Raw genomic sequence first — 216,560 nt, forward strand, 5'->3', positions numbered from 1 at the left:
TGCAGTTTGAAGAATAAAAATAGATATGATTGTCTCAAGACAATATGCACCGTCTGGAATCGAGACGTTTTTGCCTGGTTGCTGGAGACAACGATATCTTTAATGAAAATGTGTCTGTCTATTTTCCCCTTTCTTCCGGACCTCCGATATTCATATTACCTCTAGGGGTACTCGAATGCCGATATATGTATTCCAAATAGTTTTGTTTTGGAATCCGATTACGGAGCGTGTGATTTTTACACTTTCACTTGGACATTTAAATACTTTCTACGAATGCAATGAATATTTCCCCCGGAAATTAATGTATCTAGTAAAATTGATACTCGCAATCACCTTTTTCACGATATTTGCACTTCAAGCATGTTTAAGTATATGAACAAATATAGAGTTCCAAAGACAACCAAAGATTTCTGTTTTGTCCAGTTCTAAATTGTTTGGGGAATATTGATCAATGACTACAAGTGAGTGAGTGAGTATGGTTTTCGTCCGCCTTTAGCAATTCTCCAGCTGTATCACATCAGGGGACACCACAAATTGGCTTCCAACATTGGGAATCACGTGGGAATCGAACTCGGGCCTTCGGTATGACGATCGAACGCCTTAACCACTGGACTTCCCAACCGCGCCTCAATCAAGCAACATCGAACGAAGTAGGTGAGTTGAGGTGAGATGGCACTTAACGTTCCGGTCAAGATTATTGCACTTAATGTGTGTGTGTGTGTGTGTGTGTGTGTGTGTGTGTGTGTGTGTGTGTGTGTGTGTGTGTGTGTGTGTGTGTGTGTGTGTGTGTGTGTGTGTTAGTCTCTGTCTGTGTCGACCTTCCGCTCTACAGGCAGACGCTCTACTAATAGATCACGGAGGCCGGACAAAACACTTGCTATTACCAACAGCCTTATTGACGTTTCCACATTACAGGTGAATGTGGGTCCTTCTTATGTACACTTGACGTCCTCTGGTTTCAGTGCATCCACCTCGGCACACTGGACTCGGTCAACGGGGTTCTCCCTGTTTTTCGGGTCACCGCAGTACATGTCCTTGAAACGCTGAAGACAGGAGGAGAGTGAGTAAGTGAAATGGACATCTAGCGCTATTTGGGTAGTTTGGTGTGATATCACTTCAGTCAGTGTTTAATGTGTGATCAAATCTGAAAGTAACGCAGCCTTTCGACGTTTATTCAGGGATTCGAACCACGACTAACGGGATCAGGCAGAGTGAGTGATTGCTGTGTTATGCCGCTTTCACAATATTCATGTCAAATCAGGCACCTATTGTTGGTACCTGTTTAGTTGGACTTCAGGTGCATGCGTTTATTTTTAATACGTAATGTTGCAGGTTGGGCGACATGAATCAAACTGTTTCACAAATCATTTCGGACACTAGTTTTACTTGGGCACTAACACAATGTGACGTTTTCATGATGTTCTCTATCAGTTTAGTTCGTCATTCAGACGTTGAAAGACAGGAACACTGCGATCCACTTAGCCTGTTCTGGACGGAAATGTTACTGTTATAGATATTCCATGATTCATTAACTCGTTAGACGTTACACTGAATGCCGCCCACTGAAACCACAAGCGAAAGGACACAAATCTTCAAAATATATCTTACTGAATATCATTAAGTCGTATGCGTTCGCAAGACCATCTTAGTTTTGGTCGAAGTTTTTGTACATGAATCGGCCGTATCGCTCGGAGAAACCGTACCTCCCACTCTTGTATGATGCAAAGGTCATCTGTAGGTCAAATTGCAAAATACCACGATTTTCTCAAATATCGTACTTCACAATCATAGCCATATTGTTACCAAACACAACATGTAAAGGTAAGGCTAAAATATGTGAAAAAACACCTTGTTTTAGACGTTTTCAGGAAACGATTTTCTGATATTTCAACATGAGCACGGGTTTGACCTAATATGATATTCTTAGAAGCATAAGGCAAGCGGGAACAAAGAAATTGTAAGACATCCTCATTGTTAGGTTGCAGCAATAGATGGCGGAGCCTTCTTTACTTTTTCTACGGTACTTGATCATCTAAAAATGCAATAACACACAAGACCGACCGGTAAATTAATTCGCCCTTTACGACAAGAATAGATTTATGGGGATCTGTTCTAACGGATCCCCAGGGATGTTTGGTATTATGAGATATAATCGTAGCAATTGTAGTATGATAAGAGTATATTTAGAATATTTTTCAAATCAGGTGTTACAGTTTGGGTGAATGTCTTGATATACCTGGAGAAACCACAGGTCCCACAGAAGAGGAGGGCGAACACGGTGAGTCGGAGGGCAAGCATTCTGTGAAATAAAACACAGGCAAGTAATAACGTTTCTATTTGACAGGATCTGTGCAGTGTCTTTGCGTATTTGCTGAGTGGCAAAGTATTGGTCGATAACACGAACATAAGTCAAACCATTGGAGTACACAGTTCATCAACCTAGATGCTTTTTCAGTTGTCACACAGGATTGTTGTTGTTGAAACCAGCAACCACATCAAACCTGATCAAAGCGGCCTCAAGAAGGGACACTCCTTGATCATATATTAAGACCCGAAAATGAAATAAAAAAGCTCAATTAAACAGGCAATACACAGTCGCAGTATTTCTGGACTTCAGCAAAGCCTTCGACATGGTATGGCATGACGGAGTCCTCACAAAACTAGCACGAAATAGAGTTGAAGTAAACATGGCAAACTTCACAGACAGCTTCCAGCATAACAGGTCACTATCAGTTAAAATAGGGACCAATCAATCTGATCCTATGTCACTGGACAATGGCAGCATTACACCCCTAACCCTGTTTACCATCATGATGAAAGATCTAACATCTAAATCCGCTGATGACGGAGTAATATGAGTAAAACACAGAGATATTTCCCAAATCCGAAAGAAACTCTGAGTTGGATTTAACGCCGCTTTTAACAGTGTTCCAGTTATATCACGGCCTGTCAGCTTAATGTGGGAGGAAAGCCCGAAGTGATGCGAACTCAGACGTTTACCACTTCGGTGAAACCCACGAGCACGGGTATGGTGTTGACAAACCTAGAAACATAATCAGGGCGAACTTGGATTCGAACCCACGGTCATAGGTTTCTGGCGTGCACAGCGAATTGCAGCGCCTTAGACGACTGAACCACTCGTGCTCCCTAAACACTTAAAACAGCAACATTATCACGCAGGGGTTTAGGAAACAATTTATCCACGATATGTGAGAGGAAAACCCCATTAATTATAGTCGTTGTAACAGTAGTTATACTCTCCGTGTGATATTGTCAAACTATATTATACAAGCGGGAATGCAAAAGTAAATTACAGTAAACTACGTTTATAACGAACACGCTTATAACGAACTGACGGATATAACGAACTTACTTTTTTGTCCCGACTATTTACTGTAGTTATGCTGTATATATGCTTATAACGAACTACGGTTATAACGAACTAACGAATTAGTGGTCCCGTTGAGTTCGTTATAACCGTAGTTTACTGTACATCTATCCAAGATTATCGTTAAACTGTGTTGCTAATTACAGTTAAAACATACTGTACAAATAATTCCAGTATCAACGAAGTGTATCAATAGTTACAGCATAAACTAACTCTATCAACAGTTACAGAATAAACTAACTGCATCAATAGTTACAATGTAAACTGATTGTATTAATAGTTATAGTATAAACTAACTGGGGGCACGGGTGGCCCAGTCGTCAGAGGTGCCGCTATTTGCTGTGCGGACTTGCGTCCATTGGGCACGCCAGAAACCTATGATTGTGGGTTCGAATCCCGATTATGTTTCTAGGTTTGTCAGCACCATACCCGGGTTTCACCGAACTGGTAAACGTCTAAGACCTGCATCACTTCGGGCTTTCCTCCCACATTAAGCTGACACGCCACGATATAACTGGAATACTGTTAAAAGCGGCGTTAAACCTCACTCACTCACTATAAACTAACTGTATTAATAGTTGCAGCATAAAATTACTGTACATATAATTACAGTATACCTAATTGTACTAATAGTTACATTATAAACAAGAAAGAAGTGAGCAAAGGTCACCATACCCCTGTTATCCCCGCTGGTCAACAACAAATAGTAAATAGTTTGTTAATTAATGAAATATACCTGTTGCTTTAAGTCAGAGGAACTGCCCTTTCCTTTGTAACCCCATGAGGACGATTATGTTTGAAATGAACACATGTTTTTGCAAATATATTTCAATCTAGTGTGGGATAATCAATGCTTAGCACAACATACATTCTTGGAATCCTTTGATACTGGAAATTAACTACAAAGCATGACGCATACTTATTATACATTAAATGAAAAAGAGCAAAAGAGAATTACCGTAGTTCCTCTATCAAAAATCTGTCTCCAATAAATGTTGGGTGATTACAGAGTTTCAATGAAAATCTCAATCCCCCATCACATTCTGATCTCTACTGCTGTATCACGGTCTGCCATAATTAGTGAAAGCCGGGCATATGAGGAAATACAGTATTTGTAAAATGACTCCCAAAACTAACTACCTGATTTGTTAAGACTGCTAGTTTCTTATATTGAACTTGACTAGTACTGCACTATGGTCAGAGTAGTAGACTGGGACAACTCTTTGACCTGCAGTTGAGCTTGATCTCAGGTAAGCATGGTCGATGCAAGATCCAGCAATGTGTGTGGGTCCTAGATCAAGTGATCTATACTGGTATGAGTCAAACAGTTCAACAAGCTGTCTATGTTTAGATGGAGAAGCAACCTAAGAAATGTTAAAATCTCCAACAACTAATGATTGCTGAAACACGGGTAGGCCTACAAGCACAGTGTTCATTCAATCTGTCAATGAAATCTGAGAATGAGATGAATGGAGGACTATATGTCACACACAACAGAGTATCAGCATCTACAGAGCTTCCGACAGAGAGAGTGAGATATTCTATCTCCATCGTCTCATTGTTAGAATGTGTTGACACAAACCAGCTTGAGGATACATACTGCAGCACACCTCCTCTTGTCAATAGTGACTGTTTCAGCTTCTTGTAACAACTGTGTCTATCACTTCTGTACAGGGAAAATCCAGGCAAATCATATTGTGATGAATTGTGTTTTCGTGTTAGCCATGATTCAGTGAGGGCAAGAATGTCTGTCGACAGTTTACAATCATGTATGATGTCCACATGGTGTGCATTAAGTGAATTCACTTTCAGACATGTCACAATTATGTATATCTGTTTTGTTCCATGGAAACGGCAAAAATTTAAAAGTTCAGAATCTTTAAACTAGCAAAAGGCACAAGTACTCATTGTGGTAAATGTGTGTAGCAAGTTTGGTGAAGCTAGGGTGCATAGTTAAAAAGTTATGGGCCGTACAAAAGCTCGGACGGAAGGACGGGCGGACGGAAGGACGGCAGACGGAACGCTATATATCCCCGATTTTTTTCATAAACGGGGGTATAACTAACTGTATTAATACTAATTGCAGTGAGGATGGCAACTTTATATGTCGTACGATTGAAAATGAAAAGAGTCACTCAGTAGTACCAATGAGAAAAGCTAAAGTAAGGTACTTTAGTAAAATACGAAAAAGTACGAACCTGTCTGAATGCACTCGACCTCGAGCTTTGGCCAGATCCGTTTGAGACTATTCAGGCTGTATGCAAGCTCCGTCCCCGATGGAGGCAGATTCTTTGAACTTTGGCAGGTGAGGGTCCAGAGGAGGGGCGTCCACGTTTCCGTTTGTGGACAGAAGTGATATTGCTTGAGTAGTTTTCGGACAACAGACGGGTAACCCTAAACAGAACTATATCTGTCAATTTACTGTTACTTACTGTCACAGTCAGGTCGCTATATGGCTGAAAAAATGCCGTTGCGACGTTAAATTTTAACTCACTCACTCACTCGGAAAATATAAAAATAACTCAAGATAACTAACAAGATAATATGTGTGCGAGATATATATATATATATATATGTATGTATATATATATATATATATATATATATATATATATATAGTATACGGAAGGCGTCAATCGTTGGAGAGAGAGAGATTTGATATATCCATGTAAGCAATACTATTGCTAATTTTACAGTGAAAAAAGTCTCCTTTCATCAGAATGATATAATCTCAACAAATCCCGAGGTGTCTAGAAACAAAACATTCAGCCATTTCCCCTCACAAATGCACAAAAGAAATATTTCCATCCTCAACACTCGAAAATCGGAGAAGAGACTGAAATACTTGATTTTTATTACCTTAAAAATAAATTTTTAAATCAAATATTTTCTATTCATACATGAAAATGTACTTGCATGTTTCTATTTTTGTTTGCAGAACGACGTGGATCTGTGTTAATGAATCAAGGTAAGAGTAATTCGATTAAAGTGAACACCAAAGGCGCTTTCAGACACGTTCTACATAATTGCCATTTTTCGTCCACCCCTATACAAACCAGACCCAGTAAAGCCTGTACTTAGACACGCCGGATAGGGTGCCTGCATACGAAGAAACCTTTGGATTTTGAACTACACACACGAAGTAGACCTTTCATTGCCTTTGATGTTACCTGAGTTATTTTGAGGTAATATAGATGCATTGAATTGTTATGTTTTTGGATAGATTAACTAATCAACATAATCAAACACTTTTCACTTTCGTTATGAGTGAACATTGCAAAAAATATATTTTTAGTTCAAGTGTCACTTACGAAAGTCGAAGACAAGACATCAGAAGTAGATGGTATCAGAAGTTTATTCCAGCAGCTTGTGGAGGTAGATATCTATGTGCAGGATAGGCTAAAGAGAAATTGAGACTGGATTTCTTGGCGCTGCCTCGACAAAGAATGTGGATCGACTGTTTCCACATCAGATGCAATCGTCAAAATGGTTAGCAATGACCACAATCAACGCTTGTTCAGAATGACATGAAGGTAAGTGTTGTTCATAAAATAAGATACACTGTTAAAAATATAACCACCATAACACAAATAATAACACAAACTGTAATAATTTGCTAATACTTTTATTGGATGGTATTTTATAAGATATAAAAAAAATCCAGAGTGGATAAGAAATAAAACATTTAGCCATTTGTTCTTATTGAAGATGTTTATTGAATTTAAATGTCGTGTGAACCATGGTTCAGTAACACATAGTAATACTAATAATGTGTTATGGAAACTATTTCTAGGACTTTTGTTATTATTATAATATTTATTCATTTAAGGTGAGGCAGACTCTCGCGAGCATCCACATCTTAGCCAAAGTTATCTCTAGATCCAGTGCCATCTATGTTGGATGAAGAGGCCATCAAACTGCAACTCATGTAGTCTCCCAGATGCCAACATTTAAAACGTGTCGCACAAGAAGATCCGTTCTTCCGAAGTGACCGACCATCAGACAAGGCCTGTTCATAGCAGATCGATTTTTTACTTCGAACAGTTCCTGCTGAAGGGTTACTGAGTGGACAACAAAATGCTGATCTTCGCCACTGACAGCATCTGTCTTCATCTTATCTATGCCATCAATGTAATGTTTATAATGTAAATGTATATAAATTATTGTATCCATTGTATCGAATATAATATTGTATACATAAATCATGAAATGTATTGCCAATAAATAAACTGAAAGAAGACAAAAAACATTTTATTTTTTATCAAATTGACAAAATAGTCGAAGACGGTATGTGTAATTATATAAATTCACACACAGTTGAACATATGTGTAGTCACACACCTTAACGGGATAAGCTGGGTACGAAATCTGTATTGACTGGCAAGATGAACATGGTTGAACCTACATGTATATAGTGTAATAGCCTAATTAGCCAAATGCACAATGTCGACCTGTTTCACCACACCCAACTCAGAAGGTATGCTTCGTGTGCTCTAACCCCGGTATGTCGACTGAAGAGCTCTGTGATGACTACACTGAAGGGGTATTCTATTGTACAGCTGGACAGACTTATACTTGTCACAAGTCGCTTTGACCTGGACACAGTGAATTCCGAAAACAGGGCATTTGTACTTGGCGGCAGATTATTGATGACATTGTTATGACTGCTTGTATTCCTGCATGATATAAATGAATGCTTGTCCGTTTGACTGCATGGTTATCCGTGTGACTGCATGGTGTCCTGCATGACTTCAGCACGCTTTCCTGTATGACTGAAAGGTTTCTGTATGTTGGTTGTTGGTTAGTTTGTTGTTTAACGCCGCACTCAGCAATATTCCAGATATATGACGGCTGTCTGTATATAGTCGAGTCTGCACCAGACAATCCAGTGATTGAAATCAAGAGCATCGATCCACGCAATTGGGATACGATGACATGCATCAACCAAGTCAGCGAGCCTGACCACCCGTTCCCGTTAGCCGCCTCTTACGATAAGCATAGTCGCCTGTTACGGCAAGCATAGTTACTGTATGACTGAATGGTTTCTGTATGCATACATGGTGTCTGTGTGACGCACGGTGTCTGTATGCCTACATGGTCTCTGTGTGACGCATGGTGTCTGTGTGACGCGTGGTGTCTGTATGCCTACATGGTGTCTGTGTGACACATGGTTGTCTGTATGCCTACATGGTGTCTGTGTGACGCATGGTGTCTGTATGCCTACATGGTCTCTGTGTGACGCATGGTGTCTGTGTGACGCGTGGTGTCTGTATGCCTACATGGTGTCTGTGTGACGCATGGTTGTCTGTATGCCTACATGGTGTCTGTGTGACGCAAGGTGTCTGTATGCCTACATGGTGTCTGTGTGACGCATGGTTGTCTGTATGCCTACATGGTGCCTGTATGACGCATGGTTGTATGTATGCCTACATGGTGTGTGTGGCGCATGGTTGTCTGTATGCCTACATGATGTCTGTGTGACGTATGGTTGTCTGTATGCCTACATGGTGTGTGTGACGCATGGTGTCTGTATGCCTACATGGTGTATGTGTGACACATGGTTGTCTGTATACCTACATGGTGTCTGTGTGACGCATTGTGTCTGTATGCCTACATGGTGTCTGTGTGACACATGGTGTCTGTATGCCTACATGGTGTCTGTGTGACGCATGGTTCTCTGTGTGCCTACATGGTGTCTGTGTGACGCATGGTTGTCTGTATGCCTACATGGTGTGTGTGACGCATGGTGTCTGTATGCCTACATGGTGTCTGTGTGACGCATGGTTGTCTGTATGCCTACATGGTGTGTGTGACGCATGGTGTCTGTATGCCTACATGGTGTATGTGTGACACATGGTGTCTGTATGCCTACATGGTGTCTGTGTGACGCATTGTGTCTGTATGCCTACATGGTGTCTGTGTGACACATGGTGTCTGTATGCCTACATGGTGTCTGTGTGACGCATGCTTGTCTGTACGACTGTACGATTTCTTGTATGACTGCATGGTTGTCTGTATGATGCATAATTTCCTGTATGACTGCATGATTTCTTGTAAGACTGCGTGGTTGTCTGTGCGACTGCACGATTTCTTGTATGACTGCATGGTTGTCTGTACGACTGTATGATTTATTGTATGACTGCATGATGTCTTGTATGACTGCATGATTTCATTTTCGATTGCACAATTTCTTGTATGACTGCATGATTTCTTGTATGGTTGCGTGGTTGTCTGTACGACTGCATTATTTCCTGTATGACTGCATGATGTCTTGTATGACTGCATGATTTCATGTACGATTGCACAATTTCTTGTATGACTGCTAGATTTCTTGTAAGACTGCGTGGTTGTCTGTACGACTGCATTATTTACCTGTATGACTTCATGATTTCTTGTATGACTGCATGGTTGTCTGTATGCTGCATGATTTCCTGTATGATTGCACGATTCCTTGTAAGACTGCATGGTTGTCTGTACGACTGCACTATTTCATTTATGACTGCATGGTTGTCTGTATGCACCATGATTTCCTGTATGACTGCATGATTACTTGTACGACTGCATGATTTCTTGTACGACTGCATGATTTCTTGTATGACTGCATGATTTCCTGTATGACTGCATGATTTCCTGTATGACTGTATGGCTGTACGATGACTGCATGATTTCTTGTACGACTGCATGATTTCTTGTATGACTGTATGGCTGTACGATGACTGCATGATTTCTTGTACGACTGCATGATTTCTTGTATGACTGCATGATTTCTTGTATGACTGCATGATTTCTTGTATGAATTCTTGACTGCATTGGTTCTATCTATATAATATGTATTGTCTGTGACTGCACTCTGCGCATGGTTGTGTGCTTAAAGTGTGTAGTTCACACTTTATGCTTCATATTTGATTTATTAACTAAGAGTGCATGGCAGTCAACAATATGTTGTCACATATAGAGATGCCTGACTGTGTGTACTTCTACAGTGATTCTTATATTTTCCATACATGGTAATGCATGATGCACGTATAGAGATCACAAGCTGCACCAATCTGCATCGTCACTGTGCATCACGACACACACGCATACCCCTCCTAGAAAACACACATGCGACCACATTTCATATTAACTTGCAGTACCTTAAGTATACAAATATTTACGTTGATAGCGTCTGGCGCTCTAAATGACTTGCAGCTTCTAGAATTAGGGGGTGAAGGGGGAAGGGGTGTGGGGGTCAGGATAAAGTATCCCTAGTGTACATAATATCCAGATTAAAAGCTGTTCACGTCTCAAGGGTTAAGATAACGAAACAGTATCGCCTGCGCCGTTGGAGTAGATGAATGGGCTGTTCACTGGCCAAAGTCGCCCTGAATGCGTACAGAATGCGATGTCTGGGTTCGGATATCCGAGGTTCGCCCCGATTACGATTCTTGGACTGTCAGCGCCAAACCTGTGTGTTCGTATGTTTGTTGTTTTACGCCGCATTCAACAATAATCCAGCTATATGATGGCGGTCTGTAAATAATCGAGTCTAGAAAAGACAATCCAGTGATTGACATCATGAGCATCGATCTACGCAAGAGAGAAAGAGAGAGGTTGCTTGGTAGTTAAAATGGCAAAAGATTTCATTGTTTTAACACTACTTTTGTAGCCGTCCGTGAATCCCATTCTTGCAAAAAAACCGGAATAGTGCTGAAGGCGGTGCAAAACCCTTCTCACCCTCAATGTAACGGTTGCATGCACACACTCAATTAAACCCCAGATTCTTATTTTCTTGTCTGATTCCCGAACAAAAGGTCACCACGACCGACGGTACACTAAACGAATATCAGTGTTTAGTTTAGATGTAGAAGGCACTGCCGGGCCAACACGGCAAATGATCCCAGCACTAATCCAGGATAGAATATAGCAACCCATGCTTGCCGTACAAGGCGACTATGCTGGTCGTAAGAGGTGACAAACGGGATCGGGTGGTCAGGCTCGCTGACTTGGTTGATGCATGTCATCGACCTCAGTTGCCTGAGATTGTCTGGTCCAGACTCGATTATTTACAGACCGCCATGATATAACTGGAATACTGTTAAAAATGGCGTTAAACCCAACTCACACATTTGAGTTTCTATGTTATATTATGCTTTATGCGTGTTTCACATCCAATCACATGGTCGACTCCCTGAAGCGACCTTGACCTTTCTATTTTTTATCTCTTTTTTTTTTACGGTAAACGCGCGGTAAAAGCAAATGTTATAACGCATGGTACATGGAACATGAAACTAAGGATAAAGAAGGAAGTTCAAAGTCCAGACGTTTTTGTGTTTACACACAGGTTGATTTAAATGATACCGCTTTGGGATGATGACAAGAACATCTCCCGAGTGAAGGGTAAGTGATTGAGTGATGTTATACGCCGCTTTTGGCAAAATCATGGCGTGGGTAGCGTTGCATCATGGGAAATGGGTCTGGCGTATTGTACCTAAGTAAGTAATCGAACCAGAATCTTCAACGAGACGAACCAGGCAACGCTTTATCCACTATGCGTCACCACCGCCCTTCAGTCGTTCAAGTTTATTGGACATAACTTGTATTGTGACGGTCATCTACTTGATATGTGGTAATTAAAGTGACCATTTCGAAAACAATAACATGGTGGAGATCAAACTTTCTGAAAGGTTCAGGTGCTTCACTGTGTTGCAAGTAGTTTTCACATTTAAAAGATAAGATGAAACGCGAAGGTAGGTATTTTGTGGTTTATGATTGTTGAGTTCAGAACAGGGAACGAGATCGGTTTAAGGCCGCTTTTGTACATTATTCTATCGTATCACGGCGTGCGAGCTCGATCAGAGGGAGGAAGTCTAAAGTGATGCAGGGCTGAAGCCACGAACATGGCCATTGTGTTTATCAGCCCCAAATTAGGGACAATCTGGGACTCCCGTCATAGGTTCCTGGTACGCATAGGAAAGCACCTTTGTAAAGCGAATAGCGGCGACTTTGATGACTGAGCCATATACATGTATGCGTATGTACATCAAGGCAATAGGACAAGTCCAAGCAACAGATGAGTATGTATCACTTTATTAACAAAGCATTACATTTATCGTCCTTGCGGTCACATGTCCGTCGGCCCCTTTGTTGCCATGACGAACATTGCGGATTAGGATGTGGGTGGGGGTTTCCTGTACTTGTAGGCGATGTTGCTATACTTCAGCTGTGGAAACAGAAATAGTGGGCTTTCCAGTAAATCTCGTTTTCGTTTGCTAATTGTATACAACACTTACAGAGATAATTGTAAGGTCGTGCTTTTTCTTAAGTTTATTGAAGCATGACTAGGTCCAGGGCTAAAAGTTAGATGGGAAATAGTAGCTATGTATTGCGCCGCTTTACTACCCGACATCTACTGATCGCTAAAACACTCGTAGCTAGGATTCACGCCTTCATCACGTTCTACTGAAGTCTGATGCTGTATTTTGTACCGACATCTACAAGCTCTTTCCAGAATGCAAACTTCATAGAATCGTGGACATGTTATACCCCATGTGTAACCAAACCATTTACCTTTGAACCTGATGAAAACGTCAGTCCTAGTTACGTATTAGGTATCATCGGATGCGGGATAGTAAATGCGGAGCAGTACAAACTACAATGTCGCAGCAAAGGTTAAATATTGCTGACGCGTCATGAAATACCTCCGTGGTGTAGACCTTGTTTTCCAAATCCTCCAGGCTGGCCATGAATCCCTTGAAGGCTTCACACACAGACACTTGGCCATCACCTGCAGGCAAACAAATACACTTTATTGCGTGCTGACTTCTCATCAATCTTGCATTTACACATTTCTTATCTGCTTGCTGGATGTTTGTGTCGAGCTGGAGGAGCTGGCGGTGTTATGTGTGTTTCTGGTTGGGTTTTCCGTCAAATGGCTTGCGAAAACTGAAGGCCACAAACAAACGCCAGTATAACCTACTAATATGAATTATATATTTATGTATTCCATTTTAAAGAAAATTCAAAGAGCAAATAAATACGTTTTGTTGTTTCGTTATGTTCGAAGTTCAAAACACTGTTGATGCTTTTGGATGAAATCAAGGAGCACAGGTAAGCTAAGAATCTGGGATTCAAACCAATGATCATGTAATTCTTGCATGCCAACGAGATGCAAGTCTATTCAGTGAACTTCGTCGCATCAGGCGACTGAGTCATCCGTGCCCTTAAACAATGTGACTGTAAAATGTAGAGAGTGGATGTCCATGTGAAGATTTTGTACATCAATATTTGCCAAGTTATCGTGAACCCACCATCCTTATCCAACAATTTGAAGGCAGCCGCGTCCTGGTCCGCTACGGTTATCATGAGGTCATTGTTGGAGTCCTGAAGGTCGAAGAGGCGGGCTGCGACACCTGTGCTGATGTCATATCGCTTCTTCGCCATCATCACGAAGGTGCAACGATCGACTCCAGCGGTAACTGCACACGACAAAAAACATACGAAATGTAGGTGTTACAATCGACCAAAGCATTAGCTGCTCAGGAGAACAACATACGAAATGTAGGTGTTACAATCGACCAAAGCATTAGCTGCTCAGGAGAACAACATACGAAACGTATGTGTTACAATAGATCAAAGCATTAGCTGCTCAGGAAAACAACATACGAAATGTAGGTGTTACAGTCGATCAAAGCATTAGCTGCTCAGGAGAACAACATACGAAACGTAGGTGTTACAATCGATCAAAGCATTAGCTGCTCAGGAGAACAACATACGAAATGTAGGTGTTACAATCGACCAAAGCATTAGCTGCTCAGAAGAAAAACATACGAAACGTAGGTGTTACGATTGATCAAAGCATTAGCTGCTCAGGAGAACAACACACGAAACGTAGGTGTTACGATTGATCAAAGCGTTAGCTGCTCAGGAGAACAACATACGAAATGTAGGTGTTACAATCGATCAAAGCATTAGCTGCTCAGGAGAACAACATACGAAATGTAGGTGTTACAATCGACCAAAGCATTAGCTGCTCAGGAGAACAACATAAGAAATGTAGGTGTTAAAATCGATCAAAGCATTAGCTGCTCAGGAGAACAACATAAGAAATGTAGGTGTTAAAATCGATCAAAGCGTTAACCACGAGCTTTAACTACGAGGTGTGGTGTAACGATAAACCAAAGGCTCAGCTGCTCAAGACAAGAACATAAGAAATGCAGGTGTTACGAACGACCAAAGTGTTGGCTGCTCATGGGCAGAACATACAAATGCAGGTGCAACGATCGACCAAACCGATAACTGTAAACGACAAGAACATTCGAAATATTTGTGTTACGATCGACTGTAGCGTCAGCTGTTGAAGACAAGAACTACGAAATGTAGGTGCAACGATCGACCGCAGCGTTAACTGCTAAAGACAAGAACATACGATATCGTCAGAGTTAAACATTTATTTTCTTCAAAAGTTATCAGTACATTGTCGCAGACACATCACCGGCCCAAGAAAAATATAAATAGACAAAAGAAATACATATCCATATATAATTGTATCGTTCTACGTAAATATTCGTCTATGATTGTATTTGTATTGTAAAAGCTCATCTGGTTTCAGCTGCCAGAACTCGCAGAGCAGACTTGTGCCCCTTTGCTGTGCAAGGATCCGTCGCTCGTGGGTATACGTTTCATATTTTCTACAAATCAATTCGACCTACCCTTTTTTATAATTCGTTGTTCTGATTTACTGACACGTGTTATGTGGGCCAGCGTATTTGTCAATCCCTGACGACGTTCTAATAGTCGCTACAATACAATTATCTAAAAATGTTCCTTTATTATTTTCATTACAAATCCGCCGAACACACATTTTGCAATTAACACATTAAACAAATGTGAACAGATTTCAATGTTAACAATGTCTCTAATCAACCGATATACGAACGGAGGTAAATCAATTATAGAATATACCAGACAGGAGACGCGTGAAGATCCGGGGTAAAATAGGTCTTCAACAACCCATGCTTGCCGTAAAAGGCGACTATGCTTGTCGTCAGAGGCGACTAACGGGATCGGGTGGTCAGGCTCGCTGACTTAGTTTATGCATGTCATCCATCCCGATTGCGTGGACCCAATTGCGTGGATCGATGCTCATGATATCAATCACTGGATTGTCTTGTCCAGACTCGTCTATTTACAGACCGCCGTCATATAGCTGGAATATTGCTGAGTGCGGCGTTAAACAATAAACCAACCAACCAACCAATTGCGTGGATCGATGCTCATGATATTAATCACTGGATTGTCTGGTCCAGACTCGATTATTTACAGACCGCCGTCATATAGCTGGAATATTGCTGAGTGCGGCGTTAAACGACAGACCAAACCAAACCAAATCCAGACAGGACGTTATTAAAGATATGGGGCAATTTCATATTATTGAGAACACCGCGGTTTTCAAAAAAAAGACCGTCGACAAACCGAATGAGGCGCTCTTAAAATCAGTACTACGGGGCCTCCTGAAAGACTGATTGTATACCTCAGGTATAGAATGTATTCACATCGTTATGTAAATAACGTGTTATGATTTATCGTCACATCAGCGAAACCTGAGTCAGGTAACAACAACAAAAACATTCACCAATAAAATGCTCATTATAATAAAAAGGTATCGTCAATATCAGGATTTCATACAGAGCAAACCATTATCTGTGGTTATTCCTAGTGTGACATTATTCGGTTGATGTTCCATGACATCGATATTTGGATATATTATGGTATATGAAAGAGAAAGAATTTGAGGAAGTGCTTGACCTGTACTTTATACATAGTCATGCACCGCAGATGAATGTATCATCCTTGTGCACCTCATTGTAGCATGTTAGGTGAGTAAGTTGGTTTTAACTTCATGTCATATGACGGCGTGTAACATTTATGTCATGCAGGCTGTACATGTCCATCACTCACATTAATACACAAACGGATTTATTGCTGACTCATCATCAGAGTGAATGCGGAATGTAAAAGAACGATCGGCTGATCCTTGCACAGCAAAGGGGACTAACTCTGCACTGTGAGTTATGGCAGGCGAGCCCACAAGATCTTTGCTATTTGGGGATTGGAAAAATTACGTATAACGCTTCTTGAGTAGCTCCAGGGGCTGCAATGTGTTCCCACTATACCGTCGGGTAAGATGTCAGGCCAATGTAGCAAAAGTAGTGATCAGGCAAGGTCGTAATGTGATTCTGAATAACCTTTTTTTGAACAAATACTTACGGTTAAGGTCACTGTCGAAGGTAGCTGCAACAGTTGGGTCCCTCGTTTCGGCGGAAGTGACGTAGCCATCTTTGTTGGTGTCGAAAGCTTTGATGTCAGCCAGAAGTTGACGCGTGTCAACATCAGTCATGGGTTTGCTGGAGAGCCTGCGAGAATACAAAATGATGGAGTCAGGCGTCACATTAAATAACATTGAACCACCCGACCTAAAATAAACAATATCCCACATATACAAGAAAAATGACTTGATGTAACCAAGATTTAGTCTTGAGGCAGAAACCGTGTTTCTCTGCTAAAATATTTTCACTCTGACAAAATTCTTTTTCAACTGATTTGTTTTCTGTGCATATTATGGGTACTGCAACTCTGACAGCATGGGGACCCTAGGTACCAGAATGTTCCCAGTAGCTCATGGTTGTCAGGGGCGACTCAAAGCACGACTCCCACTACATAATAAGCATGCGTTCCTAAATTACTATCACGTGTGACGAGACCAGGTGTTCGCGAAACGATGATCATATCCTACCCACCAGTGGCACCGTCACAAATACATGCAAAGGCAAGTAAATTGTTCATTTGAACAAAATAAGAGAAGATAAATTCTGATTACCTTAAGAGAAATGCCCCAAGTGACGCAGGCCGGAGGCTATAACTATTTTGCTGAATTCCACGAGCACGAAGATGGTGCTGACAAACCAAAGATCAAAATCTGATCACCACCAGCGTATCCTGGTACGGTTATGGAACCAAACCGTTGCCCATCCGGTAGTATTTCTTTGGATAATCACCCGTGGCGGTAAAATAAAACTTTAGTTAAACTTCGCCAAAGCCAGGTCGCTTCTATTAAAATATCATGACGTTATAAATGTACAATTACATCAACGCAAGACCAGCGCACGAGTGGCTCAGTTGTCTAAGATATGCAGATGTGTGTCTCATATTTTGTGCCGGGGACCCTAGGTACCAGAATGTTCCCAGTAGCTCATGGTTGTCAGGGGCGACTCAAAGCACGACTCCCACTACATAATAAGCATGCGTTCCTAAATTACTATCACGTGTGACGAGACCAGGTGTTCGCGAAACGATGATCATATCCTACCCACCAGTGGCACCGTCACAAATACATGCAAAGGCAAGTAAATTGTTCATTTGAACAAAATAAGAGAAGATAAATTCTGATTACCTTAAGAGAAATGCCCCAAGTGACGCAGGCCGGAGGCTATAACTATTTTGCTGAATTCCACGAGCACGAAGATGGTGCTGACAAACCAAAGATCAAAATCTGATCACCACCAGCGTATCCTGGTACGGTTATGGAACCAAACCGTTGCCCATCCGGTAGTATTTCTTTGGATAATCACCCGTGGCGGTAAAATAAAACTTTAGTTAAACTTCGCCAAAGCCAGGTCGCTTCTATTAAAATATCATGACGTTATAAATGTACAATTACATCAACGCAAGACCAGCGCACGAGTGGCTCAGTTGTCTAAGATATGCAGATGTGTGTCTCATATTTTGTGCCGGGACCGTATTATCGTGGGTTCGAATCCCACATTCCTTCTAACTATCACCCATGGTTTGGTAGCACCATACCAGTGCTCGCGGGTTTCTCAAGAGTGGTAAGCGTCTAACACGTGCATCACTTCATTATTTTCTCCCACAGCAGATTGACACACAAGGCGGTCTGGTACTTACAAGCTGTAGTTATTATAAATGTACGACTATTGATTGAAATACTAATCTGTAGTTCCCACCTGCCCTTGGTTTGGATTTGGAAGTCGCCGCATTCTGTCATCTTGTTGTTGCTGAACCAGCTTTCCATGGCAGATACAGAACCCACGACTAGGGCCAGACACAACAACGCTCGGTACATCATCTGTGTTGGGTTTACAAGATCTTAGTTTTTTACTCCAAAGGCATATTGTTATTCAGCAGCACAACAAAACAATGAAGAATACCCAAAACATATATTTACATTAATTCTGCAACACGTTAAAACGTTATTTATTGAATACATTACGTTGGTGATATTGATAAATTATTTTAACGAATGATAATGAGTGATATACATACTTACATCAGAACTCAATTTTCCTGAACATGCACAAAAAGGTCTTAAAGCATTCTTGAATAGCACATTCTAACTGAACAGAATTAAAGTCAACCACATGGCAACAGACATCAACAGCAAAACAATGGACATTCTATATAACTCACACTGATTAGGATTTCTATGTTAATAATACTTAACAAAGCTTTAAAACGAAGTGGATGCCCAGTTCATTTCGAGCTCACCTTCATTCTCGACCCTTCTAGCGAGCAACTGCAGAGCCAGGCCTGGTGGGTTTGTTTCTTGGAGCAGACCCCTGCTTTGCTTGTTAGTCAGCAAACTCAACCTATCAATCAAAGTGGGGCTCTAGACAGGACGCACATCCGTACGTATTTGCAATATTTAGTGCTGGGATAATTTGCCGTGTTGGTCCGGCAGTGCCTTCTACATCTGCACAAACTACTGATATTCGTTTAGTGTACCGTCGGTCGTGGTGACCTTTTGTTCGGGAATCAGACAAGAAAATAAGAATCTGGGGTTTAATTGAATGTGTGCACGCAACCGTTACATTGAGGGTGAGAAGGGTTTTGCACCGCCTTTAGCACTATTCAGGCCATTTTGCAAGAATGGGATTCACGGACGTCTGAAAAAACAGTGTTAAATCAATTAAATCTTTTGCCATTTTTTACTATCAAGCATCCTCCCTCTCTTATTTACTTAACCTTTTACTGACATTTACTTCATATAAGCGACAAAACGCGTTCCATATTTTCTCTCTATCTCTCTCTCTCTCTCTCTCTCTCTCTCTCTCTCTCTCTCTCTCTCTCTCTCTCTCTCTCTCTCTCTCTCTCTCTCTCTCTCTCTCGCTCTCGTATGAGATGTCATTTACAAAATCCCAATCTCAATTGCGTAGATCGCTGCTCATGTTGTCAATCATTCATGTTGTCAATCGGGGCGAAACTCGGATCCGAACCCAGACATCGCATTCTGTACGCATTCAGGGCGACTTTGGCCAGTGTACAACCCATTCACCTACTCCAACGGCGCAGGAAATACTGTTTCTTTATCTTAACCCTTCAGACGTGAACAGTTTTTAATCTGGATATTTTGTACACTGTGGATACTGTGTCTTGACCCTCCCCCTTCCCCCTTAATTCTACAAACTGCAAGTCATTTAGAGCGCAGAAAACTGAACCTGTGTTTCTATCAACGTAAATATTTATACACTTAAGGTACTGTGAGTAAATATGAAAAATGATTAGATGTGTGTTTCCCAGGAGGGCATGCGTGTATGTCGTTGATGCACAGTGACGGTGCAGATTGGTGCAGCTTGTGATCTCTACACGTGCATCATGCATTACCATGTATGGAAAATATGAATCAATGTAGAAGTACTCACAGTCAGGCATCACTATGTGTGGCAAACTTTTAAACGTACTTTTTGGATAAGGTAGGGACCGCCATGAGTGTTTCGGAATTGCCTAATTGTTTGTTGACTGCCATGCACTCTTAGTTATCATATCAAATATGAAGCATGAAGTCAGAAATACACACTGTAAGCACTCAACCATTCGCTGAGTGCAGTCACAAACAACAAATATCATATAGATAGTACCAATGCAGTCTCACATATTCACAACGGTCATATAGACACAAATGCACTCAAACAAATCCATGCAGATAACCCTGTAGTTAAAGTGGCAACTACACATTCATTCAGACACCCAAGGAAATCATGCAGTCGTACAGGAAACCATGCAGTCGTAAAGACAGCCATGCAGTCGTAACGACAACCATGCAGTCATACAATAAATTGTAGAAATTGTAGAAATCATGTAGTCGTACAGGAAATCATGCGTCACACTGACAACCGTGCGTCACACAAACACCATGTAGGCATACAGACAACCATGCAGTCACACAGACACCATGTAGGCATACAGACAACCATGCAGTCACACAGACACCATGTAGGCACACAGAGAACCATGTGTCACACAGACACCATGTAGGCATACAGACAATCATGCGTCACACAGACACCATGTAGGCATACAGACACAACCATGCGTCACACAATCAACATTTAGGCATACAGACAACCAAGCGTCACACAAACACCATGTAGGCATACAGACAACCATGCGTCACACAAACACCATGTAGGCATACAGACAACCATGCGTCACACAAACATCATGTAGGCATACAGACAACCAAGCGTCACACAAGCACCATGTAGGCATACAGACAACCATGCGTCACACAAACATCATGTAGGCATAGAGACAACCAAGCGTCACACAAGCACCATGTAGGCATACAGACAACCATGCGTCACACAAACATCATGTAGGCATACAGACAACCGTGCGTCACACAAACACCATGTAGGCATACAGACAACCATGCGTCACACAAACACCATGTGGGCATAGAGACAACCATGCGTCACACAGACACTATGTAGGCATACAGACAACCATGCGTCACACAGACACTATGTAGGCATACAGACAACCATGCGTCACACAAACACCATTTAGGAATACAGACAACCAAGCGTCACACAGACACCATGTAGGGATACAAAAAGCATTCAGTCATACAGAAAAGCGTGCTCAAGTCACACCATGCAGTCACACGGATAACCATGCGCTCACACGGACAAGCATTCATTTATACCACGCAGGAATACATGCAGTCATAAAGACGAACATGCAATCATAAAGTCAGACATGGTGGCACATCGATAACAATGTCCTTTAGATATCCACTCTGTCGTGCAGACATGATCTAGTTGTCATTCATTTCAATAACGAGATTCGGATGTTTGGTGAACGTTTATAGCACGAGGCTGCCGGACGTTGTGAAGTCACCAAGTACAAATGCCCTGTGTTCGGAAGTCACTGTGTCCAGGTCAAAGCGACGTATGACAAGTATAAGTCTGTCCAGCTGTACAATAGAATACCCCTTCAGTGTAGTCATCACAGAACTCTTCAGTCGACCTGTCCGGGGTTAATGCACACCCAAACAGGTCCACATTGTGCATTTGACTATTTAGGCTATTACACTAGATAGGTTCAACCATGTTAATCTTGCCAGTTAATACAGATTTCGTACCCAGCTGATCCGGTTTTAGGTGTGTCGCTACACATATGGTCAACTGTGTGTGAATTTATCAATACATACCGTCTCCGACCATTTTGTCAATTTGATAAAATATAAAACTTTTTTTTTACTTCTTTCACTTCATTTATTGGCAATTCATTTCATGATTTATGTATACTATATTTATATTCTGTACAATAAAACATGTATATACATTTACATAATTAACATTACATTGATGGCATAGATAGGATGAAGACAGATGCAACAAGTGCTGTCAGTGGCGAAGATCAGCATTCTGTTGTCCACTGAGTCATCCTTCAGCAGGAACTGTTCGAAGTAAAAATCTATCTGCTGTGAACAGGCCCTGTCTGATGGTCGGTCACTTCGGAAGAACGGATCTTCTTGTGCGACGCGTTTTAAATGTTGGCATCTGGGAGCTCCAGTTTGATGGCCTCTTCATCCAACATAGATGGCATGGGATCTAGAGATAACTTTGGCTAAGATGTGAATGCTCGCGAGAGTCTGCCTCACCTGAAATGAATAAATATTATAATAATAACAACACTCCTTGAAATTGTTCCCATAATAACACATTATTAGTATTACTATGTGTTACTGAACCATGGTTCACATGACATTTCAAATCAATAAACATCTTCAATAAAAACAAATGGCTGAATGTTTTATTTCTTATCCACGCATATTTTATATATGCATCTAATAAAATAAAATCCAATAAAAGTATTAGTAAACTTGTTACTGTTTGTTTATTATTTGTGTTAGACCGCCTCCGTGGTCTAGTGGTAGAGCGTCCGCCCGGAGAGCGGAAGATGGTACTTGTTGTTACCCTGTCTGGCGCTCGGCATTAAGGGGCTAAAACAAGGACTGGTCGGCTCGGAGTCAGTATACTGTGTCTGAGTGGGGTATTCATGTTAAACTGCGGCATGGTATCTCAGTGAGCTAGCACTATATATCGGCATCAGTCCGGACTAGTACAAGCAGCCACACAAACACACACACGTACATGCACGTCGCTATATAAGTGCAATAATCTTGGACGCGACGTTAAACCCCATTTCACCTCACCTCACCTTATTTGTGTTATTGTGGTAATATATTATTAACAGGGTATTTAATTTATGAACGACACTTACCTTCATGTCATTCTGAACAAGCGTTGATTGTGGTCATTGCTAACCATTGTGACGATGTCGTCTGATGTGGAAGCAGTCGATACAGTCTTTGTCAAAGCAGCGCCAGGAAATCCAGTCTCGATTTCTTCTATAGCGTCTGAAAATAACCCCTCCTGCACATAGATATCTATCCCCACAAGCTGCTGGAATAAACTTCTGATACCATCCACTTCTGATGTCTCTTCTTCGACTTTCGTAACTGACACTTGAACTAAAAAATATATTTTGCAATGATCATGTTTGATGTTGATTAGTTAATCTATCAAAAACAATAACAAATCAATGGGATGCATCTATGATGCCTCAAAACAACTCAGGTAACACCAAAGGCAATGAAAGGTCTACTTCGTGTGTGTAGTTCAAAATCCAAAGGTTTCTTCGTATGCAGACACCCTATCCGGCGTGTCTAAGTACAGGCTTTATTGGGTCTGGTTTGTATTAGGGTGGACGAAAAATGGCAATTATGTAGAACGTGTCTGGAAGTACCTTTGATGTTTACTTTAATCCAGTTACTCTTACCTTGATTCATTAACACAGATCCACGTCGGTCTGCAAACAAAAACAGAAACATGCAAGTACATTTTCCTATTTAATAAATAGATAGAAAATATTTGACTTAAAAATTTATTTTTTGATGTCATAAAAATCAAATATTTCAGTCTCTTCTCCTATTTTCGAGTGTTGAGGATGGAAATATTTCTCTTGCACATTTGTGAGGAGAAATGGCTAAATGTTTTGTTTCTTGTCAGCTCGGGATTTATTGAGATTATATAATTCGGATGAACTTTTTTCACTGTAAAATTAGCAATAGTATTGCTTACATGGATGTATCCAATTCCAGCTGATTGTTTAAATACACTCAAGTCCAAAGAACGAACTTTTTAGGCCCTTGTGAGAACCTCGATGTACATGCGACTCGGCAAGCACTGCAGTAAAACGAATGTTGGAAGGATACTATGTCAAGGCATAAATTGACCCATAACTCGAATACCCACGGGAAAGAGCCTTTTACTTGATGTTTGTTTCTGTGTTGATTAACGTCGCACTTGAAGCGGTTGCCTGTAAATAATAAGTCTTGGCCAGATGCCCGAATGATTGCTATTGTTACTAACGATTGACGCCTTCCGTATATTTCTCTCTCGCTCTCTCTGATTTTGTAGTCATTTAGTCATCCGTTTTGTTTATCTCTCTCTCTCTCTCTCTCTCTCTCTCTCTCTCTCTCTCTCTCTCTCTCTCTCTCTCTCTCTCTCTCTCTCTCTCTCTCTCTCTCTCTTTTATATTTTTTCCGACTGTTGAAAGTGACATATATTACAGAAAAATGATATTGACAGATATGGTTCCCTTTAGCGTAAACGGACACGATTCTCAGCTGAAGTTAGCATAACGTGGACACCCCTCCTCTGGACCCTCACCTGGCAAAGCTCCAAGCGCCTGCCTCCAATTGGGGCGGAGCTAGCTGCAGTGTGAATAGTCTAAAACGGATCTGGCCAAAGCTAGAGTTGTTATCCAGTGCATTCAGACAGGTTCGTACTTTTCGTATTTTACTAAAATACCTTACAACACAGTTCAATGATAGTCTTGTATAGATGTAATTAACTTTTGCATTCCCTCTTGTATAATATAGTTTGACAATATCACATAGAGAGTATAACTACTGATACAACGACTATAATTAATGGGTTTCCCTCTAACACATCGTGGAAAGATTGTTTCCGAAACCCCTGCTTGATTATGTTGCTGTTTTAAGTGTTTAGGGGGCACGGGTGTCCCAGTCGTCTATTTGTGAAATATCTCTGTCTGTGATCCATATTACTCCGTCATCAGCGAATTTAGAAGTTGGGGTAGATGAGTTGACATTATCATATAGATCATTGATCATGATGTTAAAGAGGGTTAGGGGTATAATGCTGCCATTGTCCAGTGACATAGGATCAGATTGATTGGTCCCTATTTTAACTGATAGTGACCTGTTATGCAGGAAGCTGTCTGTGAAGTTTGCCATGTTTACTTCAACTCCATTTCGTGCTAGTTTTGTGAGGACTCCGTCATGCCATACCATGTCGAAGGCTTTGCCGAAGTCCAGAAATACTGCGACTGTGTATTTCCTGTTTAATTGAGCTTTTTTATTTCATTTTCGGGTCTTAATATATGATCAATGAGTGTCCCTTCTTGAAGCAGCTTTGATCAGGTTTGATGTGGTTGCCGGTTTCAACAACAACAATCCTGTGTGACAACTGAGAAAACATCCAGGTTGATGAACTGTGTACTTCAATGGTTTGACTTATGTTCGTGTTACCGACCAATACTTTGCTACTCAGCTCATACGCAATGACACTGCACGGGTCCTGTCCAATAGAAACGTTATTACTTGCCTGTGTTTTATTTCACAGAATGCTTGCCCTCCGACTCACCGTGTTTGCCCTCCTCTTCTGTGGGACCTGTGGTTTCTCCAGGTATATCAAGACATTCACCCAAACTGTAACACCTGATTTGAAAAATATTGTAAATAAGCTCTTATCATACTACAATTGCTACGATTACATCTCATAATACCAAACATCCCGTTAGAACAGATCCCCATAAATCTATTCTTGTCGTAAAGGGCGAATTAATTTACCAGGTGGTCTTGATCGGTAACTGTGGTCTCTCACTCACTCACTCACTTTTGAAGGTTTTGGTTTAACCTGTTTAACCACTGCAACCCTCCCGAGCAGCTTGTAGGGAAGTTCTGTGCTGCTTTGCTTGACAACGACGTCAACGGTGACGGCAGAGTGGACGGCAGTGACATCGGCAAAGACGTCCTGTATTACAACTACGACGGTAAGTTCTGTTTAGTAAGGTCGGGTGTGTGTGTGTGTGTGTGTGTGTGTGTGTGTGTGTGTGTGTGTGTGTGTGTGTGTGTGTGTGTGTGTGTGTGTGTGTGTGTGTGTGTTATTGCATTTATGACATGATCAAGTACCGTAGAAAAAGTAAAAAAGACTCCACCATCTGAGGCTGCAATCTAACAATGAGGATGTTTTGCCATTTCTTTGTTCCCGCTTTCCTTATTCTTCTAAGAACATCATATGAGGTCAAACCCGTGCTCATTTTGAAATATCAGAAAAAAAAATCCTGAAAACTTCTAGAATCAGTTTTTTGACATATTTTAGCCTCACTTCTACATTTTGTGTTCGGTAACAATATGGCTTTGATTGTGGAGCACGATATTTGAGAAGAAACTTGGTATTTTATAATTTGACCTTACAGATGACCTTTGCATCATGCAAGAGTGGGAGGTCGTGGCCAGATGGACGTGTAGGTATGGCTTCTCCGACCAATACGGCCGATTCATGTACAAATTATTCGACGCCAACCAAGATGGCCTTGCGACCGCAAACGACTTCAAGACATTCAGTAAGTAAGATATATTTTGAAGATTTGTGTCCTTTCGCTGGCGGTTTCAGCGGGCGACATTCCGTGTAACGTCTAACGATTTAATGAATCATGGAATATCTATAACAGTAACATTTCCGTCCAGAATAGGCTAAGTGGATCGCAATGTCCCTGTCTTACAGCGTCGGAATGACGAACTAAACTGATAGAGAACATCATGAAAACGTCACGTTGTGTTAGTGCCAAAGTAAAACTAGTGTCCGAAATGATTTGTGAAACAGTTTGATTCATGTCGCCCAACCTGCAACATTACGTATTAAAAATAAACGCATGCACCTGAAGTCCAACTAAACAGGTACCAACAATAGGTGCCTGAAACATCGTGTATTTCGAAAGAGCCGCATAGGGTCAAATGGAAACAATTTGGGACCTGTCTGACCATGTGTCACCGTACCCGACGACGTGAGTCGCTGCTGATGGAGTTAATCCCGTGTTAACAATGGTTATTAACAGACAGTCGCGATTTAGCTGGAATTAAAGCGACGTAAAGCAACATTTCACTTACTTTTTTATCTATTTTTTCAGATTTTACCAATGCCGACTTCTTAGCGACGCAATACACTGTAAGTAAATCAACAGTCCGGTTATAAAGAGTAATAATTCGCAAACAAACCAAGTCATTATTTTCAAGGAGTGTTAACCATTGTTTTCTTCATATACTTAATTAAGATATAGTTATAACGGAGTTATATATTAAGTCCCTTTAAATCCGGAGTTACACACACCACTCTCCGATATCAGTATTGTAATTTCATGACATGTGATAATGTCACTGGTTTAGTAATATAAACTTTCATTTCGAATACCTTCCCATATGCCCAAAGACCAGATGCTCAATCGTTCACTCGTCACGTCGGTTCACTTCATTTGTAGGAAGCCCATTGTTGGTGTACCCTGTCCAGATTTGACATAAATATTGTGAAAGCAGCATAACACAGCAATCATTCACTCTACTTATTCCGTTAGTCGTGGGTTCGAATTAAACGTTGATAGCCTGTGTTACTTTCATATTTGATCACACATTACACAATGACCGAAGTAGTATCATGTACTACCCAAAGAGCGATAGGTATCCATTTCACTCACTCACTCTCCTCCTGTCTTCAGCGTTTCAAGAACATGTACTGCGGTGACCCTAAGAACAGGGAGGACCCCGTTGACCGAGTCCAGTGTGCCGAGGTGAATGCACTGAAACCAGAGGACGTCAAGTGCACATAAGAAGGACCCACATTCACCTGTAATGTAGAAACGTCAATAAAGCTGTTGGTAATAGCAAGTGTTTTGTCCTCCCTTGGGAAATTGTCAATGATGCCGTGTGTATGTTACTTTGTAAGAGAAGGCCTCCGTGGTCTAGTGGTAGAGCGTCTGCCTGTAGAGCTGAAGGTCGGGGGCTCGATCCCCGCCGCGTCATACCAAAAGGTGTTAAAAGATAGTACTTGGTGTTTCACTGCCAGGCGCTCGGCATTAAGGGCTGGTGGGCTCGGAGTTAGTATACTGTGTCTGAGTGAGGTATTCGTGTTAAAAGGTGGCATTTGTATCCGGGTGTGCTAGCACGCACGCACGCACGCACGCACGCACGCACGCACGCACACACGCACACACGCACACACACATACACACATACTCACACACACATACTCACACACTCACTCTTGCACGTCGCTACTTAAGTGCAATAATCTTGACCGGAACGTTAAATCTCACCTCACCTCACCTACTTTGTTCGATGGTGCTTGTAGAGATTGTAGTGATTGAGGGGCGGTGGGGTAGTCCAGAGCTTAAGGCGTTCGATCGTCACACCGAAGGCCCGGGTTCGATTCCCACGTGGGTACAATGTTGGAAGCCAATTTGTGGTGTCCCCTGATGTGATGCAGCTGGAGTATTTCTAAAGGCGGGCAAAAACCATACTCACATACTCACATACTCACTTGTAGTCATTGATGGGGGCGGTCGGATAGCCTAGTGGTTAAAGCGTTCGCTCGTCACGCCGAAGACCCGGGTTCGAATCCCGACATGGGTACAATGTGTGAAGCCCATTTCTGGTGTCCCCCGCCGTGATATTGCTGGAATATTGCTAAAACCATACTCACTCACTCACTCACTCACTCACTCACTGTAGTCATTGATTCCACAAACAAATTTAGAACTGGACAAAACAGAAATCTTTGGATGTCTTTGGAGCTCTATATTTGTTCATATACTTAAACATGCTTAAATTGCAAATATCGTGAAAGGTGATTGCGAATATCAATTTTACTAAATACATTAATTCAATTCCCGAGAGAAAATTCATTGCATTCGTAGAAAGTATTTAAATGTCCAAGTGAAAGTGTAAACATCACACGCTCCGTAAACGGATTAAAAAATCCTATTTGGAATACATATATCGGCATTCACGTACCCCTAGAGGTAATATAAATATCGGAGGAAGAAAGGGGAAAATAGACACATTTTCATTAAGTTATCGTTCTTGTCTCCAGAAAAACGTCTCGATTTCAGATGGTGCATATTGTCTTTAGACAATCATATCTATTGTTAATTATAATTTTATGCGTGTGTGTAATACCGATGGATAAAACACTTTGAAAATAAATCAATATGAAATGTGATCTGGTCTTATAGAATCAATAAGGATTATTTTGTTCATGAAATTCTTCAATAGTCCAACAGTCAACTCTCGTCGAGCAATATTCCTGCAGCTCCAGCATTTTGAGGTACAATCGAGCGTGCTCTTTCTACCAATATTTCAAAGAGCGCCTCACAACTCTTGCTCAGAAGTTGATCAAGGTTACAACATTCAAGCTCTCATGATCATGATATTGTCGGAATCGTACAATCAACTCTGTTTTTGGCAGAGAGTTTTAATGAATATGGACCTGGTTTTGTCGCTTATAATAGAGAGGCTGCTTGACAGTAAAAATGGCAAAAGATTTAATTGTTTTAACGCTGTTGTTTTAGCCGTCCGAGAGAGAGAGAGAGAGAGAGAGAGAGAGAGAGAGAGAATACAGAACTGAGCAAAACAGATGACTACAAAATGACTACAAAATCAGGGTGAGAGAGTATACGGAAGGCGTCAATTGTGTGACGCATCGTTGTCTGTATGCCTACATGGTGCCTGTGTGACGCATGGTTGTCTGTATGCCTACATGGTCACGGTTTGTGTGACACATGGTTGTCTGTATGCCAACATGGTGTCTGCGTGACGCATGGTTGTCTGTATGTCTTCATGGTGTCTGTATGACGCATGGTTGTCTGTATGCCTACATGGTGTCTGTGTGTCTGTGTGACGCATGGTTGTCTGTATGCCTACATGGTGTCTGTGTGTCTGGGTGACACATGGTTGTCTGTATGCCTACATGGTGCCTGTGTGACGCATGGTTGTCTGTATGCCTACATGGTGTCTGTGTGTCTGTGTGACACATGGTTGTCTGTATGCCTACCTGGTGTCTGTGTGACACATGGTTGTCTGTATGCCTACATGGTGTCTGTGTGTCTGTGTGACACATGGTTGTCTGTATGCCTACATGGTGCCTGTGTGATGCATGGTTGTCTGTATGCCTACACGGTCACGGTTTGTGTGACACATGGTTGTCTGTATGCCAACATGGTGTTTGTGTGAAACATGGTTGTCTGTATGCCTACATGGTGTCTGTGTGACGCATGGTTGTCTGTATGCCTACATGATGTCTGTGTGACACATGGTTGTCTGTATGCCTACATGGTGTCTGTGTGTCTGTGTGACACATGGTTGTCTGTATGCCTACATGGTGCCTGTGTGACGCATGGTTGTCTGTATGCCTACACGGTCACGGTTTGTGTGACACATGGTTGTCTGTATGCCAACATGGTGTTTGTGTGAAACATGGTTGTTTGTATGCCTACACGATGTTTGTTTGACGCATGGTTGTCTGTATGACTGCACTATTTCCTGTACGACTGCACGAATACAAAACGAAACAAAACGGGTTGCCTGATAGTGGCTGGTTCTGCAGTACCATACCTGTCACTAAGAAGGTCGTGGCATTGCAAGGGGATATACGAACGTAATCTTTTCTAAACGTTTGCTGACGTATGCGTCTCAGTTATCAAACATAGTTGGGGTCATGTTGGCCTGTTGAGGAATGTTCTCAGGTCGAGGCAAATATATACCCCTCAACTGTTTTCACACAGGGTTACGCTGAAGAAATTATAAGGCACTATGCTGGTACTTGCCACTGAACCAAACTATACTTTCTATGGGCAGTAAGACGTGGAATGGAGTTTTACTTGTTCACAGTACGACCAGGTAGGAGGATTTTTCTTTTTCCAAGTTAGACCTCATTCTTTCTATGAAGTTTTCCTTGTGAGATTAAATTTGGACTTGTTTCAAACGTCAACTCGAAGACAAGAACTGAAACCTCTCATTATGGATGACGGGAAATAGACCAACAACCTCCTGATCAGTGGTTAGGCACTCTAACCATTAGACCACAGAACTGGTTAAAATTGGTGGTTCATTTGAAAGTACCACCGAAGGAGCTATTCAAAATATTGTCACGTCATCTTAAACCTTGAAACCCTTGATCCAGCTTTTAACCCGGATATCCTGACATAGCACTTTGGCCTGTCCTTTACTTCTTGAAACTGCAAGTCATATAGAGCACCTGCAGATTAGACCTGTCTTTCTATCAACGTAAATATGTATTTACTTTATACTTAGTAGATGACACCTATATATTTCAACACGGGCAAAAATGTTGATTCCTCAGTAGAGTAGATCACAAATGCACAATGCATCAGCTGAGTCAATAAGTGACCTGGCGAAATGTGTGTCAGCGGGACCCAGGACCCAGGACCCAGGACCCGAGGGTATTAAACGCTTATCATGTATTTTTAGCCACTGGGGAAAATGGCCCAGACTCGATTATTTAAAGGCTGCATTTACAGAGTTCAATCATTCACGCACTACTTGACTCTGAGTTACCTCAATATGAACATTAAGAACATCAGAGCGTCGTGTCCAAAGTTGACTCTAAATCAGCTTCATTTTACCATATCTGTGACAACCCCAGCCACAGCATTCAGTGGGCCCCGTGAAGGTCCGGGGTAGAATAGGTCTTCAACAAAACCATGCTTGCCGTAAAAGGCGACTATTGATGTCGTAAAAGGCGACTAACGGGATCGGGTGGTCAGGCTCGTTGATTTAGTTGATGCATGTCATCGTATCCGAATTGCGTTGATAGATGCTCACGGTGTCGATCACTAGGTTGTCTGGTCCAGACACGATTATTTATATACCGCCTCATATAGCTGGAATATTGCTGAGTACGGCGTTAAACAACAAACAACAAACAAACAAAGCATACAGTGGGACAACATCAAAACCCTTACAACCAGCCTCAAAGACTTCAAGATTAGGAATTCAAAAGAGCAATCCACGTCAAAAACGCCAACCATCAATCAACCGTGATCAAGTCACCATCTGCGCACCATCAACTCATCAAAGATTCTAATCAGCCGTAATACCCAGTAGTCGTGTACCCGCCGGTGTTCATAACCTGCTTCTCCACAATAACACCTCAAAATGTTTGATACAATCCGATCACTAAAGCGTAATGCTGTATATCTGAACATGTAAATGCCCATTTTAAAAGGGAAATTCGTAGACGGAAAATGCTATATATATATAACTCAATAATAATTAGAAATCCCTCGAGATAATGTGTTCGACTTGGCCCCTAGCAACCGACAGCGTAAATCGATGTTTACAATGTCAATCACTGATTGTTTGGTCAAGACTCGGTAATGTATAGGCACGATGTATTGCTAAAGCGGCATAAAACCAGAAACAATAATAATAACAATAATAATAATGTAAAGGCTGGGTGTTTGTGTTCTCAACAAACACACAAAGCACACTCACACGTGCGCGCGCACGCACGCACGCACGCACGCACGCACGCACACACACACACACAAACACAAACACAAACACACACACACACACACATGTACGCGCGCAGACACACACACCGTCAAATTCACGAAACGTATGCCATGATCAAATGAAGATAGATTCCAATCGTACATTATGATCCTTGATTTGTCAGTGGTCGTGCTAGTGGGTTTCGTCAACCTGCTTCACAACCTAATCTGCAATTACTTCGGGCTCCCCTAACTGAACTGGACTGAACTTTATTTCCACTTAGGCATCAGAGGTACAAAATTATTTCAACAACATTATACATATACATATAAACATAGAATATATACAAAAACATCTTTGCTGAGCATGCATTCATATTGGGTAACAACATATGTGCAATTCAATGAGGGCGGGGGGGGGGGGGGGGGGGGGGCGGGGGGGTGGGGGGGGTACTCTTTAAGGTTGAGTCCCGTCCGGGATTCGAACCCACACTGCCAGAGTGAGGCAATCAGTTTCACTCAGTGTAATTTAAATCGGAGCATTGACGCATCGGTGTATGTATTGTGAGGTATTGACACGTACCTAAGTGACAGTAGTTGCTGGTGTTATAGTGTAGAGTCCCGGAACTGACCGGTCAACCTTATAATAACGTAAGGAGGAAGGAAGTACCTCCGATAGGTGTCAGCAGTGGTATCTCCATGTGAATGTGGACGTCATACAGCATCCCTCTGCGGAAGTACGTTACGTTGGATGGACAGAGACGTGGCATCCTTGTAAACAGGCATCCTCAGCTCTTGAAATAGTTTCCATGACAACACATTATTAGTATTACTATGTGTTACTGAACCATGGTTCACATTGCATTTAAATTCAATAAACATCTTCAGTTAAAACAAATGGCTGAATGGTTTATTTCTTATCCACTCTGGATTAATTGACATCATATAATTCTGATGAAATGAGATTTCTTTCATTGTAAAATAAGCAATAACACGGTCGATGTTTGCTGACATGGGTATATGTAAAACAAGCTGAGTTTCTTAAAATCCTCTCAAGTCCAGCAAACGTACAGTTCAGGCGCTCGTGACAACATGGATGTACATGCAACTCGGCAAGCATTGTTGTCAGCCTCGATTCTAAAATGCAGTTTGCAAAATGTGGACACCCCTCCTCTGGACCCTCACATGTCAAAGCTCCCTGCGTCTGCCTCCAATTGGGGCGGAGCTAGCACACAGGCTGAACAGTCGAAAACGGATCTGGCCAAAGCTAGAGTCGTTATCCAGTACATTCAGACACGTTCGTACTTTTCGTATTTTACTTAAATACTTTACTTTATCTTTATTCATTTGTACTGATGAATGACTCGTTTCATTTTCAGTCGTACGACATAGCAAGTTGCCACCCTCAGTGTCCGCTGAATATGTATTACTGAAGTTGCTATAATACTGTCTGTGATGTTATATACTGTCTGTCATGTTATATACTGTCTGTGTTGTTATATGCTGTCTGTGTTGCTATTGTATTACTACTCAAAAACAATCATCGTGTCAACAGCATTAATCGTGTTATAGTTTATACTGTAACTATTGCTACAGTTAGTTCATACTGTCACTATTGATAAGTTAGTTTATACTGTCACTATTGCTATAGTTAGTGTATACTGTCACGATTGATATAGCCAGTTTATACTGTCACTATTGAAACAGCTAGTTTATACTGTAACTATTGCTACAGTTAGTTTATACTGTAACTATTGCTACAGCTAGTTTATACTGTAACTATTGCTACAGTTAGTTTATACTGTTACTATTGATACATTTGACTGATGTTCGTGTTATCGACCACTACTTTGCTGGTTAGGACATGTGCAACAACACCCCGCAGGCCCAGATCAATAATTTGACAAACTCATAACAATTGAAACGCCATTACCTCTATGAGTTTGCTTGCAGAATGCTTGCCCTCCGACTCACCGTGTCCGCCCTCCTCTTCTGTGGGACCTGTGGTTTCTCCAGGTATATCAAGACATTCACTAAATAAGCTCTTATCACAACTACAATTCCTACAATTTTATCTTAGAATGTCAAACATCTCCAGAATCGAACCCCGGTGGCTTGGGTCTTGGCACTCACTGTCACTCACTATATCACCCAACTCACTCACTCACTCACTATATCTCCCAACTCACTCACTCACTATATCTCCCAACTCACTCACTCACTCTATCACCCAACAAACTCACTCACTCACTATATCTCCCAACTCACACACTCACTATATCACCCAACAAATTCACTCACTCACTATATCACCCAACTCACTCACTCACGAAATCTCACAACAAACTCACTCACTCACTATATCACCCAACAAACTCACTCACTCACTATATCACCCAACTAACTCACTCACTCACTAAATCTCCCAACAAACTCACTCACTCACTCATGTTTCTTGAAGGTACTGGTTTAACCAGCTTAACAACTGCAACCCTCCTGAGCAACTGGTGGGGAAGTTCTGTGCTGTTGTGGTGGACAACGACGTCGACGATGACGGCATAGTGGACTTCAGAGACGTTCAAAAACAAATCCTGTATTTTGACTACGACGGTAAGGACTGTTTAGCGAGCAACCATTTGATAACCTGGAAGGGGGACTGGAATGTCCTTACAAAGTACGTTTACTGAGGGAAATAGTTGCCGAAAACATATGACAGGCACAACTTACAGAGATCATAGAAGGGACAGGATGGGTAAGGGCACTTGTTAACCCTCTGGAAAGAGAAAAAAATAACATTGCGGAAAATATCTAATGAAGACAGTGATATGAACTATGTATTCATGTGTATTCAATTATCTTTATTCAGGTGTATGTATTCAGGCTGCAGTGTTTGGCAGTCTTCACATTCTCCGAAAAGTTATGGATTGGTTTGAGAGTTAGCTTTCTGGGAGAAGTCACATTCGCTGTCTGGGCTGCGTGTAGAGGGGGCAAGGGCCCTGAGCTGATGATGAGCCTAACAGGCATGAGTGTGCCAGGATCACCCGAACCCTCTTTGATGCATTTTTTATTTTAATCTATGAATAATAATAATAATAATAATAGGGAGGTAGAAGAGGGAGGGTCAGCCAGTATACTTGGAGGAGTGATTGACCTCTCGTAAAAGGTCGGAATTATACGAACTTTTGAATGCAGGTTAGGGACAAACTCCAAAATGCCCATATCAAGGACAAACAAATTTAAACTCAAGAAAATATGGAGTTCAGAGCTGAACGCTCGCAATAAAGTTAAAGCCACCAATACTTATGCTGTATCCGTCCTTTCCTAGTCTTTTGGTGCTGTTAAATGGACGAAACAAGAAATTCAGGGTATTGACACCCTCACACGAAGAATCATGTCAATAGATCCCACCACCCTCACTCATCCCTCAATCGCCAATCATAATGGGAGGGCGTGGATTTATTAACGTGGAGGCTCTTCATGATAGAATAATTTGTATTCTGCGCATTTATTTGTCTGATGATCCTCTTGGGTAGCATGTCAAGACTCCAGATGAAAACAAGGCATTCCGCAGTTTTCTTAAACAAGCCAAGTATGTGGGACATAATCTCAATGCCAGTGTTGATTTTGTTGATGGTTCTGTACTGCTGGACGGTACAGAAATGAGTGTCAACCAAGCGAAGTGCCATTATCAAGTCGGCCCAGACTCAGGTGTTCAAGGAGAGGCTAACTGGACAAATTATGTGCAGTGTGTTTAGAAGATCAGCAACCCTTATACCTTTTAATGATGACCCAAACAACTATGGTATTTGTGAAAAACATTGTATTTCTCAATCTAACCTACAGATGACCCTTGCAGCTTGCAGCAGTGGGAGGTCGTGACCAGGTGGACTTGTAGGTACGGCTACTCCGAGGACTACGCCCGATTCATGTACACGCTCTGGGACCCCAACAAAGATGGCGTTGTGAACGCAAATGACTTCACTGGATTCAGTAAGATATATTTTCAAGATATGTGTCCATCAGCTGTTTTAGCGGACGACTTTTGGTGTTTAGTTTAAATAATTCAAGAATCATGGAATATATATTACAGTAACCTTTTTATACAGAATAGACTGAGCGCACCACAATGTCTTACAACGTCGGAATGAGAACTAAACTGAACGAAACATTGAAAACGTCACATTGTTCAAGTGTCTTTGTGAATCTCGTGTCCGAAATGATTTGGGGAAATATTGATTTGATTTAAGATTCCCGACCTGTAACATTACATGTAAACGCATGTATCTGAAGGTCATCACAACATCAGATGATACTGGTTCAGTCAGTTGCAGTCCTTGTTTGTCAGATTCAGCCGACGCACCCCTGCTCCCTGTTCCCAGCGTGAGTCGATGCTCATGGTGTGAATCCCGTGTGTACTGATGGTTAATCACAGGCAACCGTGATGATATATAGCTGGAACTAAAGCAACGTAAAGCAACATTCACTTACTTTTTTATCTTTTTTTCAGATTTTTCCACTATCGACTTCTTATCGATTCAATATATTGTAAGTAAATATACAGTCAATATTTGTCTGTTTAATCCCATGTCACGAACACATTTTATTTCAACATCACTCTCCAATGTCAGTATTGTATTTTCATGGCATGTTATTATGTCACTGGTTTGAATTATACAAACGCTTATATCGAATACTTTCCCATATAGCCACAGACCAGAAGCTGAAGCGTTCACTCGTCACGTAGGTTCAATTCATTTGTAGGAAGCCCATTTGAGATGAAATCAATCACTCTGTCTTATTCCGTTAGTCGTGAGTTCGAATCCCTGATTAAAAGTCGAAACCCTGCGTTACTTTCAGAGTTCATCACACATTAAACACTGACTGAAGTGACATCACACATTAACTACCCAAACAACGCTTGATATCACTTTCACTCACTCACTCACTCTTCTCCTGTCTTCAGCGTTTCAAGGACATGTACTGCGGTGACCCGAAAAACAGGGAGAACCCCGTTGACCGAGTCCAGTGTGCCGAGGTGGATGCACTTAAGCCAGATGACATCAAGTGCACATAAGGATGACCCACAATCACCTGCAACGGACCTGTCATTTAATGCTTGAAAAAAATTATTATGCTTTAGACCGTTGAAAAAAAGAAACTGACACCAAAAATGCCTCTTTGCCACGTTTAGTTTAAAACATATCTGGAGTTGCAGTTGTTACTGAAACATATCCAGTTTCCCTCCAAAATCCCAGCAGATTATCGGAAACTAATGTAGACACGTCAATAAAGCTGTTGGAAATAACAATATTTTTGTACTCCCTGGGGAAGTTGTCAGTGGTTACCATCAACGCCGGGTGAGTGAGGGGCGGTGGGGTAGCCTGGAGGTTAAGGCGTTCGATTGTCACACTGAAGGCCCGGGTTCGATTCCCCACATGAGGACAATGTGTGAAGCCCATTTCCGGTGTCCTCCACTGTGATATTGCTGGGATATTGATAAAAGCTGGGTAAAACCATATTCACTCACCTGAAGTGATTTATCATAATCCCTCAAACAAATGGACTGGACAAAACAGATTAAATGCAGATTCACACTCATGTACTCATACCACAAGGTGTTAAGACATCTGTATTTATTGATAACCTAAACATGCTAAAAGGGCTAGTCTCATGGGTAGGTACAACTTTGCAGAACTGGATAGATCAGAACATCGTTAATGCAAATGTCGTATTCAAACATCGAAAACTACATAAGGTCAATTTGCGCTTTAGCAATTTCAAAGACTGAAACGAAAATACAGCGAGGGCAGACACTTTATACGTGGAGTCTCCATATATGGTTACTATTGCAGGAGGAATCCTCAAAAATCACAGCCACCAATCCCTCTGGTGTGTTCTGGCTGTAATGTTATAGAGGTAGGGCAGTCAAAGGAATTATCAAACAAAAGTTATCATTACATCATAGCCACAATTCCTGCAGTTTGGCTAATATCACACTGAAAAATGCCAACAGACGTCCACTTCACTGTCACCATCCCAGCCAGTTGTGAGATAAACCGTACCTCGTGCAAAACCCTGTGCACATGGCTGGAATCGTCATCTCTTTACAACCACTACATCCACTAGATGCAGATTTATTGGGGAGGTCAGAGGGACTACTCCCTGTGGTAGTATTCTAAGAAACATAGTTAATGGGAGATTGGCGGGATCTAGCATATAGTAATCCATGACAGCTTTTGAAAATACCTTGATACCTTGATAAAATACCGTCATATGTGACATCTTAATTACGTCACTTCCGGTCTTATGACGTCGCCTCTGATTCTTGTGACATCACTTCTGACTGATGACGTCACTTCCGTTTCTATGAGTGTTCTCCTTCCGTTGTCACATCCTCCTACGGCGTCACCCCCGGTTGCTTTGACGTGACATAAGTGTAAACTGTCGTCACTTCCGTAGAGCAGTGGATCACATCCAGAATAGATTGAACCCCAGTGATTACCAAGATCTGTCCCGCCCTATGCCAACTTACTTTGTTTGGTGTCAAATCCTGGATTTCTCATCCCGGCCAATCACCTTCACTCCCTATAGAAAAAGGGCGAAAGGTTCCTGGGATACTATAGCATGGGCGGCCACCAAAGTCCACAAGCATAATATAGACCCCTAAATCTGGGTACATGTCACTCAAGTAGAAGTTGGTAAATGCATTTTGGGACCTCCACTGACAACTCGCTACAACTTGTTCTGAAGCTGATGGCCAAGAAGCTAGCGAAGTTCATAATGCTCTGACCTCATGAGCCATGATGTAGGCTTTTCAATAGTGAGTGAGTGAGTTGGGTTTTAACGCCCCTTTTAACAGTATTTCAGTTATACCGCGGCGTGTCAGCTTAATGTGGGAGGAAAGCCCGAAGTGATGCAGGTCTCAGACATTTACCACTTCGGTGAAACCCACGAGCACGGGTATGATGATGACATCGGGGCCAACCGGGATTCGAACCCACAATCATAGGTTTCTGGCGTGTCCAATGGACGCAACTCTGCACAGCGAATCGCGGCGCCTTAGACGACTGGGCAACCCGTGCCCCCTGCTTTTCAATACCATTGCTATAATTACAAATACTTGATTTAGGTACTCAAGTTAATCGATAGTGTACCCTATTATTATGTACGAAAAACATTACACAAATCAGGATATTCTGCACGTACTGGCAAGAATGCAAAGACGTTTACACGTGGGTTTAATATAGGTAATTCCATTTGGGTAATGTAAAGGCGAAGAAGTACACAGGTTGTTTTAACTGATACCGCTTTGGTATGAAGAACATCTCCTGGGTGAAGGGTGAGTGAGTGAGTAATGTTTCACTCCACTTTAGCAAGAACTCTGCAATATCATGATGGGGATGGCGTGAAGCTGTCAGAAATAGGTTTGACACATTGTAACCATGTAAGTAATCTAACCAGAATCTTCCACGCGAACCACGCTTTAACAAGTATACAGCCCCACCAGCCATTTGTTTAAGTGTCATGGACATAACTGAACATCTAATAGAACTGTGTTAATTAAAGGGTCCATTTCGAAAACAATAACATGGAGGGGATCAAACTTTCTGAAATGTTCAGGTGCTTCACTGAGTGGGTAAAAGTTTATTTATCACCGTGTTAGAGGTGAGGTGAGGTGAGGTGAAATGGGGTTTAACGTCGCATCCATGCGTGCGTGCGTGCGTGCGTGTGTGTGTGTGTGTGGCTGCTTGTACTAGACAGGGCGCCAGACAGGTTAACAACAAGTACCATCTTTTAACGTCTTTTGGTATGGCGCGGCCGGGGATCCCGTGTTAGAATAGGATATAAAGCGAGGGTAGCTGTTTTGTGATTTGTGACAGCTGAATCAGAACAGTGAATAAGTGAGGTGGGTAAAAGGCCGCTTTTGAACAGCTTTCTCTCATAAACACGATGTGCCGTCTTGGTCAGTGAGAGGAAGTCTAAAACAATGCAGGCTTTACCACGAGCACGGCATAGTGTTGATAAATCTAAAATTTGGGTCAATCTGGGATTCCAACCCACAATCATGCCCGTGAAATATACATCTAGGCAATGTGACATGACCAAACGACAGATGAGTATGTATCACTTTATTAACACAGGATTACGTTTATCGTCCTTGTGGTCACGTGACCGACGCCCCCTCCGTTGCCATGACAAACATGATGGTTTAGGAGGACCATATGGGTGAGGGTTTCCTGTACTTGTAGACGATGTTCGTATACTTCAGCTGAAAAAAAAACAGACAAAGAGTGGGCTTTCAGTTTTACCAAATCCACATATTCTTGTTTTCGTTTACTGATTTAATATAACTGAGGATTTCTGGGTGTACCAAGTTATTTTTGTGTCAGATGTGTACATGTTAACCTCAAATTACATTACACCTTTCTGCTTTTGCATGGTACACACAAACACGCACGCACGCACACACACACACACGCACGCACGCACACATACACACACATAGACACTTTGGAAGCAAGGTAATAAACGTTTCTATGATATTCCCGAATTACACTCTGGCGGAGATCAGCATCAGAGATGAGAAGACATGAATCCTAGCTGTATCTAAGCGATCAATGGATGTGGGATAGTAAATGCGGAGCAGTACAAAGCTACGATTTAGCAGCAATCTGCCGACGCGTCATGAAATACCTCTGCAAGGTAGACCTTGTTTTCCAAATCTGCGAGCGTGAACATGAGACCCTGGAAGGCTTCACACACAGACACTCGGCCATCACCTGCCGGCAAATAAAATTCATTGTCTGGTGACTTCTCATCGTTTTGTTTGTTTGTTCTTTAACGCCACACACTCGTCCATCTACATGGCGGTGGTCAGTACTAAATTGAGCCCAGACCAGACAATCCAGTGATTGACATCATTAGATCGATCAACGCAAATGGGATACGATGACATGCATCAACCAAGTCAGCGAGCCTGACCACAAGATCCCGTAAGTTGCCTCATGCGGCTGGCATAGGTTTGGTAACTGAAGATCCATTCTAATCCGATCTTAACGTTTGACTCATCAATCCTGCATTCAACATATGGCTTATTTGATTGCTGGGTGTTCGTGTTCGTAACTATGTCAAGGTATCGTATACAATTGATTCACTACCCACCATCTTTATCGAGCATGTTGAAGTTGCCCTGGTCCGCAGTGGAGAACCTGAGGTCACTGTTGACGTCCTCAATGTCGAAGAGGCGACCTGCGACCCCCGTGCTGATTCCATACCGCTTCTTATAAATCATTACGAAGGTGCAACGATCGACTCCAGCGGCAACTGCATAGGAAAAGAGTGAGTGAGTGAGTATGGTTTTACGCCGCTTTTAGCAATATTCCAGCAATATCACGGCGGGGGACACCAGAAATGGGCTTCACACATTGTACACATGTCGGGAATCGAACCCGGGTCTTCGGCGTGACGCGCGAATGCTTTACCACTAGGCTACCCGACCGCCCCGCATAGGAAAAGAACATTCGAAACGTAACCTGCTCAAGACAGGCCAGCGGGACAAACTTTTGTTGTTGTTATTCCTTGTTCTGATTTACTGACATATTTCATGTGAGCTAGTGTATTTGTCAATCGCTACGTTCTAATACTCGCTCGTGCATTTATCTGACAAATTCCCTCAATATTTGGTTCTCTAATCCGCCGACCCCACATTTTTCCAGAAACACATAAACCCAAATGCAAACAGGTTTCAATGCTATAAATATTTGAAATAAACCGAAAAGAGGACGGAGGTAAATCATGCATAGAAGTATTCCAGCCAGGACGTTATAAATGATTTGGGGCAATTTCTTGAGAACACCGACCCTGTCGTTTTCAGAATGAAGACCCTCGACAAACCAGTTAGTGCACGCAAGGCGTAGAGCGTTAGATATAAAGTGATTGAGGTGCTCTTAATTTTATTACTACGATGCCTCTCGAAAGACTGATTATATACTCCAGGTATACAAACTGAATGCATTTCAATGGTTATGCAAATAACGTGTTATAATTTAGCGTCAAGTCGGCTAAACTCAGCCTGGTAACAACGACAAAAATATATTCAATAGAATGCTCATAACGTGGACAAAACAATGTCAATATCAAGATTTCATACAAACCAAACTATGATCTGTGGGTATTCCGCTCCATTATGTTCCATGACATCGATATTTGGATTTAAAGATATTGATGAAGGTGAGGTGAGGTGAAATGGGGTTTAACGTAGCGTCCAAGATTACTGCACTTATATAGCGACGTGCATGTACGTGTGTGTGTGGCTGCTTGTACTAGTCCGGACTGATGCCGATTTATAGTGCTAACACAGTGAGATACCATACCGCAGTTTAACATGAATACTCCACTCAGACACAGTATACTGACTCTGAGCCGACCAGTCCTTGTTTTAGCCCCTTAATGCCGAGTGCCAGACAGGGTAACAACAAGTACCATTTTTTAACGTCTTTTGGTATGACGCGGTCGGGGATCGAACCCCGGACCATCCGCTCTCCGGGCGGACGCTCTACCTCTAGACCACGGAGGCGGTCTATATTGATGAAGTAATTCATGGGTACAATATGCATAGCCCTGCACCACAGAGGAATGATTCAGTCCCTTGCACTTTATTGAAGCATTTTAGGAAAGTGAGTGAGTGTCCTGGGGTTTTAATTCGGTTTTGAACACCATTTCATATTACATCGTGTAAAAGTCTTGCAGGTGGTGACTCGTCATCAGAGTTTGGATGATCCTTGCACAGCAAAGGGGTGCAACTCTGCATTGCCACTTGTGGCAGCAGAGACGACAATACCTTTTCCTATTTGGAGATGGGAATCATTGCTATAATGCTTTAGTGTAGCTCCCGGTACTGTTATTTGTATTCACTATAACGTCGGGTAAGATGTCAAGCCAATGTAGCATAAGTAGATGTACAAGGTGATTCTGAATAACCTTTGTATCAATAATAAAACAATTACTTACGGTTAAAAGCACTGTCGATGGTGGCTGCAACAGTAGAATTCCTAGTTTCGACTGAAGTGACGTAACCATCATTGTTGGTGTCGAACGATTTGAGATCTTCCAGAAATTGACGCGTGTCGATATCAGTCATGGAATTGTTGGAGAGTCTGCGAGAATACAGAATTATGGAGTCAAGCGTCACATTTAATAATGTTTATGAACTACGCACATTAAACAATCCGAGAACAAAACTACAACATATACAAGAAAAACGACTTGATGCAACCAAGCCTTAGTCTTGAGGCAAGACAACCCGTTGTTCTATGCTAAAACAACGTTTCTCAACGTTGCAGGATATTGCCACTCTGTCCAACAAATCCCCCTCAACGTGATTCGTCTACTGTGTATTGCGGGTACTGCAATTCAGCACTGCCAACATAAGGACCCGAGGACACAAAATGGTCCCAGCAGGTCATGCATGTGGTCAGAGACGACTCAAGAGGGGATCACGTGGCAAATTATCTGTTGACGTATCCTGAATGATCGCTGCTTTTGTTATCAGCCAATGGCTTGTCTAGTCTCTATTCTATTTCTCGGTAATACTTGTAGTATTGCTCACCACAGTCTTTAACCACTCGTGACACATGGGTGTATATAAATGCGAGAAAACCCTTTCCATAACCATGACATATATCTGCTGAAGCACAATCTATAATTGTACGATTAGGGGCGTTCGGTAGCCTAGTGGTTAAAGCGTTCGCTCGTCACGCCGGAGACCCGAGTTCGATTCCCGACATCGGTACAATGTGTGAAGCCCATTTCTTGTGTCCCCAGCCGTGATATTGCTGGAATATTGCTAAGAGCGGCGTAAAACCATACTCACTAACTATTGTGGGATTCTGACATCATAAGCATGCGTTTATATGCGTGGTGATACCAGGTGATCGCGAAAAGATGAGCGTATCCTACCCTACCTGTGGTACCCGTCATTTATAAATGCACAGGTAAGTCAATTGTTCACCTGAACAAAATACGATAACATAAGCCGTATAGTATAGTATTGAATAGAATCTTAGTTATGTATTCAGATAACCGTTAGAGGAACTCCCCAAGTGACACAGGTCGTAGGCGATAACTACTTTGCAGAATTACATACACGCGAGACCGGAGCATGAATAGCTCAGTTGGCTAAGATATGCAGATGTGTGTCTCATATTTTGTGCCGTGACCGTATTGTCGTGGGTTCGAATCCCACATTCCTTCTAACTATCACCCATGGTTTGGTAGCACCATACCAGTGCTCGCGGGTTTCTCAAGAGTGGTAAGCGTGTAACACGTGCATCACCTCGTTCCCTTCTCCCACAGCAGGCTGACACACAAGGCGTTCTGGTACTTACAAGCTGTAGTTATTATAAATGTACGACTGATGTAAGACATGTCGAAATTTAAACATTGAAATACTATATTTGTAGTTCCTACCTGCCCTTGCTTTGGATTTGGAAGGAGCCGCATTCTGTCATCTTGTTGTTGCTGAACCAGCTTCCCGAGGCAGATACAGAACCCACGAATAGGACCAGACACAACAACGCTCGGTACATCATCTGTATGGAAAGATGTGAATGGGTTTACAAGAGCTTGGTTTATTTACTCCAAAGGCTTTTTTTATTCAGCAGCACAACAAAACAATGAAGAAACACACACAAAATATTTACATTAATTCTACAAAACAATAAAATCACGGAAATATTTTTTGAATACTTTTGTATTTTTGTCAACACCATCAGTACATAATTTTCCCAAACATGCACAAAAAGGTCCTAAACTATTTACAAATAGCACATTCTAACTTAACAGAATATAAGTTAACTACATGACAACAAACATCAACAGCAAAACATTGGACATTCTGTATACCTCACACTGATTTGGATTTTTATGTTTAAGAATACTTAATAAAGTTTTAAATCGAGGTGTATACTTAGCTACGTTTCGACTACCGCAAACCAAACAGCTTACCTTCGTTCTTGACCCTTCTACAGGGCAACTACAGAGCTAGGCTAGGTGAGTTTCATTTTTGGAGCAGAATGTTTCTTTGCTTGGAGAACCGTTAGTAAGCAAAATCACCCTGTCAATCAAGTTGGGGCTCTGTACCGGACGCACATCCGAAAGTATTTGCAACATTTAATGCTGGGGTTATTTATTATTTATTATTATATTGACATTCGTTTAGCTTACCATTCGTCCTGGTGACCCTTTGTTCGGGAATCAGACAAGAAAATAGGAGGTTGAGGTTAATTCAGACAAGAAAATAGGAGGTTGAGGTTAAATGGAATGAGCTAATCCAACCGTTACATCGTGTGTCAGAAGGGTTTTGCACCGCATTTAGCAATATTCCGGCCATTTTGCAGGGGGACACTAGAACGAGAATCTCCGTGAATATTCCAAGTACAGATTCCAGTTGTGTTACTCAAATCGTCGGCTTGAATTTTCCTGGCGGAAACACCTGTTTCCTACTGATACTCTGTGGAAATTTAACAAGGTAAGCCAACAGTTAATTAGCCATGACATGTGATTAGCAATGGACAAATGGATGCCGGAGTTAAATTATCACTGATTGGAATAAGCAATGAACAAAAATAAAAGGAAGTCATTGGGTTAATTAGCGCCTCTCTCTCTCCGTCATCCGTTTTGTTTTGTTTCTCTCTCTCTCTCTCTCTCTCTCTCTCTCTCTCTCTCTCTCTCTCTCTCTCTCTCTCTCTCTCTCTCTCTCTCTCTCTCTCCCATATATTTCGTGCACGGAAAAACATCTATTTGTATCCAGTGTTGATCTGTGGGAACATTGTCGTGATGATCATATAGAGATTTATTGTCAAGCCAGGCGCACTCTTCGTGAAAGCGGATCTTTTTCTTAGAAAAGTGCGAAAGTGCGAAGAAGCCGTCTTTCAAAATACTATCTCGTCATATCATCTCAACTCTTGAAAAGTTGACAGCTTTTTACCTGCCAGGGATATTCTGTTCTCAACACTTTGGGCAATCCCCCTTACTTATCAAACTGCAAGACGTACAGAGCAACGGAATACTGAACCTGTGTTTCTATCAACGTAAATATTTATATACTTAAGGTACTGTAAGTAAATATGAAATGTGGTCGCATGTGTGTTTCCTTGGAGGGACATGCGTGTATGTCGTGATGCACAGTGACGATGCAGATTGTTGCGGCTTGTGATCTCTATACGTGCATCATGCATTACCATGAATGGAAAATAAGAATCACTGTAGAAGTACACACAGTCAGGCATCACTACATGTGTTATGTGAACACTATTTGGATCAGGTAGGGACAGCAATGCGTGTTTCACAATTGCCCTATTGCCTAATCTTACTAATAACATCAAACATGAAGCATGAAGTCAGAAATACACACTGTGTAAAACACTCAGCCTATCACCGAGTGCAGTCATAAAAAACACATATTTCTACAGATAACACCAATGTAGTCTCACATATTCACCCTGGGCTCAAGTGCACTCATACAAATAACACAGCATCCATGAAGACAACCATGTAGTTAAAGTGACAAACACGCAGTCATACAGGAAAAACATGCCGTATACAGGAAATCAGGCAGTCATACATAAAACCTCACAATCGTACGGGAAACCTCACAGTCATGCAGGAAACCTCACAGTCATACGAGAAAACTCACAGTCATACAGGAAATCAGGCAGTCATGCATTAATCCTCACAGTCATACGGGAAATCATCATGCAGTCATACATTAATCATCACAGTCATACGGGAAATCAGGCAGTCATACATTAATCCTCACAGTCATACGGGAAATCAGGCAGTCATACATTAATCCTCAAAGTCATACGGGAAATCAGGCAGTCATACATTAATCCTCACAGTCATACGGGAAATCAGGCAGTCATACATTAATCCTCACAGTCATACGGGAAATCAGGCAGTCATACATTAATCATCACAGTAATACGGGAAATCAGGCAGTCATACATTAATCCTCACAGTCATACGGGAAATAAGGCAGTCATACATTAATCCTCACAGTCATACGGGAAATCAGGCAGTCATACGGGAAATCAGGCAGTCATACATTAATCCTCACAGTCATACAGGAAATTAGGCAGTCATGCATTAATCCTCACAGTCATACGGGAAATCAGGCAGTCATACATTAATCCTCAAAGTCATACGGGAAATCAGGCAGTCATACATTAATCCTCACAGCCATACGGGAAATCAGGCAGTCATACATTAAACATCACAGTCATACGGGAAATCAGGCAGTCATTCATTAATCCTCACAGTCATACGGAAAATCATGCAGTCATACATTAATCTTCACAGTCATACGGGAAATCAGGCAGTCATACGGGAAATCAGGCAGTCATACATTAATCCTCACAGTCATACGGGAAATCAGGCAGTCATGCATTAATCCTCACAGTCATACGGGAAATCAGGCAGTCATACATTAATCCTCACAGTCATACAGGAAATCAGGCAGTCATACGGGAAATCAGGCAGTCATATGGGAAATCAGGCAGTCATACATTAATCCTCACAGTCATACGGGAAATCAGGCAGTCATACATTAAACCTCACAGTCATACGGGAAATCAGGCAGTCATACATTAATCCTCACAGTCATACGGGAAATCAGGCAGTCATACGGGAAATCAGGCAGTCATACATTTATTCTCACAGTCATACGGGAAATCATGCAGTCTTATGGGAAACCTCACAGTCATACGGGAAACCATGCTGTCTTACGGGAAACCTCGCAGTCATACGGGAAACCATGCAGTCGTACAGGAAACCTCACAGTCATACAGGAAATCGGGCAGTCATACGAGAAACCTCACAGTCATACGGGAAATCAGGTAGTCATACAGGAAACCTCACAGCCATACAGGAAATCAGGTAGTCATTCAGGAAACCTCACAGTCATACGGGAAACCATGCAGTCTTACGGGAAACCTCACAGTCATACGGGAAACCATGCAGTCGTACTGGAGACCTCACAGTCATACAGGAAATCGGGCAGTCATACGGGAAACCTCACAGTCATACAGGAAATTAGGCATTCATATGGGAAACTTCACAGTCATACGGGAAACCATGCAGTCGTACAGGAAACCATGCATCATACAGAAAACTATGACAGGCATACATTTTACTTAGTAAAAAAGCCATAGAACTGCAAGAACTATGCATGCCAATGAAGTTATTGATTATATTTATCTTAGCCGTTGGACTTTATATCAATATAAACATGTGTCATATACAATATCCAAGTTTTCATATGAAATAATTTCATTCAGATATGTTACAGTTTGACATTATGTCAGTAAAGCTTTAGGTAAACAAAGCACAAAGCAATTCCCTGTCAAACCTCATAAATATCAACATGAACTCGTCCTACAGACGTTTAATGTCCAATCACACAACAAATCATTCAATGACAATAGCATATTCCCGGATCGTGTATTCTCTTAGCACCATCGCAAAAAGATCATGTAGAGACCAATGGTCGGAAAATAAGATGGATCTGATTGATCACAACAGCACTCATATTTTCCTACAAAATCATCTCTTGAAAGGAGACAAATGTCAATGAGAATGGCAAATGATAAATGACAACTGTATTTAGTTTTTCTGCCCCCATGGTCCATTGTACTAAGTGCAATAAGACTGGGAGTAGACAACTGTATTTAGTTTTTCTGCCCCCATGGTCCATTGTACTAAGTGCAATAAGATTGAGAGTAATGTTAGCAGCAACATCACTTTAGATACGTGTAGAGCATAACAATATTTATATACATGTGCAACTAGAGAGGAAGATTTCAATTTAAATACATCCCCAGCCCTTCAATGTGTGCAACATTTGGCGAAGATAATAATTGGTACTAGATATTTCCTCTCATTGTGTAGGCATAATAGTATGTTTCAATAAACGTTTTTTGCGGGTAACTGCATAAAAAGGAGAAGCAAGTTTGAGTGAGTGAGTGGGCCTTTGAGAGTATTCCAGTTATATCACGGCGTGTCAACTTAATGTGGGAGGAAAGCCCGAAGTGATGCAGGGTTCAGACGTTTACCACTTCGGTGAAACCCACGAGCACGGGTATGATGCGGACAAACCTGGAAACATAATCGGGGCGAACCGGGATTCGAACACACAATCATATCATAGGTTTCTGGCGTACCCAAGGGACGCAACTCTGCAGTGCGAATCGCGACGCCTTAAACGAGCAAGTTTGAAGTGATATTCATCTTCTATAAGCTGCAAATTGCACCTTCTATCAATCGTGCATTAATATCCACAGTGGGACGAGAGCGACATTGTTGAATTTTCAATCTGTGTGACAAAACAACAAAATTTACAAATCTTTCGGGATCCTTTCCATCTGGAAGATGTAATACATATTTTCAGGTTAAAGAAATGTTTTATAACAAGAGTACGTATTTAAATACGTAGCTAGTATATTTGTAATGTCAAATCAGGAACTGTATATCATTACAACGTTGTACACTTTGATGAATCCAATTTTTACATTTCCACAATCTTGAGTAATCCAAACATAGGAGAACCCAGTATGTAAAACCAACATTCTAATTTTGGAGACCCAACTTATTGTACCATTTTAATCAAATACTTTCAGCATTTCATAACACGCACGTGTGTGATTAGCGGATGGGGTCAATAGATGATAAACGTTTCGCGTAGAGCTAAATTCATCACGAGTAAAGACTTTGACCAATAGGAAATCCTACAGGAAATCCACGCGTAACGCACTTGATACGCGTACAGCTGCTAGCTTTTACGCGTAACGATATTTTATATGCGTAAAGGTAGTTGTTTAGTTGTAGTTGTACTGCTGACACCAATTACAATTCAGTGTATGATTATGTGTAATGCACTTGTTAATCCTTACGCGTAAACACTTTGACCAATGGGAATTCTATGTGGTTTTACGCATATTGCCGGTAGTAATTTACCTGTAAACGTAAATTCATGGATAGGATATACGGTTTACGCGTAACAATTGTGTTACGCGTTTACCTCCATCGATTTTCATTGGTCAAAGGCTTTACGCGTTATGACTTCAGCTTTACGCGTAAAGCCTTTTAGCTTCCGCGTAAAGACATTACTAACGCACCTGTTACGTGTAAACCTACATGGATTTCCTATTGGTCGAAGGCCTTGCGCATAATGAGTAACGCTTTACGCGTAAAGTTTATTATCTTTTGACCCTATGCACTAAACATTGACGTGGATATCACTTATACCCATAAAAAAAACACTCTACACCCATACTTGATGCAGCTTGTAAAATATTCAACACACAAATAACGCCTTCCAACCTCTCCAAGCACAGTCGTATTTGAAACTGTTTTAGTTATATATTAATAACGTCTAAAAGATGAGCTTTGAACCTTTTCCATGACTTTCCTATACTCGAAACCTCAGATTTCGGAGCCATACAATAGAATAGGAGTTATCTTAGTATCAACGATAGTCACACTAGTGTTGAATGAAAATGATTGATATCTTTTAAGTAGAGAATACACAGGAAACGCTGCCTTTCTTGCCTGTCTTACTACTATATCCAGGGCATCATGCGTTCTTCGCAAGCCAATAACACATTCTTCAATTGATACTAAGATACTAATATATCATTAGCAAACAACAATGATAAGATTTCATCTATATCCCGAGAAAAAAAACACATCTCAAGCCTAGCTCCTATACTGATTGGTAAGTTTCGTTCATAAAAAAACATAGACTGAGCATACACCCTTGACGTACGCCACATGATGTACTGAATGAACCTGATTTGCAATTTTCTGCTCAAATACAACCTTTAGTTTCAGCTATACATACTACTTGCTACATAATACATTTTACCACTGACACCCCTTGAATGTAATACATTAAGACGTTTTTGTCTCTGTACCAAATCAAAGGCTTTTCGAAAATGCATAAATGCCAAATAAAACGGCGTTTTGATTTCCTTATATATTTCTGACGCGATGCCTGTTAAACGAAGATATTATCTTCTTATTCTTATTTCCAACACTAAAAAGGAGTTAAGTACATAATATACATGAGTGGCCCGCGCGTTGCACACGGGTTGAGTCACGCGTTGCTGATGTATGTAAGGGAAATCAATTTCTAGGCAGTAGTGTACCTGCGTGACATCGGTTCGTCTTCACAGATTAACTTCTATTCAAAGCGTTTTCACAAATATCCGACTATAGATGGACCCGGCTGAAATTTGGTATCCATCACTCCTTGTTCGAGACGTGCTTCATCATCTCCCTCTATATGGACATCCGTAAGTACATACAGGAGTTGCAGGATGGGAGTTAAGGCTAATTGAATTACATCTATTGTCCCTATGTTTTCTTCTTGTACTATCATATGAACAATTTCCAAAACGCAGAGCGGTCTAACGAACGAACTGTGTGACCCATCCGCTTTTTTCCCATAGGGCGAAATGCCATGTTCCGGTATCTTTATCACTTCTAGGAAATACGCTTGTTTCGGCTTTTCCTCGCACTTCAATACAAAATCTCGAGCGACAAACGTCGATTGTTCGATTTCTTATTTTGCCGAGATCCAGAGTTGCGTATTGTCAGCACAAATTGACTTGTGGTGTTACCTGTGATGGCGTGCGGCTGGCTAAAGGAACCAGGCTGATATTGGACCATAGTCGTGAGAACACTGACTGCATATATGCCGCGTCATACCCAAAGACGTTAAAAGATGATACTTGTGTTGTTTTACTCATACCAAGGTTTTGACATGAACACACAATGCCATTTTGGTTTTGACATGTGATTATTTGATGCTTGTACCAGCATTTTGTGTTTATGTGCATGTGAGCTGACAGGTCCTGTGTCATACGATGAAGAGATTCATGCTTAACAACGTTCTCCATTCTTGAACAGCCTCCGTGGCCTAGTGGTAGAGCGTCCACCCGGAGAGCGGAAGGTCCGGGGTTCGATCCCCGATGCGTCATACCAAAAGGCCGTTAAAAGATGGTACTTGTTGTTACCCTGTCTGGCGCTCGGCATGAAGGGACTAAAACAAGGACTGGTCGGCTCGGAGTCAGTATACTGAGTCTGAGTGGGGTATTCATGTTAAACTGCGGCATGGTATCTCAGTGTGCTTGCACTATGAATCGGCATCAGCCCAGACTAGTACAAGCAGCCACACATACACGTACATGCACGTCGCTATATAAGTGCAATAATCTTCGACGCTACGTCAAACCCAATTTCACCTCATCTCAACTCTTCATTCTTGATGGATCAGTGCATTATCTAGACATGTATTAGTATTCTAATAAGTATAAAATTTCTCACGGTTTCAGAAACGGGTTTATATTTAGGTTTGTCAGCGCCATACCGGCGATAGTGGCGTTCAAGTAATAAACGGCTCATGAGACCTGCATCACTTTCCTCCCACATCAAGCTGACACGCCGTGATATGACTGGAATACTGTAATGCGGTGTTAAACCCGACAAACTCACTCACTCTGATAACGGATATATTTCTCGCTGTTAGTCGGTTAGTCGCGCTGTCAACATATACGACGACTCCAACCTTGCCGCACTCAACTATTTCGACATCATCGACACCAACAGAGACAACATGCTGACAACATCTGACACGGGTTTCCCGACACTGATGGTATGTGCATGTGAATGGGGAATGAGTGAGTGAATGTTGTTATACACGTCAGTAAGCAATAATGATGACGTAATGAGCCACGTCAGGCATTGTTGACAACCGATCCTCATTTGTCGGGGCGTGGCAGCAGGTGCTTAGGTTCTAGCCTTACCCGGGATACCTGCAGGGTAGTGAAAAAACACATTAAAAAATATATATATACTCACACGCAAAAGAAACGCAAGTCGAGTATGCAGTATACATGTTATTTACTTTCAACAGTAAAGACAAGAAATACTAATAGGGCAAGATTGACAAAAAATTGACTGAAGACAGTTTAATGGATTAAAAGGCAGCTGTGCTTAGTTCATCGGCAGTTGTAGGGACTGGGCGCACATTGTGCAGACGCCTTTGAACCTCATCCCACAAGTGTTCGATGGGGTTCAGGTCAGGGCTGAGGGCTGGCCACGGTAGAATATGGATGTTGTGTTGTTGCAGAAAGGCCATGGTAGCTCTGGCAACATGGGGACGAGCGTTGTCCTGCTGGAAAATGTGTTGGTGATGTTGTGGAAAAAATGGAACAACGTGGGGTCTGATCACTTGTTCGATATACCGCTGAGCAGTGACGCCGTGTCCCCGACCTTGACCAACATTCAGAAAGCACATGGGTCCAAGTCTCGCATTAAGTCCAATCCCTGCCCATATCATGACGCTAGATCCACCCCATGGATCCCTTTCCACAACGTTTCTGTCAGCGAAACGATCACCTCCACGCCGCCAAATTCTGACTTCCGTCTGCATGGGAGACACAAAAGCGACTTTCATCAGAGAAGATGACACGCCTCCACTCACGATGACGCCAATTGTGATGACCCTGTGCCCAGTGAAGTCGTGCTTGTCGATGCCGTGGTTGGAGAACAGGACGACGTGCTGGTCGGCGACATCTCAGGTTGTTGGAACGGAGACGTCGGATCACGGTGTCCCAGCTTATGTGTCGATTATGTGTTCCTATGGTCTGCGAGCACTTTCACTTGCAGTTAGGAACGGATGTCGCTGGTGTTGACGGGTAATCTGCCGATCTTGTCGAGGTGTGGTGACCCTATAGGACGACCGCTCCGAGGAAGGTCATCCGTGGTCTGTGTTGCATTGTATCGATGCAGGAAACGGTAAATTGTTGTTATGTTAACGTTGAAATGACGGGCAACATCTTGGACAGACTCTCCAGGTTCCAAACGTCCGAAAGCCTGGTTTCTCTGAATTTGAGTTAGGCGTGGCATTGTTGACCAAGGAGTGGTAGTTCCAAGAATCGGCCACAGTTTTATACCCACTACAGTTCGTGACAGTTCGTGCATTTTTGATTTCGCGAGAAATGGGTGCATGATACCCACATATTCATTGAAATGGTGCGTTTTGGCGATTCGTTTTTTATGTTGCGTTTTTACTCGGGGCTTCCAAAATGCAACCAAAAATATTGATAACACCATCAGGCTTCACTACATGCTAAAACTCGTATCAATTTATGGTTCCGTGTTTGTTACCTATTTGCTTAAAACTACTTGCGTTTCTTTTGCGTGTGAGTATATTTACATATATATACCTGGAAATCAATTCAGCACCCCCTTCTTCTTTCGACCATGTATGTGTCTAACAACATGCTATGACTCGCTTCCAGTCTGAAATATGATGCAAAAATAAAAGCTATCTGGAAGATGAGGAACTCGACTATCGAAAACACAGATAATGACAACATTTTGTATTGCATGAATAACACAGTTCCGCGGTGCCTTGATTGAATCAAAATGCGAACCACAAGAACATTGTTATGTGGAAAGTTGCATGATCAGGTGTGAATGACCATTTCTGTCCGAAAACGTTCATTGTAATCTCATAAAAACAATCCAAATCCTTAAACTCAGGAGCCAATGAAACCGCCACGTGCCCGGATGTAATTTCTGAAGGTTGAAAAAAAATGTCAAGTAGAGTTTTGGAATGTTATTCTTCAGAAAAATCAATATAATCATTAGCAATGTCAAAATAATCTGAAATATATAACAGCCTCTTGTTGTTCATCGTTTATTTGGATTTTGAATATTTATCTTGTAATTACTTGCATGTAATGATTATTAAGTAACTTGAAATAGATAATAGTGAATATTTCAATCTATGTATGATCCGTTCTCAGCTACTGATTTATTTATTTATTTAGCTTACACACGTGGCTGGTATATGTTAGAATCTTTGTGTTAATATTTTCAGGCAATTAAAAGTGATAAAGAGATGCTAGATAAATGTTGTGATCTCTGTTGGTTGAATCTCAGTGAGCTGATTGAGAACGGGCCGATTGGCTTTGTGTTGGATGAGCCGAATATCACGTGGGGGTGAACAGAATATCACATAGCAGTGAGTCGAATATCAGGTAAGAATAAGCCGAATATTAGGCAGTGTTGAGCCGATAATCTTGTTGGGATGAGCAAAATATCAAGTTGGGAAGAGACGAATATCACGTTGGGAAGAGACGAATATCACGTTGGGAAGAGACGAATATCACGTTTGGATGATCCGAATATCACGTTGGGATGAGACGAATATCACGTTGGGATGAGACGAATATCACGTTGGGATGAGACGAATATCACGTTGGGAAGAGACGAATATCACGTTGGGATGAGACGAATATCACGTTGGGAAGAGACGAATATCACGTTGGGAAGAGACGAATATCACGTTTGGATGATCCGAATATCACGTTGGGATGAGACGAATATCACGTTGGGATGAGACGAATATCACGTTTGGATGAGCCGCATATCAAGTTGGGATGAGCCGAATATCACGTTGGGATGAGACGAATATCACGTTGGGAAGAGACGAATATCACGTTGGCATGAGAAGAATATCACGTTGGGATGAGTGGAATATCACGTTGGGAAGAGACGAATATCACGTTGGGATGAGCCGAATATCACGTTGGGATGAGAAGAATATCACGTTGGCATGAGACGAATATCACGTTGGGAAGAGACGAATATCACGTTGGGATGAGACGAAATTCACGTTGGGATGAGCCGAATATCATGTTGGGAAGAGACGAATATCAAGTTGGGATGAGCCTAATATCACGTTGGGATGAGACGAATATCACGTTGGGATGAGACGAATATCACGTTGGGAAGAGACGAATATCACGTTGGGATGAGACGAAATTCACGTTGGGATGAGCCGAATATCATGTTGGGAAGAGACGAATATCAAGTTGGGATGAGCCTAATATCACGTTGGGATGAGCCAAATATTATGTTGGGAAGAGCCGAATATCAAGTTGGGATGAGACGAATATCACGTTGGGATCAGGTGAATATCACGTTGGGATCAGCTGAATATCACGTTTGCAGCAGGTGAATATCCCGAAGGGATCAGCCGAATATCACGTTTGCATCAGGTGAATATCACGTTGGGATCAGCCGAATATCACGTTTGCATGAGGTGAATATCACGTTTGCATCAGGTGAATATCACATAGGGATCAGCCGAATATCACGTTTGCATCAGGTGAATATCACGTAGGGATGGGTAGGATGAACCAAGTATCATCAAGTTAAGTCAACGCGAGGAAACAACACAGTTCAGGTGCAGATAAGCGTACACATTCAACAATCGAAATGTGTTTTTTTTTCCATTTTGACGGGATTAAGTATTTAACTATCCGAAATTGTCAATGGAGGGGTAGGGGGAACTCCAGGATGAGATCTTGTCGTTCATGCCTTGCAGGTGGATAGTTTTCAGATCAAAAATCTGTTTTAAGCTGTTGTATGATTTGATAGTGTAGGTCTCTGGTTGAGTGTCCCACGGAATCAAAGTGTTTGGTGACAGGTTTTTCCCTTTGGTGGTTGATAACGGCAAAGTGTTCTTTGAGTATAATGCAGAAGTGTCGTTTCGTTTCTCCTACGTATTGTTTCCCACATTTGGACCAGTTTAGTAAGAAGATTACGTTTCTACTTTTACAGGTGAAAAGCTGTTGGGATTTGTATTTTTTGCCTGTTATTTGGCTACTCTTCTTATCTATCCGAAATTGTCGTTTCTATTTTGCCAGAACGGGATTGGTGTGTAGGTCATATTTTAGGTGCGCTTTGATTTCGGAGTTGTTGACTGGCAACCGGTCACGTGACTGCCGATAATGAATGGCCGCATCCTGAGCAGCGCGTTCAGTTGACTATTTGCGTTTTGTAGCTGAAAAGCGTTTCTTCGCTTAATGAACGTCTTGTTTTGCCGCAACGTTTGATATCGTTTGACAAGGTGTCATGCAGTTGTCCAAGAAACCCGTGACAAATGCCATGACTTGCACGTGAAAACTGCTTTTCAGTTTCCCAAGAAAACGAATCACACATGTGTCAAAGGCCATCGATATCAGAGACCATATGGTCTCTTTCGATATCAACTCTACACAACATGTGTGAGTGAGTGATCATGCCACCCCCGGCTCCAATCGATACTCACAATATCGACTACTGGACCACCTGGCCAATACTTGATAAGTCAAATATTTCATATTCATTCATCAAATGAGCACAATCACTGAACTCCTTAAATATACTCTTACAAAAGTGGGGCGGTGGGGTAGCCTAGTGGTTAAAGCGTTCGCTCGTCACGCCGAAGACCCGGGTCCGATTCCCGACATGGGTACAATGTGTGAAGCCCGTGATATTGCTGGAATATTGCTAAAAGCGGCGTAAAACCATACTCACTCACTCACTTACAAAAGTAGGAGATAGTCGGAAATAACTTAAAATGTCCAAATTTGTAAGAGATATTAGTTTCCAGTAATAGGTGTATGATTATAATGAACAAATTGGGAACACATTGCAACCGGTAGTGAAAAATGACAGTAGATGTTATGACCGCCAACGATCTCGAAGCACGGTTGGGGTAGGATGGGAAATTTGAAAGTTGACGTTTTTTATCAGTCGTGCGTAATACCGCACGTTTTGTCAAACATTCATATGTGTCTCCCAGTGGCGATTTGGGTGAGTCTGTCCCACTCCTCTTGCAGCATCCGGTCAAGTTCAGTCAACGTGGTCGGCGGCCTATGACGTTGACGCACACATCTCCCTATTAGTGCAGCCGTTTCGTGACAGTTATAGGGTCAATTGTGCACTATGTGATAATTTCAACTTGAATTTTAACTTTTTGGAGAATAATTTTATGTTTTTGCTGGGCAATGCATCAGTTTTTCTCCCGTGTGTCAAGTATTTTAATAACGTTATTAGTTGAATTAAGCTATAAGTTGAATATGTGCCATGGTACTTTAGACAAACGCCTCCGTGAATTTGCAAAACAAAAACATGAGTTTTGAGCAAAGGAAAATATTCTCGCCAATGGGCAAAATATTTTAACAACGCTATAAATTAGTTGAATTTAGTTAAAATAAGTTGAATTATATGTCATGATGCTTGTAGACTTAACTTTATGTATTTGCAAAACAAAACCATGATTTTTGAGAAAAGGAAAATTCTCTTGCCCATGGGCGGCAAAGTTTAAAGTTTGATTTTTGCTTAGTATGTACCCATCAAAACTGCATGTTGAAATTCGTGAATACCCTTGACCGAGACTGGCAACAGCATGGAGAGTTTCTGGACAAATGGGTTTCCGGAATTAAAATGGTACGTGTTTACAGACCGCCGTCATGTAGCTGGATATTGCTGAGTGTGGCGTTAAACAACAAACAAACAAAGCTGCAGTAAGCACTCGAGTTGTCATAAACAGAATATGTTTTGTGCGAATGACAGTGAGTGAATGTGACCTTTAATATCAGTTACGAGTATTTCAAGATTTCCAAACGGCTGAGCACTGAACTACTATTGCTTTGAAGGACATTCACTCAATATATCACTACTTCACAGTCCATGGTTTGGAATGGGAATTGGGTGGCGTTGTACAAAGCAATCTCAGCGTAACCCCCATACCTCAACATACACTTACGACAGTCGTAGCACAAAGTTATTTTGTACAACGGCACCCTGGGCAATCCGTACCAAGTTTTTTTTAGGGGGCAGACTCGTACACAAATGTTGCATGGGTGCCTTCCTAATCGACTGGCTGACTCATACCCCAAAAAAGGGAATCTGTACACAGTGAATATCTTCATGAATTAGAAGATTATTCCTTTGTATTCTTACCTGTAGCAATGACCAGGAAATATTTGAAAATCCGCTTAGAAATTCCAATCGCAAATTGGGTGAAATAATGCTTTGAAAAAATTGCTGAGAAAGTGTCTTTGAAAGTGTATGACAGAATATGTGAATTTAGTGCTGTGAATAAATGATTACGAACATATATTTTTTCCTGTCTTTTCTGGTGAAAGCAATCCGGTTTCGGACATCTTGCTTTAAGAAGTAAATGGGTACGTGTCTACCAAATCTGTGTACAAGTCAGCCCTCTGACGGGAAGTTAGGTCCGGGTTCGCCATTTTCAGTTGGTACGAATCTCATTGGGAACGAAGTCTAGTATCCTATGGTCAGTATGGAATGTATATTGGAGATATTTGAGTCGTTTGAAACAGAATTTGATGACTACATAGTTTTCAGATGGTGTCACAGAACGTGGTAAAGCGAAAGAAAGGTTATTTGACTTACGAGGCCATATCCTAACAAATGCTCTTGAACTTCAACACTAAATGAGATAAAATAAAATAACAACTGAAAGCTACAGAAGAGAACGAGGTTTTGAGCTTTTAAATTTCCAAAATCATAGTAGGAAAACTGAATTACGAGAATTCATCTGCTATTACAAAAGTTGGATAGCTGGAATACCGGAGAAATGTTAACCTTTGGTGCATCCATAAACACATTGTCCAAAACCACACTGACCACAAGAGTGTATATAAGTGAACATGAGCCATTCAAAAAAGTGGTTGGCTTCATAGTGTGCAAATTCAGGGTTAGAATAAGCTCCTAAGAGATGATCAAATGGTTCAGACTTGGTGACTTTGTTGATGGTGGGTCATCGTACCGGCACCGCATGATTCATTGCTCACAAAATCTATCACTGGATTATTTGGTTTGATTATTTACAGACCGCAATCATATAGCTTGAATGATAAGTGCACCATTATCAACAAACAAATAAAAGACAATCCATACCATCAGGCACCTTGAATACAAGGGCTCTATTCCATACAGGAACTGACCATGTTGAAGAACAAAGACAAAAACAGCACATAGTTCATGAATGAAAGAAGACTTTATTCCCCTACAAATATAATCAGATAATGTGCTTACAAGCATATGTAACTGTTGCAATGGTCGAGACATTCATACCAACAGCTCAACACTTTAGAAAACAAACATTACCCAGAAAGCATATTTTGTCAGAAATCGTCAAAATGTCTTATACTTGCAACCCATGTAAAATAACTGCATCACCAATTCAGTTGTTACACATATTTTTGGATCACCAAAAAGACACTTTTTAAACATTTTCTTTTGGTGTTGAGCTTGGTATGAAGTCACTAGATTTACACATGTTTCTAAATATTCTTCACAAAGCCTAAAATCTCAACTGTTTTCTAAATATTCTATTATTACATGAAGATAATTTGAATACTTTACTTATATTCTATATACATTTATATCTAATAGTTTGTAGTTGAAATACACATGGTAAACACCTCTCAATAGTGACTAGCTAAATTCTGCAGTGCAATATACAGTGAGTTGTATCATACAATATTGATAACATACCTGGTATATACAAGGTATTCCACTTAAAAGCATTCCTTTCCCAAAGTACAATAAAATGAATTTAAATACTTACATCTGAAAATGTATAAAATTCATTCTAAGACATGAATGAAAACATTACCTAAAATACGATTCAAAATGAAAATATAAACAACTTAAGCAAACAATGAGGAAACAAATGAAAACAAACATGAAAACACTGTTTCATGGAAATAAAATGAAAGATTTCATTTGAATAGCATGCAAGTTTATAGTATGAGTTAGTCTAAATTGACACCTTTTTGCTGGGAATAATACCTGATTATCTAGTCTATGAGGACTGGATAATCAAGGTTGTAACATGAACTATATTCCTTGAGACTTTCTTTCATTAAAACAATTCAGCATGTTCAGTTCAATTCTATCCAACCAGATTAAAAAGCAGAAAGGTTGATCAATGAATACACCTGACAACTTTTACAAATATTTATCTGCAACATCTCAAACAAAATGACATCAATATGAATTTTAGTTAATCACTGAAAAAAATAATTTATTACAAGTTGACAGTACAATTCTGACCAGTCTGATATGGAACTAAGATTAGAATTATGCTCGCAGTCTCAGTATTACTTATGAAGAATTAATAACTGAATTCTATTTGAATCATAACTGAACACATTAAAGACAGAAATAGTGGAATGATCTCTTGAAGGGTTTGTTTCAACGCATTGAGACTTACAGAGAGATCACTTCGTATCTAACTGGAGACTTTCAGGTGAACAAATTAAGGTGATGTTTCATAATAAATGAGGGAATAAACACGAAAATAAAAGTTTTGTCTATATACAATCATCTGATAAACATGCAAATACCAACAAACCCTTTAAAGCATATTAAGATAATACTTCCACAAATAATATCTACAATTACAGAGTTGAGCAATGTAAGCAATACGTTTTTACCGTTAGCAGATCTAGAGTTTTCGGACATATTGAGAGAGGATGAACACCATCAGTAAATCAGTAACAATATTTAAAGGAGATACGATTGAAAGGAAGAGACTCCTTGTATTTCATAGGGTTAATGTTCACAAGGCTCAACAGACTGATAGTTTGTTCTCATGAACAAGAAGACAGAAAGAGAAGAAAATGAAAGTACATGAACATTATTTTGACTGGAAATGGGACCCCCTCATCAAGTGGAACATGCAATACAATGCATATTATTGTATCATATGAATTTGATATCTCTAAATAATGAGTCCTTACTGAAAACCTTTTGAGGATTCTGTGTCAAAACAGGTTCCCAGTAGCCAATGCTTGTCATGAAAGCCGACTTCTGAAGATTGGGTGGTTGTGTGACAACTGTCTGATCCTTTCATTTTCTTCTTCCTCTCATAAACAAATTCTTTATCCCTCAAAGTTCATTTCATATTGCTATATTTCCATCATCAAATACTTCACTGATTTACTTTATTATTACAAACCAAATAAAAGGCTGCTGAAAAACTATTTTGACTAAAATGAACAAAATAGTCAACAAAAATAACCATTATTCTCCCAGAAAAATACTTTTAGCCAACCTTGAATCACCACAAAGCTATACATGGCATAACACACTACTACCAAATATTTCGCTAGGGTTCTATCTCAACTTGGGGAGCTGCACACACATACACAACAGTTAGGGAGTGAAAAGGTTGAAGTGGAGGAACACAAAAGCCACAGACATTTAATGCCAAATATTTCTCATTATTGCTGTCAAAAAATTGCTTCATATAACAGGGCAATTTCTTGGGCGGAACAATTTTGAAAGTATTGGCATCAAGTGCATAAGACGTGATCTATTTACATCAAGACATCCTGGTCGCTTTTACAGGTGCTATTAAAGAAATCTGTACAATACAATTATGGCATTTCTCTGGCTCTTTTGTTAATTTCTTACTGACCATAAAATTACTTTTCTCTAAAGCATAAAAAGTGTGGCTCAAGTAATTTTTACATAATTTTTAGGACCTCTCTGAATAGCATAAAAACTAACATTTGGTTTGGATGATAGGAGTCTGTTATTTCTAGTGTTAGTGCCAAAGTTGACAAGAGAGGAACTAGGGCTAATTTGACTGAAATAAATTTGATGTTTTGAAATTATATCGAACATATTACTCATGCAAACGTTCTTGTGGATAAAATGTCCCATTTGGAAATATATCCCCTTTAAATACACAGGCTAGTCAGCTTTCAAGTTAAAATCAACTAAGATGCCAAATGAGGTCTGTCTTTGCATATTAGGGTGTCTGGCTATACCCTGATAATCCAACCTGAGTTTGCAGAAGAGAAACCCAATAGGTCATCAGCACTAAGACAGCACCATCAAATGGAAGGGGACGAAAGTCCAAACAGATGCAGGTCATTGGTCTTGGTGAAACCAAATGCAAAGGTATTATCAGTGCCGACAAATATATCTTGAAATTGAGTCTGTTGTCAGTACAGCTGAACTATCAACATGTCAGACTGTAATATTTTTGTTATCAATTTTGGCGGAGCGGTCAGTTCAAATATCTAAATACACGTTGTTGTTACCACCAGGAAGACTTTCCCTGGCAGAACCTAGTGGATGGAACCAGTACTATGGAAGGGACAATAGGTACTGTGATACCAGCATGCATAACACTCACATGTCCTTCCATCCTACAACATGTACAATGCAAGCATACACAACAACACTCAACATGTGCTGTAATCCTAGCATGCACACTGATCAACATGTGCTGCAATCCCAGCATGCACACTGATCAACATGAGCTGCAATGCTAGCATGCACACTGATCAACATGTGCTTCAATCCCAGCATGCACACTGATCAAAATGTGCTGCAATCCTAGCATGCACACTGATCAACATGTGCTGCAATCCCAGCATGCACACTGATCAACATGTGCTGCAATCCCAGCATGCACACTGATCAACATGTGCTGCAATCCTAGCATGCACATCGATCAACATGTGCTGCAATCCTAGCATGCACACTGATCAACATGTGCTGCAATCCCAGCATGCACACTGATCAACATGTGCTGCAATCCCAGCATGCACACCGATCAACATGTGCTGCAATCCCAGCATGCACATTGATCAACATGTGCTGCAATCCCAGCATGCACATTGATCAACATGTGCTGCAATCCCAGCATGCACATTGATCAACATGTGCTGCAATCCCAGCATGCACAATGGTCAACATACTGGCACTGCATACTTCTAAATTGTGATGACAACAATCAAGGCTTACTCTGAATGAACAAGGGAACTTTCCTTAATTCTCATTTTTGCAATAAAACACCTTCATTAGATATTTTTCAAGTGAAATGTGAGTGGTTGAGGGAATGCTTCGTCTAGCAATAAAATCAAAATCTGCTCTATTCTTGAATATGTTTAATATGTATCTGTAGCAAAATCAGGATTGTTTTCGTAAATATGAACATGTGTTTTCTTTACAGCAAACTCACTATAAACACAGGTAAAACGACTACAACTAAAACATCACCTTTCTTTGCAATGTCAAGGAACTTATATGCAGTGACCTTATATCCCCAACATGTTTTGCTCAGTATATATCTGTAGTTGTGCTACTAGTCACCTGACCAGTTACACATTGGAGCTTGGATTGAACAATTTCTTGGTTTCCCTTTAATAATGTTTATGTATGTTCTCAGGAACAATCTTTTATTTGACATGTTAATCTAGTTTAAGCCTTGATGTGTAGTCGTATCACGTGTCAATTCTACAATATAGTACAATCTAGACTCAGCAGAGGCTCTAAACTTCTGTTAACTAATGGTGGAGAAAATACTTTACAAATATTTACAAACTTTGCAGAGAGAACTGTCATGGTGATGTGAGATTGTATTGGGGCAACCAGTGTACTCATTTCCTTCAAACTTATAACAGCACTTTCTCCACCTGCTTCAAGGCAACAAACATCATTGACTGTTCCTTTCACAAAACACAAAGCTGAACAATGTGGATACACAGGGAGAAAGTTGTTTCCTTAGGAATCTCAATGTGGTTTATGGATCAACAATCAGCAACACGTCAGTTTGTGCTCACTGGAGGTGAACTATTTCTGCTAAGGGTCTATTGTTACACAAGTGCAGCCAGGTGAAAAGTCATGTGCGTGGGGATCAATTGTGCCATGAAGTTGAGTTAACAAATCCAGCAAAAAAACAGTTTTCAGGAGTTTCAAGCATCTGAAGAACCATTTCCAAGTCATCAAAATTCTAGTGATTCCGACAGTCAGGGAGGACAAATGCAAAGTTAATGGAATGCTGACTTGAATTTACACCCAACCAGCCAGAGAGTAGGAGTCAATAAATAGACACAGATACAGCATACATCATTTGGCATTACAGTGTTTGAAGTTAAGGGGAGTCCTTGGGTCCTTGAGGTGCGCTGCTTTTGAATCTAGGGAGCCCCTAAATCTTCACATTAAAGTCATGACAAGGACCCTTGGGCTTCCCATCTTTATTTGAACACGGATTACATGTTATTTCTTACAGTGCTTGAAAGAAGGCAAGTTTGGCAGTTATGATGTACAAAGGTTGGTTGAGAAACTATCAATGGGAACATGCATATATACATATATATATATATATATGTAGGCCTCAGGTCTATTGTGGGTCTGAGGCAGATGTCTATTTTGTGCCAGAAATTAATTATCCCAGTGTCAAGGTCATGCTGAGATGATGTCATTTAGCTAAGACATCATGTTAATGTCATTGAGAAATGCTGGTTCTGTCTTGTTTCCACTTCACTATCAGGTCTCTTAGGCACCTACTGGTATTGTTACTTGGAGCTAATAGTGTTAACCACTTTGGTGCAATCAGGGCATCAGGGCCAAGGCCCAGCGAACTGGGGCGCCTTTGGCGACTGGCCCAACCGTCACCTCTTTTTATTACTTTGAAAGTTGTATTCATCTAAAACCTCTTCATTGTTTGTGGCCATCTAGAGTAATATCTACAAAGATGCCAGGGATCCATCATAGATGTGAGTCTTACACATAGCAATACATATGTGCTCACAATACGTGACAATAGGGTTCTCTCACGTGACAATAGGGTTCTCTCAAGTGACAATAGGATTCATGTATATCTACAATGAATAAATTTATCCACATATTAACTACCTCTCTGCTACTAAAACTCTATATCACCACTGCAAAAGAACATTACTAAAATATTGAGAAAATTTAACTATTTCAAGGAAAACACCTTAGACCTCCAAGGTCTTTGATCCGTATCATGTTCTGCAGAAGAGATATTTCAAAGAGGTCTGTACATTTTACCTCTGAAGTGAAGCATTTGGCCATGTAAAATTAAAAAGAATGTTTCTAATCAAATGCATATTTCCAAAACAGCCAGTCATCAGACATTTTCTTTTTTATTCTCAGTACGTAAAAAATCTACATAATCTAGGCACAAAAAAGATAACTCTTACATTAAATTCTGGACAATCTGAAATTGATAACAAATTTACTGAAACCACAAGTAGTGAAATACACAAATTGTTCAAATGGCATGTTTTAATGAGAAACCTATATTTCAAACTTTTCATGGCCTTAATAGCTGGAAATCAAGATTGACATGGTAGGTATATACTTGTATGCATATGTCTTGTCTTGATTTGCCTCAGTGAAGACTATCAGGTTTTGCATAGCAGAAAATATAGAAACATAAAACATATATATGTAAGTACTATGTACACCAGCCCATGGTTGTAGTTTATCCTTAATTCATATCATTGGCTACTAAGGGATCAATAATTTTAGACATTAAAGCAAAATAATAGACATACTTAACTCAAACAGACAACCATTTCTCAACAATAGTGTTCATGTGGTTATCCAGATTCAGAAAAACAAAGAACAACTTAAATATTATCACATGATACTTATGGAATGGAAACATTTAATTATGAATTTTTACTTTACTGACTTGTATGTGAAAATGTAGAAATGTGTTTAATTGGAAAGACTTCAGTGTGAACGACCACTTGAGACTATAGAACAATTTAAACCTTTAATCAGCAAGTGTTTGAATCCCCAACACACCTGGCAACCTTGTATTAAACATAGGGCTCTTGATCTTAACTGAAACTAGCCCTTCTGGGCTTTCTACCATGAGACAAGAGGAGTGAGCTAAATTATTAACTGTTCAATCTGAAATACATCATTACAGACATTGATGTTCACAAGCAGAGGAATCAAAGATCCTTCAACTGAGAAAACTGTATTTTCTATATGGTGAAAACTCACTATTAAGATGTACTTTGTGAATGTGCAAGTATCTTTAACGGGACTTTGCAATCCCGTGAAGAATGAGAGGCCCCTTGACAGGAAAACGTTTCAATGCATAGAGCCATCAACAGACAGATCATCAGTTTTGGAGGCCAGACCAAGCTTCAGTGTGAGGACAAGCACTCTCACTGAGTATTTCAAGAAAAACAATTGCACAAGAGGACTGTCTATTCCAACTAATTCCAAGTGTGACTAAATCAGCCTTAGTAGCCATGTTTGGATAGAAACCATGGTAGCATTAGGTATCCTTACCACTAGAATGTAACCATGGAAACACTAAGGATCCTTGTGACAAGAAGTAACCATGGAAACACTAAGGATCCTTGTTACTAGAAGTAACCATGGAAACACTAAGAATCCTTGTTACTAGAAGTAACCACAGTAATACTAAGGATCCATTACACTAGATGTAACCATGGTAGCACGAACGACCATTGTTTCTAGAAACAAACCATGGTAACACTAAGGATCCTTGTTACTAGCACGTAACCATGGTAACCCTGGTAAGTAGTAAGACTAAGATCATTATCTAAATACAGATGAAGGTAGATGTGTGTGGCCTCATCACTCCAACACCTCCAGGTATGTGACAGGCACCTTCCCTCGTTGAGAACCCCGCTCAGCCATCAGCCAATCATCGTCAAGACCGGCAACTTTGTACACCATAATTAGCTGCAAGTGGGACAAGAAAAGGTCAGTAATCATTAAACACGTAGGATTGATTAGGAACAGTTGTGGTACTTCCTTGATAACAGAATAAATATTGATGTTTCTCATAAGCCTTATTAACATTAGAATGCTCCTGCTATTTTAAGAGTGTGTGTATATGTGTGTGTTAGTTATTTACGGTCACACTTATCAATATTCCACTATTATGTCAGCAGGCAATCCAGTGACTGATATTATGAGCAGTGACCACTGACATGCAATCAGCCAAGGGACCACCTGATCCAATTAGTCACCTCATACGACAAGCAGAGGTTGCTTGGGGCGTATTCTAACCTGGAATGACCGTGGGTTTCACTTATTGGTATGTCTCCCATGACATTCCTATGTGTATAATCATATCTATAATCATCTTTAACCAGTCAGTCTCCATAATGTAACAGATACATCACAGAAGCTTGTCAAACAAACCAGTGGTCAATAATGTGAGCACACTGTTGGGCACAGTGATCCACACTTGACACTATTCTCTTCTGAAATGTTTTGTTTATTGTTTATGCAGCACTCTGCAATACATTCCAGCTATGTCCCAAAAAGGTTCTTCAGGCAAATAATACATATTGACACTATTCTCTTTAAATCTAATGAGAATATTTGAGTATTTACACATGGTGCATATAAGATCACAATGATTACTTTAAGTCAATACATGAACAGCAAAATATTGTTTTGATATTATAACTATTTAAGGCCGCACTCAGCAATATTCCAGCAACATGATGGTAGCCTGAAATAATCTTGTCTGGACCAGACAATTCATTGATTGATATTATGAGCAACTATCCACACCATTGGGTATGATGACACGCCATCAATCAAGCCACCAAGTCTGACCACCCCATCCATGAAGTTGCCTCTTACAACCAGTATAGGTTGCTGGGGACCAATTCTGACCCAGAGAGACAATACTTCGACTTTGTGGGCTGGCAATTAGGAGCCTCACTCTGGCAGTGTGGGTTTAAATCCCGGACGGGACTCAACCCAAAAAAGTACGAGAATCTGTACTTTACTAAGAAAGTGTTATCCCAAATATAACAATTGTTACAATACTTCGGCAGGTAATAAATAAAAGTATCAAACCTTACTTGGCATACACAATTTGTGTAAGTGATATACCAGTTTCTATTGAAGCATTCCTATCATTAAAAAGACAGTATGTATATAACATGTATATAAATGATTTTGTGTTTCTACATATGAAAATAATTTCTTAAGATTTTATGATTTTGCAAATAATTTCATATTCCATCATAGTTAGGAAGGGACTGGTAAATTATTGTAGGGTAGAGTAATGTTTCAGAGATTTTTTATAAGCTTCTAAAAATTTCAAGAGTGCCCTCCCCCTCATTGATAGTGTTAGGTAAATCCCCTTACATATGTGACCAGTCCCTATCTCTAAGCCTGGAAGGAAAATACAATATCAATGAAGGCAACAACCACAGAAACACCAATACAACATTTACTAACCACTGAGAAACAGAAAATGACAAAATAAATTGACATAAATGAACAGCTGCTAGATAAATATCAATAACAACAGGTGATCAACACACTGAAACTTTCATGTACACATTGTATTATTTCACTTGTGATTTGTATTTACATCTATGATCAGATTGTATTATGTATCTGCAATTCACATTGGAATATTCACTGAAAAGGTGGAATATATACTCACGAAAGCAAACATTTGACAAGAAAGCAATTCATGAATTCCAAGAAAGTTGAACATTTAAACATACTTAGAAATGATACTGAACCATGAAGAGTTATCTCCCCTTGAAAGGTAATGTTACATTTTTGAATTGTGGAGCCTTAGACTGCTGCACCCCTTTGTGTTTGCACTCAACACTCAAGACTGATGTTAAATCCACAAATTATTGTCTCCTGATACACAACATCAAGTGAAAATCTGTATTTAACATTGCCTGTTACTGCTTTCATTATCTTTCAAAACTATATTTAATCATATTCAAAACAAACAAATAAGATTATAGTGTGAAGAACATCTCTCCTAAAGTAATACACAATGACCTGCCAAATGAAACTAGGGAAGAACTTGCTCTTGTACAGGTGATGAAGAAATGAATGTACATCCTCCACCCCTTCACACAAAGCGCGCTTACTCATTGCCCAAGATGAAGATCAAGCCAAAGAACAATGTTGAGGGTACAGTGTCCCAGTTGGGGAATGCACTTTGCAAACATTGTTGGCCAAGTTCTAAGTTGCTGCTAGGTTTGGCTGTTCAACTTCTGGCTAACGTAACCTGCACAGATCCTATCAATGTTTGTGATACTTTTTCTCTAAAAATGTGTCACTAAAATATTTAAAGGTTCTCATCCACATAATGGAGAAGATTGTTTGTCTCAACCTGTTCCGTAGATGTTTTCTTTCAAGATTATCAGCCATAACTCTTTCTCATATGAATGTTCTCTCACAAGCCCATTCACTCTGTCAAGAGGAGATAACCCAAACAAGAAACTTATCCAACACACAGTCATACCTCATCGGCCAATAATGACAACTCAGTACTATCTGCCGCGTCGTAGTCATATAATACTCGGGCCTGTTTTTTCTCAGTTGGAGTGGGTGCTGTGACTTGTATTGCAGGGGGTGCAGAGGGCATCAAGGGGCTGTTGGAATTTGGGACACTGGAGGAATGCATATTAGAGGGCGCCCCACCACCCATGCTTGTGGCTGACCCAACAGAATAACTGAAAGATAGACAAAACCAAACATAACAAGCAGACCAGAGACAGGCTGATGAATGCTTCGCAGTCCCAGGAAGATGGACGATGACTGATGGTTTCGTTGTGATTTCCGCATGTTAAACAAGATGAATTTTGTTGGATTGGGTGTGTCATTCAATTTGGAGAAATATAAATTTGGTGTTAAGGAATGCACTAAAGAAACATAAACTGTGCAGTGAAAGGACCTAAAGATAGCATTGTGGTAGAAACTAATTTGGTGTAGAATGAATGAAGGGATGCAGTTTGTCAGAAGTGTGTCCCTAACTACTTCAAATGCAGAACATACGAAACAAACTGACTATGCCTCTGTGAATGTAAAATTAACACCAATGCTTTGTCTTATGTCAGGACAGCCACACTCTTCACAAATCAGAATTCTTTACTTTTTCCAAGTGACAGTCAACTGACAGTTACAAAACTTCTAAAGGAAAGTAAGGCAAATACCCCAGTACCATCTTTTGAATCCGATCTTTTAAATGGATTTTCTTGCTTTCCACAGTTGGTTCAAAACTTCTAAAGAGGATTAAGGCAAATATCCAAGAGCCATCTTTTGAATCCAGATGCTTGAAATGGACTTTCTTGCATTCTATACACTTGTTTCAAAACTTCTAAAGAAGATTAAGGCAAATATCCTAGTGCCATCTTTTGAATCCACATGCTTTAAAATGGACTTGCATTCTACAAATTTCTAAGATGTCAAGAATGCCAAAGAGAAAACCATATTCTGATTTTCAACAGTTTGACAGAAAATGTCGAACTACAATGACTTGCTGTGGTCAATTTGTACAGTACCAGCACTTTAGATTTCTTCAGGATTTCAACCTGTTTAGAGTTTTCTTTGGAAACTTCCATGCAAATTAGGAATCAATGCAGTTGAGTGCAATCAGCTTGCTATACCTTCACGTCCCTGATCCCCTTATCAAAGAAGCATGGGTGGTGTTGCTTAGAGGACTAGCAGTTGGAACGTAATGAGCAAGTTATGCAGGTTGATAAGCTACAGAAGGGTAAGTGTGCCAATGTTGTCAAAGGTAAACCAGAATTCTGATTGTAAAAAAAATAAATTTGGAAATATTATTTTAAGTTGAAAAAGGGTACAATAGAAAATGACCAAATTGGATGTCTTCATGTATTAATTACATAATTTCTCTGAAACATCAATAAATTCAAATTTGACTGTCATTTTGTGTTGTTTTTCAGAGGTATCCAAGATGCTGAGAATCAGAAACAATACGTGCACTGAAACTTCCATTCACTATATATCTTTTAAAATGAATGACACATTCAATCATTAAAAAAACTGAGTTTTTTTAACAAATTGGGCCAATGTTAGTAAGGCAGACATTATTTTCTACAGGGAAATTAAGCAGTGTGATCTAAAACTGCAATTTATGCATCTATGTGCAGAAACTGTACAATTCAAAGGGAGACAACTGCAGTGCCTCTACAGGGAAGAGTTATCCACCTTTTTTGTGCCTCTGGTTCTAACTATTTCTACAAATAAAGAAAATTATACTACACCAGAAAAGAAACTTGGACATTAAATAAAGGTGCAATAATGATGTAGATAATGTAATATATTCTACAAAAATAATAGTTCATCTTGATGGAGGAGTTGTTGTCAGAAGGAAATTTCATGTATTTTTCCAACAATGTGACATTTCATTATAACATAGAATATATAGATATTTTCTGTTACAATTATTTTTGACTCTTGAAAATTTCTCTCTGACAGTCAAATGAAAATGACATTATGATAAGTCTGACAAAGACAAATGTTCCAGATATCTTCATGCTCAAACTACAACATGTTACTTTGGGCCTCAAGGCCACCTCCGTGGACTTGTTGACAGTGTGTCTGCCCATAGAGTGGAAAGTTGATCGTGCGATCCCCAGCTGCATCATACCAAAAGACCTAAAAGAAGGTACTTGTTGTTACCCTGCCTGGGGCTTGGCAGTAAGGAAATAATAAAATATTCGTCAGCTCAGAGTCAGTGTACTGTGTCTGAGTGGGGTGTACAATTTAAACATGTTATCTCAGTGGGTTAGCACCATCAAATAGGCATTAATAGTCAAGACTAGCAGCCCCATATTAAATTATTGATGCTGATGGCTGGATATCTTTTCCAGATGTTAGCTGATTTTTCCAGAAGAAAGTTATTCCTGAGATCTGGCAATAGCTTAGTCTGGGCCAGGCAAACCTGTGGTTGACCAGATTTCACAGAACATTATTGGACAGTTTTACCAAGTTTCACACAAAAAAATTCACTTTTCAGTGCTTGGAACTTGTAAGCGTAGTTCATACTGATGAAGTATAGTTTCCGAAATGCAGCTCAGACTCCTTCAGATTGATGAAGTAGAGTTTCTTAAATGCAAGTTACCACCCCGAAAGATTTGTGAAGTATATGCAGTCTGTGCCAAAAAGTTATGTGTCTCCTAGTCTGAGGTTCGTTCTTAGCATCATTCTTAGTACGTTTAGTTTTATCATACAGATGTTTATTAGCTGAGCTTACTAGACCAAACAGCACCTTACAAAACTGGGGCTTCGGGCTGGTGCCTAAAGTCTTAGACTGTATACATTGTATAGCTCCTTAAATACAAGTTAAGATGTTTCCAGACTGATAAAGTATTGTTCCTGAAATTCAGGTTACAAATTCTACAGAATTTTGAAGCATTCTGGAACACATGTCATCAGAAATCCAACCCACTATGCAAGATGACAAGGCAGGTTTCTAATCTAGGACAACACAAGCAAGCAGACGCTGGGCCCTTGTTCAGACCTCTTAACACTGAGAAAAAAAACAAGTAAAAATTAATTAGCATAGGAGCACTGATATCAGAGAAGTCCTTCAATGGCTCAATATCACCAACCTCAACAATTCAAACACTCTTAATATTCACATGTATTAAAAAGAAAGGTAATTCACCTAGGTATTCATATTAGAGATCATCTATTTTGAATCACAGCAGCTCAGGAAAACATATAGAGTGAAAGAAATTTCTGTTGCGATAATCACGCCCTTGAAGGATGTTCTCTGTGTGCTCGAAGCTGTCCACGTTAACTGACTGATGCACTCCTACCAATAAGTTGGCAATAACACAAATGCAAAGATGTAAGTTGGCTCTGCTTACTCCATATCACCACTAGGAGGGGTGGCTGCTGACACACTGAAAACAAAGGCATGGGCAGAACATGTACAGTCACATATAGGCCAGTGCAGCACAGGCTGGGTGTCCATCGGGTAACAGAAATGAGTACATTATTGGTGAGTGGTTAGCAGTGCATTGCTTGGTGCACCACATACCCTAACACATCACTTTGTGTCATGTTCACAGATCTTGAGCGTTCTAAAACTTGATGTAACTCTTTTGCTTTCTGAGACAAATATAATCCTATTTTTCTAAATATTTTGTTGGTAAGACTTTCTTTCAAATATAGCTGGTTGACGATAATTGAAAAAAACGCATATTTTTTAAGTGATGTTCTGTAATGTGATAGGTGCTGCTTGAAATGTTTCTTTAAATGGCAAGTGTTTTGTTTGTTTGTTTGTTCTTAAACACCGCACTCAGCAATATTCCAGCCATATGACAGTGGTCTGTAAATAATCGAGTCTGGAACAGACAATCCAGTGATTGACATCATGCGCATCGTTCTACACAATTGGGATTCGATGACATGTATCAACCATGTCAGCGGGCCTGACCATCTGATCCTGTTAGTCGCCGCCTATGAAATGGCAAGTGAGTGAGTGTTTATTGCCTAATACTGAATCAGTAAGTTAGCAGCATTTTTGTTTCCATCCAATATTGATCGAACATTTGTTGAGGAGAAAAAAAGCCCAGTTGCCATTTTCTGAAAGCCTTGTGGCGCTACTACCTACTTCCCCATCATTATCTTCATAACTACCTTTTCCCCTGCTATTTGATACAAGATTTCAGAAAAGGAAGCAGACACATGGAATCTACCCTACAGCTAACACCTAGAAAAGAGGGCATGGAATTCATCCTGAAAGGTAAAAATCGGAATTATCCAAATCAGAAACCTTTTTCATAAAACCAGCACATGTATGATAGTGTTAAGAAGTGTGCACATCACACGACACACCATCCAGATCATCCTCCCCACACCACCAACAACCAGACATGTTACCATGGTTACAGTTTAGGGAAGCTATGACCTGACTTACAACTTTATTTGTTATTAGTTGGTTTACAGATAATTGTCCCAGAATTGTGAACTGTGACAGGGGTATAAAATATTAACAAGCATTTTTACTGCAATAAAAAACAAACATGGTCCTGGTGAAGCTACCGTATATAGTATTTCAAAGAATATTTAAAGGTAAGAGAGCATGTATCATTTATCTAGGTCAGACCTGGCAGTTACAAAACTAAAAAACACTCAAACATTATTTTGATTCCACGTTCCTGATTTTTAGAGTCTGCAGATCTGTAAACCAAATAATAATAAATAAAAGTAGGTCATATTGTTTGTCTCCCTTGATCCTTATCATGTTCTGCAAGAGAGGAACTTTATAGAGCTCTGTACATTTTCCCACTTACCTTGACACAAAGCACCCAAGTACAGTTTCTACAGTCCTCTCCTTATCACACACAAGCCTACTGTCTCAGTGCTACAGCTTTGGAGCCATTGGAGTCACATGGTACCCCTCTCCTTGGGTATTTATATCTTTTCTTGGGTATTTACAGTCAGAGTCTAACACATTGGAGTCTACCTGACATTACTAGACCGTACAGATTGTTACTAGATTTGGGCTTCAGGCTAGCGGCTAAACTTGCAGACTGATTAAATATATATTCACTCCCATAGGTATAGTCTACTGGGTATTCTTGCACATTCTGCTTGAGATGCTGTTTCAGGTGACTACTAATGTGCATCTGTGCATGTGCAGCCCCACTGTAAGCTCTGTGTGCTCTGACATGTCTGTCTTCTTCTCACATGGGTGGTCTGACTGCCCCAAAATGTCAAAGCTTGATTGTTAGAGAGCTATCATGTCATCTTCAGTTAACTTCTGCTATGATTGTCAGGTCATACAAATCTGGACTTGTCTTCATCAAAAGCCATTTATATTTTTGCCTTCTAATAGATCAAGACAAAGAACAAAGGGATTCTTTTGTCCCATTGGTTTTGCCAGAGTTTCAAACTGATATAATATTCCCCCTGCTACTGCCCCGATCATCTCAATGTTCCATAGAAACCACATGAGCAAGACAGTAGGCTTGTCTGTGCACTAGCAACAACACAGAGGGTGCTTGACTGCAACCTGCCCCACCCCTACGAGCCCCACCCCCAAGCAGGGAAGCCAGGATGGAAGCTGTGTGACACCTACCTCCCCAGCTGACTCTGGAGGTCCCTGATGTACTGGGAGCACTGGGCGTAGAAGTTGCCCTGGGCCTCGATGAAGTCGTTCAGACAGCGGAGGTGATGGGCCTGCACACACGAAGAAACAGTTGATGAGGCAAAAATGTACTGGTTAGACCATCATAGGGCATGCTTTTGCCAAGGGCTCTACTCCAAAAGGTGATCTAAACTCTTAAGACGATCTAGCTCCTAATCCCATACATTAACAATGACATAAAACAGTCTTAGCAGTAACATTGCTTTGCAAATGGGCAGGGCCCTGGACCTCAACAGATGCAGCGCTAAGATCGCTTTGTGGAATTTGCCCTGAACCCAGTTCCACAAAGTGATCTTAGCAGTAAGATGAATGCATGTCTATGTTCAGGTATGGGGTTACCAAAGGCATAGAACTATTCAGGTGCATAAATTAGTTTTCCCCATCCCCAACATTTCAAAGAAAATTTCAAGACAAACTGAACTAACGTCAGGCTGGTTCTGACCTTATGACCAGCTCCCTAAAGACCCAACTGGATAAATAACTGCTAATCCAGGGACCCTGCCATATCACAGCGGTCTTCAGCAGTGTATAGGTGGGTGGGTAGTAGGAGGCTGGACAACACTAAACCATCTGGAGCCTAATGGCAGCTAGGGTTGTATACTCCCCAGGGAGCTGAGAATGTTATTTGAGTGCACTCTGATCCATTGACCAATAATTGTGTAGCTTTGGGGGGATGGATGTGGCACAAAACAAATATTCATATATTATTCACTTACATGGGTGCTGTTGACTCCCTCAAGAAGAATCTTTGTGATCTCTGCTTGCCTGTCGAACTCGGACTGGGCCACACGCAGGTCAGCCTCCGCCTGAAACACACAGAAACGTCGGTCAGCTACCACTACACCAAGGTCGGTCAACTGTCCGTTGATTACTCACATGGACACAGGCTGAAAGGGTTCTTAGTGTGAACTCCCAAAGATAGACACAGTAGGAGTCCAAATGATACTCGGACCAGGAAGGGCAAGGGGCCCATTGCACAAAGCAATCTTAGCGCTAAGATGATCCCATACTTTAACATAGGCTTATGATAGTCATAGCGCTAAGATCGCTTTGTGGACCAGGGCCCAGGACGGTTTCACAAAACAATCTTAGCACTGAGACTGTTGTAAGTCTATGGCATGGTATGGGAATCGCCCATAGCACAACGATCACTTTGTAAAACAGGGATGAGAATATGGGAACAAGGACCACAGATTATAATCAATGTATTGTTGGACAGTCAAAAAGTAGACAATGAAAGAAACAGATAAGACAGGATTTTAGATACTGGACAGAAAGAGAGCAGCTGTAGCCAGTCTTTCATGTACCAAGGCACGGACAAAGTGGGCTGAAGATGAGGAACTATTCAAGTTACAGTCATCCCACATCATATCAGGACATTAGGGACTGAAGCATTTTATACTGTGGAGGGGGTGGCTGGAACTTTTGTTTAGCTCCATGAGATATATATTTTCTCTTTAAGATAAGGAGCCTATATACTCAAAATACATTATTTTTTCAGCTGTCCAGTGAATGTTAATATTCTGTTTTCTTAAATATGACAAAGACAATTCCAGGACTTTTTGGAACAGATTATTCTTCTGAACCCCCACCCCCTCCACCTTAGTATCAATCAGTTATCCTCCTATGCTACCACATAGAGACATGAAGTTCAGCTTGGCAAGACTCTGTATAGGAGCTTCAGAGTTGTCTCCCTTTGACCATCAACAACTAACACATCACAATTCAGGAGTATTCAAGAAAAAGAATGGACAGGGCCTGATAGACTTGTCATGCTTCTCTTGCTGAGATACAATAAGGTGCATGATAGCAGGGAATACATAAAATAAACCTACAGTTTATGTTGCTCACCTGGGGGTTACATTTTAATATTAGACAAATTCATATCACATGTTGATTATTTATGAATGATATAAATTAATATAACCGTAAGCTAAAATCAAGAGTACGAAAACTAACCCAGGCAATTGTCACATTAGCAGATGTTCATAAAAGCCGAATAACAGGCCCGAATTACTTGCTACATCAGAAATTGAATTGTATGATTTATCAAAATGAGATATTGTTGTTGACATGTAATGACTGATCCCGTTTACATACGCTCACAATGATGTTGGTCAGCACATCAGTTTTACAGAAATATCAGCCAACATTAAGCTTTATTATCAAAGCTGAAAATAGCTTATATATCAATTTCATAAGAGACACTTTAGTGTAATCTGTGATAAATATAGATATAGGAATTACAAAAATATAACGTTACTATAGAATACTGAGAATACTGACCAACCCAGAAATGTAACATTTAAGATTTTATTTCCATCCATGAAGCTGTAGCAGCAGACAGTAAAATGTTTACCTCACCAATTATACTACTCAACTTTTGAAAGGGATACTAAGGTATATCATACTGTCACAAAACTTACATCAGCAGCTAAAGGGACTGTTATATATTTGCTCATTATTTGTAATGATGCTGAAAATGAGTCAGTTCCAAGGCAATATTGAATGCTATTTGTATGACAACTTCTCCCAGCAATCAGAAACATTCAGTCCCTGCTTGAACACTCAGAGATCCCTATCAAAGGCTGAGCAGCATATAAGCACAAAACCCTTGTCCATGCGTCAGCATGTTTGTAGTGGCAATTAGCATTCTCCTTTTTCCCTTTCACAGAGTGAGCATGGAAAAACACTGCTTTGAACAGTATTCAGTTATATCACAACATATCAGCTTAATGTGGGAGGAAAGCCTGAAGCGATGCAGGTCTTGGACATTTACCACTATGGTGAAACCCACGAGCAGGGATATGGTGCTGACAAACCAAGATTTCATTCAAAACATACCTGATTGAGAACAACTTTCAATTAAAACAAAATTATTTTGTTCTTGTTTAACAATATATTTCTATGGATGTAGGTTACATGACAAAAAGATGATTATTCATGCTATCTCACATGCTGTATAATTTTTGAAGGGAAATCATTTTGCACTAATATGGGGTTTTCCAGAAACTCATAGCACATAATGAACAATAATGCTTTCAGTTCTTTGATTAAGACAGCTTCCCATAACTCTTAGGGTCAGTGGCTATTGAAAGACACATTGCTTTCTTTTAAACATTACAATTGTGTTGCCTCTTTAGGGTGAGCCTAAGATTATAATAGCAGAAATAAATAAACTGTTTCCGGAAATGTCAGAATAAATAGATGGAGGGTCCTGTATAGACCCCTTGGTGTATCTTGATTTAACTATGAGTAATTCTTCTGGTGACAGCTTGGAAGATTTGAGTTAGAAAAGTTTGCAACTGAAGAATTGCCTTCAGTTAAGTTGATCCAAGCAGGAGAGATATTACATATAAAAAACATTCTTGTCTTCCTACAATAGCCAGACTGGATATTGTGGTTATGCATATACAGAATATTGTAAAACATGACACCCAAACCAGACACCTGGCTAGGATGGGACAAGCAATATCATATAAAGAATGAAAAAGATTTGGTATCATCAAAAATATATGTTACCTTGGTAACAGAATCAGAAGCATGCCCATGTGACGCACATCATAACATAATTATTGATCATTGTTCATGATCTGCTACATCAAACACCAACAAGGAGAATAAGCATGATACTCTACACAGGACAAGACAAAAGTTCTCATAGCCTGGCCAATACATCGTCAACACTGAAATGACTTCTTATGTCTACACAACATCTCAAGAATGTTTCAGGAATGTCTCACGAGTTTCTCAGAAGCCTTACGTTGTCTAACTTTAAGAAAAAAAAGTTTTCTATAGATGTCTTGAGTCTGTAAAGACTGTCTCAAGAGATTTTACATTTGTGTAACACAAGTGTCTTAAATATTGCTTTTGTGTGGAATATGTCAGATGTTTATATAATGTTCATAAAATGTTCATGGAATGCTTCAAAGATGTTTCAAACAGCAAACATCACAAAGGTTGGTCTCAATATGTATTTAACAATTTCTTTTGAATAACTTATTGTATTGACATGAATTTGCATGAAGGTTTATTCCATACCTGTAAAAAGATTCGAAACACGTCTGTTTGAACTTTATCATGTTTATCAAATCATAAAACTATACTGCTCACACCAAGAAATCTGCCATGAGAACTTTTGACATGTCCCCTACAACAGAACAGAAAGTAAGAATGTCAAGGCGACATTGTCACTTACTTTGGCGATGACATCATCCTGGTTAGGCAGAGAGCAAAAAGAAATCATAGCCTGAGACAATTAGTTTGAGGCAATGTGTTACCATGGTTACCAAGGGGATTCCAGGTCACACATTAAGAAAATTAAGCTCGTAAGCTGCAGACAACATACACAATAGGTACAATACTGGCCACAACATTGTCACACTTTTACCTTTTTAAAAAAAAAGCATTTAGTGTTACTCATAATTCATCTTCAAGGTCCCTAGAGATGGAGAAATCCCATTTGAAAGTAAACAGATACTAAGTTGAAACATACTAAGTCTAAATATAATAAACTGAAACATACTTAGTTGAAACATACTAATTCAAATGCAAATTCATTCAATGCACCCCAAAAAGCATGGTCAGTAAGAATATATTGTTGTTTTGCCCGAATTGATAATTGTTTGACAGAGATCGTCAGGCCATCAGGACCATGCAAGTGGGGCCGAGAGAAAAATTGGAGGAAAAATATACGTGAACAGTCAAATTGGGTTAATGAGTGACTATTCAGTTTTGGGGACGGACAGCAATATTTACAACAGTTCTCTCCCTTTCTAACTACACGTTTTATGGGGGCCCATTCTACCAAGTTATCATATGCTAAGACGGTAGTGACTCATATGCTTCAATATGGCCATATGACAGTCATAGCACTAAGTATGCTTTGTGTAATGACCCACATTCCTCTTGCACAAAGCAATCTTAGCGCCAAGGTGTTCGCAACTTCTGCACTTTAAGATTGGCTTAAGATCCGAGCCGTAACTTGCTTTGGGGAAGTGGGGCCTGGATAAAATAAAATCAGAAGACAGAACTGATGTAAAACTGTTGGCTTTCTGGGGCCCAGGACTTCCCAAATAAAGTGCTCCCAAAGCAGGGTCATCAAATAAGCATCCCTACATGAAAGGAATTCATCAAGGCAGTTCAAGCAATAATTATTACCTTATGTGACCAAAATTTATGAGTGAATGTTGTTTAATGCCACAGTCAGCAATATTCCAGCTTCAGGACATGGGCCTGTAGGTAATCAAGTCTGGGCCAGACAAACCAGTAGTTCACACAATGAGCAATGTCCCACACACAATCAACTGTCTCTGCACCTGACCTGAGTGCTTAGGCTGGGACAAGTCACGGTATGATACTATCCAAAAGAGGAGGTCACGCGATGACATGACTCATAATTCAGAAAGAATGACAACTTCATCACATGCTCATGATGAAAGATGAAAGATTAAAGTTAAAATATTTTTTATCCATAGTTAACTTTTGGGTCAGAAATTTAAGTTCTTCGAAATTTGAATGTATGCTGATGCATCCCTACTACTATCTGATCTATCTTACTACAACAAGGCTAAAAAAATCAACTCGTCCGCTCGTATTGACGAGTGGCAGCATTTGCAGGGCAAGAAAGAAGTGAAGAAACTTTTCAATCATAACAATTCATTTCTTATCATTTTCAATCAAATATGCAGGATAATTTCGAACCTAATACTAGTATATGTTTTCATTTCTCGTACGTTTATACTGCATAATAACAAACTAGATGTCGCTTATATCATAAATAGATGGCATACTTGGCAACTATCAGTTGAAAAAATAAACAAAAAGTCCTTTTATGCAGCAGATGTCGAAACTATTTTTAACGAGAGGCACTTACATTTATTATTTTTGTTGTAAGCAACTCATTATTGATTCTAGTGAATGAAGGTAATGGCTGTTATTAATCGGGAATGGTGGGACTGATGAGAAAAAACATGATTTGATCACCAACAGGCCAAAACATGGATTTTTTTAACGAAAAAAACCCAGTACGACTGTAAAAAAATGTTCATGGTTGAAAGAATTTGAATGGGCAAAGATGAATGTAGATGGTAGTGACTGAATTATTTGACTTGTCTGTCGGAAATATCCGCAACACAAAGGTTAATTACAAAAAATAGTAATAATAACTGAGAACACAAAACTGAATAAAATTTTATAGGGCAAGTGAAAATATTGCAAATACTCGTATAAATAGGATACTGGGGATCAGTTGTCTTGAATCCCCATTTGACCAAAGTGGACTGAGGTTGCTGTTCACAACGGGGGCACCAACATTGACTAAACAGGTTTCGTTCAAAAAAATATGTCATCACTAATTAATTTATGTTTCCGCTTTGAACCTTATTTCAGTAGTTTTCACTAGGTCTACGACAATCAGGGGGTTATGTGAATCTGGGTGGGCACCTGTCTGGAATCTGGGGTGACAGTTATAGAAGCAGTCTGCTATGTCATCTATGCATGACCTGCCAATTTCAAGCAGCTGACAAGTTATTCTGGACAGTCACCATGCAGATGTAACAACTCATCTTGAGCTGCCAATGTAACTGTGTCTTGTCTAATACTTAACATTATCAAATCAAACAAAGACAGTGTTCTGGACAATTCAGAGAGGTATAAACTAATAGTAATATAAATAAAACACATACAAAATAATATCAAAAAATGTTTTTGAAATTAGTTGTTGTCTTAGCCATCTTGGCTGGGGTCCAAACTGTTGCATCAACCAACATACATTGACTGTTCTCAGTATTACCAATTGATTGGTATAGTTGATTGAAAAAAACATAATCATATATGATGGGTAAAATAGGAAAGTCATTTGGCAAACAGAAAAAATACCCCTTCACAAAATATAAGGATGTCTTGAAGCAATGAAATAAGGGGAACAAATGTAGGCTTTGGGATCCCAATAATTCCGTACTTACATCATCAGACTGATCAGTTTGCAAGAGAAAAACAAAATTCACTGGAAAACATTTGAAAACTCTCCTAACTCGGTTTAAGTTTGGCCACCCAGTGCATTTTAGCTCCCTGTGACAAGAATAGGTGGCTGGGACTTGCACCAACATGGTTTGGTTTGTTGTTTAACACTGCACTCAGCAATATTCCAGCTAGATGACAGCGGTGTGTAAATAATTGAGTCTAGACCAGACAATCCAGTGATTGACATCATGAGCATCGATCCACGCAATTTGGATTAGATGACATGCATCAACCACGTCAGCAAGCCTGACCACCCGATCCTGTTAGTCGCCTCCTACAACAAGCATAGTCGCCTTTTACGGCAAGCATGGGTTGCTGAAGACCTATTCTACCCCGGATCTTCACGGCACCAACATGGAACCCCAACAATGTAGTTTAAATAATTTCAGCAGATAGATTTGAAAACCACAAATGTATCTAAATGACAGGAAAGTGCCTTGATTGAATAAGGGATATAAAATAGAGAAATGATAAATGTTGAAAAAAGTAATTTCAGATGAGTGGTTATAACATGTAGCGGACCATCTTTAAACATAATAAAGAAGCACATCTGTGTTCAAGGAGGTATTTGAGTTCAACATGGCAAATGTGAAATTTTCAAGGATCATATCTCAATCAGTTAGCATGTTCTCTCATTTGCCTTGCAGATCCATCAAAATTTGTGAAATAAGGTAAAACAAATATTAATAATGCCTATGATTCGTGACAATAAATTTCACTTGTTTAACTTACTTCAAACTCGATCATTCGGGTAAGGGAGACAACTTGTCATTCCCCAAAACATATTTTCACTATGTCCCCTGGAATGCCATACTTTTAAGGGATCATTGGTTTTTTTAAAAAGAGATATTTGTATATAAAAAAAAAAGTTTTAAAAACTAATTCGTATATGAATAAATTAGGAAATATTATATTGTGACATCGAGCATAGTTTCAGTACAAGTCCTTCACCTAAGGAAGCTGACATAGGGAAAGGGGGTGGGATGTGTGGTGTCGGAGTCATTGAGGAGCAGGAACAGAGGGCATGCAGTCATAAATATATCTCTAATCTTGATCATGTTGAACTAGCTAGCAAATGCTAAACCTAGTCAGCAACATTCCAGCTACATCCCACCAGCCAGAAAATAATCTGGTCTGGACCAGGGCCCAGTTCCATAAAGCAATCTGAGCGCTAAGGTGATCGTCACTCCCATACTTCAACATAGGCCAACAATAGTCGTAGCGCTAAGGTGATCGTAACTCCCATATTTTAACAAAGGCTTATAATAGTTGTAGCGCAAAGGTGATCGTCACTCCCATACTTTGACAAAGGCTGACAATATTTATAGCGCTAATATAAGTAATAACCGTAACTCCCATACTTTAACATAGGCTTACAATAGTAGTAGCGCTAAGGTGATCGTCACTCCTATACTTCAACATAGGCCAACAATAGTCGTAGCTAAGGTGATCGTAACTCCTATACTTTAACATAGGCTTACAATAGGTGTAGCGCTAAGATGATCATAACTCCCATACTCTAACATAGGCTTACACTAGTCTTAGCGCTAAGATGATCATAACTCCCATACTTTAACGTAGGCTTAAAACAGTAGCGCTAAGGTGATCATAACTCCCATACTTTAACATAGGCTTACAATAGTCTTAGCGCAAAGATCGCTTAGTTGAACGGGGCCCAGGTACTTCAGTGATTGTATCCACAGGGCAACACTGACACAGGTTTGACAATGTAACCACCCCATCCTCATTTCAGGTCCTGATGACAAGCATGCTATATAGGGGTGCTATTACCCTGGAATCCCATTGGCAGAAATGTTGGAACTTTCTTATTCATGCTTAAATTAGTGATCATTTTCATTTTAAAACTTGTTCAAGAGCTGACATAATGCCATATTCTTTATAGATGAATTATCTTAAAACCATTACTGACAGGCTAATGAAGCAGACACCATAAGTAGATCTTCATTTGAAAACTAATTGTTTATATGAAAATATTTACCATTATATGTTTCATGGCAAACATCACAACAATAATCATGATAATACATAGCTGTTAGTATCTCAGAAACTTGACAAACATATATTTGTATACTACTAACACAGTGACGACTATCATGCTATTGGTGCATTACAAGGGTAGCCTCATTGTGTGGAAACCTGGCAAACTTGACATGATCTTAAATCAACTGAACTGTCCAATGATCTGCAAGTTCTGCATGTTCAATGTTCTTCCACTGAATAAAGTATACCAAAGTGCCAAATTAAGAGAAACTGAGTTTAATCGCATTTACAGCTGTCATGGAAACAGGCCTAGTGAAGGATGGTTGTTCTATGCTGCAGTCAGCAATATTTCAGCTACAGTCTGTGCTCTGTAAATAACTGAATCTGGATCCGGTAAACCAGAGGCTGAAATCATGAGCAACAGTTCATGTCACCAGGGCAACAGGACACACAAACAGCCAAATCACAAAGCCTGAACTTGATGCTGTGGCGCCGATGGTAGCACCGGACAAACCAAAAGCAACAATGCATCTTATCATATATCTTTATATGATGGTGACTGCCTAGAGGTTGTCTATCATGTTGGTCACCATCTGAGTATGATATTCATGAGCCACCATGTGACCACCTAATTCTCGTTTCAGAAAAAATTGAGACCTGTTAGATCTATTAGTTTTTGTAATGTCAACATATTAATTTCATGCATAAGGTTGTTAGCAACATACACACAGGTTACATTTTTCTCAACTTTCATTTACAAAATCAAATTTTGATTTTAATTAACAAAAATATAGACTATTTTTACCTCCAACTACATGTCACATGCACTCATTGTGATTGCCTACAAAACTGGGCCCTGTTCCACAAAGCTCTATGACTTGTAAGTCTATGTTAAAGTATAGGAGCTACGGTTATCCTAGAGCTAAGATCGCCTTGTGGAACAGGCCCTGGCGTATTTGCAACTCTAAAACAAAACAGAAACTGAATTGGCCAAATCAAAGAACTGAGATGTTCTGACTAGGATGAAATGCATGTGTCTCTAGGTTACAAAATAAAGTGCTACGATTGAGAACTAACTTAACGTGTGGCAAACACTACAGGGTTATACCCCGTAGGGCATCCATGCTGTAACTATGACAACACAAAACACGAGAATCTCAGAATTATCAAACCTCAGTCTCAAACGACTGATACGGGTTGGCCTTGTTAGCAAAAGAAAAACAGTTTCAATTTCATGATTTCTTCTCAAAAATGACAGCAGTCTCTAAATCAACAAGGCCCCGTTTCACAAAGAGGCTTTCGTAGCTCCGATGCATTAACATAGACTTACGGTATGATTGCTTTGTGAAACGTGCCCCGGATCAGTTAACAAACACTTGAGACATGGGGCTTCTTAATTGAACTTTTCCTAACAACTATACAAGACATATGTATTTGAGTACATGTACCATCTAATATCAGTGGGCCCATATCATCTATGTGAATCTTCTTCAGTGATTTTAGCAATGTTTTGAGTCACTTTTAGTGATGTTCCCCCTGAATGTCATCCCATCGATTTGATGACTTGATGATTAAGGGTCATGAAAAAAAGGGACAATGTCACAAACACACCTATACATTAGGGGGTAGCTCACAATATGAATCACTCTCCAACCTCAAAATCAGACCTTTAACTCTTTAACCCCTCAGTCATGATGGTGTGAAAATCTGACAACCCTCCACACATCACATGTCACATCAGGTGAACTCTCACTGAACTTTGACCACCTAATCTGATAGTACGTATGGGTTCTCGAGCCAATCAGATGTCAGCTTTCTAAAATGATTCGGCTTCATTACCAAAGAATACTAACACAGAACACAAATATTCCTTCATTGCCATGGCACTCAGAGTGAGTGAGTGTGGTTTTACGCCGCTTTTAGCAATATTCCAGCAATATCACAGCGGGGGACACCAGAAATGAGCTTCACACATTGTACCCATGTCGGGAATCGAATCCGGATCTTTGGCGTGATGAGCGAACGCTTACCCACTAGGCTACCTGACCGCGCCTATATGGCACTCAGAAATGATGTTTAAAATATACACAATAATATGATGGCACAGCTTTTATCAATTACAGTAGGAACTGTTTAAAGCAAAATAAGTTTGACTTGAACTGTGTTTTCAGAAATCTTAACACTGATTGGCTGATTTGAAAGTTCACCTGATGTGACCTCCTATGGAGGTGTTTTCAGAGCTTCACACACAAGGTATTGCATCAACAAAAGATCTGATTTTGATTACATTGAACCCCCTCCTACATGAACTATCAAATGCATCAAAGCAAATGCAGGGAATCAAAACATAAATGTGTGGAACTGGATAGTGTTCCATTTTTTGTTAACATGGTTGAAGACATAATTCCAATTTTGAGTCCACTGACCTTAAACACCATTTCAGGACAAGAATTATCACTGGATAATTTTCTTTTTCTTTTCAAACAATATTATGAAGATTTTGAAAAACAAAATTATGCTTGTCAAAAACAAAACTAGAATGACATGAGTCCACAGATTTTATCAGTATTGCGGATATGACTAAGAGATTTGAGCTTTTCCCGTCTCCAAGATCAGGAACAATATTGAAATATGATGAAAATGGAACAAGAAAAAAAAGCATGAAATACAGCAACTATTTACTTTTTGTATATACGCCATACCCAATAGTATTTTCTTGTTTTAACTGAATTGGAATATCTTTACACCAGAATAGAAATCTTAATTCCATAAGAAAGAAACAGTGGAAGCACATACATGTACAATGACATGCATTTAACTGGAACTGTTGCATATTCATAAATTATGCAAATTTATGCAAATTAGATGATAACTTACATAGGAAGCCTCAGGAGAAGTCTTGTAAATCAAATAATCAATTCAATGAGAGTTAAAAGTTACAATGTAGAATGTATAAATGACATTGGAAGAGCAATAAAATATCAGACTATTTCAGCAATATCACATGCTTACAATTCTGTATGAATATGAAGGAGAGAGGAGATCCAGACAGAGAGAAAGAGAGTTTTTATTACCATATATAAAGAATCTAATCTATGTTGAACAATGTTGTAGAATATACACTTGTCAACAGTATGAAACAGTATTTATTACTGCTAAACACATTACAAGTGAGACAATGTCAGACACATTAGTTCATTAATAGCATACTGCTGAACATGCTATATTGAAGATATATTAGATTTCCGGTGCATACAAAATCTATTATCTCCCCTTGGGAATATGCTCTTCCAGAAAAGACAACAATATGTTTGAAAAATGTAACTACCGTATTCGACGTAATAAGCACCCATGGCAATATTTGCTAATATATTGGCAAGGAAACAATCCCAGTTAGCACCCCTTCCGATTGATCAATATACAAAAGACTGATTTATTCGCATATTTATTTAACCACGAAATTTATTTTTCAACACTGTTTTCTTCACCAAAATAATATTCTAATAAGAGCCCCCTATTTCTAATTTTGAGAGCGCCTTGGATGCTTATTGCGTCAAATACGGTATTATTATTACCAAGATCTGACACAATTAATCACATATATATTGAAGCAAGCAACATGGATGCATAAATACTGAAAGGAATTTAGCCACATGATGCATCAAAGTGTTTGTTTTTGTTTCCTTTTTTCTGACTTCTTGAGTTTCTGTATCAGTTGTGAAGGATGCAGGGAAAACAAACATATATTTGTTCCATTTGTTTCAACAATTTTGGTTAGTCAGTAAATAAATGAAAACAAGTCTTATTTTGACGAAGTCCGTGCTCTCCCATTCCAGCAGGAAGCAAAACACTAGCAAATTTTACCCCCAAAAATATACCCCAGACATGTGTATTAAAAACACGAAAATAAGGTAACATGCAATATGCTGTAATGAATTTAATCACTGATATTGTTTTATTTCCTTCAGGGGATAGAAACCTATAAAACAAATAACAAAACTGGCCTGCCCTAATCCTTATGGACAACATCTTCAGGATTATACATTTTCTGTCAAAGTCAAAACATGGAATCATCAATTGAAACATTCCCTGATACATCATGTGACATGTCACATGACTTGGTCATGTGACAGATATACTCTCACCTGTTGCTGGGCCGTGGTAGACTTGGCTTTCCTCAGTCGACTCTTGCATGCATCAAGGTCAAGACGCTTGTTCTCCAGGAGCTTACGCTCTTTCTATAAAATACACAGTGAGTGAGTAAAACTTGCACAGAAGTCATAGACAGCGAAATATTACAACTATACAGAAGCAGCTATATCAAATGATACAGGATTTCAGACTGGTTCATTTTCCATTTTCCAATCCTACAGATCTACAGAAAGTCAATGGATCCCTTGCAGAACTCGACATGCATATCTCAGACAATAATCCTACAGATTACCAGAACCTCAATGGATCCCTTGCAGAACTCGACATGCAGATCTCAGACAGGAATCCTACAGATCACCAGAACCTCAATGGATCCCTTGCAGAACTCGACATGCAGATCTCAGACAGGAATCCTACAGATCACCAGAACCTCAATGGATCCCTTGCAGAACTCGATCTCAGACAGGAATCCTACAGATCTACAGAACCTCAAAGGATCCCTTGCAGAATTCGACATGCAGATCTCAGACAGGAATCCTACAGATCACCAGAACACCTACAGAGCTCTTACAGTGAATGAGAGTGTGAGTTGGGTTAACCGCTTTAACAGTATTCCAGTTATATCACGGCGTGTCAGCTTAATGTGGGAGGAAAGCCCCAAGTGATGCAGGGCTCAGATGTTTACCACTTCGGTGAAACCCACGAGCACAGGTATGGTGCCGACAAACCCAGAAACATAATCAGGGCGAACAGGAATTCGAACCCACAATCATAGGGTTCTGGCGTGTCCAAGGGACACAACTATGCACAGCAAAGTGCGGCACCTTAGACAACTGGGCCACCCGTGCCCCTAAGAGTGCTTACAGACTCCAGTGGATCTCAGACAGATCTACACAACTCCCACAGAGGTTTGACAGATATTCAGAGATCCTACAGATCTATAGAACATGTACAGAGCTCCTACAGATCTCCACAAGAACTCCTACCATGATGGTCTTCATGTCGCCCTCCAGGAAGTTCTTGAGTGGTGTGAGGAAGTTGTTCACTGTCGACTGGACGTACTCTCTCTCCGCATTGCCAATACGCATCTGAGCCTGGCCAGACTTGATCAAGGCGTTACCTGAGGACAAAAATATGTGACTATCAAGGATACTTTCACTACTGCAATTATATGAAGAAAGAATTGCTCTACCAATGCAGTATATACTCACAACCAAAGATAACCATACATAATTATTTATTCACCCCAAATATATCAACATTTGCACAATAATGAAAAACAAGTGTTGTATGTAAAATTCATTGTTCGTGATTCCAAAATCAAGCAATACCAGAGTACCAGGTAACAGAATTAAAAAAGTGTCAGTTGGAAGGAGCTTATTTGGTAGTGTTTCCACATCCAATAAAGTACTAATACTATAAATCATAGAAAAGAAATGTCACACAATCACTGTTTTCAGTTTTGTTTGTTTGTTGCTTAAAGCCTCACTTTGCAATATTCCAGCTATGTCTGCGGTCCGTAAACAATCGAGTCTGGACCAGACAATCCAGTGATTGATGTCAATCCACACAATTTGGAAACGATGACATGCATCAACCAATTCTACTTTTCCCCTCAACTACCAACAGGTATATTCTTGTAAAAAATCTGTAACACAAGTAAAAACAGTGTGGCCTTACATCATGTACATATTTGTAATGAATATAAATTTACCTTTGCTTAATTTTTACCCGGAGAGAGGAAGGACTGGGGTTCGATCCCCGGCCGCGTCATACCAAAAGCCGTTAAAAGACGGTACTGGTTATGACCCTGCCTGACGCTCGACATTAAGGGGCTAAAACAAGGACTCGTTAGCTCGAGTCAGTATACTGTGTATGAGTGGGGTATTCATGTTAAACTGCGGCATGGTATCTCAGTGGGCTTGCACCATAAATCGGCATCAGTCCGGACTAGTACAAGCACACACACACACGTGCATGCAATAATCTTGGATGTGACGTTAAACCTAATATCACCTCACCTGCAATTTTAGTGTTGATTAGGGTACAACTATCGCTGTTTCATAAGTACATGTACCTTCCCACGATGTCCTTGCATTACTCAACAGGACGGAAACACAAGTCCTAGATTCAGCAGATGGCCAGGAAAGTTATATCACTAATACACAAAAAAATAGATGTAGAATTAGATGTTAATAAATTGTTGGGAGTTTATGGGGTTTGTTTATATATATAAAGTGAGTGAGTATGGTTTAATACTGCTTTGCTTTAAGCAATAGTCCAGCAATATCACGGCGGGGGACACCAGAAATGGGCTTCACACATTGTACCCATGTTGGGAATTGAAACTGAGTCTTCGGCATGACGAGCGAACGCTTTAACCACTAGGCTATCCGACCGCCCCTTTTATATATATATATATATATATATATATACAGAATGCAGTGAATCTTGTTGTCATACCATTGTTGGGAATAGTACAATATGTCCATACACACACTTGCTCAGGGACACATATATACCATTATTTTCATAGTTTTCCAGGAGAGACTTTCTTGTCATTGCATTAGAGCAATTAAAACACAGTTTTGGGTTTTTTTTCATTTCTATACATATATACAACAGAAAATACTTGACTAATTATTGAATAGCAGTAAAGGAATAAAAAAATCAGAAGGAGAATGCATTTCCAGAATATTTCTTTTCTCGCTGCATCGCAAAAGCTTTTCCAACTATTATGCTGAATTGCAAAAACCTCAATCCTGACAAAAATGCCTGTTGTTAAATCCATCAAAACCCGACACTTCACAAGTACCCTTAAACCAATTCCCTCAGCCCTAAAGCTGCAAGCACCAAGCATTTCATTGATCTTATGAAATACTTAGGAAACATGTCCGTATCGATTGTGCAGCCTTTACAGTGAGCCAATTAGCTCATTAAGGACTCTTAACCCAGTTTCATGACTACCCAAAACATTACATCGGTATTTAATTAGACATAAACATCAGTGTGCCCTCACTGTCTGTGATCCCAACCTCCAGTAATTAAGCCTAGAGATAGTTATCTGGGTGAAGCTAACAAGATAGCTTGCTTATGCTTCACGACCACGCATGCTTTGATTACATAAGTAAGCATTATTTTTATTTATTCAGGGGTTTGGGCTCCAAACAATCTATACTGAGTAAGTGATTTAGGTTTAAAGCCCTTTTGATTTCTAAAATGTATTTCAGGTGTATTTTATCAAGAGGAAAACTTATAAAGGTCGTAGGTGTTCTCCACTTTGGTGGACACTTGCAAGCAGTTTATAATGGTACTGACAGATAACCATAGGTGGTGTTAGATAACCCATAGGTGGTGTTAGATAACCCATAGGTGGTGTCAAAAAACTCATAGATGGTGTTAGATAAATCATAGATGGTGTTAGATAGCCAATGGGTGGTGTCAAATAACTCAATGATAATATTGGATAACTCATAGGTGGTGTTTTGCTGTGTCACATAAACAGTGTTAGAAAACCCATAGGTGGTGTCAAATAACTCAATGATAATATTGGATAACTCATAGATGGTGTTAGATAACCCATAGGTGGTGTCAAAAAACTCATAGATGGTGTTAGATAACTCATAGATGGTGTTTTGCTGTGTCACACAGACAGTGTTAGAAAACCCTTTGGTGGTGTTAGATAACCCATAGGTGGTGTCAAAAAACTCATAGATGGTGTTAGATAACACATAGATGGTGTTAGATAGCCAATGGGTGGAGTCAAATAACTCATAGGTGGTGTTAGATAACTCATAGATGGGGTTAGATAGCCAATGGGTGGTGTCAAATAACTCAATGATAATATTTGATAACTCATAGGTGGTGTTTTGCTGTGTCGCATAGACAGTGTTAGAAAACCCATAGGTGGTGTCAAATAACTCAATGATAATATTGGATAACTCATAGATGGTGTTTTGCTGTGTCACACAGATAGTGTTAGAAAACCCATGGGTGGTGTTAACTGATCCTGTACGCAGTTCTATCTTGCTAAAGTAAACAGTCTTACTTCATTACTAAAAATTAATGAATCAATTCACCCAGCATTCATGTGAATTCTAGTTCCTTGTTCCTGTACACAATATGCTACAATGGCTTCAGTCCAGCTGTTGCATCCATATGAATAATGCTGACTTGGGGCCCACACGATGCACACACGATATGACAACTCATTTCAATATGGCTCTTTCTGGAGGGAGGGATGGAGGCAGAGAGAGTCAAGTGAATTTGACTTAAGGCCACTTTGAACAGAATACTTTAAATCATATAAGAGTATGTCTGGGAGGAAAAATAGATGTGATGCTGGTCCTAACATGCCTAAGACACAACCACTTTCGTGGAACTGTATGGTCCTGAAAAACCGAGAAACATAGTCATGCGAATCTGGGATTTGAACACACGAGCATAGGTTTCTGGCATTCCAAGAGAACGCAACTCTGCACAGTGAACCGTGACACCTCAGACGACTGGGCCACCTGACACCCTGGAGTCGTGAGCAATACACTCTTCCTTCACGTATTCTATGTCAGGACCTGTGGTCTGAAAGAGCATGACTGTCCATAGTCAGAGGTGACCTTTTCTGTTTGGGTTTCAGAAGTTGAAAAACCACACATGTATTCCTCTTTCCATGACAGCTCCATCTTTCAGAGTGAGTGAGTGAGTGAGTGAGTGAGTGAGTGAGTGAGTGAGTGAGTGAGTGAGTGAGTGAGTGAGTGAGTGAGTGAGTGAGTGAGTGAGTGAGTGAGTGAGTGAGTATTGTTTACCCCTGCATCAGCTATTGGCGGCAACATCTTAAGGGTTAAATAAACCAAAAGATTCAAAATTAAAGTATCTATTAACTTTTTAAATAACCAATAATGAAATGTATGTAACATAGTCTCTGTACATGTAACAGCTACATAAATTAACAGTTTTTAACAATCATTGAACAGGATTAACAATTGTTTTGGTTCACTAATCCGACTGACCTCAACAACATCCTTACCAATAAACAGAAATTTATTTTTATTTTTATACTGGCTCATAAAATAGCTTATGGCTAGCAAACTTCTCTAAAACTATTAATATAAAAACTTGAATGCAAAAAGATTTATAGTGTTATGTCACTTTTTTTATCAACCATGAGATGAGGGACCTTATGTGTGAAAAATAAAATACAATTCACAAGCTTCAATTCATATTTATAACAGAGATACATGACATCACATATGGCGATCTTCACTGAAGTAAGTTGACGTCAAACGTCTTTATGACATCATAGCACAATTGAATCCTAGCACCCCTAAGGTCCCTTTTCTCCTGGTGGGTCACATTTCTAGAAGATGACAAGTTATGAAGCTCAGTCACAAGTTCCAGCAGTGGAAACTAACACTCCTTGTCCCCTAGGCCTTATTATGATAACATAGAGCAATACTCTCAAAATGTCAAATTTCTACTAGCACTTATGATACCTTTACTATTGGACAGTTTGGCAAGGACTACAGGACTAGTGCCAATTTCTAACCCTGCACAAGCACCTTCTCTTGAGCCATCAAGTGAGTGGATGTTAAATAACGCTGCAGTCATCAACTTCACAGCTGCATCACAGTGGCCTGAATGTAGACAAGTCTAGACCAGGCAAACCACAGGGGTACAGATTAGCACTAGCCCACTAGCCCAAGCCAGTTTCAGTGATGTTTAAGGTATCCTGAAGGCTGTAGAATTTTGAACATATGTTATCACTATTGGGGCTAGTAGACTATTTAGGTTAATTTCTCATGAAACCACTGACTGCGTGAAGCCATTAAGAAATACACAATTCTGTGTCAGGCTATGAAGAAATACACAATTCTGTGTCAGGCTATGAAGAAATACACAATTCTGTTTAGGGACTTAAAGAAATTACATAATACTGTCTAGGGTTGTTAAGAAAAGACACAATTCTGTGTCAGGCTATCAAGAAATACACAATTCTGTGTCAGGCTATGAAGAAATACACAATTCTGTTTAGGGACTTAAAGAAATTACATAATACTGTCTAGGGTTGTTAAGAAAAGACACAATTCTGTGTCAGGCTATGAAGAAATACACAATTCTGTGAAGGGTCTTTAAGAAAAGGCACAATTCTGTGTAGGATTGAATGAAGAAATACACAATTCTGTTTAACTTTAAGGTACTTAATAAAGACACAATTCTCTGTAAGGTCGTGAAGAAAATACACATTTCTTTGTGGTACTATCTCTGACATGTGAATTTCATCATCCATTGGCAACAGTTATATGTCCAGCAATAGCCACAATTGAAAGCAAGACACTTGAGGAGTAGGATATTGATGAAAGTATACATTTGAGGAGAATCAACTTTTCCGTACATTACCATTGAAAAAAAAATATCAGCCCCATTAAAGTAGCCAAGAGGTTCCATAGAGAAAGAAAATATTGTCAGGTCACTAGGTCAAGTAATTGCAGCCATATTAAAAAAACATTTCTGCCTAATAACCCCATCAACCATGCAAACAGTTTTCTCCTTCTGATTGTAAACCAACCCAAATAGCCAGTGCATAGGAAAAGCTATTTAATTACAATCGGGACTGAGCTATCCCCAACAGGTTGTGATTAATCCACTGTGGGCATCTGCCTAGCCGTGTGTGTCTCGTGGTTGGGTCTTGCGTTGCTTTGCTCTGTGAGAAACTGTGAAACCAGCCAATCAATAAAGAGTTTTGGTTTCTGAGGCATGATCAGCGATCGCTGCCACGGCAGTCGGGTTAAATAAATTCCGACGGTGCAGGTTAAGTGGCAGATTAGGGATCATTTCTATGGCAAATTGTGCTCACTTTCGTGTAAGGCATCAGGAGCTATTTTCAACATTTTTCGCAGGAAATGGACGGAAAAAAACCTGCTTGAAATCTGAACCAAATCTATTGTTTGCTCAATTTTGTAAAAGCGAGATGTTTGAGGACATTTTGATTCAGCGAGGTTATGTTGATAACAGGATCGGAAGCAACTAATGAAGAATCTAACACACAGAAAGGATCTTCTTCAGCAATTTGTGACCAAACTATTGAATGAGAAAATAGATAACCACATATGTAGGAAATCAGCCAAATCGTATTTCAAGAGGAATAAATAGAGACTGACAGGCTTAACTGGCATAATGACATGTAATAAACTCTCAAGGCCACACTTCACATTTTTTGTTTTACAGATTTTAAAACAAAAAATAACTGCAGCAGGTTGGAAAGAAAAAAGAAAATATAACGCTTCCTACAGTGCTTTTTCAAGGGTTTTGAGATTTAATCTAGTTGGTCGGAGAAAATAAAAAGGTCTGATTTTACTGGTTCTGACCCTTTCTTTATCCTGGGTATTTCTGTGTTATCAAGAATTAAGACTGTTCATTCCTACATGTCAATAAGAAATTAAACTTATTATCAAAGTTATTATCAAAACTAATTTGACTGTAGGCAGCATTAAAAATCTTGCAATTCTGGCTGTAATCATCATAATACCTACTGATGCTTATATTTTTCAGGTCAGTGGACATGGTGGATCGGTAATGCCTCAGTGACATTTGCTCTACACCTAGGATACGGCGGCCATAGACCCCCGTAATTGAGAGATACCTGCGGCGGCCTCAAAGTTGCCTTAGGGCGTATCTTTTACAGGCCATAGAGGTCGCCCTAGGATTATAGCACAGAGTTATAATTTTTTTAATTTCTAGGTTCGCCGTAGCAATTAGACATTTAGACACGCCGTAGCCATGCCATAGAGTGGTTCCAAGGCGACCATACGACGGACCTACGGTGGCCTTGCATTTGCCGTGCAGCTGCAATGTGTAACGGTAGCGTCATTTTGGCCGCACGGTCGCTGTATGGTCCCCCTGCAGGCGCCTTGCGTCTGCCTTGGTATTTGTCAAAAACCTATGGCCGCAGTATGTGACTGTAGGAATGCGGCGGCAGCCCTATAATTGCTATTGGCCATATATTAGATATTTTAGACCCCATGGCCACTGCGGCAAATTTGACTGAGTCATAAACCAAATAAATAAAGAATAAGGCCTGATAGAAGACGGTGTAAGTGGGCTGCTGTGATACATGAGACGGGGCATTGATGATCAAGGATTTCAACTAGAATAATTCCAAATCTATAACAGATTTCCATCGTATATTTTTGGAGCTTTATTTTCATTCAGATTCATGTTTTGGTTCTGACTGGAAGATGAGCTTGGGTCAGGCTAATGACTGTAGCCAGGTCTGGTCATTGTCGTTCAGTCTCTGGACTCTTCTGCAGATTTGGGTCTTGTCTAAGGAACTAAGCATTTTGTTATGATCCATACACTGACAGAATTATTGGGAATGAATTGTTGACAATTATCATAGAACTTTTGTTGTGTGAATCCAACAAATTGTGCATAAGCAGTAACTGATTCTTACTCATGTTCAGTTTAGTTGTTGTTTTCAGTGGTGTTCTCCAAATTGAACACAAATTGTCTCTCCAGATCGAGCCCTACACAGATTGATTTAGCAATCTCTCCTGTTTGAATCCTACACTAAATGAAATAGATGTCTCGCCTGATTGAATCCTACGAAGTATGATTCAGCTGTCTATCACGACTGAATCCAACAAAGATTGATTTAGCTGTCTCTCCTGATTGAATCCTACACTATATGAATGAGATGTCTCTCCTGATTGAATCCTACACTATATGAATGAGATGTCTCTCCTGATTGAATCCTACACTATATGAATGAGATGTCTCTCCTGATTGAATCCTACACTATATGAATTAGATGTCTCTCCTGATTGAATCCTACACTATATGAATTAGATGTCTCTCATGATTGAATCCTACACAGATTAATTTAGCTGTCTCTCCTGATTGAATCCTATAAAGTATTATTCAGCTGTCCATCACGACTGAATCCTACAAAGTTTGCAACAAATGCACACACGGAAGCCTGTAGGAGACACTTTAACTATATTGACACAGACATTGCAGGTAAGTGTGAAATTGCTGACACAGCTGCCTCCGTACAGCATGTGGTTTGAGCACAGCCATTATGCAGAATTGAATACAACCGTCTATCAACACTTTCTATACGCCACGCCCAACAATGGCATGTACCATGAGAAATTTCAATTATATATGACATATGGACTTATAGTTATGACATACTCCTGCACACACTCAGCAAGCCCCATGACTGCACGTTTTGAGGCCACAATAAGAGGCTGAGTCTATGTGAGTTTAACACAGGCACTTATCCTGGTGACCACACTGGAGCAGGAACACTGGGAGTCATCCTGACATATCTCAGTCAGTGACTGGGTGGTTGGGTGGAGTGAGTGAGTGAGTGAGTGAGTGAGTGAGTGAGTGAGTGAGTGAGCGAGCGAGCGGGGTTCAAGTGAGTAAGTGAGTGAGTGAGCAAACAAGTTGTGTTTGAGTGAGCGGCTTGTGTGTTGAGGTGAAATTGGGTTTAACGTAGCGTCCAAGATTATTGCACTTATATAGCGACGTGCATGTACGTGTGTGTGTGGCTGCTTGTGCTAGTCCGGACTGATGCCGATTTATAGTGCTAGCCCACTGAGATACCATGCCGCAGTTTAACATGAATACCCCTCCGAGCCGACCCAGTCCTTGTTTTAGCCCCTTAAAGCCGAGCGCCAGACAGGGTAACAACAAGTACCGTCTTTTAACGTCTTTTGGTATGACGCAGCCGGGGATCGAACCTTCCGCGTGGACGCTCTACCACTTACTAGACCACGGAGGCGGTCTGAGCGGTTGTGTGGGTGGGTGGTGTTCGAGTGAGTAAGTGAGTGAGTGAGCGAACGAGCGGTGTTTGATTGAGCAGTTGTGTGGGTGAGTGTAGTTCGAGTGAGTGAGTCAGTGAGAGAGAGAGTAGGGCTCATGTGAATACTATGGGGGATATTTTTTAGTCGTGAAGACTGAGCACACAATTTAAAAAAAATATCCCCAAATATATTCATGATCCCTAACCTTTTTGTTCAGGATATTAAGGTGAATACAGTCATGCAAACAGTTAGTCATCCTTGTGACTTGCTAGACATGAATTAACTGAAGCGTCATGAGAAACTTCTCGGCATGACAGCTGTGATGTCATGAGCTGGCAACAAGAATGTCGTGACATGAGTATTGATTGCCCATCCAGGCTAAGATATACACCTGTAACAGCTGGTCTGCAGTACACAGAGCAGTCATCCCACACTGGGGAAAGTGATACTGTCATCATTTCAATTTTCATTCTGTGGGCAGGCTGACATTGTTTTGTACATACATCAACTGGTGAACCTCTAAATAATACATATTCGGTGTTTTAGGATCACAATTCACAGGTATAATCAAGACTCTCATAAGGCAATTATTTTTATATCTGTCACATCACAGATCCACGATCCAGTTGATCTTCAAATAAAACAAATATATTACAAATTCTCGTTTAATTTTTCCTGCTGACACGTCACACACACAAAATATAGTTTGTGATTACGCTGTCTTTAAAATGAATTCATCAACAGCACATATCTATATTACATAATGCTCAACTGACATTCATATTTCACCAAATCGATCCATCGTGGCTGATTCCTACATAATAAATGATAGAGTTCTCTCCCTTGTTCATCATAATTTGAGATCACGAGATACACTTTTGAGGCCCCCCATTTCAACAAACATCATGGCTATGATTGCATATATATTACATAGTTACAGTCATGAGATGAAACACAAAAAGTTCTGAATATTATTATTTTTACCTCAAGTCTGTGTATCTATAAGGGCTGTAACGAATACACAAAATAGCGATAAATTTCATGCATATAAGGTTATGCACATGAAAAATTATTTATGAATACTATATTTCCTGTTTTTCATACATGTATAATGCAAACCTTTTTTCACCCAGCTGTGTACAGAGCAGTGCACATTATACAAGCAGAAAAGGAATATTAATATTTTCCCCAAACCAAACATAATACCAATAGCGAGAAACACTGATATCTTAGTCAACTAATGTGTTCTGAAGAACTAAGTCCTGGTATTACACTACATTGACATAAAAATTGTTCACTGTATATCTGGACTTATGTTTCTAATCTAGTTTATTAATCTTATTCAAAATTTCATACAATATTCTTTACATTAATTTCGGCAATTATGTTTGTAAACTTTGTTTGTTAGTTTTGTTTGTTTCTTGTTTAACGCCGCATAACTGACAGGCAGATTTTCAGCAACCATGATTACCACTTCTGACTCCTTGAAGCAAACCTCAGTTGTCAGAGAATTTGTACATTTGTCATAATGCCAAAAAAAGTTTTATTTGGCATTGTGTGTCTACTACATGTTGGTATATTGTTTCATCAGCTGAAGTTACAAGACCATGGGAGGTGAGGTGAAATGGGGTTTAAAGTCACGTACAAGATTATTGCACTTATACAGCGACGTGCATGTACGTGTGTGTGTTTGTGTGGCTGCTTGTACTAGTCCGGACTGATGCCGATTTATAGTGCAAGCTCACTGAGATACCATGCCGCAGTTTAACATAAATACCCCACTCAGACACAGTATACTGACTCCGAGCCAACCAGTCCTTGTTTTAGCCCCTTAACATGCTTAATGCCGAGCGCCAGACAGGGTTACAACAAGTACCATCTTTAAACGTCTTTTGGTATGACGCGGCCAGGGATCAAACCCCGGACCTTCCGCTCTCCAGGCGGACGCTCTACCACTAGACCACGGAGGCAGTCAAACCATGGGAAACCTCCACATCATGATTGGTTGATCTCAAATGGGGACGTGTCAAATTGTTTTATATGTAAATATATCCAGCAATAAACAAAAGTGCTACATATAATTCTTATTTCAAACATATTTAGTAAAAACAGCTGCTAAAAAAGCAAGATAATAGTATGTTTTATTCCTGTTACAATATTCCTGAGATATATTTTCTTCCTGTCATTGCACTAAAATTCTTCAAGTTATTATATTGAGCATTTTGAACTGAATCCCCGGTAGAGCCAGACCAAAGTGTTTGTACAGCTGATTCCTATTTCCACCTTATACAATGAGTCATAGACGTTATAGATACAAACTTTATTTCCTTGTCATAGATGGTTGATACAACAGGTTTTTATTTAATGAATCATTATTTTGTTTTTGGGTGGATAATTCAATAATTCAATACCAAAATCAATACAAGAGTGAAAAATTTTCACTGAAGACGTGACTCATAACATCAAAGTATGTACTTGTATATAAGGCAATCATATGCCAAGATTTCTCATAATTACCCAAGTGTGAACACAATGAATAAGTAGAAATCGGGTTAAGTCAATTCTTAGGCTTAGCCATTTGAACTGACACTGAACAAGAGCTGACTATGTTAAGCACAAGGACTACCAAGGTGGACACAGCCCTGTTGTCAATGTGTTTATGCTGAAGTGCACAGAGGTTGAAGTAGAAAATCAGTTCCAAATGCTACCCCCATCCCTACTTGGGCTTATACACATGCCAATCATAATCGAACGTGATACATGGTTCACAATGCATACAGAATGTGTCCTTCCAGGACAACAGTGCCCCAGCTGCAGACCTCCATGTAATCACAGCTGCAGCTGGTGTGAGGTGCTGACCTCCATGTAGTCACAGCTGCAGCTGGTGTGAGGTGCTGACCTCCATGTAATCACAGCTGCAGCTGGTGTGAGGTGCTGACCTCCATGTAGTCACAGCTGCAGCTGGTGTGAGGTGCTGACCTCCATGTAGTCACAGCTGCAGCTGGTGTGAGGTGCTGACCTCCATGTAGTCACAGCTGCAGCTGGAGTAACATGTAGTCGCAGCTGCAGCTGGTGTGAGGTGCTGACCTCCATGTAGTCACAGCTGCAGCTGGAGTAACATGTAGTCGCAGCTGCAGCTGGTGTGAGGTGCTGACCTCCATGTAGTCACAGCTGCAGCTGGAGTAACATGTAGTCGCAGCTGCAGCTGGTGTGAGGTACTCACCTCTGTATAGTCACAGCTGCAGCTGGTGTGAGGTGCTGACCTCCATGTAGTCACAGCTGCAGCTGGAGTGACATGTAGTCGCAGCTGCAGCTGGTGTGAGGTGCTGACCTCCATGTAGTCACAGCTGCAGCTGGAGTAACATGTAGTCGCAGCTGCAGCTGGTGTGAGCACTGGTGAGGTGCTGACCTCCACGTAGTCATGGATCAGCAATTGGCTGCATCAGACTCCACAAGGCCTGGGTATATTGTTGTCAAGAAGTGCCAAGTCAGACATGTTAGAGTGTCTATGAGAGAAGAAACTGCAGTGTGGGCCTGAGGTCAGGAGGTGTTGCACCAATGTTCTGTGTTTTCAGCCCCATAATCTCTCACAGTAGGATACAACAGTGTTCAATACAGTGTTCAGTGGGTCTACCACTCACACAGAGGCAACAGCAAGTGTTCTGTATTTTGAGGTCAGAAGTCTGTCCTTGAAAAGGATCTTGATGACAGGTGGATATAATTTTGGGAAATGAAATTTCTCCAGTGATTAAACAATCAAATTGTCATGACCTAAATCCCTGGTCTTTGAAAATATTTCCCGGGCAACAGCTCTCCTCAAAACAATCACTTGTCAGGTCAACTCACCATAAGATGTTCCTGGACCAAAGTCGTTGCCGGCGTCCACCATGTGCTGGCCGAGTGACTCGCTTGACGTCATCCTGTCCTTCTTCTTCTTCTCCAGCTTCTCGTACATCATGTCCTCCATCCTCTGATCTGCAATATCACAATCCTCTCATCATCACAATCCTCCCAACATTGCAATCCTCCCTACATCGCAATCCTCTCATCATCACAATCCTCCCAACATCTCAATCCTTTCAACATCTCAATCCTCCCAACATCGCAATCCTCCCAACATTGCAATCCTCTCATCTAAACAATCCTCCCAACATCTCAATCCTCCCAACATCACAATCCTCTCATCATCACAATCCTCCCAACATCTCAATCCTCTCATCATCACAATCCTCCCAACATCACAATCCTCTCATCATCACAATCCTCCCAACATCTCAATCCTTTCAACATCTCAATCCTCCCAACATCGCAATCCTCCCAACATTGCAATCCTCTCATCTAAACAATCCTCCCAACATCTCAATCCTCCCAACATCACAATCCTCTCATCATCACAATCTTCTCATCATCACAATCCTCTCATCATCACAATCCTCCCAACATCACAATCCTCTCATCATCACAATCCTCCCAACATCTCAATCCTCTCATCATCACAATCCTCTCATCATCACAATCTTCTCATCATCACAATCCTCTCATCATCACAATCCTCCCAACATCACAATCCTCTCATCATCACAATCCTCCCAACATCTCAATCCTCTCATCATCACAATCCTCTCATCATCTCAATCCTCCCAACATCACAATCCTCTCATCACAATCCTCTCATCATCACAATCCTCCCAACATCTCAATCCTCTCATCATCACAATCCTCTCATCATCACAATCCTCCCAACATCACAATCCTACCAACATCACAATCCTACCAACATCAAAATCCTTCCAACACCACAATCCTTTCAACATCACAATCCTACCAACATCACAATCCTACTAACATCACAATCCTACCAACATCTCTTTTCATCATCACATCGCATTTTTTCAATATTGATAATTTATAATAAATAATGTCTGTATGCAGGCAGGTAACTTTGAGGATGGGCAGGCAAAATGTATGGGTCACCTGCCCGACTGTCTTGTTAAGTTCTTCAATTATTTCAAACACTGTATGTTTCAAACCATAAAGAAGCTGGTATCCATAAACATGATAAAAGTGTCATGTCTCATTCTGTGACCTTAGCCACTAGTCTAAAGCCTGAGTCTAGCAAAATTCTGATTGGTCTGGTAAGCTCAGCTAATGATAATCCATATAATAACACTAAATTCCACTGAACATTATGCACAGAGACATATTTGGGGCTACAAGTCTCAAAGTGTTTTGCACAGACTTCATGCTCTTCCAACTTCTAAATGTCAGTCAAAGACCTAATACACTGGACAATAGAAGCTGATTGTCAACTTACTTGGGTTTGGTTGTATGACACACTCTGTGCCCTTGAGGACTCTCTCTGTCCATATCCTCGTCTTGTCCGATCTCTGGAGGAGGTTCTCGAAGTGAGCATCAAGTTCTGTCTTCTCTGCAGATCCAAGTTTTTCTTCTGTGAACTGGAATGAAATAAAACTTTATTAAGCACGTAATTCAGGATGCATTCTTCCATCAGCTCATGTGTAAACTTGATCACAAATATCGTTTTCTAAGCATTTTAACAAATGATCAAGTTTTTTAGCTGAACATGCTGAATGGGCTAGCAGTTTTGCTCCTTTTCTGTATATCGCCATGATCATATGTAAACAGGCAAGGCACTCATGCTAACCAGATACATTGTGTGCCTGTGTTTGTTGTTAAACAGCATTCTCAGCAGTAAACAATGACCAAACAATCATGGGATTCATATCATGAGCAACGATCCATGCCCTCGGGGTACGAAATCACTATTGCGATAAACTATTTATATTGAAAGAAACGATTACAATAACTATTGATGTTGCAAGCAACTATTGCGATAAATATCGATAGTTTTAAGTGCATCAGTTTAGATTGATTTTAGAGTTGAATTAAACCTTGGAACTGAAGTTTCCTTTGAATGTGATAACCATAACAACAAATAAAAAGTAAAGTTTGAGATATGACTGATTTGTTTTTTCTTTACCCTAATAATTTAAGAAAAAGAAACTTCCACATTACCATGTGTGAATTACTACCACTCATGATCAAAAGAAAAACAAATTTGAACAGCATTGCATGTACAATGGAAACTATCGATATTCCTAACTGAAATCGATACTATTGTTTGTAAACTGATTAAACAATCGATTTATTGACTTTAAGTGCTTACCAATAGCAATATATCGATATTTCGATTTATCATGACAGCCCTAAAATCAACCAAGTCACCAGGACTGACCAACCTATCCATTTGGTTGCTCCTCACGAACAGCGAAGGTTGCTGTCACAGGACCAAGTCTAACCTGGAGTCCCCACAGGGCCATTCCAAATGAGCTGGATGTTACATGTGGTGTAGTCTTTAGCCAAGAAGGAAAATGTGTCTGCGTAATGAGACCTGGCTATATGAGTAACAAAACAATCTCAATGTGATGTTCATACTTTACGGTAACACTAACAAACTTTCATGCCAAGCATCAACGTATTTGGTGTAGAGATTATTAGCTAAGTGTGTTTCCATATCTTGAACATCATTAATGACATTTATAAGGAATTTTAACCATATTATAAAAGCCTTGGCAAACATATTAATACATATTTTATATTCCTGATATATGATATGATGATGCTGCAACGCCCAAGGGAAATAACGAGATAATTTCACTCCCCGGAAGTAACTTTAGAAATAGAAACTGTGTACAAATACATTGCTATAGTGGTCGGCCAATCTCATTCAAATCAGATCTTAGTTCTCGCTACCGCAAAACAAAGATCTGAGTGCATCCCATTACGGGTTCCGTCAGACTGACCTTTCACAAACTGACCGTCTAACCATGCTAACTGAATGACTGACAAGAAGTCGACAATAGCGAATCAGAGGGCAGCTTAATCGAGCTTTACAGCACGAGTTTCAAACTGGCGACGACGCTTCGAAACATATTCTGACATATACTCTATTAAAAAAATAAAAACTGGACAAAAGAACATTCTGGAATGGCTAATAGATGGTCTAGATTGTATGAATACAGACACAACGCCCATAACTGTCTTTACTGAATACCCTGTATTGTTTTGTTTTTTCAATCACATTCCAACTATCACTTTCATGATCTGATAAGCAATGCTCTGATTGGTCAGATGAAAGGTCGTTCTGACATGACCCGCAATGGAAGGTCCTCAGATCTTTGTTTGATGGTAGCGAGAACTAAGATCTGATTTGAATGAGATTGGTGGTTGCCCCACCTACAATATAGTGCCAAATGATTTGAAGCCATATTTGTATACAGAAACAAGTTGAGAAAAAAGTATCTTCACTTATTGGAAAGGTTGGGCACTAGTGTACTTAGCAAGGAGACTGCACTGATACATGGAGCTTATTAAAAGTAGTTCCTGCATGATGACCTCACTTGCATATTTATTGGACTAAAAATGTTTATGGTCACACTACAACATTTTAGACTAAGAGTAACTTGCACCTAGCGTGTAAAAGACAGTTAGTACGTAGTCATACGTCAAGCTATCATCAAATAAAACATGATTTTAACGTATCCATAGCGTATACATAACGAGGGTTTACTTAATATGTAACGCATGTCTAACGTATTAGTAGCGTATCACTGACTTATACATAACTTATGACAGCGTATAAAAGCGTATTGCCAGTGTGTGTCCGGCGTGTTCAACATATGGCCAGCGTATGCCTAGCGTATGAGTAACGTATGACTAGCGCGCTCAGTGTAGAGGAAAGGTGCCTAAAACGGGGCGTAAGGGTAACGTATATCTGGCGTATGTAAACGTATGTAGAGCGTACCTCTAACGTATGCCTAACGTATAATTCATACCTTCATACATTCCCATACACCGAAGATTTTGTGCATGCACAAAAATGTTTTTAAGCCTCGGTGTACTACAACGTATACCGGCGTGCTTTTAAGGTATACAACTTACACCTAACTTATCCATAGCGTGTTTCAGCGTTGCCGCGTATGTCGCCATACGTTACTGCTATATGATGGAGTGTGACAGGGCCATTACTGGTTTATAGAATCAATAAGACTATCCCTGCATGATGAAGCAGTTTAAGACAGGAAAAATGATCTGATTTTTTCCACTTTATCAACATTGAGTGCAAATGGTGGTGCATGAAAGCAGCTTAACATTTTTTTTCATCTGCACCAAGTTTCAGCAAATCTGATGTCAAGGTCCAAGTTTTGCAGTTTATTAGCCTTGGTAACCCTGTCTCAGATGACTTTTTCTCAGTATACATACTTTGTTATTATCAACAGAATCATGATAATAACCTTATGTTTGCAGACCTCAAATTGAAAACCACAACAATAATTATTTTAACCCAAATGATGGTTTACGCAGTTCATTTTGAATAATTTCATCATGAAGTATAGAATTGCTATTGATTCTATATTGAAAGACTTAGGGACAGTATGTATTTTACATGCATTATTACCACATAGTTAACATAACGAACATCCAATGATTACGATCAGGGCTCCCTTGCACAAAGTGATCTTAGCACTACGATTGTCATAAGTTTATATCTTAAAGAATCGGGCTCACGATTGTTTTAGCGCTAAGATCGCTTTTTGGAATTTGGCCCAGGACACCTAAACAATGTCAAAATTAAGGGTGTCTTTGACTCGTAGGTTTGCTGCTAAAGTATACTAGTGTACATTTGAGATTTGGTTGGTTGGTTGGTTGGTTTGTTGTTTAACGCCGCACTCAGCAATATTCCAGCTATATGAAGGCGGTCTGTAAATAATCGAGTCTGGACCAGACAATCCAGTGATTAATATCATGAGCATCGATCCACGCAATTGGGATCGATGACATGTATCAACCAAGTCAGCGAGCCTGACCACCCGATCCCGTTAGTCGCCCCTTACGACAAGCACAGTCACCCTGTACATTTGAGAGGGATACAAGGCCATTTCATACTGTTATGCAAAGTGAGGACAGCCACTGGGTTACTTGAATTGTTTACATACTTTTATTAACTGTACATGAAGCTGAACGTGACACCAAGTAGCTAATCACACTCATTCGGGCCCCACACTCAGAATATCCCTGTCAAAGGTTGAGCAGTATGTTGGAAGCTCATGAGTCATGACCCCCTAAATCTTGAACATTCAACATTATACTTTGTACTCCCAACAAGCAAGACAGACTGGTGACTCATTAATGTAACTAGCCCTCCTATAGTCACGTTTTTGTAAAAGCATGCTTGAAAAGATAATCACTATAATTTTTCTCAGATTAACGTTTACACTACAGCCTTGTAATCACAAAGGTAGCTCAGCTCTTAGGTAAGTGAGTCACATGTCAGTGGCAGATTCAAAAATGTGTCAATGTCGCAAAGACATTTTCTCCTAGGCAGTCAGCAGGTTGGAATAAATTACACCTATCCCGACAGAAATGTTACCAGCCACGGGACAGCGGGCAGGCAGCTATTTCAGCCACTGAACTAGGGAGAGCACCTGGGCCCCGTTCCACAAAGCGATCTTAGCGCTAAGTCGGTCGTAACTCGCATTCTTTAACACTAACTTACGACAGTCGTAGCGCTAAGATCGCTTTGTGGAATGGGTCCCAGGAAAACAGGGACCCTTAACTTACCTTGTTCATGCATTAATTTCATTTGAAGGCTTAAGACACATTAATTGACTATTACCTGCATAAAAAAGACAAAGATGGCTTTCTGATATATATATTATATATGAGTGAGTGAGTTTAACATGTTTTAACGCCGCTTGTAACAGTATTCCAGTTATTTCATAGCATGTCAGCTAAATGTGACATGAAAGCCTGAAGTGATTCAGGTCTCAGATGTTTACCACAATTCGCAAGTACAGGTATGGTGTTGACAACCTAAAACCATAATCATAAGCATGATAATGGAGGCGAGCCAGGAGTTCAACCCACAATCATAGGTCTCTGGCATTTCAGCACAGAGAATTGTGTTGCCTCAGACAACTGGGCCACCTAAATATAAATGACACTTCGACATAAATACCTGTCAAATGACGAGTTATAATGTTTTCGAATGTCCCACTCCTGATTATGCTAATGTATCAATATATCCAGTGTTTATCAGTAATTACCAGTTTCTTACCGGCAAAATTAGGCTTGGACCGGTAATTCATATGACTGCCAGTCCACAGACAAATAAGGTACCTAATGAATCTTTGTTGTTGAACAAAACATTGGCGTTAAATTGCCGTTAATACATAAAGTAGTCTTGAACCGAAGTAAAATATTCTGGGGAAAAAGAGAAAATTGTGACTGAAATTTGTGTGAATGACATGTAAATCTCAATAAGTTACTTCAGATGTGACGTAATTGATTTTGTCAGCCATAAATGAATGAGTGAGTGAATGAGTTGGGTTTAACGCCGCTTTTAACAGTATTCCAGTTTTATCATGGCGTGTCCGCTTAATGTGGGAGGAAAGCCCGATGTGATACAGGTTTCAGACGTTTACCACTTTGGTGAAATGAGCACGGGTATGGTGCTGACAAACCTAGAAACATAATTGGGGCAAACCGGGATTCGAAACCAGAACCATAGGTTTCTGGCGTGTCCAAGGGATGCAACTCTGCATAGCGAATCACGGCGCCTTAGACGATTGGGCCACCCGTGCCCCCCAGTCATAAATGTACACAGCATTGTTTATGATGTTGTAAGAAGTAAAACTAGGTTAAATTTGGGACTGACAAAAATTGGGAGGGGGACTGGTAATTTTTGAAGTTGCCAGTTCACCAGGACTGGCAGTTTTACTAAGCCAGCGGGAACACTGATTCTGTGTCATGTTGGAAGCAGAGAAAACATCACACAACAACATGATCTTGTCACGTGGTTTTCAAGGAGTAAGTTGGAGAGATGTGTAATTGTCAATTGTTTAAACATGTCACATCAGTGGCCACTTATGGGGCTGTGTAACGGGAGATGGACTCACGGTGACAACATGACACGGACACGACCTGGCACAGTGCAAGACTTTGGACATGTTAAATGGTAAATGTCCTGAGTCAACTGTATTGAAACAGAAACAACCACCCATCCGCGAAAAAGATACTCAAAAGAAGTTCAACAACACACAATTCTTTCATATTACCATAGTTAATCTGTCATTCCATGACAATACCGGATTATGCCATGACAGATTAACTGCAGTAACATGAAGGAATCAGGTGTTCTTGAACTTCTTTTGAGTAAGTAACCCCACAACAGATTAACCACAGTAATATGAAAGAATAGGTTATTCATTAACTTCTTTTAGTTTTAAGTGGTATATATTAACAGTAAACAGTATTTAGGATGCTAGACAATAGTCTATTCAGCATGTTCAGTCATATAGGCTTTATAATAGCATTGATGAACAGAGCTTATTAAAATGAGTTCCTCCTAGGGAAAACTTTTGCATATTTATCATAGTTATTATGTTTATTAGATTGTAATACTTAGTTGATCAGATTCGTTTATAGAATCAATATTATCAATAACACCATCCATTACATCATAGAATATATTAACATTAATCTACTGAAACCTGCCAAAAGACAAGTCTGGGTTAGTTGATCTAGTGGAAGACACAACTGTTTTTGACACGGTCTGTATATCCTGGGTTAAACAAGCTGGTCCAAAGTTCTACACCGAGCTTGAGTGATGATTGTTTAAGCTGACGCTTCCTGCAAAGTGTGTATAACATGCATAATGACTTTCTATTTCTCTTCAAGCACTCACTAATTAGGCCTGATGTTTATAACTAAAATAACAGATCCTGAACCAAACAGGACATCCTCAATTCAGCCTTCAACATCATCACATCCACATCATCACAACCACAACATCCCCCCATCATGCACTGTATGCAGCTGACTGTGATTATGAAATGAGACACATTATTGAGGGTCTTGATGGGGGATGTCACAAGAGTGTAGGCAGTCAAATTTGGGGCCTTTAGTCAGTAGTCAGTATTTTTTAGGCTTAGTAAAAATCCCATCTTGATTAGAGAACAAGCTGTCAAATTGATTTGAATCTAAATTGTGAATTCATGTGAATGTCGATATTCAAATCTGTTTGTAGCGAAACATTCGGACAGTTGGTTCTGTTTTCGTTACATTACCACATTCATGTTTCGCAAATACCAAATTTTGTTGTCTTGTTAGATCTTGTTACATACAAATTTTACCACATTTACAATAAACCCTAATTTTAATTGAAGCAAAACAGTATATTTTTTTACATTCCATGTACATCTTTAATGATAAACATTTGACTAATCTTATGTTTACAATAGTTTTCAGTTGTTTTACCCTAAATGGTACATGCAATCAGGACCCTCACTGCACAAGATGACAGCATCATATATTCAAGTGTCTGAGCCCCAAGTGAAGGGGGTCATGCAGTCCCTGAGGTCTTCTCCTGTGGTATTTGAATCTACAGAACCCTATACCTGGTATTAACGTTAGGGTTATGACAAGGACCCTTTGACTTTCATCCTTGATTTTAAACCTGGGGGCACATGGTCCTGTGCACAGCACACAGGTTACAGATCAGGTCAACTTAACCAATGTTGGTCACGAAGAGTCCTTGGATGGGCAACCACGTTTCGGCAATTTGGCTCCTGAATTTGACCCACACTGAAGCACATGTAACACATGTGGTGTCTCCTTGGGCAAGTGACAATGTGATTGTTAACCCTCTAGCGCCTAACAGACAGCTTGGATTGTATACTCCCCAGGGAGATGACAATGATTGTTGAGTGCACACTGATCCAGTGACCCGGGTTATAATAGCACTTTGAGCATGCCCCTGTGGGGTGTGGAAATATGTGCAATATAAATGGCCTATTATTACTATTATGAACACTGACTACTATCCATGATTGGGGCAGTGGCAATACAGCATACATTGATCAATAATAGGTTCAAGCCGTCATGGACAGCTGTGTTAATTAACCCACTGATAATTTGCTTTGATAAAACATTTATGAAGTCCATCCTCAATTTCACAAGCGAGCAGTGTAAATTTGTCACTGGACTTTGTATGTGGAAAGGACTCTAAGTGTACGTTCAGGTGCTAAAAACGAGGCAAGTCTACAATCACTGACTTTTTCCAACTGAAAATTCCAGTTTTTTAAAAATGTGTAGTAACATATGTAAAATGGAGGCCAGTCATTGCTGTCACTGACATATCATGGGAGACAATGGTGAGAATAAAGAATTGAGAAAACAGTGGTGACATGTTTGTTGGCCCCTTCAGGTTCGAGATAGAGGGAGTCTACTATACATGTATCCATATTGGAATCTGCCTCTAGTTCGAAGCAGTCAACTGAAATGTATTTCAGCATAAAGCTCAGCTAACTGACAAGTTCAGGCTGTTTGTAGACTCAAACTGTCTTGGCACAGGTGTCAGTTTTTTGTTTTTTTTGGTTTGTTTAACACCGCACTCAGCAATATTCCACCTATGTGACGGCATTCTGTAAATAATCAAGCCTGGCCCAGACAATCCATTGATTACATCATGAGCATCGATCTACGCTATTGGGATACAATGACATGCATCAGCAAAGTCAGCAAGCCTGGCGAATATGGTATCCCGACAGTGGCCTCAACAAGCATGGGTTGGTGAAGACCACTTCTGACCGGGATCTTCACCTTTTTTTAGAACAGGTGATGTTGTATCAATATGAAATGACGGGATGGACAAAAATCCCAGAGGACATAGGACATGGGACACTTGAAACAACTTTATACACCTTGGACATAGGAAACATAAATTAATAAGTGATTACTGGCTTTAAACACTGACTTTGAAGCCTTGTTTTATTAACTGGAATAAGTGCTTAGACTAGATAGTTAAGGACCTATAGTGAATGTTATCTGGACACGTCTTTCTCCCCCTGTCTCCCTGTGTCACATGGCACAGTCCACCTTACATCTACCTACACCTAGCATCCCTCAATGAGTGTCACATGGCACAGTCCACCTTACATCTACCAACACCTAGCATCCCTCAATGAGTGTCACATGGCACAGTCCACCTTACATCTACCAACACCTAGCATCCCTCAATGAGTGTTATGTTGTCCACCTGTATGGTGTCGGGGACACTTCCTGATCTGATTACACAAGAAGTTAGCAATCACTGCAATTACCTCATCAAGCTACTGTAATTGCTCTTTCAGCTGATTGGCTATTGTTCTTTTTAAAGTGAAATATCAGTTTACCTAGAAGTGAGCACCCAACAAACAGAATAGATTGGTTCATGTTATCTGATATTGGCCATCATGGCGAACATGAAAAGGTAATATTGCATACATATTGACTAAACTAGTAAATATTATTTCTTTTGACATTTTCTTAATTTCCCAAGAAAAACCAAAACTTATGAAACACAAGCGGAGTTTATCTTAGTTTCACAACTACAAGGATCAACAGCCTTATAAAGAAGTGATCAATCAACTAATTTCAGTACTTTTCGGCCTCAGGCCTTTGTGTACAAACATTACGGTACAGGCGGAATTACTGTCAACCGTACATTTCTTTCCATATGTGCATATTACAAATATTTTGTTCACTTTTTAATGAAAAAAAAGTTTTGCGATGACATCAAAATGTTAAATTCATTAATGTTTGGATGAAGATAAAACTAAGTATTAATGTATTGCTGTGTTAACTGTATGTATGATAACACACTAAAAGAAAAGGGAATTCATTTTCAAAGCAGCTAAGTTGCAAAGTTTACATTGTCTTAAATGTCAAGGTATATCAAAGTGACACCCACTCTAAATTTCAGATCATGACAACTGAAACGAAAATGAGAAAGAGCAATTTCGAATTTGCTTTGTGTTGTGAAGTTCAAATAGTTTTCACATTGAAAATAGTATCACTAATGATGACCAAACAGTATCCAATCATCAGTAAATAAGAGAAGTAGAATGTGAAATACATCTGGATGTAACCATGGTAACTGCACACCAAATGGACACTCCTTTTCCATCTCAAGAACTAATTCATTTATTAAAAGCTGAAACAGGAAGAGGCTCATAACACAGCCTTGTCTAACCCCACTGGAACAATCACATGCACCAGACATTTTAGTTATTAGACCTGACACATATTTTACATAATTATCTGCCCCCAAAACAAGTCCCTGACATAAGCTAGAAGTAAACACCTTACTAAGAATACTCAGAAGAATGATGGCTCTAGTTGTCTGGGTTAGATGAGTCGCCTTTCTTATGCAGTGGACCGATACACCCCAATGACCAGGAAAAACATCTTTTAGTACATACTACTAAATAGTATCTCCAAATAAGGAGAAATAATGCTGCATGACTGCTTCAAACATTCACCTAAAATACAACTTACCAATACAGTAGACATATCATCACTGATCATCATGATCGTGTATCACATAAAAAAGTTGGTGCAGCCTTGATAACTGATAAAACTGATGGAACCTGCTGAATTACCGTGATATATTTACAACCTGAGAGAGTGACATCAGCTAAGAAATGTAATCAAACTTTGAAATAATAATGTTTTATTCTTCAGTTACATATTGTTTTAACAAGGTCCTCTTCCAAATCTGCCAGGAACTTAAGTCAGGGGCATTATGGCTGACAAGACCTACAACCAACTAAACAACTGATAGACTGCGGGCCTTTTCCACAAAGAGATCATAGTGCTAAGGTGATTGTAACCTCCGTACTTTAACACAGACTTACGACTGTCGTAGCCCTACAATCACTTTGTGGAACAGCTGGAAGGAGCACTGTTAGAGTTCAACACCACAATTTCTATAAGCATGATAAGGTCAATCTCTGCCATAAGTCACATGCCACTAAGGGAAGCAACCAGTTTTTGTGAGACCTTCACATCGTTAGCCTGTCAGCTGACCGAATGAGCTCCATAGATCCAAACTGTTAAACTGAGTGCAAATTCACCTAGTCATGCCTGAGATGTTACGGAAATGAACGGTAGGGTCATGTTGGTGACAGACTCTTACGAAGGTTATGGACAGGCATGGTGTTTCGTGTCTTTAGTCCACGGACACTTACGAGTGGTCCCAATGATATTTGGCTCACTCACCAAATCAACAAATTACCGAGTGGTGAGGAAGGAGTTGATATTGTGCAAACTGAAAATGATGCCAGGTGTCAGACGTTGAATTCACAAGTATGCATGAATGACAGGGTATTTAATAATTTGTTTGGACATTTTATGACACTATGAAGGAGAGTCGGCTCATATATCATTTCTGAAGAAAGCGTGCGAAAGTGGCTTGGGAAGAAATTCCATGACAGTTTCCAGTAGCCAAAATATTTGCCACTAAACCATTTCATCCTGCTCTCTCAACGTTTTTGTGTGAAGAATAAATACAACTGAAAATGAAAAAGGAATAAAGTTTACTTGACTAGCGCATTTACATACATGTTTCAACACTTTGGCCATGCAGCCCCCTGTGTACTAAAATGCATGAGAAGGGGTACGGTCCCCTTAAACCTCCTGGACAGCTCTTACCCTTGTTGTCATTTCAGATCTGAGGAAGTCCCATTACGGGTCATGTCAGAAAGGCCTTTCGTAAACTTTGACCAACCACTGAAATGACTAACAAGAAGTCGACATCAGCCAATTAGAAAGCAGCTTTTTCGAGCTCTACCGCACCCGTTTCAACTTGGCGACTTCCATTTCAGACTACACTTGAAAAATTATGTTGACACAGTTCTTGTTTAAAATTTTGAAAACTGAACAACATGAACAAATGGACATTCCTGAATGTTTAATATATGGTTGAGATTAAATGGCAGTGAATCCCACGTAATGTGCAATGCCTCCTCCGTTCAAATGTTTATCCCACAGAAGCGAAAGATAGACAATAATTTTGACAGAATCAGTCGCACACTGTCGTTCGGAAAACACCGTGTTAACGTTTTTGAAGTTGCATGCTTAGAAAACACATTCCAACTGTCACTTTCCTGATCTGGAAAGCAAGGCTTTGGTTTGTCGGATGAAAGGTCGTCCTGACAGGACGCGTAATGAGATGTCCTCAGATCTTTGTTTAGCGACAGTGAGAACTAAGATCTGATTTTAATGAGATTGACATAAATCCCTGATATAAGTGTGCTTCAGAAGTAATACTTACACAATAAAGTCAAGACAATGCTTACATAGCTGGGAAGCAATAAGCCACTCTATCATAATGCTTCAGAGACACTTCAAGCAAAGGTTTATTTCTAACAGTTTGTCTACATTATGTCAGTATGGACAAAAGCACCAGCCTGACACAGTGACACTTAACCACAATGTCAAATGCATCCTGAAACCTACTGCAGTACTGGCGTGACTAATTGTACAACTGAGTATTAATGAGGAACTTTTACATTTGTTACCACAAGTGGATAATTTATTTATCAATATCAGACACCAGCATGATCAGTATATAAGGTACACACAAATGGTTTTTCTATATATCATATATGCATATTATGTACGTTTCCCATTGCAATGTTAATTTCACCATGAATGCCCTTTGATGAATAGTAACCATGTACCATGTAAGCCCGTTAATATAGTGTTATAAGCACCCCAGCACTTAGAAATTGAAAAAGGAAGGTGCTTATTTAAACAAGTTAAACAGTCTGATGTTTTGAGATCGAGTATTTGAAGACAAACTTTGCCCAAATGTTGATGAAACCAAAATTTCAATCCAAAATAAAATATTGTACAAGGTGACCGACAAGTTTGGTTGTATTTCCCCCCAAAACGAAATCAGTTTTGTCGTGTGTGATTTTCACCTCTGATAGCCTGGAAATAACAGTGACATTGACATATGTTTTACCATACTCAGTAATACTCCAGCTATATGACAGCGGACTGTAAATAATCGAGTCTAGACTAAAAAATCCAGTGATTGATATCATGAGCCTCGATCACGCAATTGGGATACGATGACATGCATCAACCAAGTCAATGAGCCTGACCACCCGATCCCATTAGTCGCTTATTTTGACAAGCATAGTCGCCCCTTACAGTAAGCATGGGCAGCTGAAGACCTATTCTCTACCCAGATCTTCACCTGTGTGTTTTACCTTTGCTGTCTAGACTACCAGGGAGACAACAAACAATGCCATATGCGATTACTTTTAGTGCCAAGACCTGTATACACACATCTGAAACTGTTACGGTACCACAATAATCCAGTCAGTCATTGTTCCGGTTGCTTACTGTGGGATTAATACAGGGGTCTTACATACACTACTTACAGGTTTCTCGGGTGTGCTTAATGGAGCAGGGTGCTTAATGATAATATGGTGAACAACAGATCTCTGATTCATGGAACCACAGGCATGATGGAAATGGAAATATTCAATCATAGTCAGGCATTTTCAAACACTTTAGGTACGGAATACCCTGCTCAAATGAATATTGGCAATCCAGTTTTGACAGTATCATTAATGACACAACAACTAGGAGAATATTACAAACTTCAGGCACTAGGCAATGCTGGGAGAGTATAAAAACTTTCCATTTTGCAATTAAGGACGGTGACATCATGTTTGTTGCTTCACTATGCAACAGATGTTGTCACAATCTAATACTATTCAATGGAGATACATAGGGCTATGTATTTGCAAGATTGTATTGCAATATATTGCAACACAGACATCTGTATTGCGATATGCATTGCCATATATAATAAATTTTGACAGTGATTGACACTGATTGTACATACTGAAAATAAATATAACTCAGCATGGTCAGTCACAGATACCATGGATACAGAGGCAATAACAACATGAGAGAAAAATCACTTCTGTGTTTCTTCAGTTTTGTCAATCAATTTCGAAGGGAAACATAATTTGTGAATGAATGTCTGTATATATCTATAGACTTTAGTTTGAACTAAACAAATGATCATGAAACTTGTTATATGTTTGTTTACCTAATATACCGAACATAGAAACATGTATCTTTTGAAAAGAGTATTATAGTATACCCATGTACCCATGTATGTGCTTTTGAACTAAGTCTTGTTAGTGTTTTCTTCAGGGTAATGTTTACATTTCTGCTTATTAAGCAGTTTTCCTTTGAGTATTACTATTAGTATTAGCATGATTGGTCTAAAGCCTCTCATTCATCATGTTGAAGAGTGCAAAGTTTTCATTATGCGATCTTTACTTCAGACAAGGAAACATAGAAATAACACAAACATTTCAGAAAAAGATGAAAAGATTGCAATAGTTGTCAATTTACTCAATGTCTCAATTATGATGATGATAATGATGACACCTATTCATGACAAAAAGGCTCTGATAGCCATGATAGCAATGCTTTCTGACCAAACAGCAGACATCAGCAGACTCAACAAATGACTCTTACATCACATCATATGTTCAAGAGATGAACATGATGAATCATGGACATAACTATCCTTGAATAAGGCTACTTCCTGATAACCAATCATCAGATCATTGGTTGATTCAGGCAAGGCAATCTGTTGGTCAGAGTCCCTCATTAAGCTTGTTAGGTAACATTACAAGAATGTAATCACACTGCTTACATTCTACAGCTCTGTAAGCATCGAAATGAAGGTCAGGAACATCTAATGGTAAAGTTCAGCCAAATATCCCATTTTGTATGCAATACACTTGCAGCTGTGCAGACCACAATTCTTTTAAATCACCCTTGATCATTCAGCGTATTATCATATCTCTATTGTAGTATGATTTACATAGCCTGGCCTCATATGCCACTAACATGATGAAGCTTCATAGATCTACGTTCAAAATAGCAGCTTTCTTTGAGCGAGCCCTCCATACATCTTCACAAAAATGGATACCATATTCGACATAATAAGCGCCCCGCGCTCTCAAAATTAGAAATAAGGGGTTCTTATTAGAATATTATTTTGGTGAAAAACAACAGAGTTGAAAGATCGTAAATTGCGTGGTTTATGCTGACAGCTTGAAATGTTTATATATGACAAAGATATTTTTCCAGAATATAATTTCCCACAATTAAGGATGCATATAACACACATATTATACACAAATAAATAAGTCTTGTGTACATTGATCAATTGGAAGGGGTGCTAATCATGCTAATTGGGATTGTTCACTAGCCAATATATTAGCAAATATTGTTGTCGGCGCTTATTACGTCAAATACGGTAATATTGTGAATCTTCCTTGAGGGCTGTAAGTCCTTATGCTACCAGGAGTTCCCAGTTGTATTTGAGACAGTATTTATTTTAATGGAACTTAGATCTGATATACATGATATATGCTGGATAACTGAGGACGCCATGAAATGGTCTAAGCAAGTGCAGGACATTGATTGATTCATAAATATATAAATCAATGGGACATATATGAATTCCATCACGTTCATCATTAATTCATCTCACACAAAAAGAAGCAAGGGTCTTGAGGGTAAAATAATTTCAATTGGCCACTGGAACTTAGCAGAGAGTCAACTGTGTAAATCTGTTTGGCCTGAGTGGAATTGATCAGTTGCCACTCAAATAGATAACTTTATTGACTTTTGTAGTTGTAACTTTTAGTTTTCTAATCTATCAGACATAAACTATTTTAACATTGACATCATGTTAATACCATTGTGTGCACATTTCAGACACAGAGTAATTTCAATGGATCAGACAACACAAAAATGTAACCAGACTTGCTATGATAATTAAATAGTGGTGTAACGAGACAGCGATACATTATTGTATTGCGATATGATGCACACTATGTTATACATTGATTTACAACCCCTGTATCTCAATACTTACAATGCATTACAAGTTATATTGGTGTAAAAACATTTAAATATTCACAGAAACTGTTCAACAACAGCTTCCACATATCCTCTTGTGTTTCCTGGTCAGCTATAAATAGCATAACATTCACAGTGCATTCTAGCCTCTATGTCTCTGACCTACAACAATACAATGTACAATGTCCCATCTTCAAATTCTGAAATTTAAAAACAAATCATTTGGTGTTGTGATTCACCTGTAAAAAGAGAGAATATCTATACGAATCATATCGAACCCAGAGTATCAGGATATGTATTGTAACGTGACCTCAGCGTATCATCACACCTCTATAAGACAAAACCATGATGTTGATTACTACCATTATAAAGAATCTTTGATGTCCAGATGCTTAAAGTAATTAATGAAATGTTACATACCAATACAGAACTATGAATATCCAGGGTTAGAAATTAAATTTTACTTTCACAAGTATGCAAAAATGATCTGCGATAGAGTTGACGTCTACATTATGGTAAAAGTGGAGTGAGTGAGTGAGTGAGTGAGTGAGTGAGTGAGTATGGTTTTACGCCGCTTTTAGCATGTTTAGCAATATTCCAGCAATATCACCGCAGGGGACACCAGAAATGGGCTTCACACACTGTACCCATGTCAGGAATCAAACCCGGATCTTCGGCGTGACGAGCGAACGCTTTAACCATGTTAACCACTAGGCTACCCGACCGCCCCGGTAAAAGTGGAAGTCCACAAGGAAGATAGTCATTGCTCATGTTGCTAGTCCTTCCTGAATTTACCAATCTCACACAAGCAGACTTATGTCAATTTCAAACACTAAGATCACGTTTTATCACTGAAATTAATATTCTGGTGCATCTGTGTATCATATTATCCAGACTTGATGATGGGCCTCAAACTTAATGAGTCATGTTTGGAGGCAAATATACCCATGGGGATTCCAGGTTAGAATAGGTCCCCAGCAACCTAGGGTGGTCATAAGAGATGATCAAATGGATTGAGTGTGTATAGGTTCTATGACTGGGTTTGATAGCATGTTCTTATACCCTGATGACATGGATCATTTTTCAAAATATCAAACACTGGTCAGCCATAGAAACTAACCAACTAACTGTTTTAGCATGTTAAGTCCACTAGTCCTAATAATGATAACAGCAAAACCCTTAAAATGGCAAATTGCTACTAGTCCTTATGACACCTTAACTATTGGGCAGTTTGACAAGGACTACAGGACTGCTGGTCTGTCTGTTACAGACTTGATTATTTACAGGTCCCTGTCGCAGAGCTGGAATATTGCTGTATGTAGCGTTAAAAACAACAAACCTAAAGGGGAATAACTTCAGTAACAAGATAGGAAATTAAGTTTGGACATTGATACTTCACAAATATAGCATTATCATTATTATAGTAGGTGTAAACATTAACACCATATATAGAAATTACATTACTAACAACATATCCAAAGCACATGAAGCATGGACAAACATTTTTGTCTAAATTAGGAACATATTTATCATATGCTAAAGTGCAAGGAAAGCACAGAAGAGCTGATGCATGATCACAAATAGCTGTCACTTTCACACACACCCTACTGTGTGGGAAACAATGCTATATATTATTTATTGGAGTTTCATGGGTAGAAGATGGAACATAACAGTTTGGGTGAATTATCCCTCATTCACACTTTGTGTGTTCTTTATCGATTCTCCAGCTGTGGCAATTCAATCAATCGCTGAGCAGAGTGCCATTCAGCAGATGTGCCGAACGAAAGTTCTGATCCATATCCTCTCCTGTCAATCGCTGATTCTGAGCAAGGCTTATCCTTATTGACTTTCTAAACGCAAAGATTCCACACCTCCTGTTTTTCTCCAATTGTGTCACGTTCACCCCACAACCCCTTGTGTTATAGTGCAGACGTATTTCCTTTATACCGAGCGAGAAATGTATGGCGAAGAAAAAGGCCAAGAAATGTGTCATTTAAATGGTGTATCGTAATGCCATATAGGCCTAATCACTCACGGAGTGGGCGGGCCAACTTTGTGGATCCACACTGATTAAACGTCAAAACAGAAACACGTAACCATCACATGTATCTCAGTATAATTACCTGTACAGCTCTGTTAATTGTTGTAGATGCAGATCCTGCAAACTTTTTAAATTTTTGGCTCATTGAACTTAAATCCATCCTGGTATATTGGCTATGTGACTCACAACATGAAACCTGTCGACGTCTCAGGCAAAGCTGTACTTCCGGGATGCCCGCACTAAATAAACCTTCGGGTACGAAAATATAATTGGTGATGTATTCAGATTCACACCAAGTACGCCTTCATGTGATCATGTTATGCGCCAACCTGCACATTTTATAGCATTATTATAATAACAACTTGATTACCGTCAGTGCGAGTCTGCTCTGATACCATGGTGATGTTTCAAAATGGCGGCCACCGTTTTCATCGTTCAGAAATAAAGGAAGAGAATTTCTCACGCTTTGCAGCTTTATGCGGATATTTCTTTGTGACATTTGTCTATTTTCAAAAACGATGATATCTTTGTTCAGGTGTGGTAACGATATTTGCACTTAGATCTAGCAATGTGTATTGTTGAACAAAATTAACTCACTCACTTTGAAAATATTGTCAACATTGATGTTTACGAAATCACGTGAAGTAGAATCACGGACATTAACTGGATTGACATTGTTAGTAAAACCCGTTGTAGAATCAATTTAAACCTCAACATGTCATTTCAACAACAAACCAACTAAGCCTATAAAAAATATGAAATACACCATAGTCCTACCAAATATTCATGCTTCACGTGAATGACAGTTAATGTACATGAAAAACATGAAATTCATCAAATGAATTTGGGTGAAAATCAAATAATCAATTGAAGCCAAATGGAGGAATGAAATTGAGTAGAACACCAAATACAGGTTGTTCACACTGATGATATACCCTGTGAACGTCTGGGTTAGCATTGGTCTTCAGCAACCCATGCTTGTCATAGGAGGTGATTACTGGGATCGGCTGGTCAGGCTTACTGACTTGGTTGATGATGTTGTCATATCCCAATTATGTAGATCAATGCTCATGATATCAATCACTAAATAGTCTGGCCCAGACTCAATTATTTACGGACTGCCAGCATATAGCTGAACTATTTCTGAGTGCACCTTTTTCAAACAACAAACAAACACACTGATATATATACATTTTATGATGTAACAATGGTGTTAAACAATTTCACTTTTACTGTCAGGCTGGTCGTGAGGTGATAAGGTGATGAGGAGAGCCTAGACAGCAATATGGGTACATTGTCGAGGATGCCAGGTCATGCTGACCTTGTTGTTGACGAGACTTCATGTGGCCCACTGTGTCAGCACCCTGCTTGCTGGGCATCCAATCAGAGACAAGAGAAGGGATTTCCAATCAAAAAGGAAAAACAACCATCAACACCTGGAAATGATCTCGGTAGGATAAAATGGAATTTTACATATGTTGAGTGCCGATCCATTGTAGGAATCAGATCCATGGGTGATTATTTCATCCATGTAACATTTATGAGTCAATTGTTGTATAATGTCATTTCAGTGATGAGGTCATTTTCGTATTGGGTTTAGAGTCGGATCTACATATAGCACCTTTTGTTCCGTGCTACTATATGGGTTTTCTTTAACAAACCAACTTACCGATAATTTCCTTTTTCAATCTTTTCAGAGTTGCCTACACAGGCAATCTACAACATTCTGGAGGACTTTGGGGAAGATCCCCATGATCGTTTCCCAGCAAAATGTAGTGGCCGGCCAGCACATGAGAGGGTGACATCTTCCCTACCAGCTCTGCCAACATCTGCCACACAAGCAAGGTAAACTTAAGATCAGGAAAGGTTACTAGTACCCATTATATGTTGTAGCAGTATGACAAGGGGTATATAGGTGGTTTTATGCATCCCACATTAGGTGTCATACCATAACCACATATACCTTATTCGACGTAATAAGCGCCCAGGCGTTCTCAAAATTAGAAATAGGGGGCTCTTATCAGAAAAAATGTTGGTGAAAGAGTTGAAAAATCATAAATTTTGTGGTTTATGCTGACAGCCTGAAATGATATAAAAGAAAAGTCTATGCGTATTATACACGACAGATATATTTTTGCATATAAGACACAGGTGCGTATTATACACGAATAAATAAGTCTTGTGTACAGTGATCAATCGGAAGGGTGCTAATTGGGATTGTTCACTGGCCAATATATAAGCAAATATCAGCGTTGATGCTTATTAGAGCGGGCTGCTTATTACGTCGACTACGGTACCTCGAGTGATACTGCTAAAAAATTCACATCTTGCCAACATATGTCAAAATTAAAAATTGACAGAAAACAGCTGTTTGAACGTGACCTTCAATGACTCGTGAACAACATTTCTCAAGATCATGTCAACCAATCAGACCTCATCATTCTAACATGAAGGTAAATTTGTAAACAAGATTTGGTTCCATGTGTATTTTAGTTCCAGCGGAACTTTTACTGCCAAATATTTGTTCCTTTGGAGGTGCATATCGCGTCAAATATTAGTTCCTGTCACACTACAATTCACCAGTATATTATTTCAGCTTGAAGACATGTGACCCAACCCCAGCCATCACCAGCAGCAGCCGTGAGTCTCTGGAGTCACAGAAGAAGTCGAGGATGCGGATGGTGGAGGTGCAAGAGGTGTTTGACGTCGACGACCTCAACAACCAGTGGGACGAGACCTTCCTCACCCGGCAGTATTATGTGTGGGTCCCAAACCCGAAAAAAGCTGGACGCAAGCAGAAGACGCTTGACCCACTTGATAAGTAAGTACTAAATGTAAAATGATGCAATCTCCCGATGTTATTGTAAATAAACTTTTGCTTATTAGCCACTTCATCAGGAGGTGATAGGGGCACGGGTGGACTATTCATCTACTGAACATTGCAGTTCGCTGTGACATGCCGCCTTTAAAGGGGAAGTGTAAACACAAAAATCGTGTTTTTTCTTATCTTAAACAAAATGCAATCTTGCAAATATACTGAACAACAAAAGTTCCTTTGACATTGAATAAGATTTAATGTAAAGTTATGTTTTTTACCAAATCTGAAACAATTTCGGATTGCATCAGATAAAAGACTCCTGTAAGTGTTCAAATGGTTTAATTTGCCATACTGACTTCAGAAAAATGCGTGATTTCATAAAAAAACATGAACATGCTAAAATGTCAATTTACAAATCAATAGCGTGTGTGTCCACCTCTGGTTGCGATGCAAGCAACACATCTTCGTCTGGAATGGACCATGCATCGCACAAAGTCCTGTGGGATATCTGTCCATATCTGCTGGAGCAAATTCCTGGTGTGTCTGTGGAACACATGGTTGACGCCGAAGGCGCCAATCGATCTCATCCCACATGTGCTCGATTGGTGAGAGATCAGGGGAGTGATCTGGCCAGGGGATGACATTCACGTTGTTTTGTTGAAGATCTTCCTGAACAAATCGAGCAATATGAGGCCGGGCGTTGTCATGTTGATAGGTAATGCCTGGGCCATGATGATGCAAAAACGGTAGATGATCTCGGAGCGCTGTCCATAGAGATTTCCCTCTACCACTATCAAAGGGGTCCTCTGTCTTGCTGTAATCCCTTCCCATACCATAACGCTGCCGCCCCCAAACCGAACTTCTTCCATGACACAATGATTGACGTAACGTTCACCTCGACTTCGGTACACTCGAATCCACCCATCGCTGTGGCTGAGGTGAAAACAAGACTCGTCAGTGAAAAGAATGTGTCCCTACTGCATGGCCGTCCAGTGTAGACGCTGTCTGCACCACTGTAGACGTGCTTGACAGTGGTTTCCTATCAAAATGGGACGTCTGGCAGGGTCTTCTGGCGACAATCCCTGCACATCTGAGGCGACGACGTACAGTTTGTGAAGATATTCGTCGAAGGCCAGGGATGCTTCTTGCAGTCACTGTTGCTGGCTGGAATCGATTTCGCAGGTGTGTTTGTTTGAATCCAGTTGTCTTGTCAATTATTGGTTATGCGTGGCCTGCCACTCTGAGGATGGTCTCTGACTGCATTCGTCTGTTGCCAACGTTGCCATAAACACCAAATGGTGTTTCTGTGGACGTTAAATTGTCTTGCAGCATCACGTTGACTCGATCCTGCTTCAAGCATTCCAATGGCTCGCAGACACTCATTTTGGGACAGGCGTGTCATTTCGTAATGTTGAATAATTGCGTAATTTTGTTGTTTTTCTGAGTGGTTGTTGTCAGCACTGTGCTGAACAATGCATATGTAATCCCGTTAACGCACATGTTTTTATACCCATTCTTGGGTAGTGAAATGCATGGGGCTTGCATAAAAGTCAACTTTTGCTTGGAATGCATGCTTTTCTGTAGCAGTTGCATTTTTGTGACTTGATTCCATATATGTACTACAATATTGAAAACCAAACTTTACTTGTTTGAAAAATAAACGAAAATATTGGTGTCACAGGAACTTTTGTTGTTGAGTATAGTTAATATCAAGATGCGGTTTTGTTGTTTTTTCTCCACTGCACCACAGACACTGGCTGCACCACATACTTTTCTAGACAAACAAAAGATCATGATCTCAGACAATCTTAGTTACTTGCTGTTTTCATGGAATTTTATGTCTTGCAAATGAAAAGATTTTGACCAAGTCCCTAAAAACATTGTTCCGATCTACCATCCAACCTGGCAACTTCCTGGCCTCACTCGACCTCCAGGATGCCTACTTACATGTCCCCATTGTTCCGGCACACCATCAGTATCTCTGGTTTATTTTCATGACCAGAGGAAAGTCCTTCTCTCCCCATCTTCCCGAGGCAAGTGAGTTAACTGACTATAAAAGTCCAGTTTCCACCCTTGCTGAACTAGGCTGGTATTATGGAGTTACATTTTGGCTGGACTAACGAGTCTATGCATAGTCCAATCAAAACCGCGCACCGAAATCGAAATCCAGTTCGTTAACTGTCATGCAGATTTCGGTCGACTGCAGGATTTGCAAAGCATGTGCACCGCTAACTCGTTGTCAACAGATATTTTCTAAATCTTTTCATGCTTTTAATCAAGGTGCTCACGTGATTTGATGCACTTCGCGACGTAAGACTCGTATTATCACAATATAGATCTTGATTATCAATCAGTTCGTCTTGACTGGGCGCCACCGTTTTGTTTGAAGCAAATGCAAGTGATACGAGAGGTTGAATCTGATTGGTCAATAGTAGAGGCATAGAAAGGACATAACTCGTAATAGCCACTGGTGGCGCTACGATCGAGCCCAGAAATTCCAGCCTAGTTCGGCAAGGTTGGAAACTGGACTTTTAAAGTCAGTTAACTCTCTTGCCTCGGGAAGATGTTCTCTCCCAGCCTTGCTTCAACCTCGCCTCCATTGATGGAGACTTGAGTCGAACGTCGAACTTCATTCCCCCTCACCACCTGTTCTTGGATGCATCGAGCGACAGGCTTCAAGATTCTGGAAGCCCCGTTTCTCCACTAGAACATCAACTGTCTGGAATTTCAAGCAGTTATACTTGCCATTCAGACGTGGGGGATGATGTTGCGTCATGATAGCGACGGACAATGTCTCGGTCACTCATTCCATTAACCAGCTGGAATCCACTCACTCACAAAGTCTCCCTGACTTCACGTTCACATTCTATTGTCTCATAGACAACATCCCCTTGGAGGTGAGAGCTCATCACATTCCAGGCATTTTCAAAATTCTCGCAGCCACCCTATCTTACCTCAGTGAGTCTGCCCCCAACGAGGTGGCATTTACACCCAGATATTTTCCAGACCTTCGGCCATGCAAATGTCGACTTGTTCAACACACATTACATCCACCAGCTTCAGACGTTTGTATCATGACTCACTCTTCATCGAGTGGGACGGCCTACACGTGTATGCGTTTCCACATCCGGTGCTCCTTCTTTGTGTTCACCAGAAGCTGTCATCCACAGGGAACAACCAGAGTTGTGGGACCTACGCGTGTGGTCCATTTGCAGAACACATTGACAGCTAGGGGTTAATCTACAGCGGCGGCTGTTGCTATTCATCAAACACACAACCTTTCTAGAGCCTTCTTGTATGATCAGAAATGGTTATCTTTTGAGGCTTATTGTTGTCAAAATGATAAGGGTCTAACTGTGGCTTCTACTCTGTTCATAGCTGATTGCTTAGTCTTTTTATGTGAGACAAAAAATTGTCAGGCAGTACCATTGCCAGTTATGTCTCATCCATTAACTTGGTCCTTGGCGCCTCCCGTCCTACTTGTATGGACACTCCTGAACTCGCCGCTATCCTACGGGGTTACAGTAAAGCAAATTAGCGATTAAAGTCTTGACCTCCGACCTGGGACTTAGGACTGGTTCTACATCACCTCCTTGTTTCTCCCTACAAACCTCTCGCCTTTTACACAGAAAACTGCCTTTCTCCTGTCCTAGGCCACTGCGGCATGTGTCAGTAAACACCACGCCCTCGACGTCACCCAAATCAAGTTTGACTACTGTCCATGTGTGGAGGTACATCTAGGCCTCATGTGGGACTTTATTGCCAAAAATCAATTGCCTGGTCAGGCAGATCCCACTTTCACTATTGCCCCTATGTCTAACATTTTGGGGTCTTGTGACACAGAGGACTTCTCATGTGCTACATGATTTTATTGACGTCACTTGTCGTTTTCGGCATCAACGTAAATGCCTTTTCCTCCTGACCACCGAAGAGGGTCGCTGGAATATCTCCAAGAATACCCTGTCATTTTGGTTACATTCCACCATTCTTCAGGTTTACACCCTGGTTTCGATCTGCCTAGAGCTTCCCATTCACATAATATTCAGGCATTGGCGTCCACAATGGCACTACACACAAACAGCTCTGTCACAGACATGGTCCGAGGTTGTTTTGGGCGAACCGACTCATCTTTCACCAACTTCTTCCTCCAAGATCTGTCCGCTGAGGATGTCGAGAGAGTCAACCAGCTGGGTCCACTCGTTTTCGCACAACAACTTGTTGCCCTTCCCTCCCCATTGACAAATAGGAACGGAGCGCCTGCCATTTTGGACACCCACACTAGTACGCCAGCATGTTTGTCCTTTCTTTCTATGGAATGATCGCATTAAACTTTGTACTGAGGGTACTACAGTTCCCGATATTTCGAGTAACTACAGTTGCATCGTAATTTCAGACCCAGCCTTATATGTAATCAGGCATAGTGCTGATGTAATACGGGACTAGTGAAGTTGAACACACCCATGGTTTGAAGACAAAGTGACAGTCTAGTCTAGTCCGTGCTGAGATATGCAGTTGATCCTAACGTCCTTACGTCCTACTGGGGGATAATTGCATACTGCTGTGGAGGGATAAGTTAAAAATTTTAGGGAATCAGAGTATTGCCCTTATTTTTATACTTATCCTGACACAACAGATTATGACTGCCCACCCATTCATCCCCTCAACATTTTTGGGGGGCACAGGTGGCCCAGTCGTCTAAGGCGCCATGACTCTCAGTGCAGAGTTGCGTCCCTTGGGCATACCAGAAACCTATGATCAAGGGTTCGAATCCAGGTTCACCCTGATTATGTTTCTAGGTTTGTCAGCACCATACCCGTGCTCGTGGGTTTCACCGAAATGGTAAACGTCTGAGACCTGCTTCACTCCGTGCTTTCCTCCCACATTAAGCTGAGACGCTGTGATATAACCGAAATACTGTTAAAAGCGGTGTTAAACGCAACTCACTCACTCACTCAACATTTAGATCAACTCGTCACCTGTTTAAGGGCGATCATTGGAAAAAGTGATCAGTAGTACAGGAGCATGCTGGGAGCGAGGTGGTCGGAGGGTGTGTTCCGGTGATTATTGTTTGACTATATTCTACACTGTTATGTGATCGTAGCAAGAAAGAATATTGCATACTGTTGTGTCAGTATATAAATAAGGGGAATACTGTGATTCCCTATTATTAGTTATATATGTTAATACATTGTAATATGAATCAGGAAATGTTTAGTTCCAAATTGGGAATTTTAATTGACATTTGCTGTAAACTTTTGGCTGAATATCGGCCTCTGAGAAGGTCTAGATAAATCCCTGTCCTACTTTAATTAATTCTACGTATTTCGATCAGGTGATGTTGATTCTTTATGTCCATATGTTTCAGTATGTCAATCAGTAAACTATCCAGTCAACCACAGCCGATTCCTTCTAAAGATGTCACTGAACAATTGATCCCAGAGCAGATGGAGAGAGAGAGAGAGGAAGCCAGAGTGGTGAGTGAGAGAGATCGAGAGACAAAATGTTCTCTGTTATTAGAAACTTTAAGTAAAGCACTAGACAAATATTTGATCAAGTCATTTTGATATTTTGAAGATAATGTGTGGTGTTAGATTTATATGTGGATAGTTAGTGATGTGATTTCTGAATATGACAATCCTTTCTTTTAATAATGTTAGCATACTGACTGTTCCAAAACTAGTTTGAGGGATTAACTGGGCATATTTTAACATACAGTATGCCTCATCTTTAACTCAGTGTTAGACTTTTAGCACTGTTCTTGTTTAGTGATTCCTGTCTTGGTGCTAGTAAATTCAGTCTGTTTCATGTAGCTCTGTAGAAATATGGTTCATCCAATAATGTTTCTAGGTTTGTCAGCACCATACCTGTGCCCTTTGGGTTTACCAAAATGGTAAACGTCTTAGACCTGCATCACTTCGGGCTTACCTCCCACATTAAGCTGACACGCCGCGATATAACTGGAATACTACTCTTAGCGGCATTAAACCAAACATACTCACTCACTGTAGAAATATTTAAACAATGGTTTACAGACTCATTTAGTGTAAGGATGAGTTTACTAGAAAATATACAAATTAAAACAAAACTGAAAGTGATATGTGTAATTGAAGAGAGGCTTTTTTTAAGTCATTTGATATTAATGTTATCTAAAGAATTTTTATTTTTTTTGGAAATTAACCACTTTTATATTATTTGAATTTCGGCACCCTGTTACAAGGAAATAGATTGATCTTGTCCTGCTCAATAATTTCCTTAAAAGGGTTATACATGATATAAGTACAGCTTCACTTTGAAATTGTAATCAATGTTTTATTTTATTCATGTTATGTAATTTAGAATGTAATATCTGATAGTTTTAGCAAAACTGTTTGATTTCTTTGTAATTTTTAATTTGTAGCCTGAAATATAAGTTGTGTTATAAAATTTTCAATATAAAAAATAATAGACAATGTCAGTACATGTATAATATAAGTTTTGCATTTAGGCGATTAATGTTTTTTTAGCTAGTTCACAGAATTATTTTTTTTGTACAATGTTCAACGTTTTCCTGTCTAATTGACTGCGCTACCAGATATGTCTTGAAAGGGCAGTAGCTCTGTCAAACTCTATGGTGAACTCATTGTTATGTATTTGGTATTTCGCAGTGAATCCTCTTTTCAACACAAACTAATCTGAAGGATATTTCATGTTAAAATATTCTTTTATCAGAAAAGTAATTTCAATTTTGTTTTTACTTTACTGTTTTTCATGTCGGCAGTTCTGTAAACCAACACAAAAGAAATAAGTTGCCTAATGTGCTGTGTGTGTAGTTAGCATGTATTATTCGGGATAGTTTGTATAGGATATTGTTTAAGAATAGACCGTGTATTGTTCTAATTTTTTACCTTCCAGTTTGATGGTTTCCCTGTTCTGAAGGTAGAGGGCACTTCAGTGTTAAACTGAAGCTCTAAGCTGCTTCTTCTCAAAAGTTCTTCTTACACTTTAGCTTCATCTATAACGACTGTCCCAAACTTACTAACGTCCTGTCATAGAGTCACGCATTGCTTCAACCAATTTTCTAGTTTCAGATGGCACACTTTCATAGTCGAGACATTTCAGATTGCACACCCAATGACATAACATTTTCTTTGCTTTTTCCCTGAAACAGTGCCCCATTGCGATCTCAGGGGAGAAGCTCCCATGAACCAGACAGTCAGGCAGGTGACCTATAGATATTGCCTGCCCATCTTCAAAGTTACCTGCCCGTATTCAGACATAATTAATATTGAATATTCCTAAAACAAGAGACAAATCGCATCTTGATTCAGTTGAAAAAATGCAAAAAATTAATTGAGATTCTATGTGGAGTAATAATAAAACTGAATGCGTAAGTACTCATAAAATTATCTGCCAGTTGGGCAGGCTGAGGACAATTTCATGCAGCCTGACAGAAATGTTGCCAGCCGTGGGCAGGCGGGCAGGCAGTTATTTCAGACAGTGCCGCTCTACCTGGTTATTGTTATTACAATTAACTCCCTGTGAGAATTGGTCCCCAGCAACTTCCGATGGTTGCAAGAGGTGGAGCAGGTGGTCAGGCTTTTTGACTTGTTGAGTGCCTCATCGTACCCTGACAACATGGATGGTCAGAGTGGACAAGCGGTCAAAAGCACCAGGCTAACAAGCACCACGTGCTGAAATCATATCCTGCTAGTGACCTGGTTGTTACAGACCGCTGCATATAGCTGGAATATTGCTGAGTGGAGTGTTAAACAAATAAACAAATAAAAAAACAAACAAACAAACAACAATGTTTACAGGTCTTTATAGTGTTGTCACTACCCCTACTGTACAATTCATTCACCCTGTGCGCTCAAAGGAACCCACTCATCTGATGGTAGATGACGAGATGGTGGAAACATGAATTACGTTCATTCACCCATAATACAAGTTTCAAAATGTATGGTGTCACCGTCAGCAATGGACTTAGTTCAAATGTCCTCTGTTCACCCAGCAGGGAATGGGTACCTGATATGTGAGATGGATGTAAAACCCAACTAGCGTCCATAGGCAGCTTGGGTTGTATAATCCCAGTGTTTGAGAATGATAACAGATCCACTAGTTGGGGAACAAATAACCATTTGAGCAGATACTAGTACCTGGATAAATGCGGTATATAAATGTATGATACAATATAATAACAATAATTGTTGCTAATGATATCAATCAGTGGATTGTCTGGACCATGTTTAGAGCTGTCATAGAGCTGGAATATTGTTTAGTGTTTTGTAAAACAACAAACATTATAGTGGACTAGTATGAGGATCTGATGGTTACAGGCTGATTGTGAATATAGGTGCTCATGATATCAACCACTGGTTTCCTTGGCTCTCAATTCTTATTCACATGACTGCTCAAATATTGTTGACTGCAGCATTAAACAACATTCATTCACTCACCATCTCATTCTACCAGGTACCCAGGCTCGTGGGGTAGCCTTGTGGATAAAGCTCGTCACATCGAAGTCCTGGGTTCGATTCCCCACTAAAGTACAATGTGTGAAGCCCATTTCTGGTGTCCACAGCTGTGATATTGCTGAAATATTGCTAAAAGCGGCGTAAAACCAAACTCACTCACTAACTACCAGGTACTGGGTGAACAGAGGCATATTTCAAACAAAGCTACTTGCTATATGTGTCCCATTGTGGGGCAGGACCAAAGTCCCTTAAACTCGCAGGAGTCAAGCTCCTGAATGCAGACAACCATCCAACTACTCTCGGCAACCAACATTAACTTCACCTGGTTTGTGGCCTGCGCGTTGTGCACAGGACCACAGGCCACCACAATAGCCTGATTTCATTAGCAAGGTTGAAGTCGCTACATATATCCCAAGTTTTCTATACCAAATGCAGCACTGGATATGTCCCAAGGCTCCTGTGTTTGTTTCCCTGTGGGGAGTTCTGGACAGAATATGTCCCAGGACTCCTGTGTTTGTTTCCCTGTGGGGAGTTCTGGACAGAATATGTCCCAGGACTCCTGTGTTTGTTTCCCTGTGGGGAGTTCTGGGCAGAATATGTCCCAAGGCTCCTGTGTTTGTTTCCCTGTGGGGAGTTTGGGGCAGAATATGTCCCAAGGCTCCTGTGTTTGTTTCCCTGTGGGGAGTTCTGGGCAGAATATGTCCCAAGGCTCCTGTGTTTGTTTCCCTGTGGGGAGTTCTGGACAGAATATGTCCCAGGACTCCTGTGTTTGTTTCCCTGTGGGGAGTTCTGGGCAGAATATGTCCCAGGACTCCTGTGTTTGTTTCCCTGTGGGGAGTTCTGGGCAGAATATGTCCCAAGGCTCCTGTGTTTGTTTCCCTGTGGGGAGTTTGGGGCAGAATATGTCCCAAGGCTCCTGTGTTTGTTTCCCTGTGGGGAGTTCTGGGCAGAATATGTCCCAGGACTCCTGTGTTTGTTTCCCTGTGGGGAATTCTGGGCAGAATATGTCCCAAGGCTCCTGTGTTTGTTTCCCTGTGGGGAGTTTGGGGCAGAATATGTCCCAAGGCTCCTGTGTTTGTTTCCCTGTGGGGAGTTCTGGGCAGAATATATCCCAGGACTCCTGTGTTTGTTTCCCTGTGGGGAGTTCTGGACAGAATATGTCCCAGGACTCCTGTGTTTGTTTCCCTGTGGGGAGTTCTGGGCAGAATATGTCCCAAGGCTCCTGTGTTTGTTTCCCTGTGGGGAGTTTGGGGCAGAACAGGTCCCAAGGATCCTGTGTTGTTTTCCGATGGGGAGTTTTGGGCAGAATGTCCCAAGTGTCCAATGTGATTGTCACACTAAATCTGAATTATTGTATGTCATCATGCCCATATGACAGGTATTGATGCTCATGCTATCAAGCACAATTTTGTTAATTATTCATATTGTTGACCGTAGCGTTCATATAATGGACGATGAACCAATTATCAATGGTGCCACCACGATGTATCCCAAACTGTTATCTACTTACATACATGCTTCCCTCTAACTGTCCTGCTCTGTAGCTGTTGTTGTTAACACATTTCATATCTTCAGCTGGAATAACCCTTTCTTGTTTGACCTTTATGCATATATAACTATATAATAATGTATCGTTGCTATTTTTGTATTTCCATATATGCTGTGTTTGTGTGATGAATGAGGTTTTTGAAAATCAGAATGAGCAGCACTTGAATATTCACATCATGATTTGAATATTATTAGGAGGTGTATTTTGAATGTTCTCATGTTGAGAGTTTGAACACCACACAGTGTTAAACAACAAACAAACCCAAGTCCTCAAATTGTATAACTGTCCTCATACAGTCCACAACACTCACTGTCCATGTAAATATGTTCAGATATTCAAGTTCCCTCCTCACAAAATCCTGTTGTAATAATAAATTCATTCCAGCAATGACTCTCCCGGGTGTACCTCTTGTCCTTGTACAAATAAAATTGACCAATGACACATGTAGCGCAGGTTTTGACGTCCCATCATGCACTCCTAAAAAACGAAACACCCCTAAATATTTTGTTCAGATCCCAGATTTGCATAATATTGTCACATGCTGTGGTATTTGATTAGCATTTGCAATTTTAACAAATGGTAGTACCAATACCAAATATGGATGTTACTAGGATATGATGTCACAGAAAATTGACCAATCAAAATCATTTACCTTTTTGACGAATTCTCGGTTCAGGTGCTATTCTTAAGATTACATACCACTTAAATTTATATTAAAATATGTGGTTTAATTTTATAAAACTGTTAGTAATCATTCTGAAAGCGTTATTTAGGATACTCTTTACGTTGGGTCCCCTTTTCATTTCTTATGCAAATTTGCGAGTACACCTTTATATACATGTGTATAACAGGTCCCTAATTAAATATGGCTATCAGGTATCCAGTGTACAGCAAGCTTACCAATAACCCCAGCTATGGTGGCTCTATGAGTGTTTTCAGAATTCTGATCTGGTTTATGAACATTGCTGCCAGTCTGTGCCAAAACCGTTCGAGACTACTTGCCCAAACTTAGCATTATATTCAGTACCAATACATTTTAGCCTTATTCTTTAGTCAAACAAACAAACAATTGTCCAGATAAACAAATCATCCAGAAGGGTCCCTGGTCCGACAGGGTTTGGAGTAATAAGATTTCACTGCTTATTGATTTCATTATATGAAGTGTATCCTGTCAGCCCTATAGGTTTCCTTTCTTAGATACAAGTTTCAGTATAAATTGCAGTTAAAGATAATATATTCCAAATGTGATACATGGTCCTAGTCCAGCATGAGTTGTCTCCCTTGATGTACCAACTGTCAGTGTGCAGTAAAATCCTTTACAAGCTGTTTTATGTTTTATATTTGTTTTATGAAATTCTTGCCACAGTTTTAACTGCTATGTAGCCTTAATAATTTTACACCAAAGTTTAAACGAAGCAAGATAATTTTGAGATATTTGTTTTTCAAATCGTCTTTACGTTCTTAAAAGTTTGAAAATTGAGGAGTCTCATATGATCTTTAATTTGAAATATTTCTGTTACAGTTTAGTCATCTTTATAGACTGTGAAAATATGTTACTTTTTTCATACAACTTAGATAAGTAACGTGACTAAAACACTTTATGACATCTGCCTCAGAAATGATGTTCTGAGACTGACTCTTGTATTTTCAGAAAAAGTATGCAAGTGCCCACTCAGGAGGCAGTCGTGGGACTGCGCTCAGTCGTGGCGGCGCCAGCAACCAGAGGTCTGCCAGACCCTATATAGATGCTGACAGGTATGTGGGCAGATTTTCTTAATGGTGTTCATTTGGTATTAGTTAACTTTGGCAGGTAATAATTAGCAGCCCTGCAGGACTGCGTTGAGGTTCTCTTGGAATTTGACCAACACTGTTAACTGCCAGTAATTTTTCTAATGACTACTGCACAAAGATTATTATTGATTTAAGAGAATATTTTTCCCATGGACATTCTTCAAAATGACCCTGTGGCAGTGTTTTGGCACCTGTCTGATAAATATAGGTCAAGGTCAAAGTCAAGGTCACAAGATAGAAATAAACTCACAAACAGTCTGTTGTTGCATTTTCTCAGAAAGTATTCATGCATTTGTCATTAAATTTGGTATATAACTTCTTTAGGATTGGGCCTTCCTTTGAATAGGTTTGATCAAGGTTAGTAAGAGGTCAAGGTCACAGTTCAGGTTTTTATAAAACATAATTATATCATTGTCAGTTTCTGAGCCATGGTGCTTCTATAGCCATGAATCTTTATAGTGGCATGTACCTTTACGCTTTCCACCACACCAAATGTTGGTGCTATGTCTGCCACAGGTCAAGGTGATCTTTGAGGTTATGGTGAAACAAGGTTGTATCATTTGTTGCCACTTACTGTTGCGCTTTTACTTGTACAGTCCTGATACTTGGCAGTTGTTAGATCTTAAGAAGTTGCCTTGATGAAGGTCAAGGCCTGAAAGTAATGTTCTTGTATTTTACAACAAGTACTTGCAAACACAACCAATGGAATGACTGGCATGAAGTTGATATTAGCAAATCAGAAGGTCGCTTTCTCATGCTTGACGGCACTTGTTTCAAACTGGTGACTATGCTTCGAAACATATTTTGACAAATTCTTGATTTTGAAAAAAACATTCTAGTCATAAAAGCAGTAACTGTTGTTTGAAATACCTTGTGTTAAATTTTTCAAGGTTGCATGATTAGAAAACACATTCAGGCTGTCACTTTCCTGATCTGGTAGGCGACTCTCTGATTGGTTGGATGAAGGGTCGTTCTGACGTGACCTGTAATGGGATGTCCTCAGATCTTTGTTTAGTGGTAGCGAGAACAGCGGTACAATCTGATTTTAATGAGATTGAGTGACAGTACTTTATCAGGATATGAAGCTACAGATGTGAGGACGAAGGGTGAGATGAAGCTGAGTCCATGGTTGTCTGCTTATTAGGAGATGAACACTGATAAATCTATTGTGTTTTCTTTGAGGCATTTTGAACGTAGATTTGATACCTGTAAATTTCAACCCGTGAAGTTCCGGGGTAGAATAGGTCTTCAGCAACCCACGCTGGCTGTAGAAGCCGATTATGCTTGTTGTAAGAGGTGACTAACGGGATCGAGTGGTCAGGCTCGCCGACTTAGTTGATGCATGTCATCATATCCCAGATTGATGCTCAAGATGTCCATCACTGGATTATCTGGTCATTTACAGACCGCCTTCATATAGCTGGAATATTGCTGAGTGCGGCGTTAGACAACAAACAAACAGACCTGTAAATTTCATTTGGAACAGATTGATCAATGTTAAGTTTATTCCTCTGAATATATCACAGTACTCTACACTTTCCACTCAAGGCCCTGAAAACCAAAGATCAGACAGCTGTGTAATTCTTGATGTACATGCAGCTCAAGTGGCACTGTTATGTAGAGTGTAGTGTAGGGCTCGGAGGAGTCCAAATTTACTATCCTGGTACCCAAGCTCCTATTAACGTACCCTACCAGGGTACCCGCTGTAGGTCTCAAGAGATGGGTACAAAATGTCCGACTGGGAATAGTTTGACTGTAGCCCTGGCAAAATGTATTTAGATGCACGTATAAAACAATCTGGGCATGCATACATGGAAGTTGCCTGAAGTTTTTTCTTTATTAAAACATATGAAAGTCAGAAAGAAATATGACTTCTTGGAGTTCTGCATAAATTTTCTCATTAAACAATATATCACGTGACTAACCACAGGCCCAGATTGTACTGTGGGTACCCAGGTCCTACTCAGGACCCACCCGCCCTGAGTACCCGAGTTTCCCGTCCCAGCGCTAGTGTAGTGGTTGGTGTACGTTATCAGGATAAGTCACACATGACCAACACCCATTGTGTCAGAGCCTTCAGCCGTGTTCTAGTTGTCAGGACTACTTTTTCCTTTGAGACATACCCATTATAACAGAAAGCTTGAATAAAGTCTTACAAAGGGAGACTACTTCTGTCTCCTTATTGCACAATCTACCACCCATCTCTATCAGGCATCTGTAATTACAGTGCTTCTCTTCGATTACAAAACTCAGGACAACGCAGGTGAACCCATGTTGACTGAGGTGTAATCTTGGTTGACCTGTAATTAGCATACATAAACTGCTTTATGTCCTACTTCCGTTGACCAAGGTTTCCTTTCCCTGCTGAAGCCTGGGGGTATGTTCTCTTGTTGGCAACCTCCAAGTGACGTCATCGTTAAGACTAATTAGTTTCATTTATTGATTCAATCATGAAGAAAAGCAGCAATAGAAACAAACAATTTTAGTCCACTAGTCCATATAATGATAACGTTAGGCAAAACCCTTAAAAAGGGCACATTTCTACTAGTCCTTATGATACCTTAACTATTGTGCAGTTTGGCAAGGACTATAGGACTAGTGCTAATTACTGTCGCTGAAAAGCATTTATAAGTATTATTAACTCTATATTGATAGTGTTATATGTATTCTGAAATGCTTCAGGGAATTTAACTTTCTTTGTTTCTTTAAATACTTTAGAATCAATAATGAAACTTTGATGATGATTTTGGATGTATGCATTTTTGGGAACTTTCTTGCCGTTTTACATGCATTGAATAGAAAAGGTACAATGTCAGCTTTGACAAGCATAGTTAACCTCTCCTAGTCGAGTGTCATAGCAATACACATGGCTGTTGTGTTTCTCCTTCTCCTGAGAGCCATTTTGTTTTATATCTAAGGTTCCAATTTATGCGTTTTATTTTGGGTACTGCCCTAAGTTAGCCTTGGTTAACACTGATGAATTCAGCTTGAATCTGGTCAACCCTAGTTGCAAGAAATGTGGTAACTTTAGTTGATTCAGGTCACTCAAATACAGCAATATATGTCTGTGTCATTAGTGATGACATGTCCAGACTTAGGCATCCCAGCGTTATAAGATGCTGAAATGTGTGGTGCAGGATTATTTTCTAAATGCCATGTTTGGCTCCATAACCGGAAAAAACAAAATAGATGTGTCCACCTGTACACACACACCTTCGGGTACTTTTTAAGTGACCCCTTAGTTGCTAAAGTACTGACCTGTTTGTTACTATAGTTACTGACCCATTAGTTGCTATAGTTACTGGCCCATTAGTTGCTATATGGTTACTAACCCCTTCTTTTCTATAGTTACTGACCCATAAGTTGCTAAAGTTACCAACCCATTAGTTGCAATAGTTACTGACCCATTCGTTGCTATATGGTTACTAACCCCTTCTTTTCTATAGTTTCTGACCCATAAGTTGCTAAAGTTACCAACCCATTAGTTGCTATAGTTACTGACCTGTTGGTTACTATAGTTACTCACCCATTAGTTGCTATAGTTACTGACCCATTCATTGCTATATATTTACTGATCCCCTTTGTTACTATAGTTACTGACACATTAGTTGCTATAGTTACCGACCCATTAGTTGCTATAGTTACTGACCCATTGGTTACTATAGTTAATGACCCATTAGTTACTATAGTCACTGACTCCATAGTGTTTACAATAGTAACTGACCCCTCAGTTGCTGTTGTTCCTGGGCCCTTAGTTACCATAGTTACTGATCACTTCCTCACACTGTTGCCATCTGTCTTGCAGCCTACAAGAACTCCTGGAGCTGCCAAGGGAAATTCTCATGACCGTTCTTGAACATGCTAAGGAAAGGTCAGTGCTTTCTTTTATTACTTTTCCTTTATTTGAAATGATTAAAATGTTTATGTTGTTGTACTGTTTTTTTCTCATGGAAGTACAGCCAGAGGAGTATCCTACGTAAGGGATGGTGGAACTTTGAGGACGAGACAGTTCTTTAAATCCTGCAGCCTCATTAATTAACTTCAGCAAGAAATTCTGCCAGCCGCAGGTTTCAATGCTTTCTCTTAAAAATGAAACACAACAACATATTTTGCACTAATAAGATGTCTCAGTATTAATTAATTCAGGCACAAATTCAGATATGTGAGCCAAAAACTATTTAACAGAAAGTTACATTGGAGTATCATATCCTGGTGAGCTGTTCTCACCCAAATGAAACAAACTGTTGTTTTACAAAAACAAAAAATATGTCTATTTAATAATTCTTACAAGAAAGTGGAATGTTGGGAAATGTCCTACTTTGAGTGGGGAATTGTCATGGCGAGCATTGTCCATGTGGGGAAATGTCCTACTTTGAGTGGGGAATTGTGATGGCAAGCATTGTCCATGTGGGGAAATGTCCGGAACCCATGGCGATATTTGCAGGTTTTGCCCGGACCTATGAAATACTATCAGTACCTGAAATAGTTTTTTCTCCCAACAAGACAGGCGGTTTGATGACTTATAAATGTAACTAGCCTTGAAAGTTGCAGTGATGGTTTTGTTTAAACATGCTAGAAAAGATCAATCGTGAACAAACAGCCCAAACCAGCAGCCTTTACATAATAAGCAATAACATCCTTCAAAAACAAACTGCAGTGACAACCACATCACCATTTTGGTAGAAGGAATTCATTGATTCTAACTCTTTTACGATTGGTTCGCACTCCAAGATCAATCAGGCGTTCATTTAATTTGTTGTAAACACAGAAGCTGATAACCAGGCATGTTAACGTGCCGTCACGTTTTGCTGTAAATATTGTTTAATAAAGTAAATCTACACTGACTGTCAAACTAAATACAGTAATAAGTGCTGAAGTTTTCTACCCGACAGTCGAACAGGTAGGAATAAATTTCATCTATCCCAACTGAAATGTTGCCAGCCATGGGGTTGCAGGCAGGCAGGCAGGCAGCTATTTCAGACACTGAATAACTTTTCTGGTTAAGGCATCCTCGATCAACCAGTGTGTTATATCTCCATTCTGTTATGATAAAAACCGTGGACCAGTTCATTTAGTGCCTGATTCTAGTAGCTCAAGGGCGGTCAGGTAGCCTAGTGGTTAAAGCGTTTGCTCGTCACGCCGAAGACCCGGGTTCGATTCCCGACATGGGTACAATGTGTGAAGCCCATTTCTGGTGTCCCCCGCCGTGATATTGCTGGAATATTGCTAAAAGCGGCGTAAAACCATACTCACTCACTCACTCTAGTAGCTCAATGATAAAAATAGCCATCCAATCAAATTACTCTCACAAGCAAAAGAAATTCTGTGTGAGATAGGGTGATGAAGGTGGTGATATCACTTCCAAGGCCAAGCTACAATAGCAGGTAGTTCCAGTGTATTTATCATAACATCTTCTTTCCTTAACTAACAATATGAACTGTAAAATTCCAGTTTCCACCCTTGTCAACTAGGCTGGAATTTCTGGGCACGATCGTAGCCACCAGTAGCTATTAAGACTTATGTCCCTACTATGTCCCTCCTTCTGACCAATCAGATTCCACCTCTCATATCACTTGCAGTTGCTTCAGAAGAAATGGTGGTGCTCAGTCAAGGCGATCTGATCAATAATCAAGATCCACATTGTTATAGATCGGGTCTTACTTCGCAAAGTGCATCAAATCACTTGAGCAACTTGAGCACCTTGATTAAATACATTTATTTATCATGGGTGTTGCTGGAGATGAGGGTTGGTTCAAGGAAGTCTGGGATGGGTCACACTAGTCAAAAACTAGTGTCCTACAGTCAAGACATGACCCTCCATCACAGCCAAGAACACCACCTTCAAAAATCCTTTTCAGACTGTGGTGGCCAATTATTCTTGTATTTTTCTTAGATTTTTTAAAAATATTTCCCATGGGTTAGTGACTGAAAAGTTGATATTGCTGTACTCCCATGGGATAGTTCTTAACAGACCATTCTAATCTAATGATGATATTATTTGAATATACCTGATGTAAACAAACTACAAAAGATGTCACTGTAGTACATTGTGAGCATACACACGCTCATGTCACCGCTCTTTTTGAGGAACTACTTTCTTCCGCGATACAGCTGTATGTTGTGTGGCCGTCTGACATTCTAATTATTATTGTGCGAATCTACATCTATCAAGGTAAAAAAACAGTGATATAAAAAATCTACTTTATTACTTCTTCATGTGTGATAAATATGACAATAGTAGACAATGTTAGAAATAACATTTACTATTTTACTCATGAATAGAATGTGGATACAATTTTCAACAGTATTGCTTCCCTAAGTAATCAAGTGGAAGTTGAATTCTGAATCTGTCCATGACTCCATCAATAAACAAAGAGTTTGAAACTAGCGTAATGGCATTTAATCAAGAAGCTAACCGTAAACTCTCCTATAACTTTAATTACAGACATACCAAAGCAGTCATTTTGCAATAACATGTCTGCTGATATTTCTGCTTATGTCATTTTTCTGGTTTACATTCATGATTCTGTAACCATGTTTGGGATTGTTTTGTTGCTGGGAAGTATCAGTATAATTAGGTAGTTGTGCTTGTTTTCAATAACCAGATTTTCTGAAATTACGTATCTTTAAACCATGTCCATCCAACAGATTCAGGTAGATATATATATATAGCATCTTGAAATGACAGGAGACGCAGGTGACCCAGTTGTCTGAGATGCCTCAATTTGCTGTCTCCCAGATTTGCCTTGATTTTTATTCTTGATTTGTCAGCATTATCCATGTGTGGGTTTCACCAAAGTGGTAACTGTCTGAGTCTGCATCACTTTGCCCTGACATTAAGCAGACATTTTGTGATATGATATTGTTCAATGTGCAGAGAAAGAAAAAGGGACAAAATAAAAAATCTTAAAAATGAGTTGTCAAATGCATCTGATGAAATCTGATGATGATGATGATGATGATGATGATGGGGAGGAGGAGGAGTTACTCTTTTCATGAAAAACAATATGTTCACATGATAGTGTTCAATGTATACAGAAAGATAAAGAAAACAAACAAAAATTAATTAGACTATCAAACCATTCATTTACATGTCCGAATAAAATCGGATATGAGTAAAGCTTTCAGAGTGGTATGACAATCAGGCACTGCATTTTAGCCTACACAAGAATGATTGCACAACAATCAATTACTTTCCACACCACTCAAACTTGATACGTGACATTAAACATAATGTCGCTGTCAGGAAAATCAATAAGCATTGTGCTGACAATAGATGCTGTCTTGCATAGTTTTAAATTTGAATGGTTCAATGTAAGTAGAGTCTCTAAATACAAAAAACAAAGTGATTATTTGTGATTTGCTTTGTTGCTCACCTTGACTGAAATTCAGGTGAGCTAACATATGTCCTGTTATGTTTGCGTAGAGAGTTGGGAATCCCTATGCCCACTAACTGTTCACAGGTAATTCAGGCCAACCTATTTACAGATCACAGGTAATTTTTGCACCCGTTTCACAATCATGGATAATTATCGTGTAAATTGGTTCATATTTCATAAAGATAAGAAATGATTCATTCTTACTTGTCAATCTGATAGTGACTTAAACCATATCTTTGTCAAGTTTATGTTTTTGCATGTATAAACTACGACTGCACCTCGTATTCTTGCAACATGTAAACTTGGTAAGGAACTTGTCAGACAGACCATCTCAGGGGTTTCTTGATACTTTTAGCCTGTTCCCCAATTTACTATATAGTATTCCCTGTATCGATATGAAAATGATAACAAATAATCACACTTCTTGGGAGAAAAAAGACGTTAAAGATATTGGGAAATTCACAATAACACGACTGTTGAGAAATAACTCATGAAAGCTAATTCTTTACTTGCAATATCGAATCACAGCAAATTAAAAGAGCCATTAACATATAACGAAATAGGTATTCCCTACCCGCTGTGTAAGTGCCCCAGGGGGAGTCGATTTTTGGGCTCTTTTGTCATATCATAAGATTTCTGTATAATGGAGTTTGAGGTTAGTGTGGATTTCAGTATTAGCTTCAGTCTGTCTTGAAAATTAAAAAAGTCCAATTGGCTGCCCTGCCTGGCATGATTTGACATTTGAACTTTACCCTCAAGCTATTTCCCCCTGATATGATCCCTTGTATATACTTGGTTGCTGTTGTTTAACGCTGCATTCAGCAATATTCCAGCTTTATGACGGCGGTCTGTAAATAATCGAGCCTGGACAAGACAATCCAGGTACTGATATCACGAGCATCGATCCATGCAATTGGGATCCATGATATGCATCAACCAAGTCAGCGAGCCTGACCACCCGATCCTGTTAGTTGCCTCTTACGACGGGCATATTCGCCTTTTACGACAAGCATTACTGTACTATACAGTGAAAAACATCAGGACCTGTATCAGGAGTTGGGTTTAACGCCGCTTTTATCAGTAGTCCAGTTATATCACGGCATGTCGGCTTAATGTGGGAGGAAAGCCCGAAGTGATGCAGGTCTCAGACATTTACCACTTTGGTGAAATCCACGAGCACAGGTATGGTGCTGACAAACCTAGAAACAGAATCAGGGCAATCCAGGATTTGAACCCACAATCATAGGTTTCTGGTGTGCCCAAGGGACGCAACTCTGCACAGCGAATCGTGGCGCCTTTAACGACTTGGCCACCCGTGCCCCCTCCCACCGTGACATGTTTATGAAACAGGTGATCTCTTCATTTGAGCCAAGCCTTGGAGTTTTTCCACTTTTATTAACTCGTGTTGATATTTTTTATATCAAAAGACAAGAGGGTGAGATTCTCTATATCTAAAACAAAACTTTGTAATTGAGTCAATAAAACTGCTCATCGACAGCGTCATCTTCTATTGCACTTCTTTTGAGATTAGAAATATCAAATAAACATCAAAATCTGTTTAGAATGATTCAAACAGCCAAACATTGTTTCTCCATTAGGTACATGTAGTGTTTATAATTTGCATCCATTATTATTGTTTATGGATAGTACACACAGCATTTTATGTCATGTAAACTCTTGATCCCTAGCTGACAAAAATGGATGCTGAAAGCTGATTTTTCTGACATTTTGAATTGTTGAACATATAACTAGGTGAGCTACAGTGCTTCAACATTAACATTAAAACATTTTTTAAGTGCATTGAAATGAAAAGAATGTATTGACAAAGTTTGTTGTAATAATGTCTCGGCTGGCGTGTAATGTTCTTGAAAAGTATGGTACATAAAAAGTTACACAAGAAGTTTTTTTGGGATACAGATTTTCTGAATACAAAAACATGAAACCAGCTGGGCATCCTACTCTCTTGCTATGTTCCTTACATATTTAAAAAGAATGTGTAATTTTTGTATATTCCAGATATTTTGGTTTGAGATTACAAGTGAATGTTTTATGCAATAGTAAACAATTCAGCTACATTTCAGTCAGTAAACAATGTCAGGGCAAGATAAACCAGTGGTCGACAGAATGAGCAACAATCAGCGCTATAGGTGTGTGATGCCCCTCAGGACCAGGGACTTTGTGTGTATATGGTAGGGGGCGAGTCCAAATTTACTACCCGGGTACCCGCCCCCCTAACCCGACCCTACCTGGGTACTCAAGTCTCAAGAGTTGGGAACAAAATGTCTGATTGGTAATTGTTTTACCGCATCCCTGGCCTAAACTATTTAGATACATGTATCAAACAATCAGATCATGCATTCACTGAAGTTGACTGAAGCTTTATCTTTACTCAAACATATACAAGTCAAAAGGAATGTGTGCATCGTCAGAAAGAAATGCGAACATTAGCGACTTGTAGTGTAAGCACTGAGCTATATTGAGTTGTTGTCATTAAACAATATATCACGTGACTAACCACGGGTCCAGGTAGTCCTGTGGATACCCAGGTCCTAATTAGGACCCACTTGATCCAAAAACCTGAGTTACCCGTCCCAGCCCTAGTATATGGAGGTATAAATGTGAAATATTATGTGCACACATGTGCATATATATATCTACTAAGTTATGCTTATTAGTAACTATGTCAACAATAACTTCATTACTTCTCATTTAGTTATTGAGAAAACTGGAGACAATAATACGAAATCAGTGACATCATTCAGTGCAGTAATGGAACACAAGCCCTCCCCACTCTTTCCACCAATCAGAAAACAGTATTCTCTTAGTGGGCATGGCCTAATAATTTGTAGGTTTATGGAAACGTAACGATGGAACAAATGCTTGGTTAGCCCATTACATGCCCCAGAATCACTTACAATTTATTCATATTTATTTATCTATTTGTGAATCCTGTGAACTCTCAGCTCTACTTTTGGAACCCGTTAAGATCTGGGTTGAGAGTAGATCTTCAGTAACCAGTAAGAGGCGACTAACGAGATCAGGTGATCAGGTTCCCTGACTTGGTTGATGCTTGTTATTGTATCCAAATTGCATAGATCGATGCTCATGATGTCAATCACTTGACTGTCTGGTCCAGACTCAATTATATACAGAACACCGTCATATGGCTGGAATATTGCTGAGTGCGGCATTAAACAAATAAACCAACAAAACAAAAAACAAGTGAAAGCAATGAATGAGACTGGGACCTACTGGCGACTCGTGATGTACAATGTATTTAACTTTAATAACATCATAACATTGCACATTCCATGTCTTCCTGCGTTAATTTATATATGGTAATTTTCTTGTTGGAAACAAAAGTCATTGCTTAAGGGAATTTAATAAGAAATGGACAGTCAGAATTCTTCTGGGAATGGAATTGTCAGTAAATATGACATGCATGCTACAAATGAATTTGTTTGATTTATTCAATCTGACATGATTTTGTTTCCATCAGACACACTTAGAGTGTAACCTACAAGCTTCTTTCCCAAGGGCATTAACTCCTTGGCAAACTGACATTAATTCACGAGAGACAGATAATCCGAGTTGTGAGTTGTGAGTTGTGAGTTGTGAGTAGGTAATTCTATAAATTACCCAGCATTTTCAATGTAGAAAATGTGGGTTTCCTGATCTGAAGTTGAGATCAACTCACTTGGCCTCATGTTGGAACAACGTCACATAAAATTGTTTGTTATGATGTGAACAACGGATGTTGTCATCTTTATTTAGTGACAGTGCATTCATATAACATCACATTGTTTTTGGCCTCTTTACAAGCAATGGAAAGGGTTGAACAACTGGAACAAACAACCCAACCCAGTATCCAAAGTGACTCCTTGCCCGTGGCTAGTAACTTTTCTGTCGGGCTCCATGAAATTTTCCTCCACCTACCCGACTGTACGTCAGATAATTTTAAGACAACTTACATGTTCAGTTTTATTCAGATTTATTTTAGCCATCATCCCGTCTGTCTGTCCGTTCATATTTCATTTCGGAAACCAGGGGACCGGGGTGATTTGTTGTTGGGGCCGGGGGGATTTGTTGTTGGGGCCGGGGGGATTTGTCATCTTCTGATGACTCTTGTCATTGTCAAGTAACTGTTTGCATTATTTCAACTGAATCAAGATGCGATTTGTCTCCTATTTCTTTGCGATTTTCAATATTTATGTCTGAATGTGGGCAGGTAACTTTGAAGATGGGCAGGCAACACTAATAGGTCACCTGCTTGACTGTCTTGTTGGGTTTTAAAATCATTTCAAACACTGAGCCGGTCAGCAAAAAACAAGAAGCAAAAATAATAATGCTCTGTGAAAATTACTGAAAATACTTGCACTGACATCCTTGTCACTGACATCCTTGTCACTTTGGTTCAAATGTCGCAATGCTTAAAATAGCCACTAATAAAGGAATTGGTCCATGTTATTTATCCTAACAGAATGTATTTTACACCGGATAATGGATGATGATGCTGTATTATTCATCCATTGGTGCTGGAAACATGGCTGCTTGGAAACTATTGAAGCCAGTGCAGCAAATGTTTGGATTGATCCGGACTAAGCAGAAATACTTTGAAAATGTCTCATTACAAATATTATTACCAGTATCCTCTTATGGAAGAGTCTTATGACCAATAAAAAAAACGATTTAGAATTTTCTAAACATGCTGAAGAGAATTTGAATGTTTTTCACCTTTTGTTTAAAATGGTTCAAAGTTCTCACAATAGGATATACATGAAGATATAAAATTCTTAACAGGTTATTTTCTTGCAAAACAATAGGTTTATATTTTCAGAATAGGATAAATGTTTTCATAAATGACTTTTAGTAAAAGTGAAAAAAAAACAATTCAGGAAAAATCTCCTCAGAAACCACAAGGTCTAGGAATCGGAAACATTGATATAATGTATAGCAGCATGAGAGGATTCAGGTTTGTCCATGCAAGTGTAATAATAAAAATGTTGAGCGCTTTTCACCCATTAAATGTCAGTGGAACGTTGTGTAAAACACTATGATTAAAAGTCTCTTTTGGGCTCCATCATCTGCAGTCATTGTTGACGATGATGCAAACATACCTTTCATCTCCAAAACTAATTTACCAAATGCAGTACTACTCTGCATGAATGTTTGCAACCATAACAATGAAATAATGAGGATATCACTCTGTGCCATCACATCAAACTGACCATGTTACATAGACAACAGTCACAACTCCTTGCGTGATGGCTAAAGATTCACAGTACACTGATTGCCCCAGATGGGTAACAGTGACATGGCGCTAGGTTTTTTTAATTCTATCTTGTGCTTAGAGAGAAACGGAGGGCCCAGTCTACGTTGCTGCTTTTTGCTGTGCAAAGTTGTTCCTGTAGAAGTGCCAGAAATATTTGATTCCCAAATTCACCCTGATTGTGTTTCTAGGTTTATTAGCACTAAATCGGGTGGGTTTCACCAAGGTGGTAAATGTCTAAGACCAGCATCACCTCAGGCTTTCCTCCCACATCAAGCTGACATAACATGATGTGACACCAGTTCTCATCAAAAAGGCATTACACCAAACTCACTCGCTCGTTTTGAGCGAAATTTCATATAGCTTTTGAGATTATGTGAGCATATGTTTCATTATTTCCAATGTAGATAACATTTCTTAAGAACATGATACCTCCTAGATGGTTTTAGAATGTATTTTTAATCTGAAACACTGACATTTTAGAATTGATTACATATACACTGCATTCTCTTGCTGCATCACATGCAAACATATACTGAACTGCAAAAGAAACATCACCATGGATAGATATATGAGAAACCTTATTTGTCCAAACACTAAACATACTTTGCGACAAATAAAAAAGATGGAACTAGGCAAAACTGATCATCAAGTTTGAAATTAAAGTGTCAAATGTTCCTGAAGTGAAACACAACACTAGTCTCTGAGAAAATGGCATCACAAGTCAGTATCTCGTGTGTCCGCCATGTGCATTGATGACTGCCGTGCGACATCGATGCATGGAATGGATGAGGTGGTTGATGAAGGCCATAGGCACTTGAGCCCACACTCTGATGAACGCCTGACGCAGTTCAGCTGCAGTTGTCGGCCTTGGTTGGACTTCATTCAGCCGTCTTTGAATCTCGTCCCACAGGTGCTCAGTGGGATTTAAATCGGGACTGAGGGCAGGCCACTGCATGGTTCTGATGCCATTCTGCAGGAGGAACTCTCTCCTTGCTCTCGCAGTATGGGCATGTGTGTTATCATGCTGAAACTCGTGGTTGCAGTGACGTGCCAAATGAGGTATGGCGTGTGATCTAAGGACTTGATCAGTGTACCGAGCTGCTGTGACACCATTGCCTCTCCCTGGACTGATGTTCTGAAAGACCACAGTGCCGACCCTCTGTGCAAGACCAATTCCACCCCACACCATGATGCCCAGACCACCCAACAAGTCTCTCTCAACAACACAAGCCTCTGAATAACGTTCCCCATGTCGTCACCTGACTCACTCACTGCCATCTGCTGTTGAGATACAGTAACGGCTCTCATCTGAGAAGAGGACTCTTCTCCACTGCGGGTGGCGCCAATGTTGGTGCTGTATTGCCCACTGAAGACAGTCCCAGCGATGACGCGGTGTCAGAATGGATCCTTGGTGTGGCCTGTGACAATAGAGGTGTCTGCTCGTCAATCGTCGACGCAAGGTGTCCACACTAATAAATGTGTCGCTGGTGTGTCCTCATGGTCTGTCAAGGAGTTTCCGCAGCAGTAACAAAGCGATCTTGAAGATGCTCTCTCACAATCTGACAATCCTGACGTCCGGTGGTGACCCTTGGTCTTCCACTACGAGGTCGGTCATCTGTAGTGTTGGTGGTCTGGTACCATTGCAATCGTCCAAAGGCTTGGTGTCACTGATTTCTTGTCAATCTTGGCATGTCGTAGCAATTCATTAACGAATGAATGTTATCCGATCTAGGTGGATTTTTATAGGGCAAGAAATGGGGGAACGTATGTGCATTTCAATTTGCATGGAACTCACGTGCATCAGGTTACCATAGCCATTGCCGTGATGTGTTTGGGTGATAAGTTTTATTGTCATCTGCTTTGTTTTTTTATCATCAAATTTCATTTTTCCGGACAAGGTAATGTTAAATTTTAGAAACTTTGCCAAAAATTACCCAGATATTTAAATGACAACTTTTCATGCAATGTTACTTGGGGTGACGTTTCTTTTGCAGTTCAGTATATATCAAATCAGTTGTATTTGGTCAATGTACAGTTTGTGGTAATATATATCTAAGGCTTGATAGCATTCCTGTACACAGTAACAGAATGTCTTTCAGATTTCTCCCTCTGAAAAAAAAATCATTCACATGCATATTCTGGATTGACTGGTTTTGTTAATGAATTTCAGAAACACTAATCTTCCTGTTCTGTTGCCCTCGTCCAGATCTTGATGGTGTCGGTAGCTACCATGTGTAGATTAGTAGCTACCATGTGTAGATCAGTAGCTACCATGTGCTAATCACAAGCTACCATGTGTAGATCAGTAGCTACCATGAATAGATCAGTAGCTACCATGTGTAGATCAGTAGCTACCATGTGCTAATCACTAGCTACCATGTGTAGATCAGTAGCTACCATGTGTAGATCAGTAGCTACCATGTGCTAATCACTAGCTACCATGTGTAGATCAGTAGCTACCATGTGTAGATCAGTAGCTACCATGTGTAGATCACTAGCTACCATGTGTAGACCACTAGCTACCATGTGTAGATCAGTAGCTACCATGTATAGATCAGTAGCTACCATGTGTAGATCAGTAGCTACCATGTGTAGATAAGTAGCTACTATGTGTAGATCAGTAGCTACTATGTGTAGATCAGTAGCTACCATGTATAGATCAGTAGCTACCATGTGTAGATCAGTAGCTACCATGTGTAGATCAGTAGCTACCATGTATAGATCAGTAGCTACCATGTATAGATCAGTAGCTACCATGTGTAGTTCAGTAGCTACCATGTGTTAATCACTAGCTACCATGTGTAGACCACTAGCTACCATGTGTAGATCAGTAGCTTCCATGTATGGATCAGGAGCTACCATGTGTAGATCAGTAGCTACTATGTGTAGATCAGTAGCTACTATGTGTAGATCAGTAGCTACCATGTGTAGATCAGTAGCTACCATGTATAGATCAGTAGCTACCATGTGTAGATCAGTAGCTACTATGTGTAGATCAGTAGCTACCATGTGTAGATCAGTAGCTACTATGTGTAGATCAGTAGCTACCATGTGTAGATCAGTAGCTACTATGTGTAGATCAGTAGCTACCATGTGTAGATCAGTAGCTACCATGTATAGATCAGTAGCTACCATGTGTAGATCAGAAGCTACCATGTGTTAATCACTAGCTACCATGTGTAGACCACTAGCTACCATGTGTAGATCAGTAGCTACCATGTATGGATCAGTAGCTACCATGTGTAGATCAGTAGCTACCATGTGTAGATCAGTAGCTACCATGTGTAAATCACTAGCTACCATGTGTAGATCAGTAGCTACCATGTGTAGATCAGTAGCTACCATGTGTAGATCAGAAGCTACCATGTGTAAATCACTAGCTACCATGTATGGATCAGTAGCTACCATGTGTAGATCAGTAGCTACCATGTGTAGATCAGAAGCTACCATGTGTAGATCAGTTGTTACCATCTATAGATCAATAGCTACCATGTATAAATCAGTAGCTGCATGTGTAGATCAGTAGCTACCATGTGTAGATCAGTAGCTACCATGTGTAGATCAGAAGCTACCATGTGTAGATCAGAAGCTACCATGTATGGATCAGTAGCTACCATGTGTAGATCAGTAGCTACCATGTGTAGATCAGAAGCTACCATGTGTAGATCAGTAGCTACCATGTGTAGATCAGAAGCTACCATGTATGGATCAGTAGCTACCATGTGTAGATCAGTAGCTACCATGTATGGATCAGTAGCTACCATGTGTAGATCAGTAGCTACCATGTGTAGATCAGAAGCTACCATGTGTAAATCACTAGCTACCATGTGTAGATCAGTAGCTACCATGTGTAGATCAGTAGCTACCATGTGTAGATCAGAAGCTACCATGTGTAAATCACTAGCTACCATGTATGGATCAGTAGCTACCATGTGTAGATCAGTAGCTACCATGTGTAGATCAGAAGCTACCATGTGTAGATCAGTTGTTACCATCTATAGATCAGTAGCTACCATGTATAAATCAGTAGCTGCATGTGTAGATCAGTAGCTACCATGTGTAGATCAGTAGCTACCATGTGTAGATCAGAAGCTACCATGTGTAGATCAGAAGCTACCATGTATGGATCAGTAGCTACCATGTGTAGATCAGTAGCTACCATGTGTAGATCAGAAGCTACCATGTGTAGATCAGTAGCTACCATGTGTAGATCAGTAGCTACCATGTGTAAATCACTAGCTACCATGTATAGATCAGTAGCTACCATGTGTAGATCAGTAGCTACCATGTGTAGATCAGTAGCTACCATGTGTAGATCAGAAGCTACCATGTGTAGATCAATAGCTACCATGTAGGGATCAGTAGCTACCATGTGCTAATCACTAGCTACCATGTGTAGACCACTAGCTACCATGTGTAGATCAGTAGCTACCATGTATGGATCAGTAGCTACCATGTGTAGATCAGTAGCTACCATATGTAGATCAGTAGCTACCATGTGTAAATCACTAGCTACCATGTGTAGATCAGTAGCTACCATGTGTAGATCAGTAGCTACCATGTGTAGATCAGAAGCTACCATGTGTAGATCAGAAGCTACCATGTATGGATCAGTAGCTACCATGTGTAGATCAGTAGCTACCATGTGTAGATCAGAAGCTACCATGTGTAGATCAGTAGCTACCATGTGTAGATCAGTAGCTACCATGTGTAAATCACTAGCTACCATGTATAGATCAGTAGCTACCATGTGTAGATCAGTAGCTACCATGTGTAGATCAGTAGCTACCATGTGTAGATCAGAAGCTACCATGTGTAGATCAATAGCTACCATGTAGGGATCAGTAGCTACCATGTGCTAATCACTAGCTACCATGTGTAGACCACTAGCTACCATGTGTAGATCAGTAGCTACCATGTATGGATCAGTAGCTACCATGTGTAGATCAGTAGCTACCATATGTAGATCAGTAGCTACCATGTGTAGATCAGTAGCTACCATGTGTAGATCAGTAGCTACTATGTGTAGATCAGTAGCTACCATGTGTAGATCAGAAGCTACCATGTATGGATCAGTAGCTACCATGTGTAGATCAGTAGCTACCATGTGTAGATCAGAAGCTACCATGTGTAGATCAGTAGCTACCATGTGTAGATCAGAAGCTACCATGTGTAAATCACGAGCTACCATGTATAGATCAGTAGCTACCATGTGTAGATCAGTAGCTACCATGTGTAGATCAGTAGCTACCATGTGTAGATCAGTAGCTACCATGTGTAGATCAGTAGTTACCATGTGTAGATCAGTAGCTACCATGTGTAGATCAGTAGCTACCATGTGTTAATCACTAGCTACCATGTGTAGACCACTAGCTACCATGTGTAGATCAGTAGCTACCATGTATGGATCAGTAGCTACCATGTGTAGATCAGTAGCTACCATATGTAGATCAGTAGCTACCATGTGTAGATCAGTAGCTACCATGTGTAGATCAGTAGCTACCATGTGTAGATCAGTAGCTACCATGTGTAGACCACTAGCTACCATGTGTAGACCACTAGCTACCATGTGTAGATCAGTAGCTACCATGTGTAGATCAGAAATCCATGCATTGTGGATATTTGGAATAGGTTTGATTTTTTATCACTTGTTTACTGCGACGGGTCCAAATCATCTGGAATGTTTAGATAAATCCTATTACCAGTGGAAAGGTATTTTGGTTACATGATAATCACAGTCATTTCACTGCCTTAATGTTGGCTTGAATGGTGAGTGTAACAGTTGACTCGAAGTGAGCGAGTTGAAATTTTACATCTCATCACCAATATTTCAGCCATATAGTGTAGACTCTGTCTAAACAGTCATGGCATGGGATTGGCAGAAAATGTTGGACTACTTATTTCAACTAAATTCACCTGTACAATTCACATCTGTAATTCAGCTGGCAATAAAGTTTGTAATTGTTAGTGTGTTATAAAAATTCCTGTTACAGATAGACACGACTCACTCACAGTAACCTTGTTTCCCTAATAAACAGTGCACATAACTCACTAGGTTAACACAAACAGTAGTCCATGTTCAGATAATAGCTTATATCAACTGATACAGGAATCATCTCGAGACGGCAATCATCTGGTCAGAAAACAATGATGGTACAGGTAGTTGGAGATTGGGACCGATACTCAGTGCCTGTATCCAGAATAGACAGATGCCAGAGTACTCCCACTCTAAATTTCAACTTATAATCATGAAATTTCAAGTCAGTAAGTTTCTTGAATTTCATGGTAGTATCTTGAAATTTAAACTTATGTGTCTTCAAATTTCCCAAAAAAATTATCCTTCTGTCTTTGTTTAGTAATCCGACGTGTTTGAGAATTAAGAATGATGGAATTTGAACCACCCAAGTGAACATCTCGATCTCTTCCAGGGACTTCACATCCAAAGAAAGAATACATGACATCATCCGCCAGTTCCAACCCCTGCCAGAACATCCCAGTCCCATCTCCATCGGGTCGTCAGAACTCCTGCAACAGAAGAAGCTGCGTCTCCTTGGAAACAAAGAAAAGAATATGCGCAACCCAGATCTTATGATGGTGAAGCCAGTGTTCCAGCTGGACAGTGGTGTTGACAGGTCAAGTGAGGTCATCACGCCAGTCAAGGACCTGGCCAGTGATGTGGGATCCTCCCGAGATGAAGAATCCCTTAGAGGGCTCCCAAAATTCAAAAAGCCATTACCAAATATTAAAGGTATGTAGAGGCATTCGTTTAGTTTTGTATAAAGTGGTAAAATGTAAGTAAAAGTTAAATTGCAAAAACGGACTTCCGTTATTGTGGAAGCCTTGATGGCTGAGTGGGTAAGATCGCTGACTTCTAGTGCTGGCAATTAGATGACTTACTCTGGGTTCTAATCCCGGTTGGAACACAACCCCCAAAAGTACTAGATTTTATATTTTACGAAGAAAGTGTAATCCCAAGTATAACATGTGTCCGTTTGACCACTTTCTAAAATGCTTTGTGTATGGGGCAATTATAAAAACTAATTAGAGCCACATTTTTCTTAATTGATAGCTAAAAATTCCAAAACATTGTAACTTTCATCTCACTTGTACCGGGAAGGCAACAGTGCTTTCTGTTACGTTGTTATTAGAGTTGGCATTGTTTGGTCAATATGTAGCTAGATCTAACTTCAGTGTCTTGATTAAATACTAAATAAGACCAGATTATTTTTGGCTTCTTTGTTTACTTTTGTCAGTAGATGGAAATCAAATATTACAAAAGATGTTTCATATTTTTTCTGTTGTGCAAAACATTTTGTGAATATGTTACCATTGCACCCTGTATGTCAAGCCTTTCTTGTCAGCTTTGAAGTTTAAACATTTGTGCACATTTTTGGGATGACTTATAAGCTTTCATGTTTATTGATCAAGTAGTCTTTTCAGATTGTAATTATTCCTCTTTTTTTTAAGGTTTGCTGTTCTCTGGACCAATTAATGTTTTAAGGTTTTATTGAGAGATATGTTTTATTTGCAGCTTCATCGAAGTATGAGGGATTAAGCAAAATCCCCTCCATCTCACTCGGCCTCCCTGAGCTACCGACAGGCATCAGACAGACAAGACCTTTCACCTACAAGAAGCAGCAGTATGTGGACTTCAGCTTAGGTCTGTACTGTTGAAGAATGTCTACATTTGACCCTGTCAAGTTGATTAAACAAATGACTTCCAAAACAAAATAAAAACTCTTATATAAGCTCTGCCGTCACAATTATTCGGACCCAAAAATGTTTCAAAAATGTGGAAAAAGTGCAATGCACTTCAGTTTGACTTTAATCCCATTGACTTGCTACTTCTTGCCTTCTGTGTCTGCAGGTTAACTTTAAAGGTGCACAGTCTGAGATTACAGTATTTCCTTGCACATGCTCGGATGGACGTGGGAAACAAAATCTTAAACGTGACATGTATTAACCAAAAGGACACTCTCATTAATGTTAACAGATAAAAATAGATTATCCTCAGAGAGATTTGGTCCACAAAGTGCTTGTTGTGCTATGACTGTTGTAACATGACTGTTGTAACTCCCATACTATAACATAGACTTAGGATCGCCTTAATGTTGAGATTGATTTGTGAGTGTGTATGTTTAAAACAATTCACTGCAACTATGACCATAAATTGGTTCCCTTAATCCTCTTTCTCAGTTAGTCCATGTTGAAATATGTTAGGGTTATGATAGTCTTAGCAGGCAAAACCCTGGCCCTTTAAATTTATTTGATATTTGACACCAGTGTTTTTTATGAGAACAAAAATACGCATTCAAGAATCATTTGAGACTTGGGAAAGAAACAATAGATCAATATCAGGTTTGTCTCTACTAACTTTTCACCTCTGTTATTTCAGTTTCTATTTTCACATACTAGTTCTTACAAGAAATTAGATCCAAACAAAAGTATATACTGTCAACAAGTTTCAAGTATAGTGAATTCAAAACAACAAACCTCTGTAGGAGAATGTTGGCCTCACCGCAGATATTTGAACATTTTTAGTTTAAGGTAAGGTATTTTGGGTTCAATCTCATTAAAATCAGATCTTAGTTTTCGCTACCGCTTAACAAAGATCTGAGGACATCCAATTATGGGTCACATCAGAACGACCTTTTGCGAATTTTGACCGATCATTGAAATGACTGACAAGAAAACGGCAGCTTTCTCGAGCTTTATGACACTAGTTTCAAACTGGCGACTATGCTTCGAAACATATTTTGACATATTCTCGATTAAAAAATTTAAAACTGATGAGAAGAACATTCTGGAATGGCTAATAGATGGCCTAGATTGTATGGATATAATCATAAAGCCTGTAACTGTCATTTGGAATACCCCGTGTTAAATATTTCATGGTTGCATGATCAGAAAACACATTCCGACTGTCACATTCATGATCTGGTAAGCGAAGTTCTGATTGGTTGGATGAAAGGTCGTTCTGACGTGACTCGTAATGGGATGTCCTCAGATCTTTGTTTAGCGATAGCGAGAACTAAGATCTGATTTTAATGAGATTGTTTTGGGTTTATTTTTCTAATGATGTTGTTCGTCATCTTGATCCCGTAAATGTAGGTCCAGTCTTCACGCCACTATCTACTGACCGAAGCACGGAAACACCAGGGTCTGACCATGGCACCACGGTGAGGGCTAACTTGGCCTCAGCATCAACCAGACTGCAGGACAGAGACTTGTATCAGTGTGACAAGAGATACAGCAGAGAAGGGACGGCCATGGTAAGTGTTTCAGTACAGGCCTGTATGTCTCTGACCCTGTGGGTGATCCACCAGACTGCAGGACAGTAGAACTGTATCAGTAGGTGTTTCAGTACAGGCCTGTATGTCTCTGACCCTGTGGGTGATCCACCAGGCTGCAGGACAGTAGAACTGTATCAGTAGGTGTTTGAGTACAGTCCTGTGTGTTTCTGACCCTGAGGGTGATCCACCAGACTGCAGGACAGTAGAACTGTATCAGTAGGTGTTTGAGTACAGTCCTGTGTGTTTCTGACCCTGTGGGTGATCCACCAGACTGCAGGACAGTAGAACTGTATCAGTAGGTGTTTGAGTACAGTCCTGTGTGTTTCTGACCTTGTGGGTGATCCACCAGACTGCAGGACAGTAGAACTGTATCAGTAGGTGTTTGAGTACAGTCCTGTGTGTTTCTGACCCTGTGGGTGATCCACCAGACTGCAGAACAGGGAACTGTATCAGTAGGTGTTTGAGTACAGTCCTGTGTGTTTCTGACCCTGTGGGTGATCCACCAGACTGCGGGACATTGAACTGTATCAGTAGGTGTTTGAGTACAGTCCTGTGTGTTTCTGACCCTGTGGGTGATCCACCAGACTGCAGGACAGGGAACTGTATCAGTAGGTGTTTCAGTACAGGCCTGTATGTCTCTGACCCTGTGGGTGATCCACCAGACTGCAGGACAGTAGAACTGTATCAGTAGGTGTTTGAGTACAGTCCTGTGTGTTTCTGACTCTGTGGGAGATCCACCAGACTGCAGGACAGGGAACTGTATCAGCAGGTGTTTGAGTACAGTCCTGTTTGTTTCTGACCCTGTGGGTGATCCACCAGACTGCAGGACAGTAGAACTGTATCAGTAGGTGTTTGAGTACAGTCCTGTGTGTTTCTGACCCTGTGGGTGATCCACCAGACTGCAGGACAGTAGAACTGTATCAGTAGGTGTTTGAGTACAGTCCTGTGTGTTTCTGACCTTGAGGGTGATCCACCAGACTGCAGGACAGTAGAACTGTATCAGTATGACAATGTTTCAAAGTTTTTTAGTAACTTTACAATTTGACATTTCCAGTGAACCAACATGGCTCTTATCATACCTCATCCTTTGAGTGTAAGAGCTACAAAATACACTCATTGAAAGTCTTGGAAGTAATGATTAGTGTATTGTATGTGCAACATGAACACACACTTCACAGATCTTGATGTTGAATGTTTACAGACCAACAGCAGTATTCCTCTTCAAGGCATCTCCCCATCAACTTCAGCCAAACTACCTAAGACACCAATGGCCACGCCAGTCACTTACTCCTCGCCTACCAAGACCTCCTTCCAAAGAGACAGAACCAACATGTCCGCTCCCAATGATTCCCGCAGTCCGCCGCCATCCCGGGACATCTCCACGTCACCTGTGCAGAAGATGATTGCCCCAGCCAACTCCCCGAACCAGTCCCCCCCAGGCTCCCCTGAGCCTGGAACAGGAGGTAATTAACCTACTGTTTTTCTCTTAGTAGCCCCATGTCTTATCCTTTGACACTTGTTTGTTTTCTTCTATCTTATTACTATGACATGGCACGCTGTTGGTCAAACAGTGATCTAAGACACATCAGCTGGCTCACATGCACACTTTGTTACATCCTTGAATGTAACTGTTTTCATTACCCTTCTTAACAGATGATCCTTTGCACAAAATGTCAAAGCCCAGGTGACAAAACAGGGATTTCTAAGGTACATCAACTTGCTGTGCAGACTTGTTTACTTTATTATATATGAATGTAACCTTTTCATGACTAATTTTTTTATTAACCTCCCAATTGCTCTGCAGAGTTGCATTCCTTAGTTGTGCCAGGATATGCTAGTTGATGAAACTAGTGCAGTAAAGCTCAAGACAACTGCCCTCTGATTGGCTAATGTAGACATTATAGGCTTTGAAATTCTGAAATGTCAAATAGATGGCCAAGATTGTATGGCTGCTCTTCCTACTGAATTTCGAAAGTCTCATCCATTTCAAATGTTTATCCCATTGAAATGTTTATAGATGATGATGGAATCAGTCGTACAGCCTGTAACTGGCTTTCGGAATGCCTCATGTTAACCTTTTCAAGGTTGCATGATTAGAAAACACATTCAGACTTTCACATTCTTGTAAGCTGGGCTCTGATTGCTCAAATGAAAGGTCAGTCTGACGGTACCTGTAATCGGATGTCCTCGGATCTATGTGTTGCGGTAACAAGCACTAAGATCTGATGTTAATGGTATTGTCAAACACTCAGATTACATTTGTTAAAAAACAAAGATGGTGACCCCATGATGAACTCATCAGAAGACAAAGTCCCTTTGTAAAATATAACAGAAATTCAAACTGACATATAGAAATTGCTGTCTGAAGAGACTTTTCTTTTTATGCATATAAGTCGAGAGAGGAAACTCCCTTGGTACAATCTATTCCTATTAATTTGATTTTAGAAATTATTTTGCCTCCTAACAATGTCAGGCAATGGTAGGTTTTGCAAGTGTTTTGTATGCAGACTGGGACTGATTTGACACCCTTGAGTTATACTGGTCCTCATTTCATAGGTAGAACTGTATGCATCTCCACTACACCATATAGCAGCCTGACCCCTTCGGCGACCTCAGGGGGTGTCCTCGGGTCCTTGTTTTCACATTTTGACCTCATCAAGAGTAATTACTTGTATATAATACTTCCATCGCTACATGGCTGAGATATTGCTGATGCAACGATAAATTTTAACCCACTCAACTCACTCACACATACAGATATGTATTGGCTTGGATGACTGAGCTACCCCCACACTTTACATACAAAGGGAAAAAACAAAACTGATTGGTTCCACTGATTCCCTAAAGAAATTACTCCTAGTTCACAACAGAACCAAATGAATGACCGTGAAGAGCCAGGTTACAACTGGTCCTTAGCATGTTTAGATGTCCAGTTTGTAAACAACATGGATTTCAACGTGCAGATTTCGATCAACTGCAGGATTTGCAGATCTTGATTATCGATCAGATTGTCTTGACAGGGTGCCCCCATTTTGTTTGAAGCAAATGCAAGTGATATGAGAAGTGGAATCTGGTTGGTCAGTAGGAGGGACATAGAAGGGACATAAGTCATCATAGCCACTGGTGGCGCGATGATCGAGCCCAGAAATTCCAGCCTAGAAAAAACACACCTTTTAATCTAGAAGAAAAATATTTCAGCCAAGGTGAAAAAGATGCATATTCATCCTCAACATTCTGACACAAATACGACAAATCAGTTCTGATACTATTTTATTGCATTTATATCTGTAGTTGTGTGCCTTTTCATATGGCTTTTGGTATGGCTTTATCACATTACATCAGGCTCTGAAATAATGTGACTTTCAATATGACTTCAGTCCAAGTCTCTATGGATTTCATCCATATCTGACATTACAATAGCTTTATACCATGGATATTTGTCCCTGACTTTCATCTCCATCTCTGGAGCCATGAAGTCCCTTGCGAGCATGTAACTAAATCAAATTTGCTACCATTTCAAAACCACAGAAAGCTCCAAATTAATTTCACCTTAGATTTCTTGTATATTCACTTCATGAATATAAATTGAACCGAGAAGCGACATTGTATTTCCTCTGAAACAAACCAGGCATACAGCAAGAGGAAATTGTTGTGATGTGGAATGAATATGTTGAAGGCCATCCTAAAAAATCTCACTCGCACACACACTATGAAGAATTATTTTGTCTGATAACCTGACGATATAGTTCATTTTGATGTTGAAGGAGGAATTTAACCCCCCAAGAGCTGATTTACTCTGGGGTCTTCATAATGTAAACTGACTGCAGTCAAGTGGTCTCCTACTCAGGGAATTCCAACCAGTGTCAGCCAAATTTAAATAATAAAATTTCAGAATTGATTAGTTAGACTTGAATAACAAATAGGCCCAATCTCTCTCAGTCAATTGAATTTGTTAACCGAAAAATTAAAACAATGTGGCATTATACAACATACTTTTGAAGATTATTTGCAAATGTTTTTGTGTGTAAAGAGAAAGGGTTTTTGTATGTAGGTCCAATTTCCAGGTTAGAAGGGAGTACAGTTTAGCTCCACAGTGATCTAAGAAATGTGGACAATTTTCTGTCCAGGTTCAAGAAAATTATCCAAGATTCCTATTCATTATCACAGAAATGACATCAACTTTCCAGCGAGTGGTTACATACATGTATTTGTCATAATTCTAATTTGGCTAATTAATTGCTCTGATTTAATGAAGAAATCTGTTAATTACTTTGATAAGCTGTGTTATCATAAGCTTTTAAATGATGGACCACAAGATGGGAAATATGGTTCAATCCCATAATGCCTACCTCCCATTCTGCCTTCATCCCAATTTGCCTACTGAAAATAATGTAGGCACAATGGGAACTCAGTTTCATCCCTATCTATGTAAATGGACTGAACCACTATTGTCTGACTTTATTTAAAAAAAATATCTGTTGCATATTCAAGTCAGGCTTGTACTGTTGCAGCTTTCTGGATAAAATGTTAGTAACTGTAAAAGGTGAGGTGAGGTGAAATGGGGTTTAACGTTGTGTCCAAAATTATTGCACTTATATATTGACGTGCATGTACCTGTGTGTGTTTGTGTGGCTGCTTTTACTAGTCCGGACTGATGCCCATTTATAGTGCTAGCTCACTGAGATACGATGCCACAGTTTAACATGAATACCCCACTCAGACACAGTATACTGACTCCGAGCTGACCAGTCCTTGTTTTAGCCCCTTAATGCCGAGCGCCAGACAGGGTAACAACAAGTACCATCTTTTAACATCTTTTGGTATGACGTGGCCGGGGATCGATCCCCGGACATACCGCTTTCCGGGCAGATGCTCTACCACTAGACCACGGAGCCGGTCTAGTAACTGTAAAAACTGAGTCAGGGAATTAAATACTGAGCAGAGATGTTGATACATATGACTGTATAAACTGTATTTTCTTTTAGAGATCAATGCAATTAACATTAGACTGAGTATTTACTTATTACTGTATAAACAACAACAAGAACAAAATGATATAGAACCAATCACATCAATTAACTATGTTTCTGTATAATGGTTTTATTTCATTTCACAATTGTTTTCCATTGTGCCTATACTGTTTTGTTGTCTCAGTATGGACCACTTTATCTCCTATCACAGGTGAAACAGATAACAGTCATGTTCACTCATGCATCCCTTCCTGAGCATCAGACCGTATCCTTTCAATTTGTTTCTCCTGAGCTATCGGTTTTTGCATTGTGATCATTCTCTCGCCATCATGGGTTATTGTCGCTGCTTATCAATCAACTAAATGGGCAACTGAGGCCTATATCTGATGATTTGACATAAAGCATGATGAAGGCAAAGTTTATAGTAATTATTTCAATTTGTTTTACAGGTCTTGGTACCATCCCAGAGATGCTGATGGAGAATGGTTCGATGCGAATTGGTCTGTCTTCTCAAGGAAAGATGGTCAGCTTTGTCGGAGAGGTACCACCACCACCTCCTGGCTCTCTTGACGAGAGGCACACCTACACAGTCTTTCTGACCAATCCAGACCATGCTTCCAGTGACACCCAGCCTGGTACCAACCAGGACAGGTCCAACAACTGTGCTGCAGAAAGACCAGGAGGTCATGAGACGTATTCCGGAACAGGCATCACATCCCCTGCTTCTGGTACATCTAATGAAGAATGGCCAAATGTGAATGAAGCTGCATTTGAGGTTGCTCCTTATCCTCACTCAACCGGGTTAAGATCAGACTCTGACCATCTTAGACTCAGTTCTGACGAAAGGAGTTCCAAGACTCCAGCCTCTAAGTCAAGATCCAATTTGGAAAGTCGGGAATCTGATAAGAGCTCTGTAGTCAGGTTGATTATGGATGAGAGTGTGAAGACAGAGTCTCCAGGACCTCCTCCTCCTTCTCCTGAACCCAAGGACATGAAGAGGACATCGGAGGAGAAGAGGCTGCAGGATGTCAAGTCCAGGGAGTCTCTGTCCATGGCTCCACTGTATGAAGAGAGTGAGTTTGGAGAGTCACATGGTCTTGATAGCTCCCATGGATATGACCCTGGAGTCATGAAAACTGTCTGTGAGGTCATTCCACAGCCAAAGAGTGGAAAACGGATGATTTCTGTAGACACATTTGTGAATGTTGATATCCAGGCTGACAGGGATGCCCTCAAACCTGATGGTGAGGAGACATACGGGTCAGAGGCTGCATCTGATGTTTCAGGTTCTCGGCTGGGAACAGGGAGAACAGATGCTGAGGATCCTGCTTCAGAAGATGGTGGATCATCCCTTGATGCCCCATTCACCTTGAAAAACCCTGTGTCGGAAGATAGGGGTGCTCTGGATGGTCAAGACAGGGATGAAGTAGAGGTCTCAAGAGAAACTACTGGTTTCAATAAAGAGGTAGATCCTTTAAATCTTTCTTGTATTATGGATGTTGACCCAGTTGATTATGACACTGCTCAAGGGAGTGAACAGAACACAATGCCAACAGAACCTGCAGACAATCAGGCAGAATGTCATGCTGAGTCATCAGCTCCACCTGCAGAAGATCCAGAAATGACTCAAGAGTCCACTGTACTTCTAATAGAAACCCAGAATATGGAGGCAAATCATGTGGATACTGAAGACAAGGATGCAGGAGGATCATTGGATCAGCAGCCATGTGTAGATGCAACTGCTCCACCTCCTCAAGATGATGAATCCGACAAAGAAAGAGGTGGGGAATCTGAATACCCACATGATGAACAGCCAATTGAAAACTCCAGTTATGATGCATCTAAATACACCAAAGTAAATAAAGAGCCAGAGAATATGGACCAGGAACCTCCTACTTTTGCATCAGAGAAGTCAGTTGCAGATGTTGAGGAAGAGGAATTAGTTGACACACCTGCTCCTGTCACACGCACAAATACAGCCATCGAAATAGTGAAATCTGTGATAGAAACAGCTGAAGCAAATGTGGATGAGCTCATTAAATCAGGAGAGTCTCCTGAAAATACGAAGGAAATTTGAAATATGCATGTATGATTTTAGTGCAGTTCATGACAAAACTAAGAGTTTTATAGAAAAAATTATTTCTGATTGTATTAATATATACTATTGGATTGTTTGTTGTACAGTGATTTTTTTGTTTACATATTTCAACATATGAGCATGATTATAAGCGTTTATGTTAAAGAATGTGATGTATATGATTATTTTATCTGAAAAGGAATACAGGATTTGGGCCAAGACAACAAATGGTATTTTGGGGCATAAAGAGTATATTTATTTACATATATATTGTCTCAAATACCATTAAACCACACTTATTCTTTCATGACATATTCTTTTGTATGTGCCTTTAACATTGCATTGTCACTTTTATTCAATCATTTTATGTCAAACATATAGTAATCTGCAGTCAAACTGGCTTCCAATGTTTTAGGATTATGAAGTTTCCAATGAAATGAAACAGCATGGTTCCTATACATTTTGGCTTAAAATGTAAACAACTAAGGTTTCCATGGTGACAATTTCAAGGTTAATGAACATGCAATGTCTGGGTATAGAAATGATTTACATTTGGAATTTGATAATGTCTGTGGTGTCAGGATACATCCATGATAACATCAGATACTCAAATATTTGAAGAAAAGTTTATTTGAAGAATGCAGTGTTCACAGTATTAACCTTAAGGGTAAAAAGATCATGTGTAATAACTTGATATTTGCACTTGTTCTTTTTAGCAGTTCTCAGTGCTGACTGGTCAGTTGAAGCGATATGATGTTACATGATCTTATTGTTGAGAACAATACAATATAACATCATCTACTGTTCATGACATCACGAACAATAGGCCGACTTCAGTGAAGATTCTCTGAAGGGTTGACAGTTTTTCTTCATTTTCTTCCTCGGATTACATATCATCTGTTCTCAGTGAATGCCTTACATACCTTGTAGCTTGTGGCTTACACCATTCGTTCACTCGTAACAGATTGTATGTAATTCGTCAAAAGTCATCATTTAGTATTTAGGAAGTAAGTCCTTGTCTCATGGGATTATACAATTGGCTTCGTAAAATTACTGACACACATACACACCCTTGGTTTATTCCCTATAATTAGCAAATCACACAGGGACTCTTGCTAGAATCCCCATCACCCCATTGCTGGCCAGACAAGGCTGCAAAATTGGATCAGGTGGTGAGGCTCTGGGACTTGACTGATTGGATGTAATTTGCCCCAGTGTCATAGATTGTTGCTACGTCTTACAAGCATTGTTTTGTCAGGTCTAAACACAATTATTTTCAGACTGTTGTGATATGGCTGGAATATTGTTGACTGTGAACTTAAACATTGACTCACTCTATTCCCACAGTGGGGATATCTAAGGCACTGCAATCTGCTGTGCAGAGTTGCCTCCCTTAGAAAAACCAGAAACCTATTATCACAGGTACAAATCCCAGATTCACCCTGATTGTGTTTCTAGGGTTTGTTAGCACCATGCCATGCTCGTGGTTTCTCCAAATTGGTAAACATCTAAAACCTGCATCACTTTGGGCCTTCCCCTCACATTAATTTGACACACTGAGATATTACTGAAATACTGTTCAAAGAGAAGTTAGACCAAAGTCACAATGATTAAAACTACAAAACCTCTTTGTCTTATGATCACCATGACAAATACACTCATATTATAATCTCTGTGATATATCAAAGAGAATCAATAACATTGAAATCATGTCTTGTAATAGCTTTGATCTGTTTTGTATCAGAGCATGGAATCAGTATGCTGACATATAGTTTGAATGATCAGGCTGTTCAAGAAACTCAACCACCTTCTTTGTTGAAGGTTGTGATATTTGACCATTATATGTTGTGTATATGTGAAATACCAAATGAGTCATTTCAGTTGTGTTAAAAGCACTTGCTTCAGATAACAGTGGATTAATGTATGTCACAACTGATTAATATCCATGTAAGACTCAGATGGCAGATTTGCGAGTCAGTTGTTACATGGCGTTGTGTCAATCTGCTGCACATTCCCCTTCTGTGATACAACATTCCAAACAGATGACAGATTTGCGAGTCTGTTGTTACATGGCGTTGTGTCAATCTGCTGCACATTCCCCATCTGTGATACAACATTCCAAACAGATGGCAGATTTGCGAGTCTGTTGTTACATGGCGTTGTGTCAATCTGCTGCACATTCCCCTTCTGTGATACAACATTCCAAACAGATGACAGATTTGCGAGTCCGTTGTTACATGGCGTTGTGTCAATCTGCTGCACATTCCCCTTCTGTGATACAACATTCCAAACAGATGGCAAATGTGCGAGTCTGTTGTTACATGGCGTTGTGTCAATCTGCTGCACATTCCACTTCTGTGATACAACGTTCTGCATTCTATTCTGCATATTGTTTTTCTTTATTCCACCGTCGCCTTTTTACCTTGATATCTGTCTCAAATACCTAATTACTGAGTGACACAGCCAACAGCAGGAGACTGATATCTATGGAGTCCTCACGCAATACAAATCTCCTTGGATCAAGTTTTCATTTCGTGAGCAGATATTAACTTTGGATCTTCAAGTGTAATGGGGTTGAGAATAAATTTCATCGTATTGAAATGCATGGAATTTAATACTTGCAGCACTGAGTTGTGAGAAATAAATTACAAATTGGTTTTAACAACTTTAGAACTTTCAACTAAACCAAGTATGTTGTAGGATTATTGAACAAAATGAGGTGCCAGTCGCACTAACTGAGTGGCATCTTCTTGTTCATATTATTGACCCAGTGATAGTTGGAAATATATTTACTGGAACAGTCATAATTTAATCTGACTTTAACTGGTATTTTCTGTGGCAAAGTGCTACCATGACTTAAGATATGTCTGGTAAACATCATGTAGGCATGATTGGTACTGGTTGCTATGGTAACACCATGTAAGCCTGTTTTAATAAATGCCTTGTACCTGATTATTTGGTCCAATCTCATAAAAATCGGATCTTAGTACTTGCTTTGGATATAATTGTACTATACTTCACCCAAATGACATTCACAGATTTGTGCAGAGTCTCTTGCTCTGATATTTATTGTTGTCTTGGCACCTTGTTTGTAAACTTGTGTCACCCTGGTAACAGCATTCAATTACCATACAGCATTATGAATTATATTATATAATGTTTGGAAATATCAATTGTCTTCAGTCAATCCAAAAAGTATTATGAAGATCAGGGTTGTCAGTGTATTGTTTTTTTATTACAGTTCTTTCTTCTTGCCACAACATGCCTTATCCCCTTTGAAGCACTATGTATCGTGACAAACCCTCTACAACACAAAACCCTCTATAATACCAAACCCTCTATAATGCCTACCCACTATGATGTCATCCTGCTATGCCAAACCCTCTATAATGCCAACCTGCTATAAACCACATCCTCTATGATGCCAACCTGCTATAATACCAAACCCTCTATTATGCCAAACCCCATATAGTGCCAAACTCTCTATAATGTAGATGTCCTTTTGTGTGTAGATTTTAATTGTAGAAGCCAGTTTTAAATGTGATACTTTTATGGGCCAGTTGACCACCAGACAATAATATTCATTTTTAAAACAATTGCATGTGGGTATATTACATGATTGGTGTGAGTTTATTTGGTTAAAAACTGCTGTAAAGGTGCAAGATTGGATTTGCATGTATTTTGCCTTTGTCCATCTTGTGTGTATTCTCTTGGCACATCTTTGAATGACATATTTCATCACACAATTCCTTACTGAGCACAAAGAGGTTGGCTCATCCAGTGATGCCTACAATCATGATTTGTGAGTACATAAGATAGCATCAGATCTACACAGCAATATGAATTGCATATGTAACATACTAGTACTAGTCAGCGACCTAACTCACTCAGCCATTATGGCTTCCACAAAATGGAAGTTAAGCAACTGGTAGTACTTTGTGCACCTCTTGATACAAGTGCATGTCACATCCTGCAATGAAGCTACCCATGGTTCCTGTTTGTTTTTGCATTGCATCACGAGACAATTATCATATATTCTTTTTAGACAGCTATATTCAAAGATCTGTTTTGTTTAATACTTCATAAATTCCTTCATTTTCATTTGTTCTGTGAATTTTAAAAATGCAAAAACGATCTTGCACCTTTAAGGCAAAACTTCAGTTGGGTCAAATCTGCTGATTAATACCTGTAATCATAATATTATGTCCCCAGAAGATGTCCTTTGCTGGGATTCTGCTGAGAATGGTTTCTATGTGTGAAATAAACATATATTATATCTTTGTTAGGACTTTTTTCTAATTTGTGACTTGTTAGTTGTCATGAGTGACAGTCTGGTCTTATTCAAGAAATTTGAATTGTCTACTTATTTTAGATGTGAGCATGTGTGTTTGCATCATTATTCAAACATATCTGTGATTGAAAAGACAAAATGTCTCATAGCTCACAATAGGAAATCATTGTTAATGTCCTGGGACGTTTGATATCATATATTTTTTCTCTGAAGGTTGGAGTATGAACCATCTTTTGAGACACCCAGAATGTCAAGTAAGCAACTTTTGTACATAAAACCTACGACAAAAATCCCAAACAACCTCCAGACTCGACAGTTAAGGACTGTCAAAGACTGGCCAGCTTCAGATAAATACTCCACGTTACAGGTCCCCTTTCGTAAGTCGATCGTAGCTCCAACATTCATTATATCTTTGTTAGGACTTGTTCTAATTTGTGACTTGTCAGTTGTCATCAGTGACAGGCTGGTCATGTTCAAGGAGTATGGCCAGCTTCAGATAAACACTCCACGTTACAGGTCCCCATTCGTAAGTCGATCGTAGCTTCTGCAGTTCAACAAACACATACAGAAGTCGTAGAGCGAAGACGGCTTCCTGGATATCCGTCTGCAACGCCAACGTAATCGGCTACAAACACACAGACATTGTCATGGGATTCCAATACGCCAGTCACGTCACAGGACCGCTGAGAAGTACAGCAACGACACCATCACACGAGACTACAGTTTACCCTGGAACGACAGTAATTGCCGCCGTTCTTCAGTGTAATGGTTTTCAGTGCTAGGCCTCCTTTCTGTGTTTTTCCTTGATGGTAGAATGAAATAAAGCCAAAAGGCACTGTAGCTCAGATTTATTCTGGAATATCATTTTAGATCAGAATGGTTATACATGGGCAAAGAAGGATATGCAAAAGAAATAACAGAAGTTTCTACTTAAGCACCCTCTCAGCATGTTCATTAAATGACACTATGACACCTGTATAACTGTCTATGCAGAGGGACGGTATAGCATGCTCACCATGGTGGCCATGAAACGATTGGCACCCATAGCCGTACATAAATGTGGAAGTGGAACTTGTGACAAATCACAACGCACAGCAAATTATAACGTGTTTTTGTTCGTCATACCACATAATTACTGTATATCCGACTTCATAATGACGGATGTGTACACAAATACACGCAAAGGCAAGTCAATTGTTCACCTGAAATAAAATCAGGAACATATGCTACAAGCCAAAATGGGAATTATATCAGACACCATTGTCACTGAAAGTACGTCCTGAAACCTTTTGAAAGCTTTGCTGAGTCCTTGAATGTTGTAACCTTCACGCATGTCTTGCCTAACACAAGCACAAGCATTTCTGGAATAAGCAAACATCGATGTCATCAACTGGATGGCTGAGTCACGCGATGTTAATCCGATTATGCACTTCTAGGACGATCGTGTCAAAGTTATTCATCTACGACCTGCATCACTTTGGGCTTCCCGCTCACATCAAGCTGTCACGCCGTGATATGACTGAAATACTGTTCAGAGGATCGTAAACTCATTCACAGTTACATTCAAATCTGCCCAGCAAATGTCGCCGTCTGCAAGCCCCCCGTGGGATCTCCGGGTGGAATAAGTGTCCAGAAGCCTTATTTCTTGAAAGAGGCATCTCGTGAGGCGGCAGGACCTAAGCCCTACAAAATCTAGTTAAACTTGCCAAAATAGGTCATCCATCCAGTAACTCTCTGCGACCAACGTTACTTGACTTTGCCGAATATCTGGACTGTGCAAAAGGACCACGTAACACATATAGAAAATAGTTACATTGAGTACTTGGTAGCAATAACGGATCAAAGTAGATATGCGGCACTTCTTAAATACAGGTGACAGGGCTAGGAAATAGAATGGGTATGAGTCAGTTCCTGGTTTGAGGGGAACAAGGGCAAGTAGCTATAGTTTTGACTCCAACGCCAACGCCTCCGTCCATTCCTTACTGGCACGGCGCAGCTCATAATTACAAATACTTAATTCAGCTATCATCCAAATAAGAGGTGAGGCGAAATGGGGTTTAACGTCGCGTCGGTTTTACACAGTTTTACATAAATACCCCACTCAGACAAGGTTTACAGACTCCAAGCCGACACGTCCTTGTTTCGCCCCATTAACTCCGAGCGCCAGGCAGGGTAACAACAAGTTCCATCTTTTAACGTCTTTTGGTATGATGTAGCCAGGGATCGAACGCCGGACCTTCAGATCGCCGGGAGGACGCTCTACCACTAGATTAAGGAGGTGGTCTCATCCTAATAACAGACACCAGGTGCCAGATACCTCCAGAGAGGTATCATAGAAGGTCTGATTTTATGCGAACTTGTCTCAAGACATCAGGAATGAGAGAGTGAGTGAGTTTATGCTTTTCGTCACATCGGCAATATTTATGCCATATCATGACGATCTAGACATCATGGCTGATGAGTGTTTTTTCAGTTTTTGTCAGAAAATACCGCTATTAATAGTCACTCCTAATGGTTGTTGACAAATACTTTTGTCATCTCTTGTCACATATAGGGCCAATCAGTTTCATGTGCCACCCGTTGGTGAAAGTTGGCTTTCTACGTTAAAGGGTGGGTTGCCTGTCACTCGACCGGCAAATCAGGCTGGCCAATCACATGATAAGTTAGCGCCTTCTGAATGGTTGTTTGTTGAAACGCTTTGTATCATAAAGACTTCCCTCCCCTGTCTTTGTAATCAGAAAAGTACCCGGATACCTGCAATGTCTACAGGGCTGAAAGTGGAGGTTAGTCCTTAGATGTGTGTACAGAGCTTCTGGAAACGCTGGAATGCCAGTTTGCACGCATATACCTATCTGGTCTATATAATTGGTTATTTCGTAATCCTGGCATTTAAGAAAACGATTTAGCACAAGGTAATTTTTAACATTGAAACTTGGATCTAATTTCAAATTAAAGCATTGGACAGACCCTGTTGTAGATCGAGAAGTCTTCCAGTTTATTGTGGCTGGATCCGGTCGTATTCAAAAGCAATTTATCGTTTTAGATTAGATTTCAAACGAATCCAAAAGTCAAAATAAATTTCCAGCATTTCTTGTATTCCTTACAGAAAGACTTAATTAGTTTGGGGTGAGGCCAAATGGGGCTTAACGTCGCGTTTAAGATTATTGCACTCATATAGCAACGTGCATGTACGTTTGTGTGTGGTCCGATTTTTAAGATTATTAAGATTTTACAGTGCTAGTCCACTGAGATACCATGTCACAGTTTAATATATATACCTAAATCAGACACATTATACCTACTCCGAGCCGACCAGTCCTTGTTTTATCGCGTAAGTGCCGAGCGCCAGGCAAGATGGCAAGTGCCATCTTGAACATGGATATCAATGAGATTAATAGTAGATGATTAATTAAGTACACTGAAGGTGTAGTGATTACAAGGATCTGGCTATTGTGACACAAGCAATAATGCAATGCCCATTGTGGTTGATAATGTGATTATAGCACAGTGGAGGACACACTGTGTAGGTAGATACGGTTTACCCACACTTTGCCAGCAGCTTGATGTTTACAGAAGGGATTAGTGGTTACACCTGACTGAGCGTGCAGGTCCAATTTATTCCCCGTGTAATTCTATTCGGGGTGTACAACCATGAACTATATCAAGCCTAAGAATGTCAGGTTCAAGTATTATTTGCAACACATTCAACAGTAAATAAATATGTTATATTAACTAAAAAAAGAAACCAAAAAACAAAGTTTTACATTCATCTTTTATTTCACACAGATATTTGCAACATGTTACATTCATATTTTATTTCACACAGCTCCCAAAGTCAAACAATATATGAAACATATCATCCAATTTATAGTCCGACAAGATGTGAGACATCCATAGATCAGGGGGGTTGTGACACCTGTCACAAGTAGTCTCTTTTGCTGCTCTAACCTTTCCTCTAGCTGGCGGTACACCTTCTTGGGTCTAACCTTTCCTCTAGCTGGCGGTACACCTTCTTCTTGGGTCTAACACTTCCACCTGTATTCAGCTGCATCACCGTCAACCCTCCAAAGTTCTGTTCGGACTTGATCAGGTTCACAAACTTAAATATGTTGGGGTGACAAGCAGCAAGTTTTGGACAACTTCGAAAGCCATCCTTCTACATGGTTTGTTGTCCTTGGACCTACAGTGTCGAAATGATTCCACATGAATCTCTCTCCACCCTCCACCCACTGCTCAGTCACATAGTCAGCAAAGTTCCTTACACCAGGGATGTCCATATCAACCGATTCCAAAGCATGGAGCCAGAAGTCTTCAATGTCACAAATTCGGATAAGTGGAAGTGCTGCTGCATGACGGATAAACCGATTCACAGATGGATTGTTCTGAAATGCTACCTGAAGTCCACAGCGTTGCACATTCTTCCATACTGCTTGTCTGAAGTGAAACATACACCCCTTAATCTGGCATGGGAACTCTATCTTGGCGGCATTTTGGGCTGCGGTTTCAAAGTCAGTGAAGACGAAGTTGGGCTGTAGCTGGAGGTTCATCTGGTTGGCCTTCTGTTTCAGGATGGTAAACAGACGTAGATAAGTGGATTGTTTCTTGTCTGGTAGCAGGGCAAACACCAGAGGGACCATCTTGTTGTGGACAAAGGCATGGATGGTGTATATCTGGTAGAAGATTAAAATTAAATGAACACTATTCATATTTATCTGTGATTACTGGTCAACATGTATGTCTAATACTGGTGAACATGGTTCATGATCGGGGGCAACTAATTTTGTGTAGCACCTGTTGTTTTAAGGGATTACCATGCTCCAGTGACCTGGAACCTGGAACAATAGGAACTGGCAAAGTGAGAACACCCCGTAGATACCTTGGTCTCTGTTCATGGCTGGCTTCTTTCTTTTAGACTATTTGGATGTTAATGCTTTCTTGAAGATTCCTCTTTTTCCAATGACTGTTTGTGGATAGATGATATGGTGGTCAGGGGTTTTGATGAGATTTCCGAAAGGGCAGATTTCATGTCAGAATTTCAACAGAGGTCTTTGCTATGGGGCATGAAGTCTCTCCAATGTATTTGTTTCCACAGTTGTCATGTTATATCAAAACACATCCCGTGGGGCTTGGGGTGGACTGGGTGGGACCTTTACCCTTATCCCTTTACCCCACCTTGTGTTGTGTAAACATATCATAACAAACAATAAAACAAGTTGCTATCCATAAAAAAGTGTCATATTCATGTTCTAAACTTCTAAATGCCTATGAAAGACTTCAAGTGTCATGTTTTAACGTCTTTTGTTAGTCCGGTCTCTGGACAGACGCTCTATCCACGAGACCACGGACACGGTCATGGTAGTTTGAAGGGACAGTCAATGAGAAATGTAACTATTTTTTTTTAGCTGAGTCTTATTAAAACGGCCACCCGTGAAGATTCCGGGTTATAATTGGTCTTTGGCAACCCATGTTTGTCGAAAGGGGCGACATACGGGATTGGATTCTCTGGCTTGCTGACTTGCTTGATGTATGTCATCGTATCTCAGTTTTGCAGATCGATGTTCAGGATGTAATCTCTGGATTGTCTGGTCCAGAGTCGATTATTTATTGATAGCTGTCATATAGGTGGAATATTGGAATGTAGCGTGTAACTTAACTACTGGTTCTATTTTTGTTAAAATGTCTTGAAATAGAAGAGGACATCACAGAAATGACATCATTTTCCAGTTAGCGCTTGCATTGGTTATATTTTCATCACAGACTGTTTTTTATTATAAGAGGAAAGCTTTTTCAAAAACTCACACCTATTTATCGAGAAGTAAGCTATTCCGGCAAAAGTGAAAAAATGCATATTCATCCTCAACAAATCACGAATCCACAAAATCAGTTCTGATTTGTCACGATTTTATCTTATTGCATTTATATCTCTAGTCGTGTGCCTTTTCAAATTATATCAATATCTGAAATAATGTGCCTTTTAACATTACTTCAGTCCAAGTCTCTATGGATTTCATCCATATCTGACATTACACTAGTTTTATACCCAGTATATTTGTCCCTGACTTTCATCTCCATCTCTGGAGCCATGAAGTCCCTTGTGAGCATCAAATCAAATTTGCTACCATTTCAAAACCACTGAAAGCTCCAAATTAATTTCACCTTAAATTTCTCTTATATTCACTTCAAGAATATAAATTGAGCCGGGATGCCACAATGTATTTCCTCTGAAACAAACCAGGCATATAGCAAGAGGAAATTGTTGTGATGTGGAATGAATATTGTTGAAGGCAATCCTACAAAGTCCCAGTCGCACACACTATGAAGATATATTTTGTCTGATAACCTGACAATATAGTTCATTTTGATGTCGATGGAGGAATTTAATTAATTAATTTGATTAATTGCTCTGATTGCTCTGATTTAATTAATTAGTTTGTTAATTGCTTTGATAAACTGTGTTATAAGCTTTACAATGATGGATCACAAGATGGAAAATGCATTCACATAATATTCTTTGTATTTTACAGAATGTAATATAACCATTAATGTCTTATTAATTAACACTAACTTATTATCATTTCCCCATGTTTTATTTATTGAAACTTTGAGTGCTGTAGCTGTGGTGAAAATCACTTTGTTTGTTGATTTGTTTTTGTTGCAATTTGTTTCTCCTGAGCTATCGCTTTCTGTTTTGCATTGCAATCATTCTCTAGCCATCATGAGTTATTGTCGCTGCTTGACAAATAACAAATTGATGTATCTGTACTGCAAAACACTTTGTCTTTCTGACCAATCCTGACCATGCTTTTCCAGTTGACACCCAGCCTGGTACCAACCAGGACGGGTCCAACTGTATGAAGAGAGTGGTCTTGATAGCTCCCATGGGTATGACCCTGGTGTCATGAAAACTGTCTGTGAGGTCATTCCGTAGCCGAGTGGAAAACGGGTGATTTATGTAGACACATTTGTGAATATTGATATCCAGGCGGACAGGGATGCCCTCAAACCTGATGGTGAGGAGACATACGGGTCAGAGGCTGCATCTGATGTTTCAGGATCTGGAGGATCATCCCTTGATGCCCCATTCACCTTGAAAAACCCTGTGTCGGAAGATAGGGGTGCTCTGGATGGTCAAGACAGGGATGAAGTAGAGGTCTCAGGAGAAACTACTGGTTTCAATAAAGAGGTACATCCTTTAAATCTTTCTTGTATTATGGATGTTGACCCAGTTCATTATGAAACTCCTCAAGGGAGTGAACAGAACACAATGCCAACAGAACCTGCAGACAATCAGGCAGAATGTCATGCTGAGTCATCAGCTCCACATGCAGAAGATCCAGAAATGACTCAAGAGTCCACTGTACTGCACTGTACTTTTGGATCAGAGAAATCAGTAGTAGATGTTGAGGAAGAGGAATTAGCTGATGCAGATGTGAACATCCCTGCTCCTGACACACGCACAGATACAGCCATCCAGATAGTGAAATCTGTGATAGAAACAGCAGAAGCAAATGTGGACGATCACATTAAATCAGGAGAGTATCCTGAAGATACGAAGGAAATTCGAAATATACATGTGTGGTTTTCGTGCAGTTCATGACAAAACTAAGAGTTTTATAGAAAAAATTATTTCTGATTGTATTAATATATACTATTGGATTGTTTGTTGTACAGTGATTCTTTTTTACAAATTATGTTTATTTGCATATATTTTATCTCAACCGTTTCAACTTTTGACGTGTTTTAAGTATTATTCTGTTGAAATCAATTGGACTATGCCATGGATCGTGTAGGTGTCAGCCTACTCATACTCAACAATATAATTTAAAAAAAACGTTATACATGGCAAGTAATACATATAAAATACTAAACTCGCTCCCGGGTAAAATATCGTCAGATACCACAACTATGCACTCGTTTCATAAAATTGGTATTACACGGGAGCTCGTTTAGTATTCTATATATATGTAATTCGTCAAAAGTCATCGTTTAATATTGAGGAAGTCAGTCTTTGTCACATGGGAATATACAACTCACTGACACACACACACACACACACACACACACACACACATACACACCCTTGTGATATTCCCTACAATTAGCAAACCAGACAGGGACAGGCCACAACATTGGCAGGTGGTCAGACTCTGTGACTTGACTGATTGGTTGGAATTTAAACATGACTTTGTCAGGTCTAAACATACTTATTTTAGGCTGTTGTGATATAGATGGACTATTGTTAACTGCAAACTTAAACATTGACTCACTCTATTCCCCCAGCTATCTACGGCGCTGCAATCTGCAGTGCAGAGTTGCCTCCCTTAGGAGTACCAGAAACCTATGATCACAGGTTCAAATCTAAGATTCACACTGATTGTGTTTCTAGGGTATGTGACCCAATACCATGCTCGTGGTTTCACCAATGTGGCGAACGTCAAAGACTTGCATCACTTTGGGCCTTCCTCCCACATTAAATGGACACGCTGACATATAACTGCAATACTGTTCAAAGCAACGTTGGACCAAATCGCACTTCACACATGATTAAGTACAAAATCTCTTTGTCGTATGATCAGTATGATTTATCAAAGAGAATCAATAACCTCACAACCACACGAAATCATGTCTTGAGATAGCTTTCATCTGTTTTGTATCAGCTCAGAATCAGTTTGCTGATGTTTGGAATGATCAGGCTGTTCTAGAAACGCACCCACGGTGCTATTTGATATATGTCTCTTTGTTGAAGGCTGTGATATTTGACCATTATATGTTGTGTATATGTGAAATACAAGATGAGTCATTCCAGTTGTGTTAATAGCACTTGCTTCAGGTAACAGTGGATTAATGTATGTCACAACTGATTAATACCCATGTAAGACTCAGATGGCAGATTTGCGAGACAGTTGTTACATGGTGTTGTGTCAATCTGCTGCACATTCCCCTTCTGTGATACCACATTCCAAACAGATGGCAGATTTGCGAGTCTGTTGTTACATGATGTTGTGTAAATCTGCTGCACATTCCCAATCTGTGATACAACATTCCACACAGATGGCAGATTTGCGAGTTTGTTGTTACATGGCATTGTGTCAATCTGCTGCACATTCCCCTTCTGTGATGCAACCTTCCACACAGATGGCAGATTTGCGAGACAGTTGTTACATCATGTTGTGTAAATCTGCTGCACATTCCCCTTCTGTGATGCAACATTCCAAACAGGTGGCAGATTTGCGAGTCTGTTGTTTCATGGCGTTGTGTCAATCTGCTGCACATTCCAAATCTGTGCCACAACCTTCCATACAGATGGCAGATTTGCGAGTCCGTTGTTACATGGCGTTGTGTCAATCTGCTGCACATTCCCCTTCTGTGATACAACCTTCCACAAAGATGGCAGATTTGCGAGTCTGTTGTTACATGATGTTGTGTAAATCTGCTGCACATTCCCAATCTGTGATACAACATTCCACACAGATGGCAGATTTGCGAGTCTGTTGTTACATGTCATTGTGTCAATCTGCTGCACATTCCCCATCTGTGCCACAACCTTCCATACAGATGTCAGATTTGTCGAGTCCGTTGTTACATGGCGTTGTGTCAGTCTGCCGCACATTCCCCATCTGTGCCACAACCTTCCAAACAGATGGCAGATTTGCGAGTCTGTTGTTACATGGCGTTGTGTCAATCTGCTGCACATTCCCCTTCTGTGCCACAACCTTCCATACAGCTGGCAGATTGTCGAGTCCGTTGTTACATGGCGTTGTGTCAATCTGCCGCACATTCCCCATCTGTGCCACAACCTTCCACACAGATGGCAGATTGTCGAGTCCGTTGTTACATGGCGTTGTGTCAGTCTGCTGCACATTCCCCTTCTGTGCCACAACCTTCCACACAGATGGCAGATTGTCGAGTCCGTTGTTACATGGCATTGTGTCAGTCTGCTGCACATTCCCCTTCTGTGCCACAACCTTCCATACAGATGGCAGATTTGCGAGTCCGTTGTTACATGGCGTTGTGTCAATCTGCTGCATATTCCCCATCTGTGCCACAACCTTCCATACAGATGGCAGATTTGCGAGTTTGTTGTTACATGGCGTTGTGTCAATCTGCTGCACATTCCCCATCTGTGCCACAACCTTCCAAACAGATGGCAGATTTGCGAGACAGTTGTTACATGGCGTTGTGTCAATCTGCTGCACATTCCCCATCTGTGATACAACATTCCAAACAGATGGCAGATTTGCGAGTCTGTTGTTACATGGCGTTGTGTCAATCTGCTGCACATTCCCCATCTGTGATACAACATTCCAAACAGATGGCAGATTTGCGAGTCCGTTGTTACATGGCGTTGTGTCAATCTGCTGCACATTCCCCATCTGTGCCACAACCTTCCATACAGATCGCAGATTTGCGAGTCCGTTGTAACATGATGTTATGACAAGGTACTGAACGTTCCCATCTGTGCCACAGCATTAAGGCCAAAATTCAAGGCATAAAAAGGGAGTTTGGCCAATACCCTAATTAAACCAGTGATCTCTGAATGTAGTTTGAAGGGACAATGGATTATTTTCATTGTCTGCTTGTGTGTAGTGTTACAGACAAATTGGAAGTATTCGGAAAACAAACATGGCGGCCAGTAGTGTGACGTTCTCGTCTGAAAAATGTTTTGGTGAAAATAAAATAATCGGTGAGTCATAAACGTGAATACTTACCTTAGTACTTGGTAATATGTCCCTTTGAGGTTATTACACGTAAAATACTTCTCGTAATGCTCCTGTACAGAGCCTGGGTATAGTCGACTGTCAGGTTATCCCACACAAGTCGGATTTCCCGTTCAAGATCGGCAACACTGTTTATGTTATGGATGTTTTTCTGCAGATCCTTTTTAAGTTTCCACCAAACATTCTCAATGATATTGAGGTCTGGGGACTGGGCAGGCCAATTTAAGCTGTTAATATTTATGTCACGGCGAAATTCCTGGACCACACGAGCCCGGTGCACAGGAGCGTTGTCATCTTGGAAGATATACGTGTTGTCAGGGAAATGACGGGCGATGACAGGCCATAGATTGTCATTTAGGATATCAATGTACTTTTGTGCATTAATGTTTCCCCCCACAACACCCACAGTACCAATTCCATGATACGTAATGCACCCCCAAATCATAAGGCCAAACTTCCTCCTCGATGGCGGACATATACAATCGCCAAGCCATTCCTCCCCAACCTTTCTCTAAACTCGTACACGACTGTCAAGTCCCACAATTACTTTACATTCGTCGCTAAATATCACACGTTTCCAGTGGTCATTTAGGGTTTTCCATCTTTTTCCCCTACACCATGCTACACGATTTCTACGATTCACTTCTCGAGATCTGATAGACTTATTTACTGAACGTTTATTGAATCCCAGTGAATGTAATTTTCTTTCAATTGTCCGCTTACTGAAAGGTCTATCCCTGGTCTCATTGAAAATATTTGTAATTTCATCTAAAGTTCTTCTGCGATTCTTTTTCACGCAACGTGAAAGTCGTCGGCCATCCCGCACATCAAATTTCACAGGTCTTCCTCGTCTGGCTCGATTTTCCACATTTCCCCTATTTACATACATCTCAATAAATGAGTATACTGTGCTGGAGGGTATTCCCGTTATTCTGACAATTTCAGACCTTTTAATACCTGCGTCATATAAAGACGCGATCCATTCTTTAACAGCGGATGACAATTCTTTCGCTCGCCGACCCATGTTGTTTACATTCCCTGGCGATACAAAGCAGACGACAAATGACGTCATAACTTCATTCACGTGACTGTCACGTGACGTGCTATACCCTAGCTTAAAATCCGGATCCATCTCGAGCTGAAATTTGCAACGCGCGCGATTTCCTGATTCACTGTCCAATACGTGAAAACTACTGTGTTCGTTTTCCGAATACTTTTGGCGGAAAGCTGTATATCAAACCTATACTTTTCATTTTTATGTTTAGTAAACATACATGTGTAAACCTGGAGAATGTGGTTAACTTTGACCATGAGCTATAATCCAACACCATAAATGGAAACTGTATCTGCCAGCTACAGCTGCTCCCGGGGAAAGAGAAATAACATTTAAAACATATTTCTGTGGCAGAAAGTTTTACATCAACCGACCTAGAGCTAAGAGTGATACAAAATATGGTATGAAAACATTTTCAAGATTTAATATTTTTTATGACCGACTCCATTGATTTTACTTCTAAGACATAGAATACATTCAATTTCAAACCTTCACCCAAGGACAAAGAAGATTTAAAAAAAATTCATTTCTTTGTTTTTAGGATGTTCGTAGGAGGCAAAAGTGAATGGAATTGAATGGATGTTAAGGTTGATTGTAAGTTAATGTCCTGCTTAAATATTAAAAAAGTGGTGTTTAAAAGAGCATAATGTCTATCAACGAAACCATTTTGTAATATTATTTTTTTCCTTTTTGCAACATCTAGGCCAAGACAATCATGAGTCTTGCCTCAACGGTGAAGAAAAAGTGATGAGAGGTGAGAAACTGTTGTTCAACACAGTGTTGATTTCAGTGTAGCTATTAATATTTCATGACTGAAGCACAGTTCTGTGTGATATTTCACAGAAACCTAACCATTTTTGTGGAGTTGTTTTCTTTTGTTTGTCAGCATACTGGTATGGATTTCGTGATATGGTTTTCTTGACCACTTTTGCAGAATAAATCACAAACTCGACTATTAACAACCTCTTTTTATTTATTGGAAATTGACAAAGTGAAGACGTCTTTGGCACAGCACTTTAATAAAATTACACATTTGATGCAGAAATGTTCATTTGATATTGACCTGTCGTATTAAAGGCTTAATGAATTGTCGACTGTATTCTGCATATTGTTTTTCTTTATTTCCCCTTCGCCTTTTCACCTTGATATCTGTCTCAAATACCTAATAACTGAGTGACACAGCCAACAGCACGAGGCTGATATCTATGGAGTCCTCACGCAATACAAATCTCCTTGGATCAAGTTTTCATTTCGTGAGCAGATATTAACTTTGGATCTTCAAGTGAAATGGGGTTGAGAATAAATTTCATCGTATTGAAATGCATGGAATTTAATACTTGCAGCACTGAGTTGTGAGAAATAAATTACAAATAGGTTTTAACAGCTTTAGAACTTTCAACTTAACCAAGTATGTTGAAGGATTATTGAACAAAATGAGGTGCCAGTCGCACTAACTGAGTGGCATCTTCTTGTTCATATATTGACCCAGTGATAGTTGGAAATATATTTACTGAAACAGTCATAAGTTAATCTGACTTTAACTGGTATTTTCTGTGGCAAAGTGCTACCATGACTTGAGATATGTCTGGTAAACATAATGTAGGAATGGTTGGTATTGGTTGCTATGGTAACACCATGTAAGCCAGTTTTAATAAATACCTAGCACTGGATAATCTGGTCCAATCTCATTAAAATCAGATCTTAGTACTCGTTTTGCATATAATTGTACTATATACCCTAATGACATGCACACATTGATCCAGAGTCTCTAGCTTTGCTCTGATATATACTGAAATAGTATTATTGTTGACATGGCACCTAGTTTGTAAACTTGTATTACCCTGGTAACAGCATTCAATTACCATACAGCATTATGAATTATATTATATAATGTTTTGGAATATCAATTGTCTTCAGTCCATCCAAAAGGTATTATGAAGATCAGGGTTGTCAGTGTATTGTTTTTTTTAATACAGTTCGTTCTTCTTGCCACAACATGCCTTATCCCCTTTGTAACACTATGTATCGTGACAAACCCTCAACAACACCAAACTCTATATAATTTCAGCCTTTAATAATACTAAACCCTCTATGATACCAAACCCTCTATAATACCAAACCCTCTATGATGCCAACCCTCTATAATGTCATTTTGCTTTGCCAAACCCTCTATAATGCTAACCTGCTATAATACTAAACCCTCTATAATGCCAACCATCTCTAAAGCCAAACCCCATATAGTGCCAAACTCTCTATAATGTAGATGTCCTTTTGTGTGTAGATTCTAATTGTAGAAGCTAGTTTTAATGTGATACTTTTATTGGCCAGTTGACCACCAGTCAGTAATATTCATTTTTAAAACAATTGCATGTGGGTATATTACATGATTGGTGTGAGTTTATTTGGTTAAAAACTGCTGTAAAGGTGCAAGATTAGATTTGCATGTATTTTCCCTTTGTCCCTCTTGTGTGTATTCTCTTGGCACATCTTTTAATGACATATTTCGTCAACACACACAATTCCTTACTGAGCACAAAGAAGTCAGATCAAACAGGCTTAGTCAAGGACACCGACAATCATGAATTGTGAGTCCATAAGATCGCATCAGATCTGCACAGCTATATCAGTTGCATATGTGACATATGTTACATTTGGGATTACATTTACTTATTAAAGTAAACATTTGAGTACTTTTTTCCTTTTGAGTGGGGTCCCATCCGGGATTTGGACCCACACTCTCAGAGTAAGGCATTTTATCACCAGCACACAAATCAGCGACCTCACTCACTCAGCCATTATGGCTTCCACAAAATGGAAGTTAAACAACTGGTAGTCTAGATCACCTACTTCATATACCCCTCGGTACAAATGGGTGCATGTCACATGCTGCAATGAAGCTACCCATGGTTCCTGTTTGTTTTTGCATTGCATCACCTTAGAGCCGTGGAGACCGAGACAATTATCATATATTCTTTTTAGACAGCTATATTCAAAGACCTGTTTTGTTTAATACTTCATAAATTCCTTCATTTTAATTTGTTCTGTGAATTTTAAAAATGCAAAAACTTGGAAAGACAATCTTGCACCTTTAAGGTAAAACTTCAGTTTGTTCCTTCTGTGGTAAAATCTGCTGTTTGATAGCTTTAATCATTATATTATGACTCCAGAAGTTGTCCTTTATGAGCATTTTCTTTTGTTAAAGAAGAACTGCTGAGAATGGTTTCTATGTGTGGAATAAACATTCATTTGTTAGGACTTGTTCTAATTTGTGACTTGTCAGTTGTCATCAGTGACAGGTTGGTCTTGTTCAAGAAGTATGGCCAGCTTCAGATAAACACTCCACGTTACAGGTCCCCTTTCGTAAGTCGATCGTAGCTTCTGCTGTTCATCATAAACATACAGAAGGTGTAGCGTTAAGACGGCTTCCTGGATACAAACATCACAGACATTGTCATGGGATTCCAATACGCCAGTCACGTCACTGGACCTCTGGGAAGTACTGTGATGCCAGCAACGACACCATCACACGTGACAACAGTTTACCCTGCAACGACAGACAGTAACTGCCGCTGTTCATCAGTGGAATGATAGTCTATGGTAAGTCTCCTTTCTGTGTTTGTCCTTGATGGTAGAATGAAAAAAAGCCAAAAGGCACTGTAGCTCAGATTTATTCTGGAATATCATTTTAGATCAGAATGGTTATACAAGGGCAAAGAAGGATACGCAAAAGAAAAAAAACAGAAGTTTCTACTTAGGCATCCTCGCAGCATGTTCATTAAATGACACTATGACACCTGTACAACTGTCTGTGCAGAGGGACAGAATAACATGCTCATCAAGGTGACCATGAAACTATTGACACCCACAGCAGTACATAAATGTGGAAGTGGAAGTTCTGACAAATCCAAACACACAGCAAATTATAATTTCTGTCCATCCGACTTCATAATAATGACTCAGAAATGGATGTGCACATTTTTTCCACCTGACTGCCACCTTGTAAGATGGATCAGAATGATGTGACCAAAATTTAGGAACCATATTTGAGACGATTCAGCTCTAGAGTAGAAAATACCGTCACACTAGAAGAGATGTAGGGGTGTGCGAAGGTCAAAGGTAAAAGCTGCATGGATACAAAACTTAAGATTTGCTGCATATCAAATTTCACAATGATGCACGCGGACCTGTCTGAGGAATGGGCAAAAATATCAATAGCATCGGATTCTGATAGACACCGTAAGTGGACTCATTCATGCCTTGTAGTTTCAGAGGAGATGCCTTTGATGTAGAACGCAAACAACGGATAGAGACGGGGAGACAGGCATGATACCAGATGTTCGTGAAAAGGTGAACGTATCCTGCCTCGCCGGTGGCTCCCATCACAAACACATGCAAAGGCGAGTCAAGTGTGCACCTAAAAGAACACGGAAACATATGCTACAAGCCAACATTGGAATTGCATTGGACACCATTGTCACTGAAAGTACGTCCAAATGTCTACTTTTTGAAACCTTTTGAAAGCTTTGCTGAGGCCTTGAATGTTGTAACCCTCACTCATGTCCTGTCTTACACAAGCGCAAGCATTTCTGAAATAAGCAAACCTCTGGGTCATCAACTGGCTGTCTGTGTCACGGGATGTTGATCGGAATAAGCACTTTTAGGACGATCGTGAACGACATGTTTTGTGAAAGTTATTCATGTAATGATGTGTAATTTAATCACATACAGTGGTGTAAAAACCACTGTTACTCTTTCGCCAATCTGGCTTACCCTTGTATTATGATCTTACAACATAACGTTTCGGAACACGTCGGAGTGGCCCAATCGTCTGTGCAGACTTGCGTGCCAAAGGCCTGCCAGTATCCCATGATTGTGAGTTCCAATCCGAGATCGAATCTGGGTTTGTCAGCACCAAACCCGTGTTTTTTTCCCAAAAGTGGTAACCGTCTGCATCACTTTAGGCGCTCCCAACATTAAGCTGGCACCACATGATGTAACTCAAGGACTGTTCAAAGACGCATTACATCAAACTCGCTGACTCACGTAATGTTTCAAATATTCAAGAATTAGGTAAGTAAGCTTCAGAACCGAATGGGTCTACTATATCAAATATTTCATCTACACACACAATTTTGTTGTGTTTAATCTTAGATATATCGCGTGGGTTTCAACAAAGTTGCAAATGCCTTAGACCTGCATCACAGTCGCATACAAGTCTGCCCAGCAGATTTGTCGCCGTCTACAAGGCCCCAGTGGGATCTACGGGTGGAATAAGTGTCCAGGGGCCTTATTTCTTGAAAGAGGCTTCTCGTGAGGCCGGACCTATGCCCAAGAAATATTCATGAGTCAAACTTACCAAAATCGGTCATCCATCCAGTACCTCTTTGCTTAACTTTGCTGAATGTCTTGACTGTGCAAAAGGACCACGTAACACATATAGAAAATAGTTACATTGAGTACTTGGTAGCAATACCGGATCAAAGTAGATATGCGGCACTTCGTTAAATACAGGTGACAGGGATAGGAAATAGAATGGGTATGAGTCAGTTCCTGGTTTGAGGGGAACAAGGGCAAGTAGCTATAGTTTTGACTCCAACGCCCCCGTCCATTCCTTACTGGCACGGTGCATCTGATAAGATACATATGTATACTTTATTGAGCTATTATCCTGATAAGAGGTGAGGCGAAATGGTGTTTAACGTCGCGTCCAAGATTATTGCACCTATATAGCGACGTGCATGCATTCGTGTGTGTGTGTGTGTGTGTGTGTGTGTGTGTGTGTGTGTGCGCGCGCAACCAGTGGCTAATAAGAGTTATGTCCCTTTCATGTCCCACCTACTGACCAATCAGATTCCACCTCTCATATCACTTGTATTTGCATCGGGGCTGGCGGGTAGCCCAATAGTTAAAGCGTTCGCTCGTCACGCCGAAGACCCGGGTTCGAATCCCGACATGGGTACAATGTGTGAAGCCCATTTTGGGTGTCCCCCGCCGTGATATTGCTGGAATATTGCTAAAAGCGGCGTAAAACCATACTCACTCACTGTATTTGCTTCAAACAAAATGGCGGCGCTCAGTTCATAAAGATCTCTATTGCAACAAAACGGAATTTACTTCGCGATGTGCATCATTTGGAAAATATGTGTCGACGCCCAGTTGGTGGTGCACATGCCCTGTTATTCCTGCAATCCAACAAATTCGGCAAGGCACTTGCCATGTTCTGTATGAACCGGATGTCGACATCGTTACGGATCTTGATCGGACTGTGCATAGACTCATTAGTCCAGCGAAACTTAACTCCATAATTTCAGGTTGGTTCGGCAAGGGTAGAAACTGAACGTTTTAAGTCTGTTAACGCCCTTGCCAAGGGAAGATGACAAGTTGTTGGTTGAAACGTTTTATATAATAAAGACTTACATCCCCTGTCTTTGTAGTCAGAAAATCACCCGAAACTGAGATGTTTACAGAGATAACAGGGGTCTCTAGTTTTGTATATCGAGACTCTGGTCAAGTTGAAATGTCAGAAATGCACACATATATCTATCTAGTCTATGGACCTAGTTATTTCACAGTCTTGGCATTTATAAAAACGTATAAGTCGGGAGTTTTTAACATTGAAACTTAGATCTAATTTCAAATCAAAGTACGAGAAAGGTCTAGATGTAGACAGAGGAGTCTTCGTGATTGCACTTTGTAATGGCGGTATCAGGTCGATTTCAGAAACAATTCGTCATTTTCCAACGCAAACTGGCATTTTCTAATTTGTCACATTCGCCTGTCTTTGTAAAGATTTAACGAATAATAGATGTACAGTGGTTGGGGTGAGGTGAAATGGGATTAATGTCACGTTCAAGATTATGACACTTTCAAAGCACGCTGACTCCAAGCCGACCATTCCTTGTTTTATGTAGGTATGACGAGAACCAGTCAGGGTAACAAGAACGCCTTTTGGTAGTCCGGTCCTCGGGCAGACGCTCTCAACTGACCACTGAGAGGGTCTCGGTAGTTTGGAAGGACTGACAATTAGAAATGTAACAACTTCTTTACCCTTGTCACATTAAAACGGCCACCGTGCAGATCCCGGGTTAGAATTTACCAACCCACGCCTGTCTTAAGAGGCGACTAACGGGAACTGGTGGTCAGGCTCGCTGACTTGGTTGATGAATGTCATCGTATCCCAATTGCGTAGATCGATGCTCATGATGTCAATCACGGGATTGTCTGGTCTGGACTTGAATATTTACAGACGGCCGTCATATAGCTGGAATATTGCTGAGTGCTGAGTGCTGAGTTAAACAACAGCACAAACAAAATGTCTTGACAAGGGTGTGTTGTTTACACATTAATCAATCAGAAAATATATTCATTTTGTTATCGTTATAATTGTTATTGATTTTCAGTTATCAATTTATGTGTCACTATATTACAGTCTGGCGAGTTATACATTATATAAATTTTTGTCGAATGTAAAGAAGCTCTTAAGAACGTTTTGTGCCAGAGGCTTCAGGTACTCGGAAGAAAAAATGAGAACAAAATTATGAGAAATGATACTTTTACAGTACTTGATACATTCAGAGCTCGAATAACGACGGAGACGTTACTTATGTTTCGTTATTTTGCTGCTGAAAATATATACACGAAGATACATGAAGTCTTTGATAGGCATTTAGAACTTCGAAGAACATGAAACATGACACTTTTGATGGATATCATCTTTTTGTCGTTGTCGCGAGCTACTTCTTGCTCCTTCATCAGGTGAATGCTGAGTACTTGCATATAAGGTTCAAGGAGCATTTGGGGGTGAAAGTTGGGAACGAGACATTTTTTTACATAATTCAGGAATGCCGAATCCGATAAACCGGTTCCCAAGCAAAATTATGAGTTTTTGACCATCTAGTTTGCATAAACAAAAATGGCCGCCAAGTTTCCAATTTATTACCTTTCTTAAACCATTAACTCTGTACCCAGGTAAGCAACAATGACACATAAAGTGTCTATACCTATGTATTGAATGTCATAGAATAGGATTAAGACATATCTGAAGTAATTCATGGTAAACAATACTCATGAATATGCAAATTAGTGGCAGCCATTATAGAAAAAAAATTTTTTTTCAATATCTAGGCAAGCAAACATGACAAATGAAGTGTCTTTATCTTTGTTTTGAGAGTCAGGCTAGATACTTAATTATGCAAATTCAAACAATTTAAACAATGAGTTTGATAATCAATCTGTTGCTGAAATGCAAACATTGCTCTGCATCGTAACCCAGATTTGTGGCATTTGTAACGGTGCGTCCTGCATTGCTTCTGGCATGCACACGGAATCATTTTAAGGAAGCTTTCAGGGATTGGACTCAATGACATCAATATGGGATGTAGACCTGAATCACCATGTCCACTGGCATATATATATTGTGATATATATATGGTAGTGTATGTTGTGATCGCAACTGTATTACTGTTTCTGTTGAGATTCGGTAGAGGCTCGTTGCATTGTGTTTGGCCAATAATTAGTTGTCTGGGATGCAGTACTTTATAATGTAAGCAGTTGTGAGGAAGTAACTATAGTTAGATGCTTGTGTGCAGTGTAAACTGCTGGAATACCGTAAACTGAGATAGAGCGTTATTGAAAAATGAGGAATATTCCGTGATGTGAGGGCACTGTTTCGAAATCCCAGAAACTTGTTAGACTGTGTATAAAGGAACAAGAGCATGCCTCTCGTCTCTCTCACACATTTTATTGAATTAAAAGCAGCTTTCGTGTGACGATCACTCATCACCGCGATTCCCTGCCTAGGCCTGTCTAGGAAGCTTGACCACTGTCGCTGCTGTGTGAATTTATTATTATCACTGAACTTTGCTGTCACCACTGTATTTTTTGTATTTGCTTCTGACCACTGTCATCATCTTGTATACTGTCATTGAATATCGTACTACCACTCTATTGTATACTGCAATTGTAATTGCTGTGCAGTACTTTGTATTGATTTAAAAACCTAGTGAAGTTTCTAATACATATATAATACATACATATATGAACACTGTACACTTACTCAGCATTCACCTGATGAAGGAGCAAGAAGTAGCTCAAAAACTGCACTGAAGTTGCTATCCATAAAAAGTGTCAAGTATTCACGAAGACATATACTGTCCTCTCATTGAAGAAGAAATATGAATGTTTCAAAGAAAAGTAGATTGTTTTATCATAAGTTGATTTAAGATAAGTTTGAAAGTCTATTCACGTAGACATTTACACCATTTACCGACGTGCCAATTTGAAAGCATTTAGTCATGTCACCGTACAGCCTACACGTTGGTTTACAGAGAAGATAGGCAGTAGCCACCATACACCTACCCTAGAGAATTGAGCACACACATATGTTAAACTGGTACTGTGATATTCTGAGAATGTTTCAAAAATTCAGTATTCGTTGAGTAGGTGGAGTCAATGACAAGAGAAAAATCTTTTGTAATAATTCACACAATCAACACTAGTCATGTTTTTACTCAGCTTACTTAATTTGCATGCGACAATAGGGATTTTATCGAACAACAATTAATTGTCCTTGTAAATTCTTTAAAAAAGTAATTTTGCTTCAGACTGTTGATAAACAAAGACATTGCCTGCCACAGTAATTACATTGCTGTACGGTGTTTTTCTCTTAGAAATTCAGGCTCAAAGTGTTCGTTAATAAAATATATCTGGTTTTGTAGCTGGAGCTGAAAATATCTAATCTCAATACAAAATGTTAGACAATCAAGTTTTATTCACGATATTACCCCGCACAGGATATTTGAATTTGAATCCTCCCCGTAATAATTCCCCTGCAGCTAAAGGCTGCCTTGCATTCCGTCCTTAATAGAAATTGTATATCATTTTGGAAATAATTACACACTTTGTTCGATATCATTTCAACTTCTGACTTTGTAACTTAAGATGAGTAAGACATGATATGTATAATGTCATCTGTGGACAATGCATTAACATTTTACAAGACCTACAGCTAAAGCAATACAGGTCGTCGTTTGAAAGGTCGCTATCAAGATATATGAGCCGCATACCAACATATACCTCCAAAGAATACACCGGTATAATTAGTAATGTATCTGCAGGAAAGATTGTATTTGGGAAATTGTGACCACTGGCACGCAAAAGAAACGCAAAATTAATTTAATTAATTGAGCATGAGTTTTTGTAGGCAAATTGTACATGACGCAAGACGTCAGACGAGATGCAAGACATTTGCCCGGGGTCTGAACTTTCCCAAGCAAGGAATGAACAATCGGTTGCAAACGCAGTATGCCGAGGGAGAAGTTTAGATTCGAGGGAAGGTATTTGTGTACTCCCCGATCTTTGGAGGAGATTGGGGTTTGGAAACCGAGAGCTAAGTCCGACGATTTTCTTAGAGATACCTGCTTCACGTGGGATTTGCAATCCCGTCCAAATTGAGGATGGGTGTTTTGATCTAGCTTTAATAAATAATTATCAAATTTGTGAGAATAAATTGAGAAAATAGGTAAAATATGAAAAACAAAGTGATGATTTTAACCCCAGACAGAGTGAGTGAGTGAGTGAGTATGGTTTTACGCCGCTTTTAGCAATATTCCAGCAATATCACGGCGGGGAACACCTGAAATAGGCTTCACACATTGTACCAATGTCGGGAATCGAACCCGGGTCTTCGGCGTGACGAGCGAACGCTTTAACCACTAGGCTACCCGACCGCCCAAACCCCAGACAGGAGTGTACTTGACAAGCCCCTAGCCGGTTTCGCACGTGCAACACATGTTTCTCGTGACACTCTTAGGTGTTCCTTTCAAGAATGAAGAATGCAATCGCAGTTTGACAACATAACAGAAATATTACAAAAAAATGCCTTGTAAGTTATTTGCATTCTGCATACGTACTGCATATAAAATTCCATGCAGGAGTGCCTAGATATGGCCAAAAATTATCATTTCAATATGGCTGTCATGGCCGCCATGTTTAAAATCAGATCTGAATTCTATGAGCAGTTTTAAGGATCACCATAGTCCTGCACCATGACCGTGGAATATATTTATTTTATGAAAAAAACATAATCTAGAAATGCATACAAAAGCAAGTCTAGCCAGCTCAAGCTAGCTCTGAAATCAGCATAGGGAATTCTATTTTTATTTTTAGAGTCAAGAAGGATATTGTGTAATATAAGATTTCAGAGACTAAATGTTAGTCTAGGATCACCACAGCACGGGTCATTTATACAAAGTTACAGCACCATAGGTTTTGTAGTTTTAAGAGGTGATCTCTAACATTAACGACGGACGGACAACGAACAACGCCCCACGACATAAACACACTTGTCCTTCAGTTATTTGAGCTAACATTTAAGCCCCAGACAGATGTTTGTTTATATCAATAATACCCAATTGATATCACTTCCGTGTATCGCAATGAAGAGCATCGACAAACAGCATATCAGCACTAGTTTCACATAATTTTTATAGTACTTGCTAGGAAAACATACACAATTTGTAAAACTGACGTCATCAGCGGCATATTTGATATTTACATACTTTCATGATCAGGCAATAGATTTGTAAATATTTAGAAAAAGAAACCGTAGCTGTTAAGTTAAGTGACATCTCGTTAACTCGAAATCGACAAACAATTCGTACTGGCTTATATCAATGCCTCTTCATAAATTCTAATAAAATTAATTTGTACCCACCTATATTCATGACAAATGTTCACACTGGGGAAATGTCTCGCATCTGTTATGTACCTAAGTACCTATATAAACTCGAGTTCAATTAATTGAATTAAATGTAAGTTTCGTTTTCGGTTCAGTACAGATAGATACAAACGTGTTCACAATTTCTCTGATACAACTTTCCTTGTATGTATAACTAACAAGGGTGTGTATTCTTGGAGATGTGTGGGGGTATGCGTTTCATATTTCATATTTCATGTTAGTGAGCTTTCAGAGAATGCCATGCATTGCACCAGAAGTAGGTCTTGTAAATGTTCATGTAAATGGATTACGTGTGGTATCACGGCTTTTAAATTAAGTGACAAAGACTTTGGAATCATCGAAAGTAAAAAGCGTATCGAGATATCTGTAGATCGAGATCAAACCCTAGAGCTGTGAAGCTGTGGACTTGTATGTCGGTCCATACAGTTATAAATGATACTGTACCACCTCTCTCTCATCTCTGGATGTTTCTTCACAATTGCAGGCTGATGGTATGCATAGGGGGCTCACTTCTGAATACATGGAGAACCCGCGTGTCCAAGTCCATATAATACTTTCCTATTTGTGACGCATCTCAAGAACGTGGTAACAGTAAACAGGTCAAAGCGCGCTAAACAATATGAATCACTATCACAGAGCCATGATACCAGATGTTCGTATCCTGCCCCACCGATGGCACTCCTAACAAACACATGCAAAGGCAAGTCAATCGTACACTTGAAAAAAACACGGAAACATGTGGTACAAGTCAAAATGGAGGATTCATTCTTGTCATTGATGCGTCAAATTTGGAAATGTCCTCCACATGTCCACCCTAAAACGTTTTAAAGGCTAAACATTTGTTTCTATTATTTCGAATTTTATTGCAGTACTACAAAACCCAAAAGGGGCGGTCGGGAAGCCTAGTGGTTAAAGCGTTCGATTCCCGACATGGGTACAATGTGTGAAGCCCATTTCTGGTGTCCCCAGCCGTGATATTGCTGGAATATTGCTAAAAGCGGCGTAAAACCATGTTCACTCACTCACTCCACTGCAACGCGACACATCGTGATATAACTTAAATATTGTTCAAAGTGGCTTAAACCAAATTCACTCACTGACCCTTAAACCGCCACATTGTGTGTGAGCGAGTCGAGATTTAACACTGCTATGAACAGAATATCAGTTATATTAAGGCGTGTATTGAGTTGGACACGTCCGAAGTGATGCAGGTTGCAGATATTTACCATTTTGGTGATATCCCCCAAAAATGGATGTAGTGCTATCAATCCTAGACACATAGTTAGAGAGAATCTGGAATTCGAACCCACGATCATAGGTTCTGGCACGCGTAAGGGACTCAACTCTGCAGGGCGAGCTGGACAAGCCAAGGATAACCGAAGACTTAAAACCATTACCAGAGCTGAGTAAATGAGAGACACAACCCATAGCTAGTGGCGGCGACCTTGACCCAAGGGTCACTCGTGCCCTATTCCCGATTGAATACCATCATCAAGCATGAGGACGTTGACGTGCAATGCAGTGTTCGAATGATCTGATTAACATGATTGAAATGATTAAAATCGCAACTCCTTCTTTAATGCAAAAGTATGGTTCAGTGGATAACATGAAGAACCTACAGAGACAGCATGCAACAGCTCAGACATCAGCGTCACGACAAGAGTAGACAACGGACTTTCCCGGATTTCAAATGTCCTCAGGCGTGGTGTTTTAGCTTTCTGTAATCGACCTGGTCTCAAGATGACGAGGCCTGCTGTGTCTGTAGCTGGAGACGTGGATGCTTGCTGCTGACGTTATCCCGACTGCGCAATCAGACAAGAACACACTGAAGCAATGCAAGAAGACGCCAGGAACCTGGTATTGTTAAACTGAAAATAGTGCAGATGTTCCACTGCTGGAATGAGTGCGACAAACGACAAACAAACGTGAAGTTCCGCCGTGGTCTGCAATATTACAGCCATATCTCCGCGGCCTATAATTTATTTGTTTGTTTTTTGCTTAACGCTGCACTCAGCAATGTTCTAACTACATAACGACGGATTGTAAATAATAAAGTATGGAACAGACAATCCAGTGATTGACATCATGAGCATCAGATATTAATTCAGCAGTAGACGACTTAAATGGGTACTCAGTCTTTGTAGCTTTCGATTGTGTGTCAACCTTCCTCGACGATGGAGGACGAGGTTCATGATGTCAGTGAACGCCGTTGTGATATTGGTGAAATATAGCTGACTGTGGCATTAAACAACAAATGAACGCATATTAAATAAAGCGACAAAACCATGTCAATATCCAACAGAAAGTCTCCATAAAGCAGGGTCGATTGTACAATTCTGACTATATCATGAACATTTGTTTATGAATCACTATAAAATAGTAATGATACCAGGTGTTCGCCAAAAGGTGAGCGTATCCTGTCCCACCGGTGGCACCTGATACAAACACATGCAAAGGCAAGTCAATTGTACACCTGAAAAAACATGGGAACATATGGTACAAGTCAAAGTCTTCTTATTAATAATGTAAAATGTCATCATTGATGTGTATTCCTTGACATCCATATTTCAGGGTATGAAACTCCCAAAAGTTTCAGCCAGACCACAGGACTGGCAAGCTGAAATACTTGCCAGCCCTGACCAAAACCTGCCTGCCCACTATAATCATATGTTTCTCAGGATAAGCTAACGGGGTTTCTTTTTGGTTACATTTTATCATTCATCTTTACATGTGAATTAATGATTATCATCGGGAAATATTTAGAATATTGTCACATATGAAATATAACCCGACCGTCGGGCAGGGGGATTTGAAAATCTGGCAGCCCGAGTTGAAATCAACCCGTCTCGGACGGTCGGGCAGGCAGGTATTTCGAACACTGCATATTTATAAGAAATCTCTGCCAAAAGTGAAATCACAATTTCGACTAAATCATGAGCATGGGTCCATGAATCAAATATCAAACAGTAATGACACCAGGTATTCGCGAAAGGATGAGCGTATCCTGCACCCATGACTAACACATGCAATAGCAAGTCAATTGTTCACTTGAAGAGACACAGGAATATACGGTACAAGTCAAAGTAGGGAATTGCATTGGACATCACTTTTGGTACTGATGCGTCAAATTTGGAAATGTCCTCCACATGTCTACCATAAAACTTTTTGAAAGCTATACTGAGGCCTTAAATGTTTTAACCTTGAACAAACAACCCCTGAGCAAGAGTCGTATAACGCTCTTTGAAATCCTTGTAGAAAGGCCTTTTCAAGGCGTGCTCACAATCAAACGTTTTCCAAGGCTGAATGAAATGTGATATGCACCCATATTATGTAGTTTGCAGTTATCATTCAAAATGAAATAAAACCTTCAACTGCATCAGTTACGACAACGTTCATATCCTCTGACCATCCTCTATGACTCCACTGAAGGAAAACTAGCAGCAGAAGAAAGAAGAAGAATACCATTTTTTTCTCATAAACCACAGCAGTGATACAGAGAAAGGTGTACACTGGTACAACACTACTAATAAGAGCATACGCATACCGTTTTCAACATAGTTGGTCAGTTTAACTAGCAAGGGCTTAAATATGAACATTTAACAGTGGTAGGATATTTACACTAATAATCTGGTATCAACTGATTCTCATACATGACAAATTGGAACATTCCAATAAAAAAATGCATCTCCTCACCGGTTCCATTTGTACACAATGTACTTGTTTTCTCTTCTTTTACAACATTGTTAACCATCATTAACCATCTCCTAGTTTCAGCAGGTAGCCTGTGATGAGAAGTTCTAAAGCGCGTAAGACAAAATAACCGGTAATAATATTATGCATGGCCCCTGGGAGGGTAGCTCAGTATTCATATCATAATAATGGCCCTTTGATGAAAATTCTTTGGAATCTCTCAAATAGTGAAAACAAATTATCAAATAGAATTGTTGTAACCTTAAGTTTCAACCATGAAGAATACGAGAACCTTGAGATAACCAGATGTGATTTAAACCTGTAAGTTGCAGAACAGTTTTTATTTCATTCAGAAGTGGAAAGTTGAAGTCTTAATTTACATTTGATAAATGAACATCAGTTGTAAGCAATACTTGAGAGAGTATTATCAGACGATAATTATTTACACCAATATGATGTCATTCTCACTTTATTGAGAATGCAAAGTGGATATGTTCCCAGTTCACCATACACCATATTCTCTGGCATTGACTGTTTTAGCTTAAGTTTATATTTACAAAATGTTAAATGTACACCTTCCAAAAAGTATTAATTTCTCAAAGCCCCATATTTCTGAAACTCATTACAATATGGGCTGAACGGGTTGGTCGCAAGTTTAAGCTGTCTCTCGATAGGTATTTCTAACAGTCTAATCTGTCTGATTACTGCATACATATCCCTGACCATTGCCTGATCTGTCGGTCTGTTCCAGGCTTTACAAAATCTACCAGTGTTTGTATACATTACATCAAGATAAGCAAAATTATTTAACATAAAATTGTATGCCTTATTTGACGACCATTTAGAAAATATTACCGCCTTTGTTTTACCTACATTGACCTTGAGTTTCCATTTATTACAGTATTTTTCAAATATAGTGAAATAAATCTCAGCATATCTGGAGTTTCTTTCATTAACAGCATATAATATCAAAACAAGGGAATCGATAATACAGTTATTTACACTTTGCAGTCCATTAAAACCATTAAACCCATTCTGAGAGAGAAGGTTTCTAAGTACAGTGCAAACAAGAAGGGTGTCTCGTGTTCGCCTTGTCGTACACTAGCATTACAACTGAAAGAAAATTTCTTTACATCACCATTGTGTAAAATACAAGATTTAATATTCTGATACATGCTATATATTACTTTAAAACATTTTCCTTTGATGTTTGATTTTATCAATTTGTTCCATGGACCACATCTGTATCAAAGGCTTTACTAAACTCAACACACACAATCCTATATAATTATTAGAAATATCTATCAGTGCTTTTTAGAATAAGCACATTGTCAATGTTTGAGCATTGTTTCAGAACCCGGGTTGCACCAGTATCAAGGATTACTTGATTGTTGCAAAGTTGCAAAGTTTAACATGGACTGGTAGTATTACATGTACATTCACAGAAATTTATTTTTTCATTGTCTATACAACCTCAATCACAAGCCTTGTTGTTATTCTGTTCACAGGCCTACATGATTTCTTTGTCCGTAATCTTACAATCTAGAATTTCATTGAAGTCAACATCATTGTGATAAACAATTTCTGCTTCCTCACTTTGCCATCCTTTATTAAGCTCTTTAAAAAAGTATGTACATATTTGATCGTATGCTTTATACTTCTTATCAAATGATTTCGACATTTTCCAAAAGCTCTTTGGTTTACTATTTTTATTTTGCCGCAGTTGTTGAGTATATTTGTCTTTGTAGCATCTGAATGCACTTTGAAGGGTTTTACTGTAGTGTTTACTTCAAGATAGGTGCAGCTGTTTGTTGGCTTGAAACAGAAGCAGCCCAGAATCGCCGCCATAACCCATCAATCAACAGAGGCTATTTCATCCCATTTGCCTACCATGAACTCATTAAGCAATCGCTCCATCTCCCTAATCCAATCATCCCACCTATGTGTACTTAATCCTGTTGAATTGGCTTCCTCATCATGTGCTCTCTGTCCATCATGTTGTTACAATTACGTCTTTTAGTAAGACGTAAGCAATACATACAAATTACCCGATAAATCGAATATATATGTATACATAAGGTTAAGTGATAATAGTGATGGCCTTGATGTTCTTTATAGTCAGATGTTGGACACTAAGCTCATGACAGATTGTTATTAACAGGTTTTAACCTCATGGGACGACGCAGAAATGTTTAAGTTGATTAACATCGCTAGCTAATACGGAATCCAGTGCCCCGGGATATATATATCCCCTTATTGGGTCTGGAAGTGTGGAGGTGGCGTTGCAAAAACTGTCACGTCAAAATTGAATGTTACCTAAATCTGTAAGAGATGAGATAGATTTTCTCTTAACTTTGGCTTCCAAATCTATATAGACGTCCACGAGATTGGTTGGTATGAGAGGGAATGTTAAGAGGGTGATTCAGTAGGAGCTGTAATGTCGTTTATATAAGGTTATTTCAATTTCATGGAAAGCCGTATAGAAGGAGTCTCCCAAACACACTAATCGCAAGAGCGGGCAAATATTTGGAAGAGTTGCGTACCTTGGGCACGCCAGATATCTACGATCGTAGGTTCGAATCCCCGTTCTCCCCTTTTATGTTTCTAGGTTTGATAGCACCATATCCCTGCTCGTGAATTTCCCCACAGTGGTAAACGTCTGAGACCTGCATCACTTCGGGCTTTCCTCCCACATTAAGCTGACACGGCGTGATGTAACTGGAATACTGTTCAAAGAGGCATTAAACCCACCTCAACCACTCACTTATCGAAAAGTTTGGTTGGTAACAAAGGCTGATAGACGATGGGGCTTCCGGCTTTAAATTGATCCCAAGTACTCTGTTGTTTATCGTAAGAGTCGACTAGATGGATCAGGTGATAATGCTCGTAAAGTTGCTATTGGCGCGTTCTCGTACCACGACGGCGTGGATGTTTGTTCATAATATCAACAACTGGGTTTCCTGGTCAAGACTCGATTATTTACAGGCTGTGATGTGTCTGGAATATTGCCGAGTCTGGCTTGAACCAAATTACCAAATTACCAAATTACCATATGCTCGTCTCCGAAGGAAGCAAAATGCAGAAATGACGTGTGTTGACATTGAAATAGTTCCCAACATGAGCACAATGTGTGAAGCCCATTTCTGGTGATTCCCGCCGTGATATTGCTGGAATATTGTTAAAAACGGCGAACAACTCAAAACTCTAACTCAGATTACTGACATGAATAAGAAAAATAGATTATATAATACTAGTATATAAATGTGAGCAATTAAACTATTTATCTGATATCTTATGTAAATAATGCATGCACATCTAATGCCATGACATGAAAACATGTCGACATTGACGAAAAGGGTTTTCAATTGCATGTAAGTGCTAAGGTACTTTGTATGTCGTCATAGCACCATATACGTAGCGTCACATTATTGTATTTTACGTATGTGATACATAGACGTACAATTGCACGATAACATAATGCTTAAAGTAATTATAAAAAGGAAAAGAAAACTAAGCTAAACAAAAAGACTTTGTGGAAATTACTTTATGAAGAACATGATTTGTTGGAACTGTTGTATATAAAACACAAGCGCCAAACACTTTTTCTATAATCATACGAAATCTCTATTAAATATCTATAATTGTACGATTCCGACTATGTCATAATCATGTGTTTATGATCACTATCAAATAGTGATGATGCCTTGTGTTCGCGAAAATGTGAGCGTGTCCTGCCCCACCTATGTCACCCGTCACAAACACATGCAAAAGCAAGTCAAGTGTCACTGATGCTTCAAATTTGGAAATATCTTCAAAACATTTTGAAAGCTTTACTGATGAGTACTGTTGTAAGTGCTCTGTTTGATGCCTGGGCGGTTTCATCCATAACATAGCTTGTATCATACCATTTGTATCACAGCGCCTCCATACCTCACCAAGTATAATTAATTTGTAAAGCACCAGGAGCATGAATACCTCTTCAAGTTGACTATGTCGCTGATCACAACATTTGACTCATGTTAATAAAGCCTACAGCATGTGTGTCATACTGAGTTTACGAAAGGAGTGTCCGTGTTCTTGTATTTCCCGGGCGAGAGCGAGTGTTAGACATAATTCTTACACGAGTTTCCATGTTCGTAAAATCAAAATGTTTTTGTTTGTTTGTTGTTTAGCGTCACACTCAGCAATATTCCAGATATATTGGAGGCACGAGGGGCCCAGTCGTCTAAGGCGCCGCGATTCGCTGTGCAGAGTTGCGTCCCTTGGGCACGCCAGAAACCTATGATTGTGGGTTTGAATCCCTGTCCGCACCGATTATGCTTCTAGGTTTGTCAGCACCATACCCGTGCTCGTGGGTTTCACCGAAGTGGTAAACGTCTGAGACCTGCATCACTTGGGGCTTTCCTCCCACATTAAGCTGACACGCCGTGATATAACTGGAATACTGTTAAAAGCGGCGTTAAACCCAACTCACTCACTCACTACAGATATATGACGGCGGTCTGTCAGTCGAGTCTGGACCAGACAATCCAGTGATTGACATCATAAGCATCGATCTACTCATTTGGGATACGATGACATGCATCAACCAAGTCCCTGACCAAGCAATATCAAATCAATATGACACACATGCGAGTGCAATTATTTCTTTATTACCCATTGTCTCTTACTCCGTTTGATCACTCCCTTAGAAACACTGATCACGACAAACCACACATTGTCGAATGACGTAAACAATCTTCAGTTATCACATCGTTTCCAACATTAAATCACAATAGGATTCGAATGACGTCCAACAATGCCTACCTGATGACGGAAATAATACACTGGTACGCGCGGAGTGATATTTGCAAAAGTGTACATACAATTTTTATAAACCCTATTTCTAACCCATAGGTAATAACAGATGATAGGCCAATAACATTATTTTAGAATGAAATGATCAAAACAAATCAGATGATGATATTCTCCTAAATATTACGAGGTATAAATAATAGACTATTGTTGGAATATATGTTTGAACTTTGTGAACATTTCTTCCCCGTTGATGAACATATTAGAAAGCAATGTTACATCTGAATCTTTCTCTTCTTTCCGACAATAGTGTGCACACATATAAAAAGTTATTTTAAGATGACAGTGGTTGGGTGAGTGGTTGGGTGAGTGGTTGGGTGAGTGTTTGGATGAGTGGCTGGGTGAGTGGCTGGGTGAGTGGTTGTGTGAGTGGTTGGGTGAGTGTTTGGGTTAGTGGTTGGGTGAGTGGTTGCGTGAGTGGTTGCGTGAGTGTTTGGGTGAGTGTTTGGGTGAGTGGTTGGGTGAGTGGTTGTGTGAGTGGTTGTGTGAGTGTTTGGGTGAGTGGTTGTGTGAGTGGTTGGGTGAGTGGTTGCGTGAGTGGCTGGGTGAGTGGTTGGGTGAGTGGTTGTGTGAGTGGTTGGGTGAGTGTTTGGGTGAGTGGTTGGGTGAGTGGTTGGGTGAGTGGTTGCGTGAGTGGCTGGGTGAGTGGTTGGGTGAGTGGCTGTGTGAGTGGTTGTGTGAGTGGTTGGGTGAGTGTTTGGGTGAGTGGTTGGGTGAGTGTATGCGTGAGTGGTTGCGTAAGTGGTTGCGTGAGTGTTTGGGTGAGTGGTTGGGTGAGTGTTTGGGTGAGTGGTTGGGTGAGTGGTTGGGTGAGTGGTTGCGTGAGTGGTTGCGTGAGTGGCTGGGTGAGTGGTTGGGTGAGTGGTTGTGTGAGTGTTTGGGTGAGTGGTTGGTTGAGTGGTTGTGTGAGTGGTTGCGTGAGTGGTTGCGTGAGTGGCTGGGTGAGTGGTTGGGTGAGTGGTTGTGTGAGTGGTTGCGTAAGTGGTTGCGTGAGTGTTTGGGTGAGTGGTTGGTTGAGTGGTTGGTTGAGTGGTTGGGTGAGTGGTTGCGTCAGTGGCTGGGTGAGTGGTTGAGTGTGTGGGTGAACGAGTGTGAGCACGAGCGCGTTCAGAATGCACATTACACTGTATATGTGGTTCTCACATGTAAGCTATAATAATGTTTGGTGCTGAAAGAAAAGATAATGACAGCATAACATTTATTGCGCCCATAACTCTATATGCTACGTTGAGTGACTGATTAATATCATAAAGGACCGCCAGCAGCTATGCCATAAATGTAACCATTTGCAAAAGTGTACATTCTGTGAAGGAGTTTCATTAATATTGGCTCACAATGCGCAAGCAATCCTCAATCACTGTACTTTACAGCTGGGTAATATACAGTCAAAGACAAAGGAGCCATGGTTGAAGTTCGCGAACATACTCGTAACTGTTGGCTCGTGAATAAGAATCCCTCACGAACTGACAATTGTCGTTATTCTCCTTAACGAACTGTTGGTTAAAAACCATTTGGCAATGACGGAAATCTTTTTTACCCTATCATATCCCTTGATGATAGGGCAACGTGTGTTGCCAGCGGGATTCGAACCTGCGAAGTGCGCACCGAAGGCTGACGAATGTTGTCTTCTGCCATTGCGACATGGAATACTTTTTATGAAATTAACTAATAAATATTTACTTAAATCAAGACTAACAGTTTATCCGTTTATAGCTACGCGATAAATCGCAAAGAACAATGAAGAACCAAGCGTGGTTTAATTCACGATAAAACATTGTTCTATCATGATGTCATTTCTGGAGATTCGAATATGCGCTTGCAGCGTGATGACGTCATATATTGGACGACGTTATTGTTGAGAGGGAGGTGTCCAGTGATATGTTCCCCATGGATGTAGCTTGGCAACACAGATAAACGTAATGTCCGAACGGTCGCAACCAAAAGTGGTAGAGATACGACAATCAGGGGTATTAGGAGAAAAGTACGGATAAATGACGTGAGGATTATGAAAATATGCTGGAAATACCAAATTTAACCTTTCTGTTCATAAAATGGACTTGTTCGACATTGCCAAGATCTGATTCTACTCAGGGAGTCATCATTATTTAAATTAAGGTAACTATATTAAAGCTTGCACATTTTATCATCATCCTTAAAGAGGCTGTACATAATGTTGATATATCATCTAAGAAATAAACGACTCGTGATCATTGTTTATCGTTCAATAAAACACTGCAGGAAGAATAAAAAACCCGGGGCTGTGACCCTCACGGCTTATTCTCCCTTCAGTGTTTTATGTACGATAAACAACGCCCACTCGTTGTTTATTTCTTAAATGAACAGTGAAATGTGTGTTTTAATGTAATTCTATGCATTGTATGCACTCGTGATTTGGCAGTGTTTCGTTTAAAGAAACGCACATATGCATTATTGAAAGAAATTACTTTTATCTTGATCAGGGCAATGTTTGCTCATCATTGGCCCACCAACATGGGCAAGTAATATCTAGGCGATCAATAAATGTGCCCGACTAGGTCCTTATATGAACTGTATACTTGCCCCGGAACATGCATTTCATAAACCGAGTCGCCATAGAGCGAGGTGCACGTGCGAAAAGTCCAGGGAACACATTTCACGTGGATCACGGCAGGAGTGACGTGCAGTGTTCTTAAACTTCAGCATGGCGTTCTTGAACCTGCTCTAACCTGTACATGCATTCCTATTTTCTCAAACTTAAAATTTACATCCCCCCTTTAAGACTTTGACAAAACATTCTTTCGTGGAAAATACTGTATGAGTCGTCTTTGCGTGGAATATGCTCTCTGCAGGTTTATTCGCCGCCTCAACGTTTTGAATCCATGCTCTGTGCTGACAACATGTGAACGGGTTAAACATAACTGATCATACGACAGATGTATTATAACTCATATCATCTTTCCGTCTGGCTCATCACTCCACGTTTGTAATAATATAACATATTGATCCGCTCCGCGTTGGAATATAGCCATAATGACGTCACAAACTTGTAATATTATTTGTTGCAAATGGGTGGATGGGTGGGTGGGGGTGGGGGTGGGGGTGGTGGGGGGTTAATCGCCGGCACACAAAGTTCAGCGATCTAACCCACTCAGCCACCTTGGCTTCCACAAAAAATGAAAGTCCGACAATTTACATTTATCAGAGGGGTACACAAAGTTAGTGATCTAGACTACTACATTTATTTTGTGGAAGCCTCGGTAGCTGAGTTGGTTATCCCAAATATAGCATTTGATACATTTGACCACTTTCTAAATGGCATTGGGTGTTCAGGGGATAGAGTAGATCTTCAGCAGCCCATGCTCGTCGAAAGAGGCCGACTGGATCGGGTGGTCAGGCTCGCTGACTTGGTTGATGCGTGTCATTGTATCCCAACTGCGTATAACCTCCTCCGTGGTATAGTGCTAGAGCGTTTGCCCGGAGATCGTAAGGTCCGGGGTTCGATCCCCGGCCGCATCTTACCAAAATACGTTGAAATATGGTTCTTGTTGTTAAACTGGTATTATGGAAATGTGTCAGGGAATATCGCGCAATGAATATTCACGCAGACCGTTTTAAAACAACCATACAATTAACAGTAGTTAAAATCTACCTCTGCCCACAAATGTCATTTTGGGGAGGTTAACGTCTTTTCAATGGAATTTGGATTATGAAATAAACATAATTACTCAATTTCGCACTACCTTTCATCAAAGACCCATTGTTTCTGTTTTCTGCAGATATTCAGATTTAATATATTTTACGTTTCGCTAAGAACAATACCAGCAGAAGGTCATGCGTGTCACCATTAACATCCATGGCAGCTTTGACGAATTGTCAGGACTGAGGAAGCTGTCACCATCGTTATCAATTTCGCCCATATTCTGAGCTGCAAACTGTGTTTTTGTTACCTTCCTCCAGGAATCTATCCTACAGGGAAATCAGTGGAGCTGGGTATAAGGCTGCAATACATTCACAACACGATCCACTCATTATTTGATGCAGGGGTCTGTGTAGCAGATGCTGAACCATGTTTTCATCATCATTCTGTGCGGACAGAGGGACTTAAATGAACTATCAGACAAATAATAAAAAAAAGAAATGAACCATATATACTGTTTTAAAAATAATTTGAAAAATGTCAAATTGTATAATAAAATGATGTAATTTACCGGACTGAATTTGTCATTTGCAGAACCATCTTCTGTTAAACCTCGTAAGGGACCCACCATTTAATATATATTAATGAACACATTTTCTTTACTTTTTTTTATTTTTTGGAGAAGCTTCCTGTTTGTTACTACCGAAAAGCATGCAATTTCATTTCGGCGAAAGGAGGTGCCTATTTGTCCATCACTTTAAACATACTTTGAGACATATTAAAAAGATGAAACTTGGCAAAACTGATCATCAAGGTTGAAATTGAATTGTCAAATGTTCCTAAAGTGAAACACAACACTAGTCTCCGAGAAAATGGCATCACAAGTCAGTATCTCGTGTGTCCGCCATGTGCATTGATGACTGCCTTGCAACGTCGACATTCTGAGGAACGCCTAACGCAGTTCAGCTGCAGCTGTCGGCCTTGGTCGGACGTCATTCAGCGGTCATCGAGTCTGGTCCCACAGGTGCTCAATGGGATTTAAATCGGGACTGAGGGAAGATCACTGCATGGTTCTTATGCCATTCTGATGGAGGAAGTCTCTTGTTGCTCTCGCAGTGTGGGCACGGGCGTTATCATGCTGAAACTCGTGGTTGCGGTGACGTGCCAAATGAGGTATGGCGTGTGGTCTCAAGACTTGTTCAATGTAACGAGCTGCTGTGACACCATTGCCTCTCCCTGGATCCATGTTCTGGAAGACCACAGGGCCGACGCTTTGTGCAAACCACACCATGATGCTCGGACCACCCCCAGAGTATCTCTCTCTCTCTCAACAATACATGCATCCGAATAACGTTTCCCACGGCGTCGCCAGACTCTCTCTCTTCTCTCTCTCTCTCTCTCTCTCTCTCTCTCTCTCTCTCTCTCTCTCTCTCTCTCTCTCTCTCTCTCTCTCTCTCTCTCTCTCTCTGCTGTTGAGATGTAGTAACGGCTCTCGTCTGAGAAGAGGACTGGTGGCGTCAATGCTGGTGCTGTGTTGCCCATTGAAGAAGGTCCTCGGTTCTTGGTGTGGCCTGTGCCAGTGGAGGTGCTCGTTAATCGTCGACGCACGGTGTCCACACTAATGTGTCGCTGGTGTGTCCCCATGGTCTGTCGAGCAGTTTCCGCAGCAGTAACAAAGCGATATTGAAGATGCTGTCGCACAATCTGACGATCCCTACGTCGGTTGGTGACCCTTGGTCTTCCACTACGTGGTCGGTCACCTGTAGTGTTGGTGGCCTGGTACCATTGCTGGAGCCTGTATATGGTCCTTACGTGGACTTGAAATGCATTGGCTACTTCCCGGGCGGTTTATCTAGCTTGCAATAGTCCAAGGGCTTTGTGTCGCAGATTTCTTGTCAGTCTTGGCATGTGGTTGCAATTCAATAACGAATGAATGTTATCCGATCTGGATGAATTTTTATAGTGCAAGTAATGGGGGAACGCATGTGCATTTCAATTTACACGGAACTCACGTGCATCGGGTTACCATGGCCGTTGCCGAGATGCGTTTGGCCGATCGGTTTTATTGTCGTCTGCTTTGTTTTTTATCATCAAATTTCATTTTTCAGGACAATGTAACGTTAAATTTTAGAAACTTTGACAAAAAGTACCCAGATATTTATATGTCAATTTTTCATGCAATGTTACTTGGGGTGACGTTTCTTTCGTGGGTCAGTATATCTCCTTGGTGGAGATCCGGGTTAGAATAGGTCTTCAGGAACCCATGCTTGCCGTAAAAAGCGACTATGTTTGACGTAAAAGGCGACTAACGGGATCGGGTGGTCGGGCTCGCTGACTTGGTTGATGCATGTCATTGCATTCCAATTGCGTGGATCGATGCTCATGATATTAATCACTGGATTGTCTGGTACAGACTCGATTATTATAGACCGCCGTCATATAGCTGGGATATTGCTGAGTGCGTCATTAAACAACAAACCAACCAACCAACCATAACCATGCCCTTCAATTACCAGTAAGCTTACTTCTAAGACCATCCACCACCCACCATCAATAGCCGGAACTGTGACACTAAAGCATTAAAGTTGTGGGTTCAAAGTGGCGTTGGGTCCTACTTTCTCAATAAGGATGACAAAAGAAAAGAAGTTCTCATGGGAATTTGGTTCCCCTTTTTTGTTAAAAGCATCTCGTGTAAGGGCTTCCCAAAAGGACGGTGCATTTCAGTTTATAAGCCCTCTCTTTGTAAGAGTGTAAACCAGAATCTCTCTCATCCATTACATGCTTCTGAACAAGGATCATATCACTGTTTATGTACATTGAAATCCACATTTAATCACTATTAGCTTGAATGAGAATTAATTCTCGAAATTGGTAGGATTACTTCAACATTTTATTCAGCAGGTGTGTTCAGTGGAACGCAATACATCATCATAAGTTATAGATTATTTTCTTTGTCTCCCAGTGACAACAGAAAATTAGCTTTGGGAACTTCATTCCAGTTAATTCACTTTGACAAAGTGGCAGTAACCCAGTTATTGTTAATTGGTGTACAATGTGTTTGCTGTAGGCATGGGAGTCGTTTGTAATATTGAGAGTACCCGTACACTTACAATTGTGCTACGGTACTGAAGCTTACCCAGTTATAATGTAAAAGACTTAAATGTTACGAAATGCGATGCTTATTTTAGTTGTAAGTATCTCAAATCTGCAGTACCATAACATGTGATACTCCATTGCAATGTTGCCATGCTCTCTAGATCTGTTTCCTTCACAAAATGTATAACATTGTTGTCATGCAAACTAGATATGTTTCCTTCACACAAAGTATAACATTGTTGTCATGCTCTCTAGATCTGTTTCCTTCACACAATGTATAACATTGTTGCCATGCACTCTAGATCTGTTTCCTTCACAAAATGTATAACATTGTTGTCATGCTCTCTAGATCTGTTTCCTTCACACAATGTATAACATTGTTGTCATGCAAACTAGATATGTTTCCTTCACACAAAGTATAACATTGTTGTCATGAACACTAGATATGCTTCCTTCACACAATGTATAACATTGCTGTCATGCACACTACATGTTTCCTTCACACAATGTATAACATTGCTGTCATGCACACTACATGTTTCCTTCACACAGTGTATAACGTTGTTGTCATGCACGCTAGATCTGTTTCCTTCACACAGTGTATAACATTGTTGTCATGCTCTCTAGATCTGTTTCCTTCACACAGTGTATAACGTTGTTGTCATGAACACTAGATCTGTTTCCTTCACACAGTGTATAACATTGCTGTCATGCACACTACATGTTTCCTTCACACAGTGTATAACATTGTTGTCATGAACACTAGATCTGTTTCCTTCACACAGTGTATAACATTGCTGTCATGCACACTACATGTTTCCTTCACACAGTGTATAACATTGTTGTCATGAACACTAGATCTGTTTCCTTCACACAGTGTATAACATTGCTGTCATGCACACTACATGTTTCCTTCACACAGTGTATAACGTTGTTGTCATGCACACTACATGTTTCCTTCACACAGTGTATAACGTTGTTGTCATGCACACTACATGTTTCCTTCACACAGTGTATAACGTTGTTGTCATGCACACTACATGTTTCCTTCACACAGTGTATAAAATTGCCATCATGCACACAAGAGAGACATCCTTCGCACAATGTATAGTATTGTTGCCATGCACACAAAATAGAATTGCTACAACACAATGTATAACACACTGAAGCTATGCCAAACTGTAAAATGGTACATAAAGTAATATCCGACACCTTACTGATTCATTTCTCGCAGTTTTCTTACACAGTGATAACATAACGCGGTATCCGACGAGAACTGAAGAAACATAAAACTATAGTTACCATCTTTCACTTGAAAAATAATCTTTGCGAACGTCAAATTAATTCAGCTTGACAAAGTAGCAGAAGCTGGTAAATTAAGCGGTTGAGTTTTTTCTTTGCGTGATCAGAAACCAGTGAATCACACCGTCAACGTTAAACAGCCATGTTCGGTTGCTGTGTGTCTGTCGATTTAGGATTGTAACTATGACAATCCGATGATGGGAAGAAATATTGACATACGTAAATAGCTTCACTGATAAGAGATGATGAATATTATAAAATATTCACTTCGTTAGGCTTTTAAACGAGAAATGTCGTGGTTAGTGTATCGCTTTGAAACAAAAGTATAACATTTGTTTCCATTTCACTGATTGCTTATGTCTTAGATAACATGAGTGTCAATTGCAAAGCTTCCGTTTGTTTACTGTGTATCCAAGTGTGTAGACGGCCTGTGAAGCAACAGTGAATGTGTGTGTTACAAAAATACAACAGTTTATGATACAAGTGAAAAGGTAACACACAAAAAAGGAGTAATTCGTACATCGGGTTTTATTAACCGAGCACCTGGTGTATGTTAGGGGGCATTACTATTCTGTCAATCAAACGATACAAAACAATTTTGAAACAAACAATTGTTCTCTTCTAAAATTGCGAACACATAATTTAAAATGTTATCAAATTTATTAAAGTAATATATATTGATCCGCAAACGAAACCTCACCCCAAGTAACATTGCATGAAAAGTTGACATATAAATATCTGGGTAATTTAACATTATATGTCCGGAAAAATGAAATTGGATGATAAAAAAAACAAAGCAGATGACAATAAAACCAATCGGCCAAACGCATCTCGGCAACGGCCATGGTAACCCGATGCACGTGAGTTCCGTACAAACTGAAATGCACACGCGTTCCCCCATTTCTTGCACTATAAAAATCCACCCAGATCGGATAACATTCATTCGTTATTGAATTGCTACCACATGCCAAGATTGATAAGAACTCAGCGACACCAAGCCCTTGGGCGAATGCAAGCTTGACAAACCGCCCGACAAGAAGCCAGTGCATTTCAAGTCCACGTAAGGACCATATACAGGCTCCAGCAATGGTACCAGACCACCAACATTATTGTGTTGGGTGGAATTGGACTTGCACAGAGGGTCGGCCCTGTGGACTTCCAGGACATGGATCCAGGGAGAGGCAATGGTGTCATAGGAGCTCGGTACATTGAACAAGTCTTGAGACCACACGCCATACCACATTTGGCACGTCACCGCAACCACGAGTTTCAGCATGATAACGCCCGTGCCCACACTGCGAGAGCAACAAGAGACTTCCTCCATCAGAATGGCATCAGAACCATGCAGTGGTCTGCTCTCAGTCACGGTTTAAATCCCATTGAGCACCTGTGGGACGAGATTCAAAGACGGCTGAATGACGCCAAGGCCGACAACTGCAGCTGAACTGCGTCAGGCGTTCATCAGAGTGTGGGCTCAAGTGCCTATGGCCTTCATCAACCGCCTCATCCATTCCATGTATCGACGTTGCACGGCAGTCATCAATGCACATGGCGGGCACACGTGATACTGGCTTGTAATGCTATTTTCTCTACGTCTCAAAGTATGTATACAGTGTTTGGACAAATAAGTTTCTCAGATATCTATCCATGGTGACGTTTCTTTTGCGGTTCAGTATTTGTTTAGTTTTAATTCAAAGATAAAATAAATGTCTTTTTGACCGATTTATATTACCAGAATATTACACCCCAAATTGCTTAGTGCTGTAGTTTTGAACAGTAAGATGTCTTCTCCTGACGGTTAGAAATAGAGTATGCGGCGCGACATTTGTCATTTTCTCTTGTAAACAATGTTCAAACAAACAGGTTGCACGGGTGGCCTAGTCGGGTCTAAGGCGCCGCAATTCGCTGTGCAAGCCAGAAACCTATGATTACCCCTTCGAATCCTGTTTGGCCCCGAAAGTGTTTCTACGTTTGTCAACACCATAACAGTGCTCACGGGGAAACGTCTGAGAACTGCATCACTTCAGGCTTACCTGCCACATTAAGTTGACACAGCGTGTTATAACTGGAATATTATTAAAAGCAGCGTTAAACCAAACTCACTCACTGACTCAAAAAGTTGAGTATAAACGTTTTATATATTTTTTGTCTGTGATAATGAACACATCTGTAATTGATAATTATTGTGTCATGTAATTCAAAATTGTGATTGATACTAACTGATTGAAATATACGCTAATGATCGCAAAAGTATCAATAATTAGGATGTACCTAATTAAATTTCCAAAGGCAGTTTAATTGTCTCGTTTAGAGTTTAGTTGTGGTTTAGAGGTCTATTTTGAGAACTGATGATATCACAGAACAGCGCTTCTTGAACTCAAAACTCATAAGAGCATCATTGTATGGGTATATCTTGTATTTTATTCAACTTCAAAGAGAGCGTTAAAATGAGGAAAGACATGTTGTTATTGTGACATCAAGGCGGTTAACATCATGCTTCCACACACACACTCCCATTCGTTTGACAGTTCCGGGTGAACTCCAGTTTGCTTGAAAACAACGACCCTTATCAATACTGGCACTTGAAACTGAGACCATACCAATCTGGAAAAAAACCTAACCCACTAACGACATCAGTGTATGGGTTGGTCTCCCATGGGAGCAGAGAACGATCCGGTTCTTCCGTTTGCCCTATATTGCTACACAGATAACGGGAGACCTAGCGCTTTATAGTAACACTTTCAATTATTAATGACCAAGAGCTTTCAGGGCGTACCTTCTTCACTCATGTAGTCCATGTGGACATTACTGAATGGTTTTAATGATAAGCTGTGGACACGTTGACGTGCACTTGGCAATAATTCATTCAGGTCGATATGTTTTGTCACCCTTTGGACTGATGGTTTTCGGGCTCTTCAGTGAAGACCCACTACCAGCTATTCACGTATAGGTTCCACAATCTTAATGTTATATTAATGCTCTGGTTGTATAACGTGTGCGTTTGACAATAGAACCAGCCAGGCTAGCTGCGGAAACCGACATCATGCAAGAGTGGAAGTCTTACGTCGTTACTATATCTGGCATACAATGATTTCTGTTCAGGACTGCCAGGGGTAAGGACTTCTGGCGATCACCGAGCGTTAAGCTTTACCTTTCGGAGATTAGTGAGGCTGTATGTCCCTTTTAGCAATATTCCAAAAACATCATGAATGGGGATGCCAGAAATGGAACACAAATGAATAATGAACACATGAGGGGAATCGAACCGGCTCTTTGGCGTGAGGAGCGAACGCTTTAGCTGATAGGGTACCCCACCACCTCTTAGATGACGGTTAATGTATACGGCCAATGCTAACGCTCAACGTCGCCTCTGACGAAAATAATTATGACTTTGGGATGAATGATTGAGCATTTTTTCCTTTGGAAACTTTCATTTCGCAACAACAATTTGCCTATGAAGGTAGTTGTGAAAGTATAATCAAGTTGTTTGGCTTCCAGTAACGGTCAATCTGATCACTTTATGGCTACGATAGCCGCAGATACATCAGCCGGCAAGTTTGTCAAGCGTTCCAGAAACTGTCCTCCATGCGTTCCAAAACTGCGAAAGCTAATCAGGGAGATTTAGAACGATATGAAATTTAAGATTGTTTGTGACTGTCTTCAAAGTACATGAACTCGAATTACGGAGCAGATAAAAAAATAACTTCTTAAGTTTTGAGAAATCAACCCTTTCTCCTTTGTTATGAGTAACACCATATTCAGCTGAATCAGACACTTATAGATTGAACAACGATCAACGCCGTCTGGGTGTGATGACACGCAATCAACACAGTCACCGAGCCTGACCCACCGATCCATTCAGTCACATACAGTCAAACACCGCTGTGTCGCAGTTGAAGGGACCTACGTAAATACTTTGAGTTATCCGAGGTTCGAAATAACCGAAAATGATGAATAAAGAAGGAATACGCAGGGATATGTGCCTCATATCAGACATTTTATTGAGTTTGTATCCGGTGTCTGAGCAATGCCCCCTTTCAGAATTTGATTCAGTTTGTATCAATCTTCCCGAGGCAAAGGGGTTAACTGATTTTAAAAGTCCAGTTTCCACCTTTGCCGAACTTGGCTGGAATATCTGGGCTCGATTGCAGCGCCACCAGTGGCTATTACGACTTATGTCCCTTCTATGTTCCCCAACTGACCAATCAGATTCCTGCTCTCATATCACTTGCATTTGCTTCAAACAAATGGCGGCGCTCGGTCAAAACGATCTCACCGATAATAAAAACCTTTATTGTAACAAAACGGGTTTTAATTCACGAAGTTCCTCCCGAAGTGCATCATATCACTTGAGCACCTTGGTTAAAAACATGAAAAGGTTTGGAAAATATCTGTCGATGCCCAGTTGACGGTACACATGCTCTGCAAATCCTGCAATCGAACAAATTCGGCACGGACATGGTGTTTATGAACCGGATGTCGATATCGTTACGGGATCTTGCCATTTGCATAGACTCGTTAACCCAGCCAAAAAGCAACTCCACTATTCCAGCCTAGTTCGGCAAAGGTGGATGAATGGTTGTAGGTTAAAACGTTTTGTATCATAAAGACTTCCCTCCCCTGTCTATGTAGTCAGAAAAGCACCCGGACACCAGCAATGTCTACAGAGATAAAAGCGAAAGTTAGTCTTTAGTTTTCCATAAAGAGCCTCTGGCCACGTTGAAATGTCAGTCTGCACTCATATACCTGATTTGTCTATGTACTTGGTTATTTTGCAATGTTGGCATTTAGTAGTACGAATTAGTAAGGAGTTTGGTTTTTTAACTTTGAAACTTAGATCTAATTTCAAATTAAAGTACGAGAAAGATCTAGCTGTAGACAGAGGAGACTTCGTGATTGCATTTTGTAATGGTGGTATTCGGTCGATTTCAGAAGCAACTGATCGTTTTCCAACGCAAACTACCGCCTCCGTGGTCTTGTGGTAGAGCGTCCGCCCGGAGAGCGGAAGGTCCAGGGTTCGATCCCGGGCCGCGTCATACAAAAAGACGTTAAAAGATTGTACTTGTTGTTACCCTGTCTGGCGCTCGGCATTAAGGGGCTAAAACAAGGACTGGTCGGCTCGGAGTCAGTATACTGTGTCTGAGTGGGGTATTCATGTTAAACTGCGGCATGGTATCTCAGTGAGCTAGCACTATAAATCGGCATCAGTCCGGACTAGTACAAGCAGCCACACACACACATACACGTGCATGCACGTCGCTATATAAGTGCAATAATCTTGGACGCGACGTTAAACCCAATTTCACCTCACCTCACTCCAACGCAAACTGTCATGTTCTAATTTGTCACATTGCCTATTATCAAAAGTGTTATTTACTTTAACTCATGTGTCTGAACAATGCCTCACATTAAAAGTTTGATTCAGTTTGTATCATGTGAATGCAGATCATGTGTCTTAGCAATGTCCCATATCAGAAGTTGGATTCAATCTTTATGGAACCGGTGGTTCGGACATCGCTCAGACACATGATACAGACTGTATGGAACTGGTGATGTCGGACATTGCTCAGGCACATGGTCCAGACTGTATGGAACTGGTGATGTCGGACATCGCTCAGACACATGATGCAGACTTTATAGAACTGGTGATGTCGGACATCGCTCAGAAACATGATACATTGTGTATGGAACTGGTGATGTGGGACATTGACCAGACACATGAAGCAGACTTTATGGAACTGGTAATGTCGGACATTGTTCAGACACATGATACAGACTGTATGGAACTCGTAATGTCGGACATCGCTCAGACACATGATACAGACTGTATGGATCTGGTGATGTCGGACATTGACAAGACACATGATGCAGACTGTATGGAACTCCCGATGTCGGACATTGCTGAGGCACATGATAGAGACTGTATGGAACTAGAGATCATGTGAATGCAGATCCTGTGTCTTAGCAATGTCCCATATCAGAATTTAGATTCAATCTTTATTGAACCGGTGGTTCGGACATCGCTCAGACACCTGATACAGACTGTATGGAAATGGTGATGTCGGACATTGCTCAGGCACATGATACAGACTGTATGGAACTGGTGATGTCGGACATCGCTCAGACACATGATAGAGACTGTATGGAATTCGTGATGTCGGACATTGCTCAGACACATGATACAGACTGTATGGAACTGGTGATGTCGGACATTGCTCAGACACATGATAGAGACTGTATGGAACTGGTGATGTCGGACATCGCTCAGACACATGATGCAGACTGTATGGAACTGGTGATGTCGGACATTGCTCAGACAAATGATACATAGTGTATGGAACTGGTGATGTCGGACATTGACCAGACACATGAAGCAGATTGTATGGAACTGGTGATGTCGGACATTGCTCAGACACATGATAGAGACTGTATGGAACTGGTGATGTCGGACATTAACCAGACACATGATCCAGACTGTATGGAACTGGTGATGTCGGACATTGCTCAGACACATGATACAGACTGTATGGAACTGGTGATGTCGGACATCGCTCAGACACATGATGCTGACTTTATAGAACTGGTGATGTCGGACATCGCTCAGACAAATGATACATAGTGTATGGAACTGGTGATGTCGGACATTGCTCAGACACATGATACAGACTGTATGGAACTCGTAATGTCGGACATCGGTCAGACACATGATACAGACTGTATGGAACTGGTGATGTCGGTCATTGCTCAGACACATGATACAGACTGTATGGAACTCCTGATGTC

The 216,560-nt window shown here is 40.2% G+C and overlaps 7 protein-coding genes across 16 annotated transcripts; 3 read left to right on the plus strand and 4 right to left on the minus strand.

Moving 5' to 3' along the window:
• Positions 1-12,441: 12,441 nt before the first annotated feature.
• LOC124144841 lies at positions 12,442-19,077 on the minus strand. The gene is made up of 6 exons (XM_048389957.1): positions 18,932-19,077; positions 18,391-18,512; positions 16,637-16,782; positions 13,678-13,845; positions 13,069-13,154; positions 12,442-12,590 (listed from the first exon to the last, which is right to left on the minus strand). Exons 1-6 carry the CDS (start codon positions 18,935-18,937, stop codon positions 12,537-12,539), a joined length of 582 nt encoding a protein of 193 aa, XP_048245914.1. The 5' UTR covers positions 18,938-19,077; the 3' UTR covers positions 12,442-12,536.
• Positions 19,078-24,419: 5,342 nt separating this feature from the next.
• On the plus strand, positions 24,420-27,697 carry LOC124149015. The gene is made up of 6 exons (XM_046520346.2): positions 24,420-24,516; positions 25,384-25,446; positions 25,665-25,813; positions 26,240-26,386; positions 26,951-26,988; positions 27,533-27,697. Exons 2-6 carry the CDS (start codon positions 25,385-25,387, stop codon positions 27,641-27,643), a joined length of 507 nt encoding a protein of 168 aa, XP_046376302.1. The 5' UTR covers positions 24,420-24,516; position 25,384; the 3' UTR covers positions 27,644-27,697.
• A 2,873-nt stretch (positions 27,698-30,570) lies between these two features.
• On the plus strand, positions 30,571-37,634 carry LOC124149016. Of its 2 annotated transcripts, none has more exons than XM_048389461.1 (6): positions 30,571-30,710; positions 34,283-34,345; positions 34,791-34,939; positions 36,173-36,319; positions 36,837-36,874; positions 37,293-37,634. In XM_048389461.1, the coding sequence occupies exons 1-6, from the start codon at positions 30,661-30,663 to the stop codon at positions 37,401-37,403; spliced, it is 558 nt and encodes a 185-aa protein (XP_048245418.1). In that variant the 5' UTR covers positions 30,571-30,660; the 3' UTR covers positions 37,404-37,634. The 2 variants fall into 2 exon arrangements, with proteins under 2 accessions (XP_048245418.1, XP_048245420.1); XM_048389463.1 differs by lacking the exon at positions 30,571-30,710 and adding an exon at positions 33,540-33,626.
• Positions 37,635-40,443: 2,809 nt separating this feature from the next.
• On the minus strand, positions 40,444-45,394 carry LOC124149026. Its single transcript, XM_046520358.2, has 6 exons — positions 45,335-45,394; positions 44,798-44,919; positions 43,340-43,485; positions 41,492-41,653; positions 41,024-41,109; positions 40,444-40,598 (listed from the first exon to the last, which is right to left on the minus strand). Exons 2-6 carry the CDS (start codon positions 44,917-44,919, stop codon positions 40,539-40,541), a joined length of 576 nt encoding a protein of 191 aa, XP_046376314.2. The 5' UTR covers positions 45,335-45,394; the 3' UTR covers positions 40,444-40,538.
• A 14,844-nt stretch (positions 45,395-60,238) lies between these two features.
• LOC124149063 (endophilin-B1-like) lies at positions 60,239-122,040 on the minus strand. 8 transcript variants are annotated; one of them, XM_046520415.2, is made up of 13 exons: positions 121,900-122,040; positions 104,280-104,421; positions 102,812-102,940; positions 90,146-90,279; positions 89,153-89,245; positions 87,885-87,905; positions 82,949-82,957; positions 80,182-80,199; positions 76,700-76,789; positions 75,915-76,015; positions 73,696-73,731; positions 70,320-70,530; positions 60,239-67,762 (listed from the first exon to the last, which is right to left on the minus strand). In XM_046520415.2, exons 1-13 carry the CDS (start codon positions 121,975-121,977, stop codon positions 67,655-67,657), a joined length of 1,170 nt encoding a protein of 389 aa, XP_046376371.1. In that variant the 5' UTR covers positions 121,978-122,040; the 3' UTR covers positions 60,239-67,654. The 8 variants fall into 8 exon arrangements, with proteins under 8 accessions (XP_046376371.1, XP_048245318.1, XP_046376373.1 ...); XM_048389361.1 differs by lacking the exon at positions 82,949-82,957 and adding an exon at positions 86,180-86,209; XM_046520417.2 differs by lacking the exon at positions 87,885-87,905.
• A 174-nt stretch (positions 122,041-122,214) lies between these two features.
• Positions 122,215-169,699, plus strand: LOC124149065. 2 transcript variants are annotated; one of them, XM_046520422.2, is made up of 13 exons: positions 122,215-122,352; positions 123,057-123,268; positions 123,515-123,662; positions 124,414-124,638; positions 130,001-130,109; positions 131,527-131,550; positions 136,289-136,392; positions 140,234-140,299; positions 155,508-155,827; positions 156,611-156,739; positions 158,191-158,351; positions 159,574-159,835; positions 163,792-169,699. In XM_046520422.2, exons 2-13 carry the CDS (start codon positions 123,103-123,105, stop codon positions 165,417-165,419), a joined length of 3,342 nt encoding a protein of 1,113 aa, XP_046376378.2. In that variant the 5' UTR covers positions 122,215-122,352; positions 123,057-123,102; the 3' UTR covers positions 165,420-169,699. The 2 variants fall into 2 exon arrangements, with proteins under 2 accessions (XP_046376378.2, XP_046376379.2); XM_046520423.2 differs by lacking the exon at positions 131,527-131,550.
• A 1,209-nt stretch (positions 169,700-170,908) lies between these two features.
• On the minus strand, positions 170,909-174,347 carry LOC124149027. The gene is made up of 3 exons (XM_046520359.1): positions 173,895-174,347; positions 173,697-173,809; positions 170,909-170,912 (listed from the first exon to the last, which is right to left on the minus strand). Exons 1-3 carry the CDS (start codon positions 174,345-174,347, stop codon positions 170,909-170,911), a joined length of 570 nt encoding a protein of 189 aa, XP_046376315.1.
• Positions 174,348-216,560: the final 42,213 nt, after the last annotated feature.

This window comes from Haliotis rufescens, unplaced genomic scaffold (assembly GCF_023055435.1).
Source record: "Haliotis rufescens isolate VD_foot unplaced genomic scaffold, xgHalRufe1.0.p SCAF_8, whole genome shotgun sequence".
In the NCBI taxonomy this organism is placed as follows: domain Eukaryota; kingdom Metazoa; phylum Mollusca; class Gastropoda; order Lepetellida; family Haliotidae; genus Haliotis; species Haliotis rufescens.

Coding starts and splice junctions, on each gene's coding strand:
- LOC124144841 (XM_048389957.1), bottom strand. Junction 13,155..13,677: donor CAAATTGTTGGATAAGGATG/GTGGGTTCACGA, acceptor GTTTGCCTGCAG/GTGATGGCCAAGTGTCTGTG. Junction 12,591..13,068: donor ACAAGGTCTACACCACGGAG/GTATTTCATGAC, acceptor CTGTTTCCACAG/CTGAAGTATAGCAACATCGC.
- LOC124149015 (XM_046520346.2), top strand. CDS start 25,385: ATGCTTGCCCTCCGACTCACCGTGTTTGCCCTCCTCTTCTGTGGGACC. Junction 25,447..25,664: donor GGGACCTGTGGTTTCTCCAG/GTATATCAAGAC, acceptor TCACTTTTGAAG/GTTTTGGTTTAACCTGTTTA. Junction 25,814..26,239: donor CCTGTATTACAACTACGACG/GTAAGTTCTGTT, acceptor TTGACCTTACAG/ATGACCTTTGCATCATGCAA.
- LOC124149016 (XM_048389461.1), top strand. CDS start 30,661: ATGGGCAGTAAGACGTGGAATGGAGTTTTACTTGTTCACAGTACGACC. Junction 34,346..34,790: donor GGGACCTGTGGTTTCTCCAG/GTATATCAAGAC, acceptor TGTTTCTTGAAG/GTACTGGTTTAACCAGCTTA. Junction 34,940..36,172: donor CCTGTATTTTGACTACGACG/GTAAGGACTGTT, acceptor TCTAACCTACAG/ATGACCCTTGCAGCTTGCAG.
- LOC124149026 (XM_046520358.2), bottom strand. CDS start 44,919: ATGATGTACCGAGCGTTGTTGTGTCTGGTCCTATTCGTGGGTTCTGTA. Junction 41,654..43,339: donor CATCGACAGTGCTTTTAACC/GTAAGTAATTGT, acceptor TTTCCTATGCAG/TTGCCGCTGGAGTCGATCGT. Junction 41,110..41,491: donor CAACATGCTCGATAAAGATG/GTGGGTAGTGAA, acceptor ATTTGCCGGCAG/GTGATGGCCGAGTGTCTGTG.
- LOC124149063 (XM_048389361.1), bottom strand. CDS start 121,977: ATGGATTTAAGTTCAATGAGCCAAAAATTTAAAAAGTTTGCAGGATCT. Junction 73,732..75,914: donor CTCCAGAGTCAGCTGGGGAG/GTAGGTGTCACA, acceptor CTTTGTTTTCAG/TGTGTCAGCAGCCACCCCTC. Junction 70,531..73,695: donor CCTCCTAGTGGTGATATGGA/GTAAGCAGAGCC, acceptor TCTATCTTTCAG/TTATTCTGTTGGGTCAGCCA.
- LOC124149065 (XM_046520422.2), top strand. CDS start 123,103: ATGGGTACATTGTCGAGGATGCCAGGTCATGCTGACCTTGTTGTTGAC. Junction 123,269..123,514: donor AACACCTGGAAATGATCTCG/GTAGGATAAAAT, acceptor CAATCTTTTCAG/AGTTGCCTACACAGGCAATC. Junction 124,639..130,000: donor ACGCTTGACCCACTTGATAA/GTAAGTACTAAA, acceptor CATATGTTTCAG/TATGTCAATCAGTAAACTAT.
- LOC124149027 (XM_046520359.1), bottom strand. CDS start 174,347: ATGGTCCCTCTGGTGTTTGCCCTGCTACCAGACAAGAAACAATCCACT. Junction 173,810..173,894: donor TGTGGAATCATTTCGACACT/GTAGGTCCAAGG, acceptor AACATATTTAAG/TTTGTGAACCTGATCAAGTC.